Source organism: Stenella coeruleoalba, assembly GCF_951394435.1.
Source record: "Stenella coeruleoalba genome assembly, chromosome: 14".
Lineage (NCBI taxonomy): Eukaryota > Metazoa > Chordata > Mammalia > Artiodactyla > Delphinidae > Stenella > Stenella coeruleoalba.
The window spans coordinates 63,640,397-63,920,840 of record NC_137160.1 but is presented as its reverse complement, the minus strand read 5'-3'; the positions used below and the strand labels follow the sequence as shown (position 1 = coordinate 63,920,840).

Here is a 280,444-nt window from a genome sequence, read left to right as displayed (position 1 = left end):
TGTGAGGGTGCCCCCAGCCCTCCGTGGGTCTGCGTCTCCCTCCGTCCGTGGGCCGCTGGTCCCTGGCTCCCCGCACCCCACGTCCTTCACATGTCCGGCCGGTCTTCTGCTCGGAGCCCCGTGGGCGTCTCAGCACCGTCCGTGTCCAGAGTCGTCGGGGCTGGGGCCCCCGAGGGAGTGCGCATCCAGTCTCCGTCCATCTCTGGGCCCAGTGGGTCCGCCCTCCGTCCACCTGGCCCTGGTGCCCTGGCCCCGGGAGACCCGCTCACCAAGTCCGCACCCGCTGGGCACACGCTCCAGTGCGGTCCGCGACGGGATCTTGGCGTCAGCGCCGCTCTGGGCCGCTGGCGGGCCTGCTTATTTGCATGCCGCGTCCTGATTGGCTCGCGCCGCGCCGTTCGCCGCCCGCTCCCACGGCACAATAGTTGGGGCGGGGCCCACGCGGCTCCTCCCCCACTTTGCCGCTTTTGCCCCGCCCACATTCGCAGAGGGAGTGGGCGGCCGTCGCTGCTGCTGACCGGCTCGGTCCGGCCTGGAGTGGAAGCTAAGGGACAAAGCCACGGCCTGTCCCGGTGACACAAGCACCTTCCTCGGCTCCCCTCTTGGTCGCTGTATTGTCCTTGGCTCCTGCTCGCGGACTGCTCCTTTCCAGGGTCCTCCCCTCGCCCAGTGTGGACACCCCAGGGTCTGTCCCCAGCGCAGTGGGAGGCGTCCCGGCTCTAAGTCATAGACGAGCTTTGCTCTTTCCTGCCGGTGTGACTCAACTTCTTTAATCACCTGCTCCTTCTCTGTAAGTGGAGCTGAGCGTCCTTCCACATGGGTTTGGAGAGTACATCAAATCTTCCTACAACACACCCGCACCCTGATAAGACCCTGTAAATCTTTACCTCCTCTCCCTCCTTTCCCTCTCTGTCCCGGAGGCCTTCCTAATGCAACCCCCCCCCAGGTGTCACCTCCTCGGAGAAGCCTTCCCAGAGGGCCTGTCCCCCCAACAGAATTACAGCACACGCCATCCCAGACTCTGCCACACCGTGTTGTTACTTGACTGTCAGATCGCGCTCCTTGGAGATAGGAACTGCGGTGCTCACCCCTAACCCCTAATCTAATACCAGTAGGTGCTCAATAAATGTGAATTTCCTCCTACCAGCAGCGGACCCTCAGGGCCTCTGGCCTTTCCAGGACCAGCTTCCCAGTGGCTGAGATCCCACACTTTTATCACCACTATTGAACACAATAGTCCTTATGCCAAAAACTTGGTGAAGGGCTCTTTGAGGCCTCCAATTCTTACGTCCCCACGGAGGTGGGTATTATCTGTTATTTTCCAGTTCGGCTCTGTCCTCTTGGCCCCTGACCAGGGGGCCATCAGGGCATAGAGGAGCAGAGCAGACCAGAGGCAGGCCAGAGCTCCGGAGGTCAGTCCCAGCTCCACTGCTCCCCACAGAGTCACACAGGGCAAGACACTACCCCTTCCAACCTCAGTTTCCTCATCTGTAAAACAGGAATGACATGAACAACCTCATAGGCTGGATACAAATACTGTACTTTCCACTGGGAAAATCAAGACAGCCACATCACAATGAAAACCCTGGCTGTCAACCATGGTGATTATTTGTAAAGTCATTGGTAAGGAAAGCTTTTCTAGATCACAGAGGAAAAAAAGAGGTCATGAGTGTAAAAGTTGTAGCCTGGCACAGAGCTCAAGAGATGGAAGCTGGGACTCATGCTTTCTGAAACAAAGCCATTGGTGTACATACTTTCTTTCATGTTCTTATTGTTCAGAGCTTTTACAAATCAAGAAGAAGCCTCAACTTCGAAAATCAGCAAGACAAGTAGGCAATTTGAAAAAGAAGAAATACAAATAGCTAATAACATGAAAAAGTTCAGTCACTATCAAAAAAATGAAACACTACAAGAATGAGATAACACTGATGTGATCATTGTCTTCTCAAAACAACACAAAAAAGTTTGTGGTGAAGGAGCAGAAAACTTGGGTGTATTTATTTGCTTAGAGAAAATACCGGGAGACAGTACGCGGAAAGTGAACGGTGGTGATCTTGGGGGAGGGTAAGAGATTTTTTTTTCTTCAGGTTTATTTTTCCGTTTTTCATATTGAACATTTCTGCAGTCACTGCAAGTTTCGCGTTGCCATAAACCGGGCCGCGGTCCGGGTGGGGCGGGGCACTTTGGGTGGCTGGCGGTTGCAGGGATCCCCGGAACCAGCAGGTGGCGAGAACAAAGGCTAAAGCGCGGGCGCGCCGGGCGCGTGCGTCGGGGCGGGGCCTCGGGCCGCGTCTGGGGCGGGGCCTGGACTGTCCGGCCCTAGTCCCACGGGCCCGAACAGCTGGTGGAGGGACCATGGCCCGGCCCCGTGTGCGGCTGGTGGTCACGGCAGATGACTTTGGTTACTGCCCGCGGCGCGACGAGGGCATTGTAGAAGCCTTCCTGGCGGGAGCTGTGACCAGCGTGTCCCTGCTGGTCAACGGCGCGGCCGCCGAGAGCGCGGCTGAGCTGGCCCGCAGGTGAGCAGCGGCCCCCTGCAGGGTCCGGGCGGGTTTGGGGGCCGCCACCCCGCACCTCCGGTGCTCCCGCTCGCGCTCCGCCCGCAGGCACCGAATCCCCACGGGCCTGCACGCCAACCTATCCGAGGGCCGCCCCGTGGGCCCGGCCCGCCACGGCGCCTCGTCGCTGCTCGGCCCCGAAGGCTTCTTCCTCGGCAAGATGGGATTCCGGGAGGCGGTGGCCGCCGGAGAGGTGGTCTTGCCCCAGGTGCGGAGGTGCGGCTTCAGGAAGATGCTCGTGGTGACTCCCCCAAAGCTCCGCCCCGAGGGTACCGTGCGCAGAATTGGGCTCTGGATGCCTAACTGGTTCAAACACAGGGGCGATCACAGGGGACCACATGGACGGGGTCCTTCTGGGTAGCTGCTTCCGGACGTTCTGTGTGCCGATCACCTTCTTACTTCAGGTTCGAGGAGAGCTGGAGGCCCAGCTGAGCCGTTTCCGGGAATTACTGGGCAGGGACCCTACTCACGTGGACGGGCACCAGCACGTGCACGTGCTCCCAGGTGCGTGGGTTGGTGCTCCCAGGCCGGGGTGGGGGGCTGCTGCACGTGCCTCTCCCTGACTCTGCCCCGCCCGCAGGAGTGTGCCAGGTGTTCGCCGAGGCGCTGCAGGCCTGCGGGGTGCGCTTCACTAGGCTGCCGATGGAGCGCGGGGTGGGCGGCTGCGCTTGGCTCGAGGCCCCAGCGCGCGCCTTCGCCTGCGCAGTGGAGCAAGACGCCCGCGCCGCCATGGGCCCCTTTGCCCGCCACGGCCTGCGGTAAGGCCCCCTGCCCCCTGCCGGGCCCAGGTCCCAGTGTGTCCAGCTGGCCGTTCACCTTGGCCAGCTGTGTCCGTTTCTCATCCTCGACTGGTGGTGTCCCCACCCCAGATCCGTCCCGCCCACGGCCTACCCCTGCCCATTGCGGCCTGCAGCCGTGCCACTGATGCCCCGGCATCTACAGGTGGACCGATGTCTTCGTGGGCCTGAGCACCTGCGGCCGGCACATGTCCGCTCACCACGTGTCAGGGGCACTGGCTAGGGCCCTGGAGGGTATACCCACTGGACGCGCAGTGACAGCCGAGCTGATGGCACACCCCGGCTATCCGAGTGTGCCTCCGGCTGGGGGCAGCAGTGAGGGTCCTGATGCCTTTTCCTGCTCCTGGGAGCGCCTACACGAGCTGCGTGTCCTCACAGCACCGGTGCTGTGGGCTCAGCTTGCCCAGGACGGCGTGCAGCTCTGCACCCTCCACGAGCTAGACTCCAAGAGGCCCAGAGAGGGGACCCCCAGCGAAGCCACTCTGGAAACCTTTCTGGAGCCCTCCCCACTGTGACCCTCCCCGGCAGACAGCCAAGCATTAACGTCCCTTGGTGCCCATGAAGGGAACTGGGTCCCAGAGCAGGCTGTGACTTCCCGGGCTGGATGCTGCCACCTCTGTGCCCAGGTCCTCATGGTTCAGAGTGGCGGCAGAGCTTCTGCAAGCCCTCTGGCTGCAGGAGGCAGCCGTGATCTCTGGGCCTGGGGCCTGCCAAGCATGGGGGGGGGGGGGGTCACAGTGCTGTGTAAGCATCTTCCTTGTTTGGGTGCACAGGGCAGAGATGGCTGTATTAATAAAGTAACATGTCCTGTAAACTTGGGTGTTTATAGACTGTGCCCGGGAAACCTTCCCAGACACAAGAAGGACACGAAACTCCTTTGGGGCCCACTGAGGTCACTGTTCCAGAAAAGATCTGCAGTGCCTCCACCTTTGGCGCTGCTTATGCTTAGGCTCTCTTTATTCTTTTCTTTTGGTGGGGGTGGGTAGGAGGAGGGGAGTGAGGGGTTGGAAGAATGTCTCACTAGGCTACTTTTTGGGAGGCATATTATAATCTCAATTTTGACTTTAAAGACATCACCTGTTCGAAGCAAGCAGCCCTTTGCCATCCTAGGGGATGGGTCTGAGGAGGTCCTGCAAACTTGCAGGAGTGTGTTTACGTTTTTCCAGGAGGGATGGTCTTCTACGGAAATGGCACCCCTGGTGATGTGTAGATGCCCTGTGACCGGGGCTCCTGTGGCCTGGATCAAGGCGATGCCAGGAGCAGATGGAAACCCATGTGGTCCTTCTTGTCTCATGTAATCTCACATCATAGTGCCTGTGTGCAGGCACCAATGCCCCCATTTTGAAGATCTAGAGATAGTAGGGGAGCAGAGCTGTGAAGCTGCCTGTTCATTTACTCAACATGCCCTGGGCCTGAGTCTGTACCAAGCATGGAACCAGGGCCAAAAGAGTTCTGCACTTTCTAAAGGGGTGAGGGTAGGGCCCCATCCCCTTGACTGGTGGCTTCAGCCCGCTCTTTCTGGCTCCATCCTCTACCCCTACCCTTTCTCTGACTTTGACTTCTCCAGCTGCAGGCCCTTTCCTCCCCCATTTCATCCAGGGCTGTGAACTGGAATGGCTGTGAATGTGGCCCTGGCCTCCCCGCCCTGGCCCGCTGGGGTCTGGCCGTGCTCCCACAGGCTGCTGGCTGGAGCTGGGCAGCAAGCACAGAGGCACCTCCCTCGAGGCGGGTCTGTTGTTCTGAGAGGAGGGGCTGGCTGTATGGCTCCAGGGCCCAGGAGAGAGGTGTGGGTGACAAGGGAGAGACTGGGGGGTCTGCACAGATGCTGGAGGAAGCTGTGGGAGTGGCCACTGTCACTCAGGGAGCCAGAGAGGGAGCAGCAGAGATAAGGGCCCAGATCAGCCCTAGGCCATGGGCACTGAAGAACAGAGAAAGGGACAAGAAGGCAGAGGGCCCATTTCGAGGCTGGCCACTGGCATCCCACCAGGGAGATGGGTTATTTTTCACATAAAACCTGCTGTGCCCCAGGATGGCCCAGGCTAGGGGTTTACTGTTAGCCACCAGTTCATCAGGCACGGAGGATCTGCTCCATGCCAGGCCAGGCCTGGGAGCTGGGACACAGCCTGCAAGGAGCTCATGGTCTGGTACACACATGGGGGCAGTCCTGTGACCGGGCTGCAGTCGGGGGTGGGAATACACAGCAAAGCATGGGGACAAAGCCTCTGTGATGTTGAGGAGACTTCCACTCTGGTGACAGCCCACACGGCACCACCAGGAGACCAGGCTGCCAGCACCCAGGAAACAGCCATCTACCAAGTGCAGCCTGGGCCAGGCACTGTGCTGTGCAAGATCAGACCTTCAGCTCTGCTCCTGGGGCAGGTGTGCCGTTCCCCCTCGTGCATGAGGGAAGCAGGTGAGGAGGAGCCAGTGCAGATGGGCAGGAGGACTGAGGTTCAGGTGCAGCTCTGCAGGGTGCGGCACGGACATGCTGCCAAGGGAAGACAGCGAGAGCAGGGCTGAGGCCACCCCCTGTGGGGTGGGCCCTGGCCAGAGGAGCCCCAGGGGGCAGGAGGGCGCCAGAAGCCAGGCCGAGGTGATGCAGTCATTGCGTATCTCGAGCTGAACAACGAACAGAATGAGGAAGGTGAGAGGACGGTGGCCACCGAGTGGAGGGAGTTGAGAGGGTCTCACAGGCTTTGGGGAGGGTCTGTGGCTGTGTTTGGGCTCAAAGGGAGCCAGTCGTGGGAGGCGAGGGCACTGGAGCCAGGCTGTAACAGCACAGGCCCCTGACCGAGTCACTTTCCTCCTCTGTGAAAGCAGAGTAATGGTGCCCGTGGGTCTGTCCTGAGAGTTAGGACAGCGCTAGGACGAGCAGAGTCCCTACTGATGATCAAGGCAGGCCCCCAGCCTCCTTACTTTCTGGTGCCCCAGAAACTTGCCCCAGGAAGTTCCCTCTTGGACTGCAGACCTAGCTGTCAGGGTCTCAGCTGGTGTCAGACTCCAAGCAGGGGACTCAGCTGACAATAAGTGTCAGGGCCTTGGCTGGCCTGGTGCTGAGTCAGCACTAGGGCTGCAGTCGCAGTCAGGAGACTCGGAGGTGGGTTTGGGCTGGAGCTATTCAAGGAAGTGGCCCAGCCCCTCCCTTGGGCATACCCTCACCAGCTCCCTGAACTTCTTCCAGACAGCACCCTCCTCAGGGCCCCAGTCTGCTCCTCCGTTAAATGTGGCTGAGGTGACACGTATACAGAGGTCACTCTCCCCTCCCCAGACACCCAAGGGTGTCTCTGCAGCCCTTTCTGCTTCCCTCAGCATGGCCAGAACACCTCTGTGCACCTCTCCTGGAGGCCAGGTATGGGGAGAAAGCCAGAAGAACCTGCCCAAGACCCCAGGCCACTAGCACTGCCCACCCCCAGTAAGGAAGAGACCCACACGACCAGACGAGTGTCCGAGAGCATTTTATTAAGGGCAGCAGAGTAGATCGCAGCATCTTAGAAAGCCTAGTCCCCGCCATAGGGGGAAGGGCGGGGGGACCGGGCATGAGCGTGTATTCCCATGGGGCCCATCGGAGGTGTGGTGATCACAGCCCTCCCCTGCTCTGGGGGATCCAGCTGTCTGGCCCCGGAGCAGCAAGGCGCCTGCTGGCACGCTTCATGCCTGCCCAAGGGCTCGGGGAGTGCCCGCTGGTAGAGCAGGAGCCCAGCCGGAGGGAGGGACCGTCCACCACCCAGCTCTCGGAGGCCAGGCCCCTGCTGATGGGCGAACCCCGGCTGTGATGCCAGGGGATGCAAGTCCCTGAGGGGCCGCCGGCTTCGACCATGGTGGACGTCCTCCTGGTGGTGAGCAGAGAAGGGAGGGGGCGATGGGCGGGCAGAGCTACGCTGGTAGAAATACGAAGCAATGGGACAGTTTCCAGGAATGGCAATATTTCTGGATTCAGAGAAGCGACGAGAACAAATGGTGGCTTATCTGGATAGCTTCTGACAGAATTTGGCATTTTATTACAAATCTGCGTGTGAGTGAAATAAAGTCCATCATCGCCTTTCTGCTAATGAAGAGACAGACGTGGATGTGCTGGCCGGCGCCCTCACCAGCCCGGGCGCACAGGAGGCTCCAGAACGTGCCTCTTGCGTACCTGGGACTAAAGAAGTTGCGTTCATGAGACCCGCTGCAGGCTGCACGTATGCGGCCTCACCCACCATCACCCCACCTCTGCACACAAGCCACCTCAGGTCTGCAAGCCTGGAAAGACCTCAAGTTATAGAACTAAAATTAAAACAGAAAGCCAAGTTTAAGTCATCTTCTCCACAGGATCTAGCCCCTGGAGCGCCCAGAAGGGAAGCCACCAGTGGCAGAAGTGGAGGTGGTGACACACAGTGCTTGGACCACTAGCTTCCCCTGGGTGTCAGTGACAAGGACTCTACTTCAGGGACAGTCCCACTTCCTTTGAAAAGACATTAACATTCAAATCCTTACAAGTTCATCTGATGATAAATTCTAAGGTCAATTTTTATTTCTACAAAAAAAGGCAGTCAAAACAATATAAAACACGTAAAGGATATTACTGAGTGAGCTTCACGTGGAGCCTGACTCCGCGAAGGCCATGAGTCCAGTGGGAGGGGGAGGCCGTCCTGTTCCTGGGCTGGGCCGTCTGGATGCTCCAGAGGAAGGGCCAGTGGGGCGCTGGCGACCCCAGGCTGGTGCCGGTGACAGAGGAGTCTGCCAGAGGGTCAAACGTGCTGAGGAAGGGCCGCGGTGGGGCTGCTGCACTGAGGACGCAGAGGGTGAGCTCTGAGCTACGTCGGGTGGACACGTTGGTGACAGGTGAGCGTGGAATTTCAAGTAGACACTCTGGCTTTAGCACTGTCCGCAGGGACCTGGACATCTTCTAGAACAGCTGCAGGGAGGAATGGCAACCTGTGGCCTCGGGAGCCTCTCTGGTGAAAAATTCCTCCCACAAGTGCACCGTGCTCTGGCTGGCACACCCCTGGGGGCTGCCGCAGACTTGGTGCTGGGGGTCTCCCTAAGCAGGTCGGCCCAGGTGGAGTTCATCATGACGCGGACGGCAGGGTCTGCCAATCTGGTCAGCATGACTGGGGTAACATTAGCCAGAGTTTTACAGCAGAGCTAGGCCTCCCTTTCCACAGCTTTGTTTTTGGGAGGGGGTGGGAGTGGAGATGGTTGTTTGCTTGTTTTTTAATTTTTTTAAAAGGATATTATAAATCAGAGTCAAGAGAAACTTAACCGACTCCCACACCAGGCCGCGTGCCAAGGAGGGGAGCAGAGGAGCCGCAGAGGCCTCCACTGCCCCTCCCGGCGGGAGGTGGGGCCTGGGTTTGGGGAAGTGAGTGAAAAACAAACTAAATGCAAAAAGTGGGAGTTGCAAGGGCAGGGGAAGAGGGGAACCACAACTTTTTTTTAACCTTATGGGCTAAATGTAAACTGAAGATTTTGGATAAATTTGGACAGCAAAAGAAACACCATTCTTTTAAAGTAGACTGAAGCAGTGATTTTTAAAACAAAGAAAGCAGAACTAGAACATCTTAAATTTTTAATCCTTTCTTTACAGGTCACCTAGACCACTTTTGATTAAGAAAACTGTAGAAAGTTAGTAACTGCCACAAGCAGACGCCAGGCGGTGGCACATGTCAATTTTCCATAGAGTCCTGCTTTGTGGGGTGTCTGAATCCACTGCTAGGCATCTCTGCTCACACTTGCTGGAATCAATCGCGGCAGATTTTAGTCCACAGGTCGCTTTTCCCCATATTTCTTTGTAAACTCTTCAGCGTTCTTACAGAATTTTTTACGGTCCTTAGAGTATTCTTCAGCTAGGTCAGCCCGGAGCGGGTGCTCGGGCTGGGGGTCGTTCACCAGTGCTATGAGGGACTGGATGACTGCCAAGAAAAGGACAAGGCACCGCTGGTTAGAAGGCCCTTGGAAGGGGCATGGCAAGAAACACAGCTCTGATTAAATGTCTATATGCTTCTCAGACAGAGCGGCCTCCCATTCATGCAAAATTCTAACCACCAGCACTCAACTCATCATTCCCATGATGAGAAGAAAGTGATGGAGGACAAAGAGCCAGCACTACAGTAGATAACTAACCGTACAGAGTGATGCCACGTTCTCTTCCTCCTCCTCCAGGAACCCTTCCTGTACTGACACACTGGGGATGTCCCAGTCCCCAGTCATTCTCACCCCTCTCCTGAACTTTGGAGACCCAGGCCCACCACTGACACCCCCACTCTCATGCAGGTGAAGCTTCTCCAGGGCAGGGACTGGGCAATGTGCCCAGCACTACACTAGGTTCAGGGTGTGTCACAGGCCTGCACTGTGTAAATGGATAATGAGCCCACCCTGAAAGACCCCTAGCAGCTTCTGAACGGCCGAGAAAGGTTCACTCGACCACCCTGCATTAACCACTGGGAGGCTGTAGCCCTCATCAGCACTGCACAGTCCATTCCAGAGGTGGAAGTCACACGGATGGCTCAGGGTGGATTCCACAATGCTCCCCCAAAGGGCAGTCAGGCTCAGATGTGCGAGATGGCAAGCCCTGGACAGGAGGGCCAGGAGGGAGTGGAGGGTGGAGGAGGGGGAAGTATGGAAGGTCCAGGAACCCCTGGACTCCTCAGAAGTGGGGTGCATGCAGCCACCAGGCTTCCCACACACGTCCCCTGACTCCCCCCAGCCCCCACCAGGACCAGCACCCCCACTGTCCCAGCAAAAAGGCCCCTCTCCTCTGGACTGCCGATGCCAGGTGCCTTTATTGGGAGCCCACGCTCTTCACTCCAGTATTACAAGGAATGGGTTAAAAAAGCTTTTTGTTTCAGTTTCTCCTTGTCTGTCACAAATCCACATGGAGCTTAAGTGATTATTTACTTAATATATTTCTTTAAATCACATCAAAAATATTTTTTAAAGGATAGTTAACTATTAGTAACTCTTATGGAAAATCACTTTCACTTGCCATAAACTGAAGGCACGCATCCATAAACATGAAATAAGCACCTATGCTGCCTCCTTCCCGGCAAGAGGAAGCAACCACCGGAACAAACACTCTTCCGAGTGGTTCTTTCTCAGCATCTCTGAGGCACCCCAGCCCACTGCACTCCAAGACTCTCCACACCACGCTCAGCCGTGAGACTGCTGTTCTTAACTTTTGGGAAACCTGAACCACATTTGCCCTATAGCACATTTATAAGGTGGTTTCCCATCTTTTTCCAGGATTAGAAATGGTTCTGTAGCAGAGTTGACACTGATGAGTTTTCAAGTTTTCCTCCATTATGGAGACTCAGGCTGTCTGCTTCTCACTATGATCATCTTAATACCTAATGTATTAGCATCAAATACATTCATCGTTAAGACGTGCTTTTCAAAAGATAATTCACTTTGCAAGTTTGCAGTTTGTCTAATTCTTTTCAGAGAACTTGCTTTAAATATTTTCAAGTTAACTAAGTAGTTCTGATGAGTGCTTCATTCTTTCTCTACCCCTGTAAACTGTAAGAAAACCCAGCTGAGCTCGTTTGTTTCCACAGTGAGAACACCGACAGCTACAACGCTTTCCAAACCACAACCACAGCCCCATCCATCACTTTCACATACGGGGGGGCACACTCATTACGTTTTACAAATGATCGAGCCCTGGCTTCTTGATCTCTTCCTTGACCCAAATGCTACTCAGAAGGATCTTTCCCCCTCCAAAATGTAGGGGCTTAAAAACATTATCAAAACTTACCTCCTTTCTCACTGTATATGATCAGAGACTAAAGTCTATAAAATTTCCTTGTTTTTGTTCTTTCTGACAGTTTGTGATGGAGGATGTAAACCATATCTGTAACTCGCCCCTTTTCATGGGGACCCAGTGGGCTCCATTCTCAGAGTAAAATGTGACCCATACCTTCCCCCATACATGAAGGCGTACAATGCAGTGGTCTTCCATGGATTGTGCTATGAAGGGTAAGTTTATTAATCTTACCCTGTTTATTGTATTTGAGTCCTCTTTCTAAAGTTTATCTACTTGATTTGTTATAAGACAGCAAATGGGTATGGGGGGACTAAAACATTTGATTTATGAATCTGACTTTTCTGTTTATATAATTTTGTTGCTGTGTTGTTTGGTTCGTATAGAGGTCAGTATTATACAGGCTTCCTCACTGACTATATTTCATATGGCGAATCTCTTTCACCACCAAACAAAGCCCTTGCTCTGTTGATAGATATGTACCAGAACCAGACACACTGCTGAGGAAAACTCTGTTTTCACATCCCTTCTTCTGGTTATTGTTATTATCGCCAACTCCTACCACCTTTCTGTATGATACAGGTTTGCCTTGTTTCTTGACTTTTCTCCTATTTTTGCTCAATTTTTAATGCTTTACTTTCTTTTTAAAAATTGAGATATAATTCACATACCAAAAAATAAACTCTCTGAGAAGTATGCAATTCAGTTGTTTTTTAGTGTATTCACAAAATCGTGTGACACCACCACTATCTAACTCCAGAACGTTTTCATCATCCCTAAAAGAATACCCACTCTCCTTAGTAATCACTTCCTAGACCCCTCCCCCAGCTCCAGGCAAACACTAACCTCCTTTCTGACTATAGATCTGCCTATTCTGGACATTCCATATACTGTTGCTTCTCATTATTTGCAGTAGTTATCCACTAAAAAGTTGCTGTGAATGCTGAATTATAGTGAACCATGAGTGACCCGAGGAATGACCAGCTATAGAATCACCCAGCTGAGCCCAGTCAACCTACAGAAATAGAAATAATAAACTGTTGTTAATTTAAGCCACTAAGTTTTGAGATGGTTTGTAATACAGTAACAGGTAACTGAAACACGGGGGACACGGTGTCAAGTGCCAGGGACGACACTCCTGAAGTGTGTGAGGATAAGCTCAAGGCCATGCCGGACGAATCTACAGAATGATCTAGAGAGAAACCCTGTCTCCGATCACAAAACAGCAATTCTGCCCGGTGCTGCATGTAGAACAGCACCGTGTTTAAGATAAAAGTTTTAACTTCAAAACCTAAGTCAGCAAGTACAAAAGAATGAAAAACCTCTCTTAGGTTTATCTGACTATTTGAAAAAAGCACCCACAACCTGGAAAAGCAGTGCATGTTGGCTGCTCACTGAGACCTGAAGCTGAAAACAGGACCGGTGCTGCCACAGCCCTCTTGGGCAGCCTGCCCTGTGGGCAGAGAGAGGGGCAGAGCACAGGTACCTGCGCCCAATTCTCAGGTGAGGGAGGAGACCCGTAACTCTCTGTGGTCTGGCCGCCTGAGCAAATGCAGCAACTGCAGGCTTACACACAGCTAGCAGTTTGTGTGCTTAAGAACAACTCTGTCAATCTTTTACAGACATCAGCTTGGGCACGACCAAGCACCAAGCCCCCTGGAGGAGACCCCTCCACTGTGACGCCACGCTTGGTACCCACTGCTTTCTGCTGCTCAGCTGTGGGAGCCTGGTGGATGCCTTTCATGGTGGATGTTTCAGTGACTCTTTCAGGGGTTCCACTGGAAAATGACTGTGTATATCAGTCACCAAAAAAAAAAAAACAACACCTGCAGCCTCTCCAATTCCAGCCTCATCCATTCTCCTTAATCTAAAAAGGCTGTAAGTGGTTCAGGGAGTTACTTACAGGAAAGCCACCAAAAATATCAGGTTAGGATTGCAAAAGAAAATTCTAGAATTAAGAATAAAAACTAGGCTTCCCTGGTGGCGCAGTGGTTGAGAGTCCGCCTGCCGATGCAGGGGACATGGGTTCGTGCCCCGGTCTGGGAGGGTCCCGCATGCCGCGGAGCGGCTGGGCCCGTGAGCCATGGCCACTGAGCCTGCGTGTCCGGAGCCTGTGCTCCGCAATGGGAGAGACCACAACAGTGAGAGGCCCGCGTACCGCAAAAAAAAAAAAAAAAAGAATAAAAACTAGACACAGTCTATAACAAAGTTTAGTCACCTGCCGGGGAAAAGAGGGGGGCGACCACAGTAGTGAATCAAGTACTTTTCCCAGAAAAATGAGGGCACCCAGACCCAGGGACACACAGGGAGTTCCAGGCCCGCTAAGGCTGACTGTGTGCTTTCACGTGGGCACACTGCCCTCAAGTCTGGCCGTGCCCTCCCAAGACACCCCAGCATCCTGTGGCCTGCCACATGGCTCCGGCTCAAGCCCGCAGGCCCTCAACACCCTCCCTTCCCCCTTCCAGTCTGAGTCCATGTGCTAACTGCTGTGTGAGGCCACTTCCCCCCCCCCAGGCAGCCCACAATCCTCACGAACACTCCCAGGGACAGGGTCACACCCCTCCCTGCATTGGGAGTGAGCGCTGGTCTGGTCTGTCTGCGCGGGTCCCCCTTGGGCTGCGAGCACAAGAACACCTGCGTGGGCTGAAGCTTAGCTGAGATGCGCCAAGCCCATGGAACAGTGGGACCACAGCAGCCTTCTGTGGACACGGTGGTCAGTGCTATAGGATTTCTCTGGTCTCCGTGCGACGTGGTGTCAGAAGGGACCTAGAAGGCCCTGCCCGCAGCAGTGTCCCCAGAAGACACGAGGAGACGCCTTACCTTGGTCAGTTTTGGTTGCTGGCTTCCAGTTTTCAGCACTAATTACCGGCAGACAGACCTGCCCCTTTTCATCAATGTTCGGGTGATAGATCTTCGTTTTAAATGTGATCTTCGGTGGTTTGAATGGGTACTCTGCTGGAAAGTTGATTTCAATTCTGAAGGCCCCTTTATCATATGGAGGGTTGTCCTGGAGGGAAAGGAAAGAGGGCGGAGTGAACCTGTAGCTGAGACAGGAATGTTCTAATTGTTCACTGGAAAAATTACTTTGTTTCAAGAGGTTGTATCAACTGAAGCCTTGTCACCTTCAGGGGAACAACAATCAATCTGTATTTCTAGAGCAACATGTCTGCTAAACTGTGAAAGGGTCTGAGATGGACGCCCTGGCCTCTTTACCTTTTTTTTTTTTAATAGACTTCATTTTTTTTTTGAGTAGTTTTAGGTTTACAGCAAAACTGAGAGGAAAGTACAGAACTCCTACACACACACAGCCTCCCCCACCAGAGTGGTACACGCATTACAGGTGATGGACTGACACCAACACATCATCACCCACAGTCCACAGTCTACAGCAGGGCTCACTCTCGGTGCTGGACACTGAATGGGTTGTATGAAGTATTATACCCTATGGTTGGAATCATGCAGTATTCAGCCCTTTCAGACTGGCTCCTTTCACTTAGTAATATGCATTTAAGGTTCCTTTGTGGCTTGTTAGATCACTTCTTTTTGTCACTGAATATTAATCCATTGTCTCGATGTAGTTTATCCATTCACTTCCTGAAGGTCAGCTTGGTTGCCTTTGGCAATTATGCATAAAGCTGCTATCCACAACCGTGTGCAGGTTTCTGTGTGGACATATTATTTTCATCTCCTTTGGGTAAATACTAAGGAGCACAATTGTAGGTTAAGGGTATGCTTCGTTTTGTAAAAAATCACCAATCTATCTTCCAAAGTGGCTGCACCATTCTGCATTCCCACCAGGACTGATGAGAGTTCCTGTTGCTCCACATCCTCGCCAGCATTTGGTGTTGTCAGCATTCTGGATTTCCACCAATCTGACAGGTGTGTAGTTGCATCCTGTAGTTTTAATTTGTAATTCCCTAATGATATGGTGTTGACTACCTTTTCATATGCTTATTTGCTATCTGTATGTCTTCTGTGGTAAGAAGTCTTTTCAGATTTTTGGTCCATTTTATTATTATTATTATTTATAAATTTATTTATTTATGGCTGCGTTGGGTCTTCGTTGCTGCACGCGGGCTTTCTCTAGTTGCGGTGAGCGGGGGCTGTTCTTTGCGGTGCACGGGCTTCTCATTGTGGTGGCTTCTGTTGTTGCGGAGCACGGGCTCTAGGTGCATGGACCTCAGTAGTTGCGGCACACGGGCTTAGTTGCTCCGTGGCATGGGGGATCTTCCCAGACCAGGGCTCGAACCCGTGTCCCCTGCACTGGCAGGAGTATTCTTAACCACTGCGCCACCAGGGAAGTCCCTGGCCCATTTTAAAATCAGGTTCTTTGTTTTCTTGTTATTGAGTTTTAAGAGTTCTTTGTACATTTGGGGTTAACAGCCCTTTTTCAGATAATGTCTTTTGCAAATATCTCTTTATCTTTTTTGAAGGTATGAAGAGTTACACCAGGGGTAAATAACAACCCAACCCAGACCATACCAAGTGCTGAAAGGCCAAAGAGGTGGCCACAATTCCAGAATAAAGCCAGTACTCAGCTGTACGGCTGGCCCCTGAGGAGCTGAGCTGGCCCCTAGCTGGTCGCCAGGTAGGGCCAGAACCATGCCCCACCCCTGTGTCCTTAGGACCACTCAGAGAACTATCCCTCAGGGCCTGCACACTGATGGCCCAGGAGCCTCTGAGAGATGCCCCAAGAGAAAGAGGCCAGCCTCTCTCCAGCTCTGCCTCCACGTCCAGAGCTGAGCCAGCCCTCCAGTCTGTGGCCTCCCAGCCCCGGACTCTAGCTCTCCAGGGTCCCAGCCCACTCAAAGAAGGCCCAGCTTCACTGAGTGCCCAGGAATGCACAGCGCTGCCTCCTCAAGCCCCAGCGTGATGAGATATTCTCCAGCAAATAGGATTCCTCTGCTGGGGAGTGAGGCCAGCACACGTCAGGTCCCCACACTATCCCCACCCAAGAAGGGTAAAATTAGGGAAGGCTGAGGGGTGGGAGAGGCCTTCCCAGCAGAGAGGACTAAAAACTAGGACGGCAGGGGCTTGGAGGGGACAGCATGGAGCAAGACAGGAGGCTGGGGCTGAGTTTAGGGGTCTGAACCACCCAATCGAGCAGCTGGATCCATGGTCGGAAGATGAACCTACAGGATGCACGGCAGGAAGGTGGTGCCTCAGGAGCGGGTGAGGGAGGAGATGTCAACACCTCGGGCGCTGCACCTGGGTGAGGAGACAGACCCATGCACACCCGGAGGGGGTGGGCCATGGCTGGACTGGGAAATCATTTTCACCCCAACAAAACCGTCCCTAATCCCTTCTTTAGGGAACACAGAATTGTCTAGAACACTGTCCAGAAGTTAAAGTGGCAGCGGACTCCTCCCAGGCCTTGTCCTGACTGCTCACTACCTAGGAGAGCTAGACTCACAATTACCAACGAGCCCACGGGGACACGGAGATTTTGCTTCGGGGTTTTAAGAAGGGACCGGCTTCAGCCACGGAAAGAGCCTTCCTGGATGACCCTGGCTGCTGAAACCCACCAGATATGTTCAACCATCACCCAGGACTGACCAACCACCTGGGGCCCGCCGCGTGCTGGGCCATGTGCCAGGAGCTGGAGACAAGGACGAGTCAGGCCAGCCAGGCAAGCCCGGACATTCCCCAACATCTGTCATGTGGGGGTGACCCTGAGGTAGAAGCCACCCACATTGCATGCTGCACATGGGCAAAAAGTCAGGAGAAGCAGCTCTCTCGCTACAGGACACAGGACAGGCCGAACCTCTCGCCGCCCAGGGAGCGTGTCTTAACTCCTCGGAGACTCTATCCCTGTCCAGGCCTCGGGGTGACCAAAGGAGTGGCTCCAAAACCCCAGGGATTTGTGTGGAAGGGGGTGTGCAAAAATTCAACACAGTACCTACCCTGTGGATAAAGGCCTAAGTGCCACACGTGAGTTTTCCACACATTAGAGTTAAACTTATTCTGTGGGAAGGCAGCTCAGAAACTAGAAGGGGCCTCAATGAGAAAACACGGCTTTGTGGTAGAAAAATAGTATTCAAAATTTCAGGAATTTGCCTCAGATGGTCCTCTCCACAAGCCATGGAGAGCTACCCGCAAGGACAGTGCAAACCTTGGCTCCCCCCGCCCCTCCCGGCTCTCACCCCACCCTCCCCAGGCACAAAGCCACTTTGGAGCAACTAAGGCCAAGAGGAGGCTCCTCCAAACCCCTTGGGCCTTTCCCCCACGGGTCCACTCCTGGCCTGCAGGCAAGCCGGCTCTTTCCTCCCCAGGGCAACCTTGAGGAACCCTGAGACCCCACCGCACCCCACACATCTCTTAATCCACTGAAGACCCAGAGTCCTTCCACCATTGTACATCAGTCACAGTTTTGTGTCACTGTTGTGGCAGCTCTCCCAGGGGCTCAGGGAGGACACCACACAGCTCTCTGGCAGCCACTCCCTGACCTGGCCAGCAGCCACACCAAGTCCCCATGGCCCATGCCCAGCTGGCGATCTGACACCACACGGGACTCGTGGCTGGACGGATGTGGACAGGCAGCTCCTAGATGGATCCACTGATGATCGACCACGTGTGTTGGCCGGTGGAGAACCCTCAGCGGTGTCCTTTCCGCGGGGTAACCCTTCACCCACAAGGAACACAGCCCGGCCTGGCTGCCCCGAGGACGTCTACCCAGGCCTGGCCCAGACCCACCCTCAGGCTGCTTGCCCCAGGGTCCAGTTACAGAGGGATGGGAAGGCGGGCTTCCTTGCGCTCTAACCTTCACAGTCCACTAGAGGGCCTGGTCGAAAGGCAGGAAAAGCTCCTGGCCTCTGAGCACAGACTGTCTTCTCATGCCCTGTAACTGTTAAGTGTTCATTCTCTCTTATCTCTTCGTGGTTGCCTGAATTACCAAGTCTGCACAGTGAGCAGAGTCATCATCTGCTAACTTTGCTTTCTGAAGATGACCTCTTTGTACTGTTTCCAACAATTGGGTTCCTAGCACTTTTCACAGTACAGCTCTTTGTCAATGAATACTCTGACATTTAAAAATTCCATCATTTTCTCTTTGAAAATAAACATTTGTGGAAGTATTTTTAGAACAGATTTTCCAATCTTTCATGACCAAACTACCCTATGAATTACACCTAAATTTAAAATCACAATCTCTAAACCATAATGGAAAAGAATATGAAAAAGAATACATACATGTATATAACTGAATCACTTTACTGTACACCAGAAACACAACATTGCAAATCAACTACACTTCCGTAAAATAAATTTCAAAGAAAAAAACTAAAGAAATTAGGTTGGTCACTAAGTTTCAAAATGCTTTCTTAAAAACCCAATAAAGCACACTGAATATTGCAAAAAAAAAAAAATCGCTGTCTCCAATAAAACGGAATTCCACAGGAACTTTCCCTCCTCTGAACTCATAGGCACCTTTCACGGCATGATTCACCTTCCCTTCAAGAAAAGAAGTAGCTTTATTGTTATTTCTCATAGAAATATAACATTCACACCAAAAAAGTAGTACTAGACATTCCACCCCAGGATAAGGGCTGAGCGTGTCCACAACACAGCCTGCGGCGCACAGCAGTCAGCACACTCCTTGGTCAAGGGACCCGGATTCTGGGAGCGCGGTGCTCTTGGCCGCACAGCCTGTGCCCGCCCACGCGTGGGGCAGATCACTTCGCTTTCTAAGACCCAGCCACAGAACTACTAACGTCGGAGAATTCCTTGTCTGTTGTAGAAAACGTGTGGTGTGGGCCAGCGCCCTGGCACGCGGCACTCCTGCACACACACGCATGCGGTTTGCTGCTGGCAGCACCCACTCGCCCGCCCTCGGCGCACCCATGCCTTCACTAGGGCTGCAGCGTATTCCACCATCAGACGCAACACAATTTCCTTACCCCCTCCCCGTTGCCAGGCGAGAACTTGCTGCACTCGTGAAGAGTGTCTGGACCCAAACGCTTCCTTACCAAAAACATAAAGCGACCACAGGACCCACAACCCCACTCCTAAATATCCTAAAGAAATGAAAACGCTTGTCGACATAAAATCCTGTTCACAAATGTTCATAGCAACATCATTCATAATAGCCAAACAGAGGAAACAACCCAAATACCTATCAACTGGTGAATGGATAAGCAAACTATGATATATCCATTACAACAGAATATTATTTGGCAATAAAAAGGAATGAAGTACGAATATATGCTACAACATGGATAAACCTTGAAAATATTATGCTAAGGAAGGAAGCCAGACACAAAACATCACGTATTATATGATTCCATTTATATGAAATATACAGGATAGCTAAATCTACAAAGTAGATCTGTGGTTGCCTACACCTGGGGGACTGGGGGTGATGCTAACAAGGGGAGGTTTCTTTGAGGAGTAATAAAAAATGTTCTAAAATTGTGGTGATGGAGAAACAACTCTGCAAATATACTAACAGCCATTGAATAACTGTACACTTTAAATGCATGAAATGCAGGGTTTGTGACTCTCAATGAAACTGTTAAAAAGGAAATCAAAGCTAACTCAGAAACAGGGTTTTCGACTGAGGACAGTGTTGTCCCTCCTGGAGAGGTTTAGAAATGCCTGAGGTTGTCCCAATGACAAAGGTGGCTACTGGCATCTAATGAACAAGAAACAGAGACAACCCTGCACAAATAATCCACCTGCACACACCAAAATATAGTTTCCAAGGCTCTCTGAGAACTACAAATTCAATAACTTACAGAATGTTTGTGGGGCGCCTACTCTGTGTAACGCACAGTGCTAGGGACAGGAGGTGGGAGGGAAACAGATAAAGGTCTCTGCCTGAACCAGAACTCATTGAGACGACACCCACACCACCAGTTATAAAGCAGAATTAGCCCTCTGAGGAGCCCCAAAGAGAGGGGGGCTGGACCACAGCTGACCCCAACGGACTGTCCAGCCAACGGCTGCTCCCGCTGTCTCCTTGCTGGCAAAATCCCAGTTTTGTTTCCGTCCATGCTGCCCCCTCATTGTGAACCGGGGTAAATCCTGACTGGTCTACACCTGTCCCATCCAATATGGTGGCCACCAGCCCAAGCGCCTATTGTGTACTTGCAACAGGACTCTTCCGAATTTAGATGTGCTATAAGCGTAAAATACCACCTGGATTTGAGACTTTGTGCAAAAAAAAAAAGAATAAACTATTTAGTTAACAATTATTTATATTGATTACATGTAGAAAATATTTTTGATATACTGTATTAAGTAAAATACTTACCAAAGTGAATTCCACTTGTTTAATTCCCTTCCTTCCTTCCTTCCTCCCTCCCTCCCTTCTTCCCTCCTTCCTTCCCTCCCTCCCTCCCTCCCTTCCTTCCTTCCTTTCTTCCTTCCTTCCATGTTAGTTCCCTGACCAGGGATCCAACCCACACCCTCCTCGGGCCTTCAGCAGTGAAAGCGCGGAGTCCCAACCACTGGACCGCCGGGGAATTCCCTAATTTTCATTTTTAATGGGAGTTCTGGAAAATTTAAAAGCACGGCTGTGGCTTGCAGTATACTCCTTTTGGACAGCACAGTCCATCATGGTACTGCCCACACCTCGGCCAGTGACAGACCAGGGGTGGCCACATGTCCTGGTTCTGGATAATGAGGAGGGGTCTGTGGTGGGCCCCTGGGATGGGCGTCTTTCTTTTTGGTCACACCAAACTACACACACACACACGTGTCACAGATGGAGAAGTCTGAATGGGGTTGGTGGACTGATCAGCGTCCACTTCCTGGTTACAGCACTGCACTACAGTTGCACAACAGGTGAAGGCTACTGGGGAATCTCTGTTATTTCCTACAATTGCATGAAAATCTACAGTTATCTCAAAATAAAAAGTTCAAGGAGAGAGAGAGAAAAGAAGAGACCGTCTCTTCCTTCCGGGAAACTGTGAAGCCCATGCAGGTCTGTGCTCCCCCTCGCCGAGCCGCTGGATTGCCAGTCCAGAGCCCCTGCCCCAGGACTCTGTCAGGGGCAGCAACTTTCCCTTTTCAAAGCCACGCTAAGTGGGGGGTTTCCTTACTTGCAGTCAAAAGCGACCTCACTACTATGAATTGTGAGTGGAGGGAACAGAGAGGAGGGAGTGATTCACTGAGACCAGAGAATAGAGAGCGTCAGGAAGACGCAGGTGCAGGAGGATGACCAGTTGGAAGGGGTACACACGGCTTCACGAACAGAAGAGGAGGCCTCTCTCTCTGAAAGTTAACAAGCAGGTATTTACCTCAACAATTGTCAGCTTTGAGCAGCCCAGCCCCAGGACAGGGGAGCAAAAGCTCCTCGAAAGAGGCTGGGGCCCGAGCCCAGGTGGGGGAGCCAGGGCCTGTGAGGTGCTCAAAGAACCTGTGAGACGGAATGGCCTGCACGGAGGCAAAGGCAGTTACAGCTTCTGCAATGGGATGTGATCGGTGTACCTGAGGCTCATTCCCAAAAACACTCTGCTCAGCAGAACCTGGTGCGCGAGCCTCGGGGCTAGTGCAGAGGCCAGAGACACTGTGATGGCAGAGAGACTGCGTCCTCTCCCAACAGGCTGGTGGAGTGACCACCAGGGCGGTACGAGGCCTCTCCACAAAACTCAATTTCATTTTAAAAACAATTATTGACACAGCTTTGGAGATGCAAGGCCTCAGGAATACAAAGCTGACTCCCAAGTCTGTGCTTCTGAAGCCCAAAGGCAGAGAAATCCAGGGCAGTCTGACTACACACTGACAAGAGGCAGGCATTTACCAGCTCCTTTTACAAATGAGGGACAGAGGCACAGACAGAAGAAAGACACTGTCGTTGTTGAAACGTTGTCACGTGTGCATGTCTTACCTTCTCAATAAAAGGTAAAACCAGCAGCAGCACCCCTGTAAGTCCAGGGTGACAATGACATGGGTAGGGAGCAGCCCAGGCAAGAAAGGAACTCAACTGGGGATGAACACCCCCCACCAAAGAACTAAGCACTCAAATCATCAAGTTAGAAAAGAACAAAGAGGGACTTCCCTGGTGGCGCAGTGGTTAAGAATCTGCCTGCCAGTGCAGGGGACACGGGTTCGAGCCCAGATCCGGTAAGATGACACCTGCCACGGAGCAACTAAGCCCATGTGCCACAACTACTGAGCCTGTGCTCTAGAGACCGTGAGCCACAACTACTGAGCCCACGCACCACAACTACTGAACCTGCGTGCCTACAGCCCGTACTCCTCAACGAGAAGCCACCACAATAAGAAGCCTGCGTACTGCAACAAAGAGCAGCCCCCTGCTCACCGCAACTAGAGAAAGCCCACATGCAGCAACGAAGACCCAATGCAGCCAAAAACAAATAAAATAAATAAATTTAAAAAAAACAAAGAGCAAACAAATACCAAGGAAAACAAAAGACAAAACATAAAAGCAGAAATTACCATAAAAGCAAAAATTAGCAAATCAGAACACAGAAAAAAGAATGAAATTTCTACTTCTTGATACATGAAGTCAGTATAACCATCTATCAAAATCCACTAAACAGGGCTTCCCTAGTGGCACAGTGGTTGAGAGTCCGCCTGCCAATGCAGGGGACACGGGTTCGTGCCTTGGTCCGGGAAGATCCCACATGCCGTGGAGCAGCTGGGCCCGTGAGCCACGGCCGCTGAGCCTGCGCGTCCGGAGCCTGTGCTCCGCAACGGGAGAGGCCACAGCAGTGAGAGGCCCGCGTACCGCAAAAAAAAAAAAAAAAAAAAAAAAAAATCCACTAAACACAGAAAACACAATCCAATCTCACATATGACCACAGATGCAAGCACACTAAAGACTAGGAAATTTAATACACTGGAACATTTAAAAACAGTCCATTGTAATGAAGGGGGAATTAATCCAGAAAGCAATGAGGGGCTTAATTAACAGGCCACTTTGAAAACCCACACCACAAAACCTAATTGACAGTAATATGGCCTTTAATGAAATCCACTCATTCCTGATTAAAAGAGAAAAATTTAGGGTGTAACATCAGCAAAATGGCAAAGCAGGCAGCTCCAAACTCCCATCCTTCCATAGAAACAAACAAACAAAATACTGCAGAAACCGTCAGAACCAACGTTGTCAGAACTCTGGAAAACAGTCAAAGGTTTACAGCAACCTTTGGCTGTGAATGCAGAATCAAGAAAAAGGCAACTAAAACACAGTAGGAAAGCTTTGTGTCGACTTGACTTGCCCTTAGCCTGGCCGCTCCCTGGCTGGGAGACAGGCATCTTGAAGATGGGTGAATGATGGCCACCTCTGACTACCACGTGGGACCCAGGCCCTCCATTCCAGAGAAGCAGAGCAGACCTTAGTCACAAATTACTGTCTGTCTGTTCTAACCAGTCCAGGGCTACCCGGAGGGCTGACACAGGTGCTCTGTTTTGCCTCGCTCAGAACCCACAGAGCATGGGAAAAGCACAGGAACTGCTCAAGAAGACTGTAGGGGACTTCCCTGATGGTCCAGTGGTTAAGACTCAGCACTCCAAATGCAGGGGGCCCAGGTTCGATCCCTGGTCAGGGAACTAGACCCCGCACGCTGCAACTAAAGATCCTGTATGCTGCAACAAAGATCCCATGTGCTACAACTAAGACCCGGAGCAGCCAAATAAATAAATAAATAAAAGACTGTAAGGCCATGAAAAACTCACAGCTGCCTACAGCAAAGGATGGCAGGTGAGACACAACAGATTGCATAAAGCCAAGGAGGTAAAGCCACAGAGAAACCCAGGGATATCAGGGCATTCAGAAGCACCCAGGTACACTGCGGAGCTGAGAAAGTCACACATATGCCTAGGACAGGATACACGCTAAGAAAAGAACTGAGAAGATCTGAAGCTTTCACCACCAGCTAACCATAGGCTCAAGGAAAGCAGGAAGTGAAGAAGGCAGAAATGTAACTGGCCTGGCTACATGTTCAAGAAGTACCCTAGCACAGAACCAATCTGCAAAGACTGAGAGACTTTTTTTAAGCTCCTGGCATTCAAGGAAATTTCAGTCAAAACACTGGTGGAACACAAGAGAAGCCTTTAACACTCAAGAACAGCAAATCCTGCAGGGAGGGGGAGAATCTGATTTACGCATTATAATATTCAAATGTCCAATTTTCAACAGCAACAACAAAATCACAAAGCATACAAAGAAACAGAAAAGTATGGCCCGTTTAAAGGATAAAAAAAAAAACTGACAAAAACTATTTCTGAATAAGCCCAGACATTAGACTTACCAGACAAAGAATTAAAATCAACTGTCTTAAAAATGCTCAAAGAGGGAATTCCCTGGCAGTCCAGTGATTGGAACTCGGCACTTTCACTGCCATGGGCCCGGATTTGATCCCTGGTTGGGGAACTAAGATCCTGCAAGCTGTGTGGCCAAAAAAACCAAAAAAACCCCCAAAAAACAGTGCTCAAAGAGGTAAAAAAAATCATAGGCAAAAAACTAAACAAAACCAGGGACTTCCTTGGTGGTCCAGTGATAAAGAATCTGCCTTCCAATGCAGGGGATGTGGGTTCGATCCCTGCTTGGGGAACTAAGATCCCACATGCTGTGGGGCAACTAAGCCCGCACACAACTCCTGAGCCCACAAGCCTCAACTAGAGAGCCTGAGTGCTGCAAACTACAGAGCCCATGCACTACAACTAGAGAAGAGAAAACCCACACACCACAACTAGAGAGAAGCCCACTTACCACAACGAAGAGCCAGCACGCCACAACTAAGACCCGACACAGCCAAAAAAAAAAAAAACAAAAAAACTGAACAAAGCCAGGAAAATAATGTCTAAACAAAATGAGAACACCAATAAAGACACAGAAATTATAGAAAGGGACTCAACAAAAATTCTGGAGAATAATACAATAACTGAAATGAAAAACTCACTAGAGTAATTCAGTAGTAGACTTGAGCAAGCAAAAGGAGTCAGCAAACTTGAAGTTAGGATAATTGAAATTATCCCATCTAAGGAGCAGAAAAATGAAGAAAAGTGAACAGAGCATAGGGACATATGGGACATCACCTAGCACACCAACACACATATTATGGGGGCCCACAAACGGATAAGGAGTAAAGGGGCAGAAAGAATATTTAAAAAAATAATGACCCCAAACATTCAAAATTCCATAAAAGATATGAATCTACACATCCAAGAAGCTCAATGAACTGCAAGCAGGATCAACTCAGAGAGATCATACCAAGATAGTCAAATCATCAAAGGACAAAGAGATAATCTTGAAAGCAGCAAGAGAAGTAACTTGAAAGCAGCAACAATTGATTTCTAACCAGAACGGAGGCCAGAAGGCAGTGGGAGGACACATTCAAGGTGCTAAAAGGAAAAGACTGTCAGCAAAAACTATCCTTCAAAAATGAAGGCGAGGGCTTCCCTGGTGGCGCAGTGGTTGAGAGTCCGCCTGCCGATGCAGGGGACACAGGTTCATGCCCCGGTCCTGGAAGATCCCACATGCCGCGGAGCGGCTAGGCCCGTGAGCCATGGCCACTGAGCCTGCGCGTCTGGAGTCTGTGCTCCGCAACGGGAGAGGCCACAATAGTGAGAGGCCCGCGTACCACAAAAAAAAAAAAAAAAATGAAGGCGAGGGACTTCCCTGGCAGTGCAGTGGTAGAATCCGCCTGTCAATGCAGGGGACACATGTTTGAGCCCTGGTCTGGGAATATCCCACATGCCTCAGAGCAACTAAGCCTGTATGCCACAACTACTGAGCCTGTGCTCTAGAGTCCGCGAGCCACAACTACTGAGCCCATGTGCCACAACTACTAAAGCCTGTGCACCTAGAGCCCTGCTCCACAAGAGAAGCCACCACAATGAGGAGCCCTAGCACCACAACGAGGAGTAGCCCCCACTCAATGCAACTAGAGAAAGCCCATGTGGAGCATCGAAGACCCAATGCAGCCAAAAATAAGTAAATAAATAAATAATTTTAAAAAAGAAAGAAGAAGAAGAAGGTGAGGGAGTTCCCTGGTGGTATAGTGGTTAAGACTCCACACTCCCACTGCAGGGGGAGCGGGTTCGAGCCCTGGTCAAGGAACTAAGATCCCAAATGCTGTGTGGCATGGTCAGAAAAAATTTAAAAATAATAAAAAAATTTTAAAAAATGAAGGCAAAATTAAGATATTCCCAGATAAAAAAATCTAAAAAAGAAAGAGGGAATGAATTCATCACTAGTAGATGTTCTGTAAAGGAAATACAAAAGGGAGTCTTCAGGCTAAATAAAAAGATACTAGACAGTAACTTGAAGCCATAAAAAGAAATAAAGAAAAATGGTTAAGAAACTATACAAGATAATATAAAACCCAACATTATTGGTTATTATACTTTGGGTTTGTAACTTCTCTTTGCGACAGTAACAATATGAGGGGTTGGGTAATGGAAATATATGGGACCAGAGTGTTTGTAACTACTGAAATTAAGTTGGTATTATTCAAACTAGGTTGTTAAAAGATTAAGATGTTAATTGTAATCCCCAAGGTAACCTCTAAGAAAATAACTAACAGGCATACAGAAAAGAAAAGAAGAATGGAATCAAAATAATATGCTACAAAAAAATCAACTAAATACCCAAAAAAGGCAATAATGGAAGAATTTAGGAACAAAATGCATACATGACATCCAGAAAACAAATAGATAACAGAAGCAAATACTTTCTTGTCAGCAATTACTTGAAATGTGAATGGAATAAACTCTCCACTTAAAAGATGGAAATTGCCAGAATGGATAAGAAAACACAATCCACCCATATGCTGCCTATAAGAGATTCACTTTACATACAAAGACACAAAGAGGTTAGAAGTAAATGACGGAAAAAGTACAAGACACAAAGGACATTATATATTGGTAAAAGGTTCAATCCATCAAGAAGATATGACAATTATACACCTATACGCAACTAACAAATTATGAACCAAAACATATGAAGCAAAAATTGATGGCACTGAAGGGAGAAATATGTTATAAAATAATAGTTGGAGATTTCAATACCCCACTTTCAATAACAGAACAAGACAGAAGATCAACAAATATCTTTCTGACCACTATGGAATACAACTAGAAATCAATAATGGAAGGAAAGCTGGAAAACTCACAAGTATGAGGAAATTAAACATAAACAACCAATTGGTCAAAAAGGAAATCACATGGGAAATTAGAAAATACCTTGAGATGATAAACACAAGACATCAAAACTTAAGGATGCAGCAAAAGTAGTGCCCAGAGAAAAATTTACAGCTGTAAATGCCTACAACAAAAAAGAAGGATCTCAAATCAATAATCTAACTGAATACCTTAAAAAATGAGAAGAGAACAAACTGAACCCAAAACCAGAAGAAAGAAGTAAGTAATAACAATTACAGAGGAGATAAACAGTGCAGGAAAAAAATAGAGAAAAAAAAATCAATGAAAACAAGTTGGTTCTTTGAAGAGATCAACAGAAGTGACAAACTTTTAGCTAGACTAAGGAAAAAAGAGAGGAAATCCATATTACTAAAATCAGAAATGAAAGTGGGAACATTACATTTATTATAGAAATAGAAAGGGATTACAAGAGAATACTATGAACAGTTGTACACCAAAAAATTGGATAACCTAGATGAAATGGACAAATTCACAGAAACACACAACCTACCAAAACTGAATTGAGAAAAAATCTAAATAGACCTATAAGTAGTAAAGAAACTGAATCAGTAATCCAGTAATCAAAATCCTCTCAACAAAGTAAAGTTCTGAACTGGATGGCTTTTCTTGGTGAATGCTACCAAACATTAAAAAAATTAACACCAATCATTCTTGAACTCTTCCAAAAAATTGAAGAGGTGGGAACACTTTCTAACTCATTCTACAAGTCTAGCATAACCCTGATATCAGAGTCAAAGACACTATTAGAAAAGTATATGAATTTTGATGCAAAAATCCTCAACAAAATACTAACAAACTGAAATTCAGCAGCATATTAAAAGGATCGTACACCATGACCAAGTAGGATTTATCCCAGGTATGCAAGGATAGTTCAACATACAAAAATCAATCAATCAACACACCATGTGTGTGCAGAATAGAAAAGAATAGAATGAAGGAGGAAAAAAGATCATCTCAATTGATGCAGAAAAGTATCTGACAAAACCTAATACACTTTTGTGATGAAACACTCAATAAACTAGGAATAGAAAGAAATTTCAACATGAAAAAAGCCTACAGCCAACATGAAAAACCTACAGCCAACGTCACACTGAATGGTGAAAGTCTGAAAGCTTTTCTCCTAAAATTAGTAACAAGACAAGGATGCCAACATTTTTTATTTTTTGGCTGCACTACACAGCTTGCGGGATCTTAGCTCCCCAACCAAGGATCAAACTTGGACCCCGGTAGTGAAAGCCCCGAGTCCTAATCACTGGACTGCCACCAGGGAATTCCCAAGGATGCCCACTTTTTTTTTTTGGCTGCATCAGGTCTTAGTTCTGGCACGCGGGATCTTTTGTTGCAGCGCGTGGGCTCTTTAGTTTGTAGCACGCAGGCTCTCTAGTCGAGGTGCATGTGCTCAGTAGTTGTGGCACGCAGGCTTAGCTGCCCCGCAGCATGTGGGATCTTAGCTCCCCGACCAGGGATGGAACCTGCGTCCCCTGCATTGGAAGGCAGATTCTTTACCACTGGACCACCAGGGAAGTCCCAAGGATGCCTACTTTTGCCACTTATAGTCAATACAATATTTGGTAGTTCTAGCCAGGGCAATCAGGCAAGAAAAAGAAATAAAAGGCATCCAAATTGGAAAGGGAGAAACAAAACTACCTCTATTCAGAGATGAACTGATCTCATACATAGAAAACTAAAGATTATTCATACACAAACTGTTAGAAAAAATGAATTTAGCAACGTTCCTGGATACAAAATCAACACGCCAATATCAGTTACATTTCTGTACACTAACAGTGAACAACAATGAATCCGAAAAGGAAATAAAGGAAACAATTCCACTTACAGTAACACCGAAAAGAGTAAAATATCTAGGAATAAATTTAACCGAGGTGGCTGTTACAGACTGAATGTCTGTGTCCCCTCCGAATTCTTATATTGAAGCCCTAACCCCAGTGTGGCTAGAGAGTAAGGAAGTAATTAAGGTTAAATGATGTCACAGGGTAGAGTCCTGATCTGACAGCATTAGTATCCTAAAAAGAAGAGAGCTCCCAGGACTCCCCTGGTGGTCCAGTGGTTAAGACTCCATGCTTTCACTGCTGAGGGGACAGGTTCAATCCCTGGTCGGGGGACTAAGATCTTGCAGGCTGCGTGGTGCGGCCAAAATAAAAAAAAGAGAGCACCCTTGCTCTCTCTCCCCGTGCACTGAGAAAAGGCCACATGAAGACACAACAAGAAGGCTATGGAAGAGTCCTCATCAGAAACCAACCGAATTTTTTAAATGTTTGGTAGAATTCACCAAGAAAAGTCATCCAATTCAGAACTTTACTTTGTTGGGAGGTTTTTGATCATTGATTACTGCCAGACCTTGATCTGGGACTTCTGGCCTCCAGAACTGTGAGAAAACTGAATTCTGTTGTTTCAAGTGACCCAGGCTATGATTTTGTTTCGGTTTTGTTTTTTCATCCTGAGCTGAAAAATACAGAGGTGTAAAAGTTGTACACCAAAAATTACAAAACACTGCTGAAAGAAGTTAAAGAAAACCTAAATAAATGGAAAGACATCTTGGGTTCCTGGACTGCAAGTCTTGCTTTTGTAAAGATGACAATACTACCCAAAGTGATCTAAAGATTCAATATAATCTCTTTCAAAACCTCAATAATGTTTTTTTTTCAAATGGAAAAACCCATCCTAAGATTCATATGGGATCTCAAGGTGTTACTGAACCAAACTTAGGTCTGTTTGCCCATAATCAGTAAAACCAATCTACTGACACTGAGTTGTGGTGAAGGAAAGTGCAGGGTGCCAAACAAGGAGTCCAGGGCAGCTAGTGCTCAAAATACCCGAACTCCCCAATGGGTTTCAGGAAAGCATTTTTAAAGGTCAGGTGAGGGAGGGAAGTCCCAGGGTATGTAATCAGCTTGTGCAAAATTCTGATTGGTTGATGGTGAGGTAACAGGGTAGTGTCACAGGGGTTAACATTATCAATCCTTAGGCACCAGTAGGTCTGGGAGCTACCTACTCATGGTCATCAAGTAGTTAATTTCTTCCATTTGGTGGTGGTTTTAGCAACTGTAAAACAACTCAAGAAATGTGCATCAGATACTTTTATCTACGTACTTCAGGGAGGAGCTAAAGGAGAGGATATGGGGGAGGGGTCTGCTCCGGGAAGGCCCCATAGGGTCCTGCCCAGTTACACAGGGCCCCTGAATAGTCAAAACAATCTTGAAAAAGATCACAGTTGGAGAACTCACATTTCCTGATTTCAAACACTTACTACAAAGCTACAGTAATCAAAACAGTGTGGTACTGGCATAAGGACAGACATTCAGACCAGCAGAACAGAACTGAGGGACATCCCTGGTGGCACAGTGGATAAGACTCCATGTTCCCAATGCAGGGGACCCGGGTTTGACCCCTGGTCAGGGAACTAGATACCACATGCATGCCGCAACTAAAGAGCCCGTGAGCCACAACTAAGGAGCCCTGGAGCCGCAACTAAGGAGCCCACCTGCCTCAACTAAAGGAGCCCTTGTGCCGCAACTAAGGAGCCTGCGAGCTGCAACTAAGAAGCCCACCTGCCTCAACTAAGACCCAGTGCAACCAAATAAATAATATAAAAAGGAACAGAATTGAGAGTCCAGAATTAAACCCTCACATATATGTTCTATTATTTTTTTTATTTTTACTGGCGTATAGTTGACTTACAATGTTGTGTTAGTTTCTGCTGTACAGCAAAGTGAATCAGTTATATGTATATCCACTCTTTTTTAGATTCTTTCCCCATACAGGCCATTACAGAGTACTGAGTAGAGTTCCCTGTGCTACACTGTAGGTCCTTATTAGTTTTCTAGCTCTATTAATTTTTGACAAGGATGCCAGAATCACTCAATGGGAAAAAGCAGTCTTTTCGACAAATGGTCCTGGGAAAATTGTACATCTACATGCAACAGAATGAAGTTGGACCCTTACCCTATACCATTTAAAAAAACTCAAAATGGAACAAAGAGCTAAGTTCAAGAGTTAACACTAAAAATTCTCAGAAGAAAACATAGGGCAAAACCTGCATGACCTTGGATTTGGCAATGGTTTCTCAAATATGACACTGAAAGCACAGGCAACAATAGAAAAAATAGGTAAAATGGACTTCATGAATATTAAAAACTTTGTGCATCAAAGGACACAGTCAAGAGAGTAAAAAGACAACCGAGTGGGAGAAAATATCTGCAAATTATGTATCTAGTAAGGGTTTAATATGTAGAATATATAACGAACTCCTTTAACTCAAAGACAAAGAGACAAAAAACCCAACTCAGAATGTGTATAGCAGCTTTATTCAGAACTGCCAAAATCTGGAAGCAATCAAAATGTCCTTCAGGAGGTGAATGGATAAACAAACTGTGTACATTGAGACAACAGAATATTATTTGGTGCTAAAAAGAAATGAGCTATCAAAACACAACGAAATCTTAATTGCACATTACTAAACGAAAGAAGCCAATCTGAAAAGCTGCTGTATGATTCCAACCATACGACAGTCTTGAACGTCCAAACTATGAAGACAGTTAAAAAAAAAAAATCAGTACTTGCCAGGAGTGGGGAAGGATTGAACAGACAGAGCACATAGGATCTGAGGCAGTGAAACTACTCTATATGATACTCTAATGGTGGATACATGTCATTATACATTGTTCAAACTCACAGGATGTACAACACCAAGAGTGACTCCGATGTAAACTGTGCCCTTTAGGTGATTATGGTGTGCCAACATAGGTTCATCAGTTATAACAAATGCCCGGCTCTGGTGGGGGATGTTGATAATGGGGGAGACTATGTGGGGGAGGGGGGAAGGGGTATACCTGAAATATCTGTCCTTCCTCTTAGTTTTGCTGCAAACCTAACACTGCTCTTAAAAAAAAAGTCTTTAATGCAGGGTACACGGGTTCGAGCCCTCCAAGAAGATCCCACATGCCGCAGAGCAACTAAGCCCATGCGCCACAACTACTGAGCCTGTGCTCTAGAGCCTGCGAGCCACAACTACTGAGGCTGTGTGCCACAACCACTGAAGCCCACGCGCCTAGAGCCTATGCTCCACAACAAAGAGAAGCCACCACAATGAGAAGCTCACGCACTGCAATGAAGAGTAGCCCCCACTCTCCATAACTAGAGAAAGCCCGCGAGCAGCAATGAAGACCCAATGCAGCCAAAAATAAATACATAAATAAAATGTTTTTAAAAGGAGGGGGGGTTAAAGAACTTTAGACATTCCCCCAAAGATATACAAATGGCCAATAAAAACGTGAAACAATGTTCAACATCCTTAATCATGAGGAAAATGCAAATCGAAACCACCATTGAGATTCCAATTCACATCTACTAGAATGGTTATAACTTTAAAAAAAAAAAAAGGAAAATAATTGTTGGTGAGGATGTGGAAAAACTGGAATCCTTGTGCACTGCTGGTGGGAATGTAAGATGGTGCAGCCACTGCGGAAATCAGTCTGGCAGTTCCTCAAAGAGTTAAACACAGAGTTACCATGTGATTCAGCCAATTCCACTTCTACATATTACCCCGAAAAACTGAAGATGGGACTCAGGCAGATACCTGCATATCAGGGGTTAAGACTTCACACTCCCACTGCAGGGTGCATGGGTTCGATCCCTGAACAGGAAACTAAGATCCTGCATGCTGCAAGGCGAGGCCAAAAAAAAAAAAAAAAAAGGTGGTGTAGACATATAAAAGAAAATTATTTATCCATAAAAACGATGTTCTGATACATGGTATGATGTACATGAACCTTGAAAAAAATTATGCTGAGTGAAATAAGCCAGATAAAAAAGGACAATTTTTTTTTTTTTTTTGTGGTACACGGGCCTCTCACTGTTGTGGCCACCCCGTTGCGGCTCCAGACGTACAGGCTCAGTGGCCATGGCTCATGGGCCTAGCCGCTCCGCGGCACGTGGGATCTTCCCGGACCAGGGCACGAACCCATGTCCCCTGCATCGGCAGGCGGACTCTCAACGACTGCGCCACCAGGGAAGCCCAGGACAAACTTTATATGATTCATTTATGTGAAATATCTACAATAAGCAAATTCATTGACATAGAGAGTAGATTAGGGAGTACTAGGGGTTGGGAGGTAGGAGAGCAGAGTGTTATTACTTCATGGCTACAGAATTTCTGTTTGAGTGATAAGTTTTGGAAATACAGTGATGATGGCTGCAAAACATTTTGACTGTAATTAATGTCACTGAATTGTACACTTAAAAAGTTCTGTAATGGCAAATTTTACGTCACATACATTTTACCACAATAAAAAAAATTGATGAAGCAAAATTTTTAAATTTTTTAAAAGAGAAACTTTAAAATTAGGAATTTTGAATAAACAAAATTTAAAAGAAAACACTAAGCTGAAAATTATTTGTCCCAGACACAAAGGATTAATACACAGAATTCCTGCAATTTGACAAACATACTAAAACCTTATTAGATAATAGACTGTAAAGACATAAACAGTCAATAAATAAGTAAAAAAACCTTCAACTGCAAAAACAAAATTTTAAATACAAATTACTATGGTCCGAATGTTTGTGTCCCTCCAAATTCCTATGTCAAAACCTACCACCCTGGACTTCCCTGGTGGCACAGTGGCTAAGAGTCCGCCTGCTAATGCAGGGGACACGGGTTCAAGCCCTGGTCAGGAAGATCCCACATGCCACAAAGCAGCTAAGCCCGTGAGCCACAAATACTGAAGCCAGCACACCTAGGGCCCGTGCTCCACAACAAGAGAAGGCACCACAACGAGAAGCCCACGCACCACAACAAAGAGTAGCCCCCACTCACCACAAACAGAGAAAGCCTGCGTGCAGCAACGAAGACCCAACACAGCCAGAAAAACAAAAACAAAAACCTACCCCCCCCCCAAGGTGATGGTGTGGGGAGGTGGGGCCTCTGGGAGGGGATTAGACCACCAGGGCAGAGCCCTCACGAATGGGACTGGTGCCCCTTCTGCCATGCGAGCAACAGCCTGTGACTCGTGAGAAGAAGGTCCTCACCCAACTAGCACTGATCTCAGACCTACAGCTCCCAGGACTGTGAGAAATAAATTTCTGTTGCTTATAAGCTCAGCTATCTAGTATTTTGTTATACAACAGCCCAAATGGGACAAAGACACATATCAAGCTGAGAACTTTTGCACCTATCAAACTGACAAGAATTTCTTCCTGCGTGTTGTTTCATGGACCCTCTGTTAGGGCAAACAGCGTTCCAGAGAGCCCCCGAGTGAGACTAAGCATTTAACATGTGCACTTACTGAACTTTTACAACAGCCAGAAGGGAAGCGCTCCTTTTAGAGGTGAGGATGCTGGGACTAACTGTGTAGCTGGCCCAAGATCACCACCCCTCCCGTCAGGGGCAGGGCTGGAGCTCTCCCCTTGGGCAGCGGGACCGCACAGCCTGGGTGCTGAAGCACGTGACACTCAGAACCCCCTTTAAAAATGCTCAGCAACCTCCACAACAGCCAAGGACACGTGTGGGCACTTGTGGGCACTTGTGCAGACAGTACCTGTAGGAGTATAAACTAGCACAACCTTTCTGGAAAGTAATTTGACAACATATATAGCCCTAAAGATGGTTTTTCCTTAAATATAGTACAACCCTGATCCTAATGGAATATATAATACAGAATACTGTATCTTAAGATCAGAATCTAAAATAAAAATGACTATATTGTACACCTATAACTTATAAAACATGGGCTATAGGATAGTTACTAAAACTTATGTTCATGAAGAGTTTCAAGGCAATGACCAAATAATGATAAAATTATGACATCAGCAACTGGCCCATTAAAGGGGGTGTGAGCACCCGGTTAGGGGTGGACACGCCCACTGGGAGAGAAGCCTCAAGAAGGTTCACCACTAGGCCCCTGTTCCTGAAGGGCATGTGCCAAAAACTCACTAAACTGAATTTCTTCATAATGGGATTATGGGATTCTTTTCTTCCTTAGACCTTACATCTGAATTTTAAATGGAGAAATCTTATATAAAAACAAGTGTTTAGGGCTTCCCCGGTGGCGCAGTGGTTGAGAGTCCGCCTGCCGATGCAGGGGACACGGGTTCGTGTCCCGGTCTCGGAAGATCCCACATGCCGCAGAGCGGCTAGGCCCGTGAGCCATGGCCGCTGAGCCTGCACGTCCAGAGCCTGCGCTCCGCAACGGGAGAGGCCACAACAGTGACAGGCCCGCGTACCCCAAAAAAAACACAAAAAAACCAAGTGTTTAAAGGGAATCAACCTGAACTGCCATGGTAACGATGAAGTGCCCCCGCCATCGCCCCCTGAGGTCTGGGCCTGCCCTCTCTCTGAACTGCAACCAGGGTGGATTTGCCAGGTGGCTTCCCCAGGACCAGCAAGTACCCTGCTGTAAAGGCCCACTTCCCCGGGGGCCACATCTTTATCAGCCTGGCCCTGCTTTTCACTCCAGCTGGATGGATCCCAGGTGAGTTTGGGGAGAAGACCCCTTGCTGACCCAGCCCCTACAGAGCAGGAAGACCCGAGGCCCAGGTGTGGGGTACTAGTGGGGACCTTGGACAGAGCAGTTGCCAACTGCTTCCTTGAAACTCTCCTCACGCCAACCCAGGGGCCAGAGAAGTAGGAAGAGGCAGCGTGAGCAGGGCGAGAGGAGCCCTGGCCACAGCCCTGTCTCCAGGCACAGCTTCCCCAGATGCTCCAGACACTGCCTGGAGCCTTGGCCCAGGCCACTGGGACTCTACCAGCCATCTCCACCCGGGGCTCAATGAGAAGTCGCCCGTTCCACAGGCTCTGCCGATGCGACACCAGGGAGACGCCTGCCAGACAGCCACCTACCCTTGGAGCCGGCTACTGAGCTCCCACGGTAGGCTGCCCAGCCTGACCGCTTAAAACTGTCCCGGTCATTCTTATTATTTTTCAAAAGATCCACATCTTAACTATTCACCTATTTTATCAGTAGGAAACAAAATCTCAATTAGGAAAGTGCCAGGGGTCAGATGGTCTTGGCCATCCTTCCACTCAACATCTAATATGTCCCCACAGTGGGCAAGGGCTGGGGGCAAAACCAGGCTGGACGCTGCCAGGTTTATAATTTTTGGTGTGCACTGAAACACTATAAAGCATATCTTTCCTTAGTTATCCAAATGATTATAAAAATAAACTACAAATCCAATATTTGCTGTTCAAGTTCCAGGGACTGTTAAAAAAGCATGACCTACAACCAGTGTCAAGAAGGAAGCATCTCTGGTCAGCGTGCTCTCTGCTCGGCTCTGGCAAAGTGACCCATCTCTTCGTAAGGAGAGATTTTACACTGGGCGGCGGGGTGGGGGGGTGCGGGGGGAGGGGTGAGGCACAGGGCAGGGGGGATGAAAGGAGGTGGCGGGGGGTGGGAAGAACAGGAAGGAACGGGGGTCACTGGCACAGAGGGTCTCTGTCGCAAGCCGGGGACATGGAAGGCACATGACGTCCAAGTAAGGCTGCCTCCGGCAAGCGGGCAGGAGCAGAGGCCAAGATGGGCAGGAACAGAGGCCAAGACGCACCCCTCCACGTCCAGCAAGAACCCAATGACCTGACACTGGAAGAAGCAAGGTCCCCAAGAGACAAAACAGAGCAAGAGAAAGGCAAGAGGCTGGACAAGAGCCATGGCTAAGAGTTGAGAGGAAGTGGCAGGACAGGAGTGAGGACCTCAGGGCCAGGGCTGGACCTGCCGAGCCGGGGCTGAGGACGTGGGCCAGGTGCTGCCAGAAGCAGTTCTGGGAGGGCAGGGAAACCGGGGTCACAGCTGGAGTCAGCATGGGACAAGCCTCTGGACGGGGAGATGAAGGGCTGCAGAAAGAGTAGATGCGGAATCCAGAGGGCGGGGAGGCCACAGGAAGCCGCGGTGAGGAGAGGGCCCGAGCAACCAAAGGAAGTATGGGCGACAGGGAGTGGGGCGTGGGGGCAGATGCCCCAGAGAAACACTGGGGGGCCACTAGGCAAAGGGACTTGAGACCAATGGGAGGCACAGACTGGAGGGTCCCAAGAATAAAACCTGGAACACAGGTGTCCAGAGGGTTAGAAACACAGACGCAAACCCAAGCAGGAGAGCAAAGAGAAGACATGGATGAAAACACCCGCTATCTCCCAAGAGAGGTCGGAGAAAGCGGCCCGTTTGGACAAACGCGGCCAGGCAGAGAGAAGCCAAGGAAGAGCAGGAGCACAGACGCACGTCCTTTCCGGGCCGACCCTCACAGGCCTGGAAGGCTCGGACCTCAGAATGTCAGGAGACCAGAGCCCAGATGGGCTCCCCTTCACGGCCCTGCCCTGTGAGCCTCCGCGACAGCCGCCTCGGGCACCTGCTGGCCGCCTAGAGTCAGAGCCGCCTTGGGAGCAGAGGGAGAAGCCCGTAGCACACACATCAGCGTAAAGAATAATCTGGTAAGAAGTGGAGGTGTTCAATACTCACAGGAACAATAAGCCCTTGCCAAGTCAATAAATTAGCTTCATCAACCTGGATGTTACGGAAGTTTTTCATCCCACATTTGCGGATTTCTTCAAGCTCCTGTTGATTGACAAAGCATAAAGGGGTGTCAAATAGGGGAAAGCACCACACGTTAGATCCCTCCTGGCTCCCTCAAATTAAACCAAGTGCCGACACCGCCACCAAGGCCATCTCAGAGCATGGCTAGATGCCCTGGCCTGGTTAAGAGGCCTGGAGCCGCAGTGGCCCCCTTGACCCGTACCCCAGGCCAAGACAAGCACCCACCTCGGTGAACCCACAGCCCCAGTGGACGATCCCCTCCCCTATGGGCTGTCCCCACGCAGCAGGGGCACAGGCCAGGTGCTGAAGACCTGACTCCTTCCAACCCAGATCTATGAAGCGCTGCCTCCGTGTAAAGGTGAATGGAACTGGGGAAGAGAAGCAAACAAACCCACAGTTTTCCACCCAACGCCGGAGTGCAGTTTCAGAAGGTCTCTCCCTCCACAGGGCACATGGCTGGGGCCCGACGACCCAGTCTGGGGCTGGAGGGGGGGTGGGGGAGGATGGAAACCTTCACTAAGCCTCGGTTTCCTCTGCTGCAAAAGGGCATTGAGACCCAAAGATGTAGACAAGGAGGGGGAACCATGCTATGTGCAAGAAAACGCCTTGCAAATATATGAGGGGTTGTTATCATACAAACGCCACTTCATCCAGAAAGCACGGCCGGCCAGGCGACATCAGGGCCCTTCCCGTCTCTAGCCTAGAATTGTCTGTCACTTGTTTTTCAACCCTGCACTAGCCTGACATTTCCCACCGCTTCCCCAACAACTCGAGTGACCGTCCAACAGGCGTTATGGCCCAAGCCACCCACTGCACAGCCACCCGCCCACCTGGGTCCCCCATGCTCCTCCATCCTCAGAGCCTAGAGTGAGGCGCTCCCCCACCACACCCCAACCCGGCTCTCGTCCACGACACAACAGCGTCCTCCACATCTCCTGGATGCCTCTCTCTCCAACCCCACAGCACCACCCAGCCCAGCCCTGCCTCCTCCGCAGGGCCCACAGGATGGCGTCCCACAGCCCAGGCTTCCTCCTCGCTGGTCTGGCCCCCGCAGCCCTCTAGAACCAGGAAACCCCTTCATGTTTGGTGCCGTGGCGCAGGATGGCACAGAGGCTCTGAACCAGCCGCCCTATCCTCTGCGTGCCACATTCCCATCAAACGGCCAGTGTACAAGGCACCCTGGGGGATACGAGATAAGGAAGGAGAAGAGTCCCGAGAAAGGGGGCTGAGCCGATGTTACAGGTGTGCCTGGCACGGGGCAGGATAAGGAGGACAGCACGTCAAGTGACTGCACAGAGGAGACAGGTGGGACACGCTGCTGCTTGGTGGCAGGGGCCAGGCTGAGTCTCTTCCCACAGGGAAGACTGCTGCTTGCCAGCCCTAGCTGCCCACCACACTCGTCGGCCTGGGCCCCAGGCCCAGAAACTCTGGTCTAGCAGGTGTGGGGTGGAGAGAAATGGGGATTTTTAGCAAGCTGCACAGTGAGAGGATGAGTTCCATTTCTAAGCAATGCTCAGCTTCCACGAGGAAGATGCTAGTGGCCATGGCCCCAGCAGTGGGGGAAGGGGTGGCCTGGCCCCTCTTCCTGAGCCCGCAGGAGGGGAAGCCTGGAACCTGAGAGACCACCCGACCTGCCAGCTGTCAGCTGGTCCTCCTACTAATGCCCAGGGCTCATTGGAAAGGCTCCCCTGGGGATTATGAAGCCTGGGCACATTCAGGAAGGGGAAGAAACAAATCTCACACCCACACTCCCACTCTGGTCCACTCCCCAAACAGAACGTAAGCTCCAAAAGAGGAGGCGCACGGCAGGGGTCAGGAAGCCCAGGAGCCCACCGTCACACACAAATACAATATCTGCTTAGTGATCCGGTGACTGATCAGATGGGAAGCAGGGGACTGGAGAGGGGCGAGGCCCTGGGGTAAACAGGGCTCTCTATGTGCTGGGACCTTCCGGCCCTCGGCTCAAGGCACTAGAGTAAGATTCTTGTCTAGAAACAGAAGAGACCATGTCCCGTAGCGCTGAGTCCTACCAAGCTAAAAAATGTTTAAACCAAATACAGATGGGAAAAAATTCCAGATAGAATTGTGAAATTAGCAGTCAAACAGGGACTTCCCTGGTGGTCCAGTGGTTAAGACTCCATGCTACCACTGCAGGGGGCACGGGTTCAATCCCTGCTCAAGAAAATCCTGCATCCCGCATGCCGCACAGCAAGGCCAAAAAATTAAAAAAAAAAAGAGTAAGAAAGAAGAAACAACAGAGAATAGATTCAATATTCATAGGACAAAATAAATTTTAAAATAATCTATAAATATACTTTACAGCTTCAGAAATCCACACACTAACAACACGAGGTATGGGTAATAAACACAAGGAGGTACATTTCAAAGGAAATTACAAAAACGTGGCAGGTAGGACTGTCCACCGTAACTTGGCAGTGAGAAACAACCTTGCTCAAGAAACGGAGGAGTGGCGTGTTGGCAGGGGTGCAGGGCGGGCAACTATCATGCTCTGATATCAAGAGACACGGGAACAAAGACGGGAGCTGTTCGGTGCGAGGACAGCAACCCTGCCCCCCGCCCTGCCCCCCACCACCCGCAGGAGAAGATGGTGATGCTGTGACAGCAGAGCTGGGAGGCTTGGGAAACCCGGAGCACGGTTACCGGGTAAGCTCAAGTCACCTCGCTGTCAAGTGACGCTCAGCAAAGATGACGAGGCAGGTGCCTTTGCATAGTTCTAAACAACAAGAAGTGGGTATAAGGCAGAAGTAAGAGAAACCAAGACAAACAAGCCGGCCATCCAGTCCTGTCATCTTCAGGGAATGCCAGGCAGCCCCTGGGAGTTTCTCAACAGGGCAGCGCTGAGCCCTGCCCACTAGATGCCAGGCCTGTGACACAGCTCCACCCAGCTTCCCAACACCCTCCAGAGCCACAGCTGCTGAGAACCACTGACACTCTTGGGGGCCGGGACGCTGAAAGTCCTGAGATGCACAAGACAGTCCCGCAGACATGAACTGATCAGCCCGAAATGCCAATCACGCCTCCACCGAGAACAAGCTGAAGACCGACTCAAGTCATTCAGAGAAGAGACGGGGGTTCCCCTGGTGGCACAGTGGTTAAAAGTCCGCCTGCCAATGCAGGGGGCACGGGTTCGAACCCTAGTCTAGGAAGATCCCACATGCTGTGGAGCAACTAAGCCCCTGCGCCACAACTACTGTGCCTGTGCTCTAGAGCCCGTGTGAGCCACAACTACTGAAGCCCGCGCGCCTAGAGCCTATGCTCTGCGACAAGAGAAGCCACCACAATGAGAAGCCCGCGGACCACAACCAAGAGAAAGCCCACGTGCAGCAACAAAGACCTAATGCAGCCAAAACTAAATAAATTAAACAAATAAATTTATAGGAAAAAAAAAAGAGAGACGGGTTCATCTGAAGGCCTAACAAACCCTCCAGCGTGACTGCAGCCTGTAACTGAAGATGAAGAACGGGGGGAGGAATGGCAAGGAGACCACATCGATTCAGAGTTGGAACATCCGACGGATGGTGGGAGAAAGAGGGGTCCAGCTCCAGAACGGAGTTGGGAAGACCAAAGCCAAGAACCACAGGGACTGACAAAACACGCCCACAAAGGTCTGCGTCAGTTCTGCGAGAGCAGTTGGTCGGCTGCTTCAGGCAGATGGGACGATGCTGACAGGCCGAGAGAGACACTGGGGAAGGAGAACCAGACACTCACACGTCCCCCTCCTGGTGGGGAGCGGGCTTCCTGGGCAGGGTGAGTGGCGAGGGAGAGAGAGAGGGCTGCACTCCTCAAAGCCCAGAGGGAGAACTTGGCGTGTCGGCAACACTCTAGGCCAAAGCGTGGCATCGGGCACAAGCGACCACTGCCCGACAGCCCCACGGGCACCAGCAGGGGACACAGTCTGGCCCCATCAGGAGACTTGCTGGTCCCCGAGCAGAGACAGGGAGCAGGACACATTATACACAGCACGCCCTCGTCTCACAATGCAGTGTACACATCTGAGCCGGGGAAGAATTAACCAAGTCTCTGTTTCTTTCCTTCTTTGATATTCGACTGTTTACAGTCTCCCTGGGTAATCCTCACACACTGAGAAGCCCTCAGGAGCCAGTGGTTCCTAATCAGTGTGAGGCCATGGTCCTCTTTAAGAAATCCAGACATACTATGTGTAAAACAGATAACCAACAAGGACCTATTGTATAACACAGGGAACTATACTCAGTATTTTATAAAAACATATAAGAGAGGGCTTCCCTGGTGGCGCAGTGGTTGAGAGTCCACCTGCCAATGCAGGGGACATGGGTTCGTGCCCCAGTCCGGGAAGATCCCACGTGCTGCGGAGCGGCTAGGCCCATGAGCCATGGCTGCTGAGCCTGCACGTCCAGAGCCTGTGCTCCGCAACGGGAGAGGCCACAACAGTGAGAGGCCCGCGTACCGCAAAAAAAAAAAAAAAAAAGAGAGAGAAAAGAAGTTGGAAAAGAACATATATATGTGTATATATATAACTGCATCACTGTGCTGTACACCTGAAACACAACACGGTAAATCAACCATACTTCAACAACAAAAAAGAAAAATGAAATCCAGACAGATGTACAAAGGAAAAATCAGCGGTCTGAGTCATGGCTGCTTCAGATGTTAAATCAATGCTATGGACGGCAAGTGTCAAGGTAGGGGGCGCTGGTACAGTTTTTAAAAAAGGCATATTTTAAAAAAAAAAGGGATATTTAATATCATGGTGTAATTTCCTATTTGCTAAATGGAAAAAAGCACAATGCGCCCCTAAAGAACTACAGAAAGTAAAGCTGAAGGTCTTCCTGGCTGTTGAAGCTGGGTTAAGAGAGCGGAGCTGCTCTGGGGACCTGCGGGGGTGTGGGGGGCGCCTACAGCAGAGGCCAACAGCTTCACGGGAGAGGCTGACACCAGCCCTGAGGGAGGGGGAGGATGGACCCTGGGGTGAAGAGAATAGGTGTCCCCGTGGGAGACGCAGGCAGAGCCGTAGAAGGAAGGAACCCCCAGGTGGTTCGGGAAGCAACAGGAACAGAGCTTGGCTGGAAAGGCTACTAATTCTGGGGACTCGGCCAGGGTGTGGGTCCCAGGCGCAGGGGGGAGTGAGGGGTGCCTGACTCCCGTGGACCCACAGACTGAGAACCTCCAGAGAGCACCAGGCACCTGGGCCAGGGGTCCCAGGCCACAGTGAGGGGCACCCCTCCTTGAGAACAACCCAGCCTTCCAGCAAAGAAGAGACCAGTTCCCTGACTCAGTGTCACTTCCACATCTGCAAACAAGCTCCTACCAGAGCAAAGGCCTCCCACCGGGCCAGCACACAGAAGCAAGGCGAGGAGTCCCTCTGACAGCAACAAGTCTGCGCCGACAGAAACCCGGAAACCGGTCTGAACTTTTCTTAGAAGGTGCATACTGTGACTTATATTGCTTATTCTACTGTTGAACCTTCTCTGCTGAACCTTCCTATGGGCGATAAAAGCAGAATATTTCAATCCCCAACCATTCTCTTCAACATTTATTTTATATATAATACACAGAAACAATATTTTGATTTGGTAGGTGGTTGCTTCAACAAATCATCAGTGGACCAGGAAGAGCAGAGGACTCTGGAGTCAGACAGGCCCGGGCTCAACCCAGCCCCACCTTTCACACCACCTGAAGCTCGAGTCTAGGAGTCTAGTCTTACGGTAGGAAGCTTACTCCATAGGGCCCTGCTGAGAATTACAAGAAACGCTGGATGTTGCTGAAGCTGGCAGGAGGTACTCAATTAGGGTTCGGTTCATTCCCCTCCACAACTGTGTCACCACACTTCTTAAAATCTAAGAGTGTCAGGGCACCAACGTACATATTCTATCTGTTCTATATAACAGGACATACACATGATATGACATTGGTGTTGACAGCCTACGACCAGAGCTCACGGGGGCCTTAAATGAGAAATGAAGATGTTTACGGTTAGCACAAAGCTTTCAGAAATGACCTGATCCAATTAAAAAGAAAAAGACAAAGAAGCATAAGACAGGGGCCTGCCAATGGCGCATCACACTCCCCTCCACAGGGCACTGTCACCTTCAAAATCCCAACAAAGCAGAACAGGAGGAGGCATGGTAGGGAAGATGCTGGCCTTTGTGCAAGAGTCGCACACCCCACCCAGCCACGTGAACAGCAGGAGCCAGACCCCAAGTGAGAAGCAGAGACCAGAGCCTCACGATGCCCCTGAGGGGGGCCAGGCCAACCCGTCAGCTTTATTTGACAGGAGGGAAGGCTGGAGAGAGGCTGAGAGGGGCCCAGTCACAGACAGACCTTGGACAGGGCAGAGCCAGGACTAGAGCCCAAGCCAGAGACTTTGTTCCATGGATGTCCAGCCACAGAGTGGTGGGGAAGGGGGGCGGGGGCTCCCATTCCCTGGTCAGGATCCTGGGGGGCCTGGCGGCCCTGGAACTGCACTTTCCCAGACTCTCGACGACAAAAGGACAAACATACACAGCCTTCACCTGAGCCCTCCATTTATGGCGAGTCACCCCGCAACTGTTTCTTCTGTGCCCGGAACACTTCTAGGCTCTCCCATCCAGGCAAAATGAAACCCGGCAGGTAGAGCCCGACGTTCAAGGGAAAGTACAAGATCCCTGTCAAATACCAGCCACGCAACTGGTGGGACATTAATAATTTGAAAGAGCTACTTCTTGCTTGTGGGACTGTATCAAAGTGACTAATTTTGACAGAAATGCACTTTCCAAGCTTGCACAAAGGAACCAGTGGCAATGACACTCAATTATGACCTTAATGTAATTCAATACACTGTAAATCTAAAACATAAGGCTTCAAAGCTCCAGGACATGAGTCTCTTATTTCAGTGACTGCTCAGCCAAGGGGGCCCCACCACCACGTCTCCACAGCGAGCCAGTGGTGTGCCAGCTATGTCACACTCAGTTACTGCCACGATGGACACACTCAGCGATGGTCCTCACTCTATGAGGGAGTGTCACTGTCCCTTTGGAGAAATCAGGACACTGAGGCTCAGGGCGAGGACACAGATGAGCCTGCGGCAGAGATGAGGATCTGAACCAGGTCTTGGAGAACTCAACCACAGCACGCTGCTCCAGGAAGCAGGCCGCCTGCGCATGATCGTGCCAACAGGACACGGCTGCAGGGGACACTCAGCGCTGCCCACACGCTCTGGCCCACTCTGCACGGCGGCCTCACTCCGGGATGCGTGTGTGCCTCCAACTGAACGGGGGTGGGCCTGGCACTCTGACCTGCATCACACACTCTGGAGTTCAGCATCCCGGGATGGAGACAGGGTCAGTCATGTGGACCACGCAGCGGATCTACCTGTAAAGTGGCTTTCCTGTGCTGAGTTTCCCAATGACTGGCACGGGGGGCGGGTGCACACATTTACAGACCATCTCAGGAAGGGCTCAGGGGCCATCTGACTTTGGAGCTACAGCCACTGCCCAGCCCGCTCAGACAGGGAGCACCAGCAGAAGCACTGGACCTGATGCCAGTCCCTGCTTTGGCTGCACATGTGTCCACTGGGCCAGGGGCTGTCCGGCACACTTCACCCCTTTGCCGAACTTGCTAGTGAGAAGCAGAAACAAAATCTGGCAAGATAAGGAGTACGGAAAACTCCAACTGATACAGGCCTGGAACTATTCAAAACAGCACAAACCCCACCACCACCTAACCTGAGACGAACTTTACTCTCCATCCCGTCCCTTCTTACGGGAAGCCATGTGAAAAGCAGGAGAGAAACCCTGAGAGCAGGGAGCACCTGGCGGCCCCACCCGTGGGTGGTGGCCGGGCCTCAGCCTCCCGCCTGTCAGGGCCCTGCAGCTCTGGACACTAGAGACTGCGGCCAAGGCCTGGAGGACCTGGAGCAGGAGACCAAAGGCACAGCGTCCTTGACGGGACCGCCAGCCCAGCTCAGCAGCCTCATTGGCCCACACACTCAGCACAGGAAGAAAAAACACATGGGTGAGATTCTGAGACACTGACTTTGAATTCAAGAGCTGTGTAATTTTGCTGGAAAAAGTAAACATCTTTAAACAAAGACACGTTCGCACAGCTGTCTCAGGAAACCTCTCACTAACCCTAAGGAACAGGTGACTTCAAGAGTCGGGAGGGCATGTGGAGAGGGGGACTTCCTGTCCTCCCTGCCCCAACCCACGACCCCCGAGGGCAGCACCATTTCCTCCAAACCCTCCCTCCCTCCCACCAGGCCACTCTCCTGGCTCCCGTGCTGACACCCACACTTAGTACATGCCAGGCGCTCTTCTGAGTGCTTGATATGTAGTAACTCAATCTTCACACTCAATCTTCACACAGATGACATGACTAATGCACAGAGAGGTTAAGCAACTTGCCTGGGTTCAGTCAGCTAAGACGCGGCGGGTCAGGACACACGCTCCAGCACCTGAGCTCTTAATCGCTCTGCAGTATTCCACTCTCAATAGCTCTGCCCTGAATGGAAGACCCTTCCCTCCCCCTTTCTCCCGGGCTAGGGTGAGGCTCGCCCAAGCCCTCGAGAACACACAGAATGAGTCTGGACAGGAGACACATGCCAGCAGAGCCCTCATCAGCGAGCAGCCACTTCTGGACGCCGCACCTGGGGCTCCATTGGATCCTCAACTGAAAGGCACAGCGTCTCTCTGCCACCTGTCCTGAAATCCACCCGCGCTGGCTTCGTGAGGCCCCTCATGGAGAGGCAGCTCTGCCAGCGGCCGAGCCGAGGGAGGGAAGGCTTGTCCTAGAGGGCCAGGCGCGCTGGGCATGCTGAAGAGGGTAAAACCAGGTCAGTCCCCAGTGCTTCTGGAAAGCGCCACAGGGGTGGCCTCCCTAAAATTCAAGGAGGGGACCGAGCAAGGTAAGAAGCACATGGCCAGGGGTTACTACATCTGTTCTGAAGGATGAAAGCTCCTCACCCTCACCAGCTGCCCAGTAAGCTACCAAAGCCCTGCTCAGAGTGAAGGGCCAGACCAAGTTCGGCCTCCTCCCGCCAGAGGGGCTTATCCGTCCCCCCTCACTCCTCAGCTGGCAGGCGTCCAGCACACACGGGCAGCCCAGGACCTTTGTTCTAGGCTGGGCCGTTCTTCTCCCTCCTTCAGCTCCTTGAGGGCACAGTGCAGAGGAGACCCCCCAGGAGCTGAGTCAAGGAGTCGCCCTGGTGCAGAGAGACGAGCCGGGGAGTGCAGAGCTTGAGGGTCCAGGGGATCCCAGGGTAAGCGGGGGAGATGAGACTGACAAGCCCAACCCCGGACAGGACACGCTGAGGAGCGCGGGTCCTGCCCTACTGAACCCGGATCCGGTTTCTGGGGGCAAGGCCTGGGCGTGAGCACTTCTCTCAAACGCACTGCCGCTTAGGGATGACGTGGGAGTGAGGAGCTGACTGGGGACGAGCACAAAGAACCCACTGAGCGATCCCAGGCAGGTGTCCACCACAACAGGGACGGCCTGCATGAACGGCATGGCAGTGGAGATGCAGAAAAGACAGAAAGAGAAGGGAGATAAAGGCCTAGTTCAGCAGAATCTGGCAAGTGGCTCAATGTGGAAGGAAGGGATGAGGCAGGTTCCCCCAGGTTCTTCCTTGGTGATGGAGTAGACAAGTGGCCCATTAACTAAGGGAGGCAAGACAGACGTGGAGGCACAGGCGGGGCTCAGACCCGGAGGCCTGCAGGTCCGGCGCCATTCAAAGGAAACTCCTGAGGAGGGGCGGGGGTGTGGGGTGTGGGGGACCACCAGAGTCCAGGCCCAGGAGGGAGGGCTTTGTGGTTCTGTAAGCTTTAATTCCCAACTTACTGTTGCATCAAAGAAAAGAGAAGTTATCTCTTGAACATTTAGTGATACTTTCCAAGAGTGAGAATACTTTCAAGTGACCTGATGTAATAAAACACTAAATCAACAGCCTCTTAACTTAGAGTTGTAGCAAAATCAGAATAGGTCTAAGTACCCTGGAACAAGTGTTTTTGTGCTCGTGTACACCTCAAGAAAAGGTTCCAAGATTGCAATAATGAGAATACTCTCTTTCCCAGGGCCTGTCCCAATTGTCTCTTAAGAGAGAAACATTTACAAAGAATATCATTAAGGGAGGCTAAAATAGTCCCAACTCACTGCGATGCATGAATTTAGGGTAAAAAATGCTGTGCTTTCCTCGAGTCCCAAAAACCCAGTGGATTCAGAACACTGACACCATCTGTAAAACTCCCCTCACGCACAACACACCCACCAGACACACTCACCGCTCCTTGTGTTCATTACCCAACCTCAGGGAGTACTATACCTGCACTCAAGAGCAAACTAGTTCACTGCTTAGTACAATGAATTCCAAGGAATGAACTATTATTTAGCAACTCCTCCTACTCATTCACATGTGATTATGGGCTGAAAGTACACCAATATGGAGCTCTGAGTGAGCAGTATTTAAATAGCATTAACAGGCTGCTACAAATCTCAATTCCTTATCTCAAGAGTTATGCCATAATAACTAATAAAATGTCACTCCTCTTTTAAATCTACAAACTTCCCCACTGAGAAAAGCCCTTCTGGGAAGATACCCAGCTGGAGGGCCCTTCCAGGAGATGTGTGCAATTGAGAGGCTAAAAAGAAATGAACAGACTGCAATCAATTTCCCTCAGCCACACCTACAGGTTTCACTTTTGTAGCTATTTCCCCTCCTGACTGAAGCAATGGTTACAATCTGGTGGTTGCCATCAATGCTGAATTAGCTGCTTGCAAATTAAAATGTATTTAATGTTTTATTAACATTGTAATTCCTAAAAAGTGTTCTGAAAAAGGCTAATCCTTTTGGCAATTGCTTTTTAAATTAAAGACTTTATCATATTCACTTTGCCTAAAATAACTTCTCAGCCTGATATATGCAAATCACTCTACTTTTAATAATGTATTTTACACTATCTGCAGATAGTCCATTGTTACAAAGAAATCTTTGACTCCAAGTGTCTCAGAAAATGGTTTTTGAGGAAATTTCCGGTTCTTTAAGATGTAATCCATTTGATTATTCAACATGTTTACTTTTCACCACTGAAAATCCCTTTTATTATCCAGCCCAAGTACTGATCAACCTGATTCAATAATTTTTTTTCTAAATTAACCAGGCCTAAACACTGACTCTCAGAGCCAATGATTACCATCTTGTAACGCGCATCCCCTACTAAATTGAAAGAATCTCCAGGCAAGAGTCAGGAATCAACATACTCCTCCGTGCATCCTTGGAATAAGAAAGGAGGCCATGTGATAAGGGGCGTGGAACTTGGGATATGGAGACAAGGAGATGTAGCATCTCATCTCTCCCCAGGATGGTCCGCTAAGCCTCACAACCTTCTCGTTGGTAAAATAAAGATGACAACACACTACCTTTAAGAGTTATTGAAAACATTAAAAAAAACTTACCTAAATGATCTAGCACTTAACAAGTACTCAGTTAATGTTACATATTTTTTCCTAAGCTCTAATGTTTTTGAAACACAAAAATAATTGAAAAACCATAGTAACTCCCCTCTCAGACCCCTGGGAGCCTGGGAGCCCCAAACTGGGTCAACTGGCCTAGACTAAGGGATACCAGGATGAATTAGGTCAAGATCCCTGCCCTTGAGGACCTCAGACCCTGGTAGGAAAGGCAAGTCTAACACAAATCCGATTGTGACAAGTGTTCAAAGAGAAACATAAAGAAAGTGCTGTGGTCACACAAAGGCGGAAACAACTCATTCTAATGGGGGAGGCGAGGCCTCAGAGTAGCTGGCCTCGGAGTTGAACCCAGGACTTCCCTGGAAGGGGATGAAAGGCGAGGGGAAGGCAGCTTTTCTCAGGGAGAGCAAACAGCGTGTGCAAAGGCCACCTAAGGGCCGGGGGCTCTCGGGTCAGATAGAACTAGTCACATCACAGCTCACTCTCTCCCTAGCTAGAAAACTGGGGCAAGCCAGCGATTCTCCCTGCATTCCATTTTCTCACCTACAAAATGGGAATAATAGAGTCTACTTCACAGGGAGGATTACACACCATCATGAACATGAAGTACGGAGCTGCACAAAGTCAAGGCTAAGGAAAATGGCAGCTACAGTGATTAGGTGCAAGAGTGATGGCAAACCAAGGAGCAGGAGGTGTGGCTGAACAGATTACTTTCCAGCAGTCTAAGGGTCTTGCTGCCAGGAAGTTAGGATTAACTTCCGAGGACAATAAAATCACGGAGGTTAGGACAGGAGCATGAAAGGATTAATATCTGCTTTAGAAAAAGAACTGTGGTGGCCAAGAAGGCGAGTCAGAGAAGGAGAGAACTCAGAAAGGCACCTGAGAGGTGAGGGTATGGATTCAAGTAATCTCAGTAAGATTAGAGAAGTCAGGAACTCAAGAAACCTTTAAAGTAAAATCCGAAAGGCATCAAGGATGACTGCCTCTGGGAAGTAGAGAGGAAAATAAATGAATAACAGTCTTCCCATCCGGACGACTGTGTGGACGGTGGTGTCACTGACAGAGAAGAGAGAAATCTGGACTCTGCTGACTCTTCTTTTGTGCCCACTTCCAATCCAGTCTTATGAAGTTCAATGTCGTGTCTAGTCCTTAGGGAACAAAAGAAAGGAAACGTTCCCAGGGAGGGAGGGCCCGGAGGCTGGGACTCCAAACTCAACGTCTGGCTCTCCGGAGCACTGCTCTGCCCAGGAGGAACCCCAGCCCTTTATCTCCCCCCAGGAAATCAGCTCCTGGGCCCTTTTGATTTTCGGCCCGGTGCAGCCCGGCAGCACCACCGGCAGGGCGGCCGACTTGCAAACCTAGGCGAGATCGGCTCTGGGGGACGCCGGCAAACACACTCGAGAAAGGACTGGGCCCGGGTGACATCTGTGCTCCTCACTCGGGGAGCCAGCGAGCAAGAATGCACCCCGTCGCGTTCAAGATACAAAGTAGCAAGTTATTTTTATAAACTTTGGTTGGTTTTAACTCCCACTCCCACCCCTAAAATGGCACTTTGCTCCAGCAGGGCCCGGAGCGCGGATGACGAGGACGGGGCAGGAGGCCCGCGCCGCGGCCGGCCGCCCCCCGCCCTCCCGCTCTCCTGCACCCCGGGGCCGAACTTGCCGCTGTGTGACTCTGCAGTTGCAGCGACAGTCTGCCAGCAGTCGCAGCGACAGTCTGCCGGCCCCCGCACACCCAGATCGCCCACGGCAGCCCGGCCTAACTTTCGCCCGCCGGCCCCCGCCCCGAGCCCCCCGCCCGCCCGGCCCGGCGGCTTCCAGCCCGGTGCGCTATGGCCCAGGGCGGGGCAGCTCCGCGGCGCGGGCTCGGCGCTCGGGCCTCCCGCGGGCGTCCGGTGGGCCTCCTGCTGCCTCCGCCGCCTCGCGGAGGGAGCCCGCGGGCCGGGCGGGGCAGCCGGACGGCCGGCGAAGGGCCGGGTCGGCGCGGCCTGGCGCTCCCTCCTGGGCTGCGGCCTAGCGGCCGCCTTAGCTCCCTCATCACACGGCCCTGGGAGGCGGCGCCACGCGAGGCGGGGGGCGGCGGCGGCCCCCCAAGGGGTCCGGGCGGCCGCGTGGCCCCGGCCGACGCCACTCCCCGTCCGCCCGCCGGCGCCGGAGAATGGTCTTTACCTTCATCAGCCTCCTGCTGGCCGCCATCTTGGCTCTGGTGCTGCTGCTGGCCCAGAATGCATCGCGGCGGCCGGCGCCGGAGCCCCCGCACTTCCTGGAGCGGGGGAGGGGCGGCGGCGCGGGCGAACGAGGCGCCTACTGTGTGCGGGCGCGGTGCGGGCACAGCGCCGGCGGCCTGGGAGCGCCGGGGCGCAGGGACCGGCGGGGACCCTGCCTTTGCGGGGTGCCCAGTGCGGTGGCACTGGGAAACAGAGCCCGACACACAGTAGGTGCACAGTGATGCTGCGGGAGATGGGGTAAGGGGCAGGATTATTTCAGGCACCAATCAGCGCCGAGGTGATGGGAATGTGACTGTGGGAACCTGCTTCTCATGGGCCGGGGTGGGGGGGGAGTCAGGGAGTCTCACTGGGGAAATAGTGTAATTATAGCCAACACTCACCACGAACAGCCCCATTTCACAGGAAACAGAAGCATAGTGGAGGCCGAGGGTTTGCCCAAGGTCATGCAACCCGCAAGGAGCAGAGCCCAATTCTGTTCCAGACGGGGCTGCTGGCTCCACAGCCACCACTGGGACCTGTGAAGGGTGGGGAGGAGCAGCTCTGAGGACAGAAGGGCAAGCCCATGGTCAGATGCATGTGTATAAGGAGAAGACTCTGGTTGGAGAATGGAGGATGAGGTAAGTAGGGGGTAAGAAGGGGAGCAGGGCCACGTACAAGCTGTTTGTGGCCATCCAGGCAAAGAGGTGATGGTGGTTTGGACCTCGGTGGCAGTGCAGGCAAAGTGGAGGGTGCAGCTTCAGATCATTCAGGCCTTGTGAAGGAATTTTTCTCCATTCTGAGAGCAGTTGGTTTCCCACTAGAAGACAGAGGAAAAGAGCACTGGAGATGGATAGCCTGGAATAGAGCCGGCCTCCCACCCAGAGACCTGAGAGCCCAGGCTTAACACGGGGAGAGAGTGGGGAAGAAACTAGATGATAAGCCTCATGCAATGAGGACCCTGCCTGTCCTTTATCTCCCCCCAGGGCTGGCACACAGTGGGTGCTCCTAAACATTTGGCAAATGTGGGACTTCCCTGGCGGTCCAGTGGTTAAGACTTCCCCTTTCCACTGCAGGGGGCACGGGTTCGATCCCTGGTTGGGGAACTAAGATCCCGCATGCTGCACAGCGTGGCCAAAAACAAAAAACAAGGGACTTCCCTGGTGGCACAGTGGTTAGGACTCCACGCTCCCAATGCAGGGGACCCGGGTTCGATCCATGGTGAGGGAACTAGATCCCACATGCATGCCACAACTAAGGGTTCACATGCCACAACTAAGGAGCCCGCATGCTGCAACTAAGACCTGGCGCAACCAAATAAATAAAAAAAAACAACAAGACACATTTGGCAAATGTATGAGGGACTCCATCAGTTACTCCTTAGAGCTGCAGGGGACCTGGGAGCCTGGCCTGGGAAATGACTTTATGGTCCTCCTGTGCACTGGGCCTGGTGCTTAGTGGGCCCAGGTCAATGAAAGAACACAGTTCTATTGGGAACTGCTTCCTCAGAGGGAAGGGGACCCTGCCCTGAAGAAATCCCAAGCCAGCTGAGGAAGTGCAGTGCATACCCTTCACCTTGATGTGCTAAACCAGGAATAGAGGGGTGGGATTGGAAGAGGCCGAGTGCCAAGAACTAACCTTTGCTGCAGCATCTCCTGTATCCTCACCCCCATGGCAAGATGGCTCCCTGGCACCCACTTTGCAAGTGAGCACAGGCCCTGGAAAGCAGAAGGCCATAAACAAGCACACAGTCCCGGTGGGAAAGCTGCCTGGACTTTGGGACCCTTCTCTGGGTCTTAAACCTTCATTGTTCCGCATAGCAGTCCTGGCTTCTGGTCACACCAGCTCCCCTTCACTCAGCCATCCTGTTCATCCAGACCTGACCTTTCTGTGCTACCTCTCCGAGCCTCCCATCAAGAGTGACCTCTTCGGGACTTCCCTGGTGGCGCAGTGGTTAAGAATCCGCCTGTCAGTGCAGGGGACACGGGTTTGAGACCTGATCCAGGAAGATTCCACATGCCGCAGAGCAACTAAGCCCATGTGCCACAACTACTGAAGCCCGGGCGCCTAGAAGCTGTGCTCCTCAACAAGAGAAGCCACCACAATGAGAAGCCCATGCACTGTAACGAAGAGTAGCCCCTGCTCACCACAGCTAGAGAAAGCCCACACGCAACAATGAAGATCCAATGCAGCCAAAATTATAATTAATTAGTTAATTAATTAAAAAAAAAAAAGAGTGACCTCTTCCTCCTCTCCCTCCTCCTTCTGGGTTCCAGGCCCTTCTGCTCAAACTCACCACCTGCTGCTCCTTTCTCCAGTCAGCACATGTCCTGGGTGCTCACCTCTAGGTTCAGGGAGGAGATACAGGTCCCTGCCCTCAAGGGGCTTGTTACACCCCGGGGAGGCACCAAGGAAAATGACAGAGGTGTGAGGGTTTGTTGAGGCACTCAGGCTCAGACAGGGGCCCTTCAGAGGACAGGGGAAGGGCCAGGAATGGGAGGAGGCATTGCAGCAAGAAGGAAGTGCCTCTGGCAAGGCAGGGACTTGGCAACGGTATTCACACTCCATAGGGCCGAAGGGGTGTCCGGCCCTGGGCCGGACATTTACACCCTCCACTGAGCTCATCGGCACCACAGGGCCATGCGCTTAGATGTTCTGTCTCACAGGAGAGGAAGCTGAGACTCTGAGAGAAGTAGCTTGCCCTACCTCACCCAGCTGGGAAGAGGGCTCCAGGAGTAGACCCGAATGTGGTCCATGTGGTGAGGCTCTGCCTTGACCTCCCTCTGCTGGCCCAAACCCCCGAGTCCCGCATCCCTACCTGCCCACAGCCTGTGCCCTGGCCTCTGCCCACGCTGCCCCCACTGCCCAAGATGCCTTTGTCCTTCCCTCCCTCACTTGTCCCTCTGCAAGTGCCAGTCAGGCCTCAGCACATGACTTGCCACCCTGCTTGGGGAACTTGATGGCCTGCAGTGTGCTGGGTCCTGCCGGTGCTGACTCACAAGCCTTTCTTTGACGCTCCCAACCGTCCTCTGTGGTCAGAACTGTTACCAGCCCCATTGAGAGGAAGAAACTGAGGCTCAAGGGGTCAATCAAGCTTTTCTCAGCCCCCTGGCCATCTAAGGGTCCAGTCCAAGTCCGCTCCTGGACTGTGTGGGGTAAAGTAAGGGCTGGGAGACTCAGCCAACCCAAAGGGCTCCCTCTTTCCCTCCTTCCCTGCTATGCCCCCCTACTCTCCCTCCTTCCTTCCATCCTTCCATCCTTCCTTCCTCCCTTCTTTCACAAACCCCATTGGAGGATTTCTGTTTAGTGAATGAAGAAATTAACATGGCACCTGCCCCCCACCCTCTGCCCAGACCAGACTGGGTGCTCAGCCAGACTGGGTGCCCTTTGATGAAGGAAAGACCGTCCCCTGACCTAGAGCAATGGCCAAATAACTGGACAAAAAGTCTTGCCACTAGTGTCAGTGGGAGATGGACAAGGCCTCGAGCTTCAGGCTATGGAGAGAGAAGGGTGGTTGGAATAGGCCCAGAGCGGAGAGGAATGCAGATGAAGAAGACGAAGGATGGCTCTCTCCTGGCAACAGCGGGCAGCTGCAAGTCAAGACGCTGCTGGCAGCCCCGCGGGGTCCTCAGGAGGCAGCAGCTTGGGGATTACGATGGCACCCGGGTGGCCAGAGCCCATGGACAGGCTCTGACGGCACCAGTTCAGAGCTCAGACTTGGGTCGCACGGGCCAAGGCAGTTTCCTCCTCTGAACAGGACAGTGCCAGCCTCCCCAGCTGTGGCGGGACCTCAGGCGTCAGGCCTGTCATGTGCGGGGTGGGGGGGCCTGGCCACCCACGGGGGCACATGTGTGGGGAGGCTGAGGCTGCCAGGTGAGAGGCCAGCCCAGCAGGCCAGGGAGCCCCAGCCGGAGAGCTGGAAGCCGGCAAACGCTGTCCCTGCCTGCCCGGGAGGGCGTGGACTGGCCAGAGCAGGCAGCAGGGCCCAGGAGTGGAGGCAGAGAATATATCCATCCAGGAGGGCTGGTGCTGGGGGTGCCAGGCCTCTCACAACCTGGAGCAGGAAGCTCTGGGTGGGCTGCGGCTGAGTGACCCTTCCCTTCTGAGCCCCAGTCCCTCCTCAGGCACACAAGGACCATGACAGACTGAGAGGGGCCGGGAGCTTGGCAGGTCTCTCTGCCCGACATCCAGTCTCAGCTCTGGGCAGCCCTTGCTCTCCTGCCTCAGCTCAGCTGGGGTCTTCTCCCTGTTAGCACCACCCTCAGCCCCCAGCACTGGTCCACACTCCGAGTTCACTACGTCCCTTTGCCATATTTGTGTTTAATGCCTGTGTCTGCCCTTGGACTGTAAACTCCACGAAGACGGAGGCCACACCTGGTCAGCCTGCCTCCGTATTTAGTCGCGTATTCACTGAGCGTGGACCATGTACTGGCCACTGTTCTAGACGCTGAGGAGGTATCAGAGAACAGACAGAAAACACATTGATGACTCACACATAAGAGAAGTGGGCTGGAAAGCTGGGGCTATTGTGGCCACAGAGGTTGGGGGCTTAAAACTCTCCAGGGGGCTCTCAGGATGGAGCCCAGGGCCCTCACCAAGGCCTCAAGCTCTGCAAAACGCGGGGCGTGGGTGGCAAAGGAGGGATGCGGATCAGCATCCCAGGACCCCACACGACCCAGAGGTCACACATGGAGCACAGGGCTGGTGATGTGGGGCGAAGCCAGACGTGAGGGGCACGTGCCCCCTCTCAGGATCAGTGGAATCATGGGGTGTTGGGGCAGTGGTGTCTGTGCCCATAATAGACAGGAGTGTCTCTAACCCAGAGGTTCTCAAACTTGTTGCCAGCAGCACACCTTCTTTTTTTTTTTTTTTTGGCTGCGCCATGAGGCTTGTGGGATCTTAGTTCTCCGACCAGAGCTGGAATGCGTGCCCCCTGCAGTGGCAGCACTGCTGAGTCCTAACCACTGGAACGCCAGGGAATTCCCAGCATACCTCTTTAAACGCTATTAAAAAACACTATTCAACCAAAGTCCTCCTTAGAACCTGACAAATGACACGAATTAGTGGCCATGTCCTGTAGGGGCAGTGTCTCCCCTTCAGCTCTGGCATATCCTTCCCACCCCTACAGTATCTTCCAGGAGCCCCGGACTCTAAAGGAGCCCAGTTTGAAAACTACCCATATAATCTATCCCATTCATGTTTTAGGGAAGAAAGCTGAGACCAGAGAAAGCAGTCAAGTTCCCCAAGCTCAGAGTCCATGGGGGTGGCAGGCAGGTCACTGGACAATCAGTGCACAACGTGACAAGTGTGGGATGGCAGGAGCCGGGTACCAGGGCAGCACAGTTTGCTCATGCACTCAACCACATTCCAGATGCCTCTGATGGGCCTTTGATGGCACTGTGGGGCTCCCAGGGACTCAGGCTGGGGTCCGCCTCCTCAGTTGCAGCCTGCCCTCCTGCCCTGACTGTTGGCAGCCCTGCTTGGGGCTGCAGCAGGACATCCAGGCTGTGGCGCCCCACCCAGTGCCCTGAGGCGACCGTCCAGCTTTGCCACAGCTGCCCACGTGCCCTGGCAAGCCACCTGCTCCCGCTGAACCTCGGGGCCTCGGCCTCTGTCAAACAGAGCAGTGCTGAGGGTCCCGTGAAGACATGCTCCCCGTGGCTCCACGACCACCTGGACTGTCCCTGTGTCTAACCTCCCCCCTCCCTCCCATCCACCTCTCCTCTCACAGAGAACATCTGGAACCAAAATTCCCTGTGTTCTTGCCACTTGCCACTGCCCAGTGGCATCTCCCATGGCACATCAGGGTTCAAGGGAACCTAGTTTGAAAAACTTGAGTATTAGGAGTTCCCTGGAGGCTTAGTGGTTAGGACTCCATGCTTTCACTGCCCAGGGCCTGGGTTCAATCCCTGGTCAGGAAACTGAGATCCCACAAGCCTCACAGTGTGGCCCCAAAAAAGAAAACAAAACAAAAAACAACAACAACAAAAAAGAAAAACATGAGTACAACAAAAAGGGTGGAGCCCATAGAGCCAAGTGCTGAATGAACACAGAAAGTGCTTCTCTGAGCCTCGGTTTTCCCACCTGCGAGATGGGTTCAAGGTCATCTACCTGCCTACCTGGAGAAAGTACTGTGTAAGTGAGAGGGCCGTGTGTCTGTCCTGCCCCAGGAGCAACCCAGGAAGGTCAGTCACAGAAGAGAGGCTGGGGGGGGGGGGGAATTCACTCCGAGTGTCCGGTGGGTGGCTCGTGATTAGACAGCCATCCTCAGAGCAGCAGAGCCCAAGCTGTGAGAGGGCCCAGGTGCCACCGGGCCAGGTTGGCACCATACCCTGAGAAGCAGAGGTGTTGCTAATGGGATCACAGCATTAAAGACTGGATGCAAATGGCCGGGTACCAGATGTCCATCCGCATTTCCCAGGAGCTATGTGGTACCACAGCAGGAAGGGCAGGGAAGAGCCGGACTTAAGTAGGGGTCCCAAGCTCCCAACCACACAGGTGGCCAGGCTAAGGGAAGCTCTGTGTGTGTGCAGGCACGCGCATATTCCACAGCTTACGATCCTGCCAACACCTCTCCTGAGAACTGAGCCTCACTCCCGGCCAGCCTGATGCCTCTGCCCAAGGCCCCAGTGGGCAGCCTTGAACCTGGGGTCCTCACCCTTGCTGCCCAGTGCCAGGCAGGCAGGCAGGGCGTGAAGGGCACATCCTCACCTGGCCACCTGGCCTGTCTGCCTCCCCCATTCAGGTACCACCTTTCTGGGGAGGGACTTTCTTACCCCTCCTCTGAGCCCACTCTGGGCAGAGACACACCTGTGTATTAGACATATCCCTGCTCCAAAAGGAGAGGCACCATGTGGTGTGATCTGAGCTGCAGAGTCCTGGGTCGCCCCAGCCCAGCCTGGAGAGTCAGGGAAGGCTTCCTGGAGGAGGAACTGCTAAGCAGAGGCCAAAGGATAAGATAAGGTTAGTAATAAGTGAGTGGACAAAACCAGGTTGTGTGGAACCCACTAATCAGCCTGTCACCTTGAGCAGAACTCTTAACCCACTGCGGCTTGGGACTTCTCATCTGTGAAATGGGTGGTTTGAATACTGTATGGCAGGGAATTCTCTGGAGGTATAGTGGCTAGGACGCCACACTTTCACTGCCGAGGGCACAGGTTCAATCCCTGATTGGGGAACTAAGATCCCACAAGCCTCATGGTGGTATGGCAAATAAATAAATAAATAAATACCGAATGGCAAGCATTAGCATGGAGCATGGCACATGTTACCTTTGTGTCGGGCCAGGTTGGCATCCCAGCAGGGGAAACAACGCATGCAAAGGCCCAGAGGCCTTTGAGCCAGGGGAATTCTTCAGACTCCTGGAAGAAGCTTGTGAAGGTCCAGGCCAAGCCCTAGATGGGGAGATAGGAACTTGCACAGACCTCAGTGCAGCACCTACTATACACCCAGCGCTCGGCCAACAGAGCCCTGGTGTGCCTCCAACCCTGGGAGGCTGGTGCTACCAATATACACATTGTGAAGAGGCTGAGAGGTGAAGTCATCAGTGGTCCCTCAGCCAAAAAGTGGCAAAGCCTGGATGGATGCCCCAGACTCTGAGGCTTCCCACCTGCCCTGAGGTATATGGAGTGAGTCCCAGGGAACTCAGAGAGTACCTGGGCTGCCTCCACCATGGAGGCCCTGCCTGACTTCAGCCAAATTCCTACCTTGCAGACCTCAGTTTCCTTAGCTGTGAAAGAGGGACTAGAATTAAAATCAGTGAGCTGCTAGAGAGTCTTGCTCTGGGCACTGTATACTCTTACCTCCTTGAAACCTCACAGAGGAAATGGATGCTCAGAGAGGTCAGGAAACTCTGGGAGGTCACACAGCAAGGGAGGGAGCTGCATTATTAGCCCATTTTACAGATGAGAACATGGGAGCAGCTCGAAAAGCTTAAGGACTATTTGCTTCCAAAGTCCCACCAGCCCTAACCATCTGACACACTGCCCCTTGGAAAGCCATGGAAAGTTCTCTGGCCTTGCTGTATCCAGGGAGGTGGTGTGGGGACCCAGCAGGACCCATACAGGCCTTTGGCTTTACTTTTTGGGAAAGCAGGTAGCCCCGGGCACTCCTGAGTCTGACCAAAGGGCAGGTTGGGCCCTCATGGTGGCCCCATCCTTCACCTCCCTCCCTGCCTCTCCAACTGGCCGTCCCAGTCTCTGGGTTCCACTTGACCCTCTTATCCTTCTGCAGATATGAAATGTAAGGCTCCCCACTGAGAGAAAGACTGGGTAGGGGTCCTCCCACCTGCGACCCTGAGATTGACCAGATGGCATCAGAGTGCCCATGGAATCTGGAGGTATAATTTTGCAGGTTTGAATTCCAACTTAGCTACTTCTGGGCCATGTGACTGTGGGGAGGCCCTTATCTCTCTGAGCGTCCTTGCGGGATGACTGTGAAAATGAACCAAGTAATCACAGGCCAGGGCTATGGTCCTCGAAGGAACACTTGTCCCCTGTCTCGGCTGGCACCATGCCCAGGTCATGGACTTGAGACTTCTCTGTAAAATGGGTATAGGAGGTTTAAACAGTCCTTGGAAGGGGTCCTTGGATGGGTAGGCACAGTGGAGATGCAGGAGCCAGATGCCCCCTCCTCTGGGTGAGCCCAGGGCACACCCCCAAGTTTGGGCATATCCTGTTGCAGTTTCCAGCCACCACACCACCTGAATCCATTGGTGATCTTGAGCCAAACACTGAGCCCCCTTTCTCTATGCCCAGAGAAGCAGCTCAGGCTTCCCACGGGTTCCTTGGCCTGAAAGGGATTGTCCAGTGCCTGGAAGAGGGCCGGGGTGGGTCGTAAGAGATATAGTGCCAGGATCAGGGAGAGGCCTGGGGCCAGCGAGACTCGTGGGCATCCTGGGAAGGACAGGAGCTGTGTCTAGCCTGGGTGTCTAGAGCCCAGCGCCAACATAGGCAGCCGGGAGAGGAGCACGGGGTAGCCGCACCCACTGCAGAGGGTGGGAGAACGCGCCCAGAGGCGGAAGGGGCGCGCGGGAACCCTCAGGGACCCCGGAAGGGGCGCGCGGGACGGTTGACCGCGGCCAGGGCAGCGGCCGTTGGCGAGCGGCGGCCTGGGCCAAGAGAGGTCAGGCGTCTTGCCCGGCCGCGACCACCATGACCAAGGACTCGCCCAGCCCTTCTGGCGGCGGCCGCGTGACACCCAAGAAGCCGGCTACTCCGGGCCCGGCGGCGGCGGCGCTGGAGGAGCAGAGGCGTGAGCTGGAGAAGCTGCGGGCCGAGCTGGAGAAGCTGCGGGCCGAGCTGGAGGCGGAGCGGGCGCGCGGGCGGGAGGAGCGGCGGCGCTTCGCTGCCCAAGCGCGGCAGCAGCGGGAGGAGGCCGAGCAGGAACGGCAACAGCTGGTTGATCACCTGCGCTCCAAGTGGGAGGCGCAGCGCAGCCGGGAGCTGCGGCAGCTGCAGGAGGAGGTGCTGCGGGAGCGCGAAGCCGAGATCCGGCAGCTGCTGCGCTGGAAGGAGGCCGAGATGAGACAGCTGCAGCAGCTGCTGCACCGCGAGCGCGATGGCGTGGTGCGCGAGGCCCGGGAGCTGCAGCGCCAGCTGGCAGAGGAGCTGATGAACCGCGGCTACTGCGGCCGTGCGGGGGCGCCCGAAGAGGCCGCAGCGCAGTGCCGCTGTCGCCTGCAGGAAGTGCTGGCGCAGCTCCGCTGGGAAACGAACGGAGAGCAGGCCTCGCGCATCCGCCACCTGCAGGCGGCACTCGACGTGGAGCGCCAGCTCTTCCTCAAGTACATTCTGGAACACTTCCGCTGGCACCCCGCCTTGTCCGGCACCCCCGACCCCCAGGCCGCGCATTCTTCAGAAGAGCGACCTCCTGAGGCCGCCGCCAAGTCCTCATGTCGACTAGAACCCCTTGACGGCCTGAGCGCGGGCGCCCGCGCGCGCTCCCGCTCCCTCGACCGGGTGCCCGCGGCGTGCTCCAACTCCCCGGACAGCGTGCTCCCCGCGCGCGCCAGCTCCCTCGATTCCTTGGCACCAGCGCGTTCCCTCTCGCTCGACAGCACCCTGAGTCGCCCCAAGGCCCCCGAATCCTCCTCTCCAGACGCCTCCATCCCGGGGTCCCTGAGCCCCCCGCCGCCACTATCGGAGCGCAGGAGACCTAGCGACCTGCGAGGAGGGGAAGAGTCCGGGAGTCAGCCCTGCGAAGCCCTGAACCCCCTGCCGCCGGGCCCGGACTACAGCGAGCTGCTGAAGCAGAACTTGGAGCTGTCCGAGGCGCTGCAGGTCCTGGCGCGCCGCTGCTCCGGCCTGCGCGAAGAGAACCTGCAGCTGCGGCGCGCGGGCTTCTCCGACAAGGCGGACAAGAAGGTGAAGCGGCTCAAGGTGAAGCATGCCGAGCTGACCGACCTCGCGCGGCGCCTGGAGGACCGGGCCCACAAGCTGCAGGAGACCAACCAGCGTGCTGTGAGCGCGCCTGTGCCCGGCGAGAGCCGCGCGGGCCTGGAGCTGTGCCAGGCCTTCGCCCGCCAGCGTGCGCGGGACTTGTCGGAGCAGGCTAGCGTGCTGCTGGACAAGGACAAGCAGATCGAAGAGCTGCGGCAGGAGTGCCACCTACTGCAGGCGCGCATCGCCTCGGGACTCAGCAGCGCCCCGCTCGCTGCGGGGGGCGCCGCCTGCGCCCAGTGGCTCAACGTCAGAGACCTGGACCGGCTGCAACGCGAGTCCCAGCGGGAGGTGCTGCGCCTGCAGAGGCAGTTGACCCTGCAGCAGGCCACCAGCAGCGCCCGGGCGGAGGCGGGCGGCCAGAGCGCGCCATGCGAGGAGGCGCGGAGCCAAGTACAGGCACTGGAGCGCGAGCTGAGCGCGCAGCGGCGAGAGTGCGCGGAGCTGGGCGCGCAGGCGGCGGCGGCGCGGCGACGCGGCGAGAAGGCCGAGGCGAGGCTGCAGGCGGCGCTCCGCGAAGGCGCCTGGCTGGCGAAGGAGAACGCGCGGCTGCAGGCCCAGGCCGACTGGATGGGAAAGGTGGCGGCCGAGAACAAAGACGTGCGCGGGCAGCTGGGCCTCGCGTGCCGGGAGCGCAACGCCGCCGGCTTGCTGGCGAGGCAGCTGTTGCAGCAGGCGGCACGAGGGCAGGACAGGCAGCAACAGCTGCTGCACGACCAGCAGAAGGCCCTGTGTGATCTCCAGACGGCCTGGGAGGAGATGCGGGCACTGCAGTGTCAGCCTGGTCACCCTCCCCAGGAACCCCGCGAGGCCCCGCCAGCCCCGGAGTCCCAAGTGAGAAGCAGTGGAAGAACCAAGTTGCAGCTAGGGCCTGAGGACCAAGCATCGTCTCAGCCTAGCAGAGCCAAACAGGAGAAGGAAGACTTCCTGCTGGAGAACCCAGTTGCCCTCGGGGAGGCAACCAGTGCCCCCAAAGTGCCAGACAGAGTCCCAAGCAGCCGACCTCTGGACTCCAGGCCCCAGGCCAAGAAAACCAGCTCCCAGGCCAAGAAAACCAGCTCCCAGTCGAACTCCTCCTCTGAGGTGGAGTCCATGTGGGCCCCTGTGCCATCCTGCCCTACTCTGGACGTGGACACAGCCAGCGAGGTGGAAGATCTGGAGCCCTATAGCGTGTCCTCAACCCTGGAAGTGGGGGGTTCGGAGGCCCCCACCACCCCCAAGCTCAAGATCTTTCTGGCTCGGTATAGCTACAACCCATTTGAAGGGCCCAACAAGCACCCCGAGAGCGAACTGCTGCTCACTGCTGGGGATTACGTGTATGTCTTTGGGGACATGGATGAGGACGGCTTCTACAAAGGGGAGCTTGAGGACGGCCGGCAGGGGCTGGTGCAGTCCAACCTGGTGGAGCAGATTTCAGATAGTGACATCCTGGGCTGCCTGCCCCATGAGTTCCCTGACCTTGGCCCCACTCGACTCCCGGCTGGGCAGGGCAAAGCTTCGAAGGAAGACACTGGTCACAGCTTAGTACCTGGGAAAGCCCAGGGGACTGTGGACAGGGAGCCACACGCGACAACGGTGAGGGTGGGCTCCAAGACCGAAGTGGCAATAGAAATCTCAGATGCCAAGATGGAAGATGGCTGGCTGGGCTCTCAGCAGAGCATGGGCAAGCGGGGCTTCTCCAGACCTCTTCTGGGGACCAACAGTGTCTTTTGTGTGGCCCCTACGCAACTTTACCTGAAGAGTGTTGCAGCCACGTCGGCCGAGATCACCTGGGTTGGCAGCAACCACCCCCACATGGTGTACCTGGATGACCTGGAGTGTGCCCTGACCCTAGCGGGCGTGAGCTGCTACACCTTCCACCACCTGCATCCTGGCACGAGGTACCAGGTGAGGGTGGAGGTGCACCCACCGTGGGACTCGCTGCCGGAGCGCTGGGAAACAATGTCCTCAACCATCACCTTCAACACACCCTTGGCGGGCCCCCCTGACCCTCCACTGGACGTGCTGGTGGAGTACCATGCCTCACCGGGCCTCCTGGTGGTCAGCTGGCTCCCCGTGACCATCGACTCAGCTGGGTCCTCCAACGGAGTCCAGGTCACCGGCTATGCTGTGTATGCCGATGGACTCAAGGTGGCAGAGGTGGCCGATGCCACCGCCGGGAGCATCCTGTTGGAATTTTCCCAGCTCCAGCTGCCACCGATGTGCCAGAATATCTCGGTGAGAACCATGTCCTTCTGTGGAGAATCCGTGGATTCAGTGCCGGCTCAGATCCCTCACAACTGCGTCACCTGTCTCCGATTGCCAGAGATGTCTCCCTTTAGCTGCACCTGTGGGGACCCGTCCACTGGCAGAATGACCTTCCCCATCTGCCCTCAGAGGCTGGTGCTGACTCCCCCGAGGGCCAAGGCCAGTCCTCACAGCCCCGGAAGCTGCGGGGAGCCCCAGGCCAAGTTTCTAGAAGCATTCCCTGAAGAACCCCCAAGGAGGCAGTCCCTGAAGCCCAGACTGAGTTCAGACGGAGAATTTCCAAGTGCAGGGTCAGACAGCCAAGCCCAGAGGCCCACAGAGGCCCGGGAGCTCTCCAGAAAGGACCAGCTCTTCCAGAAGAGTCCCCGGAACCACAGGCCACCTCTGCCCCAGGGCCAGTCTCGGGGGGAAGAGGACCAGTACCGGCACATGGGCACCAGCCAAAGCCCTGCTGCAGGAGTCATCTGTCGGTCCCCTGAGTGTGGACCCAGGAAAGAGCCGTGTCAGGAGAAGGCTGCCCTTGAGAAGGTCCTCAGACAAAAGCAAAATGCTCCAGCATTCACCCCTCCCCAGCTGGGCACCAGCCAGCGATACGTGTCTGACTTCTGTGACATTCTGCAGGAGGAGGCAGGGCGCTTCGGTCTATGGGGCAGAGAGGGGCGAGAGCAGAGGAAGGAGCTCAGGAGACAGAGCAGGCCAGGTCAGGCTCTGGGGGGCAAGAGAGAGGGCTGGTTCCAGGAGCCCAGCTTGGCACTGTGTCCCGCTCCATCCAGCAGGGTCATCAGGATGTCCAGGGGTGGCGACCCACCGCTGGGAACGAGGGTAGACCCTCCAGCCAAGCTCTTTGTGGCCCTCTCTGATTACATCCCCCTGGTGATGTCTGCCACCCCCGAGGCTGCAGAGGAGGAGCTGACCTTCCGGAAAGGGCAGTTGCTGAGAGTGTGGGGCCCTCAGGACACCCACGGCTTCTATCGTGGCGAACACGATGGGCAAGTGGGCAACATCCCCAGGCACCTGGTGGACAAGGTGGACACGGGCACGGAGTGGACTGGTGGGAGGTGGCATTTGCTGGGGCAAGGGTACCTGCCCTCCGTGGCCCACCTCGATGACTTTGGGGGGCTTGGAGGCCCCCAGGGCTCCTTCCCCCTGCCGCAGGGGAGCCCCAGAAGGCCCTCACTGTGGACTCCAAAGACCATGGTGGCGGCTCTGGACTATGACCCCAGGGATGGGCCGGCAGGGGGCCTGGTGAAGGGCAAGATGTCACTGAGGGTGGGGGATGTGGTCACTGTCTATGGGCCTGCGGATGACAAGGGATTCTACTATGGGGAGTCGGGTGGCCACAGAGGCCTGGTCTCAGTCCACCTGCTGGATCACATGTCCCTCCAGGGAGAACGAGTGCAGCTCCCCGCTCTAGCCACCTGCACCCCACATGCGGACCCACCACCAAGCCCTCCTCACTTTGTGTGCAGCGCCCGCTCCATGCACCAATGCTCGGAACACTCGGCCATCCCAGTCCTCCTGGCCTCGAGGCCAGCAGGGCTTAGGTCTGAATGGACCTGTTTCCAGAAGAAAGCAGAGCAAGTAGCCCCCGAGAGGCTGACAGGCTGGTAACCAGCAGGTTTTGGGAGAAGTGCCTTTTTCTGCTCCATCACCAGTACGCGTTTTCTTTAGGAGTTTAGCCTTACTCACCCATTGCCTTGTATGAAAGTCTCAAGAAAAGCCTGCTTCTTAAATAAAAAAAAAAGCCATCAGAATGTTATTTTTTCTATCTTTTGTTCAACTCCTCATTAAAATGTTCATAGAAGAAAAGAAAAAGGATGTTTTAGAAGTGAAAGCACAACCAAGGAACCAAGCCCGCCTCTCCTCCCTCTCTGCAGACATGTTTCCCTGGCTGGGGGTGGGGGGGAGGGTGCGAACCCTTTAGGGAGGCTCAGGTCAGCGTTGGCTGGCAGGGCTGTGGAGGGTCCAGCGAGGAGCCAGGGCTGAGAAGCAGGGCCCCACAAGGTGTCCCTGCAGGCAGACTGTGTCCCTGGGGTCAGCCCTTTGTGGAGGGTGGGGTCAGTGCATCCCAGCTGGGGGTCCCCCTCTGTATCTTTCCCCAGCGCTTCTCACTTCTGAGGGGCCTCCCTGGGAGGGCGTGTCCACATTCACAGAAGAGTCACTGAGACTCAGAGGGTCCCCTTGTCTCAGGTCACAGGGTTGCCGTGCTGCTTCCTCCCATGGTCCTCTGGGGGCTCCCACTCCAGAAGGTGGGGACCAAGGGTGGTCTTCATTCTTCTCTGCTTCTATTTGATGTTCCACTTTTCCCCATGTCCCCACTGCTATCAGAGAAAGGGCACCACCTTCCCTGGGGCAAGGGGAACTGATTGGAAGCATCCGGCCAGAAGGATTGGAGCTAAGGGCAGGTTCTCTGGGGAGTTGGTGAATCGGGTCCAGAAGTTTCCACTGTGCTGCCCCCTGGGCTGAGGTGGGAACAAGGAGGGGCAGGCCCAGGGGATGCCTCAACCCAACCTGCCTTATCCTCAGAGAACACAGGAACCAGCGTGGAGGCCATGAGGCGCATGCACATACTCACCACTTGTGAGCAGAAGCTTCAGGTCTCAGCCTGGAAGGAAACTGTCCACTGAGGGCCATGACCACCCCCTCTCCCGCACAACCACCTGGCTTTCCAGTGAGAAGGCTGGCACAGAGTCTCCTCGGCTGGCTGGAGGGGCAACCCAGACCGGATCACAATTTCTTATTTTTTTAAAATTTGGATGAAATATACATACCATCAAATTTACCATCTCAACCATTTTTAAGTGTACGGTTCCGTAGTGCTAAGTACATTCACAGTGTTGTGCAACCCATCTCCAGAATGTCTTTTCATCTTGCAAAACTGAAACTCTACACCCATTACACGACAGCTTCCCACCCCCTCCCTCAGCCCCCGGTAACCTCTAATCTACTTTCTGTCTGTACGAATTTGACTACTCCAGGGAGGTCATGTAAGTGGACTTGCACAGTAAATTGTCTTTTGGTGTCTGACTTATTTCACTGAGCATAATGTCCTCAAGTTTCATCCATGTTGTAAAGGTGTCACAGTTTTGTTCCTTCTTAAGGCTGAATCATATTCCATTGTATAGATGGACCACATTTTGTTTATCCATTCATACATCGGGGTTGCTTCCACTTTTTTGGGCCCTTGTGAATCATGCTGCTGTGAACACGGGCGTGCAAACATCTCTCAGCTTTCACAATCTTTCAAATCATCAGATCTTTGTGAGCTCACAACCCAGAATAGAACCTGAGGCCCATGAGAGAGGCCCACAAGAAAGCTGTTTTTGCAAGAGAGAACTACCCAGCCCCTCCCGGGGCGTGGGCTCAGGTTGGAGGGCTCAGTGGGCTTCCCACAGTCTGAGGGGGGGGCACAAGTATGGTCCCCACATACTGGAAGAGCAACGACAATTTAGCAAGAGGATAGAAACTTAATCCAGCACTTTCAAAATTAAACACAGTAGCTGTCATTCCATGGGAACCACAAATGTAACCCAAGGAGAATTATGCTAGCCATATTGTCCCATCAGTATTTTTTTTTTTTTTTTGCGGTACGCGGGCCTCTCACTGTTGTGACCTCTCCCGTTGTGGAGCACAGGCTCCGGACGCACAGGCTCAGCAGCCATGGCTCACAGGCCCAGCCGCTCCACGGCATGTGGGATCCTCCCAGACCGGGGCACGAACCCCCGTCCCCTGCATCAGCAGGCGGACTCCCAACCACTGTGCCACCAGGGAAGTCCGTCCCATCAGTTTTTACTTAACCTCCTCTCCTGACCATTGGCCAGCATCTCTCACCTTTTTTCCGATAGCTGCAGAGTAATCTGTGTCATGGCCAGGAAGTGGCACCCCACCCCTCCCTCCTGCCCCCACCCTGCCTGTTTTTCTCCGTTGCCCTTATCCACACCTGGTATGTCACCTGTGGTTTTTATACTGTCCGTGTTCCATCCCTGCAGTCACCCCACCCCAGCTGGAATGTAAGCCCCACAAAGGCAGGGAGCTCTTTGGCTTGTTCATTGCCTGGCAGATAGCAGATCCTCAATAAATACGCTTTCTCTAGTTGCGGAGAGCGGGGGCTACTCTTCGTTGCAGTGAGCCGGCTTCTCATTGCAGTGGCTTCTCTTGCTGCGGAGCACGGGCTCCAGGTGCGCGGGCTTCAGTAGTTGTGGCTCTCGGGCTTAGTTGCTCTGCGGCACGTGGGATCTTCCCGGACCAGGGCTCGAACCTGTGTCCCCTGCATTGGCAGGCAGATTCTTAACCACCGCGCCACCAGGGAAGCCCAGAGCTAGCAATTTTTGATCATCCTCTGTGTGTGGCTCCTGTGCAGGGCTCTGGGGGTTCACATCACGTACTGGGCCTCCCCATCCTCTGGAATAGAGTCAGACATGGACCCTGGGAAGCAGAGGAAGGCTGTGATTCTGATCGCGGGCACTGGGGCAGGTGAGGAGGGGGTCATCCTAGGCGGAGGGAACAGCAAAGGCCCCGACTCATGGGAATAATGAGCGATTGGACATTTGGGGAAACTCAGGGAGCAGTGGCACGGGCTGGCGGGGAGGGGATGGGGACAGGTGCCCTCCTGCTGGCGAGGGCCCCCTCTCCTGGAAGGGTTTCAAAGTCAGTCCGCGGGAGCTTTCTCACGCCGCCACCAGGGGGCAGCCTGCGCGCACCGAGGGCTGCTCTGCAGGGACCGCACCCCTGGGTCAGGGCAGCAGGAAAAGTCTCTGACCCTGTAGGCTTGGGATTCAGGCCCCGCCCAGCCCTGTTCTCTCCCTGCCCTCTCCCCAGAGCACCCTGGGGGGTCCCCCATGTACCCACAGAAGCCATCCTTCCTCCATCCTTGGGGAGACTGGCCAACCCCAGTGTCCCCGAGGCCACAGGAAGTGTCAGTGAATGAGCAAAGAAACGCAGGGCTTGGCAGGCTGGGGGAGGCCACTGAGCAGCCACCTGGGTCTGAACCCTAGCCTGCCAGTGGACAGCTGGGAGGCCTCTCTGAGCCTCAGTTTCCTCATCTGTGGCAGGGCTGGGGCAGGAGGGTTGATTTGAGCAGGTCATATGTACCGAGCACGTGGCCCAGAGTCAGGACCCAAAGGAAGACCAAAGAAGCTGGTGAGGGCACAGGTGATGGGGGTGTGGGTCGGTCGCAGGGCAGATGGTTCTGGGCCCACCTCTCTTCCCCCTGGGGCCCTGAGGTCCTGAAGGCTTTGAGCAGGGGCAGGGGGAGGCCACACAGGTGCAGCAAGGTGAGCAGCTGAAGAAGAGCAGATGCCTGGCCTGGGCCCCTCCCGACTGACCAGACGACCTGGAGGCCCAAAGCCTGTTCAGGCCTGCCCAGGAAGGGATGGGGGATGGAAGCTCAGCTGGCCAGAGGGCAGAGGGAGCTATGGAGTGGGCAAACTGGCAGTATCCGGAGAGTCCGGAGAGTTCTGGAGCGAGGGTCACTGAGCCTGTCCTGGTGCCAGCCACTTCTGCCTGGGGGCCTCTGGCCAGGGCCCAGCACCTCGCCAGCCCTCCTCCCAGTCATTTCTCGTCAGGGACCTCATGTCCCATTCTCGCTCCCCACAATGTCGGTCTGATTTACCCCCCTTCACCGACAAGTAGACAAGAGCTGCACCCACAAACCAGCCTGAAGATGGCCGTGTGGCTCCTCCAGCCCTTCCAGAGGCTCACCTGTTGTGGGGAACCCCATCCTGCTGGGGGCCCCTGGGGCCAGCCCATCCATCCCTCTCTTCCTCTCACTGACTGCCCTCTGCCAATGTGCATATTCAAAACATAATGTTAGGGTGGGAGGGAGGGAGCCGCAAGAGGGAAGAGATAAGGGGATATATGTATATGTATAGCTGATTCACTTTGTTATAAAGCAGAAACTAACACACCATTGTAAAGCAATTATACTCCAATAAAGGTACTAAAAATAAAAAAAAAAAAGTTGATATCCAAAACGTCAATTCTGACTTCTCAAGAAAATATTAAATTATTATGTTCAGAATAATTTTAAAAAAACCCATAATGTTAACTGATCAATTCCAGAGTCCTTATATGAAATCTGTGTTCATATGAGCAACACAGCATGGAGGTCACAACATAAAAAGCTCAGAGTCACCTCTGAGGCCCATTTGAAGCTCATCTCACCTTTTGGTCAACACCCTGTCTCCCTGTCTCACCCCCTGGAGGTCGGATTTGGAAGCAGGGTTGGGGCTGGCAGGGAGTCAGGGGTTCCACCTAAGGCAGATCCCACTAGCCAACTCAGGTCTTGTGAAACCGACAATATCGCCAGGTGAGGCTGGCTCCAGATCCTGGGCACAGAGGGTTCCTGGGGCTGTGGTGACACCAGGGACACCCCAGCCAGTCCCACAGGAACGGACCCATGGCAGACCCCACCAGTCTGTCCCAGTCCTGTTGGCTGTCATGGGTCTGTTCTGGGACCCATGAACAGAACAGAGGCTCCCCCTCTCTCAAAAGCCCTGGTCTCTGATACCTGGCTACGGGCCCCAGTGTGCTCTGGGCCCTCAGGGAAATTCCCTTTCATCCTCCGGTAACCGACCACCTGATGCGCTGTGCCTGCTTGGCTGGACGTCCAGGACACTGACCTCAGCCTGAGGGACCCCATGGGTCACATCCCCTTGGTCAGGGTGCTTTGGTCAGAGGGGGCTCACCTGGAGGCTTGGACCCTCCTGCTCAGTTTCCTCTCTCCTAAAATGGGCCTTCCAGCTGCCTGGCCCCTTCAGCCAGCTCACTCCGGATGTCCTTCACAAGTGCCCTCCATTGCGTCTTGGGGCCATCTCCCCACACCTTCCCCATCCCACCTACCCCCACTGGATTCGGCTGCCCCTCCCAGGTGCATGGACAGCCTCCAGGCACAGTCCCCATGGCCTGGAATTACTCATTAACTCTGCTGCTTCCCCTATCAGACTGGGTCCTCCTCGAGCCCTCCATGCAGGCATCCCGACCTGGCGACAAGGCGTGGAGCAGACATCAAACTGGACGCCGCCTTAAGAAAGGGTTGGCCTGGGGCTCCTGGTGGCCGCACTTCCCAATGAGAACTGGCCTGTATGGAGCCCTCACCATGTGCCTCAGCTTATGTATGCTCGAGGCCACCTTATCCAGGGGGTATAATTATTTCCCTTTTTTACAGATGGAGAAACTCGGGCTCAGAGATGGGAGGTCATTCATCAAGGTCGTTCAGCAAGTTGGTGGCAGATCAGGGGGTCTGAGCCCAGGTGGGTCCCTTTGCCCCTTGCCCTTATCTATCTGGAGGATTCCTTCCCCCAGCCTGGGGGCAGGCCTGAGTCTAGGGAGGAGGCCAGAGGGAGGGATAGTCAGGAATTCAAATTGGTAGAGCTGGTGGGGGAGGGCGGGAGTGCCTGGGAGTGGCCAGTAGTTAGGGCTTGGGCAACAGGGCCCTCTGTGTGCGGGACGCGGGGGGAGGGGGGGCAGCAGGGCAGGTACAGACTCTGCTGAGTCAGAGACGCCCCAGGGTCTCCAGGGGGAGGCGTCTGGCAGGTGGCTGGGGCTGGGGCCAGTGAAGGCACCTCAGGGTGGTGGGCCAAGGGGTAGAATTGGGCTCTGAGGCCCCACCCCAGGACCATCGGGATTTAAGGAGAAAGAGGCCTCCGAGAGGGCAGGGGGCCACATTTTCCAGATGGAGGGAGTGGTCAGCCCCACAAGGTCAGGCAAGATAAGGGCTGTTGGGCCCAGCCTCCCTCGTGACCAGAGCCTGCTGCCCCAGCCCAGGGGCTTCCTGGTGTACAGGCCACGAGGGTGCTGGCCCCTCCCCTACTGCACAGGAAGCCCCACTAGGTCCTGGTGAGGGAGGAGGCTCCCCAAAGAAAACTGCAAAGCTGGAATTTGGAAATTCCAAGCGCTCCCCCCCCTGTGCAGCCTTGGTCCACCACCATCCCTCTGGTGACCCAGCAGAGCCCCCAGGACACTGCCCACAGCTGGGATTCAGGAGGGGCCTACCTTCTCCACTCCTGCCCCCTCCTCCTTCTGCCCACCTCTTCCCCCTCCTCGGTTGGAGGCTCTGCTGGGCTTCTGCCTGGCCACCCAAGCCAAGTGAGTAGACACTGCTATCAGCGCCATTTCACAGGTGGGAGAACTAAGGCTGATGGGTATCAGTTCTAGGGCAGCCAGCTGGTCAGTGGCACGGCCAGGATTTGGATCCTGGTCCAACTGCCTCCCCATGGGCTTCCCCTAGAAACAGACCTGCCAGCCTTGCTCTACACCCTCGCCAACTCAGAGTGACAACAGGGCCCCCACCTTCATCCATCCATTCCCCTGGGCCAGGTGCAGGGGCCGCAGCTTCCTGCAGACAGACCCCACAACAGACCCTGCCAGTCTAATGGTGGAGGCAACCAGGAAACTGAAGAGCAAGGTGGGGGGTTATCAGGAGCGGGAGGCCCAGGCCTGGGGGAGTTTGCAAGCAAGTAGGGGGCAGGCAAAGCTTCCCAAGAAAGGGAGGCTTCACTGAGATTTTTTTTTTCTTTAATTCCTGATTATTTTTCTTTCTTTCTTTTTTTTTAAATTTTTTTTGGTCGTGCCACGCAGCATGTGGGATCTTAGTTCCCCAGCCAGGGATCGAACCCACGCCCCCTGCAGTGGAAGCTCAGAGTCTTAACCATTGGACCACCGGGGAATTCCCTATTTTTCTAAAAAATAAAAATAATACATAGACATGATGTAACAATTCCAACAATACAGGAGCACCTTGAGTTAAATGTGAAGACTCACTCCCCACGCCTCCCCATCGCCTCCTCCCATGGGTCTCTTGCCCTGGCTTTCTTTAGGAATTTAACAACCACATATAGAAATGGAAACACATATATAATTTCTGAAAACCAGAAATGTGATTACATCGTCCACACTGTTCTGGATCTTGCTTCTCTCACTTAGAAGAATGTCTTGGCCGACATAACAGTAAACCGTTCACCTCTCCTGGCCTGTCTGCCTAGGGACAGTGCCACACCTTCAGCTGGGCTCCAGGACTGTCTTGCCTCCCCTGGGTGATCGGTGGATTGGGCTCCTCTGCACGCCTCCCACACAAATTTGTTCAAGACCCTGGAAGCTGGCCCGGGCTGGCGATGCTCCCTACCTCTTGACTCTCATCATGCCCCCACAGTCCCCTGTGCTTGGCACCTGCCCTGCCAGCCTCCTCTGGGTGCCTCAAAAAGCCTTCTCTCCCTTCAGGAGTTTGTACCTGCTACTCCCCTGCCTGGCCTCACCCTGCCTCCCACCCAAAGTTTGGCCTTTGGGGCTCAGCTATTAATTCACATGTGAACCAAATTACTACTGATCACAGTCCTAGGCACCTGGCTGCAGCAGTGAACCGTGGATGATCAATAGAGTCATCATGGATGGTGCAGGGATGGAGAGGGAAACAGGGAGTGAGGATAGAGTGAAAAACGGCCGGGCCTGGAGAGGTGCTGGAGCTGATGATGCTGAGGAATGGTGTGCCAGGCAGAGGGCACACCAGCCAGGGCAGGACCTCTTGAAGCAGCCTGCACTGCTCCCAGCCCTGTCCAGCCCTGCTGTGAGCATTCTCTCATCTCCCGCCTTGACCTTGGTCCGCTGGGCACCCCCCGCTGTGTGCTGTTCACTAGCCTGTACCCACCTCCTTCCTCCTCAGTGTCAGCAACTGTGGCTTGAATGACCATCAGGAGTTGTGGCCTCTTTTGGGCTCAGGGTGCCTGGCTCTGCCTGGGGCTGTGGGATTACAAAGTGAGGGGAGGGGGCTAGTGAGGGAAGGGCCCTGTCACAAGGCAGGGCCTTAACTGGAGAGAATGTGCACGTTAGGGGCCTTTCTTCAGATGCTGGCTGTTTCAAGAGGCTGCACCGAGCTCTTGCCTGTCGGGGGGCCTGGGTCAAGCTTCGCTGTGTAACCTTGGGCAGGTGACCTTAACCTCTTTGAGCCTCAGTTTTCTCATCTATAAAATGGGGTAATAACACCCCTCTCTCAGAGGTGGTGTTGAAGGGTAGCAAGCCCACATGCGTGAAGTGCTTGCCTGTCCCTACAGTGAGGAACCAATGTTGGCAGCCAATATCAGCAGCTCAAATTCGGGCGGGGCTGCTGCTCTTGCAAGAGAAATTCTGCTTCCCCGTTGGGCGGCCTGAACGCCAAGTTGCTGCAGTGCCACTCTCTCCCCTGTGCGTACCATGTGCCATGCAACCCTTGTGACAAGGAATGAATGAAGCCCACAGGGCTTGGGAAGCAGCAGGTGGGGTACATTACTGCAGGAGGGAAGCAGGGTCGGGAGAAAACTCATTCAGTCATTCCTTTGACTTTTTATTGAGCGCCTGTTTTTTGTTTTTTTTAATTTTTGGGCCATGTTGCACAGCATGTGGGATCTTAGTACCCCGACCAGGGATTGAAGCTGCTCCCCCTGCAGTGGAAGCATGGAGTCTTAACCACTGGACCACCGGAAAAGTCCTTGAGCACCTGTTTGATGTCAGGCTTGAGCAGGGTTGGTACTGGGTCTACAAGAAGCAACAAGACAGTCTTCCTGCCCTCAAGGCACCTGTCCAGCAGCAGCAGCAGCAGCAGCAGCAGCAGCAGCAGGACTGGATCGGGATGAATAGCCTGGGATTGGGGAGGGGGGACTTCCTGAAGGAGATGACATCTGAGCTGGGTAGGAGTTCTCCAGGCAGAGGTGGGGAGGAGGAAGAAGGGTGGCCCAGGCAGCAGGAGCCCTGGGTGCCAATGCCCAGAGGTGGGAGGAGAAATCACAGCATGTACAAGGAACAGAGTTTTCTGATACGGGTTGGGGCCAGGGGGTGGGGGGGGGGGTGGGGGGGGGAGGAGAGGTGAGATGTGATATTGTATGGGACATATTTATATTAAAATATTATTAGTTGACCTGAAATGCAAATTTTAACTGGGCATCCTGTATTTTTTCATTTGTTATATCTTGCTGTCATGTTAAGAAGCAGCAGTTTACTCTTTTGGGATATTTTGTGTGTTTTTCTTTCTTCCCTCCTTCCTTCCTTCCTTCCTTCCTTCCTTCCTTCCTTCCTTTCTTTTTTTCTTTCTTCCGTTTTTATTGAGATGGGATGATGGTAAAAGTAGCAGATCAGGGGGAGGGATAAATCAGGAATTTGGGAGGAACAGATACACACTACTATACAGAAAATAGATAAACAACAAGGACCTACTGTATAGCACAGGGAACTCTTTGATATTTTGTAATAACCTATATGGGAAAAGAACTTGAGAAAGAATACATGTGTATATTCATATACATATATATTGTAACTGAATCACTTTGCTGTACACCTGAAACTAACACAACATTGTACATTAGCTATACTTCAATTTAAAAAAAAAAAAAGTAGCAGATCAGCTCTCCTGCCTGGCTTGAGCCATCCTACACCAACATAGCGACATAGCAATCCTAGTTACTTTACCCAGGACTTGCCAGAGCCTGACTCGACTCTACCTGCCCAGCCTCATCTCACTGAATCCTCCCAGGAGCCCCAGGGGCAGGTGCCATTATTATTCCCAAATGACTGATGGGGGAAGATGATCAGAGAGGTTAGGTCCTGTACTAGACACACAGAATCCAGAGGGAGTTGGGACAAAAAAACACACCTCATTCTCACTGGTTCTCCCATTCCTGCCACTATGTGGTTTTTATATTTCCACGTTACTTTCCACCCAGATATAGTTTTACGGGGTTGCTGTTAGCGAAAACAAAATTTTGAAATCTGCTATTTTCACTTAATATTATATCAAAACTTCCCAAGTTTTTTTTTAGTATTTATTTACTTATTTTATTATTTATTTATTTTTTATTTTGGCTGCTCTGGGTCTTAGTTGCAGCATGTGGGCTTCTTAGTTGTGGCATGCATGCGGGATCTAGTTCCCCCACCAGGGATCGAACCCAAGGCCCCTGCATTGGGAGCGGAGAGTCTTACTCACTGGACCACCAGGAAAGTCCCCCACCACCCCCAACTTTTTAAGTGTGTCTATGTAATGATATTGCACTAGAAGCAGAAGCGTAACCATGCTTGGATTTTATGAAGTGCTTGACAGGAAGTGGGCTTGGGGGTGGCCCCTGGAGGTGGGGACACCATGCAAGGCTACCAGTAAACAGGACAGAGATGGTGAGAGTCTAGCTCACTGTGATTTAGAAATCTGCCCCCCATCCCAGACATGTTTTTCCTGGCTTTAAAAAATATGTACTACGTATGCAGAATTTAGAATGTTTTGGAAAGTTAAAGAAGCAGGAAAAATAAAACCTCACGCTCAGGATCTGAATTGCTACATCATTTTGGGTAAGTATACCTGGCAGGACCTATTCAAGTTGAAAACACCCACATATCACTAAACCCATAGATTCTACTTCTAGAAAACTATTCTACACAAGTAAGATCTTTTTTGGTAAGATGTGAAGAGATACATGTTGACATCAGAGTAGGAAGTGTAGATGCACAGCTGTTAATGTTACTTCAGAGCACAAACTGTGGGGAGGAGAATTAGTAACTTTTAAAACATGTAGGGACTTCCCTGGTGGCTCAGTGGTTACGAATCCACCTGCCAATACAGGAAACACGGGTTCGAGCCCTGGTCCGGGAAGATCCCACATGCCGCGGAGCAACTAAGCCCGTGAGCCACAACTACTGAGCCTATGCTCTAGAGCCCGAGAGCCACAACTACTGAGCCCTCATGCCACAACTACTGAAGCCCATGCGCCTAGAGCCTGTGCTCTGCAACAAGAGAAGCCACGGCAATGAGAAGCCCGCGCACCGCAACAAAGAGTAGCCCCCACTGTCCGCAACTAGAGCAAAGCCCGCGCACAGCAACAAAGACCCAACACCGCCAAAAATAAATAAATAAATAAATTTATATTTAAAAAACACACACTAAAATATATCCATGTATTTAAAAAAATCCCAAACCCTAGGAAGAACCTCTGTAAATATTTCGATGTATTTTCTTCATTTGCTTTTCCACGGATCAATATTTTGCATGCATCAGGTACATACAATTTTGTAGTTTGCTTCTTTCTTTTCTTTTTTTTTGCTTCATATCATTTGCATGCTTACAAATTGTAAAATGGTATTTATAAATACCATTCATAGTGACTGTTTACCATTCCATCACGTGGACCATTTAACCAATCCCCTATTGTCATTTACTTTGTGTATGATTTTGCCATTATTATAAATGACACTTTAAAAATATGATCATACATTAATTTTAAAAATATTTTATTGAAATATAGTTGATTTATAGTGTGCTAGTTTCAGGTGTACAGCAAAGTGATTCAGTTATATATATATATAAATATATATACTTTTTTTACATTCTCTTCCATTATAGGTTATTACAAGATATTGAGAATCATTACTCATACATTAATTTTCAAACGCAAGTGAAACGAGTGACCAGTGAGTACCTGTAAGTCTCAGGTGTGCTCCTGGCACCGGGGTTCCAAATTCAAGTTTACAGTCTGGTTAGAGAGACCGACCATCAAGCATACAGTCTACAAATGCAGTTAATTTCCTTAAAACAAAATCCCAGAAGAGGAATTACTGGTCCAAGGGGGTATGATTATTTTAAAAGATTTTTATTTTTGGCTCTTACTGCCAAATTCATGTTCATGAATTTTGAGGTAATTTATATGCTTCCAGTAGAGTGAAGAGTGATTAGGAGAGTGATTACCCACCAGACCCCTGACTGTGTTTGAAGGTTATCATTTGAAACTGATTTCCAATTTGTTAAAAAAGCAAAGAAAAATGTTTTAATTTGCATGTCTTTGGTTAGTCGGGCGTTGACAGCTTTTCAGTAGTTTCTTCAAATAGTCCTCCACTGAGCTCCATTCCAGGGATGTTTCTTTGCTTCTTCACTGATGCTTGATACTTCATTTTTCATCACGTTCTTTACCATTTCTGGGATCTGTCTGTAGGCTTTCTGTTTCTGGGTCAGATTGCCCTGAGTTGAGTACAGTACCTTCACAGTTTGTTTTAATACGTTAGGGCAAGTCCACCTTGTTCCTTTTTCTGTTCCCAAGGAGGGAAATAATAGCTGTTTGGGGTTATTTACTCTTCCAGCTGAAGTGAGAATTTTGTTAAGTCTCAGAACCGTCCTGCTAGGGTTGCATTAAAAGTACACCTTTAGGGCTTCCCTGGTGGCGCAGTGGTTGAGAGTCCGCCTGCCTGATGCAGGGGACACGGGTTCGTGCCCCGGTCCGGCAAGATCCCACATGCCGCGGAGCGGCTGGTCCCCTGAGCCATGGCCGGTGAGCCTGCGCGTCCGGAGCCTGTGCTCCGCAACGGGAGAAGCCACAACGGTGAGGGGCCCCAGTACCGAAAAAAAAAAAAAAAAGTACACGTTTATTGGGAAGAACGAGGCCACAGTCAGCCTTACTAGGGAGTCTCGATTCCAGTCTTGACTGGTAAATCTGGGCCCCTCACAGCCTTTAGCTGGCTCGTCCTATTATTTGGTGTCCAAAGTGGGGAGCGGTTCATCAAGTGACCCCTAGAGCAGCGTCGCGGCCCCCGGCGCGCTGCAGCCCCTCCGAACAGCCTGGGTCCGGCCGGCCAGCCTGGGGGCATCGCTTGACCCCGGGGGCCTGCGAGGGGCTGCGGCCACCGGAAGGGGCTGGCTGAGCTCGGCGAGTGGCAACCTCCGCGCCCTCGGAGCAGATAGGGCCGGCGGGGCTGCGCGGGGCCGCGGGCGGTGGGCCGGGCTGGGGGCTTCCTTCTCCGGACCCGGAGGCCCAGGACCCCAGACCGGACCACGCCGTCTGCAGCCCGTGGCTGCGAGGTGACGATGGCCGCCCGCGGGGGCACGGAGCGGGACTGCCAGGGGTCAGGGTCAGGCTCAAGAGGTGTAGGCTCCGAGTGTGGGGGCCGAGCCCCCATCCGAGGGGTGCGGTCCGGTGTTCCGGGGCTGAGGTCACGGCGCCAGCCCCACACCCGCCACCGGTCCGCCACACGCCGGGGTCGGGGTCCTGGCTCCGGATCCCTGCTCCTTCCGCGCGCCCCTCCCCCACGGCACCGCCGCGCGGCCGCCTAGGCCCCGCCCTGACCCCGCCCAGGCCCGGCCCGGCCCCGCCCCACCCCGCCTCGCCGCTCGTCCATTCAGATGTGGGTCAGGGGTGAGCGGGCGGTGCCGACGTCACAAGCTTCCAAGATGGCGCCGAGCGGGCGGCTGTGAGCGGCGCTCGGGCGCGCGGGGCGGGGAGCCGAGCCGGGCCGGCGGCGGGCGGACGGACGGGGCGGGCGCGGGCGGCGCGGGCGGCGCCGAGGACGAGGCCGCGGGAGGGCCGGCCGGCGGGCGAGCGCCGCCGCCGAGGCACACGAGGTGAGGGGCGCGGGAGGCGGGCGGCGGGCGCGCCCCCGATAGAGGGGCGTGGGCGGGCGCGCGCCCGGAGACGTGGGGCTGCTGCGCGCGTGGGAGGGGGCGGGACCCCCGGCTGGTCTGCCGCCTGCGGCGCTTTGTGGCCCAGGGCAGGCGGCGCGGTCATGGCACAAAGCCCCGCGCGCGGGTGTGCGGAGCTGGGCGGCGGGGAGGCGGGCGCCGGCTCTTTGTGCCTCTGCATCCGCGGTCTAATCCGAGCAGGTCGGCGAACGGCGCTGCCTGACAGGCGGGCTCCTATTATGCGGGCGGCCCTGCGCCCGCCGCCGCCCCTTGCGGGGCGTTTCGCCGTGTCCACGACTGCGGCCCCGCGCCGTCCGTCGTTTCCCCAGCCTCCTCCCCGCAGGAGGACGGCTGCGCGCGGGCATGGTAGGGGCAGGCCTGGAGGGGCTGCTCCCCGAGGGCCGGGCCCTGCGGCTGGTGGGCTCGCTGCCCTGCCCCCAGACCTCTCTTTAGCAGGCGGCCGCTTGGCAGGAAGAGAAATGGGCTTGGGGGAGGGGGTCGGCTGGCAGGGGGAGGGGACCGGCTGGCAGAGGGAGGGGGCTGAAGGGCCCCAGCTTGTCACTCTCTGTTTATCTACTGAGATGGTTCATATTCACACAGGCTTAGCTGGGGTGGAGGGAGGCGGGGATGCCTCTCCCTGGGGGGTAGTGACTTACGGAGAGGAGGGAACGCGGCCAGATAATGCTCGCAGCGGCCCCACCCAGAACAGCGTGGGACTGCCTAGGGAAGGGAGCCCAGTGCGGATCCGGATGGCCCGGAACGGTTTTGAAGTTATTTATCCGTGTTTCTCCTGTTCCCTCCACCTCCAGTGCTTTTTCTAGTAGGGGTTGCCAAGCACATCTGGAAAGCTAGGTTCCCGGCCCCCCCACCCCGGCAGGAGGAGTGTAACCCGGGGAGGCCACCTCTCTGACATATGTGGTAGGGGGGAGGGGCAGAGCTTTGCCCATAGGAATCCTGTGGCTGTAGATTGTTGACTGATGTGGGGATGGCTGTGCCTCTTGTGCAGGGGGGAGGGGGAGAGCTGGCAGGTAGTGGAGGGGCCTCCAGAGATTCTAGGCTGAACTTGGAGGTGTTCTCCAGGGACCCCCGCTCGAGGGATGGAACTGGACCTTTCTGGAGCTAGCATTTATTGCTTCCTGGCTCCTGGCTTTACTTCTTTTTCTCCGTTCCCATCTGCCAGCGTCTGGACTCCCTGGGCCTTTCAGCAGACATTTTCAGGAGCACAGGCCATGTGGCTGGTCTGTAGCCCTGGCTCAAGGAGCGGACTTAACGCTCAGCAGAGCAGGGTTGCTGGCATGTTCTGAAAAAAAAAAGCAGATGGGCCGGCCTCAGGCTGGCCTCCAGAGACAAAGCTGTGTGGTGAGATTGCTGGTGTAGCGGGCTCTTAGTACCAAGGGGGTGGGGGGAATGGGAGGCTGATACTTGGGGGCTGAACTGAGTCCTTTGCCCCTGGAGTAGGTTGCCCTGCCTGTGAGTGAAATCGGTCCTGTGTGGTTGTGCTTATTATGGAAATCTCTAGGTCCATGGGCAGGTAGTAGCCTAGGAAGGCTGGGAGGGGGCTTCCCACCTGCCTGCCTGCCTGCCTTGGGGTCAGTGCGCCCAGGTTGGTCTGCTTCCTGCGGGCCAGTTTTGGGGTGTTGCTGAGTGACTGTCCTCTGGCCAGTTGACTCAAGTGCTGGTGTGCACCCAGGATTTCTTCCTGCAGTGTTTTCCTGCCAGTTGTTGGGACTTGTAAATTAGACTGTCGGCTTTTACAAGCGATTCCTGAAAAGAAAAATCTCCCTCTGGTTGCTGGCTCTGCGTAGAGGAAGAAGCAGCCCGAGGGAGCCAGGCCTTTAATTAAAGCAAAACCGAAATGATTGCTGCAGTGGCTGGAAGGAGAGAAGGCAGCACAGGTGGGGCGGAGGTGATATGCCCTGTCCTGCAGCGAGGTACCTGCCGGGGACAGGTAGGCACTGTCCCGTCCTCTCTGCCTGGTCTTGGCCAGCAGCCCAGCCTTCTCCACAAGCTGCAGTCCTGGATTAATCCTCACATAGTGTTTTCTTTCCATAGATCAGATTTCTCATTTTGTTAATAAGCACAGCCTCCGATCCACTTGAAGTCAGCTGTCGTGGACTCAGAGCAACAGGGTTTTGCATTATTGAGCTGACAGGCCTGCTGCCTTCCCTGAGTCCTCATTGTTTGCCAGGGGGTGGGGGCGGGGGTGGGGGCAGTGCCTTTGAATCAGCAGCTCGCCCCCGTGGAAGGGCTGGCAGGGCAGTTCTCGAGAGTTGAGGAGTGAAGAAGGAATAAAGTTCAGTTTACCCGGGGGACCTGCTGCCCTGCCCTTTTTGGCTTGGCCTGTTGGCCTCCAGCAGTCAGCCCCACCCCACGGCCTGCCTGCCTTGCCCACTGGGGCTGAGGGCCAGTGCCCCCCGGGACGGATCACTAGAGGGTGGGGGCTCTTGTTCCTGACTCCTTCTGCAGAGAAGAAACCACAAGTCCTGTTCCTCCCGTCCTGGCCCTCGGAGCCTGACTGAGGAGGGACTCCTGGGGGCAGCGTGAGGGGCACTGGCCTCAGCACTGTTTACTCTCCTTGTGGCCTTGGACAGGGATTGACTCTTTGAGCCTTAGTGTCCCCGTTTCTAAAATGGGAACAGAGCTAGAGTTCACATTCACGTATCGCTGCCTTCCAGAGCTCAGCCTGGGGAAGACAGACTGGCAAACAGACGATCGGAGGATGGGGTGATAGGGCTGCACCGTGCTGCGGGGAGCACGAGGTGGCAAGGGCGGAGGGTGGGCAGCTTCAGGAGGGGGATTTTAATGGGGAGCGCGCGCAGTTTGAGGAGGGCAGTGCTGGGGAGACAGGAGAACGGTGACAGGAGTGTGGCCCTGCAGATACTGAGCTGCGAGAAGCTGGCGCAGGAGCACCCGCTGCGTGCTCCTGTGAGTCTCTTTCACAAGCTTTTTATCCGTTCAGCGAAGTTTTTTGAGAACCAATGCAGTGCCCAGCCCGTGTGGCTAGACTAAATCGTGCTGTTGCTCAGACTTGCCGCTAAGCGGTCAGCCTTCAGCTGGGATGTAGAGACACTGGGAAATTTCAGGGCTCGCTCTGGGTGTAGCACTCTCACAGACTTGGAGGTCAAGTAACTGGAGGTTAAGTAACGTCCTGGGGCTGCAGGGTAGGCACCTTTGGTGTTCTCTCTGGAGAGGTCAGAGATCCCATCCTGGCTTCCTCAGTTAGGGGCTTTCAGCCAGCTGGGCCAGTTAGGCTCTGCCTGGCAGCCGGCTGTGCTTCCTGCTGGGAGGGGCCTTGCTTAAGGGTTAGGGACCTGGGCTGGGGGAGGGCTCCAAGCCCCAGAACCTGGTGTGAGCTGGGAGTGGCAAAGCCAGAAAAGCAGGTGGGGGTGGGGTGCGGGTTGCGAGTGGGCCCCCAGCGCGCTTGGCGAGGAAGGGAAAACTGGGTGTCAACTCCAGACCCCAGCGCAGTCCAGGAGGGAAGGCCCGGGGCTGGGGGGCTCTGCTGAGGGAGCACAGTCTGGGAGGGTGTGGCCAGACTGTGGGGAGAGGAACCCTGAGACACTGCCAGGCTCAGAGCCCCGCCTCTGCCTGCCCTGTGTGGGTGGGTGGAGGGGTGGGGGAGCGTGGCCTTGGGGTTAGAGCAGGTCCTGTCGAGGGTCCCCTGCTGCTGAGCGTGTTGGCAGGGTGGGTGCCTGTTTCCTGTCGGGGGTCCACCTTCTCTGAGTGTGTGGGTGAAAAGGGTGGGGTACGGCAGGGCAGGCGGCTTGGCTCCTGGGGCTCCCGAGGCTCTCCCCTTCCATTCTGTGGGAATTCTGAGGGCCCCTAAGGAAAGGTGGGGCTTGGGCTTGGCTGGGGAGGGGGGCTTCCAGGTGGGCAGTTGACCTCTTGTGGGCCTGGAGAGGCCACTGGCTCTGGCACGGCTGTGGCCACTGTGCACACTGGTCCAGGATGCTGCTGCCGCTTCGGGTTTCTCTCCCAGCAGCACCTTGCGGGGGAGGGGGGGCGAGGGTGTTCAGGTGAATGTGGGGAGGGGCTGCTCCAGTGCCTTGGGCACAGCCCCCCACATACACACAGGTGGTTGGAGGTGCTGCTCCCTTCCCCATGCTGGGGTCGCAGCCCCTTGGCCTCTTCCTCAACCTGGTTATAGGCCTTTTAAGGGGCAGGACTGTTCCATGGCCTTTGCAGTTCCCTTGCCTGCGCTGCTTTGGAAGCTAATGGTAAGCTCTTGGTGAAAACTTGTTCCCAGAGTGAATGAGAAGGGAGAGTAGAGTTGATGGCTGGGAGGGTGGGGCCTGGAGCCTCAGTGTCTGCCCCATGTGGACACAGGGAACTTACCCTGTGATGAGCATGGGCTCCACACTGACCTCCAGTGTGTGTGCTGTTCCCCATGCTGCCTGGTGGAGGCCTGCCTGATGGTGCCCTGGTTCTTACCTCTGCATATCAGGATCACCTGGAGCTGGTGGAGCCCAGCCCGGCCCACCTCTAGGGTGGGCCCAGCCATCTATGCTTCCTAAGGTTTTTAAAATGAATCCAATGTGCAGCCAACTGCTTTAGCAGGAATAAATCTGTGTTGATAATAGAATCAGGGAGTGGTGAGTCCACAAAGACCAGCAAGGGTGGTCACAGACTGCCCGGTGGGGTTGTGCTTACAGAGCGAGCCAGCGGCTTCTGTTAGGTACCAGGGTCTTGGAGAAGCATCATGGGCAGAGGGGGCTCACCCTTTTCATGGTCCCTTTTCCTGGGGTGGCAGTGGGAGGGACCCCAGGCTGGTGAGTATTAAGGGGGCGTCTCCTAGGAGGTCCCCCGGGAAACACCTGCTGCTCTTGACCCCAGGACTCTTGCTCCTGCTTGACTTTAAGGGACTACCTGCCCTGGTCTCTTGGTTGCATTCTTGGGCCCTGGTTGGTCTCTGTGCCCAGGCATAGTGACCTTGGAGTTCCTCGTGGTTCCCTAACAAGCCCACTGTGGCTGCAGCTGGGGACCCCTGGGACCTGTATCTTTCCCCTTCTTTTTCTCTTTGACCTCAGGGTACCTGGGAGAGAGAGATGGGTCCCTGAGGTTATTTACGTGGGTAAGGTGTGTGAGGGAACTACTGACAAGGGGCCAGGAGGTGGGGTGAGGGCTGGGAGGGGCACTGGAGGTGGGGCTTCAGGTAAGGTATGGCCAGCCCAGCCCAACCTCCTCTGCTGGGACAGAACAATGGGCTGTCTTGGGGCTTAGTTCACGTCTGAGGGCAGCCAGGACACAAGACAGCCCCCGCCTGCTCTGGGCAGCTTACTGCATGAGGGAGGAGAGCAGCAAGGCCCTTGGGCGTGGTGAGGTCTGGAATGGGCCTGGTTGGTGTCCTGGGGGGAGGTGCAGGAAGAGCAACCTGGCCTGGGGCCAGGCAGGAGTGGGACTGAGTGGTCTGGGCTGGGCAGTTGGGGGAGGGGTGGTCCAGGGCAGTCAGGGTGTCCTCTGTCACTGTTTTTGGCCTGCGCACATCTTGGTAGACGGACCCATGTGTTCTCCCTTGAGAGTGAGTAGTCCTGGGGGTGGATTCCTGTCTCAGGTGTTTGGCCTCTTCACCCCGCCCCTCCCTGGGACCCCTTTGGTAGAAAAGGGCTGATGGTTTCTTTCCAGCAGGTGCTCCGGCAGCTCTGCTTGCAAACTGGGAGGAGGATGGTTCCCACAGAGCTCCTGATGGGATGCTGGGGAGGTAGCACAAGAGGGCTGGGCCTTCCCTTTCAGGATCCTATCCCGGGCTGGGCCTGGTGGGACACACCTGGGCAGTCCCGATTGCCTTCTCAGTCCCTGCTGTGTGAGTGGCCTGGAGAGGTTACGCACTTGGTCTAGAGTCCTTCTGCTGGGATGTGGTGGAGAAAGTCTAGGAGTAGGGTAACCACGATGCAACACGCGCACGAGGGTGCATTGGCACGCGTGTGGACTCCTGCCGCTGAGCAGGGCTTGAGCCTGAGGGCAGCTGGGTTTTCATTTGAGTTGGGGGCAGACGGCTGCCTGAGACAGAGCCCGGGGGTCTGGTTCTGGAGCTGAGAGAGGCCCCTTCCCCAAGCCTCGGGGGCGGAGAGGACCCCTTACTGTGGTGGCTCTTCCCTTCTGCCCCTGGAGGCCTGGACCTGTGCTCCCACTTCCAGGAGGGCCTAGGGGCTGGCGGCAGGGCTGGGCAACCAGGCTTGGGTCCTCCTTTTGGTGTTCTCTCAGCATAGGGGGCACCAGCTGGGGTCTCCCTCTGGCATGTGGGGTTGTCTCTTGGCAGAGGGGCCTGGGGGTCTGGGCAATCCCCGCTGAGCTGCAAGGGGAGGGGCCCTGGGCCACCACCAGCAAGCCGCTGCCACGAGGCTGCAGGTGGGGGGGGGGGTGCTGGGCGTGGGCTCGGCTTGCCCTGTGGCTGTGGTAGGTGAACTCAAGCCCCAGAGGGGTGCGGGCAGGGGAGGGGATAGTTTCCAAAGTCCCACATTCCATGCATGTTGACGCTGATAAGGGCAGTGGGGCTGGCCTGGTGCCGTGGGCAGGCGGTGCACACCTGCTTCCCGAGACCCCTCCCTGCCTCCACTCTGCCCGCCTCTGGGGCTGAGCACCCAGTCCGCAGCCTGCAGGCGCCCGCCTGCTCAGGCAACACTGCCGCCTCTAGTTAGCAGGTCTTGGAGGCCCCACAGTGGTTTCTGCCGGCCCTGCCTCTAAGGGTGTTTTTGGAGGCCATTTAAAGTGGCATTTCCTTTCTTTTCTTTGAAATTCCTTACTCTCAGGTGTGGCCCTTTGCCTGGGATTTCAGCATTTGGTGAACAACTGTGATTTTGGGGGAAGAGGACTCTGATGTCAAGCCTGTTTCCTCCAGGTGCCAGACCAGACCTCTCCGTGCCTCATTTTCCTTGCCTGTAAAATGGGTTGGTAGAAATATTTGCGGTAACGGCCGTCAGCCGTTCTCAGAGTGGTTTGCAGACCCCTGGGGATTCCCAGGACTCTTCAAAATACTTAGACATTACTGGCCTTTGTCCCCGCACTGACACATCATCGGTGTGAAGACGTGGTGGGCAGCCCTGCCCGAGGTGCACACTGCATGCTCCAGCCCTGGGTGCTCGAGCTGGGACCACTGGTCTTCCTCATGCTGTTCCAGGGAGGCCGTGCAGGTGACCCAGTGGTGAGTCTTGACCCTGGAGGACACCATGTTAAGTGTTCTCTGTGGTGAGCTGGGGAGGACCCGGTGGATTCTCTTGCCTCAGACCGAAGCAGGACGTCATTCCAGGAACAGCAGTGTCTGCGAGCTGCTTTTTTTCATGGAATGTTAGTTTTACTTGAAAGAAGGGCTGACAGGCAAGGTGGTTGTTCAGACTTGGAGAATTGGTCAGACCTTTTCTCAAATGAGCAAAGTGAACCTTACCATGGGAAGGAAAACAGGTGACAGTTTTGCCAGCCATAGAGCCAGCAGAGGACAGGGACAGTTTTGGGAACCACTGTCCTTCACTGCGAGCCTGACTTGAGACCTCTTGTGATGGAAGCACTCGGGTTTTGGTGTCGTATAATGAAGTCTGACAACAGTGGGAAGATGTGATTGACTCGGGACCACTGTTTTCCGAATGACCAGCGCTCAGTGTTGCAAAATCCTGGGTGGATGTGAGTGCAGGGTAGGCCACTGGATTTTTGTGTAACCAGATATGAATTAGTCACCGATACAATTTCAGAGTCTACATTGCACCTTTTAAGAACCTACCACTTGTTGAGTTTAAGTGTAATAACAAGGAAGAATAGCCACCATTATCTGAAAAGGGTAAAATACCCCTCCCATCTGTCTGTGTGAGGTTGGATTTCTCCACAGACTTCAGTCAGAACTACGCATCCTCACTGGCTGAACGCAGGGCAGATGTGAGGATCCAGCTACGTCTGTTCAGCCAGGCGTTAAAGACATTTGCAAAAATGTGAAACAGTGCCACCCTTCTTGTTGATTTTCTTTTCTTTTGGGATAGTTTTTTTCCTCCATAAAAACATCATTTATGTTAACATAAAATGGGTTTATTGTTGATAATTTTAAATCAAGTAAATATTTTTTAAGTTACCAGTTTTTCTAACACAGTAAATAGAAGAGTAGCATACAAGCCACCAGAGTTCTTTGGGGGTCCTTCCTAGTTTTCAAGAATGTGGACAACAGTTTCTGACCGGTGGGCTAGGGCTGGGGCGGCGGGCGGGTGGCATCCTCCTTTACACCTCCCCTCTCCCCACCCCATCCTGTCCCCTCAGCCCTGCCTCTCCCCTCTGGCATTTGCTCCCCTAGCAAACCTGCATGGGAGCCTGCTGCGTGGCTGGAGCAGCTGTGGCCGTCAGGCTAGTGGGACGCAAGGTCCCTGGCCCCAGGAGCCTATTGGGTGGCAGCTGGGCAGCTAGTGCTGACGTTGGGTGGGGGGAGAAGTGCTGGGTGGCTTCGCTGAGGAGGGGGCACCCGGGCCTGACTGGTGGGGGCCGCGTGGAGGGGTGGCCTGGCCCTCTGGAAGCCCTCCATGGGCTGGCCCAGGTGTGGACTTTATCCAAGCCCTGGGAGTCCATTGAGAGCTGTAAGCAGGAGAGTGACTTGATGGGATTGGCGTTTGAGGAGAGAACTGAGGGTTGACAGCTGGGACCGCGGGGGTCGGATTCACATGCTGGACTTGTACGGTCCTTCAAAGTGGCTCCCGTCGGGAGGATTCCCCCAGGTGCAGGGGCTCTGGCTTCTGCTGCTTTCTCTTGGGACTGAGTGACACTTTCTGGGCATGTCCTGTGGGACTGGCCCCCGAAGCCCTAGTTCACACGGTGCTGCCCTGTTCCCGGCCATGTGGCTGCGTGCGGGGGTCCCCTGGGGTGGGAGGGGGTGCTCAACCCCTCCCTGGATCGGGAATACCCTAGTCTCTCCGCACCGAGCACGTTGGCTCCTTGTGGACCTGGGCTGTGCTGTGGGTTGTCACGAGTATGAACCACAAGGTGTGAGTTACGTGTGCACACATCTGGCTGTAAAGAGTGGGAGGCGTGCACCCTTCCCCCCACCCCTGTAAGAAATGGCCCTCACGCCCCGGGCTGCTCCCTGGGCCGCTCCTAATGTCACTGCTTTTCCAAATTTGGGGTTAACTGTTGCGAGTGTGTGCCGGTTCCCCACACTCGTCCGCATTCTTGGACAGCGGGTTTGCTTTCTGTGGACATAGAGCTGGGCGCTCATTGTGCTTTTGAGACTCACCCAAGTGCTGGGCATCACTGTGGTTCCTGCGCCCCGGCCCCCCCCTTGTCGTGTTCCAAGGTGGCACTGACCCCACATGTCATCATGGGGCAATGTCAGGGTTTCTGTTTTTGCTGCTGCCTGAGTAGCCCGGCTTTCACCCCCCTCCCCCAGCTCTGCTTCCTCAGGCAGAGAAGAGCCTGTTTATTTTTTCTGTCTCTAAACCGGGTTGCTTAATGCCAAACAGCCCTCCCAAGCGCCCCCGGGATGCCGTCTGAAGAAGCTCTGTGAGCACTTTTCTTTGAGTCCTGGGGGCCCCTCTGTCTGACTCCCTTTCTGAGCTCGGCCTCTCCTCTGTTGGGCCCGTCACATTACCTGCTGGACAGGTGAGACTTCTTCTCTGTAAGTGCCATCCTGCAGGCGTTTCAGGCACAGAGCCACAGGTTGAAATGTTTTCCACAGCGGTTCCCTAGTTTTTCCCTTAAAAATGGCTTTTTAAAAACTGGTAGGTGCCCAAGATGTGTCTACTTGATTTTTTTTTTTTTTTTTTCCATTTTGGACTAAAACAACCTGATCCTTGATCTTTGGTTTAGCTCCTTGAGTCCTTGGTCAGAGGCCCTGGGCTTGGGGGTTGGTCCTTCACTCAGGGCAGGGATCCTTCTGTTTGACTCCCGATCCCTGAGGGCCTTGTCCAGCCTGGAGCTCCTGGGGCCGTTGTTGGTGCCTTGCTGGGTGCACTTGGAATGTCCTCTCCTCTCCTAAGCATGCCTGTCAGGATTTGAAGACCCCTTCCCTCTTCCTTGGACACTAGGATGGTTAAAAATGTCATTAGGTTGTTGCTGCCTTCAGATGGCAGGCACAGATCTGCCCCGATAAGAGGTTTTAAGGTGGTCTTTATTAGGTGTCCTGTGGGTCCGTGGCTGGACTGTAGGGTTCCCTCCTGTCCTGTTGGTGCCGCGTCTTGTCTGGGGATTGTTGTGATTAGTTGGGGGTTCGGTCAGCTTGCTCATCAGGCCTGGGACGGGCCCTGCTGCCCCTCCTGAAGATTTCTGTGCACCTGTTGAAGCCAAGTACATCATAGTCATACCTAAGAAGTGTGCGCAGTTGTGAGCAACAGCGCCACGGACTCTTCCCAGGTGGACACGCATCCAGCGTCCATCCTGAGAGAAAACACCAGAACAGAAGGCCCTCGTGTGTCCTTCAAGCCCCCTCCACTCCCCAATCCCTCCCCTCACCCACCCTTGCTTTCCACCTTGACCAGAACTGGCTGTGTTGTCCCTTTCGGGTCTGGCTGCTTTGCTCAGCCGCTTGCTGGAGGCTCCCCGTGTAGGCAGCCAGGCCGTGGGATACGGTGACAGTCAGCTCTTGACCCGTGCAAGGCACGAGTGCGAGGCTTGGCCTGAGCCCTGGGACCTGCCCACTGCTGGAGGGGCTCCACGCCTGCATGGCTTCTGGGACCCAGGGTTTGTGTGTCTTCAGTCTGGGTCTTTTTAAAGTCTGACCGTTCTCTTTTCTGCCTGGGATGACCTCTTTCAGTGTCTGGTCAGCTAGTTGAAGCCCGTCGTTGCCATCTGGCATCCGATTTGGGTTTTGTTTTTCTGATTCCAGGGCCAGGCCGTTACAGGCAGGGCACAGGGCCTGGGTGCCAGCCACTGGGAGTCTCGACGGCTGCGTGGGTGGATGGGTCAGCTGCCCTTTCTCGGGGAAGGACTCCTATACCCTGAGGTGGTTCTTCCTGGTTTTCAGTCATGAAGTGTCTTCTGGTACGAAGGGATGATGATAGAAGATGCAGAGTATTTTTATTTTGTTTTTTAAATATTTGAGAGTCCTTAGTTAGTGTAAGACATAGTGAGCTTCTAGGGTTGGGTTTGAAGTTGTGATGTTGGAGTCTGTCCTGGAGGAGCCGTGGGCTGGGCAGCTGCTGCTCTGTGACTCCTGAAAGGTATCCCGGGGTAGGTGGGGGACGGTGACTCCTTTGCAGCGGGTGGCCCAGGCTCCCTGCACTCTGCCTGCCACCCGTGCCCAGAACCCCTTGCCCGCCCGCGGCCACTGTCCTGCCTCTAAGACGCCCGCAGTAACAGAGTGCCACCTCGATCTCTCAAGTTCTGGGGCCGCCTCCTTCCTCTTGACACCCATCACTGAGCATTTACTACCTGCCGAGCTTCGGGCTTTCTGGGGAGTAGAAAGCTTGTAACCCACAGTCCAGTGTGCGTGCAGGTTCTGGTTCTGAGGTCTGGAGTGAGGCCAGACTGTCTGCGTTTCTCAAAACCCTGGGCTAGGGCCTTCCCTGGTGGTCCAGCGGTTAAGACTCCGTGCTTCCAGTGCAAGGGGCGCAGGTTTGATCCCTGGTTGGGGAACAAAGATCCCACATGCCACGGCCAAATAAACAAATATTAAAAAAAAAAAACAACTAAAAGAAGAAACAAAAACCCTGGGCGATGCTGCCACTGGTCCCTGGACTGTGCCGGACACCCAGCAGGACAAGTAGGAAGTGGGGCTGGGGGCGCAGGAGCCAGCTTGCCGGGGCCTGTCTCCCTGCAGCAGGAGCTCCTTGCTCCTTTCCTGATCGGGATGCTCCCAGTTGGCCGTGCCGCCCCACCAGCTTCCCACAGGCTCCCTGCCTCCAGGCTCTAGTTCTTTTGCTGCAAGCAAGCCTCTTACCTAGAGCTCAGGCCCCTTCAGGTGGGGATGGGGGGCAGTGCAGTGTGGGCACAGTCTGGAAGTTTTCATAATGGTGACTGTGCTCCAGGCAACTCTCACCTGCCTCTCCCCAGTTCACCCCCTGTCTCACTGGCTCAACACTCTTGGCCAGACTCAGGCAGGCTGGGGGCCTCCCAGTGTGACCCTGCCCCGCACCCTCCCCGGTGCCAGCCAGCTAGCTGTGCCAGTGCCAGCAGGGGAAATCCAGCTGCAGGTACCCGGGTCGTTCTGGGAGTGGGAGTAACGGGCGGGTTGTAGGCCAGGGGTGAGGTGAGTGTGCAAGGCTCGCCCTGGAGCCCTGGAGAGTGGGGTTTGTGGTTGTGGCCCCGCCAGGCCTCCCCTCGTGGTGCCATGAGCCTCTTGGGTGGGAGTGCACATGTGGGAAGGTGGGGCTGCAGGCATTTGGGGGCAGACTCAGGGAGGTCGTGCTGGGGTGGATGGATGCCACCTCCCGCACTGCTCAGGGACCTGAGGGAAAGCCCAGCCCCAGGCCCCGATCACCACGTCACCAGCGTGCTGATGGAACTGAGTTGTTAATTTCGTAGAAGTCTTGTCCGAAGGAGGGCAGGGCTCTTGGCATTCGTGGAGCCCGTTGCTTTCCAGGAGGATGGTCTGGGAGACGAGCCAGGAGCTGCTGGCCGGCATCCAGGTCTGGGCCAGATTACCCGCTGGACTCGCCCAGAGCAGTGGGTCCCACCCACAACCAACCCATGTCTGGAGGGGCAGGCCAGAGAGGGCACAGCCTGGGTCCCCAAGAGTAGGCCTGCCCCTGGGTGGTGTAGCCCAGGTGAGGCCTGCTGTGAGGTAGGCTGTGGGAGGGGGAGATGAGGGGGACCTGCAGGCCGAGGCCCTCCTCCTGGCTCCCCTGCCCTGCCCCTGGGAGAAGGAGGTGCAGGTGTCTGTCCTCAGGGTAGGAAAGTCTGGAGTCAGGCTCTGCCACCTGCTTGCTCCTGTGACCTTGGGCAAGTTGCTTAACCCCCAGAACCTGTCTTCTTATCTGGCACTGGAGGTGGAGAGAACACCTCTGAGGCTTCCCCACAGGCAGGGTGCCCTCCAACTGGTATGGGGTGAGGAGGACCTGGGGCTGGGCCTTAGGCTCTTCTGGATCCTGGGTGCTGGGACCTTCCAGGCCTTCTCGCTCTGCCCTCCAGCTACCCTCCTGCAGCCTGGGAGGGGCCTGGCCTGCAGGGAGGGGCAGTGCTCGCACCTGTCGGGGCCACACCTGGAGCACCAGGTGGCCACAGCAGGGGTCGGCTGGGCCCAGAGTTGGGGGGGGCAGTGGATACAAGTGTCTGAGGCCCTCAATGACACGGTCAGATGTGCTTAAGCCCCTAGGGGTATGGCGGTGGCCTGGTGTCCTTGTGACTCCCACCGCCAGTGGAGCCCTCGGTGGGTGCTGGGCAGCCCCCCCGCACGCTGCTGTCAGCTGGAAGAGTCCTGTGTTCTTCTGTGACTTCTGGCTGTTGTTCTTTGGCCAGAAGGTGGTTAAGGAGCAAGAATAGCCTCCCATTGGGTGCTTTGGGCTGGGCCGGGAGCGAACTTTTCCGGGGGGGGACCCAGCATAGCTCTGGGCTTCCTGCGGAAAGTGTGCTCTGGGGAGGGAGGAGGGGTCAGGGTTCCCGGGGACCTGGGTGACGAGGCCTGCCCAAAGAGGGGTGGGGACCCCTTTTTCCTGTCTTCACCCTTCTCTCCAGGACCCTCCATCCTGGCTGGGCGGGGCGAGTCATTTCAGCCAGGGTGCGCGGGGGTTCTTTGGGTGCTCTTTCTTGCCAAGGGAGATAGGACATTGCAGAGAGGGGCCCACAGTCTCCTGGGAGCATCGCCCAAGGATGAAACCACACCCTGAGCTTGGGCCCCCCTTGTGGGCTGGAGGTAGGCATGGGATGCCCTCCTCTGTCTCCAGAAGGGAGGGGTGCCTGCCGCCAGGCTCCAGGGAGGCAGGGCTGCCTGCCTGTTCCCCAGGGGGTTCCACCTGAAGGCTAAAGGATGGAGCAGGCTGAGGGCCCAGGCTTCCTGGCACCCAGGCTCTGGGCTCAGTGGGTGTCCAGGCTAAGTTGGATTGGCTCCTGTCGGAATTGGGGTTGGAGCCATTTTCCTTGGCTTCCTGCTTAAACAAGGGCCACTTTCATGTGGAGACCTCCTCTCATGGCCTCCTGCCCTCTGTGGGTTCCAGGAGGGGAGACCTCCCCACGAGCCCTGAGCCCATGTGGACCACCTGACGTGGGTGGGGCCTTGTCTTGCCTGGGATCCCTGTGCAGCTGTAGGGACCTGGCCTTGGGCATGTGCTCTGTAGGCCCCGGACCTGTCCTCAGTGTGTGTGGGGTCGGGGCCAGGTGGGGGCCAGCCTCCCTGGCTTTTCTGAGGCCTGAGCCTGGAGGGAAGAAGAGGAAATAAGATCTCAGTCAGGACCTGTCTCACGTCACCGTGTAGCAGCCCTGTTGGGGAGCTGGGTGCTGGCTGTCCTGTGAACAGAGACCTGGGAAGGTGATCCAGGCCCCTCTGTTCACAAGAGAGCAGAGCTGCCCCCTCCCCCCCTTCCTTGCCGGGGTCAGGGTCAGCCCATCTGGGGACAACCACGCACCCATCTGACTGACCTGTCTCACTGCCCAAGATCCTGGGCATTCTGGAGCCAGTGCTCCGGGTGGGCAGTGTGGCTGCGCTGGGCGTGGGATCCTTGGGGCTGATTGGCACGCTGCTGGGCCTGCTGCCAGGTGGCTGCTGGGTGCCAGGAGCTGGGGCCAGGCGGCAGCCTCATTCCAGGCCGTGGTGGGCTCCTTCCAGGGCTGAGCACCAGCCCCGTACCCAGTGGGCATCCCGCTGCCAGCTTGCCTGGCCAGCCCCACGGTGCTGTTTGTAGCCCTCTCTCCCTGGCTGCTGTGGGCTCTCCAGGGTGGGCACTTGCTGCTCCCACACCCGCCGTTGAGCCGGAGGGCAGAGGCCTCTGGGAGGGAAGGAGCAACACTTTCTAGGGGTCTTGGCCCTCACCTGTGGTGAGGTGTGTCCTTGCTTATGGACACAATGTAGACCCACTCTTGGCCCAGCCTGGGGTGCCTGACAGGCGGGGCAGCTTCCTGGTGGATGTGCACTCCCAGCAGGCAGCTCTGTGCGACACCACCCCACCCCTGCCCGGCGGAGGGCACAGCCTGCTCTGCCTGGTCCTGCTGGGCCTCCCTGCGGGTAGGTCAGGCTCGAGGGCAGTCACTTGGTCAGTCGCTGGGCCTTTTCCAGGCTGCAGTGACCAGGCTGGTCGACCTGATCTCCAACAAGGGCGAGGAAGCCCCAGTTGCAGGGTCTGGCCCAGGCTGAGGTGGTGGGCATTGTGCCCGGGCGGGGCTTGGGTTGTCGTTGGGTCTGGTGGGGTTCCTGATGTGGCTTCCCATCCTTTCTCCTGGGCCACTCTCACTGGCGGCGGCATTGCGGTGGTCTCCGCCCCCCTCCCCAGGCAGGGTTTGGCTCCGTCTCTGGCCTCTCTTGGCCGGGAGCCTGATGAGGGGCCCAGGCTGCCCTCGGGGAAACGTGGACGCTCTCAGGCTGCTGGACCTACAGAGCTGGTTCTCCTGCCCTCTGGGCTGACCGTGCCCCCCTCCCCCCAGCAACCCCTGCAAGAGGGGAGCTGTGCTTGGGGCCGAGAGACAGCTGGCAGGCTGGAGCCGAGGCCTCCCGGCCACCCTGCACCCCGGGTCTGGTCACATTCCTGAGGGACCTGCTGAGCCTCCCTGGCCCTGGGGGCGGGGGAAGGGCAGGCAGGGATGGGCTCTGGGCTGCTGCAGGCCTCCTCCCCCACCCCTGGCTCCATTCCAAGGGCGCCCAGGCCTGCTGGAGTGGGGGACAAGGAGCTGGAGCCTCAGGACCCCCTCCCGCAGGACCCAAAGCTCTGGGGGGGGGCAGGTGGAGCCCACCCACATCTGGCAGCAGCTGCCAGTGGCCTTGGCGGGCTGGTATTGAAAGGGCGAGCCTGCAAACGCCATGTGGTCAGGCTGGGCTGGGCAGGAGGGGGCTGGGCGCTCTGGGCGGGGGTGGGGTGGGGGGTGGGGGTGGGGGGAGAGCAGACCCGGAGGGAAGGGAAGGAAAGGAGCAGGAGAGCCAGAAGCGGTTGAGACTGGTTCTTATAAATAGCCCGTTGCACCAGCGCCTCCAATTTTGACCTTTTGTTATGTAAATGTGGCCAGCCTGGAAAGGGCCTTGCCCAGGCCTCCTGCCACCACGCCTGCCCGCCCTCCAGGAATTGTGTGCCTGCCACCAGCTCCCCCAGATCTAGGTAGCCCTTGCAGTATCCTAAATCTGTGGGGGTGGGTGGGAAGAGGGTGCAGGCGAGCTCCCCAAATTTGCGTTCTTCCTACCACGGGGACTGACTGTGGGCACTATGACCACTGTCTCTTGCCCAGCTGTCTGGGCGTCCCAGCCAGAGAGATCCCCAGACCTTCCTGGGAGCGAGGTCCCCCAGCACCTCCCCCCTCCCCTTGCTGATGCCTTTGTGGGTGACCATGTCTGTCTGTCTTCCCTTCCCCAGGTGACCAGGCATTGATGCACCCCCAGGGAGGCCACGCGCTCAAGGAGGCCACCCCCGCTGGCTGCTGCTCACATGGTTTCTGGGCCCCTGGCACTCCGGTAGGTCAGGGAGGGGGAGCTGGGGGTGGGGGCGGCAGAGGGAGGATGTTTGCTCCTCCTCCTTGGGACTCTGGGCAGCCTGCAGCTCTCAGCCTGTGTCCTGGCCTGCAGTCCTTTGTGTGCGGGCAGCGCTGGCAGCATAGAGGGGAGGCTGGGGCTTGGGGACAGGGCTGCTGTGGACTCACTGGCTCTCGGAGGCCAGGACCTCCTGCCCTCGGCTAGTCCCCTTGCCAGTTGTTCTGGGTGCTGGGGCTAGGTGTCTAGGCCAGTGTGGAGGCCGCGCCTTGGGCTCTTTGTCCCTTCCTGGCTGGCTCTGGGGGCAGGGAGTGGCGGAGGGCTGGTTTCTGCGCGATCTGGGCTCCAGCTTCTGAACAGCCTGACAAGGCCGAGCTGGCCTGAGGTGCTTGCTGCCTCCTGCTGTCAGGCCCTGAGTGCTGGCCCACGTGGTCATTGGGTGCTCAAAGTCTTCCTTGGGGTGCACAGGATCATGGGGGGTTTTCCTCTGTCTTTGCAAACAAGGGCAGGTACGGACCAGTGGGAGGAAGGCAGGTGGGTGCAACCCCTCCGGGCTCTGTCCTGAGGGAGGCAGGGCTGGGCGCCTGGTAGGAGCTGATCCCAGGTGGGGGAGGCTCAGAGCAGTCAATTTCTCTCCGAGGTTGGGCCGTGAGCAGAAGGACATGAAAGCCCCTTGTCGGCCTCACGGCTCAGAGCACCTTTGGGAGGGCACGAGCTTCGAGTGGCTGGAGGGGTGGGGAGCCACGGCCGTGCGCTGTGACCCTGCTGCCCAGTGGGGTGGGTGCATGGTTGGGGCACGCTGCTCCCAGAGACCCCTGTGCACACTGCCACGCAGCCACCACAGAATTCCTCTGCATGTGTTTTCCTCAGTGACGTCAGTTAGCATCTGTGCCAGTCTGGCGAGTTTCCCAGGCTCAGACAGCACTGCCTGCCCTGCCCAGAAAGTCCCTGGGGCCCAGCGGTGCCAGGGCTTGGCCAGGCTGCCTTTTCTTCTCAGCACCTGGAGGCCCAGGCAGGGGGTAGGGGGGATGGGTGCTCAGTGCCTGTGGTGGGGCAAGGCCTTGTGGGGTGGGGGTGGCAGCTGGGCTGCAGTGTCACGTGATGCTGGTAAACCTCAGAGTTTGGGAAGCCTCTAGGGTTGTTGGAGAGAGACCCAGCCTAGAGCAGAGGTCGCAGACCAGAGGCTGCATGTTTGATCTGGCCCACGTGGTATTTAAGGAAAAAGAAGCTTCATTTTGCATGGGGTGATTTCACCTGAAAACCTGGATTTCTGGCTTGTCTCGAAAGCTGGGAAGCTGCATGCCCACGTGAGAAGTCCAGCCACCCAGCACCTCATAGACCCCTGCCTTTGGGTCTATGAGGCCAAAGACGGGCCAAAGACCTTTGGGTCCCATCTGGGCACGTGGTTGGCTTCCTTTAGTGCGGAGATGATACCTTGGGCCAAGTTCAAATCCCAGTTTCGTTGCCTGCCACCATGTGCATTGTCCTCTGTGTTTTCAAGTCTGCAGATGGGCTGGTGCCGCCCCCCTTCTCAGGCAGCCTGGGTGGCGTGAGTTCCCTGCCCAGGTGCCGGACCCCAGGAGGGTCCCCCGCTGATGCACACGCGTACCTGTTCTTGCCCGCAGGTGGTGCGTGTGGGCAGGGCGTGGGGACATGGGGCCCGACATGGAACTGCCCAGCCACTCGAAGCAGCTCCTGCTGCAGCTGAACCAGCAGCGGACCAAGGGCTTCCTGTGTGACGTCATCATCATGGTGGAGAACTCCATCTTCCGGGCCCACAAGAACGTGCTGGCCGCCAGCAGCATCTACTTCAAGTCCCTGGTCCTGCACGACAACCTCATCAACCTGGACACGGACATGGTCAGCTCCACGGTGTTCCAGCAGATCCTGGACTTCATCTACACCGGCAAGCTGCTGCCCAGTGACCAGCCAGCCGAACCCAACTTCAGCACGCTCCTCACCGCCGCCAGCTACCTCCAGCTGCCCGAGTTGGCAGCTCTCTGCCGGCGCAAACTCAAGAGAGCTGGCAAACCCTTTGGCTCCGGGCGGGGTGGGGCCGGCCTGGGGCGGCCACCCCGCGGCCAGCGGCTGTCCACGGCCTCTGTCATCCAGGCCCGGTATCCGGGGCTCGTGGACGGGCGCAAGGGGGCCCACACCCCCCAGGAGCTCCCCCAGGCCAAAGGCTCCGATGAGGAGCTCTTCCTGGGCGGCTCCAGCCAGGAGAGCGCGCACGGCCTGGGTCGGCCGGTCTGTCCAGCCAGCGGGGAGGCCGGCCTGGGTGGCTGCAGCACCAATGGCAGTGGTGGGGGCTGCGAGCAGGAGCTGGGCCTGGACTTGTCCAAGAAAAGCCCCCCGCTGCCCCCTGCCACCCCCGGGCCCCCCCTCACCCCCGACGACCCAGCCCAGCTGAGTGACAGTCAGCAAGGCTCACCCCTCTCGGCCTCCGCCCCTCCCGTCGCCAACAGTGCCTCTTACGCCGAGCTGGGGGGCAACCCCAGTGAGCCCATGGATCTGGAGGGGGCCGAGGACAACCCCCTGAGCCTATTGGAGGGGCCGGGCGGGCAGCCCCCCCGCAAGAGCCTCCGGCACTCGGCCCGCAAGAAGGAGTGGGCCAAGAAGGAGCCCGTGGCTGCCTCCCCCTTTGAGCGGAGGGAAGCAGCGCCGAAGGGTCCCTGCCCAGGGGAGGAGGCTGAAGGGCTTGGGGACAGGGTTCCCAACGGCATCCTGGCCAGCAATGCGGTGGCGGGCGGGCCCTACGGGGAGCCCTCATACCCCTGCAAGGAGGAGGAGGAGAACGGCAAGGATGGGAGTGAGGACAGTGGGCAAAGCGGGAGCGAGGGCGGCAGCGGCCATGCCGGCGCCCACTACATGTACCGGCAGGAGGGCTATGAGACGGTGTCCTATGGGGACAACCTGTATGTGTGCATCCCCTGCGCTAAGGGCTTCCCCAGCTCCGAGCAGCTCAACGCGCACGTGGAGACGCACACAGAGGAGGAGCTCTTCATCAAGGAGGAGGGTGCCTATGAGACAGGCAGCGGGGGCGCCGAGGAGGAGGCCGAGGACCTGTCAGCGCCCAGCGCGGCCTACGCAGCCGAGCCCCGGCCCTTCAAGTGCTCGGTCTGCGAGAAGACCTACAAGGACCCGGCCACTCTGCGGCAGCACGAGAAGACTCACTGGCTGACGCGGCCCTTCCCCTGCAACATCTGCGGCAAGATGTTCACGCAGCGCGGCACCATGACGCGCCACATGCGCAGCCACCTGGGCCTGAAGCCCTTTGCCTGTGACGAGTGCGGCATGCGCTTCACCCGCCAGTACCGCCTCACTGAGCACATGCGCGTGCACTCGGGCGAGAAGCCCTACGAGTGCCAGCTGTGCGGGGGCAAGTTTACGCAGCAGCGCAACCTCATCAGCCACCTGCGCATGCACACCTCCCCCTCCTAGAAGCCAAAGACCCTTGTTGGCCTGCGGGCGCCCAGGAAAGCAGGGGCACAGTGGCCAGGCCCCAGGTGTGGGGCAGTTCCTGGTGCAGCCCCCCCCCCACCCCAGAGCTTTAATCCACAGTCTGTACCAAGGGGAGAAGCGGGCAGCCAGCACCCAACCCGAGTGCATGTGGCTGCTGCGCCGTCTGCCTCCTGATCCTGCCCGGCCCAGTTCCCCGTGAGGGCCACGGCGGGGCCTGCGGGAGTGGGTCACGGGGGGTGTCCCGCAGGCTGTGTTGGAGCAGGGGGAGTGGGGGCCTCCCTCCATGCTGCGGGGAGCAGGGCTGCCGCGGCCGGGGTGTCTGTGCTGCCAGCCTGGCTCTGCGGGGAGCGGTGCCAGAGGGAGGGGACAGCGCCCTCCCTCCTCGAGCCAGGGGTCACCGCTCACTGGTGCTGGGACAGTCAGGGGCCCCCACCGCCTACCTCTCCACAACTAAAGAGCCCTCTGGGCCTGTGTGGCTGTTATTCCTACTGATCTGTTCCTTTTTTCTTTTTGAATTCTGTTTTTTAAACCAAAACCAACAAGAGTTTATTTTCCTTCCGGCCCCTCGGGGCTGAGCCTGGGTCTGCAGACTGAATGTACCGGGGCAGGCACCCCCCCCTGCCCGACTGTGGGCTGGGCGCCCACCCTCCAGGCCCCAGAAGCCCTTCTTGGCCAAAGGCTTCCCTGGGCCCCGAGCCCTGCCTCGGCTGCCTCAGGAGAGAGAGTGCTTTTCCCATAGTTTCTGAGGAATATTCTTTGTTTAGAGGTACTTGTTTTTTATTAAGAGAAAACCCCGTGTAACGTGTATGTGAATGTTGGAACTGGAAGGTCTGGGGTTGGTGGGGGGCGGGGGGAGGCTGGCCGCGGTGCCAGGACGTTGGTACGCGTTTCCATTTTCTCCGTGTGTGTGGTGTGCGCGGTACGTGTGGACTCATGTCGCGTTTCCTTCCTTCCTTGCCCATCAAGGTGGAGAGACTTCTGACCTTTTGCTACCTCTTGAATTTGTGAGAACAGGACGTTGGTTGGTGATGGCAGTTGTGGCCGTGACGCTTGTGTTTCCCTTCTGTCGCCCTCCTGGGCCCCCCGCCTGTGCCCCCTCTCAGAAGGGGCACCTGTACTTCCTCTGTGCGCGTGTGGCCAGCTGGCCACCCTGAAGGTGTTCTGAGTGTGCTGCTGGGCGTCAGGGAGCCCGAGCTGCCTCTCATCTGGGCCCGAGTGGGGGTATAGGTGCTCCAGCCCCTGGGGAGCCCCCGGCACAGGACCAGGTGCCAGGAGATGGGAGCCACACAGTGGGACAAGTTCCTGGAGGCTCCCGGCCAGGCCAGGACGGGGCGGAAGTGAGCCCCCCCCATCCTGTCCCCTGGGCCTGCAAGAGCCTGACCTCGGGAGAGCAGCAGCCCCTACCTGACCAGTGCAGAGGGGCTGACCACAGGGATGTGTATATCTTCTCCCACCCCCCTGGCAGGGTGGGGACCTGTTCTGCTTTGGCATCTCTGGGCGGTCTGGGGAGAGGCTGGCTGCCACCCATGGGCTCAGCCCTGAATCCCACCCTACCCTCACCTCTCGCCTTGGGCTCTCCACCAGCCTCAGACACCTCCATGGGCCTAGAGCCATGCTCACAAGGCCAGGCCAAGGTCGAGAGGTCGGCACCACTGTCCTCAGCCTACTGCAGCCACAGGGCTGGACCAGCGGCTTTATCTTCTTCGTTTTGCTTCATGTTTTCATTTCTTTTTCTTTTTTCTACTTTAAGTTCAGACCAAAAAATTCCGGAGTCATCCCCTACCCCCACCCTCCACCCCTCCAGAGACCCTCCAGCTGAAACCAGAGCCTGAGTTCAGGGACCCGAGTGGTGGGTGTTGGGAGTGAGGGCACGCAGGCCACATGGGGCCCTGCTGAGCCCTTGGGGTACCCCCGGCCTCGGGCTGCTCCTCTCCCCTCTGGGGACTTGTGTTCCAGCAAGTCAGGCGGGGGCCCCTCCAGCGCCTCTGCTCTCCCGACCCCCCTACTCCGTCAGCACTTAAGCCACACGACAGAAGTCTGTAGCGGGAGCTGCACACACGCCCCTGGGCGTGGCCCCCGGTGAAGCAGGTGGTTCATGGCAGAGCTTCAGGGACTGGGCGCAGAGGCCCTCACTCGACGACCTTCGTGCGACGTAGTATTGTACCCACCTGAGTATTGTATCATATATCGAGCCTTCTCTGTATTTTAACAAGAAAGCGAAACACTAGTTTCCTATTTAAGACTTTAAGGGTTTGTGGGGCGGGCGGGGTTAACACAACACTTGGTTTTGTTTTCCTTTTCCTTTGGTTTCATGTGGAATGTGTGCTTGTGAGTGTGTGCATGGACGTGTGTTAGAGCCTCACCAGGAGATTAGGCTGTTGGAGGCCAAGGGCGGCTTACAGTTCTCTGCTTTAGTCACTTAATTCCTGAATGTTTCGGAGAAACAGGAAACAGAAAATAGCAGATGTCATGTAGGAAAGAGGATAAACAACAACAAAAAGAAAAAGAAAAAAAAGACAAAAGCTCACATCCAAATTCACAAAACCTATTTTTTAAACCAAAGCACATTTTGAATGCGTATGGAACCTCAATGGGCTCAGAAAAAAGATACTAATATATTTATCTCATTGTTTACATAAACTTTTACAGTTTCAGACCTCAGCAGATAAAAGGCCAGTCCCAGTGAACCCCACCTTCCGCCGGAGCCCCTTCTGAGTAGGCCCTGGAATGGCTCACGGGCAGAGGGGCCGCCGTGGGGCCGGGGCAGGCGTGGAGGCCCCTGAGCCCTCCTCCCAGCCCGGGCCTCTCCCAGCCCAGCTGGCACCAAAGAGCTTGGGCCCGTGCTGACCCGCCCCCCAGGCCTCCTGGCTAGACTGTGGTGGTCCTGCCAGCTAGCCAGCTAGTAGGGGTGGCTGTCAGTTCTGGCCACAGGACCTGAGCCTGGGCTTGGGCCCTGGGATGGATGTGCGCCCCCATCCCGCTGCTCTGCCTGCGACCCTTGGGTGGGTTGATGTGAGGGTCCCTCTCAAGCCAAAAAGCCAGGACCTTTGCACAGCTCCGTCGACTCCAGCGGGTCCCCGCCCCCCTGGGGACCCCCACCTCCACCCCGGCAGTGGGAGGGGCTCACTGGGCCGGTCCTTACCTACACAGACGGTGCAAACACTCTGAACAGTGTTGTTTTTGTATCAATATGTTTGTGCAGTGATGAATGTATTTATTTCTCAGACTTGGGGCGAGCGAGCGGTAGACGGCTCCACCACCGCACGCTCCCGCCAGACCGAGCCCGCCACCGGGGCTCCTCCAGGATTGCAAAAAAGGTAAAGAAGAAAAGATGAACCTTTAAGCAAATACGAATCTCAGAGACTTGCAGCATAGCCATACACCTCAGCCTGTGAAACGAACAATCTGGACACAGACGGACTTTCAGAACCTCACACAGCCGTGTGTGTTACCGTTGGTCGCCACTTGGGGGCTCTGGGCTGTCCGCCGCCCCCGCCCCCACACCCACCCGTCAGTATTCACTGGACTGGCCGTATGCAGGAGTGCGATCGGGGCGGGCTGGCTGGGCAGGCGGACCCCAGCCGCCCTCCCCGCGGCCGTCCTGAGTCAGGGTGAGGCCTGGGCAGCCGGGAGGGCAGGGATCAGGGCAGAGGCGGCCGCATCCGTCCCGTCCCCTTGGCTTGTGGGGGCGAAAGCAGAGGCGCCAGGCCTCAGAACAGACCAGGGATCCCAGCCCTACCGGCCCCCTGTAGGGACCAAGGCCCTCGCTATTCCCCAGAGCCAGGTTGGGCATCATTGAACCTGTGAACCCGATGCCAGGAAGGGGTTGTGGAGCGGGGCCTGACCAGAGCCTCAGTCTGACATTCCAAATCGGGGTGGGTGTACGCTGTGGGAATTGAGGCTGCCTGGGACCCCTTGCCTAGGACCACCCATCCCCCACCGGGCTTGTCACCCCACTTTAATTTTCTACCGGGAACCCCTCCCCCTACCTCACCTTGCTATTTATTGCTGTAATTTATTGACCTCAAATATGCTGCATAACAGACCTCACTCAGGGCAGAGAGGATCCCCAGGGCTCCCCCCCTCCACTTGGCGGGGCCCTGTGGGGCCAGGTGCTGAGGGGAACCTCTCTGTCCCCCACCCATCATTTGCTTTCCCCCTCCCCCGTTGAGGGACCCCAGGTTGGGCACTGGCCCATTCACAAATACCTCGAGGGGGAGGGGAGGGATGGGGTTATAGCTGTTTTGTTTAATGGGAACTGGAAGAGGGATCATGTCCTGCTACACGCCCTTCCCCGGAAGGGGGGACCACGATCGCACTCCTGTACTGGCCACCGCCACTGTCAGTCATCACACTGAGTTCACTTCCCTCGAGAATTTGGATAAATTCAGGTCAGAGCTGCAGGTATGCAACCCTCAAGTGTCATAGTAAAGCAGTTCACCGATCTCTCCATTCAGAAGCGTGCAGTCTTAATGTACAGTGATGAGAAACTGTTATTTTATGATCTTTTCATTAAAAGCTTGATTGAAAACTTGTGTGAGGCCTCTGTTCTCTGGCTGTTCTCTTGCTAAATGAGAAACTGCTTTCCTTTCTCTGTCCAGTGCTTCTAGGACCTGGGAGGGTGGGAGCTGGGGTGGACATCTTCCTGCCCCAGGCCTAAGGGTGGGTTTCAGAGGGGCCTAGGCCCTCGGTGGCATGTGTGCGTCTGGAGTTGGCAGTTGGGTCAGCATCCTTTCTGGCATTGTTGGCCAAAGCTGGCCGAGGCGGTTTGGGAAGCAGGGGGTGTGTGGGTGGGGTGTGGACCCGGTAGCCTGGGTGAGAGGAGGTCTGGCCCATGACCAGGACCATGCATTGGAACAGCAGGATTGGGCTGGGGCAGGGGGTGCTCATTACTGCAAACTGCTCCCTCCTGCCGCTTGGTCTTGGGGTGGGGTGGGTGGGAGCCGGGAAGGGGGATAATCTTAGTCTCTAGGGTCGGGGACAGTAGACCCTATTCCCTGGAGGACTGTCCCTCCTGAACCAGGGTGGGGGTACCAGGCTGAGTGAAGACCCAGGAGGAGGAGCGCGCTGGGCCTGGGAGCGTGGTCAGCCAGCTCAGCCCCCGAACTCCATGTACTGCAGGCATTCAGGCAGCTACAGGGCTGCAGCAGGCGAGCCCCCAGAAGAACATGGGCTTTGCTGCTCTAAATCTCAGTAAGTTCTGTTCAATTGTTTTAAAATTCTTTTTTTTTTTGGTATATCAAAGCAATACTCAAACATAGTTTGAACAATCAAATGGCTCTTAAAAAGGCTTAAAACAAAAAATGGTTTCTCGTCTTCCCAGCCCATCCCCACATCGTGCAGGCAACCAGAGTCCAGCCTCACAGCAGGTGATCATTTCAGTTCATCTCTACCCTCTTCCCCTTCCCTCCTACCCCTGCAAATAGTTATTGGACATTTCCTGTGATCTAGGGCTTGGCAAGCTTTTTCTGTAAGGTTGCCAGATAGTAAGTGGGCCATTCAGTCTCTGTGGTGACTCACCTCTGCAGTCACAGAGCAAAAGCAGCCAAAAAGGGTGTAAGCAGACGGGTGTGGCCATGTCCCGTTCAATTGCATTTACAAACCCTGGTGCAGTGTGCAACTGGCCAAGCCATAATGGTTATCACCATGTACATTTGTTTATTTCTGGGCCAACAAGTGTATTGGCCCTTCTTATTTTTCTTGAGGTTTAATAATGATCTTATCTTTTTAACTGCTCAGTTTGATCTGAGCTTCTTTCTCCACCCTTTGACTCTGTGAAATGCCTCCCAGTACAGTTTTCCACAGAATCAGACACTGTCTGTTCTGGCGCCTACTGTTCTGCACAGATTGGGCTGGCGTCCTGCCTTTTTGTCCTGTAACAGAAGTCCTGTTTTCTGGCTTCTGTGTGTTCTTTTCTTGGGTGACACGCTTGTTTGGTAGCGTATTTGCTCCAGTACCATCCTGACAAAAGAACACATGGGAAGTGGGTTTCCTGAGACTTAAAATGTTGAAAATGCTTTTAAATGACACGGAATTGGTAGTTTGGCTGGGTATAGAACTGTGGATTGGATGTCATTTTCCTGCTGAAGTTTGAAGGAGTTGCTCCCCTGGCTTCTACCTTCCAGCATGAGAAGAAGCCCAGTCCCCTATGTGTGACCTGATTTCCTCCCTGGAAGCTTTGGTGTCATCTCTCCATTTAGACGGTTTTCTGTTCGTTGGGCAGGTGATGTGTTGGTTCTACTCTGCAGGCTCATTCCCTTCAGTAAACTCTTACTGATTTTTAAAGCATCTTAGCAACTTTTTTTTTAGGTGAGGTATAGTTGATTTACAATTGTTGTGTTAGCGATTATTTTAAATTTTCTTTCTTCTGTTTGTACCTTGATTGTTGCATTTTGTTCTCTTTTCCTGGATGTAATCTCTTTCTGAGGAAACTGTAATTTTTTGACACTTTCTACTGTTCCTTGCATTGTATCTAGTTCCCTTTTAGGTCCACTTTTGGTTTGTTTTTATCCTGTTCCATAATTTTAAAGACTTTTCCTCAAATGTTGGGTGGTCTTGGCAGTTCATATTTAAGAATGAGACCCTAAAAAGCTACTCGGAACCAGTCCAACCGTCACCTAGGGTGTGTGGGTTTCATCGCACTCGTCTTGCAGGTGGGATGGAGGGAATGAGCACCACTTCCCCGTGTGCCGGGTTGGCCGTGGTGCTTTTGACGGAGGCGCCAAGGCGAGGCCTCACGCCTCTTAGTGCGGATCACTGGAGGAGGTGGGAGGTGAGGGGTTACTCCATCGCAGCCTGAGTGAGTTGGGCCTGGTTACGGAGTCATTCTGTGGGTGGAGGCCAAGGATGGGGTTGAGTTGTAGGCACCGCTGTTTCCTTTCATAAAGGTTTTGTTTAAGATTTGCCTCTTTCTGAAAACCATCTGAGTAGGGCTGTTCCTGATCCTGTGCGGTGGAGGTGGTTTGAGCCAAGAAAAGGAGTCGGGCAGGAAAAGAGCTGCTCTGGGTGCCCTGGCGTCTAAAGAAAGGGACGGAGGGAGGGAAGAAAGGAAAGTTCGAGGAGAGTGAGCCGGAGGCTGCTCCCATCTTCACGCAGGAGGCAGCCCCGAAGCGGAATGTTTTCATAGACCTTCTGGAAAGACATTTTCTGAGTTCAGCAAATGGAGAGGAAGCTTTTGGACGGCTCCCCCCGAAGCCGGGGGGTGGGGTGGGGGGTGGGGCAGCATGTCGTTAAAGGTCTCCACACTGCAGGATGTTGCTGCTGCTGATTCTGAGGGGCCTCCTGCCTCGTGGGGCACCTGGGAACGTGGCTGAGGGTAGATTTTTTTCTGGTCACTGTGTGGTTTACGATGTTACCTTGACTTACTGTGGTGATCATTTCACAATGTCCATAAAGATGGAATCATTGTGTTGAGCTCCTGAAACTAATGTTATGTGTCAATTATACCACAGTTGAAAAATGCCAGTTGACAGTCTGGGCTTGACCCCTGGTTAAAGGGCCGGATGACCCTCCCACCACTGCCCTGCCCTCAGGGGCCACCCAGGACTCCCTCACAGCGGGGGAAGGCAGGCTGTGGGGGATCCGGCCGATGTAGCAAAGGACCCCAGGCTGGGAGCAGAACATGGGGTTGACTCCTCACGGTTCTGAGGACCGGAAGTCTGAGACCCAGGTGTCGGCCGGGTGGTCTCTATCCAGAGGCCTCTGCATGGCGCGTAGATGCCCTCATCACCCTGTGTCCCCATCTGTTAGTCCCTCTGTGTGTCTGTGGCCAGATTTCCCCTTACAAGGACCCTGGTCAGACTGGGTTAGGGTCCAACCCAAAGACCCATCTCCAGACACAGTCACATTCTGAGATGCTGGGGCAGGCCTTCAACGTAGGAATTCTGGGGGACACGCTTCAGCCCACATGGGGCACACAGACCTGCCATGTGCGGCCTCGGGTGGCTGTGGGGGTCCCCAGTGACCCTCTGTCCGTGTTGGCGCCATTGGCACCCTCTCTCCTGCCTCGGGGCACAGGCCACCTCTGCCCTCAGCAGGTACCTGCTGGGGTCACAAGCTCCTCACTGAGGCATCGCCCCTCGCAGTGTGCCCCCTGGGGAGTCGGGGGTATCCCCAGAACCTGCCCACTTTGTGATGCTACAGGCAGTGATCCCTCGGCCCTGGGGTGCCTCCCAGGATGTGGGCAGAGCTCATGCCAGTGGCCGTCAGCGCACCCCCCGAGAATTCCTCTTCCTGTCCCCACACTGCCTGTCTGCTGACAGGGATGCAGACCTCAGTCTTCAAGAGCAGGGCGGGGGAGGCAGCCGCTGACCGGCCTCCTCCGGCCCTTGGTAGGAGGTGGGGCTGCAGGCGGGGGCAGCAAATGAGACAGCTCATCACCTGACCTGCCGTCACAGTAACTCAACGTCTAACCATTAAACAGGCTGGTGAAGAGCTGTGAGGAGCTGGTCAGACACCAGGCGCTCAGGCAGGGCTGCCCCACGGGTGGGGAACAGTGCATGCAAAGTGTGGAGGCATCAGAGCACGTGGTCTGTTTATGGGACTGAGGTGGCTTCCCTGTGGCTGGCGTGGGAGACGGTGGGGGGCTGGCAGGCGGGCCCACATTGGGGGGACTCTGTGCCATTGAGCCATTATTTGATACATCGTGGTTTACGGGAATCTTTTTTCTATTTTTTTTGGCCGTGCAGCTAGGCTTGCAGGATATTATTTCCTGGAGCAGGGATCGGACCCATGCCCTCGGCAGTAAATGCGCAGAGTCCTAACCACTGGACCATCAGGGAATTCCCCTTTTTTCTCTTATCAGGCAAAAAATACAAGTTTCAAATACAAAAAAAGGGACTGTGCACAACAGGCATGGATTTTATAACTATTCTTTCTCTGATTGGACAGACATTTATTGAGCTCCTGGCACCACGCAGATGTCCTCACCCGACCATGCACTGAGTGTGCAACCACTGCATTCAGCCCTGAAGACAGGGTTGGGGGCCCTGCACCACCCCTTTCCTGGGCTGTGCCCCTCGGTGAGGGCGTGGGTGGGGAGGGAGGCCCGGAGAAGAGGACCTTGAACCTGAGTCCTGGGGGAGGGGCAGAGCAGGGCCAGCAGGCTGGGTGGGAAGATAGGCAGGTGCTTCCACTGGGTCCAGTGGGAGCAAAGGGCAGGGGCACCACAGCCGGGGGTCTGTTTCCATGGCTCCTGTCGCCCCCACCGCCAGGGAAGTGGCTTGGGTTTCTCCGGAGGCTTCCTCAGACCCAGGCTTTCCCTGCAGTTTCCTCCTAAAGACCAGGGGCGGGGAGGGGTCAAAGCGCCCCTCGGCTCACCCTCTGAGGCTGCAGAACAGCAACCCAGGGGGTGGCCAATGTCACCGCCGTGAGGGCTGGCTGCAGGCCCAGCTTCTCGCGGAGACAGGGCACCTGAGCTGCCACTGCCTGGTGACCTGTCGTCACTGAGCTTCCCACGTAAACCGGGATCAGGACGCCTAGGCAGTGGGCGCGGTGTGGTCATGGGGACGCTGTGAGGGGATGGAGGGGCCCCCGGGGGTGCAGAGCTGTCCTACGGGACTGGAGCTTGTGTTCCAGGAGCCACGGGAAACTGGAAAGAGAAACAAGTGGGCCAGATTCTAGTGTGTCATTGAGCCCGGTATATTCACGGTATTTCATATGTAATCGATACAAAAATTAGCAATGAGATGGTGCTTCGCAGGGTTCACATCTCGGTCGGGACCAGACTTTCAGGAGCTCGGCGCCACCTTCTGGGGCTGGACGTCCAACGCTGGAGCCAGTGATGGTGCCAGGCTCAGAGCCTCAGCCGTGTGGTGTGAGTCACTGGCCCCCTGGCTCTATGAGGGAGTCTGGTAACAGCCCCACTTTACAGGTGGAGAAACCAAGCCGCAGAGCTGGAGGGGGGGTGTGGGGCACTCACACCAGCACCTTTTTATTTATTTTTTTCTTTTCCATTACGGTTTATCACAGGATATTGAATATAGTTCCCTGTGCTATACAGTAGGACCTTGTTGTTTATCCATCCTATATAAAATAGTTTGCATCTGCTAATCCCAAACTCCCAATCCATCCCTCCCCCACTCCCCTCCCCCTTGGCAACCACAAGTCTGTTCTCTATGTCTGTGACTCTATTTCTGTTTCATAGGTAAGTTCATTTGTGTCATATTTTAGATTCCACATATAAGTGATATCATATGGTATTTGTCTTTTTCTTTCTGACTTATTTCACTTAGTATGATCATCTCTATGTCCATCCATGTTGCTGCAAATGGCATTATTTCATTCTTTTTGATGGCTGAGTAGTATTCTGTTGTATATATACCACATCTTCTTTATCTAGTCATCTGTCAGTTGTTTACGTGTCTTGGCTGTTGTAAGTAATGCTGCAATGAACACTGGGGTGCATGTATCTTTTCGAATTAGAGTTTTGTCTGGATATATGCCCAGGAGTGGGGCTGTTGGATCATATGGCAACTCTTTTTTTTTTTTTTAATTTAGTTTTGGTTGCGTTGGGTCTTTGCTGCTGCACGTGGGCTTTCTCTAGTTGAGGCGACTGGGGGCTACTCTTCATTGTGGTGTGCGGGCTTCTCATTGCCGTGACTTCTCTTGTTGTGGAGCACGGGCTGTAGGCGCGCAGGCTTCAGTAGTTGTGGCTTGCAGGCTCTAGAGCGCAGATTCAGTAGTTGTGGTGCACGGGCTTAGTTGCTCCGCAGCATGTGGGATCTTCCCGGACCAGGGCTCAAACCCATGTCCCATGCATTGGCAGGCGGGTTCTTTTTTTCTTTTTCTTTTCTTTTTTTTTTTTTTTTTTTTAGTGGTACGCGGGCCTCTCACTGTTGTGGCCTCTCCCGTTGTGGAGCACAGGCTCCGGACGCACAGGCTCAGCGGCCATGGCTCACGGGCCCAGCCACTCCGTGGCATGTGGGATCTTCCTGGACCGGGGCACGAACCTGTGTCCCCTGCATTGGCAGGCGGACTCTCAACCACTGCGCCACCAGGGAAGCCCGGCAGGCGGATTCTTAACCACTGTGCCACCAGGGAAGTCCCGGCAACTCTATCTTTAGTTTCATGAGGAACCTCCGTCCTGTTCTCCAAAATGGCTGCACTAATTTACATTCCCACCAGCAGTGCAGGAGGGGCAGCTTTATGGTAGGCACCCAGCTGTATCTGCTGACTCCTCAGACTTTCCTATTTCTTTTTCTTGCTTCCTTGTAGGTCCTCCAGCACTGTTAGACCTGAGCAGGAGGGTCATTCTTGTCTCTTAAAATCTTAACGGGAAGGCTGCTAATACTGCCTCCCTAAGGAGTGTGTTTACTAAGCAGCTTTCATCAGTTTAGAGTCCCTTTCGATCCCTCTTTAAATTTTCCACAGATGAGGAGCTCTATCCCGCGTGCTGCTCCTACTGAAATGCTCTACTGAAGCTGGTGTTCTCCCTCTTTTATCCATGTGGTGAATGACGTCAATTTTCTGATCTTGAACAATCTCTGGAATAAAGTCTTCTTGGTTTCATGTACCTTTTTTTTTCAATGTACCCCTTTGGATTTGGTCAGCTAATAATTTATTTAGGACTTTTGCATCCAGCTTCATAGTCTAAGTTGGCCAAATGAAAGCCGACTTTAAAAGGACAAGTTTACCTGCAATTTCACCAATGAAATAGCTTGTCTTTCTCTTGTTTCCTTTAAAGATCTTATCCGTGTACATTACAATCTTAGTTATTTCAGCATACATAGTAAATCATATTCTTTTTTCACTAGACATCATATCTCTATGTATGCCACATAAAATACATCATTTCAGTAACTACAGTGGTGTCCTCTTTGTGATGACTGTAACTACCCACCTGAGTGAACCCACTTAACACGTTGTGGTTTAAGAATTTTATTTTTTTCTTCCTAGATTAAGTTCCCAGGAGTGGGATCATTGGGTCCAAAGATAAGAACCTGTTTACGGATCCTGATCTCTTTCCCACAGGAGGCTTCTCAGTCCGCAGTACCGTCGGCAGCGAGCGGGAACAAGCCAGCCTCGCCTTCTGCTTCAGGTGCGAGCACCCACCGGCCTGCGCGGTCCGATGGCTGCCCGTGAGCAGCGGTTCCGAACCGCCCCGCGCTCCATCCATTGTGACGCGGGTCCGGCGGCAGCGGCGGGCAGAGCCGGGGCATGGCCGAGGCGCAGGAGCTACTGCTGCAGCTGCTGAAGGACAACCGTGACGGGCGCCTGCGGAAGCAGGAGCTGGAGGAGCTGGTGCGCGGGCTGGAGGCCGAGAGCGAGAGCCTCACAGCGCGCCTGGACGACCTGAGCGAGCGCGAGCGCAGGTGCGGGCTGCTCCTCACCTCCACCCGGGCCTTGGGACCGAGCCGACGTGCGGGGGCACCGCGAGGTGGCTGGCATCCCGGCGTCACCCCGGGCCGCGGAGCCTCAGTTTCCCTTCCGCAGCCTGCAGCGGCAGCGGAGCCAGGCGGCGCGGGCCCTGCGCGGGGAGGCGAGAGAGGCGGCGCGGGAGCGCGCAGCCCGGGCGCGCCGGCGGCTGGAAGCTGCGGAGCAGCACAAGCGGGACCTGGTGGGGCGGGGCCCTAAATGGGGCGGAGCCTTCGGGGCGGGACCTTGGACGGGGCGGGTCTCTGGATGGGCGGGACCAGTGAAGGGGGAGGGGCCTTGAATGCGACGGAGCCTGGGGAGGGGGGGGCCTTGGACGGGGTAGGACCTTGTGTGGGGCGGGGCCTGAAGCAGGGTGGGACCCTGGACGGGGCGGGGCTCTTGGTGGGCGGGGCCAGTGAAGAGAGGGAATCTTTAATGGGGCGGGGACTGCGGTGGGGGCGGGGACCTCGGAGAGGCCCGGACCGCCCCCTCGATCCCGTCCAGGAGCAACAAAACCATCAGCTGCAGGAGCAGTGGGAGGAGCTGTCAAGCCAGGTACCTTCAGGAGACGGCTTCCGTCTCACGCTTCCCCTAGGAAGCCCCACCCTAGTCCCCGTCCCCATTTCCGCCGCGTCCCCGCCTCCCAGGATAATCCCCACCCCTAGAAGCCCCGCAAGCCCCGCCCTCACAAGCCCCACCCCCCAGCTCTTTTACTATGGAGAACAACTGAGTCCGCAGCGCGCAGAGCGGCAACTCGGGACCCAACTGGTGGCTTTGCAGGTGCTTGGGTGGGGCCCCGAGGGCAGGAGCGCTGGTGTGGGCGGGCCTTTGATGACCTGAGGGCGGGGCCTTGGGGCTGAGGGCGGGCGGGTGTGGGCATGAACCTCTTGGCCGGGCGTTGGGGCGGGGTCTGGCGCGGCGAGCTCGGGGAGTGCCGGACTCCTGACCTTCCCTGGATCCTCCGGAAGAAACAACTGGAGCTGGTGGAGGCCAAGCACGCCAGGCAGGCGGAGGCCCTGCGGCAGGTGCGGGCGGAGCCGGGTACTCAGTGGGAGGGTCGGCTTGGGGTGTGGGTGGGGCCTGGGCAGGCGCCGGACGGTGGAGAGGGCTGACTTCCCCGAGTCTAATCAGGGCTCCCCTCATGCCAGAGCGCACAGCGGATGGAAGAGGCCTGGGCCAGCTTCCAGGAGCAGAGCGGAGTCTTGCAGGTGCCGCCACCCTCCACTCGGAGAGCCGCTCACCTCCGACCCCACTGCGGCCTCCTCCCCCGGAGCTGCCGGGGCCTGCCTCACCAAGGTCTTCCCAGGTGTGAGGCCTCACTCCCAACCCCTCCAGGAGCTGCAGGGGAAGGTGATGGAGGCGGCGACTGCGCTGGACGCCTCGCAGGGCGACCCGGAGCCGTAAGGGGTTAGGACTGTCGGGTGTGGGGAGGTGACTGTGGGCCCGGACAGAGGGCACATCGCCATGCCTGTCTCCACAGGTGCGAGTCGCAGCCTGGCCGGGGACAGGGATGCGCGGGCTCGCTCATGGAGGAAGTGGCCAAAGCGGACTGTGTGAGTGCGGGCCTGGGCGGGGACGGGCTGGTGCCGGGACCTGCCCCCGGGGCCACCCACACACACGTGACCACCCCATCAGGGATTTTCCCCCCCTCCCCCAGGGACCCTCCCCTTGATACCAACCTCGCTGGGCGGCCACGCCTGCCACGGGACGGCCCACCCAAGGACCACGCCCGCATAGGGGACCCGCCCCGTAGTGCTACGCCCCCCACGGAGCGACGCGCACCCACGGGCTCCGCTCCCCCAGGGGTTTCCCGCCACCGCTCCCCGGCGCGGAGCTGTACGTCGCTCCCTCTTCCCCGCAGAAGCGGCTGTTCGGCGGCGCGGGCGCGGCGGGCATCAGGTGAGCCGGCGGCGGGCGCGGCGCCGGAGTCTGGGGTCCGGGGTGCGTCCGGCGCCCCGCCACCACCCGTCTGCCGGTGCGTCGTGGTCCGCAGGCTGTGGGCGCTGGGCGCGCTGCAGACGCTGCTGCTGCTCCTGCTGGGTGTCGTGGCGCTGCCGCTGCTCTACCTGGCGCTGGTGAACCCCTCGGCCCTCCGCCGCGGGCTCATGCGCCCCGGCTCGGACGCCGCCATCCGTCGCCTGCGCTACACGCTGGCCCCGCTGCTGGAGCTGCGCGCGCGCGGACTGCTGCCCGCCTAGTGCATCACGCCGGCTGCGGCCGCCAGCACCCGTGTCTCCCGCGTGGTTTCTGGGCGTCAGGCGGAGGGGTGGGGTGGCGGGGGTGACTGGCGAGGAGAGGGGAGAGGGGAAGGGGGACTGGCGAGGGGTGGCGGCGAGAGACGGCGAGACGCGGGGGTGGCGGCGAGAGAATGGGAGACACCGGGGCGGGGGCGTCATGTGTCCTCGGGCCCAGCGGACGCCGGGCTCCTCCGGGTGGACCTTGGTCCCGAGAGGCTGCCGGGCCCTCGGTTCCTCCAGCCCCGCCGCCCACTCGGGAGGGGTAGGAATTGTTACTAAACCCGCTCTCCCCTCCGGGGAGCAGAGCCCGGGGCACCGGCTGGCGGGTCCCCGCGGAGGTCCGTGTCCCGCGTCCGCGTGGTGGTTACGCAGTCCCCGCGGCGCCCCTCCTCCCCTTGGTCCGCGGCGCTCTCCCGCGTCCGGGCTGTGCGGACCGTGCGCGCTCACCACTGCGGTCTTCGCGGGCATCGTCTTTTCATTTCTGTAAATGTTTTGCTTAATGGAGATGGACCTCGTGTTTCACTTAGTCTCTGATGCAGATGCTGCTCGATTTTTATTATTTACTTTTTTTTTTGGTAGTGAAGTTGTATCTCCTGTGCACACATACGTGCGTTTTTGTTTTGTTTTGTTTTGTCGGTACGCGGGCCTCTCACTGTTGTGGCCTCTCCGTTGCGGAGCACAGGCTCCGGACGCGCAGGCTCAGCGGCCATGGCTCACGGGCCCAGCCGCTCCGCGGCATGTGGGATCTTGCCGGACCGGGGCACGAACCCGTGTCCCCTGCATCGGTAGGCGGACTCTCAACCACTGCGCCACCAGGGAAGCCCTGAGCACATTTTTTATATTTAAGGGCCAGGTGCATTTCTTTTCCTGCAAACAATTCTTATTATTTTTTCATGTTAAAACTATAGGATTGTAGGGTTTCATTCTCCCTCAGTTTTTTCAACGCTCTTTTTTAGGATGCATTTTACCTTCGAGATCCGTTGTGAATATTTCCCCAGTTTGTCTTTCGCTTTGTTTGGGGTGCTCTTTTGCTATGTGTTGTTTTCGTAACAATTTGCTTTCCTGTACTGATCCTGGATTTTCTGGGTTATGAAGGAAACTGTTCCCATCTTCTTCCAACACTTGCATGCTTCCTTAGTTTATATTCAGCCTGTTGTCTGCCTCTGGAGGTAGGGACTTAGTATGGTTTAGGATGTGAGGACCTTTTGCATTTGTTTTTTTTTTGCATTTGCATTTGGGATTACACTGAAGTTAGGATAAGTTTGCAGAGAAATGTCTTCCAAACCTCGGACGACATCTCTCTCCATTTTTAATTTTTCTCAGCATTTTGTTTTTTTTAGTGTAAATGTCTTTCATGTCTTTCCATTTATTCTGAGGGATTTTATGTTTGGGGTGCTATTATACATGGTATAGGATTTTTTAGTTTTAATTTCCAACTGTTTATTGCTGGCATATAGAAATACAATGACTTTTGTGTATGGACCTTGTAAACTGTGGTATTGCTGAACTACTCCCTTGTTAGTGCTTTGAAACTCTTCCGTAGCTTCCTCAGGATTTTATAAACAATCTTACTGTCTGTGAGGCAGGACTGTTTCTCTTTTTCCTTCCAAACTGTCTACCTCTGGCCACACACTCGGTACAAAGCTGATTAGAAGTGGTGAGGAGTGCCCTGATCTTGCTCTGGATCTTATATTTCATCATGACTATGTTAACCATGTTTTTCTTAGAGATCTTTATCAGATTGAGGAACTGTTCTCCTATTTCTAGTTTGCTGATTTTTTTTTTTTTTTTTGGCCATGGAGCACAGCTTGAGGAATCTTAGTTCCCCGACCAGGGATCGAACCCATGGCACAACAGTGAAAGCACCGAGTCCTAACCACTGGACGGTCAGGGAATTCCCAAGTTTGCTGATTTTTTATTACGAATGGGTGTTGAATATTGTGCAGTGCTTTTTCTGCACCTATTGATCATATGGTTTTCCTTCTTTAGTCTGTTAATGTGAATGACCCTGATTGCGTCTTAAGCCAACCTTGCCTTCCTGGGGTAAGGCCCACTTGGTCATGATGGTCCTTTTTTAAACATTGTGTTCAATTTGCTAATATTTAGTTAAACTAAAAAAATTTACTTAAAGATTTTTGTGCCTGTGTTCATGAGAGGGATGTTGCCCTGTCTTCTGATTTTCTTGGAAGGTCCTTGTCTTTTTTTTTTTTTTAATTAGTTAATCTATTTGGCTGCATTGGGTCTTAGTTGCGGTACACAGGATCTTTCATTATGGAGTGTGGGCTCCTCACTGCAGCATTTGGGCTCTAGAGCGCGCGGGCTTAGTTGCCCTGCGGCATGTGGGATCTTAGTTCCCCCACCAGGGATTGAACCCCCGTCCCCTGCGTTGGAAGGCAGATTCTCAACCACTGGACCACCAGGGAAGTCCCAGAAGGTCCTTTTTTTTTTTTTTTTTTTTTTTTTTTTTTTTGCTGTACGCGGGCCTCTCACTGCTGTGGCCTCTCCCGTTGCGGAGCACAGGCTCCGGACGCGCAGGCTCAGCGGCCACGGCTCACGGGCCCAGCCGCTCCGCGGCATGTGGGATCTCCCCGGAACGGGGCACGAACCCATGTCCCCTGCATCAGCAGGCGGACTCCCAACCACTGCGCCACCAGGGAAGCCCCAGAAGGTCCTTTTTAATATCAGGGCTGTGCTGCCCTCATAAAAAAATGAATAGGGAAGTGTTTGTTCCTCTCTTTTCTGAAGGATAGTGTGTAACACTGGCATTATTGCTTCCTTACATATTGAGACCCATCTTGGCTTTATGATGAAAAAAATTACACCTCAATAATTTTAACACAGAAAAACGTATGAGTCATCAGTGTATGTAGCTCAGTGAATTTCCATAGAATAAGAAACAATGTTACCAGCATCTGATTCTCCCCCTGCCTTCCTAGTGGCTCCCTCTTTCAAAACTAACTTGTGTCGTCCTGACTTCTAACACCATCAAATAATGGTGCCTGTTCTGGAACCTCAGATGGAGTCATTCAGCAAGTACCTTTTGCTCAGCAGCATCCACACTGCCTGCTGCAGTTGTTCATTTATTTCCATTATTGCCCTGTATTCTTCTGCATGAATAACCACAATGATTTCTCTCTTGTCCAAGAACATTTTGGTCATTTACAGGTTTTGTTTGTTAGGAGTAGCGACCTCAGGACACTATTTCCTGCCCAGATTTCATAAGTCTGTTGGGTATGTGTGTAGGCGGGGAACTGCTGGCTTGAGCTGCTCAGCCTTGCTGGATGCTTCACACCCAGCAGCAGCAACTGAGAGTTCCAGGTGCTCCACATGCCCCAATGCTTGACATGATGTATCATTTTATGTTTCAGACAGGCAGGGGGGTGAGCGGGTATCACATTGTGGTTTTAATTTGCAATGACGACTAATGAAGTTGAACACCTCTTACTATGTTTATTGGCTGTTTGGACAATGTCTTTTGTGAAATGCCTGTTCAGGTTTTTTGCCCATTTTTCTATTCAATTGTGTCTTACTGATTTTTTAGTAGTTCTTTATATATTCTGGCTGTAAGTTCTTTGAACAGATATAGGTAATTGCAAATATCTTCCCAGGTTTGTAGCATGTATTTTCATAGAGTCCAATTTAATTTTTTCCCCTTTAAAATTAGTGTTTTGGTTCTGCTTAAGAAATCTGTGTGTTCTGAGGTCATCAAGACACGCTTCTGTATTTTCTTCTAAAAGCCTTTAAAGTTTACCTTTAACGTACATCTTTCCAGTCCACCTGGAATTAATTTCTATGTCTGATGTGAGGTAGGCAGTCGAGGTTGAGTTATTTTCTATACTGCTATCCAGTTAATGCACCATTATTGCAAAGACCATCTTTCCCTGACTGCTCTGCAGTGTCTGCATGTATGTGGGTATACGTCCCTGGACTTCATCTCTTCCACTGTTCACTTGTCTTTCCTTGAACCAGGAAGCCACAGTGTCTTAACTTCCATGGCTTAAGTATAATTAAAGTTAAAGATTTTTGTGCCTGTGTTCATGAGAGGGATGCCGCTCCGCGGCATGTGGGATCTTCCCAGACCGGGGCACAAACCCGTGTCCCCTGCACCGGCAGGAGGACTCTCAACCACTGTGCCACCAGGGAAGCCCAAGGATAATTCTTGATATCTAGCTTGTGGGTCTTCAAGATCCAAATAGCTATATTTTGACCTTTGCATTCCCATATAGATTTTAGACTTGCCAATTTCCACTACAGAACTTTCTGGGATTTCGATTGGCATTTGCAGTGAAACTACAGATCGATTTGGGGAGAAACAAACATCTGTATAATATTGAGTTTTCCAACCCATGGATATTTGTTTAGATCTTCTTTCTTTCAACATTTGTAGTTTTCAGTGTTTCTTATGAATAGGTCATTAGATTTTTTTCTTGGTATTTGTTTAGGGTGCAATTGTAAATGGTAGTGTTTTCATTTTTGTTGTTGTAAGATATATGTACACACATACACACACACACACACATAATTGACTTTTGTATATTAACCTGTATCCTGAACCTTGACTATATTCAGATTATTTTGGATTTTTATGTACACAAAGGCCATCTCTGAGTTTTATTTCTCCTTTCCAGATTCTTACACTGTTTCCTTTTGTGGCCTGACTAGACTGGCGAGGGCCCCCAGTGCCAAGAGCTGAACAGAGGTGGTGAAACACAGTATTGTCTAAGGGGACAGCTGTCAGTATATCACCTTTAAGCATTTCAGAGTTTTTCGTAGACACTCACATCAAGGGAGTGATGTGTGGACCGTCCTGAGTGTGGACCATGCTTCCCCAGAAACTCCTCGAAGGTATCAGGCTCTTGGGTTGGTCTTTTGTCTCCTGTGTCATCGAAAGAGGAACTTGACTGTTTTAAGATTTTAAATTTCATTTTGTTTTCTGTCGCTAAAGAAATCTATTTGCTTGTCAGCTTGTGGATTTAGATTTTTCTACCCAGTACTGTAAATAGCATTTCTAACTTTTCAAGATGTATAATTTGCCATATTGCCGGAGTCTTGGACGTGCCATTCAATTGACTTTCATTTTAAAGCCCGTTTGACAGGCTTTCTTTCCAAGTATTGTGGTTTCAAATCAGTTCTACTGTGTTCGCGTGTGTTTCTACATTTTATAGTGTGTTTGTCCTGCACTTCCTATGCTCCCCCCTCTTCCTGGTCTTCTGTTTGATCTTTCTGGAAGTCACACCCGATATTCTGGTTTCCTTTCTACTTGAACGGGCTCACCTCTACCCACCTCCCCAAACCCGACCTTAAAGCATTTAACTCGGATCATCGCCTTGGCTCTTACGTGTATTTTGTCTGGTGTTTCAGCTCCACTCTTTCAATATCTAAGTATTTAGCGTTCTTCCAGATATCTTATTGATTCCTAACAATTCCGTGGGATCAGCCTGACGTGGTGAACAGGTACGGATGGGGTGCTGCTGCTGACGGACTGCATTTCATTAATTAATTTTTGCTGTGTTGGGTCTTCGTTTCCGTGCGAGGGCTTTCTCTAGTTGTGGCAAGTGGAGGCTACTCTTCATCGCGGTGCGCGGGCCTCTCACTATTGCAGCCTCTCTTGTTGTGTAGCGCAGGCTCAGTAGTTGTGGCTCACGGGCCTAGTTGCTCCGCGGCATGTGGGATCCTCCCAGACCAGGGCTCGAACCCGTGTCCCCTGCATTAGCAGGCAGATTCTCAACCACTGCGCCACCAGGGAAGCCCCGGACTGCATTTCATAATCGCCATCAGGGCTACATGTGTGACGGCATCCTGTGTTCTATCACTTGTGCAGAGAAGGATGTTGAAATCTCCAACTCTATTAGTTTATTTCTCCCCTGAATTCTGTCAAATTTTGCTTCGGAAACACACGTACACACAATGATGGTGAATCTATTTCCTCTACTTCTGCGTCAGGTCCATGACTATAAAGTGCACTGCTTGTCATCAGCATATAATTGGGTCTCATGTTTATCCATGTTTATAATTCCTGCCTCCTGACTGGAGTGCTTAGTTGTCCATACCTAACAGAATTAATGATGCAGTGGGACTGTCGTCTGCTATTGCAAAACTTTTTGTCCCATCTTTTCTTTTTCCTTTCCTGCCTTCTTTTGGATTAATTTAATATTTTAAAAAGTTTTTTTAACTTACATATTGGCTGCTTCTTTATATTTATTTATATTGTGCTTCCTGCAGCTGGGTGTTTTTCACCAACTCTGGAATCCTGTTGTGGGTGACTGGAGCGTCTCATTCAACTCTCCTTTTCTTTATGCCTCATTTTTGGTAATTTCATTGTTCTGCCTTTCATTGATTGGTTGTCTCTTCACCTGTATCTTACCTTTTGTTTTTAAATTACTTTTTAAAATTAATTATTTTTGGCTGTGTTGGGTCTTCGACGCTGTGTGCGAGCTTTCTCTAGTTGTGGCGAGCAGGGGCTACTCTGTTGCAGTGCGCAGGCTTGGCATTGCAGTGGCTTCTCTTGTTGTGAAGCACGGGCTCTAGGCGCACGGGCTTCTGTACTTGTGGCACGTGGGCTCAGCTGCTGTGGCTTGCGGGCTCTAGAGCACAGGCTCAGCAGTTGTGGCACACGGGCTTAGCTGCTCCGTGGCATGTGGGATCTTCCCAGACCAGGGCTTGAACCCATGTCCCCTGCATTGGCAGGCAGATTCTTAACCGCTGAGACACCAGGGAAGTCCTTACCTGCTTTTTAACCAATCTTTTGTGTGACTTATTTCTAGATATTTTGTCATCGTTTTTTTAGTTTTGGGTCTTTGGAGGGTCATGTGGGTGGGGATGGACACTGCGGGGAGGTTGGTGCATGAGGACGGTGGTGTCCTGGAGTAGAGGACCTGAAGGTGGTCGAGAGGGACACCGGGAAGGACCGGAGCAGAGGCAGGATGCAGAGCAACGCCTACGGAGGAGAGATGAGAATGGGGCGGCTGGGTGGCCTCTGCGGGAGCCCTGAGAGCCATCAGGGAAAATACAGTGCTATTTTCGGTACATCTGTGCTGTGGTGAGTCGTCTTTGTGAAGCTCACAGCCGGGGCACCGGGGATGGCCCCTCTTGGCTGCGAGGCTCCTGGGCGGGCGCCCCCCACCCCTAGCTGAATGTGCACTTAGTACTGGATTGGTTCCAACGCAGTTTTTTTGTTTTTATTTTGTTCACGTTGGTTGAATCTTAGGTTGAATATAATTTTTCCATTTTTTATACACAAGAAAATACTTCATGTACCTCTGAGAACAAGACAGGTAGGGAATGTGTCCAGTGTAAGCACAGCTCACACCTGCGCAAAGACTGGCTCTGATTGTCATTCCAGCCACACGGGCCATGTAGGCGACACCTCGGGAGGCAGCGGGTTGCCGGGCTCTGCAGGGGCATCTCGGCCCATCTGTCCGCCGGATGAGGTGGCAGGCCGTGCGCAGCAGCAAGCAGTGATTGCGGCACTCTGCCCCTCAGTAGGGGATGTCGTTCTGATAGTACTGGATCATGTCATAGGTCCGGCTCCTGGGAGCAGAGAGCAGAGGGGATTGTGAGGGGCCTGTGCTGGTCTGGGGACCTGACCCCCTGAGCCACCCTGCTACACCCCTGGAGGTTGAGTGCCCGATCGCAGACTTTTTGTCTGCCCACCAGCCCCTCTCTCCCTGGGACGCTTGCTCCCTCACCCATGGCCACAGCCTCCCTGTTATGCCCCGTCTCCTCCTTGCTCATGGGCCCCAAAGTGGGCTCAAGAGGATGCCCTTCCTCAGCCAGACGCCTACCCTCAGTCCTGGGGCCCGGGATGTGGCCCGGGGGTGCGTCTGTAGGAGTTGACTCCCAGCCTTGGGGCCTCGCATGTGGCTGGAAGGGGTCTGTGCACTCCCCCTCCGCCCTGCCTCACATCACCATCAGGAGAGCCTGCCTCATGCTGCCCTCCAAACCCCTCCTGCTGCCCTGAGCCACCCCACTTCTCTGCTCCCCAGTCAGCAAAACCAAGTGGCGCTCCTGTGCCACTGGACCTCGGCGGGTCCACCGGAGCCAGTTCTCTGTCCCGAGGGTGTGGACCTGGGGCCTCTGCACCTCCTGGGGCCTGGACTCCCCTCGCTCACCCTGTTGTTGAGCCTATAAACCTCAAGGCCACCTTCGACTGTCACAGCCCCTGGGAGCCTGTTCCCAGGCCTGTCACTGAGGCCTGGCCCCACCACTTCTAGTGGCCCCAGTTCCCCCACCAGGCCCCTCCTGTCACGGCCCCCACAGCAGCTGAAGGGGTTGAAGCCTCTCAGAACTCACTTCCTGCCCCGCTGGGCTGGGCGTCTCGGGGCAGTGCATCCTGTCACCTGGCCCAGGTGGGGGCCTGCACAGGTGCCCACTGAACACTGGATAGGTGACACGGGTGCATGAGTGGGGCAGGACAGGGTGACTTGCCTGTTGCTGAGGAAGCAGCTCTGAATGACCTTTAGAATGAAATTTGCAGCCTCTCGCTCTGTCATGTTGGGGCTGAACCTGTGCCTGGTGGGGGGAAGGGCCGTGTCAGGGCTGCTGCCCCCAGGGCTCCAGGCTGCCCTCCCTGCAGGGACGTGGTCTGGCCGGTGGGCTGCACTTAGTGGCCTGGCCTCCTGTGGGGACACGGTTCCCAGCTGGCCTGGAGGGCTTGGGCCCCTTCCCAGAACCTCCTGGGCCCAGCGGCCTGCAGCCAGGGTAGGACTGGCAGGGGGCTGAGCCACTGCAGCCCCAGGGCTTGGCGCAGACACACCCTTGAGGGACGAAGGGCTGCAGGGTACATCCTCCGCCTAAGTCAAGGCACCTCACACACGGAAGGTCTGGGGACAGCTCCTCACCCAGGACCCCGTCTGTCTGGGCGTCCAAGGGGGAGCACTTGGCCTCGATAACAGTCCCCATTACCAGCAGTCGAAGGGCTCCCATCTCAGGGGACAGCCGCCCCCAAGTGGCCTGCCTGCCGGACCTACTTCAAGAGCTTGATTGTCTGGCCGCGGAAGCAGGGAAGGCCCGTGTCCAGCATGAGAGTGACCAGAGAGACGACGGCGTCCATGTAGGGCCTGGGGAGAGGCAGGGAAGGAGGTGGACAGAGGCCAGCCTGGGTGGGGGCCCTGCCTGTGGTCAACATGCAGCCCCTGCCCAGGGCCTGCCCTCGGCCCCTGCCATGGTTCTGTGCCTGGCTAAGGAAGGGATCCTCCCTTCTTGAAGGGAACTGCGTACGCGCCATGCAGGCTTCAGCAGACTCGGGTTGGAGTCCAGGTGTCCCCACACTGCTCTGTGGCGTCAGCCACATGACACTTGGAAGCCAGGACCTGAGTCCCCGGCACGCAGCCTGGGGGTGCAGGGGCTCAGGCTAGGGAGGAAGGGCAGGTGGGGTGCTCAGAGGGGCCCCAAGGCGTCGGCAGGCGAGGCCAAGCCTGGGAGATGCAGAATGTGGCGGGTCACTGATGCCTGGAGCAAGATGCTGCTGGCACAGGTGGCAGAGACGTGACAGGAAGGCAAGGCCTCAGGGGGCCTCCCGTGCATCCCCCTGCCCCAACCCCAGTTCTGTGTCCACCAAAGGCCTGAGATGACCCGAGGAGAACTTTGAGGAGTGGGCGGGGCTTGCTGGATGAACGGGCCCAGTATGGAAGCCCCTCCCTGCCCCCCACCCCACCCGCGGGGCTCACCGCACGGCCAGGTAGCCGCGGACACACATCTCCATGAACCACTTGAAGGGGGTGGCCTCCATCTTGCCCCCCATGATCATCACCATCTCGTCCGTCAGCTTGATGTCTGGTTCCCAGCCGAGGTTGCCACCCGGGGAGCTTTCAAACATGAAGCCAAAGTCTGCAATATCCCCAAGAGCCATCGTGCTGGGATCAGCTGCAGGGCAAAGCTGGGTGTATGCCCTGTAGCCGCTGTTTCCTGGGGACACTGGGGAGCAGCGGCTGGAAAGGAAGCCCAGCTCCCCAACCCCCAGAGCCCCTGCCCCGGTGCCCCCGCGGCAGGATGCCCACCCACCGATGTGGATGATGTGGCCCTTCTTGTCCAGCATGATGTTGCCGTTGTGCCGGTCCTTGATCTGCAGCAGGAACAGCAGGAGGCTGTAGGCAGCCATGCTGCGGATGAAGTTATAGCGTGCCTGTGCAGAGACAGCATGCTCAGGGTGCCCTGGAGCTGTGCCCTCTTGGGCCTGTGGGCACCCTGGAACCCCTGGGCCTGCACCTAGATCAGCAAGCCAGACCTTGGTAGTCGGAGTGACAAGTGGGTGCATCTGAGGTGCAGGGCTGTGGCCCCTTCCCCCCTTCAACTCCTGTCAGCTTTCTCCTGGGGAGCCCCTCTCGAGGCATGCCTTTCATCCCAAGGAAGGTTACAGATGCCCTGGTTTTACCCCCAGACATACGAGGACTTGGAAAACAGGGTGCTGACGAATGCAGGAGCTGGGGCTGGCGGGCAGTGGGGCCGCGCTGCTGCCCACCTGCTGGAAGGCCAGCGTGGACTCATCCCCGTACTGGCGTGTGAAATAGTCGTACATGCCGAAGTCGGTCTGGCGGCCCAGCTGGTCCCGAGAGGTACAGTCAGGGATGCACTCGATCACCCCGCACTAGGGAGGAAACGCCGAGGCTCAGGCTGCGGGCACACCACAGGGCGAGGGACAGGGGCAGCGCCCAAGCAACTGCTTGGGAAACTTACACCAGGGGCGGTGGCCACCACCCGGTACGGAAAGACGAAGAGATCCAGGCCAACCAGCTGGAAGATGTTTTTGAAGAGGTCGATGATCTGCAGGGCCAGCATGTCCTGGGAACCAGGAGAGACTCAGGGTCGTAGTGGGCTGCTGGCTCCAGATGCCTGCGGCCCTGCCCAGTGAGGGGGAGGGGGAGGAGGAAGGGAGGCCCCGGTGAGCCTCACTGCCCACTGCTCCCTGGGCAGACTGCGAGGATGCACTGCCTGGCGGTGGGTGTGAGTAAGGGGCACCCATTCCCCCAGGGCAGTTCTCCCTGAGCAGCCAGGGTGTACAGCGGGAGGGGGGCCACTGGAGAGGCCTCCGGGTTTAGCAGAAAGCCCTGATGTACTCCAAGGCAACAGAACCAAATGGGGAACCAAGGATTCCTATTTCTGTGTGATGCTGAGAAGTGTGCCTGGAGCCTTGGAGAGAGGCGGGCCTGCCCCAGCCCCGCACACCTCCGGCCCTGCCCTGCCTGCCCAGCCCACTACCTGACGGCAGTCGTCTCCCACTTTGAAGATGGCTGCTTGCCAGGAGATTTTCTGGCCATCGGCCTCCTGCGTGCTGCCCTCATCCTCGGAGTCTGAGCAGCACCGCAGACCTGCACAGGGAGAGGGTGCCTGTCAGCGGCGGGCAGAGAGGCCCTCTGAGGATGCTGGGGGCGAGCCCTGATCATGTGCCTGAAGCAACACAGAACCTTAGGGATCATCTCTGCAAAACCCTAAAGAGGCCAACGAGGCCCAGCAGACACCAGGGGTCAGTGGGTGGGGCCACGGGGCCAGGGTCTCTTCCTAAGAACAGCTGAGGAGCAAGGACCCAGGGCCACACCCTTGTGCTGCTGTGCTCCCAACATTCATGCCCCCCCAGAACTGCAGAGTGTGATGTATGTGGCAGCCACAGCTGAAGAACAACCATGCCCTGTCCCGGGAAGAGGCCGGAAGGATCCTTCACAGCACTTCAGGAGGGAGCAGGGCCCTGCTGACACCTCGGCCTCCAGACGGAGAGAATCGACTCCTGCTGTGGAGGCTGCCAGCCTGCGGTCACTCTCACGGCAGCCAAGCCGACCAGTCCTCCCTGGGGCCTCTGTCACTGCACACGTGCCTGCCACCCCCAGACAAGGGCCCAGACTGACTGGCCGGAGGCTGTCACCGTTCATGGGGACCCCAAACTACGTCGGACGTGCCCCACTGACCTTCCTTCTCAAGTTCACTAACTCCGCATCGTTTCACCTTGAACTTAGCCAGATATGGGGCCTTTGCAGCGCTGGAAAACAAAACAGAATGGGGCGCAAGTGACAGGGAATGGGAGCCCGTGAGGGGGAGTTTGCGGGGGGTGCCTCACCTCTGCATGGGCGTCCCGGACTTGTAGTCGATGTCCAGCACGATGGCCTCGGGGTTGCTGGGCAGGTAGCAGCCTATGAGGGACAGAAGGGACATCCCAGGGCCCGACCAGGATGAGGCTTTCCCAGCAGACGGGGCTGTGCTGAGGCCTCAAGGGCCTTGCCTGCGGCACCGCCGACTCCTTGTTCCGAGGCCGGTAAGGCTGTCTTCCCTGACTCTGTGCTGTTTCCCTGGGCCCATCCTGACATTCCACATGGGGCAACCACCTCCCGCAGACGCTTCTCCAAGAGGACACCCTAAACCCTCAGCTTCTCAAGCCACTGGCCGCCAATGCCACAGGACACAGGAGCCCCAGCACCCACCCACCTGACACCCCCAGCTCGACCCTATCAGCGCAGGTCGAGAGAAGACCCTTCCTGGTCAGGGACCACAGTTCCCCGAGCCCCCGGAGGTGGGGGTGCTTGAGGCGGGGTCCTGGTGGGAGGGACTGGGCCCCTGGGGAGCATGCAGGCCCCCACCTCATCCACCCTCCTTCCCTCGCCAGCCCAGCCTCCCTCAAACGGCCCGAGCTCCACTCTGCTCTAGAGCCCAGCTGGCTCCCCAGTGCCTCGGGGACACGACCCAGCAGCATGGTGTCCTCTGGGAGGCTGAGTGTTCTCTGGGGCGGGGCTGGGCAGGGCTCAGCACAGTCAGGAGAGGCCCACCGAGGGCCCTGCACTGGTGCCCACCACTGAGGTGGGCAGTGGGCAAGTGTGCAAGGCCAGGGTTTTGAAGAACGAATGTGTAAGACTTAAGAACGGAGAGCTGTGCGGTGACGTCTGGGTTCCCATCTTGTCTTGAAAAGACACGGATCTGACCACGTGGCAAGAGCAGCAGGGAGGGGGGCATGGGCCCCTTCATCCCACAAGCCCTAGCACACCTGGGACACCCCCGCTCCTCCCTAAGCCCACTGTGGGGCCTGCGTTACTTCTGTTACACTGGAGCTCAGGAAACTTCTAGAACCACAGCTGCCAAGGACAGGGCCTCGGCCTTCAGCTGTAGCTAGGAGAACCAAGAGTGACCACTGGCAGGGGCAGGTTCTGGAGAGGGGTGCCGGGCACCCAGGGTCCCCCAGACCCCCGTCCCACTGGCCTCGAGCACTGCTCACCAGGCTGCACCTTCACTTCAGACAGAGCCGACAGACAAGCCCTCTTCCTCTCGTCACCTTTAGGGTAGGGCCTGGAGAACAAGACACAGACGCTGGTGTCTGTGGCTTCGGGGCACAGACAGGCCCTCCTGTCCGAGGGCCCTAGCCCTGCACTCTGCCACCTGGGGCAGGGGAAGGGGGTGTGCAATGCTGTGGGGGTCAGGCTGCGGGCTACGTGGTTTACTGGCAGTGTGGCCTCGGGCAGACCCTCAGACCTCTGCGCCCCACAACAAGGCGAGTGAAATGGAATCACGCCTCTCACGTGGCAGAGGCCCAGGGAGTCCACGCTGACCCTCCATCTCTGCAGCCACGTTGCCGCTCTGCTTAGAACTGGTCAGGAGAGGACCATGGGACACATGGCCCGCAGTGATGGGGTAGCGGGGGAGCCTGAGCACTGGGGACAGTGTGGCGACTAGGCGCCTGGAGGAACAGCACTAGGGCTCCCCTGCTGCCTCCCCAGGCGCTCGGCCAGCATCCGCAACCCCGGGGCCCCATCCTGCACAAATGGGTGGCCAAGACGTCCAAGATTGGCGTCTGCTCCACGTGAATGAGGGCCCAGGAGGTGAATCAAGAAAGGACCTCAGGGCTGCAAAGGAGTCTGGTTTCCCTAACACCACGGGGACCATCAGAACCTGGAGAGCAGATGTCCTCAGGCTTGGGCAAGACCCAAAGTGAACCTGAGATGTTGTTTTCTGTGCATCTGCTATGCCCACGGGGGCCCTGGACGGTGGAAGCAAACTCCCCGTCTGGCTGTTCCTTAGCGGGGGACGTCAGGAGTCTACAAAGCTCCTTGGGCAGCTCCCGCAAGTGGGGCCTGGAGAAGATGCCACTTACTTGATGATGGCTGACACGTTAGTGATTTTGTTGAAGAAGTCGAATTCACGCTGGTAGAAGTCCTTGGCCGGGCCAGACAAGGAGCTTGTGATCTCTTCCACCAGCTGTTCCAGGAGGTCGCCAATGTCAGCTGCAGAGAAACCGAGGGTGAGCCTGCAGTCCCAGGGACCCTCTCTCCAGACCCCACCCAGAGAAGGTCTGCCCTCCTCAGGGTGCTGATGCCCGTGAGGCTGTGGCGAGTGGAGGGCCCCAGGATCACGGATGCTCACGGGGGCCGCACCTGAAGTGTGTGGTGGTCTCAGGGGAGTACCTGCATCTGACTGTCCCCTCTTCCAGAGACCGTCATTTTTACTTGAAGGAGTGACTAAGAGATAAGGTAAAGTCACTCAGACGTAGACTTATGGCAGATATTTTCTTGAAAATCAATAAAATGAATCTGCCATTTAAGGAAAACAACTACAAAACTTTGTTAAACTTGACAAAAAAGCCTGACAGTTTCCCAGCACTCAGAAACGTTTCTGTCCTGTGAGGCAGCTGGGGCTCCACACACAGGATCTTTAAATACTGTGTCACGAAATGCGTCAGCACTGGAGACCCTGCCCTGCACTTTGGGTGTGACCACAGCGGGTGTTACAGGTCCTGCGAGGGGCGAGTGCAGGGCAAGCAGGGGCTGGATGAACAGAGAGCGAGGCTCATAACACGGTTCAGACTCCTCACTGCACTGAACCCCTGAGAAACCGTCCCGCCAAGCTTGGTAGCATTGGCGGGGAGCACCCATGGGGGCCTGAGCACAAGACACTCCTCCGTTTCCAACTATGGGTCAGCAAGGCCCAATCTCCTGCAGCCACTTCAGCCCAAACAGCATATTCTGACATGAAATGCAGAGGCAGAGTGAGGGGCTCTCGCACCGCACTGATGACCTCATCTCCCACAGGCACTAAAGGGGCCTGTAAACGTGTTAAACAATGCTACTCTTCTCGCTCACTTCTTTAAAAGTTATGTTTATGTGAGATGGGTCTCTATTTTTTTATTTTTTTTTATTTTTAATTTTGGCTGCTTTGGGGCTTTGTTGCTGCACGCAGGCTTTCTCTGGTTGCGACGAGCGGGGGCTACTCTTCGTTGCGGTGCGCGGGCTTCTCACTGCGGTGGCTTCTCTTGTTGCGGAGTATGGGCTCTAGGCGCGCGGGCTTCAGTAGTTGTGGCACACTGGCTCAGTAGTTGTGGCTCGCGGGCTCTAGAGCACAGGCTCAGTAGTTGTGGCGCACGGGCTTAGTTGCTCCACGGCATGTGGGATCTTCCCAGACCAGGGCTCAAACCCTTGTCCCCTGCATTGGCAGGCAGATTCTTAACCACTGCGCCACCAGGGAAGCCCTCTATTTTTAATTTCTAATGTTGGTGAGCATAAGGCCACATAAACCCAAGCTCTTTGAGGGTCTGTAGTTTTCAAGGGTGTGAGGGGTGTGAGGGTCCTGAGATGACCTGGGTTGGGAAGCGCTGCCCGTGGAGCTGCAGATGGAGCCACAGGGTCTTGGGGGCCAGGCAGGGGTCAGAGGTGGGAGTGGAGGAATGATGACCCTGGGCAGGTAGTGAGGACGGGGTGGGGTCCGAGGGACAGGCACTCACGGTCTTTCTGGTGCCCCTCTTCATCCACATAGATGTTCGTCTTCATGTTCCAGATGAACTGGTGTGCCAGGAGCTGGGACTTGGATGCTGCCCACAGAATATACTCCCGCACATAGCCCATCTGTAGGAAAGCAAGGTCAGCCCAGGCTGGCCACACTCCACCAAGAGAGGCCACTCTCACCCAAGCAGCAATGACTCCACGCTTGGCAGACCCAGAAAGAAGCGTGGTCGAGCGGTGCCGGCTGTGAGCACCTCTCCTGCGTGGCGGAGTTGAGCCTGAGTCCAGCTGGCTGGCCAGCCGCCGGGGTCTTTGTCTATGCAGGCATGCACCAGCTTTTGTCTCCTCTGTTCCCTCCTCTGGACTCTAAGCCCTGGACTCTAACCAGCTTCTGCTGTCGTCAAGCATGACGCGTGGGCAGGCGGGTTTCAAATGCGCCCCTGTGGACTGCTGTCTAGAAGACGCTGCCCAGTGACGGACGGGTCCCAGAAAACCCTGCGTCACTCCCAGCTCGGGCTGAATTCCCATGTTCTAGGTTACAAAGGCAGCTGGCCTTTCTGGAAGACTCCTGGGGTGCAGCCTCTCCCTCCCCACAGTCATTTGCGGCCCATCTGGTAAAGTATTCCTTGGACAGATGTCCTCAACTTGGGTGGGTGGGCTTCCCAAACAGGTCAAACTTCAAATAACCCAATTCTAACCCAGCAACTAGATCTAAAGATGAACCACGAATGTGCAACCTCCAGTGCAGGGTCTCCAGGCTTGGCCAGGGCATGGGGTGTTCTGGGGCCCTGTGGGCCCAGGGCAGGGGGGTGTATGGGCAGGAGCAGGAGGGGTAGACGCTGCTGCCCTCAGACGCAGGCTTGGGTGTGGCACTGTGATGAAGCGCGGGTGGTGAGGGCTCCGGGCTGTGGTCACCCCGTGGGTGTTTTCTGGCCAGGCCCTTTGCCAGGCCCCTATGTGCATGTACACTGTTAAGGCTGAATTATCCACCCCCACCCCCCATTCATATGTTGAAGTCCCCCCCCCCACACAGAATGTGACTGTATTTGGATATAGGCCTTTAAAGAACTGATGAAGTTACATGAGATCAGTAGGGGGCCCTGATCCGATCTGACTTGTATCCTTATAAGAAGAGATTAGGACACAGACAAATGGACAGCCATGTGGGGATACAGGGAGAAGCCGCCGTCTACACGGCAAGGAGAGGGCCTTGGGCAAACCAGCCCTGCTGACACCTGGATCTCAGATGTCCAGCCTCCAGACTGTGTGGAACGAGCTCCCTGTAGTTTAAGCCCCGAGTCTGTGTACTTTGCCAGGGTGGCCTGAGCTCACTAATACACATGCTGTCTCCTCCAACCCCTTGGCCACTCCCCCCAGGAGACGGGGAGCTGGATTTGGGAGCTAGGGGACCTGCTGAGACCCCCATCCAGCAGGTACGGGTCCCAGGCCAGGTCACCCACCCTGAAGAAGCAGCCGGCAATGTTTCCAGAACCTGTTCACCCAGCACAGCAGGACTGGGCCTCGGGTGCTGGATGACCACATGGGGGTGAGAGACCTCGGGCCCAGGTCCCAGCTCAGTGGCCCTGCTCCTGGGCTCCGTCCCGCTGCCCGCCCGGCCCTCCAGGCTGGTCGGCCTGTGCTGCATGCCTTACCTTGTCATACCTGAGGGCCTGCACAATCTGGGGGATGTAGAACAGGATCGCATCCTGTGTGGTGGGGGAGGAGCAGTCATGACTCAGGAAGGGGTGAGAGCACCAGGCAGGACAGGGGTCCCAGGGCCCCACCCCACCTGGACTGGCCCTGCTGTCACTCCACCCCCACGACACGTCCTCACCCTCAATCAGGCCTGCCCTCTGTCCCCCCGTGGGGCTGGGCAGCCCCCCGAGGTCGACCCAGCAGATGGGCTCACCGGCGGGAAGGACCGAAGGACTTTGACCCCGTACTGCGCCGTGAGTGGGTGCGGCGGGTACATGCTGGAGAAGTAGGACAGGCCTGTGGGTGGGTCTGCGGGTGCCCAGCACAGCACATGGCTGAGCTCGGGGGCATCGGCGTCGATGGTGTGCCAGGTGACCAGGAACTGGGGAGGAAGAAGGGAGTCACAGGGATGGCCCCAAGGAGTGAAAACTGCAAGGCATTTATAACAGCTTCTGACACATTACATACAACAGCACAACTTCAACCAGGGTGAAATACACTCAACGTTTTTCTACTGTAAACACAGTAAATGTTTCATCCGAAGAGTAGATAACACAAAAGATCAGAAAAATCGTGGTACCACTGAGGTCAGTGGGTTTTGGTTGTGTTCCTCGCCTCCAGGCATCCCTGGAGGCAGTTTTGTTTCTGTGCACTTAGGACCAGGCCTTGGCACGCTACCCGCCATGCTACCTTGATGGCTTCGGGGATGTCACTAACGGCTCCTGGGTCCAAGCGAACCAGACGGGTCACCTCATTGCCGATAGCTTCTGTGTTTTTGAACCTGCAGGCAAAGAGGGTGTGGGTGGCAGACATTGAAGACGGGGGCTGGGGGAGCCCTGGACTAAGTGATGTGGACCAACACCCAGTGACATCTGAGCACTGTGGCTACTGACATGGTGTTTACTGTGACCAGCTGTGACCCAAGGGCAGAACTCCTTGGAGCAGGAATGATCCTTCCAAGGACACCTCCCTTGGCCTGGCCCCCAAAGCACCCATCCACGTTGTGGCACCCGTGGGCCAGAAGGCACGCTAGCAGGTGGGAGGGTGGGTGCAAAGTGTTCAGGTGTGACCGCCCAAGGCTAAGGCAGGCAGCTGCTGCCTAAATACCGTCAGGCTGCGATCCTGTCCTGAGGAGGACTTAGGACCCGAAGAAGGAAGCAGTAAGTATGCACCATGGGCTCCGGGGAAGAAAGGCCCACCCTGCACGCAGGCACATGGAGTCTACTGGGATTCAGCACAGGGGGCCTGGGAAGCCCCTCTCAGCACCTACCAGCCTGAGTCCTGTCCCTGTTAAGAGCTGCCTCAGGACAGCTCACAGGACACTCGGTTGCCAGCCGCCCCTCTGAGTAGCCTGCTGCCTGAAGATGCCACCCAGGAACCAACCCAGACCCCCCAGGCCTACCTCCCAGAGTAACCACAGGTGTTTCCTTTCCTCATCAAACAAGGTGAGGCCCTGGGGTGCCCTGATGTTATCTCCTCGGGCTCCGGGGTGCTGGGCCCCTGGCAGGACAGACCCTACCACTGTACAGGACTGGGGAGCATCTAGGGCTACGATGGCTCTTCCCTTACAGTCCTTGGCTGTGACACGTGCCCTCCCCCCGCCAGGTGCCTTGTGCTGGACCTCCGGCACGGCCTCTCAGGCAGCCCACCTGGCTGGCAGTTGCACGGCCAGATGAGGAGAGATGTTCCAGGCGAGGTTCACATTGTCCTTCCACTGCTTCTCGCTCAGGCTGATGTACTTGGACCTCCAGTTGGCCACGCTGCTCTCTCCAGCCTGGTCCAGCTCTAGCTCTGGGGCTGACAGTGGGTTGTACCACGTGATGAGACGCTCGATCTCAGTGGCCTGGTGAGGGACACAGACACAGATGTGCCTCTGCATGGCCGCGCCCCTCCCCCACCCCAGCGCTGCAGGCATGGCGCACGGGCCTCACCAGCAGGGACAGCAGCAGCGTCCGGCGCTTCATGTAGTACTTGTGCAGCTGGGAGCCCCGGTTGGTCTTCTTGGACATGCCTGGGGATGGGGGTGGGGAGGGCACAGAGTGTCCCTTGGAGCTGCTCTATGACCCTGAGGACCCAAGGGACCCGGCAGCAAAGCCCCACCGACCTGACTTCTTGGAGATGGTGGACATGCCGCTAGACAGCGGGTAGGTGTTGATCCAGCCCTGTGTAGCCTGCTGGCGCGAGCCAACTGCTATGTCCAGATTGCTCCGGGTGTCCTGGTTATCTGTGGGCAGACACAGCATTCTAAAAAGAGGTGTCTGGACCTTCACCACAGACAAAGCAGCTGTGGGGGAGCAGGTGGGGGAGACGGCCGGTGACGGCTTCCCTGGACGAACCAGGCGTCTGCAAAGTTCCTCATGAACCACTGCAGATGGAAGTTTTCTAAAGTGTGTTATGTTCCCCTGAGCCCAAAGCAAAGCAAATCGAGGAGCCGCCTTGATCAATTATGGCACTGACCTCCCAGTGTCCTCCTACATGGCGATGACTCGGGGACCCGTGGGGACAGATGGCAGGGCTGCCTGCCCTGCTCTGAGTGGAGCCAAGAGCTGCTTACAATCACTGTGCCTGCTTTTCCCTTTCGTGGCGGCCAGGCTGTCCATGTGGGTCTGCCTGCAGAGACACGCGCCTCCCCCAGCCTGGGCGCGTGACCAGCTACATGCTTCAGAGAAACAAGAGCAGGGCTTCCTCCTGTGGGGCGGCTGCTGGCTCCCACTTCAGCGCCTTTCCCTGACCCCGTCCACCCTCCATGCTCCAAGATGCAGCTCACACGTCACCTCTTCCAGAAAACTGCCCCTGGTCCCCAACTGCTGCAGGGCAAGTGCCTGGAATCAGGGGACGTTCCCACGACCCCCCATGTTGGAGTCACCTGCCGGTAAGACTGGCCCCACCAGGTGACAATGGACCGTGCCCTATCCCTCCCAGCACATAGGCTGTAGTCCAATACAGACTGTTGGGCATGCAGGGGGCCCGAGAACGGCCCCGCGCTGGGAAGTTATACCGGGGGGTGTCTGCCTGTCTGCTTGGAGACCCTGCCCTCCTTCCCGCTCCCCAGCAGCGGCCAGAGAAGAGGTGACCGGGCAGGCATGGGCCTCTGGTGACCATGCAGCACAGCTGAGGCTGGGGCTCACCTGGGGGAACGAGCTGGCTGGCGGTCAGGTACTTCTTATCTGAGAACATGGCGGTCCAGAACTTAATCATTATGCTTATGTCCTCACGCAGCCTCTTCTCTCCCTGCGTAGGGAACTTTGGGGGACAACTGCAAACAGCCAGGGACGAGGGTGAGTGCCAGGGTCTAGGAGTTAGGAAGCGCGGCAAGGTGGGGCGCGCAGCCTCCTAATGAGAAGTCGGGCCACTAAGCCGGGGGTCGGCACCCAGCAGGCCGAGTGACCCAGGCCTGGGGGCTGGGGGTGGGGTGGGGGCAGCACCTGAAGTAGTCGAAGGCAGTGGAGTAGATCTTCTCGCGGAGCACGTTGCGGATGGTCGCATTGGGAAGCACGTCCGCGTGCAGGAGGGTCAGGCCAAGGGTCAGCAGCCTGCAAGAGGGCCCCGGTCAGCGAGTGGCGCCTCCTGCAAACCTCTCCCTGAGCTCAGGGCCCACCTGCAGGCGGCAGAGCCCTCCCGCCAGGGCTGTGGATCGGGCAGGTGGTCACCTGTCTCGGATTACTGTACCCTGATGCCTTACGAAAGGATTTTTAAACCTTCACTTTTGTTGGGGGGAAAACGACGTGTGTGTGACTCTGCCCCTCGGCCAGAAGCTTTGGTCCCACAAACTGCAAACCACTCCCTGAGGTACCATCACCTACGGGGACTACGAAGGTAGAACTCAGGTTCTAAGAACAATCTGCTTGGATTCTGCAAGATCAGGGCTGCCCTGCAGGCATCTGCAGACGCGCTGGTCAGGAATGGGCAGCCCTCCTGCTCGTCTCCATGGCCACTTCCCATGGCTGGGACGGTCCAGCATGGATCCTCTCCTACTAACCCATTCTCGTTGCAATTTGTAAAAGTATAGGTCCACAACAGACTGAAAATTAGGGAAAAAGAAAACTAGCCCTTGGGTACTGGTTTGAGAAGCACGGCCCGAGGGCGTGCCCAGTGGGCTTCAGGAACATGAGTCAAGAGCTCAGGTAGGGGAACAGGTAGAGGGAGTGGTGCCCACCTGCAGGGGCCCCTCACCCTCCTTCCATCTGACCCCCCACGTATCTGCAGGCCCAGTCAAGCGCCCTCCCCATGCCAGGCCAGGCCCTCCTGCTGTGTACACAGCGCCCCTGACCACCACACCTGGTTTGAGGCCCACTGGGCCACATGCTGCCTATTGGGGTGTGTGCCCTCCCCCGGTGTTGCTGGTTTTGCACAGGGCTTGGTGTGCAATTGGCACAATCGGCCTCAGAGGGTAATGGGCCTGAGCTGTCACACCAGGCTCTGCCACACAGCTGGCCGTTTTTCCCTCTCCAGTGTGTCACCAGAATCCTTTTGCTGCTGCTCACCCCCAGTGTTTGGCTGGCCGGGTCCCCACATGAAGCACCTCCTGCACACTTCCCTGCTGTGGACAGCACGCTGCCCCATGTCCTCAGCCCCGAGAGGGCATGGTGGCCTCGGCCATCATGTGCGGATGCCTTTCCCAGGGGCCCTGCATGTACTGGGGACTCGGTCAGTTTCTGGTGAACAAGTGACCAACCACAGGAAACCCGGGGGAGCAGGCCCTGAGGTGAGCTCTTACTTGAAGCGGGGCCCGATGGCCGCCACATGCCGGTTCATGCTCCCCGCAGTGCCCCCAATGCTCAGAGACATGGACCGCTGCAGTAGGCTGGAGAAGATCTCCACCTGGTCAGAGCTGCAGTACTTGGCAATCTCGAACCGCTGCACCAGGAACTGGACGGAAAGGGATACGCTGCTGGTGGGGCCATGTTGCTGGCAGGGCCGGGTGGCCGCCCACCCTCGAGCCACCACTGCCTGCCAAGGAGGGGCTCAGGCCCACAGGAGGGCAGGTGGGGTCTGCAGGGCAAAGGGACGAGACCGGCGGGGCGTGGGGAGCGAGATGGGCCAGCTACCCCCGAGGTGGGGCAGTCTTCAACCTGGAGTCCCGACCCCGGGGAAGAGTGGGTGGAGCACAGGGGAGACGGGGGCACGTACATCGATCCAGATGCAGTGAGGGGTCACCTCGGGGGCACAGGGTTTGGGCTGACTGGCTTCCGACGCAGCCAAGGGGTCTGCTTCCTTTATCTCCGCAGAAAACAGGCCGAACTTCTGCTCCACTGTCATCTGCCAGGCCCCCGCCATCTCCCGCATGAACTGCAAGAATGCAGGTGTTAGCCCCTCCGTGGGGCGCAGAAAAAGGCTTGCTGGTTTTTTGGGGGTTTTTTTGCGGTACGTGGGCCTCTCACTGTTGTGGCCTCTCCCGTTGCAGAGCACAGGCTCCGGACGCGCAGGCTCAGCGGCCATGGCTCACGGGCCCAGCCTCCTCCCGGACCGGGTCACGAACCCGTGTCCCCTGCATCGGCAGGCGGACTCTCTACCACTGCGCCACCAGGGAAGCCCCCTGTTTTGTTTTTTTAATCATAAAAGGAATATATGCTCACTGAACAAAATTTAGAAAACCGAGGAAGGTATGAAAAAAAAAATCACTAAGATCTCCCCATGATCCCACTTTCCAGCCTTTTTTCACCAGAAGCCCCTCCTGGACCATAGCCAGGAGGTGTCCTGCTTTGTGGTGCAGCCCACCTGTGACAGCACTGCCTGGAAACCACGCAGGGGAGGCCGCCTGCTCAGGGCCTCTGGGCTGGCAGTGGCAGGGGCGTGGCGGGCTCCAGAACCCAGTTCCTCCTCTCCACCCCCATGGACCCCACACGACACCTTTATGCCGCTAACCAGGCTCAGGGAAGAACTGTGGGGGCCGCGTGGAGCCTGTGACCCCACCAGCCTGGGTGAGGGGTTCGCAGGGGAGCAGCCTCTGTGGCCTGACAACAGCCAGCGGCTCCTTCCAGGGCATCCAGAGCCCCTGCGGGGACACGGGGACCCCATCCCTCCTCCCATTCCATGGCTGCTCAGGGCGCCAGGCAGCCAGTCTCAGGTCCCCTCGCCCACTCGTTAGCAGGAGTGAGCAGTGGGAGTCGGGGCAGCCCTGAGGAAGAAGGCAGGGAGGTGATGCTCGCCTCTGCCCTCCTCCCTGCCTGCAGGCACAGAAGCCATCTGGAGGCCATGAGGTGAGGACAGAGTCCAGCGCAGACAGAAGCCCATCCACGACACAAGGATGGACTCCCGGCGGTCGCCCCTGCAGCCAAACGTGTTGCAGGGTGGAGGGTAAGGGAGCAGCCCACCAGGTTGCCTGCCCACCATTTGTACCCCCGTCCTGGTCACCACCTTGGCCAGGGCCTGCCTTCCAGGCTCGGGGCATGAGTGTGAACAAACACAACTCAGGTCCAGGCTGAGTAGAAGCAGCCTACAGACTGCACGGCGCTCTCCGCTGGGGGCAAACAGCCGTGAAGGGAAGCGGGGACGGCGTGGCGGCATTTCAGGCAGGGCGGCTGGGGAGACCCCAGGTGGAGGACACAGCTCAGACCAGCCCTGGAGAAAACCTGTTTGAGGACAGCGCTGCCGGGGAGGGAGTGGCACCCGCAGTCTAAAGCAGGAGCCCACCGGGGCCGGGACAGCAGGGATTGCAGGGTGCCTGTGGCGGCAACAGGGGGCAGAGGGGCCTTGCTGGTTAGACACCGTCCACCTCTGCTCTGCGTGAGCACAAGCAGCATGGACAGGTCCGGGCGTGGGAGGGTCCTGATCTGATCCATTTTCCTGGTTCCTCTGTGTAGAGAAGGTGGAGGGGTCTGGGGGGAAAGCAGGGGCTGGGTTGTCTCCAAGTGCAGGGGAGAGACAGGGGCTGGGCCGGGCTGCTGGGAGGTGGTCAGATTCTGAAGATGCTTTAAAGATAAAAGGTAGACCTGACAGGATTCACTAAGGCTCGCCGTGGAGTGTCGGGGGGCAGAGAGGGCCATGAGGATTTTGTCTGGGCGTTTACAGACTGCCGGACGGTGGGGGCCAGTCTGGGCCTGTGCTCTTGCTACGGGTTACAGAACCAGGGGACCAGAATTCTTTCCTGTCTCAGTGGAACGAAGGCCCAGACCCTTGTGCTATATGAGACCAATAAGATTGCTCGGGCTTTATCTCCCCACAAATGCAAAAGACTCCAGCAGCACCCGCCTCTGAGTTGGGGCTACGAACGATTTTTGTTTCCTTCTTTGTGCTCATACCTTCCAACTGCTCCATAACCAGCAAACATTGGCAGATAATAAAAAAAATGAAAAACCAGGGTGCAATGATACTAAAGACATAGAAATATAGGGGAACGGCCCCCACTTCGGAGTGTGGAGCATAGCTGGGCCTGGACAGCAGATCGTTGCAGAGGCCAGGAGCAGGGAGACAGACAGCCTTCAGCCCTGAGCCAACAGCAAGAGCTTGGTGACACCAAACCCACACATAGCTGTCGGGCTGTTGAGGAGGGCAGGTGAAGAGCTGCCAAGAGCTGCTTTCCAGAAAGAGATCACATTTCCCTGGGAAGGATGAGCCCAACAGCCCGGGGCCAGCACTAGGTCTGGCACAAGTGGTGGACGGACCTGCCAAGGCCGAAACCTCAAGCCAGCCAAGCTACTGATGATGGCAGAGGGAGGGGACAGACTGGAGTCTGACAGACCCCAAATGACGTAGCAATTTGCTTGGCATAAAAACCCCTCCTTGGGGACTTCCCTGGTGGCTCAGTGGTTAAGAATCTACCTGCCAATGCAGGGGACACAGGTTTGATCCCTGGTCTGGGAACATCCCACATACTGCGGAGCAACTAAGCCTGTGTGCCACAACTACTGAGCCTGTGCTTTAGAGCCTGTGAGCCACAACTACTGAGCCTGCATGCCACAACTACTGAAGCCCGCGTGCCTAGAGCCTATGCTCCACAACAAGAAAAGCCACTGCAATGAGAAGCCCGCGCACTTCAACGAAGAGTAGCCCCTGCTCACCGCAACTAGAGAAAAAAAAAAAAAAGGAAGATGTGAAGGTGTGATGTAAAGCAGGAAGAACCCACCCTTCTTGCCAAGATGAGCCCCTCGGGGGTGCGGCCTTCACTTCAGCCACCAGACACAAGGAGAAGCTAAAGCAGCAGGGCCCCTCAGTCTCCACTGTTTTTCTAAACACAGTGTCAGGTCCACAGTCACAAACTTGAACACAGATGACCCTGATGCTAGAACTAACCGACCAGATAAGGATTTTCAAATAATTATCATAAATATGTTTAGAGATTTACCAGAAAAGATAGAAAGAAAAGGTGAAGATACAGAAATTCTCGGGAAAAAAAAACAAAGTATAAAAAAGAAATACAAAGTATAAAAAAGAAACTGAAATACTAGATCTGAGGATTATGATATCTGAAATAAAATACATTAAAAATGGTTTAACGGGCTTCCCTGCTGGCACAGTGGTTGAGAGTCCGCCTGCCGATGCAGGGGACACGGGTTCGTGCCCTGGTCCGGGAAGATCCCACATGCCGCAAAGCGGCTGGGCCCGTGAGCCATGGCCGCTGAGCCTGCGCGTCCGGAGCCTGTGCTCTGCAACGGGAGAGGCCACAACAGTGAGAGGCCCACATACCGCAAAAAAAAAAAAAAAAAAAAAAAGGTTTAACAACAGAATGAATAAGGCAGGAGGAAGTACTAGGGAACTGGAAGGAGGCCAATGAAAATGGACCAAAGCGAGAGAAAGAATGAAAACAACCCAAGAGAATGCTGACGACCCTCGGACACTGCCATCGTCACAACATCTGCACCACAGGCATCCCTGGAACCCAAGTGAGAAGGGGCGAACCAGGTAAAAAATATACTTAATGAAATACTGGCCTGAAACTTTCCAAGTCTGATGAAAAACCTGACATCTCTAGATTTAGGAAGTTCAAGGAATCCCAACATAAAATACACAGAAAACCACACCCAAGCACAACAGAGTCAAACTATTAAAAATCAAAGATAAAAAACCCTAAGAATAGCTAAAAGGAAAAACAAACAAACAATAGCACATACTGAGAAAGGATGATAATTTGTGGATTTCTCCCCAGGAACAATGCAAGCCAACAGATGATAGATGTGTGTAACATGCCAAAGGCAACTTAGGATCACAGACCCAGGAAGAACAGCCAAAGCACGAGATGAAGGTGAACTAGGCTGCAAGTTCACTCCCTCCACCTGCAGCCCAGGAAGCGCTGAGGAGAACTACAGACCCAGGCTTACACAGGTAAGTGAGGACGGGGAAACGGTCTGGATACACCCATAAGGCTTAGGAAAAGCATTTGACAACACAGACAGCACTGTTACAAGGCGTGTATCACACACAGCAGTGAACACAGATGAAGACAATACACGCACGGGTCCTGACGGAGCGGGACGTAGCTGTGACTGAAGAGCCCCTGCCCTGCAGTGACAACAGCTGCCGTGAGGTGGGCCAGGTCGGCTCATCCTCACAAAGACTCTGCGCAGACCCCTTGCCATCACCCTCGACACACAGGCAGGGACCTGCGCTGGAACCCTGAAGACAGCACAGCCAGCTAGGCGAGAGCCCAGACCCAACCGACTTCCCTCCTGAGGGGCAGGGGCCAGTGTCTCTGCTCCCCACACAACTGACTTGGCCCCTCCACAGACGCCCGCCACCGTGAGCTGGACACAAACTCCGTGAGGAGGTACGACTACGGCCGGCCACCTCCACGCCTGGAACACTCCAGTTCCATCCTTGGAAATTATCCAGCTGACCCTCAGGGGCAAAAAACACAGAACACTCCTTCTGACCACTTATCTCATTATCTTAAGAAACTCAGAAAAAACATGTCAAATCCCATTACTGTGAAAATTAATGGGATCTTTGAAAAATAAATCTGTTCTTAGGTTGTTCATCCCATCAGCTGAAAGGGTGTGTAGACCCTCCCCGTGGGCCCCCTCCAGCAGGAGGGCTGCTGTCCCAGAGTCGGCAGGTAGGACGCAGGTCACTGTGGATAAACACAAGTGTCTACTTGTGGAGAAATGGCTCCCCCTGCCGAGCTTTAGAAAAATAACAGCTTCAAGCACCACTGGGTCCTTTAACACACTCCCTCTGGTCCCAGTGACAGTCCTGTGGGCAGGCTTTAATATCACAGTCTTGCTTACATATGAGGCCCTGTAGGGTGAGGGGCTTTCCCGGGGTCTCCACGCTTGTCATCCAAGGGGCCAGGACTGTCTCTCCACCTCTCACCCCGCAGCCGCCTGCAGCCGGCGTCTTACCGGCACTTCCACTCCATTCTTGCCAGCCAGCAGCCACTCCCAGCAGGCCAGGGCCGTCTCCATGCCGTGCTCGTTGAACATCTGGAGGGGACCCCAGCACAGGTGATGGAGGAGCTGCGGGTCACAGTCTGGAACCAAATGCATGCTGTTCAGAGGCCCCGACAGGTCGACCCACATCCTCCCTGGGTCAGCAGGACAATTGGCACCGGCCGGAACAGCGCTGGCCTTTTAATTACAGCCCCACCCACCCCAGTCCTGTGCGTGACGCCGCAGGGATCTCCCGGGGGAGCGCAGGCTCTCTGCGTGGCCAGGACTCGCTCCCGGGGACAGCAAGGTGGCCCGGGCCTGGGCGGTACCTTTGCTGCTGATGAGCATGGCCGTCAGCTTGAACATGGCCTCTGTGTAGTGCTGAGGGTCACCCGTGCCCAATGCTGCCTTCAGCTCCTGGACCATCATTTTGTTCAGGTCAGACGTCTGGCCTGTGGCGTCTGAGAAGCGGATCATCCCATACACCTGTGGAAGGTCAGCGGAGGCACATGTGGCCTGGTCACCCGGACCACGGGGCTTCGTTGCCCACGCGGAGTGACAGGCTCATCTGGGTGCTGCCGCCACCGCGCATGGTGCCCCGGAACTCCTCCTCTAGAAACAAGTGCTGCTCCCACCATTCTGGACAGTCCCCGAGGGCGGGGACTCGGCCCTGATGTCTGAATCCAACACTGAGCTACAGCAGAGCTGCCTGCACGTGGGCTGAACAAGATCAGCCACGTGCTTCTTGAGTTGGACATTACTTTTTTTCCCAAGAAAGGTGTTGCTCTCTTATTCACAAGACTTGACTAGAGAGGAGCTCCCACTCCTTCCAAGAACCAAACCTTCCCCCCAAGACAGACCTCCCGCCCCCACCAGGAAGGAGAGGACGCTAGAGGGCCCCGACCCGGCGGGCGGCTACCTCGCCTGCGTAGCGGTTGCGCAGGTTGAGGGATGCCATGAAGTTGGAGTAGTCCTTCTTCACGCAGGCTGGCCGCTCCGTGAGCTGAGTCGCCTGCAGAGACGGGACAGTGACTGCACACCCTCGTGGCCAAAGCCCAGTGCAGTGAGGCTGTCATGCTCAGACCCGGGTTATTAAAATCTCCAGCAATAGCAAGTGAATAAAATGAAACACCTCTAAACACGCTCTGGGGTCTGCCAGGTCGCATGGAAAACAGAGTTTTAAACATTTTACTCTGAAACATCTCCGGAAGGAAGCTGGGACTACAGCTTTGCTCCATGACCAGCTACTTCATCCCCACTGGTGTGGCTGCCCACACTTGGAAGGGACCTCGGCTCACACGGCCCCCACTTCCCCTGCCTTGGCCTCGCCTCTCCAGTCTGCCCACCCCTCCAGGCCCCTCCTCCAGCTGGACCCGCCCAGTGTCTCCAGGGCCACCTCACACTGTCCCTTCAGCTCTGTTCCCTACACACCAGCACAGCCAGTCGTCATACACGGACACTACTGGAGACAACCAACCCTCAGATGCTGCGGTTTTGGGCAACTTTTTATTTTGGGGTGGTAGGGGTGGGGGGAAAGAAGGTCAGGGGAAAAGATATAAACAGTAAAACTGGACCACAAACAAAAAATACACGGTTTTCTCATAAAAATTTTAAGCTGGTTCATTTTTAAAAAAGTGACCTGAGAGTGCATTACATTTTTTGAAGACAGTGGCCTGGAGCAGGCATGTGTGGGAAACTGGCTCTGCCACTCACTGTCCCTGACCTCGGCCTGCTCCCCAGGAAGTGGGGACACGGGGTCCTCTCGCCAGGCTGAGCACAGTCCTGAGGGACTGAGAGCTGCCAGACCCTCCCTTGCATCTCTCTGACCCCGCTCCTGTGCCCAAATCAGCCCCCAGCCCACTCCCCTCTGGGCGGAGAGGTCAGCCAGGCCACAGGCTGCACCTTCTGCAGGGCAGGGGCTCTAGGGCGGGGGTCTCCCAACAACCAGCGATCAAAACACAAGATAAAAAGGGTCCTTCCCTCCTGAGCAACAGGAAAGGGAAAAACCTAACCTAAATCTACTTTTCTGTGGAAAAATCCCGAAATCTTTTAGGCAACATCACCTTGGACCAGGACCGAGCCCTGCTGGCCTCTGCCCGCATCCTCAGCCTGCCTAAGGGGCGGCTCCCTTCCCACCTGGGCGCCTGGCCTCCCCTGACCCCAGAGCGGGCAGCATAGAGGTGCACGTGGCCACCTGGGCTCCCACGGACCGCAGAGGCCCTGCACTGGGCCCCAGGGTTGGGAGACGCCAAATCGCACCACTGCCGGACAGGCCACTGCTGCCAACCACCAGCTTTGAGGCAAATCTCTGATCTGGTTCAGAGGGAACCCCTCAGCGCACGTGCTGCCCCTAAATGAACCTCGAGCAGAATGAGACGAAGCCAAGGACGTGGGGTGCAGCTCGGTCCAATGGATGGCCAGGCCAGCGTGACCATAAAACGTGCTGACCGTGTCCAGCAGGACACTTTGTCCGTCGTGGACCTGATCCTGATAAAGGATCAACCTTAGAGCTCCGTCAGAAACACGGTGAGCAGCTCCCCCGAGCCTGGGGTCTGCCACAGACACCGCAAGCTCCCCATATGGGGGCAGGGCTCCCACGGCTGGAGACCCCGCTCCCCAGAGGCACACGTACCCCAAGGGTGGTGTTCTGCTTGTTGTAGCTGGCAAACTGAAGGATGCTCTCGGTGGCCATGGCCAGCCCCGTGTGCTGCGACAGCCCCGACACCCAGTTCTGGTGTTTGTTCAGGTATTCCTGAGACGGGGAAGCGCCGTGTTATTTTAAAGGTAAAAGCAAGCCTTGTGCAGCACGTGTGAGGTGGGGGAGGGAACCCTGGCTCTAAGGCTGGCTTCGCCCACCCTGATCCACTGAAGAGATGGCTCCGCTCGGGCTGCCACTCCCTTGGGACCAGAGCCAGAGCCAGAGCCAGCCACTGTTCCTGCTGGCCTGCCAGGCTCCTGGCCATGCCACTCTCGCCCAGCCTGCATGCACCCCTAGTCCTGCCTACCATAAGCGGTCGGCTCCCCTGGGCCTGCCCCCCAGTCCCACCGCACCTGCCCTCCTGGCCCCTGACCAGCATGCTCACCCCACAGGGTGTCCCATTACCCTGGGCCCGGACCAGTGTTCCTGATCTGCTAGTTCACACCAGTGCTGTCGGTATTTCCAGCACGCTGTCTGGCTACAGCTCTCTGCAAGGCTGGAAGGAACTCCCCAGGATGCTTTTTGATGATTTCAAGAAAGTACCTGTAGGTGAGACTTGGTGACTGTGGGCGCCCACTTCATGGCCTCCTGCAGGATCATCGCACAGCGCGCAGCGAAGTCCTTGACGATGCTCTGGAAGAGGGTGCGCCGGGCTGTCAGAGCTTAGTGAACACAGGGCTGGACCATGTCCCCCAGAGCCTTGTGTTGAAGTTCGAACCCCCGGCCCACCTCTCGTGCTTCGCAGGTGTCGGGAACGGTAATGCGATAGGGGGCGTCCGGAATGTCGTAGTAAGGCTGGTCCTTGTGAATATCCTGAAAGAACACAGGTCCCTCTTCCAAAGCAGGTCCCTGCGCAGCACCTCCCTCCCTTCCCCCACCCCTCCCATCTGTGATGGGAGCCCCCCAACCCCCCATTCACGGCTTGTGGCATGAGCTAGGCTCAGAAGGGTGGGCGGGGTACTCACGGCGTTCAGTGACAGCGACAGGGTCTGCAGGATGTCCAGCATGGTCTTCAGCACCGTCCCGCTCCAGAGCAAGTGGGGGAATCTGCACCCAGAGCCACCTCTCAGGGCCCAGAAGCCACCTGTCCAAGGAGCTGTGCTCCTTAAGGCCCCTCACCCCTCCTGCTGCCCAGCCCCGGCCCCCCCCCGGGCCCCATCATCTTGGTTATGCGCTGGCCAGACCACTCTCTGCTTCCCACAGGGATCCTCCCTGTTTTCAACCAAGGCCCCTGTACCCTCACGTGGAACATGGCAGGACAGGTGACCCTCGAACAATGGGGGGCTGGGGGGTGCCGACCCTCCACACAATAGAAAATTCGCATGTAACTTATAGCTGGCCTGCTGTTTCCGCAGTTCCACAACTGTGGCTTGTGTAGCACTGCAGTGTTTACCACTGAAACCCCCCCGCTGCTCAAAGCAGGTGGCCCTGGGCCAAGGGAAGCAGGCTGCAGGCTCCGTGGCCTGGCTCAGACACGCCCTCCGGCCCTACCTGGATGGGCACATGGTGTCTGCTGCAGGCTCCGGGGATGCCTGCGGGAGCTGCAGGCAGGCCTGGCATGGCAGTGCACTGAGGCTGGTGCAGCCCACCATGAGGGCCCTCACCTGGGAGGACCTGTTCCACGAGCCTGCCGTGCCTCTCAATACAGCAAGGAAAGCCCAGGGTGGAACCAGCTCAGAGTGAGCTCCCCTCCTCCCGAGGGCCTGGGAGAAACTAATTCCACCAGGTCCTCTGGCCGGGCCCTGGGCGGGGAGACGGCACTTAGGATGGCTGTGAGCATCCCAGAGTGAGCCCAGAGCTCTGCAGCAGGGAGGGTGGGATCCCAAGAACAGGGACACGACACCCGGTCAGGAGATGTGCTCTAAGTAGCACCGACCACTCTGAACAGGGGAGGGTTAGACCACTGACTCCTCACTTGCCAACATCCTGTGGGGGCTGCCCCGCCCTTTGAGAGCTGTGACTCTGAGTCCACTTTTCTCTGTACTGATGATGCAAGGTCGACCCTTCCCTGCATCCCAAATCTAGACGTGTGCACACAAACATCCACACACATGTGCACACACGTGAACACATGCACAGCACCAGAAGGAAACCGAGCTCACTTGTCCACCAGCCCGGACAGGTACTTGTCGGCCACTCTCCGGATGCGCTTGTGGATGTGGTTGAAGTTCACCAGCAAGAACTGCGCATGGCGCTCCAGCTCCTCCTCGTTCTCCTTGGTCTTGGCCTGGATTCAGAAGAGACAGGTTGCAGGCCCCGCACGGCCCTGGCAGGCGTGCACTGGCGCTCCAACAAGGCTTACTTTATCTGCCATCATGTTCAGGAAGGCATCAAACACCTTGTCGGCAACGGCGATCACGCACTGCATCATCCCTGCAACAGGAGGGCAGGGCATCAGCAGAGGGGACCACCATCTCATCTGTCGCTGATACAACACTGTCCCCCAAACTCTCAGCTTTACTTGCATTTCCCCCATGGCCCCCTTTCTGTCCCGGGACCCAGTCCAGGGCACCCCTTGGCATCCGCTCAGCACGGCTCTGAGCCCGGTAGTCTGTGCTGATTCCTTAGGCTTTCCAGTCTTTCTGTCCTCCCCACTTCTGAAGGGCACAGGCATCTTGTAGGGTGTCCCTCAATCAAGGTGTGTGTGATGATCGCTCATGCCTGGACCAAGCTCGTGGGATTTTAGATGAAATGCCCTCCTGGTCGCATCTTATGGGGGTAGGGTGAAGTCGGTGCCCCCGTCACTGGTGGGCTGGCCCTGAATGCTCCCTCTACCCTCAGATGCGAGTCCCCAGGTCCAGCCCTCACTCTGGGGCAGGGAGTGGGGGGCAGCGGCTCCCGAGAACCTGTACACGTCAAGCTGCGCAGAGCCCTCCACTTCTCCTGGAAACCATCTATCAGTGTGTTCTGCGGCAGCTGTCCCTCTGGTTCTTGTCGACATTTTCTATCTTCCGCATTCTTTCTCCTTTTAGCAACTGGAATTCCACCTGAAGGCGTGTCCCTCCCCGTGTTTTATTTATTCAACCGTCTAGTCAGTAGGGACTCACGAATGCTCATCATTTGTGTGGCTGCTCCCTCTGGTCGGCTCCTGGGCCCTGCAACACACCTCCCCACCTTCTCCTTCTCTCTTTCTCCTCGTTTCGGCATGACCTTACTTTCTGGCCCTGCAAGGTGCCCTGGGCTCAGCCTATACTCTCCCTGCCCCAGCTCTCCCTAGAGTCACCATTCCTCCACGGAGCCCGGGTTCCTTCTACTGGAGAACAGTGTTCTGACACCAAGATCTGGGCACTGGGTGTGGTCAGTGCTGATGGGGTAGAGCAGAGTTTTAAAAACAACAGCGGGAGAACCACAGTGTTGGCGAGAGAACTGCGAGAAAACACCAACGTTTCCTCCACGACACACCTTGTGTAGCTAGGACGGTTGGTGGCCATCCCTGTGCTGCCAGCGGAGGGGGCTTCCGGGCCCCCCACTGTCCTTCCTCGTCAGCCCCACAGGAGTCAAACCAACCTCTGGACTGCTGTGCAGGGTCACATGGAGCAGCACCTCACAGTCCCTGAGGTGATTTCTCAAAAGATTTCTCCAAGGACTGATTTTTCAACAGAAGAAAAAAATGGTACCCGAGACACCTGGGAATTAGTTCTCCATTAGCAAGAACAAGCTGCTCAAGTCGTCAGTGTGCTGATGGTGCTGGCGTGGGAAGGACTCCTCACTACCTTTTTTTTTTTTAATTTATTCATTTTTATTTATTTATTTGGTTGCGCCGGGTCTTAGTTGCAGCAGTTGGGCTCCTTAGTTGTGGCTCACAGGCTCCTTAGTTGCAGCAGGCAGGCTCCTTAGTTGCGCCATGCAAACTCTTAGTTGCGGCATGCATGCAGGATCTAGTTCCTTGACCAGGGGTCGAACCTGGGCCCCCTGCATCGAACCCCTCCCCCCTGGGAGCTCGGAGTCCTATCCACTGCGCCACCAGGGAAGTCCTAAGACTCCTCACCACTAACTGTATCAATGCCAAATTTATTAACCTTAGAATCATTACTCAGCACTCCTCAAAACATTTTCCCACACTGTTAATCAACCAGACCTTGTGGATCTAGCAAATCAAGGATGCTTGTAAAAAAAAAAAAAAAAAAAAAAATCATCCATCCAAGGGCACTTGGAGAGTAAATTAGAAGAATGTGTAAAAAAGAGTAAATCCATTGAATAATCTGTTCAGACTGGGGAATATCTGCAGGTATGTGTCCATTGACTCCAGGAAATTTCAGAAAGCATGATTCAAAAAAATGACTTTAAGAATAGTAAAACACCATTCATTGAATCTGAAAAGTTAATTCTTTTTGCAATCAATCAATAAAAACAATATTTGTTTAAAAAGATTCTATAACATAACTTCATGAATAATTTCTTCCTAACATTTTAGGAACTAGTTTAGTTTCTTAAAAACTTTTATTCTGAGAATACTTGAAATGATTGCTAATACCATTTACTGAATAAATGCATTATTACATGAGATACATTAAAAAATTTGTGGATTGAGCATACTAAATTTCATCAAATATTTAAACACATTTATAAACTCCATCATATTCTTCTAAGCATTTAATTAAAGCACAGGTCTAATATTTCAGTCTCTTCAATTCTTAAATACCTTATAAATCAGCACATAGACCAACACAATGATGCTACAATTTATCGTGTCCTTATACTAAAACTGGTAAACAGTGCCAGTACTATGCATTTAATTTTTTTTCTTTGCTGCCTCAATTTTAATATCTCTTCATGTTTTAATTCCTATTCTTATCTTAGGTTCACCTCAGTAGGGTTTTGGTGATGGGCACATTTTGATACCCTAGAGAGGTTAATTCTGTTTCTGTCTCCCTGGGAGTATCGTCCTGTTGGGACTGGTCACGCCAAGGCCCTGTGAGCCCAGGGTCTGAGGACACTGCATCCTGGGACTTGTCAGTCCTCATGTTTCACACAGACTTTTGTATCCTGAAACTTTCCCGGAAAAGAAGGATGCAGTCTTAAATCAGATGTGGCCCACAGGTCCTGGCCTGCTGGAAACGTGTGGTAGCGAGTGGGGTCTCCTTGTGGGCAGCAGGCCTGCTGAGGTGTGGAGCCCCCATGGCAAGAAGAGGGATGCCCCCCAGCGAGCTCTCTGCTCTCCACTAACGAGTGCCTCTAACAGGCTGCTCGTGGGACGTCTCTGCCCATCACCTGTTGGGCGCCCTTCCTACCTGGTCACTCTGAGACAAGGTGTGACCTTACACATGTGCCCCGCCTCTCCCTGGACCATGCGGCTCTTTCTTGCTGCTCCGTCTTTCTTGATTGCATGAGAAAAACAACTACACGTCCCTACTTCACGAACACTTTAGCGGGAGAAACAAAATCATGATATCGTATATATAATCATACATAATATATAAGTAATCTCCTAATGTATTTGGATATATACGTCTTAGTATATTTGCCTTTCTTTTAAGCAAGATAATAGAAATACTGTATCCATGCTCGAATTCTGATAATCTGTTAGTTGGGAGCCCCTGCAGCCTGATTCTCAGTCCTCTCAGCCTACCTCAGACGCCTGAGAAGCACTACTGCTCCCTGGCCACAAGATGCCCCAGGTCCATCCAGACCGTCCGAGGAGCCCAGGGTCCCTCAGCAGAGGACGGTGTCTGGGACTGAAACCTGGGGGCTGGAGCACATCTGAGCATCAGTGCTTCTACTCTCGGGCCCCTGGCAGCAGAGGCAGAGCCAGAAAGATGTATATGTTTTAGAGTCAAATGTTTTATACTGATCTTTCCAATGTAGTACATAGCCTCATGAAACTATTTTCTTGACACAGACAGAAAACAGGATGCAGTATTCTTTTTTACACTATTAAATCTCAGTTCATTACGAGAAGCCCGCAGGAGTCAACTTACCAGACTTGTCTTTCTGAATAGCTTTATCCTCAAAGTAGCAGAACATTACCTGGAAGCGGTCAGGATCTGTCGAGCGCAGGACCCTACAGGGAACAGCTCAGAGTGAGTCTGAAGCTCTGATCCCCCAGCAGATGGAATGCTGCCCGGGTGGATGAGGCTGTGAGGGCAGCCGCCCCCTGCGAGCCAGGGGTTTTAAGGGTCACATGCACAAGGTCCTAATGGCACCGGCTGCATGTCCATCAGCCAACGGCGCATCAGGCAGCCACCAAAATGAGAGGCAGCTCTCTGTGCTGCTACAGAATATTCGAGACTTCCGGCTGGGAGGAAAGGGCAAGGTGCAGCGGGACAGGTGTGAACAGGTATGATCCCACATCCCGCTGTGTGCGGGTGGGATACACGCATGAGCACGTGGTTGATTTCTAGAAGGGAAAGCTAAGGGACGGCAACAGGGGGCCTCTCTGGACTCAGGGCCAGCAAACGGAGACGTGCATTTCTCCCCCTTAGCATCTTTTCTACCATCCAATGCTTTTCTTCTCTATTCTGTTTTACGCACCACGGACATTTTTACAAGTAAAACAATATCCCTACCCTTGAGGAAAAAAGGAAGAGAAAGGAAAGGAAGGCATGTGCTTGAACCAGGGCCCCGGTGCAGGGCGCTTGGCATCTGGGGCTCCACTGAGACGGCCAGGCGCGAGCTCAGCAGTGCGCGTGGATGACGTCTGCACCCACCCTCTCAGATTAAGGCTCCACGGGCGCCGGGGGCTCAAGCGCAGACACTCTCCAGTGCCCTCGTGCACATGGCGAGAATGTGTGCTGTTGTCTGAAAGCTCTCCTGATAACTGGTGGCTGGGATCTAAGCCAGGCTCTGGACTAAGGGCTTCAGGGCTGCTTCTCGGTGCTGACAGGAGTCCAGGGGACCTGGCAGGCAGCTTCGGGCGAGTGCTGGGCTCTCAGAACCACCCGCCAACTAGAGAGCCTGCCCGAGAGCCCTGGGTCACCGTGGGGCACACCGGGGAGTGGACACAGCCCACAGCCCTGCCGGCAGGTGCTGGAGGCCGAGCGGGCCCAGAGGCCTCTCCTGGAGCTACACGTGCCAGGATTAGACCCAGGCTTTTGCTGTTTTGGTTTGGCTTGGTTTTTCTGTGAAAATATATTCTTTGTAAAAAAAAAGACCAGAAGGAACGATACTAACCACTACGGATGGTGCTAGTGAGCAGAGTGGGTTTCTTCCCTCAACTATTTCCACGGTTTTGTATAATGTTCTCCTATTACTTATACAACTGAAAAAAAATGTGTAATGAAAAAAGAAAATTCAAAGCTCCCTTGGCTGCGGGGACTCTGGGACTGCCGGGAGGAGAGGACTGAGGGTGGGAGGACTCACTCCCACTCACCCAAAACAGCTTCCATCTGGTTTATATGTCAAGCTTCCAAGCAAGATCCAATCTACCGGAGGGTCTCGCGGCACCAAATAAAGGTTAAATAAAATAGTGGCGTTGTCCAAACATCCCTCGCTTTAAGAATCAATACTTTCTGTTTTAAGTGGTTTGAGAAAGACCTTATTCTGTATCTAACTGCACCTGTCTTGTTACCTAAACAAATGTCCTCCTGCAGCCCCCCACAGCGGGTCCACAGGGTGGGCGGCTGGGCTCTGGACGTCCTGCTGCTGCTTCCAGTCTCCCTTTACAGGGAGGCAGCAGGCACTGCCCTGGAGACGATGTCGGTCTCAGGCCAAATCAGGGACCGTGACCTTGGGCAGCTTCTTTGAGCGCCTGGGCCCTGGTTCCCTCCTGTGAAGTAGGGTGTACAGTGCCCACCTTGTGGGCTTGCTGGGGGGGCCTGTCAGCGCATGGAGCTCGTGCAGCGCCTGTGGCGCCGGTGCTCCGTCCATGTTAGTGCTTCTAGCTGTCAGCTCCCTGTGGTTGCAGAGGCGTCCTGAGTGTCAGGTGCCCCAGAGGACTGTTTGGAGCAGCCCCCCACTTCCCGTTTGCTGTCTGTGCTCCAATGTGGTCCTGGAACCAGCCTGGGGGGTGCCCTAGAGCGTCTCAGAGAGGGCTGGTTCCCGGCAGAGGCTCCAACCCATCAAGTGCACTGAGTTTGTGGCAGCTCTGGTGACAGCTCAGAACCTGTTCCCTTGGGGAGGTGGCACCAGCGTCAGACCCCTGGTGTGTTACTACACGTGGCATCCAGTGATCAGGAAGGACAAGCACAGGAGAAGAGCAGAAGGGGTTGGGGGTGGTTTTTCTAAGACAGCTTACTTGTTAGGAGGAACTGAGAAAAGCCCAAGCCTGGAAGGAACACAAGCGTTAAGACCAGCTCAATCGGGGGTACGGGTGGCGAAGCTCACGTACCTCATGTATTCCAGCCGGTAAACGGACAGAAGGTAGGTGGACATGGCGAAGTCCAGCTTGTTGATGAGGGCGGACACCTCGGGGGCTGGGTCCAGCAGGTTGATGATGGTGCTACGGAGCTCGCTCAGCTCGGCCTAGGGACAAATGCCAGGACTGCTTGGGCACGGGAGGGCGTGGCTGCTCCCCCAGATGCAAACCCCGGGGCCGTGCCCGTGAACCAGACATGCAAGACTGGCCCTCACTGTCCCAGAGGGCTTCCCGAAACCCTGCCCGGTACCACCCGTCTTTGGCAGGCAGGCATCCTTACGGGGGTGACTGTGTCGTTCTTCATGGCTGAGTTGTACTGAAGGACAGACCGCAGGGGCTCTTTGCTGGGAAAGGTGAGCAGGGGGGACTTGGTGGCTATTTCACAGACGCCCTCGTACCACTCTTCTGGCCAGAGTCCTGCAAGAGAGCATGGGCTGAGGTGCCTCCTGGCTCGAGAAGAGCTCTGGCGGGGCCCACGCTGAGCTTCTGGAGTCGTGGGTCCTCTGGTTGAGCCACTGTCCCAAAAATGTGGCATAGAAACGAGTGTGTTTCCTAATGGGAGCAGGTTTCCCTAAGGTATGTGGTGTTCCCAGAACCCTAAACGACTTCGGGAAGTGTTCCCTGAGGAGGCGGCAGCCGCACTGGGCCTGTCTTGTGCGTGGGCACAGGCACCATTAGTCGGGCCCTTTCGCATCTTGGTCCTTACTCTGCACTGTCCTCCCTGGGGCAGCAAACGTCCCCTACCTGACCCCTCCACGGCAAATCCCATCAGCACAGAATAGAGCCAGAAATCCCGGAAGAGCTTCTGCAACCGCGGCTTCGCTTCTTTGATGGGCAGCAACCGCCGGGTGAGCTGATGGGCCGAGGAGAGAGGGAGAGAAGGTGGTTACCTGCATATGAACCTGACACCTACAGGCGTTAAGCTCGAGATCCATTCTCCAGGCTTCTTCTCAGAGAACAGGTCAGTCAGACTGGGCAGGAGAAGGCACAGGGCACAGTAACCAGCAGCCCTCAGAGAGCTCGCCCAGAAATGCTCCTGAGCCTCTTGTATGCGGGGCGGGCTCTGCACTGGGAGGAAAAAGCCCTTTGGCCTCGTCGGGAGGCAGGCAAGCAGCATCCCAGAGTTCCTGGGGACCCAGGGATGGGGCGCTTGGTGTTCACAGACGGGCAGGAAACAGGGAGCAGCCGCCTGGCCACAGGAGCACCAGGCCCAAGGGCCGGAACCATGGCGGGCGGGGCAGTGACCTTGGGCAGAACCGCAGGGTGTGAGGCAGGTAAAAGCAGAGTGCTCGGGGGCAGGGGTGAGGCTGGAGTTCCTGCGTCCCTGTCCCCATGGTGTCCCACCCAGTGCGTGGCAGGGGAAGGCGCCTTGGGTATGGAAAACGGTTACGTGTGCACAACACCTGGTGGACAGGTGGACCCTCCGGAGTCCCCAGCAGAGGTCGAGCCCCCACACAGCGCTAACCAACCTGCAGCGAGGGGTGCTCAGCGGTCCAAATGCTTATGATCTGTAAGTGCCAAGTATGGGCTAGGTGCTGGCCAGGGTTTGCCTCCTGCCAGGGCCCAGGTTCGATTCCTGGTCAGGGAACTAAGATCCTGTAAATAGTGCAGCGTGACCAAAAAAACCCCCCAAAAAACCACCACAAACTAAAAATAGAAATGATCACGGTGCCACGGCCCCCTGCAAACACCTGAGTGGATGTGAGCATGGGAAGCACCACAGTACGGCCCTGGCTATCCCACAACAGACAGCAAAGCGGGGCTGCATGTCCTGCAGATGGCAGACAGGTCCGGGCCAGGGTCTCCTTGTGCTCTGAGTCTCTACCTGCACCCTCCCCTCCACTGTCCACGGAGGGACAGCTCACAGGAGGGTGGGGACACCTTGCCTAGCAGGCACGTCACCCCAGAGCCCAGGATGAGGTCGGGAGCTGCGATCACTTAGAGGAAGAACTCGGAGCTAGAAGACATGAGAGGGGCCCTCCCATGTCCAGGGGAGCATCAGAGCCGCCGCCCCCGACGCAACCAAGCCCTGGGCCGCAGAGTGTCCTGGCTGCTCCTGTAAGCTCATCCACACAGAGACGGTCAGGCCTCCAAACACTGGGAGTCACAAGCCACTCGGCGGTGACCAAAGACACAACGAGGGCTTTGTGCTGACAAAGCTAGTTGAGCGGTGTTTGATCTGGGATGTATTTACTTTGGAAAACACGACAGCAGTCCGGCACCAAAGGTCACACTGAAGCCTGCTGGTGACTTTGGCCGATTCTGCCCCAGCAAAGTCAGTTCTCAGCAGCACAGAGGTGAGTAGGTTTCTAACGTTTCTGCCGATTATGAATTCTTATTTGAGGTGGTTAGAGATGGGTAACTGGTTTGCTTCCCTATCCAACTACATTCAAACGCTCTCTACACCATCTTAGAAAGGGTAAGAGGTTTTGTTAAGCTGCCTATGATAACATTCTGTCAGTTACACTAGTGGGACTGTCAGCCAACCGGGGAGGAGGGACTGCGCTAGGTTAAGGACCTGAACTGGGAATGGTGCTGGGGGCTGTGGGCGGGCACCCTAGTTCTGGGGCATCACAAATGGTTCAGAAAAATGACGTGTGTCATACACGCGCACACACACGTACGTAGAGAGACCTGGCGAGTCTGGAGACGCGGGTACAGGGTGGGTGTTCTCTGTGCTGTGCTTTCAACTCGTTTGTGAGCCTGAAGTTATTTCAACCTGAAGACTGTCCACAGCTCCATTACCCCCTCTCCGTCTGGGCCGGGAGACAGCAGCCAGGAGGGACGAGGGACCACAAAGCCCAGCCCCGCTCCACGCAGCCAGCCTGAGAAGGCGCCATAGGAAATGCCCATAAAAACAAACTTTTGAATGATTTCCCTTTAAAAAATACTGCTTCTCTTCAAAGATAGTAATCTGGATTTAAACACAACCTAGTGATAATTTTAAAGTATCTTCTTTAACTCTTGTGATACTAAATGGCAAAACAACAGGAAGATTTACCTTTCAGGTACCTAATTTTTTACCACATAAAATGAGATATATTATGAGATACCTTCTGCTTCCTCTGATGAGAGCATAATGCAAAGTGTTTTGGGCTTTTCATCGTGTAATACAGGAATAGGAAGAAGTACAAGAAGCTTCCACACGTACTATCTGAATACAGGAGCAAAAAGACACGAATGTTTTCAACCTCTGCCTCCCTATCTGGTCTCAGATTCCTTTTCCTGAACTCTTGTTTATTCAAGTTGGGTTTTTTAAGGCTTATTTTTTTTTTTTTTTTTGTGCGGTATGCGGGCCTCTCACTGTTGTGGCCTCTCCCGTTGCGGAGCACAGGCTCCGGAAGCGCAAGCTCAGCGGCCATGGCTCACGGGCCCAGCCGCTCCGTGGCATGTGGGATCTTCCCGGACCAGGGCACGAACCCATGTCCCCTGCATCAGCAGGCGGACTCTCAACCACTGCGCCACCAGGGAAGCCCTTAAAGCTTATTTTAACCTAAGAAGGATACTTTCAAGTGTAGCCTAGCAAGAAGACCTCTTCTTTTCTCACTTTTTCAGTGTCTTGCCATCAATACCCACACCCAATTCTACCCAGAACCTGGGCCCGGTTCCGCCGGCAGCCACACACATTAGACACTGTGTCCTGAGTGCAGGCAACGTGTGTGGCAGCCTCGGCTACGGGCTGGGGGGAGGGAAGGGAACAGGAAAAGACAACAGACAGTTTTAAGTCAGAAACCATGTGACTTTCCCTCTCCAAAATGTCGTGATTAGAGGACTGTGCAAGCTGACTGTGTTAAGAGTGCTGCAGGGAAGAGCCGAGGTGGGGACTGGGGCAGGGACAATGGTGCTGGCACTCCAGGCCAAACGGGCAGAGCCCTGGACACAGGGAAGGGCTCCACTAACCAGGGTCTAATCTAGTCACTGGCACACTCAGGCAGGCTCAGCACCCCCGAAACGCACAATGCTCTGCGCGGGGGGCTGAGTCACCAAAGCCCCTGGTCCAGCACCGGCACCCAGAAGAGGCTCCGCTGAGAATCACCGCCATTGCCAGCACACCATCTTCAGGCCTAACAAGTCCCAATATTTACCTAACAGGAGCCAGTGATTCTTACCTGGCCTGGAGGGGAAGCAGACATTCTGGTCCTCAAAAACGTACCAGATGGTCACACACATGACAAACCTGACAAGACACTCTCCTCTTTCTGAGGTGATTAGAAGGGATGCTGGGATCCTGCATGACTGAGCAGCAGTATAAACACCTGCTGTCACTGTCCTGGACACACAGAAGCATCGAATAATAGCTCATTTCCCAGGATGCAATTCACAACCAGGAAGGAAGCAAGAGAAGGACAAAGCCGTCTAGCAGCCAAACTGACGTGACAGAGGGAGGAATGGGAGACAGATGGCTCATCCCACAGTATCTGTTAAAAACGTGCCTTGTTTACTTATATAGAAAGAGCGCCCCTCAGGCCTTCAGTAAGAGCTTTCTGACAGCACCCTCACCTAGACCCTATACACCTGGTGAGACTATTTGTAACCCCAGCCAGAAACACTTCAGTGGGAGAGCTCTAGTCCCTCCTGACAGCAGTGGGAGCCGACTGACAGACACAAGGAGAAAACGTACACCTGCAGCGAGTTGTACCCTCATCCCTCATGGCTGCAGGAAGACTGGCACCTACCATGTCCACTGGGTCCCCAGGTGATCCCTGCACTGCAGACACAGTCCAAATCACACAGATTAAACCACCCCAAATAACTGCTAGCACAGGAGGAGGAGCCTCAGCCTGCCTGGCGCCCCCCCCGCCCCCCACCTGGCAGTGTCCTTGTGAGCCGTGCTTTACTGCACATGGGCCCCCATCCGGCTGGGGTACCTGTGTGCCTCCAGGGCCCACCCAATATGTCATTTGAGGAAGGGACACAAAGTTCAGTGAATGAATGAAAAGGAAACTCCCTGGGGCCCCTGAGCCCTATGGTTTTGCACACTTTCAACAAGGGGTTCTGATCTGGGCCCAGGGGTCCTCCAGGCAGGTTCATGAAGCCACATAAAATGTCAGGCGTCTGTTTTATCTTCAGCAGATCCTAAAATGGTTAGAGACTGGCACCCATGGGGCCCCTCCTGGGTTGTGGCCGGGGGCCTGCAGAGGTGTGTGTGTGAGTGTGTGGGGCAGGGAGGGGGCAGTCTGCCAGGCTGCCCTCACCACGTCCTGCTCTCCCTCCAGCTCCAGCTCCGCCAGAATGCAGCACCTGCTGCACTCTCTCGTGGTGTCCCTCCTCCTGGCATCCGTGTGTGGGAAACTCGGCCCTCGGGGTCAGCTTGATAGCGGAGGGGGAGACCCCGAGTCTGTGGACCCCCGGTGGGGGCAGCTGAAGAGTGGAAACCTGAGCAGACCCCTCCTGCCTGCCGACTTCCACAAGGAGAACACAGTCACCAACGAGTGGATCGTGGACGGGGAAGAGGACGAGGACTACCTGGACCTGGAGAAGATCTTCGGGGAGGATGACGACTACATCGACGTCGTGGACGCAGTCTCGCCCGTGGACCCTGGGACTGGCGCCGGCAGCGTGCTCCAGCTCTTCCCGGGCAAGAGCCGCATCCAGCGGCTCAACCTCCTCAACGCCAAGTTCGCCTTAGACCTCTACCGGGCGCTGAAGGAGCGGGTCGGTGCCTCAGACAATGTCTTCCTGGCGCCCGTAGGTGTGTCCACAGCCATGGCCATGCTCTCCCTGGGCCTGCGGGGGGACACCCACGAGCAGGTACACGCTGCCCTGCGCTTCACCGACTTCATCAACGCCAGCACCACATACGAGCTGGGCACCGTCCACAACCTGTTCCGGAAGCTGACCCACCGCCTCTTCCGGAGGAATTTCGGGTACACGCTGCGGTCCGTCAGTGACCTGTACATTCAGAAGCAAGTTCAAGTCCTGGACGACTTCAGAGCCAAGGTCCGACAGTACTACTTTGCCGAGGTCCGGGCGGCTGACTTCTCTGATCCCGCCTTCATCTCCCAAACCAACCAGCACATCTCGCGGCTCACCAAGGGCCTCATAAGAGACGTGCTGGAGGACGTGGACCCCGCGACTCAGATGATGCTCCTGAACTGCATCTACTTTAAAGGTAAGAGGTGGCGACATTTCTCAGGGCAGACGCGCGGGCGCTCTCAGCTCACAGGTGGGCCGAACTGCAGACTCTACCTCCATTCCCCTGGGAAACCCAGACACGGGGTCAGCTCGCAGGGACAGGGAAGGTCCTGATGAGGTGACAGCACAGCTGACCCTTAGAAACCCTACGCTTTACGCCTCGCCACAGCCTTGAGAGACCACCACTGTTATGAGTGTCTCCATTTTACAGACAGGGAATTAAAATGCTGCTCTGGGGAGATGGCAGTAAGGGGCAGAGCCAAGCTCCAGCCTCTGTTAGATCAGAATAATGCAAAAACCTTTCTAGCATCAGGTCAACCTGGATCTGAGCTTTTTCGTTTCCCTTCTCAATGGACAAAAGGCTGAAGACAGGTTCACCCTGGGTAACTGACATTCACACCCCCACTCCTTTCCAGGCAGGTGGGAGCGGGGAAATCAACCCTTATGTCTAGAGCAACTGTTCCAGGCCAGCACCAAGCACCGAGGCACTTCCTAAGGAGGACCCCTCCCCCACCGCCAACCACCCACACGCGCGCGCGCACACACACACAGACACACACACACACACAGAGCCCCGGGACTCTAGAGATAAATGGGCACGGGTCTGTAAATACCAGGCCTCGCTTCTAAAATGCCCTGGTGATGGGGCTTCCCTGGTGGCGCAGTGGTTGAGAGTCTGCCTGCCGATGCAGGGGACACGGGTTCGTGCCCCGGTCCGGGAAGATCCCACATGCTACGGAGCGGCTGGGCCCGTGAGCCATGGCCGCTGAGCCTGCGTGTCCGGAGCCTGTGCTCCGCAATGGGAGAGGCCGCAACAGTGAGAGGCCCGCGTACCGCAAAAAAAAAAAAAAAAAGCCCTGGTGAGACCTGAGCCAAGAGAAACCTCTACTGCCCTCCACCTGCCCAGCAAGCCGAGGGCAGACATGAGGAGTGGGGTCACTGCACACTAGTGCGGTGACACGCAACCACTCTCCCCTCTGCCACCAAGGACTAGTGGGCACCGGCCAGGTCAGTCCCGGGAGGCCACGTTCCCTGGTTGGTCAGCTCCAGCACGGTTTACGGCGGGGTCCAGGGAGCCCCTCTCCTGGAAGTGGCTGAGGGGCAGTGGGGCCAGAGCACTCCGTGCCCAAGCCGAGGCCCCCAGCGGCTGTGCGGAATGCTGCCAAAGGGCAAAGCAGGGGGAGGGAGCCAAGACAGGAGGAAGGGTTCAGAGGCTGAGCCAGACCCCTGGCTCCCCCGACGCCAGGCACAACGCCAGCCTCGCCGTGGGCAGGTCCAGGCCGAGGCTCCAACAAGCCCGTGACAGGCACACGGGACATGCTCAGTGAACACACACATGTCCTTTCATCCCTGGCTGGCGGGACAGGTTTGGGAATGAAAACTGGAGGTCAGCCCTGCTCTCACTCCCCTATCCATGTGGCCTCGCAAGTCCCACTGTTACATGCTCAGTGGGTTTGATGTTGCCAGTGACACTTGAGAGCAATTTCCCGTGTTCAGGGGTGACTTTGACAGTGAGTGGGAGACCCCTGGGTGGCACCAAGGCCCTCAGCCCTCAGCCCTGCCAGCCTGTGGGCATGGCGACTTCCAGAGCCTCTGCCTCAGCACAGTCAGTATTCAGAGCAGGCAGGGACACGTCCCAACATGGGAACCAGGGTCACGAGGACGGCAAACGTGGCAGCAGGGCACATGAATCCTTGCCCACACACCGGAAGACTTGCTGGATCAGGGCTGGGAGTCAGAGAGATGAAACGCCAGCAGCACCAGCTCTCACGGGTGCATATCACAACAGAGTATGGATGTGTAACTCTTAGCTCTAGCTCCCAAATCTCTGTCACTACTTTGATTTTAATTTCAAATGTTACGAGCACTCTGTAAAACACAGTGAAAACAGAGATTAGGCCTCAAGAGCAAAGGAAGGAGAGAACCCGGGAGAGGCGGGGTGGCTGCAGCAAACCTGGGAAAGCCATGGCTGGAGCCCAGGGGAAAGGGGGTCTCCCCCAGGGCAAATGGCACAATCTGGGGGAGGGGAGAGGCCAGGGACACCGCTCACACCCACCATGCACAGGGTGGCCCCCTGCAGAGAGCTGCTTAGATGCCTGCCTCACGGGGCTGAGCAGCCCTGGACCCAGACCAGAGGCGGGCGGGCACTGCTGTTACGCCTCCCCCAGGAACCTCCTGCTTTTCTGACCCCCTGTGCCCCACCCACCAGCTGGAAACCTTGAACAGGTCACTTGGCTTCTCCCCTCGGCTTGCTCATCTGTGAGATGGGGGTGGTGAAAGCCCCACCCCTCACAGTTGCTAGGAGACGAGGTAGCACAGGAAGGGGCTGGAGGAGGCCTGGCACATGACCAGTCTCACCAGTGGGCGGGCAGCCCTCACTTCCAGTTACTAGCATCTTAGAGCCACAAAGACATGTTCCCACTCGGGCACACAAAGCTGCCCCGAAATCCAAAGTGAAGGTGGCAATGGCAGTGCTGCCTCCCCAGGCATCCAGCCAGTCCTCACAGAGCTGATGGGAGCTCAGGGCCCTCATCTAACAGAGAGACATGCAGAGGCCCAGGCAAGGCAAGTGATGTGCTATTTAATGTCAGGATCTAACCCAGCATTCACCTGGTCTATTCACCCCATCTGCCCTCATCCGCTTCCTACGGGAAGCCTCTAAAACAGTGATTCTCAGTGTGGCGGGCGGGCCAGACCAGCACACTGGTCTGGCACACTGGTCTCAGTGTGGTCCCCAGACCAGCAGCATCAGTATTGCCTGGGAACCAGTGAGAAACTTAAACTCCTGGCCCAAACCAGACCTGTGGGTTCATACGGTGGGGGTGGGCCATGCAGCCTGTTTGAACAAACCCTCTAAGAAAGCATTTAAACAAAAGCCCATTCCTGCTGACCTCACAGGGTCCTGGGTGAACAAATTCCCAGCGGAAATGACACACAACCACAACTTCCGGCTGAATGAGCGAGAGGTGGTCAAAGTCCCCATGATGCAGACCAAGGGGTCCTTCCTGGCGGCAAGCGACCAGGAGCTGGACTGCGATGTCCTGCGGCTGGAGTACATGGGGGGCATCAGCATGCTGGTGGTGGTCCCGCACAAGCTGTCCGGGATGAAGACCCTCGAGGCCCAGCTGAAGCCCCAAGTGGTGGAGAGATGGCAGAAGAGCATGACAAACAGGTGCCTCTGGGGCCAGGGGACTGGGGGCCCAAGGATGCTGGGGCTGCAGTCACTTTAGGGAAAGGGGCATGTGCCCCATGGGCCGCTGTGACTTCAGCCCGAACTTTCCGCTCGGTGAGAGGAGACCAGAGAGCGTTGGTGAGAAATGCACCTGTACTCTGTGATGTGGGGGCAGGAGCAACCCGGCTGTGCCACACACTTGCCCTGACCCCCTGGGGTCACTTGCTGTGGGCCTAGAACCAAGACAAGCCCCCAACCCAGTTTGAGAAGCCTCGAGGTCCTCCAAATCCCCTCAGGGCGTCACTTACCATCTCACAGTCAGGACCACAGGTTGCGCTGCTGGATCAGCGCAGGAAGGACGCACACGTCACCTCCCTGTCTTCCTGGATCCCGCCAGGCCCGAGTTAACAGCTGAACCTGGTCTGGGCCTCCTTTCAGGACCAGGATACAAGGAAATGCAACTGAGGGACAGGCAGGCTCTTAGGGGCAGGTCTGTCCAGGCAGCTGGGCAGGCATCAAGCCCTGTCATTTTCTCCTTTAAACCTGTTCCGTACCAGCCTCCTTCCTAACCTCACTGCCCACGACCTTCACCCTGAGCCAGCGGGGGCCTGACCAGCCTGCCGTCCCATGCTCCGTCTACCTGCCACCAGCCACCAGGCAGCATCCCCACCTCCCTCTTCCTGTGAACTCTCTGTGGATCCCCACCCACAGGATGCAGCCCGCTCGCTGCCCAGCCTGGCCCACACGCTGCTCTGCTCTCCCCTGCCCTCCTGCCCAGAGTCCTGCACTCCCTCCAGCAGGCCCTGCTCAGGGCCCCCAGATCTTGTTCCCCCTCCTCCAGGATGGCCCAGTGGTTAGGCCTGTTCTTGTCACTCGGACGCTAACAGGCGGTCTTTACGCTTTGCTGCTTCACGTATGGGGTCCTGGCGCACCAAGAGGGAAGGAAGCTCCTGAGAAGGGGGCGCGTCTGGCGTCTTAGCCCCACAAGCGCCGTCAAGGATGGAGAACGCTAGCACTGGCTGGTACAGAAAGCACTCTGTTTTTAAGTGCACTGACCTGCACTTCAGCTCCTTAAACAGTAAAATACCAAATGCCTGAAAGCAGGGACCCAAGTGAGAGAATGATGTCAGATGTCTGAGCCATAAGCCAGTAACAGCTCTGCCCCCTGGCTGGTAGGACACAAACCATACAGTACCGAGGACATGACTGCACAGCAGTAACCATGCCTCAATTCTGAGTGCTGGGATTACAATGGGATGGTCTTTCCAAAATCCTCCACTGGCAGGACGAGGATATGCATTTTAAGAAGTGTTGTGTCAATCCTGTGGTACACGGACTGGAGGCGGGTGTGTGTGTTTATGGACGTTTAAGGGGAAACGTGATTCCTCTGCAACTTGCAGTCAGTAGAACCAGCCCTTCTCTTCCCTACCAGGACACGGGAAGTACTCCTGCCCAAGTTCAAGCTAGAAAAGGACTACAACCTGGTGGAGGCCCTGCGGTCCCTGGGGGTCACAGCGCTGTTCGACAGGAACAGCAATATGACGGGGATCTCGGACCAGAGGATTGTCATCGACCTGGTAATGCCCGTCCTCTGCCCATCCCCATCCCGCCCCAGGTCTGCCCCCCTTGGAGCCCCTGCTGATACCAGAGAGAAGGCAGGTGCCCAGGAGCACCCCGGCCCAGCAGGCCTACTATGGCAGAGGCCCCAGAGCATGAGCAGGGGGTTCTAGGGTCACGGTCCTGCCCGCAGAGCGCTGTGGGCAGCCCTGAGTGGCCATGGTGCACAGTGCCAAGGTGGCACCATTCACACCACACTCAGCTGATGCGTGAGGACTGAGTCCCAAGGGCCATCCTGCCCAGCCACGTCGATGCCTCCCCTGCGCTCGCTTGGTCCCTTCCCTGAAGAACACGAGACTACCCCCCCTTACCCGTCTGTGAGTGACCACCGCTATCTGATAGCTTCCCTTTTGTCCTGACACAGTTCAAGCACCAAGGCACCATCATGGTGGACGAGGAGGGTACGCAGGCCGCGGCCGTGACCACTGTGGGGTTCATGCCATTGTCCACCCAGGTCCGCTTCAGCGTCGACCGGCCCTTCCTTTTCCTTGTGTATGAGCACCGCACGGGCTGCCTGCTCTTCCTGGGCCGGGTCGCCAACCCCACCAGGTCTTAGCGGTGGAGGCCGGGGCGTCTCGAGTGCTCTGGGGCAACCGCAATTCCATTTCCCTTCCAACAACGACCACGAGGAGCTCGGGCGGTGACCCCGTGGCTCAGGCCACCTTTCTGGGAGACATGGACGAAGGACCGCGATGCTTGCCACCATCAGGGCTGCACAGCCCAGAGGTCACCGCAGCTGCAGCGCGGCAGCTGTCTCCTAGAGGATGTTGGCGCCAGACAGACCAACTCCCTTCACCTCTCACAGCAAACCCCTCCCCGGGCCCAGCATCCCCCCTCCTCCACTCTGTCACCCAAAGCCTTTCCCCCCCAGGGCTTCCCACCTGACAGGGAACATGGGCAGGAGCTGCCCCCTCCCCAGAGTGCTGACAGCGAGCCCCCTCCCCAAGGCCCAGGGTGCCCTGGCCTCCGGCTCAGTCCTCGCAATGCCCAACCTCCTGAATTGAGGCTAAATGTCTCTGCACCTGCTTTCACCTCACGGCCGCCCAGAGGATGGCATGTACCCGTAGCCATGCCTTCCACCCTAGAGATAAATAAATATTGCCACTTTTACTGGGTATAATTCTACTTTTATAAGGTCAAATAACTAAAAAAGGCCACATTCAAAATAGTTGACACCCCAGCAGTGCTAGACATCGACAGAGTGACCTGAGTGCCCAACAGTGACCCAGAGCAGGCACGTCCTCGGGCTCGGATGTGGCAGTGCTGCTGCATCCTGGGGGCGGGGGGGGGGGGGGGGCGTGGATGGAGCTGCCTGGGGGCTCCGGAAACACCAGTCTGTATGTGCGGCACACGCTTCAGCTTCCATCCCCAGACACAGGGAGACCCTCAGACGTGCCTGTGGTGCGTCTGGTTCGAGAAAACGGGTGACATCCGAGGACTATATTTCTGGACCCTTGATTCCGGGGCAAGACCAGTGGAATCCACACAGGCTGCTCAGGAAGAAGAGCACAAGGCCTCCGCAGTGTGGGGCGGGGGACAGCGCCGGGGGCTTCACAACTGCCACGCGTGTGGCCGTCAGACTGGGACCCCACGGGCCCGCAGTGGGCAGTGGGCTGGGGTCGAAGCCTGGTTGGCCTGACTCCACAGAGGGCTTCTGACCCAGCGAGACTGACACAGTCACAGGCAGCAAAGGGGTGCAAGAATGCTCCCCGATGTGGAGGCTGGGTTATCCCCATCCTCACACCAACCTGGGGCTTCCACTGTTACAGAGGAGGCGCGCTCAGCCACAGGCCTGAGTCCCACCCCGGCCCTGCTTTCACCCCTCACCCTCTCCCCCTGCCCCCTCCCCACTGCCTGAGCCAGGGCCCGTCCAGTGTCTGCCACCCAGGGCAGGGGGGCCTTTCCCTGTCATCCCTCTTGCCCTCGCAGGGAACCTGGGCTTGCTGACCACCCTCTCCAAGTACTCCTCTATTCTGAGTCAACACTGTCCTCCCCTGGGCTTGTCTGACACTTCTGGTCTTGCTGCTGGTTCCTCTGGCTCCTCCCCCACACCCCCATGTGCATCTCAAGACTCCACCTTCAGCCCTTCCCCACATCCCCCACCCAGAAGGCATGAAGACACGTGGCCCAGGCTCCTCTTCGACTCCCAAGGGTCAGAGAGCTCCAGCCCCTCAATCTGCTCAGAATGCCCTTGGGCCCCCTTCAGAAACGAGGTGCCTCCATGCAGCAGATATGAACCCAGAGCACAGGCCTGCGCCAGGCTGCCTGGGTTCCACTCCCGGCTCTGGCACTTTGAGGCAAGTTCTGTGCCTCAGTCTCCTGTCTGTGAAACAGGGATAACACAGTCCCTATCCTGCAGGCTGTTGTGAGGATGAAGTGGGTTACTGTCTCGAAGGGGTTCAGCCCAGTGCCTGGGTTACCACTTCCAGCCCAGGGGTCCCTAACTGGGGGCCTACCTGGGCCCCTCCCCCTTCCCTTCCTGAGGTGAAGTACAAACCCTTGAGGACAGACACCATCTCTACGAGGAAGAGGGAGCAGCTTTCACACAGGTCTATGACTGAAAGTGTTAGTCCCCAAACATCCTTTTACAGGCACCAAGAGAATAACCTGTCCAAGGCCACACAAGCTGCAAGTGGCCCGGGTGCCCGGCCGAGTGGAGTGCATGGACATTTTCCACGCTTTGTGACAGCAGGGCAACTATGTCTCCAGCTATAGGTTCAAGCAATGGAATCAGTGACATTTCTGAAGAGCATCACAGAGTCACAGGACAAAGACTACCAAACGCAGGCAGGAAGGAGCCTCGGAGGCCATGTGAGCTGGCGCCCCCACCCCAGGCTCCCAAGATCACTGATAAGGGAACAGCTGCATTAGGGCAGAAACCCATGCTTCCTGCCCAGACCCACTGCCACGTCCACTCAACTAAGTCACTGAAGACACTGTGTCATCGAAAAATCCAAAACAGAGTATCTTTTTCTTTAAAATAAAAAATTAAAAAAAGAATTTTTTTAAAGTATAAAACGTTCAAGCAAACAAACAAAAAAACTATGGAAGTTAGTTTCTCCCAGAAGGTCCAGGGTTAGGGTGAGGGCTAGAACCAGAGAGCAGAGGCAAGAACCATGGCATCTGGGCTCTGTGTTGAGCAACAGAATCAAATATTTGTTTTCTCCTCCACAATATAACCATTAACTTGTTGACACAACGATACTTATTCCGTTCATGTAAAGGTCACTGTATTGGAGGAGACACGGGTGTTTCAGGTGAGCATGTGCTAGCCTATCACTGCTAACATATCTACCTGCCCTGACGCGCCAGCCCCACAGAAAGTCACCCCATCTTTTTGAGACACTCTGCTGGCAGAGCAGGTGCGGAGAGACTGGGACACTCTCCCAGGACCCCACATGCAGGGCCAGGAGTCCAACTCCGGCCCCAGTGACCCTAAAACTGGTGTGCCCCCAACCAAACCTACAAGTCATCGCTCCCCCAAAGTGCGAAGTGTCCCCTATAGACTTCTTCCATGCATTTATTAAACTCCAAACAACAACCGCCAAGCACACTTACAAGCTCACAGGCATACACACGGGTCAGAGAACTGTGGGGCTCAAATATCCCAGAACTCGTTAACTTGAGAGGCCCCCTGGGCATGCTCCCTGTCTACCAAACCTGCTCTCCATGGAGCCCTCCACGGGCCAAGGACTTCATGCCCCTCGCCCTTCCCTCCAGGCCAACAAAGTGTCCTCGTGGCGCTTCTCAATGCACTGTGCGCGAGTCGACGTCAACCATGACGTCTTTAGAAACCGACCTGTGGGTGCTGGTGTAAACCGGCAGGGTCCCAGCAACCCACAGGCCCTCGAGGGGCTGTGGGGGCCCTGACCGCAGGGAGAGGTGGGAGGGCTCCCGGGGAAAGTGGGAGGCATGAGGCAAGCCCAAGCTCCAACCCTGCAGCACGCTTGGGGAGAGATGCTGTCCTGGAGCCCGGCTGAGTCAGCCACCTTCGGGGGAGGGAGAAGGGGACAGGCAGAGGGTGGGGGTGGCCCGAGACGGAACCCCACCCCCCCACCCCAGACATAGTCCGCGACTATCAGTCTCACTATCAGAGCCAGGGATGATAAGCCAGTTAGCTGCCGGTTCTCATCCGCCTTGGCCGGCTGACACTGGACTCCCAACGGTCCCCAGACTCAAATGACAAATGCCCACAGAAGCAAAGACCGAAACTACTTTGCAGAGATAGGAGAGGGCTCCCCAACCGCCCACCAGGCCTCGACGCCCCTGGGACAGCCGGAGGTCAACCTCTCCACGTGCAGGGACACCCACGTAAATGCTCGAACGAAGAAGGAGAACTGGAGGCGGAAGCAGGGGCTTAAGCAGAAGGCAGGCTAAGTGGGAGCTCGAGAATCACCAATGAAACAAAGCCGGGCGCGGGCCTGGCTCAGGTCTGGCAGCTGGGAACGCCTGGGCCGGGAAAAGTGACATCCGTAAGGGGCATTTGGGAAGAAGTGGCCGCAGGCTGAGACAGGACAAGACGGACGGCCCTTGACTGCAGCAGTGCTGCGGCAGAGACAGGCCTGAGCCATCCCCGACAGGGCACCAAGGGCTGCAGCCCCAAGGCCCAGGCACCAACCAGAGGCCCCAGGCTCACTATGGGGGGTTGGGGGTGGGGGGAGGGGTTGGAAGCAGCACCTGCAGGCCATAGTCAGAGGCACCTGAGCCGGGTGGGAGCTCAGGGAAAACCTAAGTCAGACCCCGACACCCGAGGAACGGGCAGTAGAGTCCTGGTCAGCTGGCCAGGGGTTCGGCCAAGCATGGAGAAAGGGGGCGAGGCAGCAAGGCCACAGCAGGCACATGCCCACGGGGCAGTCGCGGAAGATCGAAGACACAGCCACAGCTGCAGGATCCCTGCAGCCTCAGAACAGCACCTTTCAGGGAACTCGCTGCAGGTCTCTGGGCAGCACTCAGCACGAGCACCGCACCTGAGTCCGAGACACCAATGGGCGGGTACTTACCACAGCGATCACGGGGATGAGGACGCCCAGGTTCCCCGCGCTGCTGGAGGCCTGGAGGAGAACAGAACTGAGTCACTGATGAGCCCGCGCTTCTTTCATTGAAAAGGAAAAAAAAAAAGACCTGACACAGTGTCATGAAAACTGAAATTCCTTAACCTACACGAAACAATGAAAAAGATATACAGAGAAACACATATAAAGATGCATCATCTTAACAGCAAAAGAGGGAAACAATTTGAATGTCAAACAGGAGAAGGATTACATAAACCGTGACAACTCTGCACAAATATCACAAGCTGTTACAGAAACTGCGCTCTGAAAAGCACTGTCACCTTAAAAAGTGCCCAGATCAAACGTTAAATGTAGGAAAGTATGCTCTCACACAGTGCCAACTACGTAAAATAAATAGATTTGCATAAAACACCTAGGAGAAAGTCTGTCAAAAGGTTAACGACGATTGGATCTAAGGAGAGAATTTTTTACTATTTATAGGTTTCTGTATCTTTTCTATAATGAATACACATTCTTTCCAAGTCTGGGAAAATTTGGGGGTTACTTAAAAATAACTAAGTAGGGCTTCCCTGGTGGCACAGTGGTTGAGAGTCTGCCTGCCGATGCAGGGGACACAGGTTCGTGCCCCAGTCCAGGAAGATCCCACATGCCGCGGAGCGGCTGGGCCTGTGAGCCATGGCCGCTGAGCCTGCGCGTCCGGAGCCTGTGCTCCACAACGGGAGAGGCCACAACAGTGAGAGGCCCGCGTACCGCAAAAAAAAAAAAAAACTAAGTAAAAAGTCAGCCACCTGGCCAGACACATGAGGAGCAGCCCGGCTCGGGAAGCCCAGCTGCTCAGTTGACCATGAGGGCATCGACTGCCCACCGCAGCAGGGCTGCTCCATCTTCAGGGATGAACAGGGTCAGGACAGCTTGCCGAGGCCCCATGGCCGCGCAGGGGTGGGGACAGAGTCCTAAGCTGGTGTCCCCCCAGCTCTTGATTTCTGTCCTCAGCTCCTGGTGGTCAGTGTGTTGGCCAGTCTCCACCCCACCCCACCCCCCACTGCTGCCCCACAGACACCTGGCCTGTCACTGCAGGTGGGGGGTGGGTGCATGGGCAAGCTCAGCTCGGCACCCAAGGAGCCCCTACCCCAGCCGAGGAACGAAGCAGGACACCTGAGTGTTGAGCCCGGGAGATGCAGTGAGAGTGGTGGGGGTGGGGGTGGGGGAGTTGGGCCCTGGAGCCCTCAACAGGGTACAGCCTCGGCCTCCTTGGGCTCCAGGTGTCTCCCCAACACCCTCAAGCCCCCATCTCCTGGGCACGGGGAACTGGTCCCCACTCAGGAGACAAGAGGAACAGTGGCCTAGCCTGCTGTGGCAGGGAGCAAGGCAGGGCTGAGCAGGGCAAAGGGTCTCAGGCCCTGTTTGCACCAGCCCCTCGCTCCTAGGTGAGACTTTCACTCGAGGCTGCTGTTCACTCGCTTCCACCTCAGAGAGGCCTTGAGACCACCCGACGCCCCTGTTTTGTTCCCATGCCTGTCCCGCTAAGCCTGCAGGGGCAGCCCCTTGTCTGTCTGTTCACTCCCGCCAGCACCCTGGGAAGGAACCAGTCCCCCGTTCCTGATGGCACCAGGTAAAGGGAGAAAGCACGGGTTTCAAGGCGGTGCCCAGGGCTAAGCCCTACCTTCAGGGCGGGCCCCTTCTCACTGGCCCTCTCACTGGCCCGCTTGCCCTCCAGCCCCAGCTGCACAAACAGCTCCAGCAGGTTCATGAGCAGCTCGTCCACCAGGTGCTCGTCCTGGATGTTGGCCGCGATGTTGGCCAGGGCATTGATCACAGCCAGTGAGCAGTGCCTGTGGGAGAGAAGTGACATGGCCACAGTGCCGGCCCCCAGTACTGTGAACGAAGACCCCCACGGCGAGGGACATGCCACCAGAGGATACCAGCCCTGAAGGAAAGTCAGCTGCTGCGGAAGAGACCCCAACCTCCCCTGAGACAAGTTGGGGGCCCAGGGGCTGCTCAGCTTCCAGGAGCCTGCGTGTTGGGGCATGTTGACAGTCTCGGGACACTTCCTTCAAGTGCCCGGGCGGCCACGCAGCTGAGAACGGGCATGTCGCTCCCCGGCACTTCCAGGGTACCCACTTCCCCTCCAGTTACAGTCTCCCTTCATCACCACCACCCAGGAAACCCTGACGACACTTCCTCCTCCACCTGGGGCTGAGGTTAGGGTCAGCTCACACCAGACACTCAGGAAGTGCTCAGTGGTCCTGACGACCTGCCCCGACCCTGTCACCCCATGTAAACCCTGAATAGGAAGCTGACACTGCACACCAGCAGGGCGGCTGGGCTCTGAGTGCCAGGTCAGCTGGATGCTGCTGCAGCCGGGCTGTGCCAAGTAGCTCAGGTCTTTAAGGCCCAGTTTCTTCCTGAGTAAACAAGGATAATAATTCCCTCCTTGCAGGGCGTGGGGGAATCAAACAGTCCCTGTGAAGCATGTAGCACATTGTCTGCCCCCAAAATCACAGAGCAACGGCAGCCAGGACAAAAGGCACCCCTTCCCAGACAAATCTCTAGGGGGAAACGGATGGCAGTGGATGCCTCCTCCGGCGGGAGACCAGTCACTGTGGGTGGCACTGTCAGAAAGTGCTATAGGAAGGAAATGTGGCAGAAGATGAGGAACTGGTAAGTTCCGTACATGGCACGGGCTGAGCAGCGAGGCAGAGGCGGGATCAGAGGTCAGAAGGAAAGACAGGGAGGGGAGGGGCGAGGAGGCGCAGGAGCTGCTCTGGGAGCAAAATGCAAGGGGAAGAGGTTTTGGTCTGTGTGTCAGTGTCACTGCGGAGACCAGAACGGACAGACAGGAGAGGGAGGTGAGCTGGCAGCCCCCTAAGGCCACTCCTGCGTTCCAGTGGCTGGCGCTCCCGTGGGAGCGGCAGTGAGAAGGCAGAGAAGCAGCCATTGTGCTGAGAGCTGTCACATGCATACACACAGCCTCATACACCCACACAGCTGGTGAGGAAGTTAAGGCACAGAGAAGATGAGCATGTCCTGAGTTCACACAGTCGCACTGCCACCCCCTCCCCTGGGTGGAGTGGTCAGGAGGGGAGAGGAGAACCTCTGCCCTGCCCACCGCCCTCCTGACTTCATCTGACCAAGTCCATGAGATCCTCCAAACACAGGAGGACGCGTCTTGTCCTTGAGGCATCCCTGGGGAGGGCGAGGACTCACGCAAACATCATACACCCAAGGCTGTCAACGTCTCCTCCCCTGCCCTCTGAATCCACCCTGAGGCGAGCATCCGAGACCGCACAGGTATGCAGCACCAACCAGCAGAAACACTGGAAAACTACCTAATGTGCGGCCTAGGGCTGGCCAGACAGATTGCGGCGCTGCCACCTGATGGACACCATGCTGACATCTAAGATGATGACAGGCAGGAAGGCTGGTGCTGCTCTGTGAGAACACGGTCACCCGGGGCGCTGTGCCCACTGGGTGAGGAGCTCAGAGATGCTAGCTCAGGGGCGGCCCTGTGTGGGTCATTCCCGCCTGGGACATGTATTTCTAACATGTAGTGCTTTTGTAACAAAAGATGTTTATTTAAAAGACAAGTTCTCACATCTCACATTTTCAAAGGATCGAGAGCAACAATGAGGTTGGGAAGACTTACCTGTAGCCGTGGTCCTTGTAATCTTTGGTGGCAGAGTACACAACAGAGCTGGCCTTCACGCTGATCTGCTGGAAGAGATTCCACACCTCCTGGTAAATGTATTGCTGGAAAAGAGTGAGGGACACGTGACCACATCTCCTCTGGAAGCGCCCTCCATGGACACCCAGAGGGTACACACTGGGGACCAGGGACAGTGGGGCCTGAAATAGCATCAAGGCCAGCCCTTCCTAAAGGTTTATGCAAACCTCAACTTAGACACCAAGAGTGGAATCGGTTCCATTTCCATTCTATTAACATCGGCAAGAAAATAGTTTAAACCTCTTTCTCCGGCACTCTTGGAACCATTACACTATTCTCCTTTACTTGGAAAAAAATCTCACCATTCAGTGTTAAGAAAGTTGGGAGCATTTAACTCTTCCGCAGGGTAAGCTTAATGTGTAGTTTCACATTCCTGGGAATCAAGGAGTTTCGCGAAGCTTGCCCAGGGAGAGTGGGTTCCCGGCCGTGCTTACGTTTCCGGTGATGACCAGGCAGCCAAGCTGGTCAATGATGAGCACGTCAAGCGGGGAGGGGGGCTGGCAGAACTTCTGCTGTAGGATCTGCAGGATCGGCTCCATGACTTTCGGGGTGTCCCTCAGGGCCACTGCGATGTGGCCCAAGGCTCGGATGGTGTGGTCCGGAATCAGGTGAGCATCCCTATGGGAGGGAAGGACAGACACGCCCTGGGAATGGTGCTCCAGCACGCAGCAGGGAAATGAAGCTGGAAGCCAGGACCTGGACCCCAGCGTCATCAGTCTCTCAGAGGAAGCGTCCATCTGAAAGTGACAGCCTGGGATCTGCAATCACCAGCACCAGGCGGGAAGACAGAGGTCTTTTCCCCCAGTGTCCAGGGTGGACATTCGAAGGTGGGCTTCAGCAGACATCGCGGGACAGACTCAATGCCCGACGCCATTCCGTGCCAGAAAGCGGCACAGACGTGCAAATGCCAGCGGCCCCATGAGCCTGCACAGGACCAGCTGCCCCCGCCCCCACCCCCCGGGACAGGACAGGACGTACTTGTCGCTCTCCTGGGAGATATAGAGCCGGTTGGAGAGGCTGGCCAGGAAGGCCTCCACGATCACTGCGTCCACAGTCAAGCCAGCCTTCAGGCACCTGAGCAAGGAGGAGGCCAAGCAGAATGAGGCATCAGAATAACCAGATGAGCATTTTGTGTTTGATTTTGGTTGAGTTTTTCCTGTCTCGGGTCTGCAAGGTTTAAAGACCCGCTCTGAATACTCTTTCCCCAGAAATCTGAATGAACATCATTACACAGAATGAATTCAAAGAACAGCTGTAGATTTCACCCTTTGACAAATATCTCAGTTGAAAAGAGTAACTTCATTATCTTGCCCAGAACGGTCTCCTTTAGGGTGTCATACTCATGCCAATTCCAATTTAAAATTCCGTTTCTCAACAAAAGTCACAATAGCTGATTCGAAAGACAGATGGTCCCACGGTGGCTGAGGGAATGTTAAAATTACATATCGAGGTTTTAATAGTATGGAGAAATGCTTATGCTCTAGAGAAGGGGAAATCTAACAGCCCTGAGGAGCATGAAATCTTACAAGCATCTCTCGCTCCCCACACATTTGGCTCCCAGGCCACAAAGTCAGAGAAGACAGTCTGACAGAGTAGCTGGGCTCCAGCCCGATGGCCCCGAGAGCGAGGCGCCAGGACTCAGACAAGGAGAGGCACGTCTCCTGCAAATCAGAATGCATCTGGTCCCCAAGTGTGGACAGCAAGAGTTCACACAGATGGAGCTGGTGCCGAAGGGACATTCGGGCATGTAAACCCTCTCATTTATACCAAAAATCACACGGAAAACAAGATGAAATAGGACCACGTGTCATCACTCTGGATGATGGGCTAAGGGATAATTCTTTTCTGTCTACTTTTCTACAAATCACAGGTTTTCTCTGTTTTTTATTACGTTTATGATCAGGAAAAGAAAGGCAGGAAATTTTTTTTTTTCTTTAACATGTAGCAATCTCCCTTTTCGGATCCAGTGCAGGTTTAGAAGCTTCCCTGAACAATAATGTCTCTGGCTCTGCCTGACACCCCACCCCTGTCCCCCTCACCCCCTGAGGCCGCCCACCTGCAGACGTTGTCGATGGCAATGTCCCGCAGCTGCTCGTACATGGAAGGCTGGCTCTTCTTCCCTGACGCCACATTCAGGGTCGACTCAGAATGCTCATTGGTTACGCTGATTTTTATATCATTGCCGGCAACTGGAAGTGAAAGTTCAAATATCTATCTGGTTATGCCTGTCACTTTCCATACCCGTGTTTGAAATTCAAAACCAAAATCAAATGTAATCATCTTTAGCTATAAAAGCAATCACTTTACAAAGACTTCACCAAGCATTTCAGAATCCAAAGTGTCAGAGAACAGAAAGAATGAAACAAATGTTTAAATCAAGGAAGCACACTTAAGTTACAAAGCAATGAATACATAAAACAGCAACGTCTTAAGAAATGATTCAGAAGTCCTGGCCCCTAGGAGCTCAGCTCCAGCAGAAAGGCAAGGGCATGGCCTGAGGGCATCCAGCTCACGAGCAGGAAGGCAGGAAGGGTGGGCAAGCGTGAGAGCAGGGCCCTCAGAGTCTCTCCACCTGAAGGGTGGGACTACCTTGGTGGGACTGGGGGCAGCATGGTGATACCACTTCAGCACCCGAGTGCGCAGCAGGGTACTTAATTAACATTGGTCACCAGCCGTGCTCTGGGCCTGTGGCAGCGGAGGGGACAGAGCTCCAGGCCCAGCGTTGGGACATGGGACGCACACTGCAGGATGCCCCAGAGAGGGCAGGTGCCAAAAAGAGCAGGCCTGGACCGGGGCCTGGGGCAGTGGCAGCGGGAGGGAGGCCTGGCACCCCAGGGAGTTGTGCAGGGGAAGCCTTGGGAGGAAAAGGCAGAGGAGCAGCCCAGGGATGGCGGCCTCTCGGCCAGTTACCTGTGTGGTACTGACTGTGGCACTTGTACAGCTTCACCAGCACGGGGGACGGGACCACCAGGAAGTCCCGCAGGGATGGCGTCACCGAGTGCACCACCACCGGGAACCTCTCGCACAGGCGGCCCAGGCCCTGCAACGCACAGCGGGCCATCAGGGGCTGCAGGGGAGGTGCCCACCCCTTCAGACACCAAGTCAATCAGACTTCCAAGGGCCACCCGGCCATGGGGCACAAAGACAGAAAGGGGGTGGTTGGGACTCTCTCCACCCAAAGGCGAGATTCACTGTTAAAGCGTGTCCATCTCTTTTAGAAGAAACTTAGGGGAGAAAGGGCACCAAGCATTACTTTTACACAACGGCAGACGTGAAGTCAGTGGGGTTGGGACAAGGTCAGAGTCTCGGCACAGCAGGCTGGCGTCCGAGGCCTTGGGAACACCCGGCAGATGCAGGGCAGCCTTCACAACGCAGGACTTGGCTGTGCCTGGACCCCACTCGCAGAAAGCCTGCTGGCCGTCAGCAGTGGGCTCCCAGCACTGAACTTGTCCACAGCAGACTCTAGTTCAAGTTCCTAGAGGCAGCAGCTCAGACCTCGCTGCTGGTGCCTGCCACAGCCTGGCCACGGCAAGAAGGCCCTGCTGGGGCTTCCCTGGTGGCGCGGTGGTTGGGAGTCCGCCTGCCGATGCAGGGGACATGGGTTCATGCCTCGGTCTGGGAGGATCCCATGTACTGTGGAGCGGCTGGGCCTGTGAGCCATGGCCACTGAGCCTGTGCGTCCGGAGCCTGTGGTCCGCAACGGGAGAGGCCACAACAGTGGGAGGCCCGCATACCGCAAAAAAAAAGAAGGCCCTGCTGACGGGTGTCAGCACCGCGCCCCCAACCACCCCCACCGGGGCCCGTGAGACTTACCTGCAGACAGCAGATGAGCAAGGGCAGGTGAGCAATGATGACCTTGCTGGATGTCTTGGACTGCAGCTTCTCAGACAGCTTGATGCACAGATTCTCTGCGCCTAAGTTCAGAACAGAGGAGGGTACGGACCTTTAGCAAAGGCCAATGGTCACAAAAACTCCTTCATCAGTCAAAATAGAACGTGACTAAACCCCGGGCTCACTAACTCTGAGAAGCAGCTCCACCACAAAGTGTCGGAGATGGGCGTCCCTGCTCCTTTCCTGCTGCTATGACGACACCATCCTGCGGGGTGGGCTATCCGTCCGCTGCCAGCCCCCACCCTGTCCCGTGTCCTGAGCGTGGCTCCCCCCGAACCCCCACCTTCCTGGACCAGCACCATCTTCCGCCCTGAGCCCCCTCCTCTCCTCATAAGCGGAGGACACGCCAGGCGGTGGCACGGGGAACCCACCCTGCTCGTCCTTCACAGCCCACACCATGAGGTCTACGCAGGCGGCACTGGCCTGGCAGCGCAGCTTCAGGGGGCTCAGCTCGCTGTGGGTCCGGTCCATGTCGTGCAGGATCTTCTGGAGCTCCCCCTGGCTGGTGTTGAACTGCTCCAGCACGAAGTCATGGACCTCCTTCACAAAGGAGGTGGGCAGGTCTGCAGGAGGGAGAGCGGGCACAGATTCAGGCTGTGAGCAGCCGTGGTCTTTCCCTTGCGACAGACACCCAGGGAGAGGGAGCTGCTGCTGGCTACCATGCTTCCAGGAAGGCCGGCTGGGGCGGGCTGGGGCGAGCCAGGACGGGCACGCACGCCAGCCCTGCACACATGCTACCTGACACTCAGAATGGTCACCTCCCAGCGAAATGCGAGCCATGCTTTGTTTTAAGCTGTCAATACACTCAAACCTGAACACGAGACACAACCTGGGGAGTGCCATCACCAGAACTGGTCTGATTAACGAAAAGTACTCCTGTGATACTTTCTAAAAAGGGCGTCAGTTATCAGATGTGGGAAAGCTGGATGCAGCCCGAGGAGGACCCCCTGCACAGGAAGGCACCCAGTCTGCAGCCTCTCCCAGCTCTCGTCCTCGGGCCTGGACAGTGCAGGGGACCCGAGAGACGGCACAGGCAGAGGGCAGACTGGCCAAGAAAGCCAGCAGCAGACTGGCTAGGGGAGGCCACAGGCTCCGGGGTCAGGCCGAGCAGCCAGCACCTGCCGCTTTTCGGGAACCTAGCCCTCATGGTGGCCCCAACCAGGTTCAGGCCCCAGCAGTGCTTGGAATCAGATCAGGAAAACAGCTAAGGAGATTATGGGACACCCACAGGACACCATGTGGTCATCAAAGCTTTTGTTTATGAAGCACATTCAGCAACTTAAGGGAAGAGCCTAGGAAAACTGTGTTTAAAACACACAAGAGAGCCTGGAAGGAACTGCTAACTCCGTGTGTGAGCTCCGCTACTGACAAATTATTCTGAGTTGTAAGATCACGACTGCCTCGTTTTCTCATTTTTTTAATGTTTTGAAACATGTAAGGCAGACACATTAGACTGTGTGCCTGACCAGGGGATCAGGACGACCCCACACGTCCGTGTCAGACATCAGCCGAGGAGACACACCCACCAAAGAGGCTGCGCTGCTGGCAGCACCGGGGGCAGGACGACAGGTGCATGTCCCTCATCGCCTGCTTCTCCCAGGAACGTGTCCACGTTCCTTGCAGATGCTGTGAAGCGGCCCTGGCACAAGGGCAGGACCCCACCCTCACCTTTCATGTAGTACAGAGTGTCCCGTAGCATCTTGAATGTGGCCACATAGAGGGGGTCGCTGAACACGCTGTAGTAGAGGTCGGCGCTGGGGTTGGCCTGCGGGTAGAGGCATGGGACGCGTGACTGGCACCGCCGGTCACTGCAGTGACTCCCTCCTCCCTCCTACGCTCACACTGCCCAGAGATGCCTGCAGGGAGCAGCCCCAGGCCCCTGGAGGATGGACCACCTCCTCTCACTGAGGGCTCACCCTCTCCAGGCATCTTTGAACAAGGAGAGTGGGGGTGCAGGAGCCACAGGGCCACAAGACCACATTGCACCCTGTCCCCCTCAGTCATAGACACGACAGCTGGGGCACCTTCGGATTCGGCCTACGTTTTGTAACTAAAATTCACTTTAAATTTTCTTTAGCAATCTCATCTAAAATGTGACGCTAGTTTTCTTCTGGGGAAAAAAATTCATCCGAGGTCTAGTGAGTTGAGTAAGATGCTGTTAATTTTTCTGCACCCTCAGTCTAGTGCAATGGAAAGGCACGATTTACAAAAGTTCTGACACAGGTAAGCGCGGGGAAGGCAGATGCGGAGGCAAATCCACAGCGGGAAGGGGCCTGTGGGGCGAGGCTGGTGGAGGCCGTGTCCCATGGGCACCGGTGCCATCAGAGGGCGCTGCGCGAATGGCCCTACAGGCACAGTCCTCGTGACTCCCTGCAGGGCAGATGTGACACTGGCTGAGGTTAAGGTGAGCAGGGGTCCCACCCCAGAGCAAGGAGGGAGGAACCTGGGCGGTGCAGCCCGGCCCCAGGGCCCCAGAGCTGTGTGATGAAGGCCCTGCCAGCCTCTGTCTTCCCGGCTGAGAGTGGGTGTGCCGTGGGTTCAAGGAGAGGGAGTCACATCTGGCACATAATAAGCACGGTCACTGCCAGTGAAGGTGGATGAGGAGGAGGATTATCCTGCAGTGACTCGGGTTCGAGCTTTTATTTAGCCACAAAACCAATTCTTCAAATGGACATTTACACTAAAGTCCAAATTATGAAACAAAATATGAGAAACTGCTCTGTTCCACGGGGAAAAGGGCCCCAAAGCCCCATGTTCCTGGCATTCCTCTCCCCTCAGGACCCAAGCCAGCTCTTCACCACGGACGGCACTCGGGCCCAACACGTCTGGCTGCTGTGCCTGCCAGCCCAGCTCCAGCCCTGGCCTCCTGGTTTGCCCAGGGTCACACGACCCCACACCGACAAAGGACACCAGGACACCTCTGAGAGCAAGCACAGTGAGAGCTCAGGCCCACAGGCAGGAGGGCTGCGGACCAGCTGGCAAGTGACCGGCCACACACCTAATGCCCGCAGACAGCGGGGTGGAGTGCATGCAGGGCAGGAGCTGTGGCCTGCAGCATAGGGAGGTCCCTGGTGGTACCCTTCCCGCTTCATAACTGAGCCTGGTGGTGCCAGGCGCTGCATGTCTTATTATCGGATGAGAGAAAGAATGCCAGGCTTAACAAGGAATCTGAGCCCAGCACATGGCCACAGCAGCCATCAGCCTGGAAATCGGTGATCTCTCTGGACCCTGACAAAAGGGGGCTGACCCAAATGTTCCCAGGGACTTTGAGGCCTCCCAGCAGCGACATTTAATGATTTTATAAATAAAGCTGTGGGCCTTGGTTCCAAACATGCTAAGGACAGAAGATGCCTGAGTACACACCCCTCACACTCACAAGCCAGGGCCTGCAGTGCCTGGACTGATGAGAGGTGTGTACCGAGCCCTGGCAGTGGCTCTGCAGGCACCGTGGGGGCAAGGACCACAATGGAGCAGAGTTGGGGCCCAGGCCACAATCCAGCTCCCATGCTGACCATGGGACGCGGGCACCAGTTAGTCCTCCCCGAACCTCTGCTTTCACCTGTGAAGTAGAGACCCTGACCAGTGCTCAGGGGCCAGGACGGGGCACCGGTAGGGGACACATCTAAAGGAGCCAGGCACAGGGCAAGGCCTTGGGCAGCAGGTGTGCTGTCGTCACTGGAACGTACGCAGAAGTCTCAGGGCGAGCCTCTCCCTCACTCCGGTGGCCCCACCCCACCCACTGCAAACCCTCACCACTCCCCCGACACAGGTGTGCCCGGCAGGTGATCTCGGCGTGATGCCCTCACAGGGAGTACGTACCTCCATCACGCTGGCTACGACTGCATCCAGGGACTTGAGAACAGGCTCCTCAACAATCTTCTTCACCTGCAAGGGAAACGAGACCTCGTGAGCACCTGGCACACACAGGGGGAGACAGGAGTGCCAGCTCATTCCACTGAAGAACAAATCGTGCTGACGTATGAAACCATATCACAAGCTCACAGTGAAAAATGGATGGAAATAAGAGGCCAACAATAAGCACATCACTGGAGCCCCAAGGCTCCAATACACACACAAATGTCCCTAATCCTGCCATCACCTAGAACTTCTTTCTTACCATAGATGGGAATGAAATAAAAACAGAAAAGGAACCAACTCCCTCAAATCTGGGTACATGAGGTTTCCATTTCCAGGAAGCGAAAGCGCTGAGACTCCAGGCAAGACTGACTTTCCCCCCCCGAGGCCCCTCCCAGACGTGGTAGACCCCCATCACAGCCGGTCCCCAGGCGCCAACGATGCCCCCTCCCCAGGCCAGGGCGCTGGCTCTTCTGGGCGCTGCAGCACACACTGCGAATTCCTCACAGGAGCACTGGCCACCCCCACCCTGGCCCCACTCTGTACCAGTGCTCAGGACAGGAAGAACTGTTCTGCCGACTAAGAACCGCCTGAGAAAACTGCCACCACACTACAGTGCTGTAAGGTTATTTTTAAAACATATGGATAATGATAAACGACATGCCAGGAGAAGAAATTTAAAAATGGTTTAGAAGAAAACCTAACCTTGAAAGTTAAAAAAAACTGAAAAACAAATTCCCCTGAACGACCCAAGACATCCAGCCTTCAACTGGAATCTCTTGACACGACCCTAAAGAGCTGCTGTCCCGTCGGGACACTGACAGCATGGCCGGCCTGGGGGTCTCAGGACAGCCGGCTACTGAGCAGCTCACCTTGGCTCCACCCTGCCCGCCGACACTGGGTCATCTTCTTACTTCTCCACCCGTAGCCACCACCTCTGGGCCATTTCTGTTCACACTCCTCACAGGCAAGCGCCACGTCCCCGGCCCCCGCCTCACCCCGACCTTCTTCTTCTCTCTCATTCGTTCCAAAGCAGAAAGCCCTGTCTTTGGAGTCTGTCCTGGCCCACCCAAATCCACCATGCAGCACCCTGGTACAAGCATGGCAACTTCAGGGGTGGGTCACAGGCCCAGCCACTCCAGGACTCAGACAATGGCATCTCTGATGTGACTGCAAAGATCACACAGAGGTCCCCAGACAGGAAACATTAGCTCTGTATTACTCCAAACAGAGCAGCCCCTGAGCTGGGTCAAGTGCAAGAGCAGGTGGGCTTGGGGTCGGACCACAGCCTGAGCCTGGGCCCTGCCCTTAGCCCTTAAAGTACTTGACACCAACTTCCTCACCTCTAACAAGGGGACGCATGGCCACGCCCCACGTGGCGGCTGCAGGGACAAATGAGAACATGCCGCACAGCAACTCCGAGGATGTGACCCTCTTTCCCTCTTTAATCTGAAAACTGTGACTACCAAGCTGTGCTGTGAAATATAGGCTGACACAACTAGCAATTCCACTGGTTGATATACCCGTGGTCCATCTATCCATCAAGGCTATGCTTACCAGGTTTACGAGTTCCCGGAGCATCTCCAGGGGAATACTGAACTCCTTGTAAGTGATGCCATTGAAAAGAGGAGAAACGGAGAAGCTGGAGCTGATGGTGGAGAAGTAGTAGTCGGGCTCCAGGGCACTCCCATCAGGCAAGTAAGAGGCTGATGGGGCAAAACCAGAAAGTCAGTCGTGGGAGTATGAGACCCAGATACTCCCTCAAGAACCAACAACGGTATCGATTTTGCTTTTGTTTACACTCAAATTCCATGTGAAGTAAAGGCTGATATGATTCAGCAATCCCACTCCTGGGCATATATCCAGAGAAAATTCTAATACAAAAGATACATGCACCCCAACGTTCATAGCAGCACTATACACAATAGCTAAGACATGGAAACAACCTAAACGTCCATTGACACATGAATGGATAAAGAAGACGTGGGGGCTTCCCTGGTGGCGCAGTGGTTGAGAGTCCGCCTGCCGATGCAGGGGACACGGGTTCGTGCCCCGGTCCAAGAAGATCCCACATGCCGCGGAGCGGCTGGGCCCGTGAGCCATGGCCGCTGAGCCTGCACGTCTGGAGCCTGTGCTCCGCAACAGTAGAGGCCACAACAGTGAGAGGCCCGCGTACCGCAAAAAAAAAAAAAAAAAAAAAAAAAAAGATGTGGTACGTATATATACAACGGAATACTACTTAGCCATAAAAAAGAATGAAATAATGCCATTTGCAGCAACATGGATGGACCTACAGATCATCATACTAAGTTACTAAGTGAAGTAAGTCAGACAGAGAAAGACAAATATCGTTATGATACCACTTATATGTGGAGTCTAAAAAACATGACACAAATGAACTTATTCACAAAACAGAAACAGACTCACAGACATAGAAAACAAGCTTACAGTTACTAAAGGGGAAAGGGGGTGGGGGAGGGATAAATTAGGAATTTGGGAGCAGCAGATACAAATTACTCTATGTGAGATAGGTAAACAACAAGGTCCTACTGAATAACACAGGGAACTACAGTCAATATCCTGTAATAAACCATAATGGAAAAGAATCTGAAAAAAAATATAATATATATGTATAACTGAATCACTGTGCTATATATCAGAAACTAATACAACATTATAAATCAACTATATTTCAATTAAAAAAAGAAGTAAAAGCTGGATTGCAAATCCTTGGGGAGGGTTGCCTCTCACTGGGGTGTTTCAGGTCAAAGCTTAGGTAGAATCATGTCCTAATATTTTCCACCCAGACATGTGAGAACAACAACAAAAAAAGAATTACACCTTTTTACAGGTTAAGAGCCATGACAGCAGGAGGCAGCTTACAACAGAGCAGGGGCAACAATACTGAGAGGAGCTGAGACGCTGGAGGCCAACACGGTGAAGCCACAGAGGGGGCTGGACGGGGGGTGGGGTGAGGCCAAATTAAAGGGAACAGGTGGGGAGAAGGTGGGAAGGGTGTGTGTGTGCGCGCATGAAATGTGTGTGAAAACTACATAAAACATGTATATGTACAGTGTGCATGAACACACATGCTCCATGTGTTTTCCATTATATATGCACCCGTGTGACCGGCTTATCTCACTCAGCATCACATACAGGTTCATCCACGTTGTCACAAATGGCAGGATCTCCTTTCCTAAGGCTGAATAATATTCCTGGAGGGCATTATGCTGAGTGAAGAAAGCCAGTTACAGAAAGAAAAAAACTGCATAATCTCACTTATATGTGGAATCTAAAAAACTCAAAGACATGGGAGCAGAGAGTGTGGTGACCGGGGCGGGAGGTGGGGAAATGGGGAGATGACCGTTATGCGGGCTGAGTCCAGAGAGCTAATTACACCGTGCTGGATGCTAGAAATGCGCTGAGAGAGGAGGTGCTCTAACCACACACGCACACACACAATGGTGACTATGTGAGGAGATGTATAGTTAATGGCTTGACTGCAGTAACCACCTCACCACATTTATGTATATCAAACCATCATGTCGTTCACCTTAAGGACATAACAGTTTATTGTAAAAAATAATGATAGTCATAAGAGAAGGCAAGAAGTCTGTGACCCGGACACACACCACGACATGAGGATGACATCCTGCGTGGCTGACCCAGTGCGTGGTGGACACAAAAGGAGGCAAAAGGCAGAGCTGCAGGAACCACAGGTGTAAGATTTGGGATTTATGCAGGGGTGGCACTGATAATGGAACGGATGGTGCCATGAGGTGTGGAGGTCTTGTTTCCCCACTTCCTCCCCACAATCTGCATCTTACTTCCTTCGAGGAGAAGGTGAAGGCTATTGTAACAAGTGTCTGACACTGCACAGAGCTGCCACACGAATCAAATTCAGTAAATTACCTGAAAGTCCTTTGTGAACAGCAAAGCTCTACAGAAAGTATTACTCATTAAACATAAGGGATTACATGCAGTCTCATTACTATGTTCTTTAATGTTATCCACACACTTAATGACCTTAAACAACAAGAAACAAAAGAAGGACCCACCGCTAGTATTTCCACCTGAAAAGCAGTGCTTTCACAGGTTAATGTACTAAGATTCAGATGGCAGGCATTTGGGGTCCTGTATATTATTGTCTGCACTTTTCTCTATGTTTGAAATATTTTTAGATTCAAGTTTAAGAAGTTTAATCAAAAATAGAAAATAAATGCTTTCTAAAAGCTTGACACTCAAGATGCACAACAGCAGTGCCTGGGGGCTCGGTCAGCAGAAAGGCGAAGCCCACCTTCGAAGTAGTGAAAGGTGGATCCTCCAGGGGAGCTGGGAGGGGGCACCCCTCGTTCAGGGCTGACCTGAAACACACAACCACACGCACAGATAAGAAAGGCCAGTCAGACCTCAGTCAGATCTGTCTCAGACAAGGCTCCCTCTGCTGGCCAGAGCCCTGGTTCAGCCCCACCTCCTCGCTGAAGCCCATCCTGGCTACAGGTTCTCTACTGTAATTCTAAATTCTTGTGTCTAGCCATATATTCTACACCTGATGACTGAGCCAGACTATTCTCAGTGTTTCGTGTCCCTGTCTTTCTCCATGAGTCAATTACATATTCTCTACAGGCACCAACTGTCTTGCACTCAGAAAAGAGCTGGTGCCCAAACACTTCACCTCCCAGGAGATGACTCACTTATAAATCTTAAAAAGGACAAGGCAACCTTTGAATTAAAGAGAACTCTAATGAGAATCCTTCACGTTCCCCAAGTTCCCTCAAACTACATGCAAGTGGGCACCTAACAAGCCCCCGTCCCCTGTCCGTCTGGGCGCATGGCCCCACCTGCGAGATGCTGGACACGCTGCTGGCCTTTCTCTTCAGGGTGCCCTCCTGACACACCGCCAGCAGGTTGCTGGGGAGGATGGAGCGAAAGTCGTTGAAGGACCGCCTCCGTACACCTTCCAGCTCCTCGGGGACGTGGAGGGAATGAGGAGGGACTCTGGGGAAGAGCCTGGACAGGAGGGACTCTTCTGTGTTGCTGTAACGCCCAAATGCGCGGGAGATTCCTATGAGGCACGGGACCGCATACTTGCAGAGGTATTCTGGAAGGCAGAGGGAAGCCGTGGCAGCACCACCTGGGAACCTGGGACCACCCATCTCAGAGCCCCCCACCAGCAAGTCCAAGGGCCAGAACTAGCCATGGCAACAGGGCCAAGTCCAGGCACTGACCGGCAGTATTTTCCATCCATCCTCAACCACGGCTGCAGACACGGCCTGTGGGTGGGAGGTCTTAACCACGCACAGCACCTCCAAATCAGTCCCTCAGCCACGTCACCTGAGCAGGCTCCCTTACGGGACTTAATCAGTGCATTTAGTCCTTCTGGGAGCAGATTGGTAGCCTCACACCAGAAGAAAAATGACTTTCAGACATGTTACAGGTGAAGAAACCGAGCCCCAGAGGGGGAAGTGGCCCAGCATTCAGGCAGCAGACCTGTGCTCATGACCCCACGTGGGCTCTCAGCTAACATGCAGCAAAGGTCACGTCCACCAGATACACTGGTTGCAAAGAACAGAAAATCTGAAGACTGGGAAAAGCAAGGGGAAGGATAATCACAAACAATAAAAAGAAAACATACCTTTATCTTGAATCTCCAAGGCCTGGCACATTCCCAAAAGGACATGCAAAACCTGCAAAAGCGCCTCTAAAATCTGGAATAGCCAAGGAAACATAACACACAAACTTATAAACGAAATCAGATAAATATCACAAAATTAATTCAGAACTAGAGGGAACTTTAGACATTCTCTTGTCCAACCTCATTCCTGATCCATAACCCCCTGCACGGAAGCTCTGCAGAGGGGTCAGGCAACAGACCTTCTGTGGACAGAACCCTCCCTCTCTGGCTGGTCCACAGGCCTCCTAACTCTGGAAACAGGTGACAGGCCCCCAATCTCTCTTCACAGCTCAACACCCCTGGTTCTTTCCATCCGTTCCTTATGATTCAAGTCCTTGCTGATGGCCTGCCTGATTCCACTATAGCTCAGTGTGTAAGAAACCATCTCCAACTGCAGTGTTCAGACAAAACACACTACTATTCCAGCGATGCTGGGGATCTCCCCGAGTAATCACCAGACTCAGCACGGACCCCAGACGTCTGTGGACATGACACTGGCTTTCCAGCAGCCCTTCACACTGCTGGCTCCATGAACTCACAGAGAAATGAAATCCTTAAGTGTCTCTCACACATGCTGCCTCAAGCTGTGCCCCTCCACCCGCAGGGCTGGTATTTTTTTGCCTGTCACTGAGCCCCACAAAAGCTCAGGGCATAAGCTTCAGTTCACTGCGAAGGTCCTCGATTCCCAGCTTGGCATCTGAATCATCTACAGACAAGACTGACTTGCTTTCAGGATTTTCATCCCCGGTCCTGGCTGGTCCTAGCTGTTCAGCTTCCACTGCAGGGGGCAGGCGACCAGAGACTCCTGCCAGGTGCCCCTGGGGTGGTCCTTCAGGTGGCTCTGCAAACCCTGCCCTCCGCTACACTGCTGACCCAGAATGTCAGGAGAGGCGTGGTCCAGGCCCTGATGAAGAGCACCCAGACCGAGTCCCTCTCACCTCCCCCACTTCCAGTCTTGGGGAATCCAGGCAGAAAAATGAAGTTGGTCTGAGGTGACTTGTTCATCACCAAACTGCTCACGTTTTGCTACTGTCAAATGATGTGGAACAGTGAGGACCTGGAAAGCAATGTTTCGTCCATTTCACGTATTAAAGTTATGCCACCATCTTCTGTGGTGACCTATTTCAATAGGTGTTACTGATAGAAAAGCCCTGTTAGCTTTTTAAATAATATGTGATTCTAACGTATCTAGTTATCTCTTTAGCCAACCCACAAGTAAATAAAGAACCTAAACTAAGAAAGAAGGGTGGAGACCAACATAATGGCAGAAATAGGGACACAGAATTTACAATGTGATAGTAAGGAAAGAGATTTTAAAAATTAAAAAAGATACAGGGGGGCTCTTCTGGTGGCGCAGTGGTTAAGAATCCACCTGCCAGGGCTTCCCGGGTGGTGCAGTGGTTGAGAGTCCGCCTGCCGATGCAGGGGACACGGGTTCGTACCCAGTCCAGGAAGATCCCACATGCCGCGGAGCAGCTGGGCCCGTGAGCCGTGGCCGCTAAGCCTGCGCGTCCGGAGCCTGTGCTCCGCAACGGGAGAGGCCACCAGAGTGAGAGGCCCGCGTACCGCAAAAAAAAAAAATAAAGAAAACCTTCCTTCTAAAAAAAAAAAAAAAAAAAAAAAGAATCCTCCTGCCAAAGCAGGAGACACAGGTTTGAGCCTTGGTCCAGGAAGATCTCACATGCTGTGGAGCTACTAGGCCTGTGTGCCACAACTACTAAGCCCACGCTCTAGAGTCCACAAGCCACAACTACTGAGCCCGTGTGCTGCAACTACTGAAGCCCATGCGCCTAGAGCCCATGCTCCGAAACAAGAGAAGCCACCATAATGAAAAGCCCATGCACCACAATGAAGAGTAGCCCTCGCTCGCCGCAACTAGAGAAAAGCCCTCTCGCAGCAACGAAGACCCAATGCAGCCAAAAATAAATAGATAAATAAAAGGAGAGAAATATGAAATACATTTAAGTAACATTTCCAACAAAATAAACTAAAACTAAAAAAACTGGAGCCTTTGAAGGAACGGCTCCAGCTTTCCAGAAAATCTTCTCCTATGAACGTCAGTCCCCAGCATGGAGGCAGGAGGACGCGTGACCTTTTGCTGGCCACCTCACAGGGCAATTGGAAAAGCTGAACGAGATAAGACTCGGGAGGTCGCAGGGGACTAAGCACTGCAAGCAGGATTTAACATTTCTCATGTGTGTGACTAACAGTATGAAATAAATCAACATAAACAATCCAATCACTTTTTTTTTTTTGCCCTGTCATCACTTTGGGACTCTCAGATCTTAAAGAAACACACACCAAGTCACCACACACTTACCTCATCCCTGAGGGAAGGGTCCCTATAAGCCACGTCAGACAGCAAAGTGACCAAGCAGAAGCTGAAGCTCTCAGCCACTGGGAGGGTGCCTGGAGGCAGAAAGACAGGAATCAGATCATCACACTGACCAGCCACCCCATCTGGCTGTTCCCTCTCACATGGCTGCCAAGGACCTGCTTACAGTGGAGGCCGCCCTCGTCAGGATGAGCCTCCAGAGAACAGATATGGGCCCAAGGTGTTCGCTGAGAAACACCCCTGCCTTCCTTGTAATAAAATGTTTTGGTTCAAGAAATTGAAATGTTTGCTGAGCCAATCTATAGTCTGAGATTACAGAGCCTCTCAACATGACAGATTCCATGTTTTATTCCCGACCTAAATAAAATTGGAAAATCAATCTTGGTAAGACTATGGGAGATGTTCCATGGAGGCTAACTGTCAAACACCAATTACTATCACTTTAAACTGAATTGATGTTTTTTTTCCTTTTTTCTTGACAGGTGGAGAAAATCCTCAGAAGAGCACCCAGAGATGTGCTCTATTCCTCGTAGGTTTTTAAGCCCTTCCCTGACTGAGCCTGCCAGTACAGAGATTCTCAGAAGCAGAGCCTCAAGGTCAAGAAGGGAGCACTACACCCAAAAGACCACAAGTGAAGCACCACTTCTGCACTTTGGGAAATTTAGACCTGCTGCCGAGGAGGTCCAATCACTATTAAACATTTAACCAATTTTGAACGTTGAGCACTGACTCAAAGACACACACACACAGAGCAGACGACCACTGCGTGTCTACTTCCGCACACGTGATTCTTAAATGCAGCTCTAGGTCCTTCTCAAGCTTGAGCGTGGCCGGGACCACCAGGAGGGCTTGTTGAAACGCAGTCTGCCTGACTCCCGGGCCCAGAGTTCCTAACTCAGTAGCTCCAATGTGGGGTCTGAGAATCTCCTTTCTGACAAGTTCCCAGGGTGCTGATGCTGCTGGCCCAGGGATGGCCCTTTAAGAACTACTGCTATGGGGTTTATCAAAGCATAAATGATATTGCCTTAATAGAAACTAGGAGACTGAAATATTACCCGATAATTGGAAATTTATATATCTCTAACAATGTTTTTTTTTTAATAAATTTATCTATTTTTTATTTATTTATTTTTGGCTGCGTTGGGTCTTCATTGCTGCGTGTGGGCTTTCTCTACTTGCGGTGAGCGGGGGCTACTCTTTGTTGTGGTGTGTGGGCTTCTCACTGTGGTGGCTTCTCTTGTTGCGGAGCACGGGCTCTAGGCATGCAGGCTTCAGTAGTTCTGGCTCGCGGGCTCTAGAGCACAGGCTCAGTAGTTGTGGTGCACGGGCCCAGCTGCTCCGCAACATGTGGGACCTTCCCGGACCAGGGCTTGAACCTGTGTCCCCTGCATTAGCAGGTAGATATTTAACCACTGCGCCACCAGGAAAGTCCCTAACAATGTTTAAATAATGCTAAAAAACTCATTCGAATGAGTCCAAGTATACAGAAGTGATATTTGTTTTGAAATAAAATAGGATCAACACTTTCTAGTATTCTACTTCTCCCCAAATTAGATAACAATGGTAGACACAGATGTTTCACTTTTCAGCAATGCTCTATTTAATCTGTAGTCTTTCAAATTCCAGGACACCTGAATAATTTGGGGTCTGTCAGCTTTAGGTACAGTAAGTCACCAGAAATGCTGAAAACCCAAAGGGCAAGAGGAACACGGGCAGGCACAAGCGGATGTTCATGAGGACAGCACAGTCTCCAGCAGACTGAGCCCACCTGACAAATTCAGGCCATGCCACCAACAGAAAGGACAAGGGCCTTCTTTGCAGGCACCAACCCCCTGCTAGATCTGAAGGTGGGGGCCTTGGACTCAGAGAGAGAGATTACAAGGAAACTTCAGTCTCATGGGTCATGAACTCTGAAATGTTGGAGATCTTCCAAGCTGATTTTGGAGTCTTGGGAAATCTGTTTACAAGATCATGAGTGTTATAAGCGTTTAGCACAATGCCTGGCATGTAGGGGACCTATGTAAATACTTCGGGAGGGACAGGAGGAAGAAGGCAAGGAGGGAGGAAGGGAGGGGAGGGCAGTGGAGGGGAAGAGAGAAAAGATTATCTAACTTTCTCTTTGACCTTAAAGAGAGATCAGTATCAAATACAAGTTAAAAAGAAATACACATGAATTTATTCCATTTGCAAAGATGCAAAGTTCAGTGGAAACTTAGCAACATCGACAAAGCGATAAAACTACTGACAGTGGACATAGTGGTTGAGTCCCAAACTCCCATCTCAGCCCTCCTTTCTGTGCAGCCACCAGGCCATCTGGAGAACTGACCTCACTGCAGGGTGAGCCTCTCCATCTGAGGCAACAGACCAGCTCAGGGACAGCAGGGGACCCAGGGCAGCCAATGGGACATAAGCAAAGGTTCCTGAGGGTCCCCGTGGTCCTGCTCAGCTCCGCTCATCCCGCCCAGGGCTCTGGGCAACGTGAGAAAGCGCTAGTGCTGCAGGCACAGGAGTGGAACCAGCTAGAAGCATCCTAACTGCCGCGTTAGTGTGATTAAACATTCAATCCTCGCAGACGGGAAACACACAGATGCTTCCTCGCATTCAGGAAAACTTTAAGCAAAACTACCTCTGCCTTTCCGAGCTGTGCTTTCTTCTACCCAATACACTTTCGGAAGACCTTTAAGAAGTCGAAGAAGGTAAGGAACCACAGAATCTTTGTGCTAAAAAAAAAAAAAAAAAAAAAAATACATTTAATTAAGTACACGATTGGTAGCTTTTTAGCACAGACTGAGCCCAAAACAAAGCACATCCACATCCTGATCATCTCAGAGAAGGGCGTTTGCACAGCGTCGCACCCTTCCTGCTGCACATGGCGGGCAGCGTCCCTACAGCCAACAGGAAGGCCGACACCTGCCCTCTGCTGCTCAGGGTCCAGCCTGGCTCTGCCCTCCAGAAGAAGACACGTGTGCACACACTCAGAACTGCCTCCTGCCAGGTGTTTAAAGTCCCCAAACCCAAACCTCAGGACCACATCCTCCAGACTGGAGAGCAGCTTACAAACTTGGTGATGCTTCTTTCTGTTGTTCACGGCCCTTGTGCTCTTCCCTTCCTTTCATAAATTTTCGGCTTCATGTTTCCTTTTGCTCCTCTCAAATTGAGCATTAGACTTTTTTTTTTTTTTTTTTTTGAGCATTAGACTTTATAGCCAACGTTAGCCAATGGAAAAATTACTTTCATCTAGTTTCCAAACTAGCCAATCAGCATAGAGTTCATTACCTTCCACCACTAGCTCTCCTGGCTGTCTCCCTACATGCGGCTGCCCCCCGTGAAGGACAAGTGTGCTCCAGAGAAGGGGACACTATCTGATGTTCTGAAACGCTGAAAAAACATGTGGCTTTGAATACATGGTTGCAAATTCTGCCACACTCCTTTCACCAAAAGGCAGAGTCAAATTTGCGTCCCCTGAAAACAGAGCTGCCTTGGTGACTTGCTTCTAGTGTACAGTCAGACCTCCGTATCCAAGGGTTCCACGTCCGTGGATACAAAGAGCCGACAGTACTACACCATTTTATATGGAAGACTGGAGCATCCTTGGACTGTGGTACCTGCAAGGGGTCCCGGAGCCAATTCCCCGAAGACGCCGAGGGATAGCTGCATGTAGAAAGTAGAATGAACGAGCCTGACTTCCCAGGCTAGCTCAGAGATGGCAGAGCCACTTCCCCCGGCTCTTTCTCAGGACACGCACTCTTGCAACCCAGACACTATGCTGTGACAAATGACAGCCCAGGCCACACAGGGAGGCCATGCACATGGAGGGACCCTGGCCAAGAGCCCCAGAGAAGGTCCAGCCAGCGGCCAGGATCAACCCCACACATGTGGGGGAGGGGCCTTCAGGTGACTCCAGGGCCAGCCTTTGAGCCACCCCAGATGACACCAAATGGAGCAGAGACTGGGCTCTTCTGAGCTCTGGCTAAATTGCAGATTCATGAGCAAAAACCTCTGCCAAACAAAACCAACTAACTTTGGGGTAATTAAGCCACCAACTTTAGGGTAACTTTTATGCCACAATAGGTAACCAAAATAAATAGAGAACTTTCTTTAGTGAAAACAAAACCATTTTTCCTGTACAACAATTGCCCAGGGGACTGGTGTACTAACACACACAAGACCCCAAAGGGGCCGCACACCAAGGCCCTGCAGAGAGGAAGCGGCCCAGGCTCTTCCCCACACACCCTGCAATGGTGTCACCACCACCGCTACTCTGGCCACAGTTGCCGCCAGGGCAGCCCACTAACTGGGCACAAAGGAGGCCAGTGCCAGCGCCCACCAGGGATGGAGGAAAGGAACACAAACTCCAGGTGGATCACGAGAAAGCTGGTCCCTAGGCGCAGGGGCCAGCAGACACCGGGCTCCTCCCTTGGTGTCCGTGAGGCCTCCAGCTTCCTGGGAAGCTCAGGCCAACTGTGAGCCCCATGGGACAGCTGCTGCCACCCCTGCCAACCACTGACCCGGAACCCAAACCACACCAAAAGTAACTTGTACTCGTCTCTTCCCTGCCATCTGAAAAAACCCAATACAGGTATTAGGGGCTCACAGGTAAATCCAGCAAGTGATATGTTTGCCAAAGATAGTTTCAAGTAATACTCATTCGAATAGCAGTAGTTTCTTATACAGGTTTCTTTTTTTGAAAATTTATTTTCCTCCCTTTATTTTTATATTTAAATTTAAATAGGACCTGGTAAATAGAAAATGATTGTCTTTATTTTCACATTTGTAAATAAATAGGAAGAAGAATTAAAATGCAGCTTATGCATCTAATCTTGGTTTTTCGTGTGGCCTTGATCAGGTAACCTATTTAATTTTTGAAATACTTCTCTAAAATTAAAATGCTTATTTTTTTTCAAATGTATAAATACTCTGTCAAAAATATTAATTCTTATTGAAGTAAAATTCCCAGGACATGCAAGCTAACTTTTTTAGATGAATAAAAATGCAAATAGCTGACATCTTTATTTTTTTAACATAGGATGATTAAACTTGGAATTTTAAAAAATGATTTTTGGCAATGATAAAAATAAACAGATAAAAGATTCTGTATCCAGTGACTGAGCATTTGCTTCAATTAGCCTTGGTAAATACTAAAAAATGGCCATTTTCTGTTGTAGTGACAACAATGGTTTGTAAATCACCTTTAAAAGGCACATTAACATGTACTCTAAAACAATTTATATCTATCATAGTTTTGAAAAAGACTGTTATGTCACAATTATCTCAAAGAACACTGTCTTTTTGGAAGGAAAAGAAGTGGTTACTCTGAGTCTGGCTCCCGAGCGTTTTGCCTGAGGTTTAAAATCAAGTCTACTCTGGAGGGTACATGATTACTTCACAAAGCACTCTAACATTCTGTCGAAAACAAAAACCGCACCTTCCTGAGGACGTGTCCATAGAGGTCTCATTCCCACCAGTTCTGCCCCCTCCCCATCACTCGCCCTCAGCTGACCACTTACACAAGGTAGGTTCGCGAGCGCTCCTCTAGGCCTGATTTAGGAGTATAAAGTAGGCACAAACTTAAACCCTAATTGCACCCTCTTTTGCATGCAGAAACACTTTTAATTTAGCCAAGTCCTACCTGTAGATCAGATTCAATGAGAAAAATGCCCAATGCAATCACCGCGTCTCTCCGCCTTTCATCCAACTGGAAGATGCCATGGAAATCGACTGGGCACATACATAGCAGCTTCTGGACCTAGAAAATGAGACCAAACAAAAAAAGCCCATAGCTTAAAAATATATAAACCCACACTCAGATAAACCAGTACCAAAAAGCCCAGTGAATATATACAACAAATAAGTCATTTTTTTCCAATCAAAAGGTCATTAAAAAGGACACCTCCAGCCTTTGAAATGATGGTATACACACCCCTCCAAGGAACCCGGATCAAGAGCTGAAAGGCTGTGTCCACGGAGGTGGTAAAGCACCATGGCTAACGTCTGCCCTTCAGTGTCAGGGCAGTCCCCAGAGTCCCCACCTCCCAGTGGTGCCCATGAGCAGGTTATGAAAACCTACAGGTAAGCTACCTATAGTCACAAGGCCTCCCTTTAGGGCTCTTTAAACATTAAATGTGTGTAAAGCACTCAGAACTGTGCGGGGCACACAGTACGTGCTCAATAAACAATATATATATTGTTACTGGACATGGCATGGTGGCAGGCAGAGGGCAGCAGGCAGGCAGTCAGCAATTTCCTGAATAAATAGAAACACTAGGATTATCATCAGAACAAACCAACAGTAAGTGTCTGTCATAAAAGAACTAAAAATCAGGATTTATTATGAAAAGGAAATCAGGTGATGCCAATCTTGAAAATCTCTGCCAGAGCAAGCTCTGAACAGAGCTTTAAGATCCACCAGGAGGCCCTAACCTTGCTGTCCCACGGACCCAATGAGAAGTCTCTCACTGACATTTACGTGGTCTGGTGGGATGTTCTAATAGCAAAGGAAATGGAAGCCAGCGATTGCCATTTGCCCTGAAAATGCATCAGGCAATTACCACTGTAATTTTTTATAGAAAGTAATTTGCTGTTGTTCCCTTCAGATTTTAAAAGGGCAAATACAAGAGGAGAAACTGAAACTGGCAAAGATTATGTAAAATACTTTCACCCCAGTGTTGTGTATACTAATTGAAACTCTGAAACAATCTAAATATTTAACATTAGGAAAATAATCATGATGAACCACTTGATCAAATATTAGGTTAAACCCTAACTGCTGATACTCAACCATTTTTGACCTACAAAAACAATGCTTTTGTAAAGTTTAACCTAATGTTAGACGTTAAAAATGGCATTTTTCTATGACTAAGCAGTGACACAGAACAATGTTCTAAATGTTCTATAAGCTCACGAAAGGAATGGTCTGAATTACATACAGAAAAAATGCTGGAAGAAAATACATCAGGGAGTTCCCTGGCGGTCCAGTGGTTAGGACTCAGCACTTTCACTGTCGTGGCCCGGGTTCAATCCCTGGTCGGGGAACTAAGATCCTGCAAGCCATGAAGCGTGGCCCAAGATATACATATTTGTATATGTGTATATGTATATATATATGTGTGTGTATATATATATGTGTGTGTGTATATCTACATATATATATTCAAAGTGTTAACAGTTTTGACAGATAGGATGACCAGAGGTGAGACATTTCTTCTTCATGCTTTTTTATATTTGCCAAAATATGTTCTAAAGGAAAATATTTCTTGTGTAATCAGAAAAAACATCCAGTAGGTTAAAATAAAAATATATACACATGAGGGGGAATTCATGCTTGTGTGATTAAATGCTTAGGCAAAAGAGCACACAGCAACGGGCAAGCGAGGAATGGAAGTCGAACTTCCCCCTCATCACTGGGAGAACATGCTTCATGATCAGGGGAAATAAAACATGAAGGAGCTGCAGACCAAGCACGGTAAAGCGATCGTTGCAGAGACTCACACTCACATAACAAGACAGTCAAGTCTCTAAAGAAACACGCCTGCAAATAAGAAATCCACCACAAGGTGGATTACATGAGAAGGAGCCATTGAGATCCAGAGCTGACCCTTGAGCCGCCACTGACCCGAGGCCTGTGGAAGCACTCCCACAGGCCCCACCCCAGGCAACACAGACCTGGGGAGGGGACCCCAAGGCTGGAGGACAAAGTGAGACTCAGAAACGTGACAGGACTGGCCCAACCTCATTACTAAATATGGAAAAGCTGTAACTGTACAGAAAAGATGACCCTTCAACAGTCCCACATGGCAACACAGACAAGTCTAAGATTTTATATGCTCGTGCTCTCAGTCCTGTCCTCTGTCCCTGGAGGCTTTTGGGGAGGCAGGGTAAGGATCATGCTGTATTTTTCTGTGGAAGTGAAATACATTTGGACTTTGGAGTTAGACCCAGAGTCACCAGGCGGCACATCGAGCCTCAGCTTCCCGTCTATACAGCGTCTCCGTGGGGCCAGGTACGGAGGCAGAGCCCTCACCTGGGCTCAGGACTCGCTCCACGGCAAGTGGTGGGCATAGTTCACACCACTGTGCAACAGTAACGGCCTTCAAATGGCTCCTATGAGGGTCGATGGAAGTAGGACGCTTATAACTCATTCACTCACTGTTCACTGGGCACTACTTGCGGGAGGTGCCGCCCGTGAACCTCGGACCAGGCCCTGCCCTCGTTCCAGAGGGGGAAAGACAACCCGGGTGAGGACCAGAGATGAGGTCATGTAAGAGGCGTTAATTCTCCCGGTTGAAAGTAAGGGAAGAGTTGTCCCTCTCCTTCTCTTTCTTTGAGAACTCACACTAGAAAACTTGCCAAAGGAAGGATTTCCTCATTTCTTGGAACGGTGCATAAATTCTTTTGAAGACTAGATTGGCACTTTGCGAGCTTTATGACTTAGGAATGTCTTTCTCGAGGACCTGGGGAGCCATCTCTTTGGAATGTACACATCGAGGGAGACAACGCCCATCTCCCCATCTCTGGGGAGGACAGGAGCCTAACTTCCATGGGCTTCAGACTCCAAGTTGCAAAACCACCTCCTGTCATAAAGGTGGGAGGATAAAGCCAATCAACTAACACAGTCCATCACTCCAGTTACCAGGTAGTTAGCATGAACTAAGTGTGACAAATGGTGCTGACAAGTCCTCTTATTTGATTTTAGCCCAGTGAGACTTCTAAACAACTATAAAACAATAAATTTGCACTGTTCTAAGCCACTAAGGTTGTGGCATTTGTTACAATAGCAATAGGAAACTTATACAGTTGGTCACAGAATTGTAAACAAAACTCAAAACCTGGACTGCCTATCAAGAAAGATATAAAAATTAATCAGGTTACAGGCAATATTTATTTCCTTCTTTACTCTTTTCTGTATTTTCTGTAAGGAATACTGTTAACTGCAGAATCAGAAAAAAAAATTTTAAATAGTAGGAACAATTTTGCCACTAATGCAAATCTTATTTCTAAAAGGACAATAATACTTATACTCTTAGAGCTCAGCAAATAAGAGAAGAGTGTATAATATTTCAATGGATAGAATCTGGGTAATCCAAGAACAAAGAAGTAACATAAAACCGGAAGAAAATCTAGGTCAACTAAACGAAGAAGATGTTTTCTACATACAACAGTCCTACTACAACTTCTTTAATTCTAACATCTTAACATCAGCAAAACAACTGCTACTTAACTATAATTTCCCCAAGAGTCTCAATCTACGTAGGAAGGTTTTTAAAAAGCAGGCGATGCAGCTATCTGGCCCTGACGCAGGCACGTGGCTGCAGAGAGAGGGATGGCTGGGTGGGGACCCAGGCCGGTGCCACCTGGGACAGGAGGCCCAGGCACGTCAAGCTCAATCTCACAAAGCAGCCTTGAAAATGCTCCACAGCTCTGTGTAAACGAAAACCAAATTGATTAAATTACTTCATTAGCAAAAAAATCACGGAAATACTGGATTGTGACATTGAGCTTTCCTTGGTAAAATTTCTCTAAGGAAACACGCAGCACACACAGGCCCAACCCCCACACCGAGAGGACACTCGGCCCCAGGCCCGAGGCCCACTGACGACCCCCAATCACAGGCAGGGTCCCAGGCAGAGGCCGGGGGAGGGCGCGGCCTCGGCTGCCAAGCGTCCACTTTCAGGAGATCGTGTGCCATCCTGCTTCACAGGTTGGGCAACTTGGCCCTGACGGGTTAAGTATGATCTCAGGCAGCAGGCACTTCCCTAGACCCTCTGACTTCTGTCCCCCCGCTCATGCACCCCCACTGGCCCCCAACTCCGATACAAACTCCATGCACATGTGCAGCCTGGCAAGGGAGGTCCTCCCACATACCGACACCCAGCCTGGACCTCTGCCAGGCCGCTTCCAGGGTCTCCACTGTCTGCAACATTTCTCAACCTGCCTCGTCTCCCCACAAAATCCTCCCATCGTTCTAAGACGCAGCCCCCCCCCCCTCCTGCTTGTCAAGCTGCTCTGGACATCAGGTCTATCCCCTCACACCTCTCAGGAGCCCACCAAGAACCCTGGGCTGGGATGCCTGCCCTTCTCATGTCTTACCTTGGAGCCCCTGTGTACTTACCTTCCGTCCCCTGCAGACGGGACTGTGTCCCCCTGGTCATGTGCCCACCACAGCCCCATTAACTATCCCCATTCTACGGCTTACAAAAGTGAGGCACAGAGAGGTCAAAGTTCTAATGCAGAATAAAGCTTCAACGCTATAATGAAGAAAAAATGAAAAAATAACATTGAATAATTTTCTTCAGAAGTTTACAACAAATTAACAAGTAATTTGGTTTCTTTGGGGTGAGGGGGGGGAAGAGCCTGTCATTATAAAAGGTCACTAAGCTCAAAATCTGAAAGAGATGGCTGGGGTTGCTCCCATTTATGAAAAGGATCCAGAGGAGTTGGCTCTGCACGCCACTCTGAGGAGGCCAGTAAGGAACAGACCACAGGAGGCAACAGAGGTAACTTCCTTAGACTTTGAGAAGACCTGACAGTACTTTAACCCAAGGCTTGTTAAGAGAGATGCCTTGAGGTGAATCTACTGCCAAAGTAAGGAAATGCCGAACCAAGTCAGAGAAAATAAGATGCCCTCACAAGTCTGGATGAGTGGGCAGAATACCACAGATGAGAACTCAACATGAGAGTGGGTGTAGGTCAGGTATGTAGGTCAAAATAAAGCTACAATAATAGCGTTACAAGCTGGCCAATTAAACTTTTAAGTATGCAACTTTTGTTATCTGAAACCTCTGGGAATACTCTTCCTGGAGAAACAAAAGTCCCTGAGAACTGAAGATTATGCTTTAAGTATTAGTGGTATTTTGTTGTTGTTAAATCTGTTTTTTAATTCTCATTCTCCTACGCCCTGCCCCCTTAGAGAACAGTGAACATAAGTCAACATTTTCTAAGTGACTCAGAGCGAGCATGATAGACAAAGGTGATTGTGACATGATGCTTATGTCTTAAAACTATGCCAATTTTGGCAAACTGACAAATCATGACCCTCAAGCCTCAGCTTTCCCAGGTATAAAAGGATGAACAGATAGATTTTTGCAATGTCTGCTCTAGCAATAAAATCCGGTGAGCCAAGAACTTCCACCTGCAGCCATGAGAGAACAGCAGGATCTGGATTTACCTTCCTGCCAAAAAACAACAGAAAAATGGACAAATACATGAAACCACTGGTTTCGTACACTGGAAAAGCAGCACAGGACTGAAAAGCTTAGGGGAGAGGAAACAAGGTGAGCCCTACAGCTGCCCTGATTTTCTGCCAGAAGATGTATCCTGGACCACAAAACAGGGAAGGGCATCCCAAGCAGATCATGGTGGTCTCACTAAGCTGAGGAGACAGAAATGGGAGTACTGGAAGTCTAAAAGCAGCTGGGAATTCTGGAGAAGAGAGAGCTCAACAGAAAAAAAGCTCCACAAATCTGCAAGAGTTCCCCTGAGTCTTTGATGAATATACTAAGACAGACCAGGATAGGGTAATACTCCACAATGTTGGGCAAAAAACAACCAAGGAACTGTGAGATGAATGGTTCCTGGGTTCCCACAGAGCTGAGAGGAGTCTCAGTTACTCCCAGCCAGAGCGAAAAACCCGCAAAGCATTCAGTGGAGAACTCGAAGGGCCACACCTCAGCAGTGGGGCTAAACTACCCCTGTCGCAAAAGCTATTTCAGACCTGCCCTAACAAAGTTTAAAAACCAGCTCTGCAATAGATGGAGAAAAAGCATGTGAAAAAATTCAACACCCTTCATGATAAAAACACTCAACAGGGACTTCCCTGGTGGTCCAGTGGTTAAGACTCCACACTTCCATGGCAGGGGGCACGGGTTCGATCCTCGGTTGGGGAACTAAGATCCTGTATGCTCCCAGGCCAAAAAAAGAAAAAAGCAAACACTCAACTAGGAACTTCCTCAATCTGATAAAGATTATCTATGAAAAACCCACAGCCAACATTTTACATAGTAAAAGATGGAAAGCATACCCCCCCAAGATCAGGAACAAGATAAGGATGTTCACTCTCAACACTTCTACCCAGTGTTGTGCTGGAGGGTCTGGTCAGGGCAATTAGACAAGAGAATGAAATAAAAGCCATCCAGATTGGAAAGAAAAAAGAAAAACTATCTCTATTTGCAGATGACATGAGCTAAAGGAGAGGTAACCCATCCCCAGGCCATGGACCAGTACCAGTCCATGGCCAGTTCAGAACCGGGTGGCACAGCAGCAGGTGAGTGGCAGGGGAGCAAGCGAAGCTTCATCTGTATTCACAGCCGCTCCCCATCACTTGCATTACCACCTGAGCACCGCCTCCTATCAGATCAGTGGCGGCATTAGATTCTCATAGGAGCGCAAACCCCACTGTGATCTGCACATGCGAGGGATCTAGCTTGCATGCTCCTTATGAGAATCTAATGCCTGATGATCTGAGGTGGAGCTGAGGCGGAGATGCTAGTGCTGGGGAGCGGCTGCAAATACAGATTATCATTAGCAGAGAGGTTTGACTGCACAGAGACCATAATAAATCAATTGCTCGCAGATTCATATCAAGACCCTATCAGTGAGTGGCAAGTGAAAACAAGCTCAGGGCTCCCACTGATTCTGCATTATGGTGAGTTGTATAATTATTTCACTATATATTACAATGTAATAATAATAGAAATAAAATGCACAATAAACAATACACTTGAATCATCCGGAAACCATACCCTTCCCCCACACCAGTCTGTGGAAAAGTTGTCTTCCAAGAAACTGGCTCCTGATGCCAAAAAGTTGGGGACCGCTGATCTAAAGAATCCAATAAAAAAAATTAGACCTAATAAATAAGTTCAGCAAAGTTGCAGGATACAAGATCAATATAGAAAAATCAACTGTAATCAGACTTTCAGTTTTACAAGATGAAAAGAGTTCTAGAGATGGATGGTGATTGCAGTAAAACACTATGAATGTATTTATTTATTTTAAAATAAATTTATTTATTTATGGCTGCGTTGAGTCTTTGTTGCTGTGCGTGGGCTTTCTCTAATTGCGGTGAGCAGGGGCTACTCTTCATTGTGATGCGCGGGCTTCTCATTGCAGTGGCTTCTCTTATTGTGAGCATGGGCTCTAGGCATGCGAGCTTCAGTAGTTGTGGCACACAGGCTCAGTAGTTGTGGCACAGGGGCTTAGTTGCTCCATGGCATGTGGGATCTTCCTAGAGCAGGGATCGAACCCGTGTCCCCTGCACTGGCAGGTGGATTCTTAACCACTGCGCCACCAGGGAAGTCCCTATGAATGTATTTAATATCACTGATCTGTACACTTAAAAGTGATTAAGATGGCAAATTCTAAATTATGTGTATTTTACCACAATAAAGGAAATGCGGGAAAAATCAACAGCATTTCTATACAGTACCAATGAACAGACTGAAGATGATATTAAGAAATTATTCCATGGTGACTTTTACGTCGTGAATTAATTCCATTTACAATACATCAAAAGAACAAAATACTTAGGCATAAATTTAACAAAGGAAGTGCAAAACTTACATTCTAGAAACTACAAAACCTCACTGAAAGTAAAGACCTAAATAAATGGAAAGATATCCCATGATCATGGATGATAAGAATTAATATTAAGATGGCAATTATACTCCGAATTGACCTACAGATTCAACACAATCCCTATTATAACCCCAGGTGACTTCTTTGCAGAAATTGATAAGCTGATCCTAAAATTCACAGGGAAATTCAAGAGACCCACAACAGACAAGGCTATCTTGAAAAGGAAGAGCAAAGTTTGGGGACTCACTCGTCCCAATTTCAAAACTTACTACAAAGTGACAGTAATCAAGACAGTGTGCTAGGGTAAGGACAGATATATAGACCAGTGCTAAAATAAAAACAGCTGCCACCCTAGAATTCTATAGTCAGCAGAAATGAAGCTGGAAAAAAAACTTTTTCAAATAGGACAAAGCTGAGAGAATTAATCACACTTGCAGACCTGTACTATAAGAAATGTTAAAACTAATAAAGTAAGGGGGACTTCCCAGGTGGTCCAGTAGTTAAGACTTCACACTTCCACTGCAGGGGGTGTGGCTTCAATCCCTGGCCGGGTAAATAAGATCCCACATGCCTCATGGTGTCCCCCCCACCAAAAAAAAAAAATAAAGTGTAAACATCAATCTACATAAAGAAATGAAGAGAACTGAAAATACTGTATATATGAATATGCATATTTTTCATATTTTATGATTATTTAAATAAATTATAATAATGTATTGTGGAGTTTATAACATAGAAGTAAAAATCTATGACAGCAATCGCAAAAAAATGGGGTCAGATCGAATTACAATTATAAGGTTATTACACTATAAGTGAAGTGGTATAATGTTATTTGAAGGTAGACTATGATAAATTAAAGAGATGCATATTTCAATCCTAGAACAACCACTTAAAAAGGGAGATCTATAGCTAATAATCCAAAAGTGGAGATAGGGCTTCCCTGGTGGCGCAGTGGATGAGAGTCCGCCTGCCGATGCAGGGGACATGGGTCTGTGCCCCGGTCCGGGAAGATCCCACATGCTGCGGAGCAGCTGGGCCCGTGAGCCATGGCCGCTGAGCCTGCACTCCGCAACGGGAGAGGTCACAATAGTGAGAGGCCCGCATACCGCAAAAAACAAAAACAAAACAAACAAACAAAAAAAGTGGAGATAAAATGGAATACCAAAAAATGCTGAATTAATCCAAAGGAAAGTAAGAAAAGAAAAAGAGAACAAAAACCAGATGAGACAGACAGAAAACAAATATCAAGATGGTAGATTTAACAACCATATTAATAATTACATTAAATGTAAATGGTCTAAAAACTCCAACTACAAGGAAGTGATTTTCAGACTGGAAAAGCATGCTACATGCTGTCAACAGGAAAATCACTTTAAATGTAAAGGCAGAAGCTAAAAGCAAAAGGATGGAAAAAGATATACTATGCAAACACCACTAACAAGAAAGCTGGAGTGGCTGTATTAATAACAAAGTATATTTCAGAACAAGGAATATTACTATTCATGATTATAAAGAGGTCAACTGATGACAAGGATATAACAATCATAAATGTGTATGAGCCCAAGAATCAAGTTTCAAAATACATGAAGCAAAAACTAACAAAACTCAAAGGAGAAATCGACAGATCCACAATCATGGTTGGAGACCTCAACAATCCTCTCTCAGTAATCAATAGAACAAACAGAAAATCAGTAAAGATACTGAAGACTTAAAAAACCTACCTGACCTTACAGATATTTATAGGAGACTCCACCCAACAAAAGCAGAATACACATTCTTTTCTTGTACAATTGGAAAATTCACCAAGATATATCTTACTTATGCTGATTCTTAAAGCAAGTCAATAAATTTAAAAGAACTGAAATCAAACAAAGTATGTTTTCTGACTGCAACAGAATTAACCTAGAAATCAATATCAGAAAAACATCTATAAAACTCCCCAATATTTTGGAAATTAAACAACATACTTCTAAATACCTCTGAGTCAAAGAAGAAATCCTATGGGAAATTAGAAAATATTTTGAACATAAAGAAAAAGAAAACACAACATATTAAAATTTGTGGAATGCTGTTAAAGCAGCACTTAGAGGGAAATTTATATCTTTAAAGGCTTATATTATCAACAGAAAAGAAAAAACGTCCAATATCCTATGATCCCATAGTTATATAATTATAAGTCCCCCCAAAAGATCTAACAGACAATTTTCCTAAGTGAGAAAAGACATCTAAAACAACAATATTTAGGGCTTCCCTGGTGGCGCAGTGGTTGAGAGTCCGCCTGCTAATCCAGGGGACACGGGTTCGTGCCCCGGTCTGGGAAGATCCCACATGCTGCAGAGCAGCTAGGCCCATGAGCCATGGCCATTGAGCCTGTGCGTCCAGAGCCTGTGCTCCACAACAGGAGAGGCCACAACAGTGAGAGGCCTGCGTACCGCCAAAAAAAAAACAAAAAAAAAACCCCACAATATTTAATATTCATACTAAATGTAATTTTCACAAATCTATTTAAACTGGTCTCAAATATTCCCATCTACAGGCTAATCGTGACATTTTATTTTACTTACTATTAGTATTTTAAATTCTTCACCAATCCCCTACAGGCTATTAAACTGTTAAACTGCTCTTAAGATAAAGTCAACCATCATTTCCACTACCTGTCCTGGGTGCTCACGTCCTGCCCACCCCACCCCCACCCCCAAGCTATAACCACTATAGCCTACTCTAAGGTCATCAAATGAGTCAAAAATGTTCCTACGTCTCGCCCTTTGCACAAGCTGTATCCTCTGCTAGGAGAATTCCTTTGTACACACTTCATCAGCTACCTCCTTCAGCTCTGTTTAAAATCTTCCTTAAGGGACTTCTCTGGTGGTCCAGTGGTAAAGAATCCGCCTTCCAGTGCAGGGGACACGCGTTCAATCCCTGGTTGGCGAACTAAGATCCCACATGCTGAGGGGCAACTAAGCCCAAGCGCCTCAACTAGAGAAAACCTGCACGCCACAACTAGAGATAGAGAAGTCAGTGTGCTGCAATGAAGAGCCCATGTGCCACAACTAAGACCCGATGCAGCCAAAAATAAATAAATAAGTAAATATTTTTTAAAAATAAAAAAATAAAGTCTTCCCTGGTCCCCCTATAAACTGGGAGCCCATTTTATCTCTCCTTATACCATTTACCTTTTTATTAAATTGAGATAAAATTCACCAACATCATTTACTTTTTAAATTGAAGTATAATTGATTTACAATGTTTCAGGTGTGCACTGTAAATCAATTATACCATTTAGAGGGAAGAGAAGGAGAGGGCGGAGGAGGAAGGAGGTGGCAGCTGGTGGTGGAGGAGCGGGAGGGGGATGGAGAGGAGAAGGTTCCTGGGTGGCATGGCGCACCTGCTCCTCCAGGCGCTGCCCAGCCCCCTGCCAGCCAGGGCTGAACCCCCGCAGGATAAAGAAACCTGCGTGGGTACTAACAATCAAAGCTAGCTACATCTGTGACACAGGACGCTGCTGTTAACAGTCTCAGTGCTGCAACTACTACTATGAACTCTGGTGGTTCTGGCTCGTGTGGACCATCATTCATCCTGACCTGCTGCTGCTGGAGCTGGAAGGCACTGTATGGTGGGGGAGGAGTTGGAGGTCGGTTCACCACTTCCTCATAAGGAGGTAGTAAATAGTTTGGTAAAAACCTGAAATAAAATGGCAGTGCTGAGTAATTGTGGGCAGCAGTGTGGCCCTACAGGCGGCAGCTCCCCAGGTGCCAATCCCACCAGGGGCTCCCAGGAGGCTCAGAGCAGCCCCTTGTCAGGCCCAGCAGAAGCAGCACGTGACCCACGAGCATCGCTGACCCTGAGCCCTCCAACATGCCAGCAGACCCAGCAGCCACCAAAGCCCCTGGGATGGAGTCCAGCAGCTCTGTGGCCGGCCTGGGGGAGGTGGACCTTGGGACCTTCCTGGACAAAGATTCCGAATGTAAGGAGGAGCTGCTGAAAGAGTATAGCTCCGAGCAGGGCAGCGCCCTCCCTGACAGCAAAGACAAGACACCCGGCAGACATCATGGCTTCACAGGTGACTCAGGCATCGAGGTGTGTGTGTGCAACTGGGGCCACCACGATGACGACCTCAAAGAGTTCAATGTGCTCATCGACGATGCTCTGGCCATGCCCCTAGACTTCTGCCACAGCTGCCATGTGCTGCCCCCTGGCGACGAGGAGGAAGGGCTCTGCCAGCCCTCGGAGGAGCAGGCCCAGCTGGGCACCCCCACCCGCCGCGGCTGCCTGACTGCCTGCTGCTGAACACCATCAACGAGCAGCAGCTCCCCCAGCTAGAGCAGGCCCTGGCTGCACCCGAGAACTTGGCGACGCAACCAGGGTAGCGGAGAACCATGAGAGAAGCATTAAGTGACTGTGTTCCTTGTTTTTTTTTTTCCCCCCTCTGCTCCTGCATTTTCCTGCATCTCCAGGTAGTTTGGGGTGTGGGTGCCTCGCCCCCCATAGAAACAGTGTCATGGAGGGCCAAGAAGTTGTCCTGTGACTCATTCCTCATACCCCACCCTGTCCCCCTTTACATCAGGTCTCACTACCTGCTTGGGTCAGAGATATGTGTGTTTCAGAAGCCCCCAAGGAGGGGATGAGACTGTGCCCTGAGGTGACTCTTGGTGATGGAGTGGATTCATGTTCTGGTGTGAGTTTACGAGAACCTTGCCGCATCTCAGTCCAAGAGAGGTGGCAGGTCTCAGCCCTGGGTGAAGCCCCCAGAGATCCGGGGATTGTTGCCCCTTGCTGCCAGTGTCTCCGGAGCGGTAACTGGGATCCTCCTGTGGGTGGATGAGAGCTGACCGGCGGTTGCATGGTGGGTTGGTAAAGGGCTTGTGCTCTCAAATTCCAGGTGACGAGATGGAGGTGGCACGATGCATCCTGGAGGGGTCCCTTCCCAGCAGGTTCTGGCTGGCTGCGGATTGATTCAAGTGTGGAATATTACACCTGCCTTCTCTTTGGTTTTTCTCTTTAACAAAAAAAAAAAAAAAAAGCGAGCTGAAAATAAGAACTTGACCAATGGGCAGGCAAGAATTCTGTTTTGGAAAAGGAAAATTTGTGGCTTTTTTCCAACTTGGCCTTCAGAAAGTCCTGGCTACAGTTGAGCCAGAAGGAGATGTTTTGTGTGCAGGCTTGAGTGGGGGCTATCTTTGGAACTTCTGTGGGTGAGCAGGAGGCCCTGTGCTGTGGCAGCAGATAGAGGTGTAGCTTTCTGCATCTCTGCCCTTTGATCTGTGCCCACAGGTGATCAGTACCCTCCCCCACCCCAAGCACACATCTGCCGGCCTTCACGTCTCACTGTTCTCTACGAACAAATGAGGAGGCTGTGGGTCCTGAGAAAGGGCAGTCCCGCAGCCTGACTCACACAGTATTTTCTCTTGATTCTGAATAAGTTGTTTTATTTATTTGTTTGTTTTTTCAAACTGACCATTTGGAAAAAATGCCTTGGTTATCTGTGGTTTTCTTGCCCTTTCCCTGCTCCGCCCCTCCTTGAATGGGATAACTAATTTTTGTAGCCTATGTCAAGTGTCTAAGTGGCCCAGGTAGGAGGGTGAAGGCAGCCATCCTGAAGGACCACAGGATCCTTATCACTGTAGTCTGGCTTCAAAAACCAGTTGAGCTCTGACAGGAATAATCTGAATGGAAAAAGCAAACTGCCGAAACTAACATTCCCCGTCCAGCCCTGTTCATATGAAGAGTTTGGTTCTTCCCCCACTCTTGAACGATGACATTCAGACTAGGCATTGATATTATGGTAAGAAAGGAAAGTATATATATGAATACACACATATATATGTGTATGTGTATATATGTATATATATACACACACACACACACACACACACACACACACACAAAATAGACAAATCCAAGGCTGTGAGATGAATGAGTGTCTGAGTTTGGAGTCCACAAAACCAAAATCTATGTTGAACAAAGTGCAGTCCGTATACAGTGACTTCCTGGATAACCTGTGTGTGTCTGTCTGTTGTGTGTGAGCCCCCAGCCCTGCTTTCCTGTGAATACACTTTGAACAGCAGCGACACTGCTCACATTACCCACATGTTTGGAGCAGGCGCAGCCCTCTCAAGGTAATTTATTTTACGCATTTACTGTTTACTGAGCAAATGGCTGTGCACTTGGGTGTACTCAGCAGCACTGTCGGCGGCAGTCCCCACGTTTGCCAGAGATGCTGTGCTCCAAGTAGAGGTTTTACTCTACCCATCACTGAAATTTGCACATTGCTCCATGGACCCTCAGAGGCCTGTGTTCTGCTCCCTGTAAACGGAAACGTGCTCTGAGCCTGTCTGCCTCCCTCAGCTGCTCCTGGCCCTCGGCGTCAGCCCCCGGGGGTGTCCACAACCGCTTGGGACAGAAGGCCAAGGTGGAACCTCAGACAGAAGCTGGACTAGATCTTCAGTGTCAAGCTCGGACTGGCTGTGGCCCAGACGTCAGCCCTGCCCAGAATTGCTAGGAGGGTTTGGTGGCCACCACAGTGCTGTAGGGCTTACCTCCCTCTGCTGAGGTCCAGCGCGTGGCTGGTGTGTGGCGAGAGTGGGCAGGAGTGTGCCAGCAGCTCTCAGATGCTTTTCCTGCCACCTTTTTTTGTTTTGTTTTTTGTTTTTATCCCAAACAACTCACTGAAGTGTCTCAAGATCAAGTTTTACCACAATGAATCCTGCTTGAGTTAACTGGTTGAAGGGATGGATTCTGGCGCTCAGGATTCCTTCTCCAGTCAGAGTAGGGAACTAGTCCATGTGTTTAATGCTGGGTTCACTGCAGCATCCAACCCGAAAGGCACGAAAAGAAGAAAACACAGTGGGTGGAGCTGGGCTCGAGTCCAGCCTCACAGTCTGGCCCCTGCTACATGAGGCTGCCCTGCATGACGAAAGATGGAAGTAGGGAGCTGAAGGACTTGTGAGGGAGCCAGAAAGATTTGAGGGAGTCTGATGTTCCAGGTGAACTAGAAGAAAGGGGTTGGTCGAGGGTTTGGTGCTACATTTGGAAGATTTGCAAATACACATTCCTGTGTGAGGCACATCACCCTTTATCAGTTATTGTGAATATGTGTATTTTAAGCAATAAGATTCAGCTGGTCAGACTTTTCTGGGCAGCCTCAGTGACGCATTTCCTGTGCTGTGATTGTTCTGAAGACGGAGTGGCTCTAACCACTGTGAGAAGCCCAAGTAAAGTCGATCCCCGAAAAAAAATTACTATACCATTTATACCATTTACTTTTGCTTCATGGCACTTGTTACCATTTTAAATCATATTTACTTGTAGTTCTTTGTTTAAGGCTGTTTGTCTCCCTCCATGGTAAACGCCATGACAGCAAGATCATGTCTATTTATTTGTCCCTCCAAGGCGCCCATCCAGGGCCCAGCACAGTGCCTGGCAATCAGCAGGCACTCAAAGACTTAGTGCATGAATGAATGGGTGGATGAGGTCACCATCTTTTGCTTTCATAATGGTGTACCCTTGGCTGTCCTGAATCCCGGCTTCCAGACCAGCTCTAAACAGAAACATTCAGAAGAGAATGGCTTCCACAGCAAAGACAGAGCCTCTCAGACTCAACGAATAAATGCAAGGGAGACCTGAGGGGTTTTGCCTCAAACCTGTATTTACGCATCAGGTTTTCACACAAATGAAAGTAGGGCTCTGGCTGGCTTGGCAATGTTCACAAAAGGCCAAGCTTTTTTCATGAGAGAAGCAAATACAAAAATATATAAATAAGAAACCAGGAAAATAAGTACACAGAAACATTTCAGCAACTAAAATCCATGATGGGAACAGCTGCTGGTGGAAGGGACTGGAAGCAACCACATTTTCACTGGATGCAAACTGCAAACACTGACAGAAAAAAAGAATCCACAGTGAGGAGTCAGAAATAGAACATCTCTGCCCTCTGGGGGAGCAGACGGCTAATGACACACCACTCCTGATTCTCCCTAGGGCACTGAAACAAACAACACAGCTATAATCAGTTTCCTAAGGCACACCAGCCTCAGGCCCTGAAACATCCACGGGATCTTCCTTGTCTCATCAATTAGATGCAGACGCTGAGTCTAGGAACGTAAACAAGGTCACCTGCTTTCTTCTCCAGCCTCATCTCCACTCTTCTCTTTAAACACATCCTGTTCCGCCAAACACTATCACCTGCTGTTTCTCATTCTCCTCTGTGCTGTGCCCTCTGTTCTCTCCATCTGAAATGACCCTCCCTCGCCAATGCCCTTAGTACTTGCAAATGCCCATCCTCATGGCTTCTAAGCCATCCCTATTTAAAATCTCAACTGAGGGTAACCTCCCAATACTTTTGCTTTCTCGGAGCACTTTTCACTTTTCTACCTTCTATTACATTCTTCACAAACCTATTAAGAGCCATGGAGAAAAGGTTTGGGGCCCAAATTAGAAATTATCTGCACCTCCCACTCCCACCCCAGCAAAGTACAAAACAGCTAAATATCCTCCCAGGGTATTTTTATTGAAAAGCTACACAGTTCACCACCAGCTCCTTTCTGGACAGACACCGGCCAGCCCTGCACCTAATACTGCTGCTACTAATTTGTAAGTTAGTTGAGGGTCAGGATTGTGTGCACACCTAGCAAACCCAGAGTGGTCACAGCCAGGAGTCAGTGCTCAAGCAGCAGGATTGCAAGCATGAAGAGAACACAGAACATTCAAGTTTCCACATAACGGAAAACAAAAACACGGCAACATCACACGATCCTAGCAATTCTGCCTTGGGAGCTGTTTGTTTGCTTAATTCACGATATAAATAGCCAACCACGGTCAATATCATTATCTTGAGCTCAAAAGAGTAAGGTACCCTTTTAGGCTGACTGAGTTGCCAGGAAAAAATACAGCAAAATCCAACCTTGTGAAGCTATAAACATGCACAAGGTGTCTTGCTGATGCTATCACAACTAAGTACAATCCTCTGGAAACAGGTGGGCAGTAAACATCAAGACCCATCAATGACTTAACACAAGGATGTAATTCAGAAGAAGACAACATGCTAAGCATACAAACATGCTGTTTTACATGGAAAAACTAGAAAGTCTAAACAGAGAAATGCTTAAGTATGGTCTGTCAACGCAAAAAATGACATGCCACTATCAAAGTAATAAATATGGGCTACTTTTGCAAAAAGCAATAAAGTGAACATAGCTATATATGGTTAAAAACTAAAAAAGAGCTTTAAGAAATGACAGTGCTGATGGGTTAATGTCATGGGCTGAATCGTGTCCTCCAACAAATTCATATATTGAAGTCCTAATGCCTAGGTACCTCAGAATATGACTGTATTTGGACATAGGGTCATGAAAGAGGTAATTAAGTTAAAATCAGGTGATGAGGGAGGGCCAGTCCTACCAATCTGACTGGTGTCCTTCTAAGAAGAGGAGATTAGGACACAGACACAGAGGGAGACCATGTGAAGACACGGGGAGAAGACGGCCATCTAGATGCCAAAGAGAGAGGCTTGTAGAGAAACCTGCCCTGCTGACACCTTCATCAAGCCCTTCCAGCCTCAGAATTGTGCGAAAATTCATTTCTGTTGTTTAAGCCACGGTGGCCCTTTGTTACAGCAGCCCCAGAAAACTAATACAGTTAATGTGGCTTGATTACAGGTAAGATATTTTTCTTCTTCCAATTTCTTCCTAAAATATTTTAGAGTTGATTTAATAACACTGGTTCTAGCAACATGAATATCCTCTGCCGAAGCTTATTCTCTCTCCTCTCCGTGTTTTCGTTTTGTTTTGTTTTGTTTTTTAACATGGCCTCACAAAGGAATGGGAGCAGGATGGGAAATTTTCAGCTTCGTGATGCTGAAAAAATGCCAATACCAGGATTTTCACTCCACAGTAGACCACTCTAAAGGACAGACTGGATAAACATGAACTCCAGAAAGCTCACTGTCCTAAGCACCTGGCCACATATTCCTCCAGTTACTTATAAGAGTTACCCAGCGCGTCTCCTGAAGCACACCTGTCCACCAGGGAGGGTCCAGCCTGTCCCTAACGCCGCAGTGCCCTTTAAACATCAGGTCAATAGTTAGCTAAACACCTCAAGGTTCTGGCACCCTAACTTGAATAAGAGAGAGTATTTTCAGAAATGGGGAAGGAGTCTGATCAAAGCCTCCTGAGGGTGGGAAGAGGAGCAGGAGGGCACAGAATGCTGCCTGCTTTGCAGCTCTGCCTAGAACTCTCCACATCCTGGGCTCAGGGTCCGTTAGTATGGCACAGGCCAGGTGAGAAGAGGCAGGAACAGGTCCCCTGACTTCCAGGGTACAGAGGAGTATGACCAGGCAGAGCCAGGAGGAGGCTCGGCAGGGGCGGCTCAGCAACATTCTCAAGACAGGCAAGATCCAGGAAAGTAGAGCAAAAGATGGGCAGGCAGATGGAAATCAGAGATGGATTCAGTGTAGGCAGGACTCTCTTCTCAATTTTTCTCCTCTCTTTCCCCCAGAGGGAGAGGGCTGAGGCCTGAGTGGGCCTCACGGAGGGTGTCCTCAGAGGTGGGCTGCAATCCCAGGGGTGGGCCTCAGGGCTGGGACTCCAGTCTTAGAGGCAGCCTAACAGGAAGAGGTCAAAGCTCAGATAAGGATCCTAGAATAGATGCCCAGGGCCCTTGGGTCTGGCTACCTGAACACAGCAGGAATCTGGTCACCAGACATGGGGCACAAGAGCACATGGGGGACTTGCAGCAAAACTGACTTGTTGCTGGTCACCTAAGCAATCAAATTAGGAGTTTCTTATTTACCTGGCCTAATGCATACCAATTAACAATAGGTGCTCAATAAATGTTTTCTGGATGAAAGAGAAAAATTAAGGAATTAAGGACAAGTAAAATGCACTCAGTAGTGATAGGCTTGGCTTCACGGCCTGGGGTTAGGGTGGGTGAATGGAGTAAGTCAAACCCACTGTGGCATGCCGAGGGACAAAGATAGGGTAAGTTGTGTCATTAATGAGTCCCAGTGCCACTGAAAGCATGTCAGGCTGCCTGAGCTCCCATGTCTGAGCTGAAGTGTCAGGTCTAGTTCAGAAAACAGCCTTCCTTGGGTCAACCTTATCTGCATCAGGCCCCACTCAGTCCTCTGTCTTCTCTGGAAAAAAGGAGGAGAAAGAGAAATGAAAACAAAGAAATGGGTGGGGGGTTTCAACACTCATCTCCCTGCTTAAGTCCCCAGCTTTCTTTTCCCAGGTGGGTACTCAGAAACTCTTTTACTCTTAAGAACCTCAAGAATCTTTCCCTTAGGAATGCTAAGGGCTTCTCATCAACTGTTTTAAAGTAGGGGAGCGCAGCAAGCAGACATACAGTACAGGACTAAATAGTAACAGTGCCCAAGTATAATCAAGTCTCAAAATCGTAGATGAGGACAAGAGGAATTCACATATTTCCGATGCAATCAGCCACCTACAGAAACCTCCTCTTGAGAAAGAAGTAGTTTTGGGTCCTCAGGACCACACACACATACATAGTCGTCCTTGCAGATAAATTTCATTACAGTGAAAGGATCCAAGCCAGAGAAACAGACACAGGTAGAGAGTCTGGAGAAAGCTGTGCAAGGGCTTTCTCTTGTCTCTCCCTCCTGTGAGGGTGCACCCCAAGCACACACCCCTTACAGCAGCAAGCAATGCAGTAACACGAGAGTGATGTCTGTGTCAAGATTTTTACTGGGGGCTGGTCATTTAGGCACTGCCTGCCTAGCAACCATCAAAATTCCAGATTCCCAGAAGGAAAGCAGGTGCTCACCATAAACCATGCTGCTTACACAGAGTCAGACACAGTGAACCATCCTGATCAGTTAGAGAATGGAAGGAACGGTTCAAGCACAAAGTTCCCGATGCCAGCCAAGGGCCAACCTCGCGAGCAAGCCCTTTTGCAGACAGCAGCCCCGGGGACTTCCCTGGTGGCGCAGTGGTTAAGAATCCACCTGTCAATGCAGAGGACACGGGTTTGATCCCTGGTCCAGGAAGATCCCATATGCCGTGGAGCAACTAAGCCCATGCGCCACAACTCCTGAGCCTGTGCTCTAGAGCCCGTGCACCACAACTACTGAGCCCGTGCGCCACAACTACTGAGCCCGTGCACCACAACTACTGAGCCCACACGCCAGAACTACTGAAGCCCATGCGCCTAGAGCCCATGCTCCACAACAAGAGAAGCCACCGCAATGAGAAGCCCGTGCACTGCCAACAAAGAGTAGCCCCCGCTTGCCACAACCAGAGAAAGCCTGCACACACCAACGAAGACCCTATGCAGCCAAAAATAAATTAATAAATCAATTAATTAATTTTAAAAAAAGAAAGAAAGACACTGGCAATAATAACCTAGTTTTTTGTTTTGTTTTGTTTCTTTTGTGGTACGCGGGCCTGTCACTGTTGTGCCCTCTCCCGTTGCGGAGCACAGGCTCCAGACGCGCAGCCTCAGCGGCCATGGCTCACGGGTCTAGCTGCTCCGCGGCATGTGGGATCTTCCCTGACCGGGGCACGGACCTGTGTCCCCTGCATCAGCAGGCGGACTCTCAACCACTGCGCCACCAGAGAAGCCCGCCTAGTTTTAATTTTTAAAAAAACAGCAGCCCGGGCTCTGTTAACTCTTTCCTGCTATGGTTTGTAAATGAGCCGATGAAACTGAATGGTATTAGGGAGCCCAACCTAAAAGCTGCTTTAATTCATTGTAAAACATTGTGTAATCTTGATTACCCAAGCATTACCATAAGATACAAAACTATGCTGCAGTTACAGAATGTTCTTGTGACTAGTGAAGAAGACTGAAGAAGGCGAGTTGAGCTGAAGGTGCATTTTTCAGTTACTGAGTGAGGAAGGGTGCTGCCACTCCTAGAGCCACAGGACCCTGTTTAAGATCATCCAATTCCCTGCACCCTCTTCTCCAAGTCCAGCAAGCAAACTTCTGATACAACTTTTGGTCCTCCTCCTAAGAAGAGAATGTGCTGACTAGCTGGCATGGATTTGATTCAATAAAACAGCACTGTGGTCCATCACTCAGCCTCATGCAATAACAGTGATCGTTCATTAGGCACCCACCTGCCTCCCTTTATTCATTCTGTCATTCTGTCAATCTTCGCAATACTTGTATCAAGTATGGCCCTTGTATTTTGCAGGGGAAAGCAGAGGATCAGACTGGTGAACTGACCTGCCCAGACTCACACGAATGTAAGTGAATGACACAGGATTTAAATTCAGGTGATCTTATGGCTACAACCCATAGTCTTTCCATTCTATTGTACTCCTCCTTTAACTAGAAGTCAGGCTGGCATCAGTCTCCCAAGACCTGCTCACTGTGCAAGTCTGAGAACCTACAAAGCCAAGGAAGGACGAGGTCACTCTGCCAAGGTGTGTGCAACAGCCTTTTAGCTTCACTTCCCTCACCAGAGCCATAAAACCACTCCCAAGCGCTCTTCTGCTGTCAGACAACGTTCTTTCCATCCACCAGGAAGCTGTAGGGAAGAATAATCCCATCCCTTCGTGCTCACTCATCATCACGCCCTGGTAGGGGAGGAAAGCTGCCCTTTACTGTCCACCTACTCTGAGTCTAACTCTGGGCCAGGCACTTTCTGCCTGAACTCATTTAATGCTCAAGAACCACTTCATTTCACAGATAAGGACACAGAAGCTCTGAGGGTTACAGGAACGTCCAAGACGACATACAGTGACGGTGCAGGGACGTTCCGACTCTAAAAGCTGCGTTTTTCCCACCGTCCCAGGCACTCTTGAGGCTGCCTTTCACCTTTCTCCCAAGATAAGGAACCCCCGGGGCCTGAATTCTTTTCTTCAAACACCCTCTCTCAGCCGGTCTAACGCCCCCTCTAGTCTCAGAGAAAAACAATGCGCAGCAAATGTGCGTCTCAGAAACCGCTTCCAGATACGCTACTTCACCCGCCCTTCACCACTGAGGGCAAAGCGCGGAAAAGCGCCCCTTCCCCGAGAACGGCAACGCCCCAGAGTCAAGAAACAGAAGACAGGGCGAGTGGGGAGCCGACCCCAGGCTCGACCCCGGCCCTCGGCTCTGCCCGTGCCCCTCGCCGCCGCCCCCGCCCGGCGGTCACCAGGCGGCCCCGCGGCTCAGTCCGCCCGAGCTCACGGCCCCGCCCGCCACAGGGCCCCAGACCTCCGCCTGCCAGCTCCCCGGCCCTCGGCACCTAGCCGCGCCGGCTCCTCCCTCAAGAGCACCCCGCGCCCCCGGCAGCCGGGACCCCCTCGGCCTCCCGCAGACCCCCGCCCCGCCTCCCGCGCCCCAGGCCCCTCCCCCTGTCAGCCCGCGCCCAGCCGCCGAGCTACCTTCTCCAGGGATGCCGGTCTCTGCACGGCCAGGGAGCGGGCCAGCGATAGGACCGTGTTGAAATAAAAACCCCGTGACGCGCCGGAGCCCGAGCCGGAGCCGCCGCCACCGCCTCCCCGGGCCGCGGCCGCCGCCATCACCACCCCGCGGCACCGCCCGCCGGCTTCCCTCACCGGGATCGCGACAGCCGAAGCTCACGGCGCAGGCGCGGCTCCATCCGGCCTCCCCGCCACGTGACCTCTCTGTTGCCGACGCAAGCGGGGCGTGGCCTCGGGCAGATCCACCGCTGGGGGGTGCCGGGAGCCGTGCGGCCTGCGGCGGTCGCGAGCGCCGGGCGTGGCCCCCTCCCCCCGATGCGGTGCACGATGGTCGGCTCCGAGGCAGGGCCTCCGCAAGCTTCTGGCGGAAGGAGTTTGCGCGGCGCCGGCTACGGGCGTACGGGAGCTTCTGTAGGTTCTCTGCGATACTGCAGCTGCCCCGTGGTCAGAGAGCGCCCCTCGCCTCGGCCGCGCCCGGCTCCTCCCGCCTGCTCCAGGCCGAGCGCTGGCGCCATGTCGGCCTATCCCCGAAGCTACAACCCATTCGACGACGACGCGGAGGACGAGGGCGTCCGGCCGGCGCCGTGGACGGACAACCGCGACCTCGCGGACTGGCCCGGCGCTCCCGCCGACCGGCAGCAGGCCCTGCGGCAGGAGGTGTTGCGCCGGGCCGAGGCCACGGCCGCCAGCACCGGCAGGTCCCTGTCCCTGATGTACGAGTCCGAGAGGATCGGGGTCGCCTCCTCCGAGGTGAGTCCGCGGTCGCCGGGGCTCCTGGGGGCTCGACCGGTCAGCCAGGACGGGTCTTGTACTTTGGTGACTGGACGGTCGGTAACAATCTGTTAGCTACGTAGAGACGCGCGTTTTCACACCCGAAAGGGGCAGTTTGCCCCTGGCGATCTCCTGAGCTTAGTCCACAGGGTTGTTGTTTTTCTACGCGTCGTCAGGAGTCATTTCCACGCTGTTCGGTCCAGGTAAGTAGGGATTCTAGACAGCAGACCCCGGGTTAGGGACGTGGAGGGTCTGTTTCTTTTACACATTCCCTGGACATAAGCCTGGCCCGTGGCTTCAGCCCTTCCTCCTGGAGTGACCCAGCGAGGGCTGTGCCTGCTGGTGTCAAGCGTCCGAGGAGATGGACCTTGGGTTCTTACCGGCACTGAGCGCTCCTCCGCCTCGCTAGGAGGGGAGTGAAGGTCTTGTCTGCCTGGACACTGCTGAGTGCGCCGGAGCCCGAGTCTGGTCGAGTCTAGGGCCTTACGTTTCCTTCCTGATCCCGACGAAGATGTCCTAGAGAGACGGGGGCGGCCTGTGACTGTTTGCCGTCCCAGCTTAGCTTCTGCAGTTCTTCTTAACGTCCATAGGTGGTTTCAGAGAGTAGGACCTTGGGTAAGAGCTGTTCTTTCTTAGGCACCACATTCTCGCCTCAGCGTACTAATGACAGTTGTGTTGGGCATTTCTTTAGAAAGTTTTAAAAAATGTAATAACCTGTGATTGCTATATCAGCTAAAAATAATTCTATTTAAGCATTTGTAGTTATGGAAGCTAAAGCATCATGTTCTTCCCTGGGTCTCTTCGTAATTCTTTTCTCTGGGAAAGTTCCTTCTGACCTGGTCACTTACAGTCTTGGCCAGTCTTGAGGTCCATCCCATCATTCTCCCGTTACCACCTCCTTGGGTTATCTCCCTTCCCCACTTCTCCTTATCACCCGATCTCTCAGTGGCCCACCTGCCTGTCTTTAGCCTCATTGAGGAAGTTTTGCTTGTGTCTACTGGATTCCTACATTACAGTCTAAATGGAAAATGTTGACTTAAATTTGGGAGGATTGCCTTAGGTCTTAGGGCCCAGGTGGAGGGGTCACTTGATTAAGGGTCCCAGGCCCAAGGAAGCCAACTAAGAACTGTTTAAAAAGCCATCTTTGGGGACTTTCCTGGTGGTCCAGTAGTTAAGACTGTACTTCCAATGCAGGGGACGCGGGTTCGATCACTGGTCAGGGAACTAAGATCCCACATGCCAAGCAGCACAGCCAAAAATAAAGACATCTTTGGCAACTGAGAACGGGTGAAGTAGGAAATCAGAGTGACAGAAAGTAGAATACTGTGGCAGAGGATACCCTGGATTCTGGCTTCTAAGGCTAAGGTGTAGATAGGAGGAGGAGGAGGGACTTCCCAAGGAAGAGAAGAGTCACGCAAAGGCACTGGCCCAACGCCACAGCTCCTGAGCAGGAAAGTGTCGCCCAGGAAGCCTTCCAGGAAAGGGCCTGGAGGAGGAGCTTAGGACCCAGTACAGTCAGAGGGAAGGTCAGGAGTGCCAAAAACACAGAGGATAACGTTGTTTCATAAGGATTGTGGTGACAAACCCCATGCTGCCCCCAAAGTTCCTTCTTTCCTATAATGGGGGCCATGAGAGCAAAGGCAGAGTGGCACCTCAGGCCGTGAGGCTTGGCATGGCCAAGCCAGGTGTTGCTGTGAGAGGTACGGTATGATCATGACTGAGCAGGTGACAGGCTCTGTCATCAGTGCGATTACACATGGAATTTTTCCAGGATTGAATCAGTTCTCAATTATTGGAGGCCCTGGGAGGCAGGAATGGTCAGCACCCCCGTCTCCACCCTACCCCATAATCTCCAAGTTGTCTTACTGTCTTTGAATCCCTTTCATCGCTCTTTCATTCCCCTGGGGGATTGGTGGTGGCCTCTGTCCCAGCAGACCCACATCACCACTAAACTAACCTCCTAACTTAGACAGGTGCCCGTCACATACCCAGCTGAGAGGTGCCAAAACAGGACATATGTTTTAGACACTGAGGACTTGACTTTTTTAGGCCCAGCATGGCAGCAGCGGCAAAGTTACTTAGTCAGGTCACCTCTAGTGAAGGAGAGCTGCCCTTCTCCTGAGAAACCTGTAGGGTTCACCTCCCTGGAAGGCTCTCGCCTCAGGTCCTGACCCCACAGGATAGAGGAGAGGTGGGCCGGCCTGGGGAGCACAGTGCAGAACCATAGAGACTTGTAGGCCACATGGCTTTTCCACTTCTCAGGCATGATTTGTTTCTTCTTTTCTTTCCCTAAGGTATAATTTTTGTGAAGTGATAATCTAGTCACAGGGTTCAAAATTGAAATGATACAGAAGGCCGTGAAGGCTGCTCCCACCCGCTGCCCCCCTACCCCCTGCCACTCACCTTCTGTTCCTGCAGTGTCCCTGTGGAGATATTCTGTGTATAAAAACATGCTTAGGGCTTCCCTTGTGGCGCAGTGGTTGAGAGTCCGCCTGCCGATGCAGGGGATGCAGGTTTGTGCCCCGGTCCGGGAAGATCCCACATGCTGTGGAGCGTCTGGGCCCGTGAGCCATGGCTGCTGAGCCTGTGCATCCGGAGCCTGTGCTCCGCAGCGGGAGGGGCCACAACGGTGAGAGGCCCATGTACCGCAAAAAAACATGCTTATACTTATCTTTTTCTTTTTTTTAATAATTTTAACTTAAGAAGTGTTCTGTATATTCCACACTGCACGTTGCTTGACAAGGTGGAGGGCATTCCATAGCAACACGTGATGCGCTGCTCTTTTTTTTTTTTTTTGGCCACACCGAGTGGCTTGTGGGATCCTAGTTCCCCAACCAGGGATTGAGCCCAGCCCAGCAGTGGAAGTGCAGAGTCCTAACCATTGGACTGCCAGGGAAGTCCCATGCTCTTTCTGCGTCGTGGTCCCTCTAGTGGATGGCTTCTGTTTCTGCGACCAGTCCCCTAATGGTTTGCCTGTTTGTGTCCCACGTGGACGCAGTCTTCATGTGCCCTTTCACCACCCTGGCCAAGGAGACCGACCGCCTGCCCCCTCTGGCTGCTGAGCACGCGCCAGTGATGTTTTGTGGAGCCCAGGGTCTCAGTTCAGGGAGTCCAGCAACAAACCTTGGATGAGGGCCTGAGTGGCCAGCTTGGTTAGCATCAGCAGAAGGGGAGTCGGGCCAGGATGCTCTCAGCAGCCCGGCCAGCACATCCTGCACACGGTCTCGTGTGGGGCCCCCTCACCTCATTGAGTCTTTCCAGCACTCGACAGTCGCCAAACCCTGCTGGGCCTTCAGTTCAGAGAGGTGGGCCACGTGGGGACGGACACCTGTGCAGCCTGGGAACGGAGGCCATCGCAGCCCTCTGTTCTGGGTGTCCCTGTGAGTTGGGGTGGTGCCCTCATCCTCTGGGCAGACCCGTCCCCTCTCCAGGTGAGGGGCTGTACTGACCAGAGCCTCACCTCCAATGCAGCCCGGGCTGGTTCTGATGCAGCCAGAGTTCTTAGCACAACCCTATCCTGAAGCAGAAGCTGATGGAGGGAGACGATCAGCTGCTCGGTTAAGTAATTCCCAGTAGATTTTATAAAGGATCAGTGATTGAATTCGACTGTTAAAAAGTTCTAGGATCAAACTTGCTGGCTTCTTAGCTGTGAGGCACCTTGTGAGGCCGGGTCTTTACCGTCCAGGCAGGTCATACATCCCACACCAGCGCCGTGGCATCTGGCTGTGTCTGCTGCTCCTTCCTAAAATGTTCACCCGTGGCCTCCATGGTGTCTGGGAGACCTTGCTTTGCTGACCAGGAGTTGTGCTGGGGAAGCCCAGGGGCTGTCTGCTCTGCAGCCTTCTGCCTCTGAGAGTGAGAAGTGCTGTTTAGAGGTGTTGTGGGGGTCCCCAAGAGCACCCTCAGGTTTAACGATTCCCTAGAAGGACTCAGAATGAGTAGAGCTGTTATACTCACGGTTGTGGTTTGTTACAGCAAAAGGATGCAGATTAAAATCCTCAAGGGAGACAAGCTGGTGGGCAGAGTCCAGGAGAGCAAGCACAGCTTCCCTTTGTCCCCTCTCTGTGGAGTTGTGTGTGCAGCCTGCACTCCCCCCACTGTGACGTGGTACATCCAGGAGGCACGGCTGCCCGCCTGGCTGACTAGAGTCTCCAGCCCCTCCAGAGGTCACACTGTGTGGCTCAAGGCCCCCCACCCTGTAAACCACATTGCTGGTGCAGACTGTCAGGCTGACCTGAGGACTCTGGGAAGCAAAGTCACTCTTCAGGCTAATACGAGGGCAAGGAGCCAGACAAGGCCTTTCTCGGGAACACACGGTATGAGCGGCCTGGGCAGCCTGCACATGCAGCGAGGGGCACCAACCTTTGCCCTTGGTGGTTCTCTTGCCACCTAAGACCACTCTACACTGTCACTCCTGCCGGGACGGAGCCCCGCATTCAAGCATGTTCCCCGCCAGCTCCTGCGTCCCTGCTGGTGCGTATGTGTGTCATGCTCCCTGGGAAGGGGAGCGACATTGATGGGGGTAACTCTCAAGTTTCTAGATTCAGCGTATCGACTCCAGATCAACCTCTGCCTGCTGGTTGTTCAAAACCAGAGTTTAATCGCAATCAGGACGAGACACTTAATGCTGGCACCTTCCCCTCCAGAGCTCGGGCGGGACTCAGGTTAGGGTGGGGGCTGCGCCATCCCCAAGTGCTGGCTGAGGATTTACAGAGAGCCTTCCTCTGCGGGTGACGGGGAGCTACAGAAGGTGCAATGCCATCACGTCTCATCCTCCCTAGGAACTCGTGCGCCAGCGAGGGGCCTTGGAGCGCACAGAGAAGATGGTGGACAAGATGGAGCAGGATCTGAAGACCAGCCAGAAGCACATCAACAGCATCAAGAGTGTGTTCGGAGGGCTCGTCAATTACTTCAGAACCAAACCCTCAGAGACCCCACCTGCGCAGAATGGCACCCTTGCCCCCCAGCCCAGCAGCAGGTGAGCGGTGCCCGTCTGGCCGGAGCAAAGCAGCAGAGGGGGGTTTAGTGCGGGTGGCCGAGCCTTTCAGGACACTTCTCATGCCTTAAAGGGACCAAAGGACCCTGAAAGTTACTCACTGGGAGGGATTTGTCTTCAGACATTTTGAAACAAGAAGCGTTCTCCACTGCTCTTGATTGTGTGATGTGACTGCTGTTCAGTCTGCAAACTGTGCGTGAATTGGGTCTCCATAAATTACTGCTCCTGGTAATTTGAAAGAGAGAATGTTCACTCTAATCAGTATAAATGTGACTCACTTCACAGAATTTTTGCTTTAAAAAGTTTTCATGTCCAGCTTCCCCATATCTAATTCAAGTTGCCCATTGATTATCATTTTAAAATCAGAGATTATTTTCCTCAAAATTTTTGGCTAGAGGTATAATAAAATCATACTGCAATTTTGGCTGGCATATAAATGCCATGTGTTCAAACGTAAAATAATTCAGTTTCTGCTAAAACATGATTGTTGCTCATATGTCAGATCATTGTATCTGTCTTTTATTATAAAGACAATATCACCACATTACAGAAAATCTACACCTTACCTACCGTAACACAAAGAATGTAGGTTGCTCCCCTTATTCAGTGTTTTCATAATTGCAGTTACAATATTCATTTGGCTTTGTATCTTGGTCAGAAGAGGCATTTGATTTTCTCACATGGGCACTGTTAGAAAAGACTGCACTGTCACAGGTGCTTTTCCTTTCTAAAAGTTTTTTTCTTCTCGTAACTTTTATCCAAAGATTGAAAGAAGCCATAAGTACAAGTAAAGACCAGGAGGCACAGTACCAGACCAGCCACCCAAACCTCAGGAAGCTCAATGACTCAGGTCAGTGCTCCCGCCCACACACGGGTTCTGCGGGGACACCTTGCACTGGGTAGGGGCGTCGGGGGCCTCAGTGCCTCTCTCAGGGAGCAGGGGGTGTGCGTTATGGCAGGTTCAGCCCTGCTCCCCCATGGAGGGAGGGATAAGGGAGTGGGAGCCTGGCCTGTATAGCTCTGAGATCTTCAGGCAGGGAAACACCTATGCTGAGTAGGATATGACCCCCCGGACATCCACGCCTTAATCCCCAGGCCCCAGGAATATGTCGGGTCACATGGCAAAAGGGGAATCGTGGTCGCAGAGGGAAGTACAGTTGTTGATCGGCTGACTTGAGTTGGGGAGATTATCCTGGGTTTTCCGGTTGGACCCAGTGAAATCGCAAAGGTCCTTTGCAAGTGGGAAGGAGGCAGAGGAGAGAGTGATGGAGTGAGAGGTTTGAAGGTGCCGGGCAGCTGGCTCTCAGGTGGAGGAGGGGCCGCTGCTAAGGATTGACCTCCAGGGGCTGGAAGGGGCCGGGAATCGGATTCTCCCTAAGTGCCTCCAGGGGAACCAACCCCACTGACACCTGGGTCTGAGGACGGGGAGACCCAGGTTGGACGTCTGACTTCCAGAACCAAAGGATGGTTTGTGGTATTTTGTTGCAGTGACAGAAGGAGGCTAATGTAGCCCCTGAGCCCCAGTGGGCGCAGAAGCGGCCGTGTGGACAAGGAGTGTGAGATAGGAGGTGTTTTGTGTCAGATTGTCCCATTAATATCAAATGATGGGCCCAGAAACATCCCTCATCTGGAAAGGAATCAAGGCCTCCCGGGGGCTCTGTCGACCCCTAGAGAGCCAGGCACATTGGAAGTAACCAGATGCTTCCTGTGCCGCCTGCGGGCACAGCCGAGGGGAGGCCTGGCGGAGGAGGGCCCGGAGGTTCATCTGGGAAGGCAAAAGCTGCAGAGGAAGTGGGAGAAGACTGTGCGCTGAGGGGCTTCCGTAGGCCATGCTGAAGGAGAGACCCCAAGTCTAGAAAGAGATGGTCCCCAGAAGACATACCCTGGGTGACAGGGCTTTTCTGTGTACATTTGGAAACTGAGGTTCAGAGAAGATTTCTGGGGGCAAATGTGCATCATTTAACGTTTCTTTTTCCGGAGCCTGTGTGGGTTTGCGTGGTGGCTGCTCCAACTTCCATACCATTACGTGCATGAATCTCTTTCCTGAGCTCGAGGGTCCGTGGCTGACCAGGTGACCCATAGGCTGGGGTTCTTTGATCTCCGAGGGGCTGCCCTCAGGAAGCGTCTCCCTCCCGCCCCTTCCCTGTCCCGCCTGCCTCTCTCAGTGGCCTCAGAACCAACCGCCTTAGTCCTTCCACCCGTTTTCCAGATTAAGATGAGTTTTGTGAAGCGGCATTTCAAGTGTGTCAGTTAACCGTCCTCCTGGTGTTTCTTTGTCAACTCAGACTCCATCCCTGGAGGGGCCGATTCTGCCGTGAGCTCCGAGGCTTACCCAAGGAACCCGCACCTGCGCACCTGTCACCAGAGGATTGACAGCAACCTCGGTAAGACCAGAGCACCGCCACCAGCACCACGGCTTGCGTGCACCGGGGCCCCTCGTTGTCCACCCCTGCACACACACACGCACGTGCGCGTGTGCAACATCCCAGCCCCTCGCCCTCTCTGGGGTCTGCCCGCTTGTCTCCGTCCCCACCTCTTGTCTGGGAGGTGACAGCGACAGGGTCAGGGTCTGGGGACTACGCTGTGCAGCCTGGGCTCTGCCCACCCCCCTCACCACCCGGCCATGCCACCCTGCTTCCTCCGTGTGCCCTGGGCTCGGGCAGGGTCAGGTGAGCAAAACTGGAAGGCTCGCGGGAGGCGGCCCAGCAGGTCAGGCATACATGGGGCCAGCAGCACCTTGGCCGCGTGGCCAGGCACCCTGCTTCCTGGGCCTCGGGCTCCAGGGCGCCCTGTTGTAACCACATACCTGCTGGCTTCTCTGGTGTCTCCCTAACCAGTCTCCAGAAACACAGAAGTTCAGTTTTGTCCCTACTTTACACCCAGGGCCCAGAAGGCGAAAATGGAGAGAGGAGGGGGTTATTTGCAGTCGGGTGGAGGAGTTGGCCCCTCAGCAGCCCCCTCTGACCTTTGCTTCCTGCGTGTGAACCTCCCCCATGGCCACCCAGGTTGCTTGCCAACCCTCCTTCCCCTTAGGGGATGGCAAAGAGGGTGAGACAGAAAGGAATGCTTCCCCTGCTCTCTCCTCCCAGGGGACACGGGCCCCCAGCTCTCCCAGGGCAGTGCCCACTCCAGCAGCCCGGGCTACTGGTACAGACAACACGTGAGGCAGACCCACATCCTTTATTTAACCTTCATTTAACCTTTGTTTCTCAGCACATAGACTCATTGTAGAAAACTGTGAAGTTAGGCAAGTGCCCTAAGGAAACCAACACCCAAATTCCACCGTCCAGCAGTGACAACTGCTTTGGTGTCATTCCTTCTGTTTCTCCACCCTGAACCTCAACTGCTGTCTGCCCTTGGAGCCCAGGGGCACCCCGGAGGTCACTGCTTGCTTGTCCTCTGGACTCGGCCCTGGAGCCGAAGGCATCAGGCAGAGGGTGTATCTGCCAGGCCTGACTCCAGAGAAACACAGGGACTGGCGGGCCCCCCATCCTCCCCACCAAAGGTTTCCCCACCAAGAAAGGCTGGCACTGGTGCCTGCTGGGGGGAAGACCTATTGCAGGGAGCGAGATTCAGGAATGCAGGGAGTGCAGCAGGAAGAAGACCAAGGACAGCCTACCCCAGAGGCTGAGGGTGTGCATTGGGACGGCAGAGTGAGCGGGACACAGAGCAGCGCAGGGGACCCCAGCACAGCCGTCCATGTGCCCTGCTGATGGGGCCACACCACTGCCCCGGGCAGGTCCCTCTGCCTCCTGGACGCCCGGCCCTGCTGGCGGTCCCTTGCCAGGCGGCCCTCCCTGATCCAGCTTCTCACCGCAGTGCAGCTCCTTGTGAGTCCCAAGCCGTCGCAGCTGCCGGCAGCTCCATGAGACCTGGGTGGCCTTACAGCTGTCAGTGTCCATGGGACACAGGGGCACAGGCTTTCTTTTCTTTTCTTTTCTTTTCGTTGTTTTTGTTGCGTTGGGTCTTTGTTGCTGCATGCCGGCTTTCTCTAGTTGCAGAGAGCGGGGGCCACTTTTTTTTTTTTTTTGCGGTACACGGGCCTCTCACCGCTGTGGCCCCTCCCGCTGCGGAGCACAGGCTCCAGACGCGCAGGCCCAGCGGCCATGGCCCACGGGCCCAGCCGCTCCGCGGCACACGGGATCCTCCTGGACTGGGGCGCAAACCCGCATCCCCTGCATCGGCAGGCGGACTCCCAACCACTGCGCCACCAGGGAAGCCCCGGGGCCTACTCTTTGTTGCAGTGCACAGGCTTCTCATTGCGGTGGCTTCTCTTGTTGCAGAGCACGGGCTCTAGGCATGCAGGCTTCAGTAGTTGTGGCACGCGGGCTCAGTAGTTGTGGCACATGGGCTTAGTTGCTCTGTGGTACGTGGGATCTTCCTGGACCAGGAATCGAACCCGTGTCCCCTGCATTGGCAGATGGATTCTTTTTTTTTTTTTTTTTTTTTTTTGCGGTACGCAGGCCTCTCACTGTTGTGGCCTCTCCCGTTGCGGAGCACAGGCTCCGGACACGCAGGCTCAGCGGCCATGGCTCACGGGCCCAGCCGCTCCGCGGCATGTGGGATCTTCCCGGACCGGGGCACAAACCCACGTCCCCTGCATCGGCAGGCAGACACTCAACCACTGCACCACCAGGGAAGCCCTGGCAGATGGATTCTTAACCACTGCGCCACTAGGGAAGTCCCAGGAAGACCATTTCTAAAAAATCTGATTCTGCTTAGATTTATGGTGCCATTGCCAGCTATTTGTGTATTTTGACCTTTTTCACTTAATGTTTTATCTTTAACTTAGTGAAAAGGCTTACAAAGCACCACCTCTTCTGTTTTCCCCCAGCTCTTTCCTAGTAAAAGGGCAGAAAGCAGCTCTGGATGTGACCCTGTCCCCATACCCTGTGCACATGCACACACACATTCAGGGCACACACATGCACGCGCACACACACACACACACACACACACACACACACAGGGAAGGGGCTTTATATTCATCTGGACAGAGTCAGTCACGTCACGACTCCCCTCTGCGGTCTGCACAGCCCCATCAGGGGACCCCGGGCCCCTTGGCTGGTCTCCTCCCCACTCATGGTCAGTTCTTTCTTTGTCACTGTGCTAAGGAAGCCCTTCACATACTCGAGGCTGACCGTGTTCTTATAGAATTTATTTCTCTTAAAAATGAATTGAGATTGATTTTTACAACTTTTTTAAAAGAAGGGAAATACTTATTATAAAGACTGGAAAAGCCTGAGCTGTATCTCAGATGTGTTTCCAAATGGGGGTCTTCCTCTTTGCCACTCTGGACCTGTGCTTGACCCAGCTTTAGGGAGCTGGGGATGTAAGGTTCAAAGGCAGCTGAAAGGTGTGTGGCTCTATATGAATTTCTAAAATAAACACCGTGTACTAATAGTGGGTGTCCTGGTGGGTGGCACGGAGGAGTGGCTTTCCTGTTAAGCGCTACTGCTTTCTCTTCACTTGCGCATGTTTTGGAGCATGTAACCAACGCCCTGGCATCTGGCCTGTCTTCCAGGAAGGAGGGGTCAGTGACTGCAGTGCTGCCGAGCCCATGGGGGGAGCATCTGGGGTTGCAGGTCCCGATGCTGTGACTTGGCTCAGGCCCGTGTGTGCTCTCCTGTCCTGCAGATGAGCTGTCCGTGGGCCTGGGCCGGCTGAAGGACATTGCCCTGGGGATGCAGACAGAGATTGAGGAGCAGGACGACATTCTTGACCGCCTCACAACCAAAGTGGACAAGTTAGACGTCAACATCAAGAGTACAGAGAGGAAAGTTCGGCAGCTTTGAAGACGGAGGCGGATTTCCACTCCATCGTGATGAAAAGATTTGAAAGGTCTTCTTTTAAACGCCCAAGAAATTTCAGTTATTACTTTAGAATGTGATTTCACATGTGTTTGCAAATGTTGTAACAGAGTGGGTCTCAAAAGAGGTTTTGTTGTAGAGAAAGCATGTGCCCCACTTCTCTGAGGGCCCTGACTAGAGGTGTGCAGGCAGAGTGGTGGTCATGCCAGCCTCTGCTTCCGTCTGTTGTGCTTCTCGTCCCCAGGCCTCCGCGAGGTAGAGCGCTGAGGGCCATGTGACCCGTGTTTGTGGGCATCCTTCTCCCCCCGACCCCCACGAGTACATTGTGATGCTCTGAGCCCCTTGGCAGGCGTTTGATTTTAGTAGGAGGGGGTTCAGACCAGCCCTGCTCACTGTGACGCCTGGAAGCACATAGGGAGCTAGGTGAGCCCCGCTGCCCCTGCACAGGGTCAGGAACACATTCTGCCCTGGCTGGAGGCTCCCTGGCCCGCTGTCTGAGGCCTGCAGAGCGTGAGAGAGGAGCATCACACAGACGTGCTCCACCAAGCTCCCTGCCCTCAGGTCATCTGGACCAGGCCCCCCATCCAAACATGTTTACTCGGTGCCTGGGGTCCCCTGGCCCATCCAGGATTCCCACCCACTCTTCTGTGCTGCTGGCAACATGCCTTGACCCATCACTTGATTCTCTGGCCCCAGTTTTAGGACTGGAGCTCCACTAATGACACTGACTGTGCACAGAAGGATATGGCTTTAAAAAAAGCCCAGATGTTATCATTCCACCTGGCCTAGCTTGTTCTCTCTTCATTTTACAAAAAAAGAGAATCATTTAAAAGTACTAATTAAAATTGATTTCTGTACTTAAAGGAATTTCTTGATGTTGGTACCTCCAACAAAATAATTGAAGCCACGAGGTCCTGGTCTTTTTAAAAGCAAATAAATTAAAATATTTTGAAGATGGTGAAAGGGACTGATTTTAATAAGACAGATTAGGTTGGAAACCTTAAAATCACAGTGCCTTTCACCCTGAAACCTGGCCCCGGCACGGTGACCTTCACCACTTTGGTTCAGTAGAATATAAACAAAGTCCCTTAAAGCAAAGGAACGTCTTTAAGGGGCAGCAGCAATGCAACAGCGTTTATGTAGCAATTCAAATATAAAAGTTCCATTCCATAATGCCTGACTTTCCTAAAAACACTGACAGCCTCTGTGGCCAGATACATCTTTCTGTCATGTTCCAGCCGCCCTGCGAGTCTGACCCACATCACTGGGAATGTCACAGGGCGTTTGGATGCTGTGGAAGGTAATCAGACCCACATCTGCTTATCACAAGCCCATCATGGTTGTTCTCCTGGTAACTGGAAAAAGGAAGAATTTTACATGTCCACCCGGCCCACACTGAACGAGTTCACAGGGCTTCCAGCAAAAAGGCTGCTCCAAAGCGTGACACCAGGATGCAGGGCAGCCTGGGGGTGCCCGTCCACCCGGCATGTTCCAGGGTTTTCCTCCCTGACGCCTTCCTCAATGGGTGTCATGATAACTGTTCCTGCTCCTTGCCCTCAGGCATAGACACGTGGAGATTAGTCAGCACGCCTAGACCTGAGCTTCTCCGTTCAAATAAATACAGACAAAGGCCACTTGCAAACACTGTCTGCAGCCCTCCTCTCACATAATGGGGTTAGTGATTTAACCAATTTGAAGCAAAGTAGCACCTTATTTTGTGTCTTTTGTTGGATTGATGAAGCCCATCACCACCACCCCCTTTTTTACCCCAAGCTGTGGAGGGAGAGTTGCCCTCACTCTTCTAGAAACGTTTCCCTCACACATGTCTCCCCGTATATTTGGTTCTGTTCTTGTTCAGATCCTTCATTCTAAAGCCTGGGCCAAGGGCCTGTCTCATCTTCGTGCTGGGCAGCATCTCTACCGGGTCCCCACCTGCTCCCGCACCCACTGAGGGCCAGTGGCTGCTGCTTCACACAGCAGAGCCGCTCACACTTTCAGAGAACAAAGCAGGACCAGAGGAGCCTCCAGGACCTGCGTGTGGTAACTGTGAGCAGAGGAAAACTCTGCCCTCTGGACGCACGTGTCAGGGAGAAATGGGGGTACCCGGCCGGGGTTGTCCTTCTTGCCACATGGGGTCCAGAAGACAGATCTGGAATTCCATGGTCAACCTGGAAACAAACTGTGCCTTCCAAAAAGTGGCTTTTCTAACTCAAGGTTGGTTACATGTTAAGTGTGCTCCTAACTTAACAATAAGCGCGTTTTCCTTCGGAGGAACTTTTTAACGTAGTGATTTGTAGTTAACAGTGGCAGGTTGCCTCGTGGACGTCTTTTTTGTGTTATATAGGAAAGGAGACCTGAATTTACCTCAGGTGGCAAGAATGGAAGTACATAAGTGCTTTTTTTTTTTTTTTTTGTGGTACGCGGGCCTGTCACTGTTGTGGCCTCTCCCGTTGCGGAGCGCAGGCTCCGGATTCGCAGGCTCAGCGGCCATGGCTCACGGGCCCAGCAGCTCCGCGGCACGTGGGATCCTCCCGGACCGGGGCACGAAACTGCGTTCCCTGCATCGGCAGGCGGACTCTCAACCACGGCGCCACCAGGGAAGCCCACATAAGTGCATTTTAATTTCTCTTTCTTTAACTTCTTTTTGTGAATATGTGATTTTAAGTGTACACCACAGCAATTTAGTAAAAATCTTATACTTTGCCTACATAGGCCTTTTCTGCAGAATTTTTAAAGTTACCAATGTTGTTAAGAGTCTTCAGCTCTGATGGGTGAAATGTGCACAAAACGATGAGCGAGTCATTAAAAGTGCACATGGGAGGAGGAGCTTCTGCTCAGAGTGTGTCAGAGCAGCTCTTGTACTTCATGCCTTCAACTCAACAAATGACCATATTCCTTAAAATAAAATGTGAAGTTGTTTTTTAATCAAACTTTGCCTCCTGTGAGGTCCTTTTCAAAGAGCTGGTGTCGGGGGGGGGGGATCCCTCCTTGTTGAGTCCTCAGGTGTTTGGTTCTGGCTGCCACGTCTCGTGCTTCTTGAAAGCCTGTCAATCCATCTGTCCTGCCTCCCGGTGCCTCTGCAACGCTGTCCAGCTCAGGGCTTGGCACACCCTCAAGGTCCAGAGAGTGGATGTTTTAGGCTCACAGGCCAAACAGTATCTTCACGTCATCTTCCCTGTGTCCATCCCTAATGACCTCACTTTAAGTTAATTACCTCTGTAAAGACCCTGTCTCCAAATGTCACGTTCTGAGGTTCTGGGGGTTTAGGGCTTCAACATATTAATGTGGAGGGGGGTGGCAGGAACGTGACATCTGACAGCCTTTATCTCCTTGGTGGGAACAGAGAAAGAGGACGGTAGAGGTGGATCATCAGGGAAAGGCTGTCGAAGGCCCAGCTGAGATGGGGACTCAGAAGGACCCTAGTAATTAACACCTTTTATAGAGTTTTTTAAATAGTGGGGTTTCCAGCCCTGGAGTCACCAGGTGCTTTCGTGGCTGGAGTTCAAGAGCAGGCCTCCTGCCTGGGGCTGCCAGCAGAGCCAAAGAAGGCAAGTGAGAAGCCAGAGCTCTGGCCTGAGGCCTCGGGAGAGGGTCTGGCTCCTCGATTGGATCACCAGGCTGAAGTGTGGGCGCTGGCCCTGGAGCTTGGAGCAGAGGATGACTGACACAGATCTTTGCACTTTAGTGCCTCGGATTCTCCCAGAAGAATTCTCCTGAAGTCTAGGCAGGACCCGACTTGAAAGTAGGCCAAGAGCCAGGAGTGAAGCAAGTCGCATGAACGTGCACAACACTGCTTCCCCCACAGAGGTGGATTTTAGGGCTTTGGACCCGCAAAGGCCAGAGACAAACCTCAAACCAGGGGCACCTCCAGGCCATTTAGAAATTAAGTCAAAATCAAGTTCTGCTAGGGTTTGATTGACTTTGTTTTTACATTTTACTTTGAAGTTTCAGTTCTTGGAGACAGGCTGGTGCTAATCATGCCAACCCACCACTTAAAAACCTGCTCTGGGGCTTCCCTGGTGGCGCAGTGGTTGAGAGTCCGCCTGCCGATGCAGGGGACGCGGGTTCGTGCCCCGGTCCGGGAAGATCCCACATGCCGCGGAGCAGCTGGGCCCGTGAGCCATGGCCGCTGAGCCTCCACGTCTGGATCCTGTGCTCCGCAACGGGAGAGGCCACAACAGTGAGAGGCCCGCATACCGCAAAAAACAAAAACAAAAACAAAAAACCTGCTCTGGTTCCCACCATGGTTACAACAACAGTGCTTTTAGGGGAGCTAGCACATGATACTACTTCCACAGCCCCAAGTGGGGGTTCCAGGCCCACAGGCCAGAGCGGGCCAGTTTCTTACAGAGACTCACCAAAGTAACAATGACTATTTAATTTTATTTTTTATTATTTATTTATTTTTGGCCGCACCCCACGGCTTGCAGGATCTTAGTTCCCCAACCAGGGATTGAACCCAGGCCCCAGCAGTGAAAACACCGAGTCCTAACCACTGGGCCACCAGGGAATTCCCAACAACGACTTTTTAAATGAGCTAGAAGGCCATAATTACTCATTTACAACAAGAAATATAATTGTCAAACAATTTAAGCTGGAGTGTAAGCTGCAAAGTCGATGGGACTCCGGAGCTTGTGCCCAGTGCAGGGTGAGCACTCAGCAGGTTTCTGTAAATGAATGGCTTAAAAAAAAACGAAGGTCAGAGGGGAGTGAAATTCTTGTCCAGTGGGTACGTGAAAATGTGCTCAACATCACTAGCCATCAGGGAAATGCAAGTCAAAACCACAATGAGCTATCACCTCACACCTGTCAGAAAGGCTGTCATCAAAAAGAAAACATAAAGAGTGCTGGTGAGGGGCTTCCCTGGTGGCACAGTGGTTAAGAATCCACCTGCCAATGCAGGGGACACGGGTTCGATCCCTGGTCCAGGAAGATCCCACATGCCACGGAGCAACTAAGCCCACATGCCACAACTACTGAAGACCGCGTGCCTAGGGCCCATGCTCCACAGCAAGAGAAGCCACCGCAATGGGAAGCCCACGCACCACAACGAAGAATAGCCCCTGCTCGACGCAGCTAGAGAAAGCCTGCACACAGCAAGGAAGACCCAGTGCAGCCAAAAATAAATAAATAAATAAAAAACACAGTGAGATATCACCTCATAGCCGTCAGAAAGGCTATCATCAAAAAGACAACAAATAAGGGCTTCCCTGGTGGCGCAGTGGTTGAGAGTCCGCCTGCCGATGCAGGGGACACGGGTTCGTGCCCCGGTCCGGGAAGATCCCACATGCCGCGGAGCAGCTGGGCCCGTGAGCCATGGCCGCTGAGCCTCCACGTCCGGAGCCTGTGCTCCGCAACGGGAGAGGCCACAACAGTGAGAGGCCCGCGTACCGCAAAAAAAAAAAAAAAAAAGACAACAAATAAAAAGTGTTGGTGAGGATGTGGAGAAAAGGGGAGACCCCTGTGCGTGGTTGGTGGGAATGTGAACTGGTGCAGCCACTGTGGAAAACAGTGTGGAGGTTCCTAAAAAAGTTAAAAATAGAACTATCATATGATCCGGCAATTCCACTTCTGGGTATTTATCCAAAGGAAACGAAATCACTATCTTGAAAAGGTATCTGAACCCCAATGTTCACTGCAGCACTATTTACAATAGCCAAGATGTGGAAGCAACCTAAATATCCATCGACAGATGAATGGAAAAAGAAGATACGAGATACACACACACCCGAATATTATTCACCCATAAAAAATAAGGAAACCCTGCCATTTACAATAAAATGGATGGAACGTGAAGGCATTATGCTAAGTAAAATAAGTCGGACAGAGAAAGACAAATACTGTATGATCTCATTTATATGTAGAATCTAAAAAAAACAAAAACAGGTTCTTCCCTGGCGGTGCAGTGTTTAGAACTCAGTGCTTCCACTGCACGGGGCACAGTCGATCCCTCGTCAGGGAACTAAGATCTTGCAAGTCACGTGGCGGAGCCAAAACAAATAAATAAATAACAAAATAAAATAAAAACAGAGAACAGGGTAGTGGCTGGCAGAGGTGGGGAATGGGGGTGGGTGAAATGGGTGAAGGTAGTCATAAGGCACAAACTTCCAGTTATAAATAAGTTCTAGGGATGTAATGGGCAGCATGGCAACTGTACTTAACAACACTGGATTGTGTATTTGTATACTGCATACTTGAAATTTGCTGAGAGTATAAATCTTAAAAGTTCTCATCACAAGAAAAAAATGGGGGGAGAGGGATAATTGGGAGTAGGGGATAAAAAAATTAGAAAGAAAATTGAAACATATGAGGTGATGTCTGTTAACCAAATTTATCATCATGAAGGGAGCTCAGCTCGGTGCTCTGTGATGACCTAGATGGGTGGGATGGGGCGGGTGGAGGGAGGTCCAGGAGGGAGGGGATATAGGTATACATATAGCTGATTCACTTCATTGTACAACAGAAACTAACACAACATTGTAAAGCAATTACATGCCAATAAAAATAAATAAGTAAAAATAAATTTTAAAAATTTATCACGGTGATCATTTCACTATATATACATATATTGAAACATGTTGTACACCTGAAACTATTACAAGGTTATGTGTCAATTATGCCTCAGTTAAACTGGGGAGGGGGAGTGAAATTCTCACTACCACTGCAAAGCCCATTCCCTCCCTGCAGGAAGGCTGTTGGAGAAGCCAGGTTAAAATCAGAAGATCTCTTGGTGCTTAGTCCTCTGTAGACTGAGCACCACCAGGCAGGGCTGTGTGGTTTTCACCTTTGCACCCCCCCAGCTCCCAGAAGATGCTCAGCACACATGGGCCAAGTGTATTCACCCCCTAAAAGTCCATTATCTCAGGATCTTAGAAAGGGCTTCTTTCCTGAATTCCGGTAAGGGGCAGTTTTAGTCTGGTTTTCTTGAATATCTACCCAGAAGTCATTTTTCTTCTTCCTGATGCCAAAGCCCCAGTCTTGTTCAGTGCAAGTCAGGCAAGGGTGGCCACTCTTGCCCGGTCGCTTTAAGAATAAGAATGTGACCCAATGGGTCATGGGTCAGGGATGGGAAGGGGAATCTCTCTGGAGGTTTCCAGAGGAAGTGCTCTTTGCTCTTAAAAAGGGATACAAAGGAACAACAGTCCTTCCTCCACTGGGCCTCGTCATGACCGGATTGGGTGAGGCCTGGGGTAATTGCAGCCACCTAGCCGCCAGCCAGAGGATGAAGCCAAAATCTGAAGGTATTTAGACCAAGAAAATCAGAGGAGGACTTCCCTGGTGGCACAGTGGTCAAGAATCCGCCTGCCAATGCAGAGGACATGGGTTCGAGCCCTGGTCTGGGAAGATCCCACATGCTGCAGAGCAACTAAGCCCATGAGCCACAACTACTGAGCCCATGTGCCACAAATACTGAAGCCTGCTGCACCTAGAGCCCATGCTCCACAACAAGAAGCCACCGCAATGAGAAGCCCGTGCACTGCAACAAAGAGTAGCCCCCGCTCTCTGCAACCAGAGAAAGCCCGCGTGCAGCAATGAAGACCCAACGCAGTCAAAAATAGATAAATAAATAAATTCATTTTAAGAAAAAGAAGAAAGAAAATCAGAGAAGCAGACCCAGGGTCTGGACATCCTGGTTCTTGAGCTGCCTGACTACAGCCCTTGTGTTATGGGGAATGACAGATACCCTTACTGCTTTGACTATTTTGAATTAGGGTTTCTAATCATCACAGCAGAAAGCTGGCCTAGGAAAGATGGTTATATCATGGGTCCATGGTAAGTAAATTCTCCTAAGGTCACTGAGTCATTCTAGAGCTGCAGGAATGGAGCCATCTGATTGCCTAATCGCAGGAGGGTTGAACCCCAAGCTGAGTCATCACTGCTTTTTAATAGGATTTGCACTGGGAATTAAGAGGATCCTAGGTGATCTGGGGGGTTAAACAAAAACGAAGTCTTCATTTTCAGAAGCCAAGATGTTCAGAGGAACTGCTATTATGATGGGTAGGAAACTGAAATGTGTAAAGAGGGACCTGAGTAGGAAAAAAAAGGGTTCATGCGCACAGGCTCCAGACGCGCAGGCTCAGCGGCCATGGCTCACGGGCCCAGCCGCTCCGCGGCATGTGGGATCTTCCCGGACCAGGGTGTGAACCCGTGTCCCCTGCATCAGCAGGCGGACTCTCAACCACTGCGCCACCAGGGAAGCCCCAGGCTAGCTTTTGAAGGTTTCATTTTGTGTGAGGAAAGGGATTGAAGTTTTCTGTCCACCGCCTGCATCATTAAAAGGATGTTCCCTGGGAATTCCCTGGCAGTCCACTGGTTAGGACTCTGCACTCTCACTGCCAAGGGCCCAGGTTCAATCCCTGGTTGGGGAACTAAAATCCCACATACAAGCCTCGAGGTGCGGCCAAAAAATAATAATAAAAAAAACTTCAAATAAAATTAAAAAATAAAAGGATGTTCCCATATAGAGATGAGAGCACAAGGAAAAGCTATTTTAAGAAACTTTGTCCCTCAAATAGAGGTGGTAATCCCAGGATGTGATGCAAGACTCTCGCAGCAGGTAAGCCAGAGTCCTAGCTTTTTTCAGGCAAAAATCTCTAGTTCTGGCTCTCACTATTACAGAATGGCCACCCTGCCTCCCGTAATAATGGGACCTAAGTATGGCATAAATGCTATATTGTAGATTGAAAGTTATCTTAGAATGAGAATCAAACTACTACTATTACTTAAAAGGCAGGGTTTCAGCTGCAGGACAAGTCAATCACCATTGTCCTACTCATTGTGGAAGGGAAAAGGTATTTCTCTCAGATGGAAAGTCAAAACTGAGCAGGAAATCTCCAGGAAGTACAAATCAGGCTGCACATTAGAATTAGCTAGGGGCTTCAGAAAATTCTGACATATGAAAAGATTCTCAACCTCACTCCTAATAAGAGAAATGCAAAATTAAACTACTCTGAACATTTTTTCCATCTATCAGGTTGCAAGAATCTGAAAGTTGGACATATAATTACACCAATATCCGGTTCTCCTCTACTTCTGAGAATATGAAGAGAATGCAATTCCTGCTCTCTCTTCATTTAGGCTTGTCATGTGACTCATCCTCGTCCGTAAAATGCAAGCAGAATTAACCTACTTCCTCTGGGATGAAACATTTAATAGCTGGTGCTATTCAGCTAAAGAGACTCTCCAGTTCTGCTCCCCAATTCAACAATAGTGAGAAGTTCAAGTGTTGTGCTTGGTATAGCCTCGGGACCGTGGTGCTTCCACCAGCGTGGATTGCTGAGTCGGTGCTCAGAGGAACATGCCCTGTCTATGACTAAGTCAGAAATAAACCTTTCTTGTATGAAGCCACTGTTGCATACACCCAGCCTGGTCTGACACACACTGTTGATGAAGCTGTGGGAAAACAGGTGTTCTCTTCTGTTACTGCTGAAGGACAAAACAGTGTGTTACAGAGGGCAATTTGACCATATCTGTGGATGTGCATATATCCTTTAATCTGCAGTCCCATTTCTGGGAATTCATTCACAGAAAGACCTGCTCTTATAGACTGAATGTTTGTGTCCCCCCAAAATGCATAAGTTGAAACCTAATCCCCAATATGATGATGGTATTTGGAAGTGGGGTCTTTGGGAGGTGATTAGGTCATGAGGGTGGAGCCCTCATGAATGGAATTAGTGCCCTTACCAAAGAGACCCCAGAGAGCTCCCTTGCCCCTTCCACCATGTGAGGACACAGGAACCAGGAAGTGGGCCCTCACCGGACACCGAATCTGCCAGCACCTTGATCCTTGACTTCCCAGCTTCCAGAACTATGAGAATTGAATTTCTGTTTATAAGCCACCCAGTCTATGGTAGTTTAACAGCCCAAACAGATTAAGACACCTGTATACATGTGAAATTACAGGCATACAAATACAGTTATACATTGTGACATTGTTTGTAACAACAAAAGTTTGGAAATAATTTGAATATCTGTCTGTGGAGGCTGGTTACATAAACTACGGCATATCTTCACAATGGAATAGCATGCAAATGTAAAAACAAACAAACAAAAAGTTCTCTACATACTCATATGGAAATATTTCCAGGATATCTCATTAGATTTTTTTTAAAGCCAGATCCAGAAGAGTGGATAAAATGTTTCCTTTAGTGTAAGAATGGGGGAAAATAAAAATATTCTTCTTTTTACTTGCATAAAGAAACACTTGTATAATACACAAGAGGCAAATAAAAATGGTAAAACAGGGACTTCCCTAGTGGTCCAGTGGGTAAGATTCCATGCTCCCAGTGCAGGGGGTCCTGGTTCAATCCCTGGTCAGGGAACTAGATCCCACATGTGTGCTGCAACTAAGTCTGCATGCCACAACTAAAGATCCCATGTGCCACAATAAAGATCCCGCATGCCACAACTAAGACCCGGGGTGGTCTTAATAAGTAAATTTTTTTTTTAATGGTAAAACACAGGGACCTCCAAGATAGATGGGGTGGGAATAAGACTTCTCAATGAATATCATTTGTATCATTTTTGTATTTGAACCATATGAATGCATTACATATTTTTTAAAATACAGTACTCAGGTCTCCCCATGTCAATTCAATTAAATTAGTCTCTTGAGATGAGGCCTGAGCTTTTCATTTTATGCCACCCAGGTGATGAAATGTTAGCAAGAGTTAAGAATCGCTGCTTTTTGCCTCAGTCTCAGATGGAACAAGGGATTAGAGAAGTAGTTTTGTGTTGCAGGTGTGGGTAATATTTGGCCCGTGCTCTGTATTCTAGAACCTAACTCTGGTAGCTCAAGTCAGTCCTTGTGGATGTAATCCTATACCTGGATGAGGGAGCTCCGTCTGGGATGAGTGTTGATGGTGCTGTGGATGTAACAAGGAATCATGTGCCAGGCTATCTGGGGATAAATACTGTGAAACAGAGAACTGACCAGACATAGAGATGGAGTAAGAAGCAAACCAGTACTGAATGTATTTATCAGGGGTGTGTGGTTGAAACCAGGGGTCTGTTTCAGGGAAGAGAATATCTATTAGAAATCCTGGGTCATACTGGGAGCAGGACAAAAGGTACACATTCAATATGGAAGATTTTTGGTCTAAAGATGGCAAATCCATGGGCCAAATCCAGCCCACTGACTGTTTTTGTGTGGCTTGTGAGCAAAGAATAGTTTTACGTCTTCACACGGTTGGAGAAGAAAAATCAAAAGAAGGATATTTCATGACACAACAAAAGTATGTGAAATTCAAATTTCAGGGCCCATAAGTAAAGTTTTTGTGGACAAAGCTACACTTACAGATGGCCAAAAAGCACATGGAAAGATGATCAACATCACTAATTGAGAAATGCAAATCAAAACTACAATGAGGTATCACCTCATACCAGTTAGAACGATCATCATCAAAAAAAATCTACAAACAGGGACTTCCCTGGTGGTCCAGTGGTTAAGACTCTGTGCTTCCACTGCAGAGGGCAAAGTTTCAATCCCTGGTCAGGGAACTAAGATCCCACATGCCACGCTGTGCAGCCAAAAAAAAAAAGAAAAAAAAAAAAGAACTACCATATGACCCAGCAATGCCACTCCTAGGCATATACCCGGAGAGAACCATAATTTGAAAAGATACATGCACCCCAATGTTCATTGCAGCACTATTTACAATAGCCAGGACATGGAAGCAACCTAAATGTCCATCGACAGATAAATGGATAAAGATGTGGTACATATATACAATGGAATATTAGTCATAAAAAATGGATAAAGACGTGGTACATATATACAATGGAATATTAGTCATAAAAAATAAAAAAATAATGCCATTTGCAGCAACATGGATGGACCTAGAGATTATCATACCAAGTTAAGTCAAAGACAAATATGAGGAATTTATTGTATGAGGAACCTAAAAAAAAGGGTACAAATGAACTTATTTACAAAACAGAAGTAGAGTCACAGATGTAGAAACAAACTTGTGGTTACCAGGGGGTAAGGGGGGAGGGATAAGTTGGGAGATGGAGATTGACATATATACACTACTATATATAAAACAGACAAACAACAAGGACCTACTGTATAGCAGTACAGCACAGGGAACTCTACTCAATATTCTGTAATGACCTATATGGGAAAAGAATCTAAAAAACAGTGGATATATGTACACGTATAACTGATTCACTTTGCTGTACAGCTGAAACTAACACAACATTGTAAATCAACTATATTCCAATAAAAATTTTTAAATAAAATAAAATTTCCAGAAAAAAAAAAAAGCTACTCTCACATCCATTGGAATAAAGCCACATGTCGTCTGTGGCTGCTTTTGCACTGCAATGGCAGATCTGAGCAATGTGACAGAGGCTGGGTGAGCTGCTCTCATCCTCTGCAGTGATGACTCAACAGTGTTTTGAATGCCACGTTATCACTGTCTCACAGCATCTTATTTTTTTATTGCCAGTGCACATCCATGGTCAAAAGAAGAAAATCAGACTTTGAATATCACAATTTTAAGGTAAAGTGGAGTGTAGATTATTTTGTTATTGAAGTCGACAGCAAAACATTGGGTTGATGATGCAATGACACTCCACCTGTGCTAAAAGAATGCAATACACAACAAGTTAGACTAAAGCAGTCATCATTGTATTCCCAACTCAGAGGAAACCAACAGTTAGAAAAAAATAGAAAATTTCAGATGGAATATCTCACTGGAATTTCTTCACAAAAATAAAAAATGAAAATGAGGTTGCCACCAAAGTGGGTTTCCAAGTGTCTGATTTGTTAGCCAGAGAGAGCCACTTACTGATGCTAAGTTAATTGAATTGTGTTGATTTTAGCAGCCAAAGAAAGGTATCCAGATAAAATAAACTTGCTTTAGACATTCAGTGAGAAAGTTGCTCAAAGACTTGAGGATATTGGGAACACCATCAATGGTCAATTAGAGAACAGGATAGGGAATTCCTTGGCGGTCCAGTGGTTAGGACTTGGCGCTTTCACTGCCGTGGGCCCGATCCCTGGTAGGGGAACTAAGGTCCCACAAGCTGCTTGGTGCAGCAAAACAAAAACAAAAAACAGGACAAATTATTGTGAGTGATTTTCCTTGATTATCAATGAGTTGATAGATGTCACCAATACTGTCCAGTTGCTTTTATTTGAGGTGTCACTGCTGAGTTTGATGTCACCAAAGAATATAAGCCTCTTTGGGACTTCCCTGGTGGCCCAGTGGTTAAGACTTCACCTTCCAATTCAGGGGGTGTGGATTTGATCCCTGGTCAGGGAACTGAGATCCCACATGCCTTGCAGCCCAAAAACCAAAACATAAAAAAAACAAAAGCAGTATTGTAACAAATTCAATAAAGACTTCTTAAAAAATGGCCCACATCAAGAAAAATCTTTAAAAAAGAAAAAGAATAAGTCTCTTTGAAGAGTCTGCACAGAACAACTAGTGGCAAGAATATTTTCAGAAAAGATGAGAAATCACTAATTAGACACAACCTGAAGGGGAATCTGCTAAGATGTGTTAAGTTTGCTGGAGATAAAAAGGTGTGAAGCAGAAAGAGGCCTACTTGGACAAATTTATAAAGCTCTAGAAAATGTAAGGTGTTTAGAGCCTATGGTTATTCATTGTACTCAAATTACTCATCAGGAGCTAATTTGCAGAAAATATTTGATTCATGTGTTATTGAACTAGAGTTACCCACAGCAAACTTCCTTTGCTGTTGTTTTTAATCCATCATCACATCTGTGAATTTTTGTTAGAATTAGAAGCTGAATAGCCTGAATTGCCCCACCACATAGCAGTTTGATGGCTTAGCAGTGGTCAAGTTTTATTGCAGTTTTTTTCAGTTCAGAGCCAAGGCTGAAATTTTTCACAACAGAGCACCATTCTAAACCATTATCACTGAATAATTAATGGCCTTGGAAATTAGTTTTTGCTACAGACTTGATAATGTTTCTCAGTGAATTCAACCTAAAATGACAGGGCATGGGAATTCCCTGGCAGTCCAGTGGTTAGGACTCTGCACGCTCACTGCTGAGGGCCAAGGCTCACAATCCCTGGTTCAGGAAATCCCATAAGCCATGTAGTGAGGCCAAAAAACAAAAAGTAAAATAAAATAAGATGACAGGGAAAAACAGTGCTTATATGTGAAATGTATACCGCGGCAGTCATGTTGACAATAACTAATGTTGTTTTGAATCACAAGGAATGTTAAGCTGCTTTATACACTTCCTGTGCTGTCAAAAGTTAAAACAAGAAGCAAGATCTCATTCTCACACAAATTTGCAGCAGATATATTTCCTGAGCTCCAACTACAGTTCCAGCAGAATTTTTCAGAACTTGATGCCAAGTGCAATGGAAATTTCCATATTTCAAAATCTATTTAATTGGGCAATTGAGGAGTTTCCACCCAACCTTCAACTGAAGAGGATTAATCTGCAATGTAAAAACAAGCTAAAAGGCAAATATCCAGAGAAGAATCTAAGATAATTCTATACATGCCATCCCACAATGAATATGCTCAATTAAAATCATGCAGCATTGGCAGTACCATCTGGCTGAGAGACATTTTCAAAGATGAAATATACAAAGTCTCATTACAGCTCAGCATTGACAGCTCAATATTTGATGACAGGGTCACGGATTTTGAAACCCAATTAAGCAAAATATTATCTCAAAAGAATTCCATTATTCTCATCAGTATACCTGGATTATAAAAAAGTTACACTCAATTACTATGATATTTTGAATTTCATTTTCAAAGAAATTGTAGAAAAAATTTTTTGTCATTAGACAAAAGAACATTCCAGATAGGTAAAACAGGTGGTGCAAATACTGTGAGGTATTAAGATGCTCCTGTTTTAGAGGATTTTCTACAGGAGCCAGTGAAGAGAAGCAGGAGACTGGAGCAGGATTACATATTTCTTGATTTTCCTCTTGTCCTGTAAAGCCTAAAATATTTACTATCTGGACCTTTACAGAAAAATTTGGTGACCCGCCCCCCCTGCCCGGGACTAAAGGGTTGCACAGAACTGACTTCTTCGAGATAAGTGTGAGAGGGGAATCAGTGTTCCCCTGAGTGAATTTCACTAAAGGCACTCCAGAATGCTCTGAAATCCAGAGGAAACAAGAAAATCTTCCTTCTAGCTCAAGTGACATGAAAGTAGACATTTTATAAAAGAGGTGGTAGAGCAATTAAAACTAAATTAGAAAATGCCAGGGGGACCATGACCACACTTTAAAACACTGGAGTAACGTTGGCCAGTGTTTTCTAGAGGGGTCCGTAGAGCTTCCGGATATGGCAGCCAAGCCTCGTTCAGAGATGTCACCCTCAGAAAGAAGTGATTAGTAAGTTGATATTTTAAATAGTGTAGCATGGGACTTCCCTGGTGGTCCAATGGTTAAGACTCTGTGCTCCCAATACAGGGAGCCTGGGTTTGATCCCTGGTCGGGGAACTAGATCCCGCACACCACAACGAGGATCCCACGTGCCGCAACTAAGACCTGGCACAGCCAAATAAATAAATAAAAATAAATAAATAGTGTGGCATGGAAAATTATAATGGGGATGTGAACACTATTTTATTAGTATTGCAGAAGCAAACTAATAGGAGGGGAAGAAAAAGAAAATAATCAATAAGCTCTTTTTTTGTTTTAGGGAGATAAGCTTGGAAATATATATGAAACATGGGGAAGTAGTAACTGAGAACTGCAGAGCCAGAGGGAAAGTTTACTGCACGGAGCAAAAGGTCTCCAAGGACAAGTCTAATTAATGCAGTAGAAACAGGTCAACCAGTCCTCGTGGAGAGCGCACCTGAGAACCGCTGACCAGATCAAGTCAGTGTGGTAAACACACTTCCTGCTTCTCCCCCTACACAGTCACACCTCTTCTACCCTCAGCATCATTGCTAGGAAAGAACCCAGGGCAGGAGGGAGAGACAGATGCTTGTTCTTCTGGGTCCTCAGTAAGGCAGCAATCTAGGAAGTTGGCCTGGCCTTAACCATCACCCGCAGGGTTGGACCTGCGCAGATAGGGGAGAATAAAAAGTCAATGGCGGGTCCCAAGGTTGTGTCCTCAGTTCAGAGGCGGCCTCGGGGATAGGAAGTCAGGAATCCTGGCAAGTTGCTCAAAAAGCCTTGTCAGTCCTTTGAATCTAAACCGTAAATATCTTAGAATACAAGTGTAAGTATAATGACATCTGGAAACCCTGGGAATGAGCAAGCTAAGGCAGAATCACAAATCTTTATGCTTTAGCCGTTTTTTTTTAATGCTTCCTTGTTGCTTGTCCATTCATTTCCATTTTGTTATCTCTTAGCATCTAGAACGTTTTCTGGAAAAAAAAATTTTAAGCTTGTCTCAGGTGTGCTAAGGAAAATTAAAGTACTTAATTTTTTTACTGTGAAAAATTTCAAACATATACGAAAGTAGAATAATATAATTAACACAACCCCCCCCCCCCCCCACAAGCACATCAGGTCTCCAACTTCAACAATTATCAACAAGGCCATTCTTGCGACTTCCCTGGTGGCCCAGGGGTTACAACTCCGCACTTCCATTGTGGGGGGCATGGGTTAGATCCTTGGTCGGGGAACTAAGATCCTACATGCCAGGGGGTGCAGCCAAAAAAAAAAAAAAGCCATTCTTGTTTCACCTTGATCCAATCCACACCCTATTCCCCACTGGACTTTTTTTTTTTTTTTTGGCTGCGTTGGGTCTTCATTGCTGCGCGCGGGCTTTCTCTAGTTGTGGTGAGCAGGGGCTACAACTACAACATTGCAGTATGCAGTCTTCTCATGGTGGTGGCTTCTCTTGTGCAGCACAGCCTCTAGGCACGCAGGCTTCAGTAGTTGTGGCTCGCGGGCCCTAGAGTGCAGGCTCAGTAGTTGTGGCGCATGGGCTTAGCTGCTCCGCAGCATGTGGGATCTTCCCAGACCAGGGCTTGAACCCGTGTCCCCTGCACTGGCAGGTGGATTCTTCTTTTATTTTTTTTAAATAAATTTATTTATTTTTATTTTTTAAATTTATTTTTGGCTACATTGCGTCTTTGCTGCTGTGCACGGGCTTTCTCTAGTTGCGGCAAGCGGTGTCTACTCTTTGTTGCGGTGTGCGGGCTTCTCATTGTGGTGGCTTCTCTTTGTTGCGGAACACAGGCTCTAGGCGCATGGGCTTCAGTAGTTGTGGCATGCAGGCTCAGTATTTGTGGCTCACGGGCTCTAGAGCGCAGGCTCAGTAGTTGTGGCTCACGGGCCCAGCCGCTCCGCGGCATGTGGGATCTTCACAGACCGGGGCACGAACCCGTGTGCCCTGCATCGGCAGGCGGACTCTCAACCACTGCGCCACCAGGGGAGACCCCAGGAGGAATTTTTAAAGAGGGGAGCGTGGCACTCTGGCAGCAGAATGGTGGCGGTATGTGAAATCCAACCCCTCCACCCTACTCCAAGATTGACATTCCTATCTGGTGCTAGAATTTACTTTAGAGGGCCTCAGTTTCCCTATAAGCAAAACAAGGAAAATGGACTAAATTATAGGCAATAACTGTGTAACAGTGAAATGAGCCCTTGACTTTGAGTCAAAAGACCTGGATTAAGAGTGTTAGCTGTGGGACTTCCCTGGCGGCGCAGTGGTTGAGAATCTGCCTGCTAATGCAGGGGACACGGGTTCGAGCCCTGGTCTGGGAGGATCCCACATGCCGCAGAGCGGCTGGGCCCGTGAGCCACAATTACTGAGCCTGCGCATCTGGAGCCTGTGCTCCGCAACAAGAGAGGCCGCGATAGTGAGAGGCCCGCGCACTGCGATGAAGGGTGCCCCCCCCACCCCGCTTGCCACAACTAGAGAAAGCCCTAGCACAGAAATGAAGACCCAACACAGCCAAAAAAAAAAAGAATCTGCCTGCCAATGCAGGGGACATGAGTTCGAGCTCTGGTCAGGGAAGATCCCACATGCTGCGGAGCAACTAAGCCCGTGCGCCACAACTACTGAGCCCGCGCTCTAGAGCCTGCGAGCCGCAACTACTGAGCCTGCGTGCCACAACTCCTGAAGCCCTCACGCCTAGAGCCCCTGCTCCACAACAAGAGAAGCCACCACAATGAGAAGCCCACACATCGCAACAAAGAGTAGCCGCACCACAACAAAGAGTAGCCCAGCTCACTGCAACTAGAGAAAGCCCGCGCACGGCAACAAAGACCCAACACAGCCAAAAATAAATAAATAAATAAATAAAATTTTAAAAAAGTGCCAGCTGTGCCTCTTGCAAATTATGTAACTTACAATAACTTATGTAAGCAAGCCACTTAACCTCTCTGAGGTTTAATTTTGGATCTATGAGATGCTCACTAAATATTTTTTCTATTTCTTAATTTTGTATCTATATGTTTACTTGTTACAATTATTTTATGATGTACATAAATCAAATCATTATGCTGTACACCATAAACAGTGCTGTATGTCAATTATATCTCTATAAAACTGGAAGATAAATGAAATACATTAGAAAATGAAAAATATATATATAAGACATGGAACGATTCAGTCAGCTAGTCAGTTGAGCTAGGATTGCAACCCAAGCCTTCACCTCCAAATTCTGAGCTATTCAAATTGTGCTCGAAACTAATACAACACGAAACTTTGCGGGGGGAAGCTGAAAACCTGCTTTGCTGAGTCACAAAATGCACTAGACCGTGACACTTCCCCCGGAGTTTACACCGGAACAGACATCACCCATCACCCTACAATGTAGGCCAGGCTCAACCCCGGAGTGCGAAGGGCCACAATGAGAGTCCGATGACCAGGGGTCTAAGAATGGGCTCGTGCTGCCAGCGTCTCCCTTTCCGGACACTGTTTCTCCTCTGTCCGGTTCCGGGCTGCAGGTTTACCTCAACAGTCATTCATTCCACCAAGATTTGAGAATCAGCTCAGGGTGGGACGGCTCGCCAGGCCCAGAGCTGAACGAGGCGAGGCAGACCAGACCCTGCTCCCTTAAACTGACTGTCCAGTGCGGGTGGGGGCGGCCGGGCTCCGGGGTCCCGGGGGGCTATGCCCGACAGCGTTCGCACCTGCCCGGCACCACCTGAGCGTAAGCAACGGTCGGCTCCGCAACCCCTTAACCTGGCCGTCCCGCTGCGGTCACCCCGGCCCCGCGGGGCCCATCGCGCCCGTCAGCTCACCTAGGGGCCGCGCCCCCGGCCGAACCCAGTCTGCGCTTCCCGCTTTGTTCCCAGAGCGGGTTCTGGAAGCGCCGCGCGCGCCCAGCCCCAGCCGCTTCCAGGCAGCGCCCCCCAGCTGCCTGGGAGGGCGCGCGGGGGCGCGCACGAGCGGCGCACGCCCGTCCCGCATGCCCGCGCTCCCGATTGGCCGCGCCGCGTGACGTCACCGGGAGGCCCCGGCGGCCGCTGGGAGCCGGCGCCCGCGCGTGCGCAGACGGAGGGCGCTGAGCGGAGGGGGAGGTGGCTGGCCGCTTCTCCCGCGTCCGCCATTTTGTTGCTGTGGCTCTTGGGAGCTGGCTGGGCGAAGCGGATCTGGCGGCGCGGCGCTCCCGGGGGTCCGGTGCTTGGCTTGGCCTCGGGGCTCGGTGCGGAGCGGCGGGGGCGCGGGGCCGGCGCGCGCCGGGCCAGTAGTGACCGGAGGGTCCCGGGTGGCCTCTGCCGCGCTTGGCTTCACCGCCGCGACCCGGCTGGGCCCGCACCCCCGAGCCGGCTCGTTCCGTGGAGCGGCCCCGGAGCAGGCGGGCGGTGCGGAGGATGCTGCGGGCCCGCGGCCGCGAGGAAGGTGCCGGCTCGGCTCAGTAGGCGCGCGGTGAGCCAGAGGCCCGGCCCGGCCCGCAGACGGTTCGGGCGGAGCGTCCAGCGCAGGCAGAGCAGCCCCGGCCCGCCCGGCCCAGCGCCCGGCCCGCCATGTCCTCCGCCAGGTTCGACTCCTCGGACCGCTCGGCCTGGTACATGGGGCCCGTGTCTCGCCAGGAGGCGCAGACCCGGCTCCAGGGCCAGCGCCACGGCGTGTTCCTGGTCCGCGATTCGTCCACCTGCCCCGGGGACTACGTACTGTCCGTGTCCGAGAACTCGCGGGTGTCTCACTACATCATCAACTCGCTGCCCAACCGCCGCTTCAAGATCGGGGACCAGGAGTTCGACCACCTGCCGGCCCTGCTGGAGTTCTACAAGATCCACTACCTGGACACCACCACGCTCATCGAGCCGGCGCCCAGGTGCGCGGAGGGCGTGTGCGGGCGGGGGTCGGGGCTGGACCCGTGGCCCCCTTTTCGGAACCGGGTTACTTTCCGGAGGGCATTCCGAACCGAAGGCAGTGTCAGGATCTGGGTCATTGTTGATGAAGGGGTGCGTCTTAAATGTGTTGAGTTGCGGGTACCTAGTTGAAAATGGACGCTTTTTGCCTTCGTTACGTTCTTGGTTTAATTACCCTGCTAAAGCAGAATTTTGTTGTTGTTTTTGAAACCTTTTTTGGGCCACAGATTGAGACTCTGAAGTTAGCTTACCCTCCACCCCCGCCCCGCAAGCACACACGAGTTTGCACACCTTTCAAGGTTTTTGAACTCCAGGTTAAGACCTCCTGGACTGCAGCTTTTGGAACACTGGGCAGATGAAAATGCTTTAGCGTTTAGAAAAATACCTTTAACTGTGAAGTATCAGAACTATATATTGATACCCTGGTGCCAAGTTTGAAATAACCTAGGCATCTATTTTATAATACATTAATTACAAAAATTGTAAAAGAAGGTGCGTTGGCTTCAACGAAGACTTTTTTTTTTTTTTTTTTTTTAACAGTTTCCCCCCAAGCTGGACCGTCCATAGACTGGAAATCCATTTGGTTAAATTCCAAGGAGGAATGAGGCTAGAATATTCCTAAGGGAATTTTTTGAATGACACTCATCTTAATTCTATCTTACTTGAATTTCAGATGTACTTTTTGTGTTAAGTTTAATGACTTAGTATCTATTTTAAAGTTAACCCAGAGTGACACCAATCATTAGGCATCCTCTTTTCATTTGATTTTTTGCCTTAATCAGTATTTTGCTAGAGGTTTCTTTTATTTAAATTACGCCAAATTTGAGCTGAAGAGATTGCCTAGAATTTTAAAAGTAAAAGGTATTTCACTGCCCAGTTGATTTCTTAAACATTTGTTTAAAAAGGACAGATTTTTCAGGATGAGATGTTTCTGACTTTACAGATTCTCTGACAGGATTCTACTCTGAGCTCTAAACACTAAAAGGTATTATATTAATTAAGGAGCACCCACTGGACGCCTCAGCGTTGCTTCTGTGGAATAGAGATAGAGAAGGAACAGCATGACAGTGGAATGACTTTGAGGTTAACTGCAGAACTAAATGGATTTTAAAAACTGGTGAGAAAGTGATTATAAATCAGATAGTGTATAACGAAGACCTAGACACCAAAAAGAATCTGATTGGTGAAACCTCCAGGTCCCGGAAGATACTGGTGACTGGAGTCAACTTTCAGCACATGTAATTCCAATATAAGGGGTTGGAGAGACTCTTAGAACCCACAGTAATGAGATATTAAATACGTTTAAGTAAATTACTTGCCTAGCTTGTGGAGGTGAATTATATCATTAATTTTAGGCATTTAGCATGCCATGTTGTGTGCCAGGTGTGTGCACTTTGAGGTGACAGGTACTATAGTGCAGCTGTGAGTGAATAACTAGATCCCCTTCTGGGTGGAGAAAAAGGATTGTGCTGCAGCGGCTTCCCGCAGAAACGACCCCAAACTTCCCCTTTGGGCGTCTTCCCAGGTGCCCTTGTAACTTTGTGAGTGTGGTGCCTGCCCTCACCCCTCTCATCCTCCTTCCCGGGAGCCAGCCCTGCACGCCCATGCACACCTGTGGGCCTTCGTTCGACTGCTGGCCCTCCGTGGAGCACCTCCCTCCACCGGTTCCTCACCTGCGGAAATCCTCCCTGTGGTGCTCGGGCCTTTACCTGACCCCCTTGAGTTCAGCCTTGATTGTTTCTCCTCTGTGCCCTCTGCCCCAGGCATTTTGCTGTAGTTTAGTTTTTCCTTTTCCCTGCTGTCTCCAAGGGCTGTCACAGTGCTGGTTGAATCAGATCCTGGCTGGATTTACTTTGTCACACTAAATCTGGATTGCCTCTCCTGAGGATTTGGTTGATGTGTTACCTACTGTAGGAGATTACGCCAGGCAAGCCTTGGCCAAATGCAGAAATCAGGGCGATGCATTTTCACACCCCAGACAGGATAAATAAAGTGGTTTAGCTTTTTTAGGCCTCAAAACTGAGCTTCTGAAGCCAGAGTTTCATGCCCCTTGGCTAATTGTTCTTTTGGGGGGTCTGTTTTGCTTAGTGAAAGGTCACAACTGTATGACTTCCTCAGAATTTAAGGACTGGTGCTTGTTTTGTGCTAGTCTGATCTTTTTTATTGGAATGTTCCTTAACTTTTAATTTTATATTTTTATTCAAATATTACAGGAGAATTATGTTCCAGTGATAGGTACTGGGAAAGAGGGGTGACAGACATGCTTTCTCTGTCATGGAACTTAGATTTTAGTGGAGGAGACAGACAGAAAAGTAGAAAAATAAAATACTACAAGATTTGTGAATGCTATGAAGGAAATCAATCTAGGCTGAGAGGATCTAGTAGAAGGGACTTACCTGAGCTGGTGAGGTAAGAGAAAGCGTGAAACTGAAGAAGGGAGGAGGAGCAAGGCTTGGGCGAGGAGGGGGAGAGCTTATGCAAAGTTCTGGGTTGGGAAAGACAGCAATGTGATGTGAGTGTGGCTCTGAGATGCCGATCTAGAAGAGTTTGGACAGGTAATGGTCAAAGGCAGGAAATTGGGTGCCATGGAAGGGGTTTGAAGCCAGGAAGTGACCTGAGGCTGTTACTGCAATCCAGGTCAGAACGATGGTGACTGATGAGTCGCCCATCCGTCCATCATAGAGGCATTATGTAGACTGAGTGATGGCTGTGGTTTGAAAATAAGTTGCTGGTGGGAGGGGGGATGATGGGGAAGAGAAAAGAAGAGACAAAGATGACTTGGTATATTTGTAGCTGTCTGTTCTCTGGGTTATCTTATTGTCTTTTGAGTTTGTCTGTGGTATTCATCTCTGTCTTAGATTTTAAATTTAAACACAAAAGGTATATCAGTGGCTTTTGATTTTTGAATGACCCTAAAGGATTCTTTTTCTGCATATGGATGTAATTTTTATATTAAAAATCATTTGATAAACAGAAAACTTGTGGTTTTCACCTCCATTTTATTTGAGTATAAACACTTTTAAGATTCCGTTTATTAGGTTATAATTAGTATTCAGGTAGGCGCTACTGGTTTTTTTGTTTCTGTTTTAATAGAGGCTACTTCCAGTTTAACAACAGAGTGTTTCAGGTTTCTGAGTGGATTTAGTTTAGCTGTGAAATACATTTTCCTACGGTTTAGAAAATTGAAAGTGTGTTTTGCGTAGCTTGCTTTGCTTATAAAATTTTCCAGTTCTAGCTTATGTAGCTATATGACGGCTGGGAGAAAAATCATGAGAAGTAAAAGTTGAAAAACTGAGGCAAGTTGACCCATAGAGAAAACCCTGTTTTTTACTCAGCAGACATTGCTCATTGCATGTGCTGGTAATATGGAACTAACATTGACTCAGCAGTCCCTGTCATGCTCTTGAGGAGCTTCCTGGTTACTGAGACTTTATTTAAAAGGCCAAATTCATGTCATCTGATACAGACAGTAGCTGTGGGAGGGCGGAGAAAGGATGCGCCGCCTAAGCTGAGCATCCCGAGGGGACCCTCACAATGTGTGCCACAGAGGCTACACCGTGGGGGACCGGAGGGTACCGCAGGTAGCATGGCCATGCCTCCCCCCATGGCCCCTGTCTGAATATTTAAGGGAACTTTTGGACTTTTGTAATTAGGAGTAGGGGAGACGGATTAACAGTGATTTTGATTAGCATAGAATTGGACACTGTGGATAAACCTTTGAGTTTCTTCTTACCAATAGTTTAAATCACCTAAGTTCAATTTAGATGGGATCCATAAACGTCATTACGCTGGGAATGGAGTCTCGCCCAGGTGAGAATTGTGTTCCCATGGCAAGTAAAGTGCTGATAGCCATTTGCTTTGTGACCTTTCTCTTGTTTAAGACTCAAATTCAGAGAACTTTTTATCTAAGATTTCTGTTCTTGATCTGAACAGTTGGACTAGGTTCTAAGGTTCCTTCAGGCTAAAATATTTTAGTTCTTTCTGATAAGTGAAAGGGGGCAGTGGTGATTATCCTGGAGTCGGAGTTAAGGTCACAAGGAGTAAGGTGGGACCATCAGGCATGTGCAACTGGTGGGGAACGACAGCCGAGTGTGAGCTCTGCGGTGGTGAGGCGAAGAGGCTTGGACAGCAAACCTGGTGGCACACGGGATTTCCTTGTCTGTGGAACAGATTTAACCCAGGCTTAGGGGAAATGCTTCCCTGTGTCTTGGGCATTTTAATTTTAGCAGGAATTTCAATATATTGAGGCCTACTGTATCCCAAAGCCCAATGCTAGACTCAAGTCATATAATGGAAGTAAACCATGGCCCTAGCTTTTGAGAAGCTCAGTATACTGAACAAATGAAAATAGAATACCATGGGCGCTTAAAAGCAAGGATGGTCAACTAAAGGGTCAGGCAGGGCCTGAAAGGGAAGGTGCTCTATGAACTGATTCTTTTTTTTTTTAATCTTTATTGGAGTATAATTGCTTTACAATGTTGTGTTAGTTTCTGCTGTGTAACAGAGTTAATCAGCTATATGTATACATATATCCCCATATCCCCTCCCTCTTGTGTCTCCCTCCTTCCTTCCCTATCCCAACACTCTAGGTGGTCACAAAGCACCAAGCTGATCTCCCAGTGCTATGTGGCTGCTTCCCACTAGCTATTCTACATTTGGTAGTGTATATATGTCAGTGCTACTCTCTCACTTCGTCCCAGCTTACCCTTCACCCTCACCATGTCCTCAAGTCCATTCTGTACATCTGCATCTTTATTCCTGTTCTGCCCCTAGGTTCATTAGAACCTTTTTTTTTTTTTTTAGATTCATATATATGTGTTAGCATACGGTATTTGTTTTTCTCTTTCTGACTTCACATGAACTGGTTCTTGAAGGATGAGAACAAGTGTATGAGGTAGAAGAGGTGCTGGGAAAGGCACAGGTGTGGTTCATGTGAGTGAGGAGCCGCGAGCTAGGAAGTTAAGAATGCTGAACTGTGAAGGGCCTCTGTGCTTTGTACATGAGTTTAGCAGTGGGAGCCCTTTAAAGTTTTTAAGAAGAGAACTGTCATGGTCAGTTTTATTTTTTAGAAACTGGTGTGGGCGGGGTGATGAGAGTCTGGAGTGTGGGGTTAATCAAGGGCTGTTACAGGGGAAGGGATTGTGAGAAGCTGAACTGAGATCTCTTGTGTTGGGAATATAAGGTGGAAGCCGATGACAGCCATCGCTGGGCAGTTGCCTGTAGGTGAGTGGAGAGCTGTGGCATCAGGGATGATTGAATGGTGCCTCTGAGAGAATGGAGAGGAGGGATGGGGGGAGGGGGTCGATGGTTTTCAACAGGGAAGCCAGGCGGGGTTCAGCAATCTGATGGGTTTGTTAACGAGAAGAGGGTTGGGGGCCAAATATACAGATTTGGGTCTAAGCTTTGGTGGAATCCGCAGAATGAGCAGAGGCAGAGAAGCTGTGGATGGAGGTGCAGAGGCAGGCACCACCGAAGACTGAGAGCCATTGGTGAAGGTGCGAAGCCAGGGATGGAGGGAGAGTCCTCCATGCTCAGGGCCACCGAGGGATAAGAAGCGCTGGAAGCACTTTGAGCAGACGGGTACTTAGCCAGTCTTCTTGGAATTGATTCTTTTACCATCTGTTTTGTTTTCCAACTTTTTATTGTGAAATCTTTCATACATACACAAGAGTATGTGTATACATGTATATAATAAGGAAAATCTTCCATATCCATGTTACCCCCTTTAAAAACTAGAACGGGGGGCTTCCCTGGTGGTGCAGTGGTTGAGAGCCTGCCTGCCGATGCAGGGGACATGGGTTCGTGCCCCAGTCCGGGAAGATCCCACGTGCCGCGGAGCGGCTGGGCCTGTGGGCCATGACCGCTGAGCCTGTGCCTCCGGCGCTCCGCAGCAGGAGAGGCTGCAACAGTGAGAGACCCGCATACTGCAAAAAAAAAAAAACAAACAAAAAAAACTAGAACAGGACCTTTGAAACTCTCTCCTGCTAGAAGTTGATTGTATTGCTTCCTTAACAGGAATAAGGTGATTGTAAGCATAGAAGGCATTAAAGCTGAAGTTTAAATAAAATGTTTTATCTGTGATTTATACATGCAGCTGAGAATGCTTTTAACCAAAGGAGGAGGGAGATTCATTGTCATTCGATGAGGAGCGGCTTCTCTTCCAGAGCTGTCGAGAGAGGGAGAGGGAGAGGGAGAGGGAGAAGAAGAAGCATGGGTCTGGTGTGCTTGATGGGCTTGGGAAACTGTGTGTGTGTTGAATGCTATTTACAGTCCTGATGAAGGAACAAATTGCGAAACAATTGAGAAACAATGAGTTGTTCCAGTTTTATGTTTCCTATTTCTTTGGGCAGTGGGTTCTAATATGTTAAGTATTTCTGACCTGGCATCATCATGCTTTCATCTCTGCAGTGGGACTAATGTGTAATTTGCAGGGGATTTTGATGAATACACGAGTTTGAGAAAATGGGAAGTGGAGGGCTTTGAATTTGTCAGGGGTGTGGCTGGGAGGTTGATTTCCTGTCATATTTAGGGATGTCTGTGCGTGTGTCGAATCAGGAAAGGAGCTCCAGGTCACTGTAGCAGTGAAGTGGTGGAAAAAGTGTAAGCTGTCCTCCCTCTTGTCAGGTCTGCATGAGCACCCTCCCCAGCTCCGCCTCGGCTATCTAGACCAGGCCTCAGCGAACTCACGGTGAAGGGCTAGCTGTTCAGCACTTTAAGCTTTGTGGGCCCTGTTGTCCCCATCCCAGCCACTCAGCTCTGCCCTCGTACTGCGGAAGCAGCCACAGACAGCCCATGAGCGCATGGGCCTGGCTGGGTTCTACTCAAACCTTATTTGTAAAACCAACTGGTGGGCCGGTGGCCTGCAGGCCATAGTTTGTGGATCCCTTGGCGAGACTCACAGATAGTTTTTGTATAGTGTACTGGAGCCGAGAATGGTCATTACTTTTTTAAGGGTTATATGAAAAGAAGACTATCTGACAAAGGCCATATGTAGCCAGCAAGCCTCAAATGTGTGCCGGCCAGCCCGCTTCTGGCCTTGCTTGTGGGAACCAGCCAGCCCCGCGAGCTGTGGGGAAGCTGGGAAGGGGGCGTTTGAACCTTTGGGGCTCTTAAGTCTTCTGATGTAGAATCAGAATGCGTAAGCCTGTCTTCCACGAAATCTTTCAGCTTTAAAGGGGGCTAGTCTTTGGCTTTTTCTGCACCATCCCCTTGCCTGTTCTGACCCTTAGCAGAACTTGACCCCGTCAGCTTCTGTGGGACACATGAATGACACTTGGTGCTCTCATTTGCCTTCCAGCCTCTGTCACTACTAAGTTTGCAGTCTTTCGAGAGCAGGAACTTGGTTTTAATTCATTGTTTGTCCCCCAAGTTCTTAGTACATAATAAGGCCAGTGGGTACCTGGGTAAATGGATGTCATTAGTGTTAATCCCTACTGAAGCTGTACTAGTGTTCTCACGGTCTGTGGAACTGCTTTTAACTTTTAACTGTATAAACAGTAAAAATAACCCTTGAAGGCGTCTGCAGTGGAACCAAGTGTGCTCTTGGTGAAGTATCTGAGTTTTGTTTAGTGTGACCCAAACTCTCACAGAATCTCCGTGGCCCTTGAATTAGGTTCAGGGGTGGGGGGTGAGGAGCTGATGGGGTGCTTAGTGCCAGTCAGGAACTGTTGTGGGTGTTTCACGCACAGCGTTAATTCTCAGACACCTGAGAGACCCACGGGTTGTCCCTGCGGCTGACGAGCTGAGAGGCTGTGAGTGAGGACACTGCTTTGTGCAAATCCAAGTGGAAGGCATCGTACCTCCCAGGATTGCTGTGGGGATTCAATAATTTACTGTCTGCCAAGACTGCAGGCAGTCCTCAATGGAGGTATAAGTGTCAGCCTTTTCTTTGTTTTGCTGTTCCTGCTCACTCTTTTTTAGATACACTGATAGTAAGCAGTCTGCCCCTTTGTTGTCAGGTTGTTAATAAGTAATAAGGCCTTTGAGGTTTTAAATCACTCTTCCAACCACCAAGGTATCCTGACTACTGTGAAGCTGGTCATTTACATTAAAAAGATGTAAGTTTTGCCAAATTACAAAGACAGACTTTTGGAGAGTAGTGTGGCAAAATGTACCAAGGGCCGTGAAAACGTTCCTGTTCTTTAATCCAGGAATCTAGGCTTTACAAGCAATACAGTGCAGGGAAATTAAATTCAAAAGAGTATGTGAAGATGGTAACAGAGAAAGAAGAACCCTTCAGAAACACAGGGATGCTTGTTTGCAGCAGGCTTACCGAATGAAGCAAGAGCAGTATAGTGGGGAAACGCAGAAAAACTGCCCCTGGCATGCATACATGGGACTCTTTTTTAAAAAAAAATATATTTATTTATTTTTGGCTGCATTGGGTCTTCGTTGCTGCACGTGGGCTTTCTCTAGTTGCGGCAAGCGGGGTTCTCATTGCGGTGGCTTCTCTTGTTGCAGAGCACAGGCTCTAGGCGTAGACTTCAGTAGTTGTGGCACACGGGCTCAGTAGTTGTGGTTCACGGGCTTAGTTGCTTTGTGGCATGTGGCATCTTCCCAGACCAAGGCTCGAACCCGTGTCCCCTGCATTGGCAGGCAGGTTCTTAACCACTGCCCCACCAGGGAAGTCCTGTACGTGGGACTCTTAAGAAAGAAAGCCGTACATGGAAGCAACCTAACTGTCCATCAACAGATGAATGGATAAAGAAGATGTGGCACATATATACAATGGAATATTACTCAGCCATAAAAAGAAACGAAATTGAGTTATTTGTAGTGAGGTGGATGGACCTAGAATCTGTCATACAGAGTGAAGTAAGTCAGAAAGAGAATGAAACAAATACTGTATGCTAATACATATATATATGGCATCATGTATATGATGGGTCATGAAGTACCTAGGGGTAAGACGGGAATAAAGACACAGACCTACTAGAGCATGGACTTGAGGATATGGGGAGGGGGAAGGGTAAGCTGTGACAAAGTGAGAGAGTGGCATGGACATATATACACTACCAAACGTAAAATAGATAGCTAGTGGGAAGCAGCCGCATAGCACAGGGAGATCAGCTCGGTGGTTTGTGACTACCTAGAGGGGTGGGATAGGGAGGGTGGGAGGGAGGGAGACGCAAGAGGGAAGAGATATGGGAACATATGTATATGTATAACTGATTCACTTTGTTATAAAGCAGAAAATAACACAACATTGTAAAGCATTTATACTCCAATAAAGATGTTTTAAAAAAAAGAAAGCAAGCCGCAAAGTGGGCGGATGGGAGGGAGGGAGGGAGGAGGGAAGGAGAACTGTAGCTACCTTGGGGCAGGAACTGTGGGATTTTTTTCTCTTTTGTTTTCCTTTATTTTGCTGAACGTTGTAACATGGTAACACTTTTTCAAAAAGAAACTTTTTTTTTTAATTAAAGTGCTTCAACTTAGGAGATCATGTTGTTATGTGAAACAACTTTTTAGGTCATTAATTGGGGGAAAAAGAGGGAATGGCCATGATCTACTGGAAGACAAAACAACTGTAGTCAGTGGTTAGGCAGGCATAGGCCCTATCCCAGCATTCTCCCTCGGGCTGCTCCAGAACCAGCCTTGGTGATGACTCTACAGGCGTCACCCCCTAAAGAGGTGGAGACTCTGGGTGAAGTTACTCTGGTGTAGATTATGTGCTTCAAAAAAGTTAAGGGGAGGAAATGCTAACAGCAAAATAGGTTTTCCCAAAACTTCATGTATTCGCAACTTTCCAGAACACTTCTTAGGTGAAGAGAGACCTCTGTACTTCTCTTGCAGAAGGGGGCATTCCAGATGGGGTGTTGCTAAAGAGAAGGGAGACAGTGCTTTTCTTTCCTTTTTTAAAGAAAATTTATTTATTTATTTTTGGCTGTGTTGGGTCTTTGTTGCTGTGCACATGGACTTTCTCTAGTTGCAGAGAGCAGGGGCTACTCTTCATTGCAGTGCACAGGCTTCTCATTGCGGTGGCTTCGCGGAGCACGAGCTCTAGGCGTGCAGGCTCAGTAGCTGTGGCGCATGGGCTTAGTTGTTCCACAGTACGTGGAATCTTCCTGGACCAGGGCTCGAACCTGTGTCTCCTGCATTGGCAGGCGGATTCTTAACCACTGTGCCACCAGGGAAGCCCGGGACAGTAATTTTCTAACCGCCTCTAGGTGGTTCCGGGTTTGCGGGGCAGACTCACAGCGGGGCTCTGAGAGCTGGTGGCCAGGGGTGTGATGCTTAGGTGAGAGCTCTTGCGTCTGAGCTTTTCCGTGAAAATTTTCACGTTTTCATTTTGAGGCTCAGGTGATGATTCCCGTACAAGATGCAGTATGGGTGTTTTTTTAAAAATTATAATGCAGGTATATACTCCCTTTTCTGGTTTTTATATTTTGAGGGGCACAGAGGCCTTTGTCATCTCTCTGGGTGCCCGGGGAAGTGTGCAGGGTGCACACCCTAGATTAGGACCAGAAGGAAGAGTATGTGGTGGTTGTGATGGGCCTAAGGAAGGAGGCAGCTGAACTTACTAAGGATTTAAAAATAATTTTAAAAATTCAGACCAGGTATCTGTTTGTGTAAACAAAAGCTTCCTATGAAACAGAGATATGTGGGAGGGGTGCTATGCATCTAATGTTAATATTCAGGATGTTAACTTCGATTGCATTACAAACTACAGAGGGTAAAACAGTGTGACAGGACCTTCTTAATGACTGAGAATATGGAGAGGGAAATAATTTGTTATTGAGTTAATTGATTTATTTTAAAAGTTTGACAAACACTGGTATAGAGTAAGATTTTTCTCTTAATTTTCTCTCTCTCTCAAGGTATCCGAGCCCACCAATGGGATCTGTATCAGCACCCAGCCTGCCTACAGCAGAAGAAAATCTGGAATATGTACGAACTCTCTATGATTTTCCTGGGAATGATGCCGAAGACCTGCCCTTTAAAAAGGGTGAGATCCTGGTGATAATAGAGAAGCCGGAAGAACAGTGGTGGAGTGCCCGGAACAAGGATGGCCGGGTGGGGATGATTCCCGTCCCTTACGTGGAAAAGCTTGTGAGGTCCTCGCCACACGGAAAGCATGGGAATAGGAATTCCAACAGTTACGGGATCCCAGAACCTGCTCACGCGTATGCTCAGCCTCAGACCACGGCTCCTCTGCCTGCAGTTTCCAGCACTCCTGGGGCAGCGGTCAGCCCTTTGCCATCCACACAGAATGGACCTGTCTTTGCAAAAGCAATTCAGAAAAGAGTGCCCTGTGCTTATGACAAGACCGCCCTGGCATTAGAGGTAAAATCTACTGAGACTGGTTCTTTGGGTCTTTTGACACTCAGTTTTTGTTCTCTTTGGCCATGGCTTGCGGGGATCTCAGTTCCCCGACCAGGAATTGAACCCGTGCCCTAGGCAGTGGAAGCACGGAGTCCTAACCACTGGACTGCCAGGGAATTCCCTAAAAATGCATATTTTTAGAAGAATGGTCCCATATATTTTTGTGTGTTATTTTTTTACTGATGTATAAATTTATATAAATCACATAAGTGAGGCGGGCCCTAAATATTATTGTATTAGAATATGGGATTTGGTACCACAGTTCCTCAGCTCTTTCATTTATTGATAACTTGTGAAAATGGTTTGTGAATCACACATTGCAATGTAAGTATCATTATGAGTATGGTTTTATACTCTTTCTTAGTATCATTACATCACATGTGTGTTAGAGAAACTGCGATTAAGTTATTGCTTGTTCTGTGTGTGTTCACCCCGAGGTCACAGTAGGGCAGAGCTGGGAGGCAGCCCAGGTGCATGGCAGGAGGATGAAGTCATGGGGCCTGTTGCTTCAGAGCAGCCTGCCCTCAGATTCAAAGGGAGCTGTGATTTTTGTGTGTTTTTTTTCACTGGTTATCCTCAGGTTTATTTGGACCAAGAGTAATACCCAAGTGAACTACACCTGGAAGTTTGGTTCAGAGTCTGAGGTTACTTCTCCCTCTCACGTTGGCTCTAAGGAAAGAGCATCTGAGGCGGGGACCGGGGCTGGGGAGGACCTGGTGCTTTTATACTTCACAGTGGAAGAACAGGAAGGGAACCAGAGAGGCTCCCTCCACAGATGGAGGCCTGGCTGAGTAGGCCTGCTGGCCTTCTCATCCCCACACAGACCTGCCCCTGCACGGTACACACCTCAGCACCCTAAAATAACTTGGGGTGTTCTGGGCTCTAAATACCTTCCAGTTTGCTTAGTGGTTTCAGGCTCTGGGAGCACTTCCACATCTCTGGTCTCCTTATGGGAGTAGGGAGCTAGGATTTAGAGTTGTGTTATGCAGCTGACGGTTGGCACACCAGGGTGAGATCCTGGGGGTCCAGGCTCCCAGTCAGAATTCCAAGCCCCGTAAAGGAAGTCAGGAAGTGGGTTCTTACCTGAGCCAGGATTTAAAGCCTCACTCCCTTTAGGACGCCTGTGTGTTGACTTCTGGCTCTAAGATGTGCACTTTAGAAACCCCTGTCTCCCATGTGTGTTCTTTGGAGTGTGCACAGGGGGTTGTAGAGGGGATCACTCAGAGCTTGGGGAGTAGATACATAGGTGGGTGCCTTAGGGAGGCCGGGGTGAGGAGAAGGAGCCTGGTTCGTGAAGCATATTTGAAGATAACCCATCTTCTCATTGTCAACACTGCTCTTCTAGCCTCAGGCCCCAGAGACAGGTCTCCACACCTGAGCCTCCTCGTGACACCAGCCCAGCCGTGTCAGCCTCGTGAAAGGCTGCCTTAGGTAATTAGAGTGTTAGTGGACCCAAGAAATAGACCTTTGCCAAATTCCACTTCATGGTATTTCCTGTGCTGTGTGTTTAAAAGAGACTTTCAGCTATGCCATAAATAAGTATGTCTCTGAATTATGTTATCTTCTAAAACTGATGCCTGTCGGATCTTGTTAAAAACAGTCCCCTCTTGGGACTGTTGCAATTAGGTTACCAGGAAAAGTATTAAAATTAAAATAAGAAAGGTGAGACAAGTAGGAGAAAATGTGCCAGTAATTGAAGCTTCGTTATTCCCCTTGAGATGGTGTTACAAAGTGAGGATGGTTCAGGTGAACTTTACTTCCTGAGTTAGTTCACAAGGTTTTTTCATAAAACTTGAGTTTTGAAAGAACATTCCTGCACGCGAAGAGATATTTTAAGAGAGGTCTTTGTTCAGACACTTTGCTCTCTTGCTTACCTCTTTTTAGGAAACGAGTTTATCCTTGGGATTTGGTTTGAAAGGGGAGCCTCCCGTGCCCTTGGTGGAGCAGGGCTGGAAGGGCTCCTGGGAAGCAGGGGTGTTCTCAGGTGGTGGGAAGTGGCGAAGGCCTTTCCAAAGGTAGATCGTTGGCAGAAGAGAATGTTTGGAGCAAGGGTGCTGTGGTCATTACAAAATAACCTGCAGTCCAAGTTGTGTCTTCTGACACAGCGGCCCGCATTCGAGTCCCAGCTGTTCCTGGTGTGATCTTGGGCACGATTCTCAAATTCTCTAAGCCTAAAAGGCACCCTGGCTCTGAGAGTTGATGTTTGTTTGTTAATCATACATTCATGCATCCAACCTGTGAGGGGTGCCTTGTAGGGTCCTGCCACCAAAGAGCTTGCCACCTAATGAAAGACTAGAGGCAGAAACCAGCAGTGTGGTAAGTGATCTGATAACACAGAATAGGTGGGAGCAGAGATGGAGGTAGGAGATGGGAATGTGGGTGGGTGTTGGTCTGGGAAGGCTTCCTGCAGGAGGTGACCCTTGAACTGAGTTTTGAAGGATGACTAGAAGTTAGCTGGGTGAAGTGGGGGGAGGCATTCCTGGCAGAAGGAAGAGCTTGCAGGAACAAGAGAACACCACTGTGTAGCTGAAGGTCATTGAGAGTGTTGGGTGTGTTGGGCAAAAGACAAAAGCTTGGACGCGAGCTGTGACCATATCAGCAGAGAGCAAAGCTGAGGAGGTGAACAGGTTTCTTGTGGCCTTCATTGAGGCATGAAATCGCTGGTTTCTCACAACTGTTAGAGGTTTTGAAGTTTGCAGGTGGGCAGTTTACCTTTTTATTGATTAACTTTTAAGTAATTTAGAGCAAATGCTTGAGTCTCCCTATAATAATATCAGTCTCCCATACTCATATTCCAGTATACTTTCCTGACTAGAAAAGGGCAGAAATTTGTTAGCACCTTCAGAGTTGTACTTAGCTCTGGACACGCACAGCCAGGAGTCTGAATGGAGCCTCACAGAGCAGTGCCCCGTGGTGTGGGCTAAGGGAACAGTGGTGAAGTGGGGTAGGGGCTGCAGGTGAGGTGTGGAGGGAGTGGGGATGGATCGAGAGAGTCAAGGAGGGCAAGTAGGGTGGTCCTTAGCTCTGTCTTCCTGATGCCTCAGCTCCTACCTCACCCTCACCATGGACACCTCCACAAACATTCCCTTCTTCAGCAGAGGTTTCCTGAGTGCCTGGATGTGGCTGTAGGAGTGGGGAGTGCAGCGGGGAGCAACGCAGAGGGCCCGTCTTTGTGGAGCCTGGGACACAGTCTCATGACATGGTCTCTACTCCCACCAGGGAGAAACCAGCCGCCTCATCCCTGTCCTGTACCAGCCTCGCTCAGTGTGGACCCCTGCAGTTGTCCCTCTTGAGGTTTTTGTTTGTTGGTTTTGGTTTTTTCGGTCTTACCCACCTGTATGCTTCTGGTCTTTTAAAATCCTGATTACATCGTGTAGCATGTTGATCACCCCCTCGGTTTCATGTTATCTGCACATTTCATAAATGCACGATCCAGATCCTTCTCTGCAGCCTCTCCTGATCCATGTCTGATATCTAAAAAAGGACAGTGAGGCTGGTCTGGTGTGACTTGTTTCCTGACTGAGCCCATGCTGCCTTCCAGAGACCCTATTTCCCATTCTAAATGCTCATAAACCATCTGTCTGCTAATTGCATCCAGAATTTTGTCCAGGTTTGATCTCAAGCTCACCTTTTGTGTTTCATAGAATTTGCCATTATCCCTGTTAGAACAAAAACCAAGAGACTTGACCCTTCATAAGCCTGCAAGTGTTCTGTGATGTAATTCTCTGTGGCAGATGAGCAGCACTGGACTGGTCCTGTTTGCCAGTGTGTTTGGTCAGCACGTGGATATCTGTCCTTATCAGCATGAGGCCATCCTTTCATCTGTGGTGCATATTTTTTCTGTGAGCTCACCAGCATGCTCAAGAAACCTGCTCTTCACTCCCATTGGGGTCATCTGCGATTGTGGTGTTTACATTTCTTGGGTTGTCTACTCCCCATTTTGAAAACCCCTAGACATTGAGTTGCATCTGCTCTCAATCTTTTGAATTGACCTTCCTAAGACCCATGGTACTTCTTCCTTCACTGACTGGCCTAGAATTCCCAGATTTCTGCTTCCACAAATTGGTTTTGCTTCATTGGTTAGAATTAAGTGTTCGCGTTAGCAGTTTCTTCATTGCTGCTTCTACTTACTGAGAGGAAGTTATCTACAAGGCAAATCTAGGTTTCCTCAGTGCTGATTGTGTTTTTCTGCTCTCTGGGATCAGCTGTGAGTTCCTGTGGCTGGAACTCTATGCCCACAGTGATGTCGGATCTGCATGTGGAGGTCTGTAAGGGTCAGAGGCATAGCCTCCCAGCGTGAGGGGGCTGCTCTGTCTCAGCGATTCCCCTCCTCACCAAGGCTTGTCAGAGATGCCCACAAGCTCACACCCACCTTCTTAAGGATTTTCATCAGGGCTGCCGGGCTCCTTCTCCATCCTTCTGTCGTTGACGTGTCACTTGTCCTTAACAGCATCCAGTTTTAGGAATTCTGTACCTAAGGTAACATTTTTTTTTTCTCGCATATCATATTCTCATTGGATTGTGAATTAGAGAATATTCTTAAAAGGGTTTTGTTCCTCTTTCTTACTATGTAAATTGAGTGAGAGTACTGTGAAATTGGGGCCCTAGTGTGGTTCAGACAAGGCCAGTCCCAGCCTGGTCATTAAGCTAACCTCAGTTTTCCATACGTGGTAATAGCTACTGTGTAAGGAGAACCATCAGCTAGGGCTTCACAGAGAATATTTTGGTTGATCCTCATAGCTGCCCCATTTTATGCACTTAGAACTTGAGGTTTGTTTAATTTGTTGACAGTCTCATAGTTGGTATGTGGTAGAGCTGGGACTCAGCCCACACAGTCTTTCTTTAAACAGCTTTATTGAGATAAAATTCACATATCATACAATTTACCCATTTAAAGTGTACAACTCAGTGGTCTTTGGCATGTTAAATTATTCATTTTTTAAAAATTGTGATGAAATGTGCATAATAGGATTTGCCCTTTTTAAGTGTTCAATTCAGTGGCATTAATTGCATTCACAGTGTTGTGCAGTTATCAGCACTGTTTCCAAAACTTTTTCCTCACCCCAAACTATAACCATTAAGCAGTAACTCCCTACCCTCCCCTCCTGAGGCCCTGGTAACCTCTAGTCTACCTTCTATCTGTATGAATTTGCCTATTCTAGATACTTCATATAATAAATGGAATCATAAAATATTTGTCCTTTGGATTGGGCTTATTTCACAGAGCATAATGTTTTAAGGTTCATCCATGTTATAGCAAGTATCTTCATTCTTTTTATAGCCAAGTAAAATTCCATTGTATGGATAGAGACCACATTTTGTTTATCCATTCATTAGGTAATGGTCATTAGCGTTATTTCTACCTTTTGGTTATTGAGGATAGTGTTACGAACATTTATGTACATGTTTTTGTTTGGATACCTGTTTTCAGTTCTCTAGGGTATATGCCTAACAGTGGAATTGCTGGGTAGCTCTTTAACTTTTGAGGTCAACTAAACTGTTTCCACAGTGGCTGCACCATTTTACAATCCCACAAGCAATCCACAGTTCTCCACATCCTCATCAACACCTGTTATTTTCCTTCTTTTTAAAATTTATAGCCATCCTACTGGCTATAAAGTGGCATCTTGTGGTTTTGATTTGCACTTCTGTAATTACTAATTATGTTAAGTGTCTTTTCCTGTGCCTCTTGGCCATTTTTATATCTTCTTTAGGAAAATGTTCAAGAGCTTTGCCCATTTTTATTTTATTTTATTTTTGCCCATTTTTAAATTGTGGTGTTTGGTTTTTGTTGTTGAGTTTTAGGAGTTTTTCATATATTTTGGATATTAAACTCTTATCAGAGGTATGATTTTTAAATACTTTTTTCCAGTTCTGTAGGTTGTCTTTGTACTTTCTTGTCAGTGTACTTTAATGCATGTTGTTGATTTTGATGAAGTCCATCTTATCTATTTTATCTTTTGCTGCTTGTGCTTTTGATGTCATATCTAAGAATCCATTGCCAAATTCAGGGTCATGAAGATTTACCCCCATGTTTTCTTCTAAGAGTTTTATGGTCTTAGCTTTTACATTCAGGTTGTGTATCCATTTTGAGTTAATTTTTGTATATGGATTGACATGGGCGTCCAAATTCTTTCTTTGCAGGTAGAAAATCCAGTCGTACCAGTACCATTTGTTGAAGAAATTGTTCTTTCCCCATTGAATGGACTTGGCACCCTTTTCAAAAATCAGTTGGCCAGGGAATTCCCTGGTGGTCCAGTGGTTAGGACTTTGTGCTTCCATTGCAGGGGTCATGGATTCCATCCCTGGTCAGAGAAGTAAGATCCCACAAGCCACAAGATGTGGCAAAAAATAATAATAATCAGTTGGCCAGAGATGTATGAGTTTATTTATGAACTCTCAATTCTATTCCATCGATCCATATGTCTGTCTGTGTGCCAAGACCACACTGTTTTGATTTCCATAGCTTTGTGTAGTGGGTTTGAAGTCAGGAAATATGAGTCCTCCAACTTTGTTCTTCTTTTTCAAGATTGTTTTGGCTGTTCAGCATGCCTTGCAGTTCTATATGAATTTGAGGATCAGCCTTTCCATTTCTGGGGGGGAAAAAAAGCTGTTAGAATTTTGATAGAAATTGTGTTGAATTTGTAGATGACTTTGGGTAGTGTTGACATCTTGAAAATATTATCTTCCTATCCACGAACACTGGATGTCTTTCCATTTATTTAAGTCTTCTTTAATTTCTTTTAGCAGTGTTTTGTAATTTTTGGTGTACAAGTCTATCACCTTGGTTAAATTTATTCCGTTACTTTATTCTTTTAGATGCTATCGTAAATGGAATTGCATTCTTTTTTTTTTTTTTGACTGCGCTGCGCAGCTTGCGGGATCTCAGTTCCCCAACAGGGGTTGAACCTGATACGACAGTGAAAGCGCCGAGTCCTAACCACTGGACCACCAGGGAGTTCCCTGGAATTACATTCTTATTTGCTCACTGCTGGTGTATAGAAACACAACTGATACTGTGTGTTGATCTTGTACCCTGCAAATTGGCTGAGTTTTATTAGCTCTAATAGCTTTCTTCTGGAATCTTTCTACATATAGGATCAGGTCATCTGTGAATGGAGATGGTTTTACTTCTTCCTTTCCATAGCCCACCTTCTCTTGCACCACGGCATACCTTTAACCCCTGACTCATCCTAATATAAAACTCCTGTGTTTTCATAAGTGTTAACCAGTAAGTAGCCCTCTTGAACCAAGTTAATACCCTGAAGGATAATGGCAATTTTAAAGAGACTGAGTCTTCAATATTAAAAACCAGTCAGTAGGGCTTCCCTTGTGACGCAGTGGTTAAGAATCCGCCTGCCAATGCAAGGGACACGGGTTTGAGCCCTGGTCTGGGAAGATCCCACATGCCACGGAGCAACGACGCCTGCACTCTAGAGCCCACGAGCCACAACTACTGAAGCCCGTGCTCCGCAACAATAGAATCCACTGCAATGAGAAGACCGTGCACCACAACGAAGAGTAGCCCCTGCTCACTGCAACTAAGGAAAGCTCGCGCACAGCAACCAAGACCCAACGCAGCCAAAAATAAAATAAAATAAATAAATAAATAAATTCATTTTTAAAAAAAAAAAGCACCAGTCAGTAGCATCCGGTTGTAGGTGAGGGTACATGAGGCCACTTGATGGCTGCTCAGGGCACATGGACATGGAGAGTTTGATTCAGGTGCAGGTGCCCAGAGCACATGGGGCGGTGTTAGAGCAGGCAAAGGGCCGAGGCAGCTCCATGAGGGCGGGTGGGCTGTCTGCTTCTTTCTGTCTTGTGTCCTTCCAGGCCTGGCACATGGATGTTCAGCATGCGTTAAATGAGTGAACGAATGAAAGCCACAAACGGCAGGATGAAAGCTGCCTGGTGATTGTAGCACGTGGATTTTTGCTTTGTTTTATCTTTTTTGGGTTACGGACCCCTTTGAGAATCTCGTGAAAGCTGTGGACTCTTTCTCCAGAAAAACAACATATATTAATGTATTTACATATAGTTCTGCATATACTTTGAGGATCTTTAATATCTGAGACCCATTCCTGTCACCGAAGTTAGGACTTCTGACTCCAGTGTAACCCATTGCACTCCTGATCTTGTTTTTATGGCGCCTGACTGGGGAAGCAGAAAGCTGCTGTGGCAGCCAGTGCTGGGGCCTCCTGCAAGGAGGACTGCTCTTTGAATCAGGTGCCAGAAGACAGGCGGCAGAATAACTTCCAGAGCTCCTGTTCACACTCGGGACAGGTAGGGCTCCAGGAGACCATGGCCACATCAGGAAGTATCCTCTTGGCGTCTCCCTCTTCCTACCCCTCGTGTCAGCCTCACACAGAACGGAGCCTGCTAGTGTGTGCTCCATCTTAGAGTTGAAGCAAACCCTCCCCAGTGTGCTGGCAGTTCTTATCATGAGGAGGACTGTCACAGGGTGACAGTAAGGGACATAAGGACATAAGGAATGTCTTCTCGATCTGTTGATTGGGTTAGCCACACCTTCCAGGCTCACATTGGTCCTTGAGCTGAGTTGGTACCCAACCACTTCAGGATTTATCTGCCTTCCAAAGTGAGTGCTGCTTTTGGCTCAGCCCTTCTACCATGAAGCCCAAGGAAGGACACCGGACCAGCACTGAGAGCTCCCAACCATGCTGGGCCCTGGACCCGAGGGGCTGTGTGGTCAAGCCATGGAAGAAGCCAGTCCACAGCCAGCCCCGTCCCATGTGTGGTGTTCTGGGGCTCGGACCCGTGGAAGGGGGCCTTCAACTAAGGTAGAAAACAGCACGAGGAGTGACGGGCTGTGTTTTGACATGTGAGGACTCCTGCAAGGCCAGAGTGTGGCATTAATGGTCAGGTGGCCATCAGAAGTCTCCCAGCCCTTCTACTCTCCTCGGCTGCACCCAGCCGCACGCTGCTACTCAGGGTCCCTCAGGCGAAGGCCTCGTCCTTGCTCCTGTGCTCTGCAACGTGGACTCAATACTGCTTTTCAGCCACTCGCTTTTTGCACTGTTTTTATCATCTAACACATTTGCTGAGTGTCTGCCACGTCTAGACAGTGGGTTATTTATTGTCTGTCTCACAGTGAAGAGGGTAGGAACTGCAGTCGACGTGCAGCACATCTCACTGAACTGATTAGGCAGAATTAGCAGAAGGTATCCTGTGAAGACCGTCAGAGTCAGGAGTGAATTGGCAGAGGTGCGGGTGGGATGTTCTGGCACCTTTCTCTGCATCCTCCCGTGGTCTTCCTCGTTGCTTGGGACCCTTCACAGTGACGTATCAGACTTCGAGTCTCCAGGCCTTCCCCTCATCTCCTCTCTCTAACAGACATCCTTCCCATCCCCCGTCGGTTTTGAGAAGACCCTTGTTACTGACAGGGTTGAAAACCCACTTTAGTGTACAGTGCTTCTCCATTGCTGGTTCCAGTTCTCCCTGGAACCAGCCAGAGGACAGCTGGTCGGGGGCATGATCGTGGGGTGGGGACTGGGTCTACTCAGGAATCTCTACGCCAATAGCAGCTACTGTTTACTTCGCTGGGTGTTGTGGTTAACACTTCCATTTAGTACTTCCTTTAATTATCGCAAGAACCTTCCAAAGTCAAAAGAAAACGGAGACTTGGACAACTTGAACTGTTTGTCACAGTAATGTAGCCCTAAAAGTGGCAGAACCAGGACATCGGTCCAGCCCTGCCCCATTCCAAAGGTCATAGCGTGAGTCACCGCATGGTGCCACCCTAAACCTGCTTTAAGCAGAGACTGCTTACCTCCCGCTGTTGTAGATCTTAGATCTTAGTTTCATGTGTGTCCTGAGTACACAGTACAGAATCCAGCCCATCTCCAGTGGCGGCCGCCCAGAGCCCTTCCTGCTCTCAGTGGCGGCGTGTGCAGCTTTATAAGGCTGTTTATGGGAGCTGGGATTGTCCTTAAGGTGTGTTTGACTTTGGTCAGGGTTGCATATATGTTCCTTCAGTTGTGGAAGCAGAGCAGAGATCCAAGGTTTCTTAGGACAAGCTTGATGGTGCTGGGCAGTAGCCTGGAACATGGTTTTTAATATCTTACGCTGTGCAGTCGTGTGGTCGCACTTCCAGTACATCACGTCCCTGTATCTGTCATACAGCCCATCTCTGGGCAAGACCTTGGCAGGTTTGAGAAACTGAAAGGAAGCCACTGTGATTGGGGTGAGGGTCAGAGATAGGAAGAGTTGGGGACCAGAGGAGGTAGAGCCTTGGAGACAGGAGTTTGGATGGTGCTCTTGTGCAAATAAATGGTGTCGGGGGTTCAAAGGCAGAGCAGTGACCTAATTATCTTTATGTTTTCAAAAGGTCTGTCTTCTACTGTCCTTAGGCCCTGTGCCTGTCACTTCTGTCCTCAGAACCTTGCTGCTTACTTGGCCATCTGTCTCTAGCACGTGCGGACAGCAGCCTGTCGTTTTTTCTCTTTTCCCTGATTCTGCAGACTTCCCTGGAAAGCTTACAAGAGCCCTGTGACATGGAATGCGAAATGAGCGAGACCAGCCTCCTCCTTCTGAGAGTGCTGTGTGGGGGTGGGGGACGAGGGCGAGCAGAATGGAGCCCCCATGGGGCAGAGGGGCAGCAGAGCAAGAGGGAGGTGAAGTCTCCTGCTTCAGGTGCCTCGGCATCAGTGGGAGGGGACTGGCCCGGGGCCATTTACCTGGGCCCCAGGAGTTTCTTGGTGGTAGGTGGGGGCCAGGCTGGGGGAGAGGAAGGGTTGGGAGCTGGGCTGAATGGCAAGGGTGGCAGGGGATGGAAGGTGGCTGGGCTGGTAGAGCCAGGCAGTTGGGGGGGGCACCTGGAGGAGGGGGCATTAGCAAGAGGTCTCAGCGTGTTCCTGGCCCCCGGACTGGAGGAATAAGCTCAACCAGGATGTGGGAGAGGGCTGCTGGGGCCAGGTTTTCAGGAAAGTGAGATTTTTTCTTGCACATTTATCAAACATCAGCTAAGGCAGGCTAAGATTACAAACTTGAGGCAAAATATATGCACTCTGGGCGTCCAGAGTCCAGGTGAAGATAGAAAAGCATAGATAAAAGACAGAATTCCCAAAATATTTTTTGTAGGATGTCAAATGAGTGGAGCAAACAAAAACTTCAGTCTTAGGGAGAAGCTGTTGATCCTGACATCTGCCAACAGCACCCATCAGCCAAAACTGCATTATATTTGTTTCTTTTTAGTCTGAGCTATTCTGGCCTTAGTCTTTTTTTTTTTTTAAAACATCATTGTCAGGGCTTCCCTGGTGGCGCAGTGGTTGAGAGTCCGCCTGCCGATGCAGGGGACTCGTGCCTCGGTCCGGGAAGATCCCACATGCTGCGGAGCGGTTGGGCCCGTAAGCCATGGCCGCTGAGCCTGCGCGTCCGGCGCCTGTGCTCCGCAACGGGAGAGGCCACAACAGTGAGAGGCCCGCGTACCACAAAAAAAAAAAAAAAAAAACAAAGAAAAACATCATTGTCAGAGTCTGATCTGGCTCTGAGTGCAGGCCTGCCTACAGACTGCCCAGGGACCCTCAGGCCATCATCCCTTTGCACCACAGCGTCCACCTGGGCGTTAGCTCACCTGGTCCCTCTCCCCTTTGCTCACCACATCTTCTTTACAGGTACGCACTCACACACCCTCTTATTTGTCCTTGCCTTTTCTTTCTTGCTTTTTTTGGAAAATTTTTAAATTAATTTATTTTTGGCTGCATCAGGTCTTCCTTGCTGCACGCGTGCTTTCTCTAGTTGTGGTGAGGGGGCTACTCTTCATTGCAGTGCGCGGGCTTCTCACTGCAGTGGCTTCTCTTGTTGCGGAGCACAGGCTCTAGGCGCACGGCTTCAGTAGTTGTGGCTCGCGGGCTCTAGAGTGCAGGCTCAGTAGTTGTGGCACGCAGGCTTAGTTGCTCTGCAGCATGTGGGATCTTCCTGGACCAGGACTGGAACCCGTGTCGCCTGCATTGGCAGGTGGATTCTTAACCACTGTGCCACCAGGGAAGTCTCATGTCCTTGCCTTTTCTTATACTTGTTTCAGTACATTGATTATATTGTATTTTCCGTAAGTCATTTTGTAATGGTGTCAGTAGTTTTATATCCATGAATTTTCATTTCTTTCCTATTTCATTATTTAAAAAATAAAGACAGGTAATCATTTTCTTAGCTGAAAAGGAAATAAGGAAAGAACATGCTCTCATATGTTGGAGAGAGAATGTGCCAGTGAGGCTCCCCACATTGGTGGCCTTATTGTGCTCCAGGCACGAGACAGCTGGTTCCTGCAGTGGAGACTTGAGGAGGCCAAGGGTCTGGGGGAGGTAGGGGTGGGGGTAGCTGCAGGGCCTGGGTTTGTAGTATCCCAGCAGCTCCTGCCTGCAGAGGATTCTCTCTGCTCACATAGGCCCCATCTTAATTTTTGTGTTAAATGAGTTTCATCTCATGTCTTAAGTTTGTGCTTAAATATTTTTTTTAATGGAATAAGACAGATTGGACACAAGTCATGACTGCAGATCCCCATTGACTTCAGCTCCCTTTGATCTTCAGCTTTGTGATTTCTGCACAGTCTCCACTGCAGCTCAAGGTGCCATCTGCAGTAGAGCTTTCCTTGGATCCGATCTGGCAAATATCTTCACTAGAGATAGCAATGTGGTCATAATCAGGGTTTTCCTCTTTTATGACTTCTGTACGGTAGGAAAAGAATATACAAATTACAGAGCTAAATCTTTGGTACACTTCAAAGAATATGAATTTATTCTTAATTATCAGAATCGTTGGTGTGATATCCTAGTTATGAATAAGAAAGACATTTCTCTTTCTGCCACCTATGAATAAAAACATTGTTACTTGGAGAAAGGGAGCAATACTTGAACTCTAAGCACTAATCTTAAAACAATCTGTATTTTAGAAGTCTACTAAAGACATTTTAAAACTTAACTCTTATATTAAATTAGTTTATTCTTTCCCCAAAATTTTTATTTCCTTTTAAGGCAAAACAAGAGAAAACATGTCTTTTCAGTTGTAATTTTTTTTTCCACTGAAGTATTTTACAACTTAATTTTTAATACAAGTCTTAAAGTTGGTAACCTTCAAATTTTAATTGTTCCACCAACTTAGGTGTTAAAGTTGAGTGATGACATAAGTTTGAAAATAAATATAGTAATTTAATTTATAAATACGTGTAGTTAGCTTTTTACGCCTTGTTTTTCTCATATACATATCTAGTACTTGGCTACAAAAATCTGAATACTATAGTGCATTTATTTTTGTCTTACGACTTGTCATTATATAAAATCTAATTCTTAATCACTGGACTAACTCTACAAGCTGTCTTACAGTAAAGTTGAATTTGTAGTTTTCCTAAATAAGAGGAGTTTGAGTCAGAATTCAGACTAGGAACTTAGGGACCCTCCCCCCTATTTTTTAAAATTTAAACTGAATTTATACTGTGTTCTAACCAGGGAGCCTCAGGGGATAACACTCTTTTCCGTTGTCATTTTGGCAAGTACTCCCAAGTAAGCCGGTCTCCACAAGGCAAGAGGTTCCATTTGGTAATAGCGCTGTTGTCCATGTAAGTGTGACCGCAGTAGGTTTGGGGAGTTAAGCAGTTGGTGTGCTGGTTCGAGCATCCCGGTGAGCAAGTGGGTTGATGAAGTCAGCAGTGCCGGGTGTGGGGGAGACCTCAGGGCAGGGATGCGACGTTAGGGCAGAGAGTGGCTGGGGAGCCAAGGGGTCCTCGTGCAGCTGGGCTGTGCTGCCGTGGCCCCCCTGCTCCAGCCTACCTTACAGGAGGGTGGAGTGTGTGGAGGATCAAGGCTGAGCCCTGCAGCAAGAACCCTCTGAAAAGGCGGCCACACAGCCAAGCTGCTGACGCGCAGCGTCTGCTGAATCGAACTCTGGCCCCCGCAGCAGCTGCTGGCGGTGTGTTTCCTTCTCCGTCCCCAGCTCTTCCCCAGCCTGAGCCTTCGATTTCGTGCACAAGTCAGGATGAAATCACAACCTGGACAGACCGGGTGGGCATGGGCGCAGTGTTCAGTTCTCTGTTTCGCACCGGCGTCACCTAATAAGCACCGCGTCTCCCACCCCCGTGAGCCGAGTGATGTCCTGGTGCTTCCATACAAATGGCTCGTCTCGTGTAGACCAGGAGCCATCTTAGAGCCTGGAGTTTGGTTTTAAGAGTGCAGTAGCTGGCCCTGTAACCTGAACGCCTGGGAGCCAGGAAGGGCAGGTGTGGCTCTGCCTGGAGCCCCGGGCGCTTCCGGGGCCCTTGGTCACTCCGGGCCAGCAGTCAGCTCTCTAGCCCAGCAGCTTTAGCAGAAGATGCCTTTCCAAAATGAAATACTGCATGGAACCCCATAGATGTCAGATTAAAAGTTTTTTAATATAAAGGTGTTTTGTAAATTGAGATTTACAAGAATTAAGAAGGCAGTTGGGGGGGTGATCGACTTTTACAATGGGCAGAAAACATTGGAAATAACGTGAATGGTAGATACCATCTTGTGTTAACCCCCCTCAACCAGCTCACTTCTGAGTGTACTTTGTTGCGTGCAGTGAGAGGTGTGTTTTGCCCTTTACCTTGCTATTCTCGGGGGCCTTCCATCAGACACGTGGGACAGAAGCTTCGTTCCAAGGAAAGCACATGAGCAGCAGCCAGCAGGGCAGCACGGAGTAATGGGGCAGGAACGCGCTTGACTGCTTCTGATTATAACTTTTATAAAATACACATTTACAAGATTGAAGTCCCAGTCTGACATCTGTTGGAGTTTAAAGCACCTCCTCAGAGCTCAGGGTCTGCAGACAATTTGAAAACCACACCCAAGTCAAAATTGCTGCCTTCCCTTGATGAGCAAAGCAGCCCCTGGCTGGTGCCTGTCCTCTGGCCGTAGGTAGGATTCCTACCACCCTAAAGCTGAAGGTTGGTTTGAAAAGGTTCTCTGAGCTGGGCTTCCTTCCCCCGAGACTGGCCGCTGGGAGACGCTGCTGCAGGGGAGGCAGCGGACAGGGTGTTCTTGGCGGTAGAAGCTCCTTCCCGTGAAAGAGGGTGGAGATGGCTTTGTTTCTTTTTTTTTGCGGTACGCGGACCTTTCACTGTTGTGGCCTCTCCCGTTGCGGAGCACAGGCTCCGGACGTGCAGGCTCCGGACGCACAGGCTCAGCGGCCATGGCCCATGGGCCCAGCCGCTCCGCGGCATGTGGCATCCTCCCGGACCGGGGCACAAACCCGCGTCCCCTGCATCGGCAGGTGGACTCTCAACCACTGCGCCACCAGGGAAGTCCCGCTTTGTTTCTTTTAATGCACTTTTTGCGTGAGTTGAACCGTTCTCAGAGTCAGGTGTTCATTCTGTGCCGTTGGAGTTAGTAGCCAATCGGGGGGGAAAAGGCTGCCTCAGAGCACGTTCTCACAGCTGAGCAGAAGCACCCTGGCTTGCTGGTAGGCACCTCGTGTCTTTGGCACGGCCTGATTTTATTTAATTTTTGTCTGCATTGGGTCTTCGTTGCTGCGCGCAGGCTTTCTCTAGTTGCGGTGAGCAGGGCCTACTTTTCATTGTGGTGCACGGGCTTCTGGTTGTGGTGGCTTCTCTTGTTGTGGAGCACGGGCTCTAGGCACACGGACTTCAGTGGTTGCAGTGTGCTGGCTCAGTAGTTGTGGCTTGCGGGCTACAGAGCTCAGGCTCAGTAGTCGTGGCACATGGGCTTAGTTGCTCCATGGCATGTGGGATCTTCCTGGACCAGGGCTGGAACCCATGTCCCCTGCATTGGCAGGCAGATTCTTTTTTTTTTTTTTTAATAAATTTATTTTATTTATTTTTGGCTGCGTTGGGTCTTCCTTGCAGTGTGCGGGCTTCTTATCGCGGTGGCTTCTCTTGTTGCGGAGCACAGGCTCTAGGTGCGTGGGCTTCAGTAGTTGTGGTTCGTGGGCTTTAGAGCACAGGCTCAGTAGTTGTGGCGCACGGGCTTAGTTGCTCTGCAGCGTGTGGGATCTTCCTGCACCAGGGATCGAACCTGTGTCCCCTGCATTGGCAGGCGGATTCTTAACCACTGCACCACCAGGGAAGCCCACAGCATGATTTTAGGTCTAAGCACTGAGAAAAATGAGAGTCCTAAGAAGAAAATGTGTTGGTTCCTTTCAGTGGAATAGCATGTGTGATTTAGTTTTCAGAGAAAACGCTGACTTCGTCTTCTTTCTCCCCCTTACAGGTGGGTGACATCGTGAAAGTCACAAGGATGAACATAAACGGCCAGTGGGAAGGCGAGGTGAACGGGCGCAAAGGGCTCTTCCCCTTCACGCACGTCAAAATCATCGACCCTCAGAACCCGGATGAAAACGAGTGATGCTGCTGCCCTGTGCCTGCTGCTTCATCGTCCTGCCCCACACGCCTCCTTCAAGCGGGGAAGCGTCCTCTCGGGCAGGTCACACGCGCTGCCAACGTCCAGCTTCTGCAGCGGGCAGCCTCCCACACATTGGAATGCTCACAGTGGCTGCCCCGGCATTTGTATCATAGTCGTGTTGTCAAAGAGTAGCTGATTTTAGAGTTCTTTGGATCATAAACTGGAAACACTGGTGGAGGCACACAGGTGAGAGGAGGTGCCGAGGACAGGGCTCCCTTCCGGCCAGCGCCCCGCCGGTCCCTGGGCTGACCCAGGGTCCCAGGGGAGCTCGGGCCCACAGCAAGGCCTTGCCACTGGGAGCCATGGGTGGTGCCGTCGCCGGCGTGGTTTCCATGAAGAGCAGAGGAAGTGGACCCTTCAGGAGAGGGAATTCTGCCCTAAACTCCCCACGTCAGGCTTTTCTTTTCTTTTTTTTTTCCCTCTTGTTTGGTTTGGTTTTAGAAGACTTAATTAATTAGACTGGTGTGTTCTGAACAGGTTTTTAAATAGCAGGTTAGCTTTTGTGATGAGACGAGGGATGGCACGTGCCTCTGAAGCCGCTGTCACCGCAGGAGCGCAAGAAAAAGAGCCCTGAGGCAGAGGCCTGTACTGTCTTGGTTGCCGGTGGTACCTTGCCAGATAGCAAACAGCCACCACCACCACCACCCAGCAGATGTGGGCTTCCAAGCTGCGTGCATAGCCTCTTGGACGACGTTGTCCCCGCAGGCATCAGAGCCAGGGGCCAGGGGGTGGTGTGATTCACCTTGTTTGCTGGCTTCCTGTCCAGGCTTTCAGTGAATGCACCCCTTGAAAGTATAGGACCCAAGTTTCCTTAAAAAGTCGTTGAATTCACTAAGGAATCGTTAAATTCCACTCACTGAGGCCCAGTTCTCCCTGCCCCAGCAAGCTCCCCAGGCTGCCCAAGAGAGATCGTGCTGCTAATTCTGGCTCCATGGTTCTTGTGTCCACACTGCTCTCCAGCAAGAAAGTGTAAGCCCTGGGCCTTGGTTGATGCATTTGATGTCTAATGAAATGCATCATTAGCCATTACTTATTTGATGTTAAGTTTTCCCTGTTGGCTAAAAGAGGCCTGTTCATACGAGTCAGCTGGTACCAGTGTGTGACCGATGCCACGTCTATAGCACACGGCCGACTAGAATTCTGGAACCTTTGTGCAGTTCAGTGTGCCTGCCCTTCTGGACCCTGCTGAAGACAGGCCTCAGCTGAGAATGCGTCCAGCAGCCCTGGAGGTGTGGTCTCAGCCTGATAAGTAACTGTCCTCCCTGAGCATCTGCTGTAGCCTCGGCCCTGGCTCCCAGGGGTCTTGGGTTTTGAGGTTTCGAGCAGTTATCCTGGTCAGAACCAGCAAGGCCACCATGTTTCAATTTCTCTTTAATCAAATGTTCCATCAGGTAGGTAACCATCATATTAAAGACTCTTGAGGGTGCTCACATAGCCCTGTCTCTCTGTGGTTTTCCTGGAAAAGGCTTCTTTGTGGGCTCTTCCTGATCAGTGAGAGCTGTGGCCACCTCTTGCTCCCAAGGTGCCCGAGTTGCAGTCACCTCTTGTTCTGGGTCCAGGCCCAGCCTAGCCCCACGGCAAGTGGCACGTGTGTGGCTGGGCCCCTGCCCTCTACCTGGGGATGATGCCTACCCTGTGGCCTGTAACCCAGTACCCAAGGGGGTCTCTCACAGAAGGGGGGGACGTGTGCCTTGTCCAAAGAGAGCACACACCCTAAGGCCTTATTAAACCACATTTAGCCGAGAGGCTGGGCACCTTTGGATGCCAGTAGTTGGCTCAAGTACAAGAAGTATATGGCCTTTTGGAAAGCAAGGTTTCCTTCCAGCCATGTCTGCTGACCAGTAAACAGCGTGACCCACCTCACGGGGATCACTTCAGAATCAGAACACCCTGCAAATGTAGGTTTACTTCAGAAGGCATCTGTTCAGTCTGTCAGCCCAGGTGCATGTCTCCAGGGCTGCCCCAGAGATTCAGAGCCCCAAATTAGGTGAGCCTTGAGCTCTGAACTGGAGATGTGTGCCGAAAGTAGTACCTTTTGGACTTAGAACCTTATTAGTTTTTTAATCAGCCAGGGTCTTTTTTTTCCACCCTAAATATATAAGAAACAGCCCACTACCTTGGCTTTGGGCCTGGGCTCCCCAGGGATCTGGGAAGACTCTGCTTCAGAAAGCGACTCAAATCTTCCAGAGGCGTGGGCTTCCCTCCTGGGCAGGCTTCCTCTTAGGACTGTCCATTATTGCTACTTGCTCTGCTCTACTGTGTGTCACTTAAGAAAATGTGTGGATGTTAAAGTAGCTCACTGGGGAAGAGAACAAATTATATGCTAAAGGAATTGACAGTTTGATTAAAAATGTACTTATCCTGGAAAGGGAGTTGTCCCTGTCACCTCTGCCCGGTGTTGCTGCCCGGGGACACAGCTGATGAAGAGAAGGACATGTGGATGGACTGCCCTTCGACGACTTTGTCACCCAGATAAGACCCCTTCTGTGCTCACGGTCAGGAACCTGAGGAGAGAGGGCCAGCTGCTCCCTCCTGAGCCTGAGCATCTGGCCTGTGCTGACTCCCTTCTCCAGCTGTTTACACACAAGGCGGGCCGGGACCGGCGGCCACTGCTCTTGTTAAGTTTGCTCAGAGGAATATGAACATTTTATTTTTGAAAAGGGATGGTGTTTTTGTGCCAGGTGTTTATAATTTAATCCTTTAATAATATTATGTTCATTAACCTCTTAAAATGAGTGAATCCTGATTGTTTTCACACCGAACCCGAGACACCACCGAGCTCGCCCTCAGCCTCCACCCTCTGGGACCGGAGGCCTGTGTCCCTGTGGCTGCAGCCAGTGGCCCCGAGCTGGGTGTGTGCTCTCACGGAGTGGAAGGACAGTCCTCTGAGACAGGGTCGTGGTCTCTGCGGGAGGAACAGTGGCCTTGCTTCTTGACGGTCTTCACTGTGTGTTTTAAAATGACAACAACACAACACAAAACTCTTTTGACCTGTAACTTAAAGATCGTAAACTTCAGGCAATAATATTTTATGTGTAAGCTTTTAAAATTATTTTTGGGGATCATAGCTTGTTTTATTTTGTGCTATAAAATTAACAGTATTAAATGACTTATATTCTTAGAATACATGGAGTGTCTTTTCTTAACAGATCAGTGCCTTTTTATTTTTGTATTCCATTTTACGTTACTGGTCCCGGCATCAGACCCTTGTTTCCATGGCCTGTTTGTACATTGTCTCAATAAAACTTGCATCAGCCGGCGGTGGCAGCGGCTTTCGTGTTTTGGTGTCTCCTCAGTGCTGCCTTGGAGGCCCTCGGCCCCCCTTAGCCCCCCCAGCCCCCCCAGCAGTTAAGCACCTGCCCAGACACCTGTGAAGCAATGGCCACCTGGTGCTTCTGCGAGTTGCCCTGCCCAGCCCTGCTGCTGTGGACTGAGTGGAGGGGTGGGGCTTGGCACCAGCACCACTCACACCCTGGCCTCCCGGGGGCGGGGTGGCAGTTCCAGGCCCGGCATCCTCCAGGGAACTTGGGTGTCCTCCCTCTAATGGGCGCCTTGTCTGAAGCATAAGTTTCGGAGCAGCCTTGTCCCTGGTCAGGGCATGAGACTCACCTGCCTTTCTTAAATCCTCTGCTCCTGTCTGTGGCCCTCCTGACAGGCTCTGGGACCTTCAACTGGAGGTGTTGGGGGGCCCGCTGATTTCCCTGCCGCCCCCCAGCCAGTGCTATCCCGCACCTATTTGTGTGCCAAGAGAGGTCCAAGTGTCGTCGTGGTAGAACCTCCAGGAAGGTGCAACCTGGATCATCTCAAGCTGTGTTGCTGGAAAGCTTGGGAGATTCCAAACGGTCCACTCGTCCTGGAAGAAGGAAGGCCTCAGAGACACCTTTGAAGAGTACTTTCTGCTTGGAAAGTTAAATTTTGCTCAGCAACGCTGGGCTGGATTCCTCCGTGATGGGAACCCCTGGGAAGTGAAGCTGCCTCCCCACGGGGTGAGTGTCAGGGCCCAGGTCTTGACACCCCACAGCGTCTTTGCATCCTGGCCTGGAGTGACTCACCCTTCAAGCCCTGGCCCTGCTCATGGCTCCCTGGCAGGAGGTTGAGGCCTGTGTCCAACGGGGGGCTGCAGAGATTGGGGGGCATCCGTGCCCACGCCTTTTGCCCTGGGGACACCATTGCACTCTCCCCAGGCTCCCAGGCTTGTAGCCCAAGGTAGCCGTGCCTTGCAGCCTGGCACTGAAACGGGGGCAGGGGGAGGGGACTCAGCTACACCCTCCAGGCCCACGTGCCAGAGACAGCCCCAGGGCTCCCACTGTTCAAACTCAGAGGTCCGAGGGAGGGGTCGGGAAGGGGAGCCCTTGGGGTGGGCTCCCAGAGCTGCCCAGTGGCCAAAGCTGGCCAGTGGATCGGGTGGTCCGCCCAGTAGCTGTGTGGAGGGCAGGGCCAGGAGCAGGGGGACCAAGCCCCTGCCGGCCCTCCGAGGAGTTGGGAGAGTTTGGCTTTGGCATTGAGGTTAGAGGGAAAACACCCATAGGGCACAGCATTCAGAAGCCCTGTGTCTGGAGAAAGGCCACCCACCCTGTCGACTCCACATCCCAGTATCCCTGTTGCCTGTTTATTACTGTATTTTCCAGAGTTACTCTACAGCATGCAAGTAAATATATCTGTAAGTACTCTTTTTTAATGTTTTCTCTACAGAAAGGCAGCATAGATCACTTACTGTTCTGCACCCTGCTTTATTCCCCCAGTCTGTTTAGAGCTGAGCCTCTGTTCTCTTCCATCACTGTGTCGTGTTCCTTGAGGTGGATGTGCTATCACTCGGGTAACCACCTCGGGTATTGATGGGCATGTAGGTCCTTTCCAATCTCAGGTGG

The 280,444-nt window shown here is 52.7% G+C and overlaps 10 protein-coding genes, 1 long non-coding RNA gene and 1 pseudogene across 18 annotated transcripts in view; 8 read left to right on the top strand and 4 right to left on the bottom strand.

The window, feature by feature from the left end:
* Window positions 1-586, bottom strand: part of CCDC116 (coiled-coil domain containing 116) — a 4,857-nt gene extending 4,271 nt beyond the window's left edge. Inside the window, exon 1 of the mRNA XM_079943044.1 lies at window positions 1-586. This exon is cut by the window's left edge and continues 163 nt beyond it. The gene's annotated coding sequence lies outside the window, so the exon portion shown is untranslated.
* Window positions 587-2,029: 1,443 nt separating this feature from the next.
* On the top strand, window positions 2,030-4,160 carry YDJC (YdjC chitooligosaccharide deacetylase homolog). Of its 2 annotated transcripts, none has more exons than XM_079943067.1 (5): window positions 2,030-2,519; window positions 2,607-2,766; window positions 2,963-3,062; window positions 3,139-3,316; window positions 3,501-4,160. In XM_079943067.1, the coding sequence occupies exons 1-5, from the start codon at window positions 2,356-2,358 to the stop codon at window positions 3,868-3,870; spliced, it is 972 nt and encodes a 323-aa protein (XP_079799193.1). In that variant the 5' UTR covers window positions 2,030-2,355; the 3' UTR covers window positions 3,871-4,160. The 2 variants fall into 2 exon arrangements, with proteins under 2 accessions (XP_079799193.1, XP_079799194.1); XM_079943068.1 differs by having other exon boundaries at window positions 3,428-3,726.
* A 2,442-nt stretch (window positions 4,161-6,602) lies between these two features.
* Window positions 6,603-51,449, bottom strand: UBE2L3 (ubiquitin conjugating enzyme E2 L3). The gene is made up of 4 exons (XM_079943377.1): window positions 51,373-51,449; window positions 37,691-37,786; window positions 13,914-14,100; window positions 6,603-9,246 (listed from the first exon to the last, which is right to left on the bottom strand). The coding sequence occupies exons 1-4, from the start codon at window positions 51,397-51,399 to the stop codon at window positions 9,092-9,094; spliced, it is 465 nt and encodes a 154-aa protein (XP_079799503.1). The 5' UTR covers window positions 51,400-51,449; the 3' UTR covers window positions 6,603-9,091.
* Window positions 51,450-60,376: 8,927 nt separating this feature from the next.
* LOC307197468 (RIMS-binding protein 3C-like) lies at window positions 60,377-65,704 on the top strand (the record flags this gene model as incomplete). The annotated part of the gene is made up of 1 exon (XM_079943376.1): window positions 60,377-65,704. The coding sequence occupies exon 1, from the start codon at window positions 60,560-60,562 to the stop codon at window positions 65,702-65,704; it is 5,145 nt and encodes a 1,714-aa protein (XP_079799502.1). The 5' UTR covers window positions 60,377-60,559.
* A 30,237-nt stretch (window positions 65,705-95,941) lies between these two features.
* Window positions 95,942-103,965, top strand: HIC2 (HIC ZBTB transcriptional repressor 2; the record flags this gene model as incomplete). Its single annotated transcript, XM_079941937.1, has 2 exons — window positions 95,942-95,967; window positions 97,608-103,965. 2 exons carry the CDS (start codon window positions 95,942-95,944, stop codon window positions 99,421-99,423), a joined length of 1,842 nt encoding a protein of 613 aa, XP_079798063.1. The 3' UTR covers window positions 99,424-103,965.
* Window positions 103,966-111,472: 7,507 nt separating this feature from the next.
* TMEM191C (transmembrane protein 191C) lies at window positions 111,473-114,045 on the top strand. Its single transcript, XM_079943009.1, has 8 exons — window positions 111,473-111,755; window positions 111,877-112,000; window positions 112,303-112,353; window positions 112,504-112,578; window positions 112,767-112,823; window positions 112,947-113,006; window positions 113,134-113,198; window positions 113,279-114,045. The coding sequence occupies exons 1-8, from the start codon at window positions 111,601-111,603 to the stop codon at window positions 113,994-113,996; spliced, it is 1,305 nt and encodes a 434-aa protein (XP_079799135.1). The 5' UTR covers window positions 111,473-111,600; the 3' UTR covers window positions 113,997-114,045.
* A 7,079-nt stretch (window positions 114,046-121,124) lies between these two features.
* Window positions 121,125-216,265, bottom strand: PI4KA (phosphatidylinositol 4-kinase alpha; the record flags this gene model as incomplete). Of its 6 annotated transcripts, none has more annotated exons than XM_079941878.1 (55): window positions 121,125-121,565; window positions 122,463-122,546; window positions 123,005-123,094; window positions 123,704-123,899; window positions 124,038-124,158; window positions 124,495-124,620; window positions 124,710-124,814; window positions 125,232-125,341; window positions 125,933-126,003; window positions 126,082-126,154; window positions 127,228-127,298; window positions 128,101-128,230; window positions 129,724-129,844; window positions 131,374-131,427; window positions 131,631-131,798; window positions 132,107-132,197; window positions 133,066-133,259; window positions 133,348-133,427; window positions 133,521-133,640; window positions 134,545-134,672; window positions 134,842-134,949; window positions 136,134-136,285; window positions 136,547-136,705; window positions 141,694-141,821; window positions 142,050-142,206; window positions 142,640-142,732; window positions 144,353-144,472; window positions 144,962-145,051; window positions 145,148-145,231; window positions 145,384-145,465; window positions 146,521-146,645; window positions 146,721-146,791; window positions 150,337-150,419; window positions 152,685-152,818; window positions 152,992-153,128; window positions 153,456-153,564; window positions 168,636-168,686; window positions 170,311-170,479; window positions 172,294-172,397; window positions 172,806-172,989; window positions 173,350-173,445; window positions 174,428-174,560; window positions 175,282-175,411; window positions 176,185-176,285; window positions 176,634-176,825; window positions 177,931-178,027; window positions 180,082-180,147; window positions 181,675-181,823; window positions 184,415-184,481; window positions 184,959-185,218; window positions 185,753-185,825; window positions 188,112-188,200; window positions 190,753-190,846; window positions 193,756-193,872; window positions 216,200-216,265. In XM_079941878.1, the coding sequence occupies 54 exons, from the start codon at window positions 193,852-193,854 to the stop codon at window positions 121,514-121,516; spliced, it is 6,171 nt and encodes a 2,056-aa protein (XP_079798004.1). In that variant the 3' UTR covers window positions 121,125-121,513. The 6 variants fall into 6 exon arrangements, with proteins under 6 accessions (XP_079798004.1, XP_079798000.1, XP_079798001.1 ...); XM_079941874.1 differs by lacking the exon at window positions 216,200-216,265 and adding an exon at window positions 216,026-216,163; XM_079941875.1 differs by lacking the exon at window positions 216,200-216,265 and adding an exon at window positions 216,026-216,163 and having other exon boundaries at window positions 123,704-123,863.
* On the top strand, window positions 157,626-164,251 carry SERPIND1 (serpin family D member 1). Its single transcript, XM_079942927.1, has 4 exons — window positions 157,626-158,823; window positions 161,745-162,018; window positions 163,451-163,595; window positions 164,000-164,251. The coding sequence occupies exons 1-4, from the start codon at window positions 157,944-157,946 to the stop codon at window positions 164,189-164,191; spliced, it is 1,491 nt and encodes a 496-aa protein (XP_079799053.1). The 5' UTR covers window positions 157,626-157,943; the 3' UTR covers window positions 164,192-164,251.
* On the top strand, window positions 205,288-206,097 carry LOC307197309 (WW domain binding protein 1-like; annotated as a pseudogene). Its single transcript has one exon. The product of its transcript is annotated as a WW domain binding protein 1-like (transcript).
* Window positions 216,266-216,379: 114 nt separating the features above from the next.
* SNAP29 (synaptosome associated protein 29) lies at window positions 216,380-230,917 on the top strand (the record flags this gene model as incomplete). Its single annotated transcript, XM_079941885.1, has 5 exons — window positions 216,380-216,814; window positions 221,617-221,813; window positions 222,596-222,681; window positions 224,117-224,215; window positions 227,469-230,917. 5 exons carry the CDS (start codon window positions 216,380-216,382, stop codon window positions 227,624-227,626), a joined length of 975 nt encoding a protein of 324 aa, XP_079798011.1. The 3' UTR covers window positions 227,627-230,917.
* LOC307196687 lies at window positions 219,364-246,937 on the bottom strand. The gene is made up of 3 exons (XR_013831192.1): window positions 246,796-246,937; window positions 221,933-222,056; window positions 219,364-220,684 (listed from the first exon to the last, which is right to left on the bottom strand). It is a non-coding gene; the product is annotated as an uncharacterized lncRNA (long non-coding RNA).
* A 122-nt stretch (window positions 246,938-247,059) lies between these two features.
* CRKL (CRK like proto-oncogene, adaptor protein) lies at window positions 247,060-278,836 on the top strand. The gene is made up of 3 exons (XM_079943562.1): window positions 247,060-247,832; window positions 258,687-259,152; window positions 275,385-278,836. Exons 1-3 carry the CDS (start codon window positions 247,522-247,524, stop codon window positions 275,517-275,519), a joined length of 912 nt encoding a protein of 303 aa, XP_079799688.1. The 5' UTR covers window positions 247,060-247,521; the 3' UTR covers window positions 275,520-278,836.
* The last annotated feature ends 1,608 nt before the right edge of the window (window positions 278,837-280,444 follow it).

What these genes read in the sequence shown, in the direction of transcription:
- YDJC (XM_079943067.1), top strand. Translation starts at nt 2,356, where the DNA reads ATGGCCCGGCCCCGTGTGCGGCTGGTGGTCACGGCAGATGACTTTGGT. An exon ending in GCGGCTGAGCTGGCCCGCAG is followed by an intron (nt 2,520 to 2,606) that starts GTGAGCAGCGGC and finishes CTCCGCCCGCAG; the next exon opens with GCACCGAATCCCCACGGGCC. An exon ending in GCACGTGCACGTGCTCCCAG is followed by an intron (nt 3,063 to 3,138) that starts GTGCGTGGGTTG and finishes CCCCGCCCGCAG; the next exon opens with GAGTGTGCCAGGTGTTCGCC.
- UBE2L3 (XM_079943377.1), bottom strand. Translation starts at nt 51,399, where the DNA reads ATGGCGGCCAGCAGGAGGCTGATGAAG. An exon ending in GGCAAGGGCTTATTGTTCCT is followed by an intron (nt 14,101 to 37,690) that starts GTGAGTATTGAA and finishes CTTTCCCTCCAG; the next exon opens with GACAACCCTCCATATGATAA. An exon ending in AGCAACCAAAACTGACCAAG is followed by an intron (nt 9,247 to 13,913) that starts GTAAGGCGTCTC and finishes TTTTCTTGGCAG; the next exon opens with TCATCCAGTCCCTCATAGCA.
- TMEM191C (XM_079943009.1), top strand. Translation starts at nt 111,601, where the DNA reads ATGGCCGAGGCGCAGGAGCTACTGCTGCAGCTGCTGAAGGACAACCGT. An exon ending in AGCAGCACAAGCGGGACCTG is followed by an intron (nt 112,001 to 112,302) that starts GTGGGGCGGGGC and finishes GATCCCGTCCAG; the next exon opens with GAGCAACAAAACCATCAGCT. An exon ending in CCCAACTGGTGGCTTTGCAG is followed by an intron (nt 112,579 to 112,766) that starts GTGCTTGGGTGG and finishes ATCCTCCGGAAG; the next exon opens with AAACAACTGGAGCTGGTGGA.
- SERPIND1 (XM_079942927.1), top strand. Translation starts at nt 157,944, where the DNA reads ATGCAGCACCTGCTGCACTCTCTCGTGGTGTCCCTCCTCCTGGCATCC. An exon ending in CAGAAGAGCATGACAAACAG is followed by an intron (nt 162,019 to 163,450) that starts GTGCCTCTGGGG and finishes CTTCCCTACCAG; the next exon opens with GACACGGGAAGTACTCCTGC. An exon ending in AGAGGATTGTCATCGACCTG is followed by an intron (nt 163,596 to 163,999) that starts GTAATGCCCGTC and finishes GTCCTGACACAG; the next exon opens with TTCAAGCACCAAGGCACCAT.
- CRKL (XM_079943562.1), top strand. Translation starts at nt 247,522, where the DNA reads ATGTCCTCCGCCAGGTTCGACTCCTCGGACCGCTCGGCCTGGTACATG. An exon ending in CTCATCGAGCCGGCGCCCAG is followed by an intron (nt 247,833 to 258,686) that starts GTGCGCGGAGGG and finishes CTCTCTCTCAAG; the next exon opens with GTATCCGAGCCCACCAATGG. An exon ending in AGACCGCCCTGGCATTAGAG is followed by an intron (nt 259,153 to 275,384) that starts GTAAAATCTACT and finishes TCCCCCTTACAG; the next exon opens with GTGGGTGACATCGTGAAAGT.